Raw genomic sequence first — 275000 nt, 5'->3', positions numbered from 1 at the left:
ATTGGGTCCCAGTCTCACGGGAGTCCTGGTCCCCCAACGCAACCCATTCCCCAATGCAATATTCAATCATGGTGTGGGAGAGGGGGGGGTGTGGGAGGGTGGGGAGGGGGTGGTGTGGGGGAAGGGGTGTGGGGGGGTGGGGGGTGGGGGGGGGTGGGGAGTTGGGGTGGTGTGGAGGGTGGTGGTGTGGGGGGGGGGGGGGGTGGGGGAGGGGGTGGGACGGAGAGTGGGGGGAAGGGGGGAGGTGTAAAGGGGATGTGTGAGGGAGAGGGGGGGAGGGGGGGGAATGGGGGATGAGGGTGTGTGGAGGGGGGGAGGACTCCACTCAACGGCCATCGGCCACGGCACCACACAGCACTTCCCGGCTCCACTCAGCGGCTTCCCCGACTCCACACTGCAACTTCCCCGACTCCACTTTTGCGGGTTCACTCAGCACGGCTTGTGGACTCAGCCCCTCCTCCGGGGGTTATACTCTCCTCGCAGCTGTGATTGACAGCGGGTGCCGGAAGTGGCATTACCTTCATGGTGACTGACAGGCAAGAAGACCAATCTCACGATTTTTTAAACCTTTATAATATTTGTAATATTCCACCGATCCGAACAAAACTTGGTGTGCTTGGAGCGGAGGAGAACGGCGAGTAAGGTGGTGAAAAAATCCTAGCGATATAGGGTACTGTTTTTGCGTTAAAAGTTTTTAAAAAGCAAACCGGAAGAGGACAAGATGAGAGTTTTAATAATAGTTCAGATGTACGGAAAGGGAACAAAGGGTCGGAAGAAACTGCAGTTGCTGGTTTATAGCAAAGATAGACACAAAATGCTGGAGTAACTCAGCGGATCAGGCAACATCTTTGGAGAAAAGGAATGGGTGACGGTTCGTGTCGGAACCTTCCTTCAGAAAGGGGACAATCAAATTCTTGCTTGCACCAGCGCAACAGGTTCGGAAACACAGTACTTGATAGATGGTGTAATAAGCAAAGATAAAATAAGAAGTTCACATTTTTTTTAAACATAGGCTGAAGTCCCTAGTGCAATCATGGTAGTTCAGAGCACAGTTGGAGTTTGTAGCTTTCAATAGACTAAGAAACTGTTCCTGAACCTGGACAGGAACGGTTACAGTTTTCAGACTTCTATACTTTCTTCCCGATGGCGGGAGTGAAATGAGAGCATGGCCAGGGTGGGGTGGCTCCTTTTTGAGGTAATGCCTCCTGTAGATGTTTACGATGGTGGCCAGGTCAGTACCCATGATGGACATGTCCAAATGTATTTTAAACATTGTAATTGTACCAAGCTATACAACTTCCTCTGGCAGAGAACTGTTCATGAGCTGACATTTAATAACAGATACATGGATAAAAAAGGTTTGGATGGATGCGTGCCAAACATGGGTGATTGGGACTGGCGTGGATAGACCTCTTGATCACAAAACAAACCTCTGGAGGAACTCAGCGGATCAGGCTGCAATCAGGGATGGAAATACACTGACAACGTTTTGGGTCGGGGACCTTCTTCAGACAATCTGTATAATTAAGTCGGCCTACACGTCGGTCTATATTGGCCTCTAGACCCACAAATCACTAGGGCTCGGGAAGCACATTTTCAAATTACCAAGATGCAGGACAGGACGCCACAGGAGATCCTTCTTCCTGTGGCTTTCAAACTTTAATAATAATAATAATAATAATAATAATAAATTGTATTTATGGGTGCCTTTCAACAGTCTCAAGGACACCTTACAAAAATTTAGCAGGTAGAGGAAAAACATGTAAGGGGAATGAAATAAATAGTAGAGACATGACTAGTCCACAAAGTAAAGACAGAATTCAATTCAAAACACAATATGAGGCAATTAATGCACAGATGAAAAAGGAGGGGAAGTGGGGCTAAGGATAGGCAGAGGTGAAGAGATGGGTCTTGAGGCGGGACTGGAAGATGGTGAGGGACACGGAATTGCGGATCAGTTGGGGGAGGGAGGTTCCAGAGCCTGGGAGCTGCCCTGGAGAAGGCTCTGTCCCCTAAACTGCGGAGGTTGGACTTGTGGATGAAGAGGAGACCGGCAGATGGGGATCTGAGGGACCGTGAGGGTTGGTAGGGGGAGAGGAGGTCAGTGAGATATGGGGGGGCCAGATGGTGGAGGGCTTTGTAGGTGAGGACCAGGATTTTGTAGGTGATCCGGTGGGAGATAGGAAGCCAGTGAAGTTGTTTGAGGACTGGAGTGATGTGATGCCATAATTTGGTGTGGGTGATGAGTCGGGCAGCTGCGTTCTGGACCAGTTGGAGTCGGTTGATGTAGGTGGAGCTGATGCCAAGGAGAATTGAGTTGCAATAGTCCAGTCGGGAGGAGATGAAGGCATGGATGAGTCTTTCAGCAGCGGGAGGTGTGAGAGAGGGTCTGAGTTTGGCGATGTTGCGGAGGTGAAAGAAGGAGGTTTTAATGACATGGCGGATGTGAGGCTCAAGGGAGAGGGTGGAATCAAAGATCACGCCAAGGTTGCGGGCCTGGGGAGATGGGGAGACAGTGGTGCCGTCGATGGTGAGAGTGGGGTTATTGATTTTGCTGAGTGTGGCTTTGGAGCCTATGAGGAGGAATTCTGTCTTATCACTGTTGAGTTTGAGGAAGTTTAGAACTCCTCCCCCTTCTGTCGTGGGGTAGACTGACTCCTCTCCCCATCCCCAAACTGCACATCCCCCAAGCCTTTCCACTCATCACTTTAATTTCATGTATTTTGTGTTTTTATGATTGTTGGCTGATCAATCACCCTCCTGGGATAAATAAAGTTCTATTGTATCATATTATTCGGTCCTTAACCCGCCATCTTCACAACCTTCTCAAGACTTACTCCCCCTTCATAACACATCTGTTTTATTCCTTTCAGAGGAGGTAATTTGCCAGTTCTTTCAAAGTAGACATAAATAAGACCCTAAGTCTTTGGAGCAGAATGAGGCCATTCGGCCCATCGAGTCTACTCCACCGTTCGATCATGGCTGATCTATTTCCCCCTCTCACCCCCATTCTCCAGCCCTCTCCCTGTAACCTTTGACTCACTAACTAATCAACAACCTATCAATCCCTGTGTTAAAAACACCAAAATGTAAAGTTTTAGAATTTTACCAGAATACTGCCTGGATTAGAGGGTTTTAGCTGTAAGGAAATATTGGACAAAGTTAGATTGTTCTCTCTGGAACTTCAGAGGTTGAAGGGAAACCTGATAAAAGTATACAAATTGATGTGAGGTAGACAGACAGAATCTATTTCCCATGGTAGAAATGTCAAAGACTAGAGGGCATAGCTTTAAGGTGAGATGGGCAAAATTTAAAGGAGATATGAGGGGCAGGTATTTTACACCGAGATTTGTGGAGGGTTAAAATGTGTTGCGTGGGGTGGTGGTGGAGGCAGATACGATAGTGGCATCTAAGAGGCTTTTTGATGGGCACATGGAAATGCTGAGAATGGAGGGATATGGATCTAATGCAGACAGCGGAGATTTGTTTAATTTAGCGTCATGTCCAGCACAAATATTGTGGGTCAAAGGTCTGACCCTGTGATGTAACTGTTCTATATTAATTGAAAGTGGTGGAGAAAGTTGAGAAACTGATTAAAAATAACACATCATTCTCAGCTTTATTGGGTACTAGACCAGCGCAATATTCCACCACTCACCCATAGCTCCCAACTGCACAGGCGCAGCTGACGGGTGCCCATTGTAACGCCACGGCAACTATCCCCCAACTGCATAGGTGCGGCCAGCAAGTGGGAGCGTGACTGCCAGGTTTATTAAAGTTTAAAAAGTCAAAACTTTTAAAATATAACATCAATCTGAACGAAACTTGCGACTGCACACCGCGGGGCAATGGTGAGTAAGGTGGGCTTAAAATTGTTGCACTGTCATGTACCGTTTTGTCTGTATTTTGGGAACAAACAAACAAGCAAGGTGAGAGTTTTAGTAACATAGAGATTGTGTTCAGCTCTGGGGTCCTGCTTTAGGAAAGATGTAAAGGGTAGGGAGAGACGAGGGAAAAAATTACCAAAGATATGGGAGTATTTGCACTCTTTAACATGGAGGTGGGCGGTGGAGATTATCCTCCAATCCAAATCTTTTGCACTTTTTCCTCTCTTCAAGGTTTATTCTTCACTACTCTTCTTCTTGGAGCAGAGGGAGTAGTGAAGAGATCTGGTAGAAGTATGTTACACCATGAAGGGTGTAGACAGAAGGAACTATTTTTCATTAGCAGTGGGTTCAAGAATCAGGAGACGTCGAATGAAGAAATATGGAACTATACTTACTGGTTTACAAAAAAAGACACAAAGTGTTGGACTAACTCAGCAGGTCAGACAGCATCTCTGGAGAACACGGAAAGGTGACGTTTCAGGTCTAGACCCTTCTTCAGACTGATCAAGGAAGATCCTTCTTCGGACTAATCACCTATCCATATTCTCCAGAGATGCTGTCTGACCCGCTGAGTTACCACATCATTTTGTGTATATTTCTAGACATAGAATGAAGGTGAGTGGTTAGAGAAGAGGAAATGACGAGAGAGAAAAGAGCAATTGATATCTGGAATGCACCCCAAAGTTTGCAGGGAATTGGGTGGGAGGTGGAGGAGGTGAGTTAGCTGGAATGCTTTTGCAAGAAAAATGCTTTTGCAAGAAAAACATTAAACAAGCAGAATTTCCCCAGCCCATGCAATAAGTATTCTGCAAGTTTACGTTTTTGTGATATCTCAGCAAATGTCAGTGTACACAGAGGACGCCACTGGTCCTTTTCAAATAAACCACCCTGACATTGATGGCTTCCTTTGGAAGAAGATTACACATTGCTCCTGCATCATTTTAGTGTAATTGGTTGCTCTTGCACCAACAACTTGGCTGAGATCCATTTGATAAGTGTTTTACAAAATGGACCATATTTGGCAACAGGCACTTTGATGTTCAAGTAGCCCTTTGAAGCTGACTCTGACTGTCTCAGACGCAGCAATGTCCTTCTCATCCTCTTCATGAATCTTTGATGCATTCTTCGTGAAAATTCTTTGTGATGCATTCTTCCTTCAGTGCGGTGACTGCAAATGCAACACTCACTACTCCAAGTGTGGCCCAACCAGTGTTTCTGAAGGTTGCAACATAATGTCCCAACGTTGGTATTCTGTGACTAATGAAGGCAAGCATGCCTATTGTCTCCTTTCAGACAAACTATGGACTTGAAGCCTAACTTGAACTCCCATTTTAGAAACAAGGAACTGCAGTTGCTGGTTAACAAAAAAAAACAACACAATGTGCTGGAGTAACTCAGCGGGTCAGGCGCCATCTTTGGAGAACATGGATAGATGGTGTTTAGGTTAAGACCCTTCTTCAGACTCAACTCCTTTTGGCTGGTTTAGAAGCCTGGCTTTAAATGATTTCATAGCCACGTCAGCCAGAAGAAGGGCCCCAACTCAAAACGTAGTCTGCCCATTCCCTCCAAAGATGCAGACTGACCCGCTGAATTCCTCCAGCACTTTGTACTTTACTTAAGTTTCCAGTGCATGCGGGTCCTTGCATCTCCACAACCTTTTTGCTCTTTTGTAGAATTAACTGCGCTTCACATCTCTGCACCTCCCTCAGGCTGGGCTCTTGGATTCCACGGATAATTCGATCTGTCGGGCAACCCATGCTGCCTTACAGCGCCAGAGACCCGGGTTCAATCCTGACCAAGGGTGCTGTCTGTACGGAGTTTGTACGTTCTCCCCGTGACCGGGTACGGGTTATGTGACATGGGTTATGGGGAGGAGGCAGAGGAAAGGAATTAGGAGGAAGAGGTAGATCAGGTCTGAAGAAGGGTTTTGACCCAAATGGTCACCCATTCCTCCTTCTATCCAGAGACGCTGCCTGTCCCGCTGAGTTACCCCAGTATTTTGTATATTCGGTGGAAACCAGTTCCTTCCTACACGATAGATCAGCTATAATTGAATGGTGGAGTAGACTTGAAGGGCCGAATGGCCTAATGCTGCTCCTGTCACTTATGACCTTTGAACTGTCCCATTGAATGGTGCTGCCCCATTTTCTCTGGGTGCTCCAGTTTCCTCCCACACTCCAAAGACGTACAGGTTTGTACGTTAATTGGCTTCAGTAAAAATTGTAAATTGTCCCTAGTGTGTAGGATTTTGCTAGTGTACGTGGAATATAATGAACACCTTTGTTTAATTTTGTCAGCACCCTATACGTGGTGACTCGTTGAATGTTTGTGTACTGTATGCAAAACAAAGAATCTCACTGTGCCAAGTACCCTGTACATGTCAAGTCAAGTCACTTTTATTTATATAGCATATTTAAGAAACAACTCCTGTTGGCCAAAGTGCTTTAAATTGGTGGAGGTACTAACAGTGGTTCATAGATGTGACTATAAAGTTCCAATCAACCAATCAATCCATCGCTGGTCAGCACAGACTCGGTGGGCTGAAGGGACTGTTTCCATGCTGTATCTCTAAACTAAACTAAACTAAATTAAAGATTGACACAAAATGCTGGAGTTCCGCTGTGTGGGGATGTTTATGTTCAGCTCTATCGTGTATTATGTTATTTTTATTCGTATGGCTGTATGGGACTCAAATCACACTGTACCAATTGGTGCATGTGACAATAAATGTGACTTGAACTTGAACTTGGACAGGCAGCATCTCTGGAGGGAAGGAATGGGTGACGCTTCGGGTCGAGACCCTTCTTCAGGGTCTTGACCTGATACGTCACCCATTCCTTCTTCAGTCTGAAGAAGGGTCTCGATCCGAAATGTCACCCATTCCAACTCTTCAGAGATGCTGCCGTCCCGCTGAGTTACTCCAGCATTTTGTGTCTATTTTTGATTTAAAGCAGCATCTGCAGTTCCTTCCTACACTAAACCAGACATGGTCCACCACTTCCCCTCTGGGGGAGGGGTTTGCAATCTGTTATTAAGGCATCTAAATCATTCTCCAGGGTGGCATTTGAGGGTTTTATGGTACAATACAATTCTCTTCCCTCATGATCAATGAAAAACAATGAAATCTTTACTTTAGTCTGCTCTAGTTAATCTGCCATAGCCATCTCAATACCCAGCAGGGACTTTGTCTCAACTCTCTCCATTCTTTAGACGGGTTATTTACCATGAAACCCAGTAGCCTGGGCAGCTTTATTTGTTCCATTGTACACTCTCTCAATTGAATCACACAGCCCCGCTGTCTCTCAGTGCATGTCTGTGTCTTATTTCAATTGGGAGGCATCACGTGGTCTCTTAGGTTTTTCACTTCAGGCATGAAACCAGGCAAGACTTCTGACGTTGTATCGCAGTGCCTCCCCCTCCCTTAACCCTGATCCCAGAAGATAATTCAATCTAACAGCAGGACTACGTTGTTCAATCAAAGACGTGTTTATTTGGTCGAGACAGCACTCTTCTTCTCAGACAGACAGACAGACTCTGCAAAATAATGCTGGAAGAACATGAGGAGTAGCTCATCACATGATACAACTCCGAAAATAGTAACATCAATATTTCGCTTGGGCAGCTTACAACCCAGAGGGGTGAATGTTGGTCTCTCTAATTTCAAGTACCTTCTGCAAGGGAGGTTCTACTGCAGTTGTACAGGGTCTTGGTGAGACCACACCTGGAGTATTGTGTACAGTTTTGGTCTCCTAATCTGAGGAAAGACATTCTTGCCATAGAGGGAGTACAGAGAAGGTTCACCAGACTGATTCCTGGGATGTCAGGACTTTCAGATGAAGAAAGACTGGATAGACTCGGCTTGTACTCGCTAGAATTTAGAAGATTGAGGGGGGATCTTATAGAAACTTACAAAATTCTTAAGGGGTTGGACAGGCTAGATGCAGGAAGATTGTTCCTGATGTTGGGGAAGTCCAGAACAAAGGGTCACAGTTTAAGGATAAGAGGGAAATCTTTTACGACCGAGATGAGAAAAAAAAAAATTACACAGAGAGTGGTGAATCTCTGGAATTCTCTGCCACAGAAGGTAGTTGAGGCCAGTTCATTGGCTATATTTAAGAGGGAGTTAGATGTGGCCCTTGTGGCTAAAGGGATCAGGGGGTATGGAGATAAGGCAGGTACAGGATACTGAGGTGGATGATCAGCCATGATCATATTGAATGGCGGTGCCGGCTCGCAGGGCCGAATGGCCTACTCCTGCACCTAATTTTCTATGTTTCTATGTTTCCCCAGCCAACAATGGGCCACGTGTAGGCAGGAGTGCAGATGCTAGTTTGCACACAAAATGCTGGTGTAACTCAGTGGGTCAGGCAGCGTCTCTGAGCAATAGGTGACGTTTCGGGTCAAGATCCTTCTTCGGACCTCCTCGCATTTTGTGCCTATTAACAATGGGCCATTATGAATTCCACCCTTCTTGAGGTCACCTGCTGCCGGCCCTCTTTTTTTGTCTGACCTTCTCTATCTTTCAGCGTGAAGACGGGTTCCCGACCCAAAACGTCACCTATTCTTGTTTCACAGAGATACTGCCTGACTCGCTGAGTTTCTCCAACATAGATGTGTCTACTGTCAATATTATATATGCCACCAGGTTCTCTGCTTCTAACATCAGTATACATGGGGAGTGATAGTAAGTAAGTAAGTAAGTAAGTAAGTAAATGTTATTTATATAGCACGTTTAAATCAACTCACGTTGAAACCGAGGACAGCACCTCATATTCCGTTTGGGGAGTCTGCACCCCGGGGGCATGAACATCGAATTCTCCCAATTTTGTTAGTCCTTGCTGTCTCCTCCCCTTCCTCAGCCCCCCTGCTGTCTCCTCCCATCCCCCAGCCTTCTGGCTACTCCTCCTTTTCCCTTTCTTGTCCCCACCCACCCCCGCCCCCGATCAGTCTGAAGAAGGGTTTCGGCCCGAAACGTTGCCTATTTCCTTCGCTCCATAGATGCTGCTGCACCCGCTGAGTTTCTCCAGCTTTTTTGTGTAACCCACGTTGAAACCAAAGTGCTTTACATCGAAGAAATAATTAAGTTTCCGTACATCGATAGAAAAATTAAAAACAAGACATTATAGAATTCAACATGAACATCCATCCACAGCAGAATCAAAATGTTCCACTGTGGGGAAAGGCATCAGAATGTTCAGTCCACTTCCTCTGTGATCACCCGAGGTCGGGGCCTATTTGAGGCCTACGCAGCCAGTCCGATGTTTTCAGGCCCTCTTGCCAGGAAGATGGAACTCCGTCGTCGGGTGAACACTCCTCAGCGGCTTGGAATGTCTGGAGCGGCCGCTTCCTCCCCGGGGACCGCGGCACCCGAAGTCCTCAGGCCGCGCTGGTTGGAGCTCTGACTCTGGCGATCACGGATCCCAGGCTCCGCGGTGTTTTAAATCCAGCGCCGCCCGCGGCCACAACTCCTCGGATGTTGGAGTCGGCGGTCACAGCACTCCGGGGCTTTACCGCACGGCGACCCGCGCTTCATCAGTATACATGGGGAGTGATGGTCTTCTCCTCAAGAAGCCTTCCTGACACTAGGTTTTGGTTTAGAATTAGGTTTACTATTATCACGTGTACTGAGGTACAGCGAAAAGCTTTGTTTCCAATGGTATCCGATCAGATTAGGTAATACTACACATAAATACAACCAGTTCAAACTGAGGTACAATAGATAGAGGAAAGGGAAGATACAGAGTGCAGAGTATAGTTCTCGGCAGTTTTGTGCAGAGTCCAATTTCCACAATGGGGCAGAGATGAATTGGACAGTACCTTAGCTTATGGAAAGTCTGAAGAAGGGTCCTGACCCAAAACATCACCTATCCTTTTTCTCCAGAGATGCTGGATGCTCCCAATGCGCTGAGTTACTCCAGCACTTTGTGTCTACCTTTGGTATAAACCAGCATCTGCAGTTCTTTATCTCTGCATTCAGAAGCCTCATAACAGATGGAAAGAAGCTGTTCCTGAGTCTGTTGGTGCTCGCTTTCGAGCTTCTGTTCCTTTTGCCTGTCAGGAGCGTGGAGAAGAAGGGATGACTGGGGTGGAACAAGTCTTTGAGTATATTGGCTGCTTTTTCAAGGCAGCATCAAGTGTAAATGGAGTCAGTGGTGTGGTGTCTGGTTGATGTGATGGATGGAGTGGGCTACATCCACAACACAATTTTTTGCATTCTTGGGCAGAGCTATTCCCAAAGCAAGCTGTGATGCAACTCAACAGTATGCTTTCTATGGTGCTGCTGTAGAAAATGTGCACGTGTTATTGGAGACATGCCGAATTTCTTCAGTCTTCCAAGGAAGTTTAGATGTTGTTGTGGTTGGTCATAGAGAGGCATAGAGTCATACAATGTGGAAACAGGCCCTTCAGCCCAACTTGCCCATACTAGCCAGCATGTGCCATCTACGCTAGTCCCACCTCCCTGCATTTGGCCCATATCCCTTTAAACCTGTCCTATCCATGTACCTGTCTAAATGTTTCTTAAACATCGCGATAGTACCTGCCTCAACTACCTCCTCTAGCAGCTTGTTCTATACACCTACCACCCTTTGTGTGCAAATGTTACCCCTCAGGTTCCTATAAAATCTTCCCCCTCCCCCCCTCACTTTAAACCTATGTCGTCTGGTTCCCCAACTCTGGGCGAGAGACTCTGTGTGTCTACCGGATCTATTCCTCTCATGATTTTGTACACCTCTATAAGATCACCACTCATGCTTCCCCCATCAACGAACTGTACACGGCAAGGGCCAGGAAGCGTGCGGGTAAGATCATCTCTGACCCTTCTCACCCTGGCCACAAACTCTTTGAATCACTTCCGTCTGGAAGCTGACTCCGCACTGTCAAAGCTGCCACAGCCAGACATAAAAACAGCTTTTGTCCACAAGCAGTAGCTCTACTCAACAGCCAAAGATCTGTAGCCTCCCTTTGCTCTGGTATTTTATTTAATTCTTCACATGTATAAATTATAATGTTTTATTTTTAATTGTCCACTGTAAATCTTGTGTTACTTGTGAGCAAAGCACCAAGGAAATTCCTTGTATGTATACATACTTGGCTAATATAATTGATTCAATTCAATTCAATTCAATCCTCCTGCACTCCAAAGAATAGAGTCCCAGCCTGCTCAATCTCTCTCTATAGCTCAGGCCCTCAAGTGCTGGCAACATCCTCGTCTGTGACAGTTTGTTGGTAATATTAACGCCACAAAACTTGGAGCTCTGAACTCTGCTGTCAAAGGAAACAGGTCACTGAGGAAGTGTCAGAGCTCAACTGGTGGCCAGAAAATGGATGGCATTGTACCTCATTCCTCATTCAGCATGAACAAGTCAAAATGATATCCAACCTGGATAGCAGCCAAAAGCTGTAGTATTAGAAGATCGTCAATGACTTGAGTAGGTGTTAAAAGATTAAAGCCATTTCTTTTCCTGACATTTTCCTAACATTTACTTACTTACTTGCACTTGCATGGAAAAATGCCTTAAGTTGGTGATCTTCCCAACTTCTGTTGATAGACACAAAAAGCTGGAGTAACTCAGCGGGACTGGCAGCATCTCTGCAGAGAAAGAATGGATGACTTTTCGGGTTGAGACCTTTCCCACACATTTCTCAACCTGCCCCCGCTTCTAGTGTTTGACATTTCCAACCTGAGAAATAGATTCTGACTCTCTACCATATTCATCTCATAATTTTGTAAACTTCTTTCACGTCTTCTACCAACCTCCAACATTATAGAAGATCTCCAACATTATAGAAGATCTGTCCAAACTCTCATTATAATCAATACCTCTCAATATAATCAATCCAGCCAACTTTTTTGGTAAATCTCCTGTGTATTCTCACCAAAGCCTTTATATCATTCCCGTGTTGGAAAGAAACATAGACAATAGGTGCAGCAGAAGGCCATTCCGCCATTCGAGCCAGCACCGCTATTCATTGTAATCATGGCTGATCATCCACAATCTGTAACCCATGCCTGCCTTCTCCCCATATCCCTTAATTCAGTTAGCCCTCAGAGCTCTATCTAACTCTCTTTTGAATGCATCCAGTGAATCGGTCTCCACTGCCTTCTGTGGCAGAGAATTCCACAAATTCACAACTCTGTGTAAAAAAGTTTTTCCTCATCTCAGTTCTAAATGACCTACCCCTTATTCTTAAACTGTGGCCCCTGGTTCTGGACTCCCCCAACATCGGGAACATGTTTCCTGTATCTAGCTTGTCCAATCCCTTAAGAGTTTTACATGGTTCTATAAGACCCCCTCTCATTCTTCTAAATTCCAGTGAATACAAGCCTTCTGTTGATCCTTAAAAGTTTCCCAATCCTCTGTCTTCCAGCTCATCTTTGCTGTTATATTTCTTCTCTTTTATTTTTATACTGTCCTTGACTTCCATTGTCAGCCATGGTCGCTTCTTATTCCCCTTAGAATCTTTCTTCCTCTTTGGAATGAAATGATCCTGCATCGTCTGGATGATTCCCAGAAATACCTGCCATTGCTGTTCCACCGTCATCCCTGCTAGGATCCTTTTCTGGTCAACTTTGGCCAGCTCCTCCCTCATGCCTCCATAGTCCCCTTTGTAATACTGCAATATTGACAGTTCCGGTTTTAACTTCTCCCTCTCAAATTGCAGATTATTGTCAACTTGTCATATTATGGTCACTACCTCCTAATGGCTCCTTTACCTCAAGTTCCCTTTTCAAATCCGGTTCATTACACAACACTAAATCCAGAATTTCTTTCTCCCTGTTAGGCTCCAGTACAAGTTGCTCTAAGAATCCATCTCGGAGGTATTCCACAAACTCCCTTTCTTGGGGTCCAGTAACAACCTGATTCTCACAGTCTACCTGCATGTTGAAATCTCCCATAACCACCGTAGCATTACGTTTGTTATATGCTAATTTTAACTCATAGAAACATAGAAAATAGGTGCAGGAGGAGGCCATTTGGCCCTTCAAGCCAGCACCGCCATTCATTGTGATCATGGCTGATCATCCCCAATCAATAACCCGTGCCTGCCTTCACCCCATATCCCTTGATTCCACTAGCCCGTAGAGCTCTATCTAACTCTCTCTTAAACCCATCCAGTGATTTGGCCTCCACTACCCTCTGTGGCAGGGAATTCCACAAATTTACAACTCTCTGGGTGAAAATGTTTTTTTTCTCACCTCAGTCTTAAATGACCCCTTTATTCTAAGACTGTGGCTCCTGGTTCTGGACTCGCCCAACATTGGGAACATTTTTCCTGTATCAAGCTTGTCCAGTCCTTTTATAATTTTATATGTTTCTATAAGATCCCCCTCATCCTTCTAAACTCCAGTGAATACAAGCCCAGTCTTTTCAACCCTTTCTCATATGACAGTCCCGCCATCCCAGGGATCAATCTCGTGAACCTACGCTGCACTGCCTCAATCACAAGGATGTCCTTCCTCAAATTAGGAGACCAAAACTGTACACAATACTGCAGATGTGGTCTCACCGGAGCCCTATACAACTGCAGAAGAACCTCTTTACTCCTATACTGAAATCCTCTTGTTATGAAGGCCAACATTCCATTAGCTTTCTTCACTGCCTGCTGTACCTGCACGCCAACTTTCAGCGACCAGTGTACAAGGATGCCCAGGTCTCGCTGTACCTCCCCCTTACCTAACCTAACCCCATTGAGATTATAATCTGCCCCCTTGTTTCTGCCACCAAAGTGGATAACCTCACATTTATCTATATTATACTGCATCTGCCACACATCTGCCCACTCACTCAACCTGTCCAGGTCACCCTGCAATCTCCTAACATCCTCTTCACAGTTCACACTGCCACCCAGCTTTGTGTCATCCGCAAACTTGCTAGTGTTTCTCCTAAGTCCCTCTTCCAAATCATTAATATATATGGTAAACAGTTGCGGCCCCAACACCGAGCCTTGCGGCACTACACTCACCATTGCCTGCCATTCTGAAAAACACCCATTCACTCCTACTCTTTGCTTCTTGTCTGCCAACCAATTTTCTATCCATGTCAACACCCTACCCCCAATACCATGTGCTCTAATTTTAGTCACCAGTCTCCCGTGCGGGACCTTATCAAAAGCTTTCTGAAAGTCTAGATACACTACATCCACTGGCTCCCCTTCATCCATTTTACTTGTCACATCCTCAAAAAATTCCAGAAGTTTAGGCAAGCATGATTTGCCTTTTATAAATCCATGTTGACTTGGACTAATCTTTTTACTGCTATCCAAATGCCCCATTATTACCTCTTTAATAATTGACTCCAGCATCTTTCCCACCACCGAAATCAAGCTAACTGGTCTGTAATTCCCCGTTTTCTCTCTCGCTCCTTTCTTGAAAAGTGGGATAACATTAGCTATCCTCCAATCCACAGGAACTGATCCTGAATCTATTGAACATTGGAAAATGATCACCAATGTGTCCACTATTTATAGAGCCACCTCCCTGAGGACCCTGGGATGCAGACCGTCAGGCCAGGGGATTTATTATCCTTCAGTCCCATTAGCTTACCCAATACCTTTTCTCACCTAATGAAAATTTCTTTCAGTTCCTCTACCCCCTTAGATCCTCTGTCCTCCAGTATATCTGGGAGATTGTTTGTGCCTTCCTTAGTGAAGACAGGTCCGAAGTACCTGTTCAACTCTTCTGCCATTTCCTTGTTCCCCATAATAATTTCACCTGTGTCTGCCTTCAAGGGACCCACATTTGACTTTGCTACTCTTTTTCCCTTAACATATCTAAAGAAGCTTTTACTGTCCTTCTTTACATTCCTGGCCAGCTTCCCCTCGTACTTCATCTTTTCAGCCCGTATTGCCTGTTTTGTTCTGTTGTTCTATGAAAGTTTCCCAATCCTCTGGCTTCCGGCTACTCTTTGCTGTGTTATACATCTTTTCTTTTAGTTTTATTCTATCCTTAACTTCTCTTGTCAGCCACGGTTGCCTCCTACTCCCCTTAGAATCTTTCTTCTTTTTTTGAATGAAACAATCCTGCGTCTTCCGGATTATGCCCAGAAATTCCTGCCATTGCTGTTCCACCGTCATTCCTGCTAGGATCCCTTTCCAGTCGACCTTGGCCAGCTCCCCTCTCATGCTTCATAGTCCCCTTTGTTCAACTGCATCACTGACACTTCCGATTAAACCTTCTCCTTTTCAAATTGCATATTAAAACTAATCATATTATGATCACCACCTCCAAGCGGTTCCTTTACCTCGAGTTCTCTTATCTTATCTGGTTCATTGGACAACACTAAATCCAGAAACGCCTTTTCTCTGGTCGGCTCCATTACAAGCTGCTCTAAGAATCCATCTCGGAGGCATTCTACAAAATCTCTTTCTTGGGGCCCTGAACCAACCTGATTTTCACATTGAAATCCCCCATCACCACAGTGGCATTACCTTTGTTACATGCCAGTTTTAACTCCTGCTGCAACTTACACCCTACATCCGGGCTACTATTTGGGGGTCTGTAGATAACACCAATTAGTGTCTTCTTGCCTTTACAATTCCTCAACTCAATCCACCGTGACTACCTCGTCAGTCCCTATGTCTTCCCTCGCAGGGGACTGAATTCCATTCCTCACGAGAAGAGCTACCCCCCCTCCTCTGCCCACCTGCCTGTCCTTTCTATAGGATTTATAAACCCGAATATTAAGTTCCCAGGCCCGATCCTCCTGCAGCCATGTCTCAGTAATCCCCACAATGTTATATCTACCAACCTCCAACTGAGCCTCAATCTCATCTACTTTAATTCTTATACTTCGCGCATTCATATAGAATACTTTTAATTCCTTACGCATCTCACTTTTCACATAGATCACTATTACACTTGGCCATACTCTCCTATCCCTTTGTGAGCTTTCTTTCCCGTTAGTTCTGGGGTCATTAACCATCCCTTTACTCTCTTTCCCTTTAACTCCATCCTTGACTATCCCATTTGCCCCCCTTAGTTTAAAACCACCCGTGTAGCAATGGCAAACCTGCCTGCCAGAATGCTGGTCCCCCACCTGTTAAGGTGCAATCCGTCCCTTTTGTACAGTTCTCCCTTACTTCAAAACAGATCCCAATGATCTAAGAATCTAAATCCCTGCCCCGTGCACCAGTTCCTCAGCCACACATTCAGGTCCTGTATCTCCCTGTTCCTGCTCTCGCCAGCACGAGGAACTGGAAGCAAACCAGAGATAACAACCCTGGAGATCCTGCTTTTCAGAACTTTTCCGAAGTCACGCTTCAGAATATTCATCCCCTTCTTTCCGACATCGTTTGTGCCGACATGCACTACCACTTACGGCTGTTCACCTTTGCCCTTGAGGATTTTCTGCAATCTGTCCGTGACATCCTGGGTCCTGGCACCAGGAAGGCAGCACACCATCCTCGCATCCCGTCTGTTGCCGCAGAAACCCCTGTCCGTACCTCTCACAATGGAGTCTCCAACTATAGTGGTGTTGCCTGACGTTGGCCTCTTTGAATTTGGCTCAACAGCCCTTTATGCTTCGCAAGCCAGTCCGCCGCTCAGTGTAACAAAGTCTTCTGTCCCGACAGCTTCTAAGTGGGTGAACCTGTTCACAAGAGGTACAACACCCGGGGACGTTTGCATTCCATGTTCACTTTCTCACCATCACCCACCTTCTCTCTTCCAGTACCTTAGGTGTAACAATCTTACTGTAGGACTTGTCGAGGAACGATTCAGTTTCTCGGACGAACCTGAGGTTATCCACTTGTTTCTCCAGTTCCCCAACACGGCCCTTCAGGAGCTCTACCTGGATGCACTTCTCACATTTGTAGCAGCCAGAGGCACCAGCGGCACCAACTCCTGATGCAACTTGCACCCTATATCCAGGCTACTGTTTGGGGGCCTGCAGATAATCCCCATTGGGGTATTTTTGCCCTTATAATTCCCCAGTTCTATCCACAATGACTCTACATCTTCAGATTGTATGTCACCCCTCGCAAGGGACTGAATTTTATTCCTTACCAACAGAGCTACCCCACCCCCTCTGCCCACCTGTCTGTCTTTTCGATAGGACATATATCCATGAATATTCAGCTCCCAGCTCCGATCCTCTTGCAGCCATGTCTCTGTAATTCCCACAACATCATACTTGCCAATTTCTAACTGAGCCTCAAGCTCATCCACTTTATTTCTTATATTCGCGCATTCATATACAACATTCTTAAACCGGTATTCACTTCCCCTCTCTCACCGGTTCCTATTTCACCAGACATTATTCTCTTATCCCCTCTTGAACTTTCCGTCCCATTAATTCGGGTGTCTTTTGAAACTTTTCCTGTACTCTCTTTCCTTTTATCTCCATCCTTATACTCCCAATATGTCAAGCCCTTCCCCCCGCTATTTATTTTAAACCCACTCGTGTAGCACTAGCAGACCTGCCTGCCAGAATGCAAGATAAAGTCCAGTAAAGTCCGATTAAAGATAGTTTGAAGGTCTCCAATGAGGTAGATGGGAGGTACGGACCGCTCATTAATGTTCAATGTAGTTTATTTTCACGTGTAGCGAGGTACAATGAAACATGTTTGGGCGGATCTGCCCTTCATAGGGAATTATGAATCTTTGGAGTTGTCTACCTGAAGGGTTGGGGGAATAGGTCACTGAAGGTATTTAAAGAGGAGGTTTGTATATTTTTGAACAGTCAGGGAATTTATGGCTATGGGGGAAACAGGGAACTGCAGATGCTGGTTTACACAAAAGCACACAAAGTGCTGGAGTAACTCCGTGGTCATCTCTGGAGAACATGGATAGGTGATGTTTCAGGTCAGGGCACTTTTGAAGGGTCTCAACCCGAAACATCACCGCTCCATGTTCTCCAGAGGTAGACACAAAATGCTGGAGTAACTCAGCGGGACACATTTCGGGTCGAGACCCTTCTATGCTGCCATTCTGAGTTTCTCCAGCACTCTTTGTGTCCTTTTAAGGCTATGGGAAACTGACACAGAAGAGGAGGTGAGGCCTGGGACAGATCAGCCACGATCAGATTGAATGGGGGGAGGGGGCATGAGGCTTGAAGTGCCCAGGCCACTACTGCTCCTATTATGTTCGTTCATTCATTTCACGGCGGAACATCAGCCAGGCTTCCTCATAGGAAAGGGGAAGACATCTTCATTCAATAATTTTAATTGGTTAGAGCAAGTCCAATTAGTACAGTCAATTAGTTATCGTTGAACTGCACATGATGAATGGGATGAGGCAGCTAATTTGCCCGTAACAAACAGTCACTATATACGATATAATTCGTACATTAGATGTTGCACGAGGGATAGATACTGCCAAGTTGCACATACCACAACTGGAGAGCAGCCCTGAACTACTATCTACCTTACTTTATTAGCCCAGTATGTTTTGCAACATACGAGGAATTTGATTTGCCATACAGTCATACCAATAAAAAGCAACAGGACACACAAAACACATTTTAACATGAACATCCACCACAGCGACTCCTCCACACTGTGATGGAAGGTGAAAGAATGTTCAACCTCTCCCTTCTTTGTCCTCCAGGGGCCTCTAACCTTCCGTTAATGAGACGATCTTACTCCCGTAGCCAGCGCGGGCCTTTCTCGTTGGGGCGATCTAGCTCCTGCATCGGGAGGGGGGGGGATTCTCAGCTCCCCCGCACCAGGCGATCTACCCCAGGTCGAACTGTGGATGGCTCGATGGTAATCATGTATAGTCTGCTTAGCATCCAATAAAGATTGTCACTGTACCTCGGTACACATGACACTAAACTGAGCTAAACTGAACTAACTAAACTAAAGTTATTGCGAGGGAACTCTCTTGCTGTTCATGGGGTCCGACCTGAAACGTCACTTATTCACTTTCTCCTGAGATGCTGCCTGACCCGCTGAGTAACTCCAGCATTTTGTGTCTCTGGGGTCTCCCGCCTCTCATGCGAAACAAACCTCCACTGACTTTGTGACACACTCGGTAACACTGCGATCGCTGCGTTGAAGCAACAGCCTGGGTTTCAGTCTGAAGAAGGGTTTCGGCCCGAAACGTTGCCTATTTCCTTCGCTCCATAGATGCTGCTGCACCCGCTGAGTTTCTCCAGCTTTTTTGTGTAGCCTGGGTTTCAAGCTATGCTGTCTTTGGTGGGCTTGACCCCAACATGTTCTGAGGCGAGAGACAATGGTGCCTTCACTGTGTCAGTTAAGGCAAAAGCGGGCAATCTCTGATGCATCATATTCTTCCTTGCATCTGTCCTTAGGCATAAGAGGCAACACTGTCACACAGTCTCCCTTGAAAGTAAAAAGCTTTAGTAGTCCAGATTCCAGTGTAGTTTCTGCCTGTGTTTTAATGCAGGCTCGCATTCACTATTCAGTTTTTTGTTGACACCAACAAAAAGCTAATGGCAACATTATTTTCCATCCGTGCTACATTATCGTTTGCTTTCTATACCAATGTGTGACTTTTCTGCTGCGGATGAATGCCTCAAGTGTATCGTTTACTTATCAAAGAGAGCTATTCATTCTGTGCAGCCACATATTACTAAAGCAATTAGTCATGCTTTCTGACCAGGCTCTAAATACTTATTAAGGGTCATTCAAATGCAAGTAAATTCTGGAGACAAAGGTCCCAACCTTGAAATAACTGCATTTAATTTATTCCCTGCGACACCATGGGAACAATTTCATTCCCTCAGACCTATGGCCGGCTTTTTAATCCCCAACAGTTTTTAGTCGCCAAGTAGCTGTGGGAGTTAGAAACTTGCCAACTGTTCCAATGAAGAGATCAGTTGGCTGAGAAACCACACAGCAAATGAGGGTCTACAAATGTGACTCTCTGAAAAGAACTTGGGTGGCACGGTGACGCAGCGGTGGGGTTGCAGCCTTACAGCGCCAGAGACCCGGGTTCTATAGAGCTCTTACAGACAGCGGGGTCAGGGGATATGGTGGAAAGGCAGGAACTGGGTACTGAATGTGGATAATCAGCCATGATCGCAGTGAATGGCGGTGCTGGCTCGAAGGGCCGAGTTGCCTACTCCTGCACCTATTATCTATTGTCTATTGTCAATCCTGACTACGGCTGCTTGTCTGTACAGAGTTTGTACGTTCTCCCCGTGACCTGCATTGGTTTTCCCCGGGAGTTCTGGTTTCCTCCCACACTCCAAAGACGAACAAGTTTATTGGTTAATTGGCTTGGGTAAAATTGTAAAATTGTCTCTAATAATAATCTTATTTATATAGCACATTTTTAGTCACCTTGCATTGACCCCAAAGTGCTTCACATAATTACATTACATTTACACACAGGCAAAGGTGGGTGAAGTGTCTTGCCCCAAGGACACAACAACAGTATGCACTCCAAGCGGGATTCGAACCGACTACCTTCCGGTCGCCAGCCGAACACTTAGCCCATTGTGCCACCTGTCGTCCCAATGTGTGTAGGATAGCGGTAGTGTGTGGGGTGTCGGTGCGAACTTGGTGGGCCGGTGCCTGATTCCACGCTGTATCTCTAAACTAAATTAAATTAAACACCAAGCCTGAAGAAGAGTCTCGACCTGAAACATCACCCATTCACTTTCTCCAGAGATGTTGCTTGACCCGCTGAGTTACTCCAGCATTCCGTATCCCTTTTTGAAATTGTGGAGACTGTGTGACATTTCTTCACGAGACAGCAATAAAAATTACAATGCTTTTCAAATGAATTTAAGGGGTGCGAGCTTTGCAGGCTGAGCCAGCATTTAATTGGTCTTCCCTAGTTGCCCTATAAGGGCATTGGGTTTAGCCTCAATGAGTTTTGTCATTTTGACCCAGAGACGGTGAAGGAACGGGAATATATTTCCAAGTTGGGATGGTATGTGTTTGGAGGGTAGGTGGTGGTGCTCCCCTGCTTTTGCTGCCCTTCACCATCACGCAAACCAACTTCCCATCCTTGATTTATTTATTCAAATCGTTTGCTATGTCGCTCTTCAAGGGAGATGCTAAATGCATTTTGTTGTCTCTGTACTGTACACTGACAATGACAATTAAATTGAATCTGAATCTGAATCTGAATCTGAATCTGATAGACACAAAAAGCTGGAGTAACTCAGCGGGACAGGCAGCATCTCTGGAGAGAAGGAATGGGTGGCGTTTCGGGTCGAGACCCTTCTTCAGACCCTTCTTCCCTTCCATTGATCCATCTACACTACACGCTGCCTCGACAAAGCCACCAGCATAGTCAAGGACGAGTCTCACCCCACTCACTCCTTCTTCTCCTGTCTCCCGTCAGGCTAGAGGCACAGATGTTTCAAGTACCTTTAGATTCTGGGACAGTTACTTCCCAGCTGTTTTCAGGCAACTGAACCATCCTATCACCAACTAGAGAGCGGTCCTGAGCTATCATCTACCTCATTGGAGACCCTCAGACTATCTTTAATTGGACTTTACTGGATTTTATCTTGCACTAAACATTATTCCCTTTATCCTGTATCTGTACACTGTGGATGGCTTGATCATAATCATGTGTGGTCTTTTTGCTAACTGGATAGCATGCAGCAAAAAGCTTTTCATTGTACCGTGACAATAAATTAAACTAACTGGAGAAAAGGGATGCGTGACCTTCAGACAGTGTGAAGAAGGGTCCCAACACGAAATGTCACCCATCCTTTTTCTCCAGAGATGCCTACTGACCAGCTGAGGTACTCCAGCACTTTGTGTATATCTTCGGTGTAAACCAGCATCTTCAGTACTTTGTTTCTCCAAACTAACTAACGAACTAACCATATATAACCATATAATCATATAACAATTACAGCACAGAAACAGGCCATCTCGAACCTTCAACTCCGTGGCGAACCCTTATTTTCCCTAGTCCCATCTACCCGCACTCAGACCATAACCCTCCATTCATTTCCCATCCATATAACTATCCAATTTATTTTTAAATGATAAAATCGAACCTGCCTCCACCACATCCACTGGAAGCTCATTCCACACAGCTACCACTCTCTGAGTAAAGAAGTTCCCCCTCATGTTACCCCTGAACCTCTGTCCCTTAATTCTGAAGTCATGTCCTCTTGTTTGAATCTTCCCTACTCTCAATGGGAAAAGCTTATCCACATCAACTCTGTCTATCCCTCTCATCATTTTAAAAACCTCTGTCAAGTCCCCCCTTAACCTTCTGCGCTCCAAAGAATAAAGTCCTAACTTGTTCAACCTTTCTCTGTAGCTTAGTTGCTGAAACCCAGGCAACATTCTAGTAAATCTTCTCTGAACTCTCTCTATTTTGTTGACATCCTTCCTATATTTAAGTGACCAAAATTGTACACCATACTCCTGAATTGGCCTCACCAATGCCTTGTACAATTTTAACATTACATCCCAACTTCTATACTCAATGCTCTGATTTATAAAGGCCAGCACACCAAAAGCTTTCTTTACCACCCTATCTACATGAGATTCCACTTTCAGGGAACTTTGTACAGTCATTCCTAGATCCCTCTGTTCAACTGCATTCCTCAATTTGCTACCATTTACCATGTGCGTCCTAGTTTGATTTGTCCTGCCAAGATGTAGCACCTCACACTTATCAGCATTGTCCCTGTCCTAACCTTGTCCTTCAAGCTGGTGGAGGTTGTGGTATTGGAAGGTGATGGTGAGTTGCTGCAGTGTCCTGCCATAGGAAGGATCTCATTAAGCTGGAAATAGTGCTGAGAGGTTTACGGGGATGTTGCCAAGACGTGGCCCTAAGCTACAGGAAGAGGTTGGGCAGGTTAGGACTCAGGAGGATGATGGGTGATCTCACAGAGATGTATGAAATCATGACGGGGAATAGGATATAATAGACCATAGACAATAGGTGTAGGAGTAGGCCATTTGGCCCTTCGAGCCAGCACCGCAATTCAATGTGATCATGGCTGATCATCCCCAATCAGTACCCCGTTCCTGCCTTCTCCCCATATCCCCTGACTCCGTTATCTTTAAGAGCCCTATCTAGCTCTCTCGTGAAAGCATTGAGAGAACCTGCCTCCATCGCCCTCTGAGGCAGAGAATTAAACAGACTCACCACTCTATGTGAGAAAAAGTGTTTCCTTGTCTCCATTCTAAATGACTTACTCCTTATTCTTAAACTGTGGCTCCTGGTTCTGGACTCCCCCAACATTGGGAACATGTTTCCTGCCTCTAGCGTGTCCAAACCCTTAACAATCTTATATGTTTCAATGAGATCACCTCTCATCCTTCTAAACGCCAGAGTGTACAAGCCCAGCTGCTCCATTCTCTCAGTATATGACAGTCCCGCCATCCCGGGAATTAACTTTGTAAACCTATGCTGCACTCCCTCAATAGCAAGAATGTCCTTCCTCAAATTAGGGGACCAAAACTGCACACAATACTCCAGCACATAATACTCCACAATAATGAATGTACAGGGGTAACTTTTTCACAGGTGGTAGGTATATGGAATGAGCTGCTAGAGGAGGTATTTGTCAGGTTTAGAGATACAGTGTGGAAACAAGCCATTTGGCCCACCAAGGCAACATCAATCAGTGATCGCATCACACGCTAGTTCTACCCCACACACTGGGAACAATTTACAGAAACCCTTTATCCGATAAACCTGCATGTCTTTGCTGTGAGGGAGGATACCGGAGCACCCGGAGAAAACCCGGAGTACGTACAAACTCCGTGCAGACGGGATCGAACCTGGGTCTCTGGCGTTGTCAAGATTCAAGATTCAAGATACAAGATTCAATTTATTTGTCATTTGGACCCCTTGAGGTCCAAACGAAACGCCGTTTCTGCAGCCATACATTACAAACAAATAGACCCAAGACACAACATAATTTACATAAACATCCATCACATCGCTGTGATGGAAGGCCAAAAAAACTTATGTCTCCACTCTGCACTCTCTCCCCCCCCCCCCCCCCCCCCCCCCGATGTCAGTCAAAGTCAAAGCCCCCGGCTGGCGATGGCGATTGTCCCGCGGCCATTAAAGCCACGCCAGGTGGTGCGAGGTCGCACACCGGGTCTTGGTTTTAGAGCCCCGGCGTGCGCTCGCAGAGTCCCGCGGCCATTCCAAGCCGCGCGGGGCGGTGATGTCAGGCCCCGCTCCAGGAGCTCTTCAACCCCGCAACTCGGGCGTGAGAAGTCGCCGTTGCAGGAGCCCTGACCCGCGGGCTCCCGGTGCCGCCGTCCGCCAGACCCGCAGTTGCAGCCTCCGAATCTCCGGAGGTCGGGCCGCAGCAGCAGCAGCGCTCCACCACCGCTCCACCCGCTCCGGACTCGGCCAGCTCCGCGACGGTGAGGTGAGTCGTCGGCACCAGAGTCTCCGGTCTTCTCCTGTTGGAGGCCGCTCCTCGTTGCAGCCCCAACGACAACGGAGACCCGACAAGAAAAGGTCGGGTCTCCCGTGCAGGGAGAGATTTAAAAGTTACCCCCTCCATCCCACCCCACCCCCACCCCCCCACACACACACCCCAACAAAAAATAACAAAAACTACATAGAAACATAGACAAAAAATAATAAAAACGCGGACGGGCTGCAGAGGCCACTGCTGACAAGAGTCGCGCCGCCTACTTAGTCAGGGAGCGACTCTACCCTTGTGCCACTGCCCCTCCATACAGTGCTTTTGGAAGTTGTGAAAGTAAACGAAAGAGTGGTGCAAAGAGTTAAATAATTGTTTAATGCACTTGGCAAATCCGTTTGTTCTAATCGCGATTAATTAAAAATATATAGTTATTGGCCAAAGCCTTTGTCTAGTGTGATTCATCATTGTATTTAATTGGCGACAAAGAATATTGCCAAAGAGAAACTTCCTCTTCAAGATGTGTTCACCGACCATGAATCTGCCATATTATTAATAACAAACCTCATTCGTGCATTTGTCCTTCAAGGAGGACATTTTAATTTTGCAGAAAGAATCTAATCGCACACCAACGTAGTTGATTTTCTGATATCAACTAGTTTGTGGTCACTTGGTTGTATCAAATCGTTCAAGGTAACCAGAGATAAGCAGAAATAGGCACACATGATAATTATATCATTATTATGGCATAAATCGATTCAATTCACTATCATATAGGGAGATTTAGTTTAATGCTCGATGTTCCTAATCAGTTTGGTTTAGTATAGAGGTACAGCATAGAAGCTGGCCCTTCAGCCCACTGAGTCCATGCCGTTCATTGGTCGCCTATTCATACTAGTTCTCCAAAGTCGTACAGGTTTGTAGGTTAATTGGCTTGGTATAAATGTAAATTGACCCTAGTGTGTGTATAATTGTGTTAGTGTGCGGGGATCGCTGGTCGGTATGGACTCGGTGGGCCGCAGGGCTTGTTTCCGCACAGTATCTCTAAACTAAACTATAAGTTCTAGGTTATCCCACTTTCTCTTCATATCCCTTACACACTAGCGGTAATTTTTTGAGGTAAGTTAACCTACAAACCCGCATGTTTTTGGGATGTGGGAGGAAACCGGAGCACCAGAGGACACCTACGTGGTCACAGGGAGAACGTGCAAACTCCACACACACACCGTACCCGATGTCGAGATCAAATCTGGGGGTCTGGGGGTCTGGGGCTGTGAGGCAGAGGCTCTATCGGATACGCCAATGTGTCTCGGTGTTCCCATTTATTACAGGGCCACAGGAGATCGTGGGTGCTGGAATCTTCAGCAAAAATTCACTGCTGGAGAAACCCAGCTGGTCAGGCAGCATCTGTGAAGGGATAAAGGCAGATGATACTTCAGGTCAGAACACTTCCTCAGAGTGAAGGAGAGTCCTGGCCTGAAACATCATCAGTCTATTTTCCTCCACAGATACTGCCTATCCCGCTGAGTTTGCAGTTTGTTTTTTGCTCCAATTGATTACATATATTTTAGAAAGATGAGGAGGGATCTGATTGAAACTTACTGAATAGTGAAAGGCCTGGATAGAGTGGATGTGGAGATGATGTTTCCACTTGTGGGAGAGTCTAGGACCCGAGGGCACACCATCAGAATAAAAGGACGTACTTTAAGAAAGGATTTCAAGATTCAAGATTCAAGATTCAAGATACAATTTATTTATTGTTTGGACCCCTTGAGGTCCAAACAAAATGACGTTTCTGCAGCCATACATTACAAACAAATAGACCAAGACACAACACAATTTACATAAACATCCATCACATCGCTGTGATGGAAGGCCAAAAAAACTTATCTCTCCACTGCACTCCCCCCCCCATGATGTCAGAGTCAAAGTCAAAGCCCCCGGCTGGCGATGGCGATTGTCCCGTGGCCATTAAAGCCACGCCGGGTGATGCAAGGTCGCACACTGGGTCTTGATGTTGGAGCCCCCGGCGTGTGCGCTCGCAGAGTCCCGCGGCCATTCCATGCCGTGCGGGGCGGTGCTGTAAGGCCCCGCTCCAGGAGCTCTTCGACCCTGCAACTCGGGCGGGAGAAGTCGCCATTGCGAGAGCCCTGAAAAGCGGTCTCCCTCCAGTGACCCGCGGGCTCCCGGTGCCGCCGTCCACCAGACCCGCAGTTGCAGCCTCCGAATCTCCGGAGGTCGGGCTGCAGTAGCAGCAGCGCTCCACCACCGCTCCACCCGCTCTGGACTCGGCCAGCTCCGCGACGGTGAGGTGAGTCGTCGGCACCAGAGCCCCCGGTCTTCTCCTGTTGGAGGCTGCTCCTCGTTGCAGCCCCAACGACAACGGAGACCCGACAAAGAAAAGGTCGGGTCTCCCGTGCAGGGAGAGATTAAAAGTTACCCCCTCCCTCCCACAGACACACCCGAACAAAAAATAACAAAAACTACATAAAAACATAGACAAAAAAAAAAAAATGCAGACGGGCTGCAGAGGCCGCTGCTGACGAGAGTCGCGCCGCCTACCGATTTGAGGAGGAATTTATTTAGTGAATCTGTGGAATTCATTGCCAAAGACGGCTGTGAAAGCCAAGTCATTGGGTAATTTTAAAGCAGAGATTGACAGGTTCTTGATTAGTTATGGGGAGAAGGCAAGAGAATAACATTGAGGGGGAGAGATAGATCAGTCATGATTGAATGGCGGAGTAAGCTCGATGGGCAGAGTGGCCTAATTCTTCACCTACAACTTATTGCCAAAGAAACACAAAAGTGATGTTGTAATGTCATGAGTTTAAAGTGCATAATCAATAATACTCCAAATGTCCTGCCAGAGTGTATTTATTTGTATGCACATGGGCGGTTGAACCAATATGGATAGGATTCAAATTGTTCTGATGATCCTGCAGGTTAACAGGGCATTGGCATCCATAGCCATAACTTTCATGAAGGCACCAAGATGATATCTTTATGATCAGAAGAGAATGCTTCCTTGTAAAGTTGACCAGAAACATTGCTTTTCATACAGAGAGCTGGTTATAAATGTGGTGACCTTTTGCACTTGGCCAGGCCGACCCTGCAACGTTGCCAGGACAACGGGCCTTCACGGTCAGGCCAAGCGCCCTGCACCTACAACAACTGGGACTTGAAAATGGTGCCAATCTGACAACTCTGTGGACTGTCTCAGTATACTACCGCTACACACTTGTACTGTATCTGAGATGCTTATCTAACATGTATCTAGATACTTGTACTGAACTGTATACAAAAATGAATTTCACTGTACCTCGGTATATGTGACAAATAAAGTGCCATACCATACCAAGTTTTGTAATTAGTTAAATAAATACAGGAATTATTCCACAAATGATTGGGTTAACATATGATGAGCGTTTGACGGCACTGGGCCTGTACTCACTGGTGTTTAGAAGGATGAGGGGGAACTTCATTGAAACTTACTGAATAGTGAAAGGCTTGGATAGAGTGAATGTGGAGAGGATGTTTAGGATGAGAGGGCACACCATCAGAATAAAAGGGCATTCTTTAAGAAAGGATTTGAGGAGGAATTTCTTCCATCAGAGGATTGTGAATCTGTGGAATTCATTGACACACATTGGGTATTTTTAAAGCAGAGATTGGCAGGTTCTTGATTAGTATGGAGACAGAAGTTATGGGAATAGGAAGGAGAATGGGGTTGAGAGGGAAAGATAGATCAGACATGATTGAATGACAGAGTAGACTCAATGGGCAGAATGGCCTAACTCTGCAGCTATGACATGAACATATTGTCAAAGAAACACAAAAGTGGTGTTGTAATTTCATGAGTTTAAAGTGCAAAATCAATAATACTCCAAATGTCCTGCCAGAGTGTATTTGTTTGTATGCACAAGGGTGGTTGAACCAATATGGATAGGATTCAAATTGTTCTGATGATGCTGCAGGTAAACAGGGCATTGGCATCCCCAGCTATAACGTTCATGAAGGCACCAAAATGATTTTTATATGAAAAGAAGAGAATTTGATCAGAAAGAAAGTTGATCAGGAACATTGCTTTTCATACAGAGAGCTGGTTATACATGGGGTGACCTTTCTTCAGTAGATAAGTTATTGAATAACTATTTAACTAGAGTAAACAGCTGGAAAGCGGCCCTGGGGCCCCAGTGGTTTGATTGCTGCCTCACAGCGCCAGAGACCTGGTTCACTCCTGACTACGGGTGCTGTCTGTACCGAGTTTGTACGTATGCAAAGAGTAGGAGTAAACGGGTCCTTTTCAGAACACTAGGGGCGCTGCACTGGCAGCAGCCTCTGCCTACAGCCTGTCTGTTATTTCTATCTTTTTTTTTATTTTTAGTTGGTCTAAAGTCTTGTGTTGGGGGAAACTTTTACTTTTCTATGTGGGGGAGGGGGGGCAGGGTAAGGGGGGAAACCGTTTCCCAGTCTCTTCCTGGCGGGGGCGCGACTATTTCTCCGAGTCGCGTCCTCGCCCCCCACCTCGCGGCCCAGCTGGATCGGAGCGGCCTTTCCTGCCGGGGACCGGGAACCGGACCAGGGCTGCTACAGCGGCGGCGCAGCGCTGGAGTCACCGCGGAGCGGGCGATGCCTACCTGGGTCGCCGTTTGGAGCTCCGGAGCGTTGGGCCGCTGCTCCAACATCGTGGAGCTCTGGTGCGGAGAGCTTCCAACGCGGGCGGCGCTGACCGCCATCGTGGAGTTCTGGGGCGCCTTGCAGAGGGTCTCCAGCAGCAGTCTCCACCCGGCGCGGCCTGCGGACTGTGGAAGCCGCCGACTCCGGTAGGAGGGGGCCGACTCTGGTGTCCACACCGCTGAGGACGTCCCGCAGCCCCGACGTCGGACTTACAACACCCCGGCGAGCGGTCCTGAACATCGGGCCGCCCGTAGCGGCAACTGCGGAGGGCTTGGGGAGGCCCTGACCACGAGGAACAGTGGAGGAAGAGACTGACTTTGGTGCCTTCCCACACAGTGGGAAACTTTGATTCTGCTGTGTGGGGATGTTTTATGTCAAACCCTATAGTGTGTTGTGTCCCTTTTTTTATTGTATGGCTGTATGGGAATTTCATTTCACTGTGCCATCTGGCACATGTGACGAATAAATCTATCTTGTATCTTGTATCTTGTATCTTGTATCTTCAGAATGGCAGGCAGTGACTAGTGGGGTACCGCAAGGCTCAGTGCTGGGACCCCAGCTATTTACAATATATATTAATGATTTGGATGAGGGAATTGAATGCAACATCTCCAAGTTTGCAGATGACACTAAGCTGGGGGGCAGTGTTAGCTGTGAGGGGGATGCTAGGAGTCTGCAAGGTGACTTGGATAGGCTGGGTAAGTGGGCATATGCATGGCAGATGCAGTATAATGTGGATAAATGTGAGGTTATCCACTTTGGTGCCAAATACAGGAAAGTAGACTATTATCTGAATGGTGGCCGACTAGGAAAAGGGGAGATGCAACGAGACCTGGGTGTCATGGTACACCAGTCATTGAAAGTAGGAATGCAGGTGCAGCAGGCAGTGAAGAAAGCAAATGGTATGTTAGCATTCATAGCAAAGGATTTGAGCATAAGAGCAGAGAGGTTCTACTGCAGTTGTACCGGGTCTTGGTGAGACCGCACCTGCAGTATAGCGTACAGTTTTGTTCTCCTAATCGGAGGAAAGACATTCTTGCCATAGAGGGAGTACAGAGAAAGTTCACCAGACTGATTCCTGGGATGGCAGGACTTTCATATGAAGAAAGACTGGATAGACTCGGCTTGTACTCGCTAGAATTTAGAAGATTGAGGGGGATCTTATAGAAACGTACAAAATTCTTACGGGGTTGGACAGGCTAGATGCAGGAAGATCATTCCCGATGTTGGGGAAGTCCAGAACAAGGGGTCACAGTTTAAGGATAAGAGGGAAGTCTTTTAGGACCGAGATGAGAAAATCGTTTTTTACACAGAGATGGTGAATCTGTGGAATTCTCTGCCACAGGATGTAGTTGAGGCCAGTTCATTGGCTATATTTAAGAAAGAGTTAGATGTGGCCCTTGTGGCTAAAGGGATCAGGGGGTATGGAGAGAAGGCAGGTACAGGATACTGAGTTGGATGATCAGCCATGATCATATCGAATGGTGGTGCAGGCTCGAAGGGCCGAATGGCCTACTCCTGCACCTATTTTCTATGTTTCTATGTTCTCTATGTGACCACGTTGGGTTTCTCCAGGTGTTCCGGTTTCCTCCCACATTCCAAAGGCATACAGGTTTGTAGGTTAACAAAGATTTTGCTTTGGTGAAAATTGTAAAGAAGCTTGTCCCTAGTGTGAAACTAGGATAATGTTTGTGTGAAAACAATTAAAAGGAATTGTTACGTATTTTTCAGTATATTACTAATTGGGAAAGTGGTAAAGGCCATAGCAACATCCTGAGAAGATGGGCACGGGGGGGGGGGGGGGGGCTGGAGAAACTCAGCGGGTGCAGCAGCATCTATGGAACGAAGGAAATAGGCAACGTTTCGGGCCGAAACCCTTCTTCAGACTGATCGGGGACGGGGGTGGGCAGGGACAAGAAAGGGAAAAGGAGGAGGAGCCCGAAGGCTGGGGGATGGGAGGAGACAGCAGGGGGGCTGAGGAGGTGGAGGAGACAGCAAGGACTAACAAAATTGGGAGAATTCGATGTTCATGCCCCCGGGATGCAGACTCCCCAAATGGAATATGAGGTGCTGTTCCTCCAATTTCCGGTGCTGCTCGCTGGGGCCATGGAGGAGACCCAGGACAGAGAGGTCGGAGACGGAGTGGGAGGGGGAGTTGAAGTGCTGAGCCACCGGGAGGTCAGCTTGGTTATTGCGGACCGAGCGGAGGTGTTTGGCGAAACGAAGATGCAACACTTTTTCCCTTTACCTCCCCCCTCGACTCCGTTCCTCCACCATAAATGAGGCTCGCACCAGGGTCTCTTCCATACCCCGCAACACTGCTCTCTCTCCCCATCCCCCCACTCGCAACAAGGCGGGCCCGCTGATCCACGGCGCGGGGTCAGCTGGTTATTGCGGAACGAGCGGAGGTGTTTCCGCACTTTATCACTAAACTAAACCAAACTGGTTGAACTATTAAGCATACGGTTTGATTGATTGAAAATATAAGAATGGACTCTCTGCTTTTCTTTGCAACAAAGATATAGCACAAACTGGCTATCATGGTTTGTATCTCGAAACTATGACTGAATCAAAGAAGCTTTTTACTCATGTGGCAAGGCCTCTTATATCCAGGTGCGACAGAGGTTTACTGCACAATGAAACCTAAAGTAGAACAGATGAGGATCTAATCGTGAGAGAGGTTGGGCGATAAAAACCTGAAGTGAAAACAATTAAAAGGAAACTTGTTACGTATTTTTCAGTACAGCGAGCATTACTAATTGGGGGGAAAGTGGTAAAGGCCATTAGTCCTTGCTGTCTCCTCCACCTCCTGAGAAGATTCGGGCAGTTTTTTTCTTGTCCCCCGCCCGCCCATGACCAAAAGTTTCGTCAAGCATTTAATTGTTACTTGACAGGTTTTCAGGACATTGAGTCATGAAAATAATTAAAAATAAATAAGCTATATTATAATGTAGAATAGGAAAAACCCTTTTCATGTCAAACATCGCAACACACTTGTAAACTAGCATTGAGTTGAGTTTAGTTTATTGTCAACTCAAGTCAATGTTCATTTACAATGTTGCAAATATCTGTCTCTAAAGCTTTCATGTTACTTAAATAACTTGATAAACGAATATTCCAGTACTTGGTGGGTATACGGAATGAGCTGCCAGTGGAGGTAGTTGAGGCAGGCACGATAACACCACTGAAAAGACATTTGGACAGATGCATGGGTAGGACTGAAGAAGGGTTTCGACCTGAAACGTCCCATATTCCTTCTCTCCATAGATGCTGCCTCCTCACCCGCTGAGTTTCTCCAGCATTTTTTGTCTGCATGGGCAGGAAACGTTTGGTGGGCTCTGGGCCAAAAGGGACTGATTTTGTGTGGTAAAATTGTTATCCCCTATTGTGTAGGATAGCACTAGTGTACGGGGGTGATTGCTGGTCGGCGCGGACTCGTTGGGCTGAAGGGCCTGTTTTCGTGCTGTATCTCTAAAGTCTGAAGAACATGAAAGCCAGAGACACATGGAATAGTAGACATGGACAGCGTTGATGCGTTTACGAAGAAGCTTGTTGTATACATGAGAGAGACGCGGATAAAGGTAAATAATGCAGGATAAGGAGTGGTAATCAGGGTGAGGGAGGGGAGCCTTATAATCACCAACAATATCTGAAGACACAAGGATCTGCAGATACTGGGTTCTTGTGTACTGGAGTAACTCAGCCGGGCGGGCAGCATCTCTTGCTGGAAGGCGTCAGGAATAAGTCTGAAGAAAGGTCCCGACGCAAAACATCACCAATCCATGTCCTCCAGAGATGCTGCCTGACCCGTTGAGTTACTCCAGCATTTTTCGTTAAACACAATCTGAATGACTTGTACGTATACTCCATGTATTACGTAGAGTTGCAGGCTGTTCTGAATAGATGTTATAGGAAAGATATTGTCGAGCTTGAAAGGGTGCAGAGGAGATTTACGAGGATGTTGGCAACACTAGAGGATCTGAGCTATAGGGAGAGGTTGAGTAGGCTGGGTCTCTATTCCTTGGAGCGCAGGGGGATGAGGGGTGATCTTATAGAAAGGTGTATAAAATCATGAGAGGAATAGATCGGGTAGATGCACAGTCTCTGGCCCAGAGTAGGGGAATCAAGGACCAGAGGGCATAGTCAAGTCAAGTCAAGTCACTTTTATTTTTATAGCACATTTAAAAACAACTCTCGTTGACCAAAGTGCTTTACATTGGTGGAGGTACTGACGTTATACAACAGTGGTTCATAGAACATTGAACATAGACTTAGGTTCAAGGTGAAGGGGAAAAGATTTAATATGAATCGGAGAGGTAACTTTTTCACACAAAGAGTGGTGAGTCTATGGACCAAGCTGCCAGAGGAGGTAGTTGAGGCTGGGACTATCCCAACTTTTAAGAAACAGTCAGACAGGTACATGGATAGGACAAGTTTGGAGGGATATGGACCAAACGCAGGCAGATGGGACTAGTGTAGCCGGGACATGTTGGCCGGTATGGACAAGTTGGGCTGAAGGGCTTGTTTCCACACTGTATGACTATGACTATGAGTCTAAGATTGAGTTAGCCTGAATAAGTGGGTCTTAATGACTGCACAGCACAATTTAATAAAAAGAGCAGAGCCTATACTGTAATTAAATGCCTTCAAGGTATCTTGTTCTCAGGGTTAAGGATGCCATGTTTCCATTCATGTTACGTGCGAACTGATGGTTAGTTTAGTTTAGAAATACAGAGTGGAAACAGGCCCTTTGACTTGACCACCTAGTCGCTTCCACCAGTGATCCCCATACACAATATGAACATTTACTATTGTTACCAAAGCCAATTAACTTACAAACCTGCAGGTCTTTGGAGTGTGGGAGGAAACCGTGCACTCATAGAAAACCCATGCGGTCACGGGGAGAACGTACAAACTCCACACAGGGACTGCACCCGTAGTCAGGATCGAACCCAGGTCTCTGGCGCTGTAAGGCAGAAACTCTACCGCTGCAGCCCCAAAGCTGATGAGGTTAATGCGAGATCCAGTTACACTTTAGTTCATCGGCACGAGTACAGTGAAAGGCTTTTGTTGTCACACTCTGTCACAGGTGAGAGAGGAGGTAGATGACGGGGGCAGATGCTGCTTGGCTCTCCTATTTCCATGGGGCTTCCATTTGCTCCTGATGAAGAGACTTAAAGCACTCAGTGGCACCCAAAATGCTCTTTTGGTCAGTCACAGGCCAGGAATTGCCATGAGTAAGTAGGACAGGCCCTCTTGTGTTCGGTATGCAAACAGTGGAGCCCACCCATTGCAGTTAGCTGAATGTAACCAAACCCTTGATGTTCATAAGTTGATAAGACAGCAGGAGCAGAATTAGTGGCCCATCAAATCTACACTGACATCATGGCTGATTTATATCTGTAATACAAAAACTCTTCATCTTGTTAGTGGCAGTGTGTGTGTGCCTGTGTTGTGTGTGTGTGTGTGTGTGTGTGTGTGTGTGTGTGTGTGTGTGTGTGTGTGTGTGTGTGTGTGTGTGTGTGTGTGTGTGTGTGTGTGTGTGTGTGTGTGTATGTGTGTGTGTGTGTGTGTGTGTGTGTGTGTGTGTGTGTGCGTGTGTGTGTGTGTGTGTGTGTGTGCGTGCATGTGTGCCTGTGTGTGTGTGCGTGTGTGTGTGCATGCATGCGTGTGCATTTAAATGTGTGTGTGTGTGTGTGTGTGTGCATGCGTGCGTGTCGTGTGTGTGCGTGCGTGTGTGTGTGTGTGTGTGTGTGCGTGCACGTGTGCGTGTGTGTGTGCGTGTCAATATCTAGTTCATTCCTATTTTATTCCAAACGCTAGGCCACAACCTTCCCATTTTCACACATTCTACTCCCATTTATCCCGTCGAGGCGATAAACATCTTCCCGTCGCATTCCCACCTATATTTCTGAAGTTTTTAATCGTTTCAAGTTTTAAAAACAGCTTGAAAACTCACCCTTTTCGGAAAACAAAACCCAAGTGACGTCACAATGCACTCGCAAGGTAGGACGGGACAGTCCAGGAGAGTGGGGCACTCCAGCGCCCGCATTGGGGGAGCAGACCCAACGGGTCCGGGGTTAGGGACGTCTGGACGGCAGCCCAGGTGGCGGCCAAGCTGACGGCTGGAGTCTATAGCTAGGGCCCAGCCCAGTACAGGAACCAGGCCGAGTTCCAGGCCCTGGTGCTGCTCTGCACTTGGTCTAGTTTCCCTCTAAAGCCCATTCTCCTGCCTTCTCCCCATAACCACTGACACCAGTACTAATCAAGAATCTATCTTTCTCCACCTTAAAAATGTCCATTGACTTGGTCATCACAGCCATCTGTGGCAATGAATTCCACAGATTCACCACCCTCTGACTAAATAAATTCAGCCTCATCTCCTTCCTAAAGGTACGCCCTAAAGATGGTGTGGGAGAAGGCTCCGCTCACGGTTCACTTCTCCTGCGAATGGATTGGGAGAATGTGATGGAGTTTGTTTTGGTGGTACCTGTCCAGTGCTTTGAGATGTTTGCGGTAGGTGGAACATATGTCTGATGTACAAGGAAGCTGGGGACTACTGCTGCTGGTAACCATGAGATCTTCAGTGAATAGATAAAAAACAAAAATCAATAGGAGTCATTCAAAGGGAATTTCATCATTATACTATCAAGATTTATAGTTACTGAGAGAAACAAACACACAAGGCCACGGATGACTTAATCCTTGAAGAAACTCGACAACAATCTATAGGGAAAGGCAGGCCAGGACTTTGTTCCTTGGAGCTCCGTAGGCTGAGGGGTGATTTACCGTGGTGTTTAAAATCATGAGGGGAATTGATAGGGTGAATACACAGTCTTTTACCCAAAGTTGGAGAATCAAGAACCAGAGGACACAGGTTTAAAGTGAGGGAGGAAAGGTTTAATAGTAACCGGAAGAGCATCTTTTTTACACAAAGGGTGGTAGGGATATGGAACGGCTGCCAGAGGAGTCTTTTTCCCAGGGAATCAAGAACCCGGAGGGCAGTCACTGTGGTGCAGTGGTAGAGTTGCTGCCTTACAGCGAATGCAGCGCCGGAGACCTGGGTTCGATCCCGACTACGGGTGCTGTCTGTATGGAGTTTGTACGTTCTCCCCTTGACCTGCGTGGGTTTTCTCCGAGATCTTCGGTTTCCTCCCACACTCCAAAGACGTACAGGTTTGTAGGTTAATGGGCTTGATAAATGTAAAAAAATTGTCCCTAGTGCGTGTAGGATAGTGTTAATGTGCGGGGATCGATGGTTGGTGCGTACCCGGTGGGCTGAAGTGCCTGTTTCAGCGCTGTATCTCTAAACTAAGCTAAACTAAACTAAACCAGTTGGCATAGGTTTAAGATGCAAGGGGAAATATTTAATAGTAATCTGAAGGACAACTTTTCCACACAGAGATGGCAAGTATATGGAACAAGCTGATTGAGGTGGGTAGAAAAACAATATTTGGACAGATACGTGGACAGGAAAGATTTAGAGAGATATGGGCCAAAAAGGGCCACTTTTCAACATAATTGTATAAGGGGTAATGGCTAGTTTTCACGGGGCGACTTGACGCAAGATGTAGCCAGAGTGGAGTGGTCGTGGTCTAGCACGATATCACACGATATAACGGGGGTAGAGTAAAGAGTTCCCACGGTACTCGGCAATTCTGTCATTTTTGCGAGTGACTTGTCCGTCTCCCGATCTTTCCCGTTAATCGTGAATGAACATCGTGGACTGTAGTGTAGTTAATCACGTGGCACAAATGATGTTACTTTGTTGTCACACATTATATTGTTTTTTTTCACCCGAGCTCTTTAATGAGCTGAAGAATAATCTGTGTTTTTTTAGACAAATGTTGTTTGGTGTGATGCACCTTCTCTCAATATGTGCAAGAAGTCGTCTTTTTATTTTGTCAAATATGAATAAACACTGTATCTCACATTGACCGTGATGATTGTGTTATTTTATGATCTACTGAGAGGTGAAACTTTCAGTCTGAAGAAGGCTCTCGACCCGAAACGCCACCCGTTCCTTCTCTCCAGAGATGCTGCCTGTCCCGCTGAGTTGCTCCAAGCAACTGGTGTCTATCTTCAAAGGACTGACCAGGACTGCCTCTCTCTCTCTCTCTCTCTCTCTCTCTCTCTCTCTCCCCCTCCCTCTCTCTCACACAGGCATGATTGGATGAACTCCGCGGGCCAGGCAGCATTTACGGAGGGAAATGGACAGGCGACCCATTCTTCAGGCTGCCTTATGTCTCTCTCCCCCCCCCTCACCCCAACTCCCACCCCACCACACGACGAATGCTGGAGAAACTCAGCGGGTGCAGCGGGGCCGAAACGTTGTCTATTTCCTTCGTTCCATAGATGCTGCTGCACCCGCGGAGTTTCTCCAGCATTCCCGTGTGTGGGTGGGGGGGGGGGGGAGAGAGAGAGAGAGAGACATAAGGCAGCCTGAAGAATGGGTCGCCTGTCCATTTCCCTCCGTAAATGCTGCCTGGCCCGCGGAGTTCATCCATTCATGCCATAAACCGGCATCTGCTGTTCCTTCCGACACATACACAAGAAATAAGCAACTTTTCGGGCCGGAACGTTGCCTATTTCCTTTGTTCCATAGATGCTGCTGCACCCGCTGAGTTTCTCCAGCATTTGTGTGTGTGGGTGGAGTTGGGGGGGTAGAGAGATAAGGCAGCCTGAGGAAAGGCTCGCCTGTCAATTTCCCTCCGTAGATGCTGCCTGGCCCGAGGAGGTCCTCCAGTTAGAAACTGCTTTCAGACAAAAAGAGACACACTGACATTAATGAAATGCTTGTTAGCTAGTTTTATTAGATTTGTATGTAAATAGCAAACTGGCTGGATTCACTCTATCCAACTTCCGGGTTCACCGTTCGAAGGAGTTCCCACGGTGACCGCAAGAGTTACTACGGATATCGCACTGGCCACTACGTTCATAAAATGTTGCAATGCTCAACCACAAGTGTACAAGTCACTCTTGGACAAATTCAAACATGTTTGAATTTTCTCCCGAGTACCCAAGTTACACGATTACCTGCCGTTAGCGCCACGGTGGTCCACGAATGCCGTACTGTTACCGCACGAGGTTCCCACGATGTTAAACTCTGGTTACCTCTTGCGTCAAGTCGCCCCGTGAAAAGGGGGTTTAAGAGTGTTGTAAAAACAAGCCTGAAGGCTTTGTGTCTCAATGCAAGGAGCATTTGGAATAAGGTGGATGAGTTGAATGTGCAGATAGCTATTAATGACTATGATATAGTTGGGATCACGGAGACATGGCTCCAGGGTGACCAAGGCTGGGAGCTGAACATCCAGGGATATTCAATATTCAGGAGGGATAGACAGAAAGGAAAAGGAGGTGGGGTAGTGTTACTGATTAGAGAGGGGATTAATGCAATGGAAAGGAAGGACATTAGTTTGGAGAATGTGGAATCGGTATGGGTAGAGCTGCGAAACACTAAGGGGCAGAAAACGCTGGTGGGTGTTGTGTACAGGCCACCTAACAGTAGTAGTGAAGTTGGAGATGGTATCAAACAGGAAATTAGAAATGCGTGCGACAAAGGCAAAACAGTTATAATGGGTGACTTCAATCTATATATAGATTGGGTGAATCAAATTGGCAGGGGTGATGAGGAAGAGGATTTCTTGGAATGTATGCGGGATAGTTATCTAAATCAACATGTAGAGGAACCAACGAGAGAGCAGGCTATTTTAGACTGGGTATTGAGTAATGAGGAAGGGTTAGTTAGCAATCTTGTTGTACGTGCCCCCTTGGATAAGAGTGACCATAATATGGTTGAGTTCTTCATTAGGATGGGGAGTGACATTGTTAATTCAGAAACAATGGTTCTGAACTTAAAGAAAGGTAACTTTGAGGGTATGAGACGTGAATTGGCCAAGATTGACTGGCAATTAATTCTAAAAGGGGTGACGGTGGATATGCAATGGAAGACATTTAAAGGCTGCATGGATGAACTACAAAAATTGTTCATACCAGTTTGGCAAAAGAATAAATCAGGGAAGGTAGTACATCCATGGATAACAAGGGAAATCAGGGATAGTATCAAAGCGAAGGATGATGCGTACAAATTAGCCAGAAAAAGCAGCATACCAGAGGACTGGGAGAAATTCAAAGACCAGCAGAGGAGGACAAAGGGCTTAATTAGGAAAGGGAAAGTAGATTATGAAAGAAAACTGGCAGGGAACATAAAAACTGACTGCAAAAGTTTGTATACATATGTGAAAAGAAAGAGATTAGTTAAAACAAATGTAGGTCCCTTGCAGTCAGAAACAGGTGAGTTGATCATGGGGAACAAGGATATGGCGGACCAATTGAATAACTACTTTGGTTCCATCTTCACTAAGGAAGACATAAATAATTTGCCGGAAATAGCAGGGGACCGCGGGTCAAAGGAGTTGGAGGAATTGAGTGAAATCCAGGTCAGCCGGGAAGTGGTGTTGGGTAAACTGAATGGATTAAAGGCCGATAAATCCCCAGGGCCAGATAGGCTGCATCCCAGAGTACTTAAGGAAGTAGCTCCAGAAATAGTGGATGCATTAGTAATAATCTTTCAAAACTCTTTAGATTCTGGAGTAGTTCCTGAAGATTGGCGGGTAGCAAACGTAACCCCACTTTTTAAGAAGGGAGGGAGAGAGAAAATGGGGAATTACAGACCAGTTAGTCTAACATCGGTAGTGGGGAAACTGCTAGAGTCAGTTATTAAAGATGGGATAGCAGCACATTTGGAAAGTGGTGAAATCATTGGACAAAGTCAGCATGGATTTACAAAAGGTAAATCTTGTCTGACGAATCTTATAGAATTTTTCGAGGATGTAACTAGTAGCGTGGATAGGGGAGAACCAGTGGATGTGGTGTATCTGGACTTCCAGAAGGCTTTCGACAAGGTCCCACATAAGAGATTAGTATACAAACTTAAAGCACAAGGCATTGGGGGTTCAGTATTGATGTGGATAAAGAACTGGCTGGCAAACAGGAAGCAAAGAGTAGGAGTAAACGGGTCCTTTTCACAATGGCAGGCAGTGACTAGTGGGGTACCGCAAGGCTCAGTGCTGGTACCCCAGCTATTTACAATATATATTAATGATCTGGATGAGGGAATTGAAGGCAATATCTCCAAGTTTGCGGATGACACTAAGCTGGGGGGCAGTGTTAGCTGTGAGGAGGATGCTAGGAGACTGCAAGGTGACTTGGATAGGCTGGGTGAGTGGGCAAATGTTTGGCAGATGCAGTATAATGTGGATAAATGCGAGGTTATCCATTTTGGTGGCAAAAACGGGAAAGCAGACTATTATCTAAATGGTGGCCGATTGGGAAAAGGGGAGATGCAGCGAAACCTAGGTGTCATGGTACACCAGTCATTGAAGGTAGGCATGCAGGTGCAGCAGGCAGTAAAGAAAGCGAATGGTATGTTAGCTTTCATTGCAAAAGGATTTGAGTATAAGAGCAGGGAGGTTCTACTGCAGTTGTACAGGGTCTTGGTGAGACCACACCTGGAGTATTGCGTACAGTTTTGGTCTCCAAATCTGAGGAAGAACATTATTGCCATAGAGGGAGTGCAGAGACGGTTCACCAGACTGATTCCTGGGATGTCAGGACTGTCTTATGAAGAAAGACTGGATAGACTTGGTTTATACTCTCTAGAATTTAGAAGATTGAGAGAGGTTCTTATAGAAAACTTACAAAATTCTTAAGGGGTTGGACAGGCTAGATGCAGGAAGATTGTTCCCGATGTTAGGGAAGTCCAGGACAAGGGGTCACAGCTTAAGGATAAGGGGGAAATCCTTTAAAACCGAGATGAGAAGAACTTTTTTCACACAGAGAGTGGTGAATCTCTGGAACTCTCTGCCACAGAGGGTAGTTGAGGCCAGTTCATTGGCTATATTTAAGAGGGAGTTAGATGTGGCCCTTGTGGCTAAGGGGATCAGGGGGTATGGAGAGAAGGCAGGTATGGGATACTGAGTTGGATGATCAGCCATGATCATATTGAATGGCGGTGCAGGCTCGAAGGGCCGAATGGCTTACTCCTGCACCTAATTTCTATGTTTCTATGTTTCCAAATTCTGGTTAATGGGATTAGTTTGGATGGGATAACTTGCTATAGGACGAGTTTGACTGAAGGACCTGTTTTCCTACTGTACGTTCAAGGTTCAAATGTATTTGTCACGTGCACCGTAGGTTCTCTCCGATTCTAAGAAGAACACAACTAGTGATAGACTTTCTGGATAATGAGAAGTATACTGAGAAAAACAGATGACAAAATATTCCCAGAATGGGCACTTTGATAAATGATCGTGCTGAGCAAATCAACTACAGAACATTGCTTCCTATTATGTGTGGAAAGAGAAGGTCAGCAGAAGACCATGAAAACAAGATGAAGGAAATGGCAGGCTTAGTTTAGCTTAGAGATGCAGCACAGAAAAAGGCCCAAGTCAGCACTGACCAACCACCCCCACACATTAACACTATCCAACACCAGGGACAATTTAAATATTTACACCAAGCCAATGAACCCACAAACCTGTACTTCTTTGGAGTCTGGGGGGGAAACTGAAGATCTCGGAGAAAACCCACACAGGTCATGGGGAGAATCTACAAACTCCATACAGACAAGCATCCATAGCCAGGATTGAACCCGGGTCTCCGGTGCTGTAAGCGCTGTAAGGCAGCAACTCTACCGCTGCGACCCCCGTACCGCCGGCACTGTGCTTCACGCTGCTTGTTGAATCATTATTTTGCATCAGGAATTAGCAAGGAGGAAGATGCCCTCGGGAAACCAAGAACAAGCGCCATGGGTGAGGTAAATGTCACCTCACAGAAATTCTTCTTTATTCTGTAGTCCGAATGTAGTCCGTTACTGCACCTAGACAACATTGCACCAATAAAACGGGCCCCCACCTGGACTCGCACCTGTTTCTCCCCTCCCCTTTCCCTCTTCCTCTTGTTCAAGAACCATATATGTTTAAGCTGATGCGGGGGAAACATTTACACAAACGGTGGTAGGTACAGTATACGGAACGAGTTGCTGGAGAAGGTAATTGAGGGAAGTATTATCACATTTAAAAAACATCTGGACAGGTACATGGATAGAACAGATTTAGAGGGATATGGGGCAAACACAGGCAGATGTAGATGGGGCATGTTAGTCGGCGTGGGCATCGGGCAAGTTGGCCAGAAAGGCCCAGACAGTTTTCCACGCTGTATTACTCCATGACTCTAGCTTCACAATTCGCAACGCTTCGACCCTTTAGCTTCACATCGACCGTGTTTTAATCTCTGGCGTTTGGACAACCATCTGACCCTTTACATTGATGAGAACAAATGTGGACTAGGCGATCGTTTCGCTGAACACATGTGCTGGGTGTGGCCAAGGCCTATGTGATCTCCCGGTTGCTAACCATTTTAACTCCTCTTCCCATTCCCATATTAACCTTGCTGTCCTGGGCCAATGGTGGACATTGTCAGAATGGGGCCACATGCAAACTGGAGGAAGAGCACCTCATATTGCACTTGGGTACCTCACAACCCAATGGTGTGAACATTGAATTCTCCAATTTTAGATGACTACAAAACTCTCCCCCTCTCCCTCTTCTGCCCCCCACATTCCTCCCTACCCCCCCCCCCCCCCCCACTTTTCCATGTACCCTACCTGGACACACCTACTTCTCCCCATCCCCTCCCACTTTCATTCCTTCCTCTAGCTTCACAATTTGCAACTCTTCAACCCTTTTGTCTCATATCTTCTGTCTTTTCATCTCTGGCCCTATGTCCAACCATCTGCCTATCAAAATCCCCATTCACCTCAACTTAATACTTGCCAGGCTTTGTCCCGCCCCTCTTCACTACCAGCTTTCTTACCACCCCCACCCCCACAATCAGTCTGACGAAGGCACCCAACCCAAAAGTCATCCCACCATGTTTCCCAGAGGAGCTGGACACAAACTGCTGGAGAAACCCAGCGGGACAGGCAGCATCTCTGGAAAGAAGAAATGGGTGATGTTTTGGGTCGAGACCCTTCTTCAGACTGTCCCGCTGAGTTACTCCAGCATTTTGTGTCTATCTTCAGTTTAAACCAGCATCTGCAGTTCCTTCCTACACATTTCCAGAGATGCTAAGTTACTCCAGCATTTTGTGTCGTTTATTAACCAATAAAGCACTGCAGGTTGTTTGTTGTCAAATGTTTTTGTCATTTTCCTCTTTGAAGAGCTTCACAGCCTACAATGGATAGGGAAGGTTTAGAAGGGGATGGGCCGATGGCAGGCAAATGGGACTATTCAGACATCTTGGTCAGTATTGCTGAGTTGGGCCGAAGGGCCTGTTTCCATGTTGTATATCTCAATGCATTGATTAATGAACGGTCCTTTGGACAAATTCTTAACTTCAGGTCACAGTGAGAATTAAATAAATGAATTAAATTATTGGACTTTATCGCGGACACATCATGTACGTTTCATCCTGTATCTGGGCATTGTGCATGGCTTGATCTATATTCTTCTCGTTGACTGGATGACAAGCAACAAAAAAAAACTTCACACTGTTCCTCGGCACACGTGACAATAATCAACTAAATTAAACTATCTGTCTGTGGTCCCCTTCACTGTTGCAATAAAGCCCAACATAACCTCAGAACAAAGTGTGAGTTCACTGTATCATAATCATACTTTATTAGCCAAGTATGTTTTGCAACAGATGAGGAATTTGATCTACCAATCAGTCATGCTTAGCAATTATAGACCTGTTAGTTTGACGTCAGTGGTGGGCAAATTAATGGATAGGATACTTAGAGATAATATATATAAGCATCTGGATAAACAGGGTCTGATTAGGAACAGTCAACATGGATTTGTGCCTGGAAGGTCATGTTTGACTAATCTTCTTGAATTTTTTGAAGAGGTTACTCGGGAAATTGATGAGGGTAAAGCAGTGGATGTTGTGTATATGGACTTCAGTAAGGCCTTTGACAAGGTTCCTCATAGTAGGTTGGTTAAGAAGGTTCAATTGTTGGGTATTAATGGTGGAGTAGCAAGATGGATTCAACAGTGGCTGAATGGGAGATGCCAGAGAGTAATGGTGGATGGATGTTTGTCAGGTTGGAGGCCAGTGACTAGTGGGGTGCCTCAGGGATCTGTGTTGGGTCCACTGTTGTTTGTCATGTACATCAATGATCTGGATGAAGGTGTGGTAAATTAGATTAGTAAGTATGCAGATGATACGAAGATAGGTGGTGTTGTGGATAATGAAGTAGATTTTCAAAGTCTACAGGGAGATTTATGCCAGTTGGAAGAGTGGGCTGAAAGATGGCAGATGGAGTTTAATGCTGATAAGTGTGAGGTGCTACATCTTGGCAGGACAAATCAAAATAGGACGTACATGGTAAATGGCAGTGAATTGAGGAATGCAGTTGAACAGAGGGATCTGGACCTAACTGTGCACAGTTCCCTGAAGGTGTAATCTCATGTAGATAGGGTGGTAAAGAAAGCTTTTGGTGTGCTGGCCTTTATAAATCAGAGCATTGAGTTGAGAAGTTGGGATGTAATGTTAAAATTGTACAAGGCATTGGTGAGGCCAATTCTGGAGTATGGTGTACAATTTTGGTCACTTAATTATAGGAAGGATGTCAACAAAATAGAGAGAGTACAGAGGAGATTTACTAGAATGTTGCCTGGGTTTCAGCAACTAAGTTACAGAGAAAGGTTGAATAAGTTAGGGCTTTATTCTTTGGAGAGCAGAAGGTTAAGGGGGGACTTGATAGAGGTCTTTAAAATGATGAGAGGGATAGACAGAGTTGACGTGGATAAGCTTTTCCCACTGATAGTAGGGAAGATTCAAACAAGAGGACATGACTTGAGAATTAAGGGACAGAAGTTTAGGGGTAACATGAGGGGGAACTTCTTTACTCAGAGAGTGGTAGCTGTGTGGAATGAGCTTCCAGTGAAGGTGGTGGAGGCAGGTTCGATTTTATCATTTAAAAATAAATTGGATAGTTATATGGACGGGAAAGGAATGGAGGGTTATGGTCTGAGCGCAGGTAGATGGGACTAGGGGAGAATACGTGTTCGACACGGACTTGAAGCACCGAGATGGCCTGTTTCTGTGCTGTAATTGTTATATGGTTATATTGTGGCGGCTCCTAAGGGTCGTGCCATTATACTGCCGAACCCCTCGGCAACAGGAGTGGTGCAGTCCGGAGGCGGTCCTTAGCCAGAGGGTATAAAAGGCAGGGTTTGGGTGCCATCTTTCCCTGGTTTCGTCTTCCCCTGAACCGGGAGGAAATAAAGTAAAGTGCTTCTCAAACTTCGGACTACTTGCCTCATTTTGAGACCCACGCACTACATTGGTGACCCCGACGCTCCATTGGCATCATGATGGAGACAGAACAAAGCCCTACCTCCTCACACGCCAGCCCGACCCTGTCTCTGGACAAGGTCTCCGTAAAACTGCCCAGCTTCTGGACCACACGGCCGCTCATCTGGTTCCAGCAGGCGGAGGCCCAGTTCAACCTGCGGGGCATCACGGTCGATGCCACCCGCTTCTATTACCTGGTGGCAGCCCTCGACCAGGATGCGGTGGAAGAAGTATCGGACTTCCTCGCAGACCCAATACAATATGGTTATACCAATATAAAGCAAAATAAATTTTAACATAAACATCCACCACAGCGACTCCTCCACATTCCTCACTTTGATGGAAGGCGAAAAAAACGTTCAATCTCCCCCTTCTTTGCCCTCAGCGGTCGGGGGCCTCTAACCTTCCGTTGACGGGACGATCTTACTCCCACAGCCGGCGACGGACCTCCTTGTTGGGCCGATCAAGCTCCTGCATCGGAGTGGCTAATATAGTCCTTCTGTTTGAGAAAGGCTGTAGAGACTAAATATAGGAGGGTATCAAAAACTGAACACATTACTCCAAATGTGGCCCCGCCAATGTCTTGTACAACTGTAACATTATGTTCTCACTTCTCTACTCAATACCCTGACAGATGAAGAATAATGTACCAAAAGCCCTTTCTACCACCCTACTTGAGGTTGGCTTGAATATATTTGTGTATAGCATTATCTGATTTGTTTGGATAGCATGCAAAACAAAGCTTATCACTGTTCCTTTGTTGCATGTAACAATATTAAATCTCAAACTAAACCTAAGGTATGTCAGGTTGCAGTTAAAGTGAATATATTGAAGATGATTATTCATGTTCATAAGAATTAGGAGTAGAAATGGCTCATTTGGCCAATCAACTCGACTCCGCCATTCAATCATGGCTGATCTATCTCTCCCTCCTAACCCCACTCTCCTGCCTTCTTCCCATTACCCCTGACACCAGTACTAATCAAGAATGTATTTATCTCTGCCTCAAAAATACCCATTGACGACCACTACAGCCTTCCATGCCATTTAATTCCAAAGATTAACCACCCTCTGACTAAAGAAATTTCTCCTCATCTCCTTCCTAAAGCAACGTCCTTTATTTCTGAAGCTATGTCCTCTCGTGCTAGACTCTCCCACTGAAACATCCTCTCCGCTCTATCCAGATTATATTTGGCTCTTAGCACCAGCAAAACAGAATGGATGTTTGCCCCAGCATATCTTGAAGTGTTGACAAAAGAGAATTACTAATATTAATATTAGCTTCACAGACTGTAGAGTTTGGTACACAGTATTTATCTATCAGCACCATTAAAAATGCAATTAGATTGTTTTGACATTGTTGCAGGTGAAAGTCAAAGCTGTAATTTTTCTCTGTTGGGATTTATATCAATGGGAGAATTACCAGTACCCAATGGTCCAGAGACAAATAACATTAAACAAGAGCAAGATTAATAAAAATATATAGAGCTATATTAATGTCATAAAACCCGTGGAAACATAATTTTCAGAGTTTCTTGAGCAGATATGTCAATATGGATAGCTGCAATTAAATTCTTGTTTGGAATTTTATTGTAACCTTTGTCATCATTAGGTATTGCACATAACCTGATGGTCACATCATTCACTTGAAACGGAAAGGCACAAAATGCTGGAGTAATTCAGCGGGTCAGGCAGCATTTCTGGAGAACATGGACTGGTGACGTTCCCATTCTTCAGACCTGATCCGACCTGAAACGTCACCTATCGATGTTCTACAGGGATGTCGCCTGATCCGCTGAATCATTCCTGCATTGTGTGTCTTTCCTTGATAAACTAGCAACTGGTGGCGTGCCAACAATCTGTCTGTCCTTTCTACTTTGTGTTATTTTTAGTGTGTGTTAAAAGTATGTTTTAGCGTTCCTTGGTTTGTTTTATGTGGGGGCTGGGTGGTTTGGGGAGAAACATTTTTTCAATCTCTTACTTTGACGGCGAGGCGATTTTTTCCTGTATTGTATCTCCGTCTCCAATGCGGCCTAACATCGTGGAGTTGGTGGCCATTCCAGGATACAGACCCGGCGCTCCAAGCCGCGGGAGTATGTGGGACTTTATCAGGAAAAACAACCTGGAGGAGAAGCTGCTGGTGCCCTTCTACCGCTGCTCCATCGAGAGCGTGCTGACGTACTGTATAACCACATCGTATGCCAGCTGCTCTGCCGCGGACAGGAGAGCCCTTCAAAGGGTCATCAACACCACACAAAAAATCACTGGCTGCCCACTGCCCTCCCTGAAGGACATCTTCAGCTCTCGCTGCCTTGGCAGGGCAGCCAACATCCTGAAGGACCCTTCCCACCCTGGACACCACCTGTTCCACCTGCTGCCCTCTGGCAGATGGTACAGGTCTTTCAAAATTCGCACAAACAGACTCAGAGACAGCTTTTACCCCATAGCCATATGTGAACTTAATAATGCAAAATAAGAAATAAGACTCACATTCAACTGAATGGCTCTACCTCAGCTGCTATTGTTATTTAGCTGTAATTTTTTTATTTTTTTTTATATGTATGTATTTTTACCTTATCTTATATATTTAAAATTGCTCTTGTGAATCGCACCGTGGGATTGACTTTTAAATTCGTTGTACCATGTGCAATGACAATGAAGAGATTCAATCATGCATTCATTCATTCATTCATTCATTCATTCATTCATCGCGGAGCTTGCGATCCCTTTGCCGGGGATCGAAGCTCCAACCGCGGGGCCTGTGGACTGTAACATCGTTGAACCCCCGCGGTCTCTGATAAGTATAGGCCGATTCGGGAGCTCCATGCCGCGGAGAGAGTTTCAACCGCCCCGAAGGAGGAGTTTCTATCACCCCGACTTCGATCGTTGGCTGTGGGAGCTTTGATCCCCCCGACTGCGGAAGGTTTGTTTGCCCCGACCGCGGGAGAACAAAGAGGAAGAAGATTGAACTTTATTGCCTTCCATCACAGTGAGGAATGTGGAATCCACTGGGGTGGATGTTTATGTTCTTGTTCTAGGTTCTTGGTTCCAAAATATTCCAACTGGAATTTAAACTGGAGGTGGTGAACGGAGGGATTAAGCCAGAAAGGGTATAAAGAACACGCACTATAGAATTTAACACAAAACATCCCCACACAGCAGAATCAAAGTTTCCCACTGTGTGCGAAGGCACCAAAGTCAGTCTCTTCCTCCACTGTTCCTCGTGGTCAGGGCCTCCCCAAGCCCTCCGCAGTTGCAGCTACGGGCGGTCCGATGTCCAGGACCGCTCGCCGGGGTGATACAAGTCCGACGTCGGGGCTGCGGGACGTCCTCAGCGGCGTGGACACCAGAGTCGGCCCCCTCCTACCGGAGTCAGCGGCTTCCAAAGTCCGCAGGCCGCGCCGGGTGGAGACCTGCTGCTGTACACCCTCTGCAAGGCGCCCCAGGTCTCCACGATGTTGTTCAGCGCCGCCCGCGTTGGAAGCTCTCCGCACCAGAGCTCCACGATGTTGGAGCAACGGCCCAACGCTCCGGAGCTCCAAACGGCGACCCAGGTAGGTATTGCCCGCTCCGCGGTGACTCCAGCGCTGCGCCGCCGCTGTAGCTGCCATGGTACAGTTCCCGGTCCCCGGCAGGAAAGGCCGCTCCGATCCAGCTGGTAGGCCCCGAGGTGGGGGGTGAGGACGCGACTCGGAGAAATAGTCGCGTCCCCGCCAGGAAGAGACTGGGAAACAGTTTCCCCCTTACCCTGCCCCCCTCCCCCACATAGAAAAGTAAAAGTTTCCCCCAACACAATACTTTAGACTAACTAAAAATTAAAAAAAAGATAGAAATAACAGACGGGCTGTAGGTAGAGGCTGCTGCCCGTGCAGCGCCCCCTCCGTCCGTTAGCTTTTATGTGGTCGTGTGTCTTGTTGCTTTTCACTTAGTGTGGCTGTATGGTAATTCAAATGTCACTGTACCTTACTTGCTACATGTGACAATAAACTGGCCTTGAAACCTTGAACTGCAGTTCCCTGTTCCCTCATTAGAGAAAAATGTTAACATTTGCTAAGTTAATAAGAATATGAAATGATTTAAATGACAGATATACAATATTTGGTAGCCCAACAATCAGGGACGCTGTTTGTCATGTGATTATATGAATTAAATCAAAAAGAAAGATATTGTGAGAAGCTGGAGCATGTTTACGAGCAAAGCCACAACACAGACAAGAGCAAAAAACAAACGGAGACACAAGGTGCTGCAGTAACTCAGTAAGTCAGGCAGCATCTCTGGAGAATATGGATCGGTGACGTTTCGGGTCGGGACGCTTCAGATGTGTGGGCACTGGAGTCGGAGCAGATACAAGCAGAGTGCAGATGCTGGGAACTTGTGCAAAATACAAAGGGCGGCACAGTGGCGTAGAGGTTGAGATGCTGCCTTACAGCGGCAGAGACTCAGATTCGATCCTGACTACGGGTGCTGTCTGTACCGCGTTTGTACGTTCTCCCCGTGACCTGCGTGGGTTTTCTCCGAGATCTTCGGTTTCCTCCCACACTCCAAAGACGTACAGGTTTGTAGGTTAATTGGTTTGGTGGAAATGTAAAAATGTCCCTAGTGCGTGCGGACTCAGTGGGCCAGGCAGCATCCGTGGAGGGGATAACAAGGAACAGCAGATGCTGGAATGTTGTGGAAAAACACAAAGTGCCGGATGAACTCAGTGGGTGTGGCAGCATCCATGGAGTGAATGGGGGGGGACAACATTTTGGGTCGGGGCCCCTCTTCAAACTCTTCTTGGGTACAAATTCCTCCACACACTTCCTGACGAAGTCTGTGGCAGCAACATATTCAACGAGGTTATCCATAGAGTCCGTGATTATGGATCCGTCCACAAACTCAAATCAGTTGGGAAGGATCCCATCAGTTTCCTCAGACCGTACAACGTTCTGCACCACATCCTCCCATTGATGGCCGAGGCATCTGCGATAGTCTTGTTTAAGAGGTGTTTAGATAGGTACATGGATATGCAGAGAATGGAGGGATATGGATCATGTGCAGGCAGATAAGATTAGTTTATCTTGGATTTAGAGTTGACATGGAGAGGATGTTTCCAGCAATGGGAGAGTCTAGAACCAGAGGGCGCAGCATCAGAATAAAAGGATGTACCTTCAAAATGGAGATGAGGTGGAATTGATTTAACCAGGGGGTGGTGAATCTGTGGAATTCATTGCCACAGAATTGCCACAGAATGCTGTGCAGGCCAAGTCACTGGGTATTTTTTAGGTGGAGATTAAAAGGTTTTTGATTAGGAAGGGCATCAAAGATTAAGGGGAGAAGGCAAGAGAATGGGGTTTAGAGGGAGAAATAGATCAGCAATGATTGAAAGGTGGAGTAGACTTGAAGGGCCGAATGGCCTAATTCTGCTCCTATGGTCTGAAACATAGACAATAGGTACAGGAGTAGGCCATTCGGCCCTTCAAGCCTGCACCGCCATTCAATATGATCATGGCTGATCATCCAACTCAGTATCCTGTTCCTGCCTTCTCTCCATACCCCCTGATCCCTTTAGCCACAAGGGCCACATCTAACTCCCTCTTAAATATAGCCAATGAACTGGTCTCAACTACCTTCTGCGGCAGAGAATTCCTGAGATTCAACACTCTCTGTGTGAAAAAAGTTTTCCTCATCTCGGTCTTAAAAGATTTCCCCCTTATCCTTAAACTATGACCCCTTGTTCTGGACTTCCCCAACATCGGGAACAATCTTCCTGCATCTAGCCTGTCCAACCCCTTAAGAATTTTGTAAGTTTCTATAAGATCCCCCCTCAATCTTCTAAATTCTAGCGAGTACTGAAGAAGGGTTCCGACCCGGAACGTCATCTAATAATAATAATAATAATAATAATCATAAGAATAGTCCTGACAATAATAATAATAATAATAATAATAATAATAATTTTATTTATAGAGCACTTTAAAAACAAACATAGCTGCAACAAAGTGCTGTACATCACTAATCATTGACAAAAAAGTTAATACACACCAAAAATAACAATCAAAAGAAATAGTAGGAAAAGACATGTAAAATAAAGAAACATCAAAAACACCACAAACAGAAGCAAAGTCTCAGGCATGGTCAAAAGCCAGGGAGTACAAATGTGTTTTAACACTGGATTTGAAGATGGACAGAGAGGGGGCCTGTCTGATGTGCAATGGCAGGGTGTTCCAGAGTGCCGGAGCAGCAACAGAGAAGGCTCTATCCCCTCTGAGCCTCCGACTAGACCTCGGTACCTGCAGGAGCAGCTGACCAGCTGACCTGAGGGACCGGGCAGGAGCGTATGGTTGGAGCAGCTCAGAGAGGAAAAGCGGGGCGAGCCCATTCAGAGATCTATCCATGTTCTCCAGAGATGCTGCCTGACCTGCTGAGTTACTCCAGCATTTTGTGTCTATCTTTGGCCTCATGGTCTTCAGGGCCTCTTCCTGTGGTGTACATTTACATGTTCTATGTTTTATTTTATTTTATTTACTTGGGGATTATTGTGAAAACAAAATACATTGCGTCTTTGGACAATGAGACGTTCTAAAGATTTTGAATAATGTATTACCGGGTATATTTTCATTTGAGAAAGGGAATGACTGGATCAGTTGAGACCATAAGTCATCCCCTTTTCTATGACTCTCCCAACAGTGGAAACATCTCAATATCTTGTGTTCTTTTCCTGTACAATTGCTTTATTCCTTGATTCCATTCATATCCAGAAATCTAGTGAGATCATAAGTTCATTCTAAGAGCAGAATAAGGCCATTCGGCCCATCATGTTTATTCCGTCATTCAATCATGGCTGATCTACTATCTTTCCCTCTCAACCCCATTCTCCTGCCTCCTCCCTATAACCCCTGACTCCCGTACTAATCGAATTTGGCTTTGAACGTTGGAGGAATAGACCAAAGCATAATCTGTAGAGGTCTACTTCCAGGTCACCTCTGATCATTGAAGGCAATACATTCTTCAGGGGATATCTAAGTCACTCATGAATCAACTTGGACTAAGGAGCATCATCAGTCTGAGGAAGGATCCTAATCTGAAACATTCTTCCAACCTCATCCGTAGTTGCAGGTGTGAACTCCTACATATCGGCGAGAGCAAGCGCAGGCTTGGTGATCGTTTCGCTGAACACCTCCGCTCAGTCCGCCTAAATTTACCTGATCTCCCGGATGCGAAACACTTTAACTCCCCCTCCCATTCTCACATTGACCTTTCTATCCTGGGCCTCCTCCATTGTCAGAGTGAGACCCAGTGCAAATTAGAGGAACAACACCTCACATTTCGCTTGGGCAGCTTACACCCCAGCGATATAAATATTGACTTCTCTAACTTCAAATAACCTTTGCCTTCCCTCTCTCTCCATCCCTCTCCCTTCCCAGTTCTCCGACTAGTCTGACTGTCCTCATTTACATTTTATCTCTGTCTGAAGAAGGGTTTTGGCCCAAAACGTCGCCTATTTTCTTCGCTCCATAGATGCTGCTGCACCCGCTTAGTTTCTCCAGCAATTTTGTGTACCTTACATTTTATCTCTGTTTGCTTTGTTGTTACTTCTCCTAGATAACAATGGTATATTCTACATTTTCCTTGATCTCTATAGTCTTTGTCTCATTTTCACACCTTACATTTCCTTGTATCCGTATCTCCCTCTCCCCTGATTCGGTCTGAAGAAGGATCTCGATCCGAAACGTCACCCATTCCTTCTCTCCAGAGATGCTGCCTGTCCCGCTGAATTCTGGGCCTGTCCCACTTAGGCAATGTTTTTGGTGACTGCCAGCGACTGTCATAGTCGTAGCAGGTCACCGAAAAACCAGCGACTGGACCCCCCCACGACAATGCCTACGACAACCTACCTCCGAGTCGACGTCAAGCTACCGACAACCGCCGACCTTAGGATGTCCACCTACAACCACACAGTGACAAGCTACGGCAAGGTAAGAAAATTCAGTTGCCAGTACCTGTCGCCGGTTGACGTAGGTTGATGTAGGTGGTCGCCAATGGAATTCACCAAAGCCAGCACAGGCGACAACCTATGTTAACCTGGCGACAACCTACCATAGCACCTCTGTCAGGAGAAGAAGTCAAGATACGCTCATATGCGTCAAACCCACTTCCACCGAACATTTTTCAACATGTTGAAAATTTTGCAGCAACCAGAAAGACACTACGACTCCTTGCGCGACTGAGGAGTCGACTTACGACCATCCCAGGTGACACAATGGCGACCATGTGGTGACAGCCAAGTCGCCTGTAGTTGCCTATTGTAATTGCCTATGTGGGACGGGCCCATTATCCCAGCATTTTGTGTCCATCTTTGGTTTAAACCAGCAACTGCAGTTTCTTCCTACAACATCATGTACTGTCCAACTAACTTCACATTTTGTGAAGACTTTAGACATAAGATCAATGTCTATCGGTGATAAAATTTGTCAGTGCTGACATTTTCTCCTCCCTCGTTCGTTCATCGTCTCCCCGAGAGACTGGGGTATGTTGTTTAGTTTGCTGCTTCAGTGTGATACTTCGGGAATACTTATACTCCCCAATGAACTTCAAAAGAATGGAACGATAAAAAAAAATGACACGGCTGTGAGGACGGAGAATAATTTGGCAAGTCTTTCACAAAAACCCTGGCACAGATGCAGTGAATGGCCAACTCGGGAACCTTTGATTCTTTAAATATCTGCGTACAGAAGGCATTCAGTGTTTTTAACCGATGGCTGGCGGGCAAGAAATCAACCTAAACAAAGTGATCTCATGATTGCCTTTGAAGATTCTGTTTTTGTTTCTGAATCTCCATCTCCCACTCGCTGAGTGTTTCAGCATTCATCACTCGTTCAGTTTTTGTGTCGAATTATTAGTTTAGTTTAGTTTCGAGATACAGTGCAGAAACAGGCCCTTCGGCCCACCGAGTCCACACCGACCAGCGATCACCTTACACTAGCATTACACACACTAGGGACAATTTACATTGATATCAAGCCAGTTAACCTACAAACCTGTATGTCTTTGGAGTGCGGGAGGAAGCTGAAGATCTCGGAGAAAACCTACGCAGGTCACGGGGAGAACGTACAAACTCCATAAAGAATTACAGCCCCTGTAGTCAGGATCGAACCCGGGTCCCTGGCACTGTAAGACAGCAACTCTACCGGTTGCTCAACTCTTCTGTTTTGCTCCCAAGAGGAGGAAGAAGAAAAAGGAAATTGATTCATGAATTTAACTTGGCAACCTTGAAAGTATCAATATGCTGGAGTAACTCAACAGGTCAGACCGCATCTTCTTGAGAAAAGGGATGGGTGATGTTTCCGGTCGAGACACTTCTTTCGACTGAAACATTGTATGAGTCTGAAGAAGGGTCTCGACACCAAACATCACCCATTCATAAGTTCACAAGTGATAGGAGCAGAATTAGGCAATTCGGCCCATCAGGTCTACTCCGCCATTCAATCATGGCTGATTTATCTTTCCCTCAACTCAATTCTCCGGCCTTCGCTCCATAACCCCTTGATTGCCCGTACTAATCAAGAATCTATCTATCTCCGCCTTAAAAATATCCATTGACTTGGCCTCCTCAGCCGACTGTGGGAATTAATTCCTTTTCTCCAGAGGTGCTTCCTGACCCTCTGAATTACACCAGCAGTTTGTGTCTATCTTTGGTGTAAACCACTATCTGCAGTTCCTTCCGACACAACCTTGCTAGTCTGTTGTGGATTCAATTGGATTGTTGTTGATCTGCTCCATCCTTATTTCGTTCAGTTTAGAGGTATAGTGCGGAAACACGTTCTTCAGTCCAACAAGTCCACGTTGACCATTGATCACGCTCACAATTTATCCCACTTTCTCACCCACTCCCTACACGCAGGGTACAATTTAGAGAGGACCGTTTGCATGAAAAAATTACCCCTCAGGTTCCCATAACCTTTTCCACCCCTCACTTCAAATCCATGACCTCTGGTTTTCGATTCCCTTACTCTGGGCATATTGATCAGGCTTTTACAGGATACCAAGTCAATTGAATGGAGTTGAAAGGCAGATGAGCAATGATCTCTTTGGATATTGGGAATGCTGAGAGGGACCAAATGGCCTACAGTAGCTGTGGGCTCAGGATGAGTAAACGTTTCCACACGTCCTGAGATCAAAGGCATCTTCGGAAAATCAATACCGCAGTCTGCTTTTGTGGTTCTACGTTGGAATTTTTTCCCCCGGCTTGACATTTGACTCTGTTGGCACTGAAGATAATACGACCACTCAACTAAATTTTGTAGGAAAGAACTGCAGATGCTGGTTTAAATCAAAGATTGACACAAAATGCCGGAGTAACTCAGTGGGACGGGCAGATTTTTCCATCCAGGGAAAAAGGTTCTGACTGTCTACCCTATCTATGCTTCCCCTAATTTTATACACTCTTTCCAAAGCCTCTACATCCTACTCGCTAGAATTTAGAAGATTGAGGGGGGATCTTAGAGAAACTTCCAAAATTCTTAAGGGGTTGGAAAGGCTAGATGCAGGAAGATTGTTCCCAATGTTGGGGAAGTCCAGAACAAGGGGTCACAGTTTAAGGATAAGGGGGAAATCTTTTAGGACCGAGATGAGGAAAACATTTTTCACACAGAGAGTGGTGAATCTCTGGAATTCTCTGCCACAGAAGGTAGTTGAGGCCAGTTCATTGGCTATATTTAAGAGGGAGTTAGATGTGGCCCTTGTGGCTAAAGGGATCAGGGGGTATGGAGAGAAGGCAGGTACAGGATACTGAGTTGGATGATCAGCCATGATCTGATTGAATGGCGGTGTAGGCTCGAAGGGCCGAATGGCCTACTCCTGCACCTATTTTCTATGTTTCTATGTTTCCTGTAATGGGCAACCAGAACTGCATGCAATACCCCAAAGGCAGGCTAATCAAAGGTCTAATCCAACTTGTCCATACCAACCAAGTTTCCCCAATCTAAGCAGGTCCCATTTGCCTATGTTTGGCCCATATACCTCTCAACCTTTCCTACCCATGTAACTGTCCAAATGTCTTTTAAATTATTCAAGAGGGAACTGCAGATGCTGGAAGATCGAAGGTACACAAAATTGCTGGAGAAACTCAGTGGGTGCAGCAGCATCTATGGAGCGAAAGAAATAGGCGACGTTTCAGGCTGAAACCCTTCTTCAGACTGATGGGGGGGGAGAAGGAAGGAAAAGGGGAGGAGGAGGAGCCCGAGGGCGGGGCGGATAGGAGGGTGGGAGGAGACAGCTAGAGGATTAAGGAAGGGGAGGAGGCAGCAAGGGCTAGCAAAATTGGGAGAAGTCAATGTTAATGCCATCCGGACGCAAGGTCCCCAGGCGGAATATGAGGTGCTGTTCCTCCAATTTCCGCTGTTGCTCACTCTGGCAATGGAGGAGACCCAGGACAGAGAGGTCGGATTGGGAGTCTTTTAAATGATTATTTAGTACCAGCCTCAACTACCTCTTCTGGCAGCTCATTTCATATACCACCATCCTTTGTGTGAAAAAGTTGCTCCTCTGGTTCCTCTTACATTCCCCAGTCCCCTTAAACCAGTGATACTTGATAATCTACCCTGGATTAAAGGCTCTTTGCATTCACCCATTCTATTCCCGTCATTGTGAACAGATCTTGTAACTGTTTTTTGTATTGTATACAGCATCTTGTACATTCATAAAACATCGGGGAAGAATGAGGCCATTCGGCTCATCGATTCTACTCTGCCATTCAATAATAGCTTCTCCCTGTAAACGTTGACGCCCTTGCTAATCAGGAACCTGCCAATCTCCACTTTACAAATGCCCAATGACAGCCTCCACAGCCATATGTGACAATGAATTCCACAGATTCACCACCCTCTGACTAAACAAATTCCTCCTCTTCTCCTTTCAGTTTAGTTTATTGTCACGTGTAACAAGGTACAGTGAAAACCTTTTAGAAAAAGCTTTCTAAAGTTACGTCCTTTTATTCTGAGGCTGTGCCCTCTGATCCTACACTCCGCCACTAGTGGAAACATTCCCTCCACATCCACTCTATCCTTTCACTATTCAGTAAATTTCAATGCGATTCCCCCTCATCTATCCAAACTCCAGTGAGGAGGGGCCCTGAGCAACCAAATGGTCGTCATACCTTAACCAATTCATCCCTGGGATCATTCTCGTAAACTTTCCAATGCCCACATAGATATGGAGCCCAAAATTGCTCACAATACTCCAAATATTGTCTGACCAGCACCTTATAAATCCTCAGCATCACACCCTTGCTTTTATATTCGTCCCCTCGAAATAAATGATTGCATTCATCTTATAAAGCCTCAGCATTACATCCCTGCTTTATATATCGAACAGCATTCATGCATCTTGTCAACCTGAACTACAAGCAATACTGAATATTGTGCACGATCAGAGCAAAATGCAGTTTCATCATAACTTTGCTTGTGCCCTATAATAATAATCTCCAACACTATGATTAATAATTCAGATGTACTGTTGATATAAAGGTTACAGGAAGGAAATGAGGAGAAATTTCTTCAGTCAGAGGCTGGAGAATCTGTGGAATTCATTGCCACAGAAGGCTGTGGAGGCAAAGTCTGGATATTTTTAAGGCAGAGATGAATAGATTCTTGATTAATACGGGTGTCAGAGGTTATAGGGAGAAGGCAGAAGAATAGGGTTAAGAGGGAAAGGTAGATCCCCCACATCTACGCAGTGGCTGTGGAAAGCATCTTGTCCGGAAATATTACCATCTGGTTTGGGAATTGCTCTGCCCAGGACAAGAAGGCTCTGCAGAGAGTAGTGCGTTCGGCCGAACGCACTATGGGAACTTCACTCGCCCCCCTGCAGGAACTATACAACAGGAGGTGCAACTCCAGAGCCAATAAAATCATGGGAGACCCTTTCCACCGCTGCAACGGACTGTTCCAGCTGCTACGGTCAGGCAAACGCCTCTGTTGCCATGCTGTGAGAACGGAGAGGTTGAGAAGGAGTTTCTTCCCAGAGGCCACCCGGACTGTAAATCTCACCTGGGACTAACTTTACTGAACGTTTTTCCTTCCAATATTTAATATGTAAAAGAATATGTGTGTGTTTATGATTGTGTTTGTAGTTTGTTTGGTTGTTTGTTTGTTTGTCTTTTTGCACAAAGTGCGCGAGCATTGCCACTTTTCATTTCACTGCACATCTCGTATGTGTATGTGACGAATCAACTTGACTTGACTTGACTTGACTTGACTAGATCACCATGATTGAATGGCTGTGTAGACACGATGGGTCGAATGGCCTAATTATGAACATGAACTTACGAATCATCCAATAGATCTGACGGCGCAACATCAAAAATTCTTTATCTTTCTGCTGCTGAAATTTGAGACAATTATAAAATACTCAAATATTGGTCAAAAGCGGGCAACCTGGATCAAAATGACAGATCATCCCAGTGCAATCAATCACGGTTGAATGGGCAGCTCAGTGAGTATCGTATCAGCTTGTAATATATGTGCGAGCTTCTCAGCTCCAGCTGGTTGAGTTCAATGTCTTTGAATCACCTTCCAAGCTGGGTGTAGATTTGGCTCTAAACCACAATCAAAAAAAATGTGTGACCTTCACACTGCTTAAGCAGAAAACTTGGCAGAACGGGCTTCTGGAAACCTGTGTTAATTGCTGCTAGTGTGTTGGAGAGTGTGAGATGTAGTTGGTGAAAGGACAGAGAGTGGGAGGGAGGGAGGGAGGGTGAGAGAGAGACATGCAGAGTGAGGGAGAGAGAGAAAGGGAAATGGAAGGATAGAGACAAAGTGAAAGAAAGAGAGAGAGAGAAAGTGGGAAAGAGAGACACACACACAGACACAGAGAGAGTGATAGTATTCAGTGAAGAGGGAATTGGAATGAGCTTCCAGAGGAGGTAGTTTAGGTGGAGGCTGTAACAACATTTTGGCTTAGTTTAGTTTAGTTTATTATTGTCATGTGTGCTGAGGTACAGTGAAAAAGGTTTGTTTGCGTGCTATCCAGTCAAAGAAAAGTATAACCTGATCACAATCGATCCGTCCACAGTATACAGGTGAAGGGTACAACATTTAGTGCCAAATATTACATTGAAATCAAATGAAATCTGATTAAATATAGCTCAAAGTTCTCCAGCGAGGTGGATGGGATGTCAGGACCGCGCTCTAGCTGATGAGAGAACTGTTCAGTTGACTGATAACAGCTGGAAAGAAACTGTTCTTGAATCTGGAGGTGTGCGTTTTCAAACTTCTGCACCTTTTGCCTGATGGGTAGAGGGGAGTGTGGGGGTGACCACAGGGGGTGAGACTGGCCCTAGATTGTGCTGGTGGCCTTGTTGAGGCAGTGTGATGTAGATGGATTCACTGGAAGGGAGGTTGGTTTGTGCGATGGTCTGAGCTGCGTCCACAACTCTGCAATTTCTGGCGGTCTTTAATGGGGCTCATCCTGGGGTGATGCTTTCCCATCAGCTGCTTCCTACGCCGCATCGGTAGAAGTTGGTTAGGATTGTTGGGGACATGCTCAATCTCCAAAGCTTTCTGAGAAATTAGAGGCATTATTATGCTTTATTTGCCATCGTTTTGATGTGGCTGGTCCAGGAACAATTGCTGGTTAGATTTATTGCTAGGAACTTGAAGCTTTCAACCATATCTACTTTTTACCATCAAAGTAGACTGGGATGTGTGTATTACTTTGCATCCTCGTCAATCACAATCTCCTTTGTTCATAAGTTCTTGGAGCAGAATTAGGCCATTCGGCCCATCATGCTTACTCTGCCATTCAATCGTGGCTGATCTATCTTCCTCTCAACCACATTCTCCTGCCTTCACCCCATAACCTCTGACGCCCTTATGCCCCTGTCCCACTTAGGAAACCTGAACGGAAACCTCTGGAGACTTTGCGCCCCACCCAAGGTTTCCGTGCGGTTCCCACAGGTTGCAAGTGGTTGCCGGAGGTTGCAGGTAGTGGAAGCAGGTAGGGAGACTGACAAAAACCTCCGGGAACCGCACGGAAACCTTGGGTGGGGCGCAAAGTCTCCAGAGGTTTCCGTTCAGGTTTCCTAAGTGGGAGCAGGGGCATTACTAATCAAGAATTTATCAATATCCGCCATAAAAATATCCATGTTTTGCTGACATTGCGTGAGACGCAGTTGCCTTGGCACCAAATGACAAGGTTCTGAAAGAAAGAGAGAGAGAGAGAAAGAGAAAGAAAAGAAGAGAGAGCGAGAGACAGACAGACAGACAGACAGACAGACAGACAGACAGACAGAGCGAGAGAGAGAAAGACAGAGAGAGAGAGAGAGAGAGAGAGAGAGAGAGAGAAAGACAGAGAGACAGAGATACCAAGAGACAGAGAGCCAAGACACACTTACCTTAGGTCATTCACTCTGCTCCTCTCCCCATCTGACATGTTTGTATTCTTGTAGAGTATAATTTGATTTGGCAGCAAAGCACGCAAAGTTTGTCACTGCACCTTGATACACGTGACAATAAATCTACTCATAAGGGTGACGATCATGGTTGGCAGGGGCAGTAGGACTGGTCATGGGAATATTGTATTGGTCTTCTGCTGAAGAAGTAACACAGTTTCCATTTCATGCAAATAAAATAAAAACAGGCAGGGAATTTGAGCAACCCAGTCCATACCCAAAGTACTCCCCTTTTTCCAGCCCTGTTCACTCCATTTAATTTCTCTCTTCCTTATCTGACACCCTTTTGTCTCCTTATCATCTCTAGCCCTTGGCCACTCATCTGCCAATCCAATCCCCCTCACCTGTAACCAAAGATCCTATAGCAAGCAAGATAGATCACTCGACGTAGTACGCTCAAGGGCAGATTCATGGGTAATTTTCTGCCCCATTTCTGTAATCTGCTTCCATCTCCGCACCAAAGATTCCATAGGATACTAGTGCGAAGACGGAAGCCGGTTACGGAAATATCCTCGTAAAGATCAAAGTTATTTGGGAAAAATCTTCTCCTCATTTTCAGAATTATAATTTATTAACACAAACGCTGATTACACTGCGAGTCGGGTCGGGGTCGGGTTACGGAAATGGATGAAAAAAAGGCCCATGTTCCACTCCTTGGCGTACTACACGTCAGCCCATTGCACTTAGAAGGAGTGGTCTATCTTGCTTGCTATAGGATCTTTGCCTGTAACCATCTATCACTTGCCAGGTTTAATCCCATCCCCACCTCTCTATTTTCACCCTTCACCTGCCCACTTCTATCAGTATGAAGAAGGGACACGACCCAGAACGTCGCCTGCCCATTCCCTCCACAGATGCTGCCTGACCCACTGAGTTCCTCCAACACTTTGAGTTTTGCTCAAGATTCCAGCATCTGCAGATTCTTGTGTTCTGTTCTCCGCCGCTCTGCTGACTTTGAACATTATCCTCTTGAGAAGATTGTGCCTTTACCTGAACATGAGAGTAGGCCTACACATCCCGGACCATCTAACACATGGGGGAATTACATTATAATGCAGTCATTATATATAAATATGCACTGATTAGAAATGTATCAGTATCAAAGGGTTGCACCTGCAAATAATAAGCTATCGTACATATAAACCTTGTAAAAAAATCCTGGTTTGACAATTCCTTTGCTAATGTTATTCACCAAAACAAATTCACACCTGGTCTCACCTTCCCAATGGGGAAGATCTAAAAATAGGAGACACAAGGAACTGCAGGTGCAGGGAGTTTAAGCAAAACACAGAGTGATTTGGAAGTTATCCAGGCGTGGATAGAGTGGAGAGGATGTTTCCACTAGTGGGTGGGTTCAGGACCAGAGGGCACAGCCTCAGAAAAAAAGGACGCACCTTTAGAATGGAGTTGAGGAGGAATTTCTTGAGCCAGAGGATGCTAAATCTGTGGAAGTCAACGGGTATTTTTAAAGCGGAGATTGGCAGGTTCCCGATTAGTAAGGGCATCAAGGCTTATGAGGAGAAGGCAGAAGCCATGGTTGAATGGCAGAATGGAAACTAAATGGCTCAATACGTTACCTTTACTATTTTTTACCAAATTAGTGTCATAGAGAGATAAAGATACACTCCAAAGACGTGCAGGTTTGTTGGTTAATTTGCTTCAGTAAAATTGTAAATTGCCCCGTGTGTAGGATAGTGTTAGTTTATGGGGCGATAACTGGTCGTCGTGGATTCGATAGGTCAGAGGGCCTTATTCCATGCTGTTTCTCTACAGTCTAATGTCTAAAGTATTGGTACTTCCCCAATAGCTCAACGGTAATCATTTCCCACTGAGAAGCAGTGACAAATGCATGGTTAGAGTCACAGAGACATACAGCACGGAAACAGACCTTTGGCCCAACTCATCCATGTTGACCAAGAAGCCCCACGGACGCTCGTCCCATTTTCCTGTGTGTGACCCACCTCTGTTTAAAACTCTCCTATCCATGTACCTGTCCGAGTGTCTTTTAAATGCTGTTATAGTAAGTACCTGCCTCAAATACCTCCTCTGGCAGCTCATTCTATATACCCACCACCTTTTCAGCAAATAAGTTGCCTCTCAAGTTTCTATTAAATCTTTTCCCTCTCACCTTAAATCTATATCCTCTGGTTCTTGATTCCTCTACCCTGGGTAAGACTCTGTGCAATCACCTTGTCTATTCCCCTCATGATTTTATAAACCTCCATGAGATCACCTGTCAGCCTCCTGCATTCCAAGGAATAAAGTCCGAGCTTGCCCAACCTCTCCCTGTAGCTCAGTTGCCAAAACTTTAACCTACTTTTCAGGGAAACCACTCCCAGTGTAAACAGTCTGCATTTTTTCAGTGTTACGTCTGAAGAAGGGTTCTGACCAGAAACGTCATCTATTCTTTGTCTCCAGAAATGCTGCCTGACCCATTGAGTTACTCCAGCATTTTGTGTCTATCTTTGCTATAAACCAGCATGTTCATAAGTGCCAGAGCAGTATTAGGGCATACGGCCCATCAAGTCTACTCCACCATTCAATCATAGCTAGACACAAAATGCTGAAGTAACTCAGCGGGACAGGAAGCCTCTCCCCAGGGATGCTGCCTGTCCCGCTGAGTTACTCCTGCATTTTGATTTAAAACAGCATCTGCAGTTCTTTCCTACACATTCAATCATGGCTGATCTATCTTCCCCTCTCAACCCCATTCTGCCTTCTCCCCATAACCCGTGACACCCATATTAATCAAGAATCTATCTATCTCTGCCTTACAAATATTAATTGACTTGGCTTCTACTGATTTTTGCAGCTCCTTCCTACATATTTTTTAATACTGTGTTCAACTCAGTTGTTAAAAATCACAGAATCATGCAGGGCATTTAGCTTGTTGTGCTTCTGCTGGCTTTCTGAAATAACTATCCAATTAATTGATCACCTTTGTTGCTGCCCCAGAGCCCTGCAAAATATTATTTTTCAATTGTGTGATTTATCCAAAACATGAATTCTCTTGAGAGTCCCCGGGTTATTTTGCAATGTGATCACCACTGCTATAGGTTAGTGCAGTTCATCAACAACATCATGAATGGAGAATATCAAAGGTCTTTAGGAATGCAGAGGGTGAAGGTGAGAATTTCAGAAAGGAATTGGGAGGGGAAACGAGGTAATTAAATATCTGCGGCATTAGGGAGATTGTGGAAAATCCCAAGACATTCAAGAGCCTATATATGCCATTTATTTTGCTATGGTAAGGATAATAATAATAATAATAATAATAATAATAATAATAATAATAATAATTTTATTTATAGAGCACTTTAAAAACAAACATAGCTGCAACAAAGTGCTGTACATCACTAATCATTGACAAAAAAGTTAATACACACCAAAAAATAACAATCAAAAGAAATAGTAGGAAAAGACATGCAAAATAAAGAAACATCAAAAACACCACAAACAGAAGCAAAGCCTCAGGCATGGTCAAAAGCCAGGGAGTACAAATGATCACAGATGCACATTAAAAACAAGCGAACATACAGTATGGTTAAGGTAAGAAAAGAGGAAGGTGTTTAAAGGGAATTTATTCATAGAGGTTTCTGCCATGCGCTGCCAATGACAATGGTGGCCTCACATACATTTGCTTCGAATTAGCAGTTCAGTTTAGTTCATTGTCACATGCACCGAGGTACAGGTTGGTAGATCTCCCTCCTCTCCTGTGAATACCACAGCTGTCTGTATCGATGAATTCCACATTTCACTCTCATGATTTTTAAATAAAAAAATATATACACACCGAAGCACAAAAAGACAGAGTGTACTGTAAAAAAATTAACCTTGTGATACATGATATCACTGCACCCCCTGCTGCCCAATAACAATCAACAGTTGCATTCGGTTGCGCAAGATGTTGGCGAGGCCGCCTTTGGAGTATTGTGTTCAGTTTTGATCATACTGCTATAGGAAGTGTGTCATTCAGCTGGAAAGTGTGCAGAGAAGGTTTACAAAGATTTTGAAAAGACTGAGTGGGGAGGAAAGTCAGGCTAGGACTTTATAAGATTGCCCTTGTCCTCCTCCACTCCAGGAAATCGAGGTGGATAAGATAATGAGGGGAATAGATAGGGTAAATGCACACAGTCTGTTACCCAGAGTAGGGGAATCTAGAGCCAAGAAGATAGGAAAGATTTAATAGGATCCTGAGGAAAAAAATGAACTTTTCCACACGGAAGGATAGTGTATGTGTGTATGTGGAAGGAGATGCCAGGGGAGGTGGTTGAGGCAGGTAACCATATAATATAACCATATAACAATTACAGCACGGAAACAGGCCATCTCGACCCTTCTAGTCCGTGCCGAACACATAATCTCCCCTAGTCCCATATACCTGCGCTCAGACCATAACCCTCCATTCCCTTCCCATCCATATAACTATCCAATTTATTTTTAAATGATAAAAACAAACCTGCCTCCACCACCTTCACTGGAAGCTCATTCCACACAGCTACCACTCTCTGAGTAAAGAAGTTCCCCCTCATGTTACCCCTAAACTTCATTCCCTTAATTCTCAAGTCATGTCCCCTTGTTTGAATCTTCCCTACTCTCAGTGGGAAAAGCTTTTCCACGTCAACTCTGTCTATCCCTCTCATCATTTTAAAAACCTCTATCAAGTCCCCCCTTAACCCTCTGCGCTCCAAAGAATAAAGCCCTAACTTGTTCAACCTTTCTCTGTAACAATAAAGCCCTAACTTGTTCAACCTTTCTCTGTAAGGTATTGTAATAACATTTAAAAGACATTTGGACAGGCACATGGTTTAGTGGAATATGGGCTAAACGTGGACAGATGGGATGAGTGTAGATGGGCCACCTTGGTCGGGATGGGCAAGTTGGGCCAAACGGCCTGTGTCCACGCAGTTTGGCTCTGTGAATCTATAACTGTGACTGTGTGTGCAGCCAAGTATCAGTCCAACTCAATTTACAAGTTCGCAGACGACACCACTACAGTTGGACGGATATTAAATAAAGACGAGGCAGAGTACAGGAAGGAGTTTGAGAACTTGGTAGCTGGTGCTCAGCCAACAACCTTTCCCGCAATGCCAGCAAGACAAAGGAGATATTGATTGACTTCAGGAAGCAAAGCGGTACACACAACACCCGGTATATATTGATGGCGCCAAAGTAGAAATGGTCAAAAACTTCAAGTACCGAGGAATGAATATCACCAGCAATTTGTCCTGGACCAGCCACATGGAAGCTATGGCCAAGAAAGCACACAAATGCCTCAACTTCCTTAGAAGGCTTTGGAAGTTCAGCATGTCCCAAACAACCGTCACCAACTTTTACAAATGCACCGTAGATAGCATTTTGTCAGGATGCTATTGGATCTGTCTTCATTAAGGAAGACACAAACAATCTCCCAGATGTACTGGAGGACAGAGGATCTAAGGGGGTAGAGGAACTGAATGAAATTTTCATTAGGCGACAAATAGTATTGGGTAGGCTAATGGGACTGAAGGATGATAAATCCCCTGGGTCTGATGGTCTGCATCCCAGGGTCCTCAGGGAGATGGCTCTAGAAATAGTGGACGCATTGGTGATCATTTTCCAATGTTCTATAGATTCGGGATCAGTTCCTGTGGATTGGAGGATAGCTAATGTTATCCCACTTTTCAAGAAAGGAGCGAGAGAGAAAACGGGGAATTACAGACCAGTTTGCCTGGCTTCAGTGGTGGGAAAGATGCTGGAGTCAATTATTAAAGAGGTAATAATGGGGCATTTGGATAGCAGTAAAAGGATTAATCCAAGTCAACATGGATTTATGATAGTGAAATCATGCTTGACTAATCTTCTGGAATTTTATTGAGGATGTGACAAGTAAAATGGATGAAGGGGTGCCAGTGGATGTAGTGTATCTAGACTTTCAGAAAGCCTTTGATAAGGTCCCGCACGGGAGACTGGTGACTAAAATTAGAGCACATGGTATTGGGGGTAGGGTGTTGACATGGATAGAAAATTGGTTGGCAGACCGGAAGCAAATAGTAGGAGTGAACGGGTCCTTTTCAGAATGGCAGGCAGTGGCGAGTGGAGTGCCGCAAGGCTCGGTGTTGGGGCCACAATTGTTTACCATATATATTAATGATTTGGAAGAGGGAATTAGGAGCAACACTAGCAAGTTTGCGGATGACACAAAGCTGAGTGGCAGTGTGAACTGTGAAGAGGATGTTAGGAGGTTGCAGTGTGACCTGGACAGGTTGAGTGAGTGGGCAGATGCCTGGCAGATGCAGTATAATATAGATAAATGTGAGGTTATCCAATTTGGTGGCAAAAACAATGGGGCAGATTATTATCTCAATGGGGTTAGGTTGGGTAAGGAGGAAGGTGCAACGAGACCTGGGCGTCCTTGTATACTGATCGCTGAAAGTTGGCTTACAGGTACAGCAGGCAGTGAAGAAAGCTAATGGAATGTTGGCCTTCATAACAAGAGGATTTCTGTATAGGAGTAAAGAGGTTCTTCTGCTGTTGTATAGGGCTTTGGTGAGACCACATCTGGAGTATTGTGTACAGTTTTGGTCTGCTAATTTGAGGAAGGACATCCTTGTGATTGAGGCAGTGCAGCGTAGGTTCACGAGATTGATCCCTGGGATGGCGGGACTGTCATATGAGGACAGATTGAAAAGACTAGGCTTGTATTCACTGGAGTTTAGAAGGATGAGGGGGTATCTTATAGAAACATATAAAATTATAAAAGGACTGGACAAACTAGATGCAGGAAAAATGTTCCCAATGTTGGGCGAGTCCAGAACCAGGGGCCACAGTCTTAGAATAAAGGGGAGGTCATTTAGGACTGAGGTGAGAAAAAACGTTTTCACCCAGACAGCTGTGAATTTATGGAATTCCCTGCCACAGGGGGCAGTGGAGGCCAAGTCACTGGGTGGATTTAAGAGAGAGTTAGATAGAGCTCTAGGGGCTAGTGGAGTCAAGGGATATGGGGGAGAAGGCAGGCACGGGTTATTGATAGGGGACGATCAAGGACCGAATGGCCGAATGGCCTCCTCCTGCACCTATTTTCTATGTTTCTATGTTTCTATGATGTATCACGACTTAGTTTGGGAACAGTTCCATCCAAGACCACAAGACCAAGACCACAAGAAATTGCAGAGTTGCTCACACAAACTAGCCTCCCTTCCATTGACTCCACCTACTTCATGCCACCAACACAATCAAGGATGAGCTGCACCCTGGTCAATCCTTCTTCTCCCCTCTCTTATCAGGCAAGAAGTACATTAGTATGAAAATGCCTACCTCCAGATTCAGGGACAATTTCTTCCCCGCTGTTATCAGGCAATTGAACTCTTCTCTCACCAGCTAGAGTGTGGTCCCGACCTCTATCTATCTTACTGGAGATCCCTGAATCATATTTAATCGGACTTCATCAGACTTTATCTTGCACTGAATGTTGTACACTTCATCCTTTATCTGTACACAGTAGACGGCTTGATTATATTCATATTCATTCTTTTCTTTGACTGGATAGCGCAGAAACAAAAGCTTTTCACTGTACATGTACTTGGTACATGTGGCACTAATAATTAAAAAAAACATTTAAACTAGTTGAAAATGCCCGTCAAGTTTCCATTACTGCTGAATAATTGCCATTATTTTCACAAGGAAAGCTGTTTACTTTCTTAACGAGAAGTAAGATAGATGGTAGTATGGGGCTATAGGAAATTTGCTTTTGGGCCTCATCAGCTGACAACAATAAAAACATCTCCAACATCAAACAGGGAGAGTGTACACATTAGAGAGGAGGTTGTTTCGGCCCAAAACGTTGCCTATTTCCTTCGCTCCATAGATGCTGCTGCACCCGCTGAGTTTCTCCAGCTTTTCTGTGTAACCATCAAACAGGGAGAGGTTGAGAAGGCTAGGACTATTCCTTGGAGCACAGGAGGATGAGGGGTGATTTTATAGAGGTGTACAAAATCATGAGAGGAATAAATTGTGTAGATGCACAAAGTCTCTTGTATTCACTGGAATTTAGAAGGAAGAGAGGGGATCTTATCGAAACTGACACAATTCTTACCTGATTGGGCAGGCTAACTGCAGGAAAAATTTTCCCGATTTTGGGTGAGTCCAGAACTAGGGGTCACAGTACAAGAATAAGGGGTAGGCCATTTAGAACTGAGATGAGGAAAAACTTCTTCACCCAGAGAGTTGTGAATTTGTGGAATTCCCTGCCACACAAGGCAGTAGAGGCCAATTCACTGGATATTTTCAAGAGTGAGTTAGATTTAGCTCTTAGGGCTAAAGGAACCAAGGGATATGGGGAAAAAGCAGGAAGAGGGTACTGATTTTAGATGATCAGCGATGATCATATTGAATGGCGGTTCTGGCTCGAAGGGCCGAATGACCTACTCCTCCACCTATTTTCTATGTTTCTACGTTTAAGGTGAGGCGGAAAGATTTAATAGGAACCTGAGGGTTAACATTTTTCGCGCAAAGGGTGGTAGATGCATGGAACGAGCTGTCGGAGGAGGTAGTTGAGGCAGGTACTATTGCAATGTTTAAGGAATATTTAGACAGGCACATGGATAGGACAGGTTTAGAGGGATATGGGCCAAATGCATGCAGGACTAGTGTTTTTGCCAGTTTGGGCATGTTGGGGCAATGAGCCTGTTTCCACACTGTAAGACTCTGTGACTCTATGACACTATAAGCTTCTGTTTATGTACTACGGTTAACAACGCAAAATCTTTTGAAGACATAAAGTCATAAAGTCAGGAATCAGGCCATTCAGCCCACCATGTCCATGTTAACCAGTGGGCACACCCATTATTAATCCCATCTTGACCAATCATCTTCTATGCCTAAATGATCCCAGTGTTCATCTGGGCACACGTTAAGTGGCTGGAATTCTTCTTACACCACTCCCTCAAGCAGTTTATTCCAGCGATTCAATATTCTCCGGGTGAAAAAAGGTCACTTTGAGAATCTAAATCTCTTGCCTCCTACCCTAAATCTTTGTCCTCAACACTTTTGAGGTGAAAAGATTCAGACAGTCATTAACTATCTGTATCTTAATCATATCCCCTCTTGACCTTCTCCTCTTCAGGGAAACTGGACCCAGCCTCTCCAGTCTCTCCTCATAACTAACATGGTGCAACCCCGGTAACATCCTGGTGAGTCTCCTTTGCATCCTTTCCCCACTCTTACATTGTTGCTGCCGTGTAGTGAACAGAACTGCCACAGTCTTCCAGTTGACGTCTGATCGATGGTTTATAAAGTTGAAGCATAACTTCCCTGCTCTTATGTTTAATGCCCTGACTAACAAAAGCTAATATCTCGCATGCATTCTTACCATGTTACCTACCTATCACATCACATATTCTCCATCCTGCCATCTGGGAAGAGGTACAGGAGCATTAGCTGCAAAACCAGCAGGATGCTCCTCAGCTTCTTCCCGCAGGCTATAAGACTGATAAACGGACTTTTCCCCCTGCCAAAGTATCGCGCACCAACCACCAACCTGGACACACTGCAGCAGAGCCACTGTCGTGCCGCTGCCGATCGGAACGCCTGTTGATGTTTAGTAGAGTGTTAATTTGTTCATGATATATGTATTTTTATTTCTATTTATTTTTAATGCACACTGAATGGACACTGGTTGAGCAACGTTTTTTTGTTTCCTCTGGGTATGTGAATACTCAGGAAATGACAATAAAGATATACAATACCTCGCCAGGACCTTTCGACTTGATATTAACCACAACAAATTGTACGGGGATTGTTTGTCGGTGCGGACTCTTTGGGCCGAAGGGCCTGTGCCTGCGCTGTTTCTCTAAACTAAGATGGCCTCCTCCACTGTCGGAGTGAGCCCAGCACAAATTGGAGGAACAGCACCTCATATTTAGTTTGGGCAGCTTAAACCTCAGCAGTATGAAGATTGATTTCTCTAAGTAAGTAGCCATTGCTTTCCCTGTCTCTCCATCCTTTCCCCCTTCCCAGTTCTCCGACCAGTCTGACTGTCTCTCTGATTCCATTTTCTCTGTTTGATTTGTTGTCACCTTCTCCTCGACAACAATGATATTCTACATTTTCCCTGATCTACATCTCTTTTGATGTCTTGTTTTCACACCTTACCCTTCCTTATCTCTGTGTCTTCCTCTACCCCTGACTTTCAGTCTGAAGAAGGATCTCGACCAAAAACGTCACCCATTCCTTCTCGCCAGAGATGCCGCCCGTCCCGCTGAGTTACTGCAGCATTTAGTGTCTATCTTCGGTGTAAACCAGCATCTGCAGTTCCTTCCTACAGATACAATGACCATTCAGAGGTTAACACACAGATCAGTACTGAGCAGCAAGGACAGTTCAGGAGGGTATTACTGTCAGAAAGATGGGGCCCAAGGTAATGGGGAATATGGGAACAGGAGAAACCCATTCAGTACCTTGACCCTGTTGCTCCATTCAATTGGTAGTTTGGATTCTTAACTTTATCCATGGCTTCGGTTCTGAATTCCTTCATGTCCTTTTGTAACAATCTCAGTTTTGAACTTAAAAAAATTTTTTATTCATCTTTTTAATTCACAAAAAAAGAGAAAATGGTATCTATTTTAGTTTTCGAGTGGCGAGGTGGCGCAGGGCTGGAGTTGATGCCTCACAGCACCAGCAGACCCGGATTCGATCCTGACCACGGGTGCTGTCTGTATGGAGTTTGTACGTTTCGCCCGTGACCTGCGTGGGTTTTCTCCGAGATCTTCAAATTCCTCCCACATTCCAAAAAGTACAGGTTTGTAGGTTAATTGGCTTGGTATAAGTGTAAATTGTCCCGAGTGTGTGTAGGATAGTGTTGTTGTGCAGGGATTGCTGGTCGGTGTGGACTCAGTGGTCCGAAATCTCTAAACTAAAGTGTTGTTTCTCTAAACTAAACTAAAGATATAGCATGGAAACGGGCCCTTCAAGCCCAATGAGCCCACACCAACCATCGATCACCATTCACACCAATTCTATGGTATCCCACTTTCTCCTCCACTCAATACAGAGGGGGTAATTTACAAAGGCCAATTAACCTGCAAACCTGTGTTTAAGAGGGAACTGCAGATGCTGGAGAATCGAAGGAAGAAGGGTTTCGGCCCGAAACTTTGCCTATTTCCTTCGCTCCATAGATGCTGCTGCACCCGCTGAGTTTCTCCAGCTTTTTTGTGTAACCTGCAAACCTGCACGTCTTTGGAATGTGGGAGGAAACCGGAGCACCGGGAGGAAACCCATGTGGTCACAAGGAGAGCATGCAAACTCCACACAGACTCGGCGTGCATGTCAATAAAGTAAAATAAACTAGACACCACCCAAGGTCAGGATCAAACTGGGTCTCTGGTGCTGTGAGGCTGCAGCTCTACCAGCCATGACACTGTGCCACATTTGGATTGATTGCAATTGTTTTTAGTTGGCTTGGAAGGAAAATCACTAGTTAAAATTGTTGTCAGACTCATTAAAGCTATTGTTCTATTAATACAGCGGGAATTTACAGCAGTATTTTGTGGCTGCCTTTGGGTATTCATGCTGCCAGCTCGGATGAGCAGATTCAAAATGAAGATGGAAGTGGAAACGCTGCAAGGTTTTCATGGGCTAGTCTCATGGCCAGTGTTAACTCCCTGACCATCTGCTTTCTGTCAGGTGAATGGAGTCGATATCACTGCAAAGCACAAAGTGCTGGATCAACTCAATGGATCAGGCAGCATATGGGGAGGGAATGGACAGGTGGCGTTTCGGGTTGGGACCGAGCCTGAAGAAGGGTCCCGATCCAAAACATCACCCGTCCATTCCCTCCCCAGATGCTGCCTGACCTGCTGAGTTAATCCAGCACTTTGTGTTTTGTTTAAGGTTCCAGCAATTGTAAGATGGTGGGGAAGATGCTGGAGTCAATTATAAAAAATGAAAAAGCGGCACATTTAGATAGCAGTACAGGATCGGACCGAGTCAGCATAGATTTACGAAGGGGAAATCGTGCTTGACTAATCTTCTGGAATTTTTTGAGGATGTACTAGGAAAATAGACAGTGGATGTAGTGTACCTGGACTTTCAGAAAGCAAAATTACACACATGGTATTAGAGGTGCTGACATGGATAGAAAATTGGTTGGCATCTTTTTGCTATTAATGCCAACATACCATTCGCTTTCTTCACTGCCTGCTGCACCTGCATGCCTGCTTTCAATGACTGGTGTACCATGACACCCAGGTCTCGTTGCATCTCCCTTTTTCCTAATCGGCCTGCATTCAGGTAATAGTCTACTTTCCTGTTTTTGCCACCAAAGTGGATAACCTCACATTTATCCACATTATACTGCATCTGCCATGCATTTGCCCACTCACCCAGCCTATCCAAGTCATCTTGCAGTCTCCTAGCATCCTCCTCACAGCTAACACTGCTCCCCAGCTTCGTGTCATCCGCAAACTTGGAAATGTTGCATTCAATTCCTTCGTCCAAATCATTAATATATATTGTAAATAGCTGGGGTCCTAGCACTGAGCCTTGCGGTACCCCACTAGTCACTGTCTGCCATTCTGAAAAGGACCCGTTACCTCCTGTTCTTTGCTTTCTGTCTGCCAGCCAGTTCTCTATCCACATCAATACTGAACCCCCAATACAGTGTGCTTTAAATTGTATACTAATCTCTTATGTGGGACCTTGTCGAAAGCCTTCTGAAAGTCCAGATACAACACATCCACTGGTTCTCCCTTATTCACTCTACTAGTTACATCCTCTAAAAATTCTATAAGATTCGTCAGACATGATTTACCTTTCATAAATCCACGCTGACTTTGTCCAATGATTTCACCACTTTCCAAATGTGCTGCTATCCCATCTTTAATAACTGACTCTAGCAGTTTCCCCAGTTTCTTGGGGTCCAGTACCAACCTGATTTTCCCAGTCAACCTGCATGTTGAAATCTCCCATAACAACCGTAGCATTACCTTTACTCAGTGATGGAAATGGGTTTTAGGAACTCGGGGTACTCTAAGGTCCGTGAGGTGGAGGTTGGGAAGGAAGGGGGAGCGGGAAGAGCATGAAAGAAAGTTTGCAGGGAATATAAAAACTGACTATAAAAGTTTATTTTGGTACGTAAAAAGGAAAAGATTTGCGAAGGTACTGTAGGTCTCTTACAGTCAGAGACAGGTGAATTTATAATGGGAAACAAGGAAATGGCAGAACATTTAAGCGAGTACTTTGGTTCTGTCTTCACTAAGAAAGACTCAAATAGTCTCCCGGTAATACTAGGGGGCTGATGATCTAGTGGGAGGGAGGAGGTGAAGGGAATCAACATTCGTCAGGAAATGTAAATAGGTAAACTATTGGGATTGAAGGCAGATATATCTCCAGGGCCTGATGGGCTGGACAAAGCCAGCATGGATTTACGAAAGGTAAATCATGTCTGACGAACAGGGACATAAAGATTCTGTACTCTTAAAATGTCACCTTTAAATGTCCTCCATTTCTCCTCCACATCCTTCCCATCAAACAAAATGTCCCAATTTACTCCTTTTAAATCCTTTCACATCTCCTCAAAGTTAGCCTTTCTCCAATCAAAAATCTCAACCCTAGCTCCAGTTCTGACCCTCTCCATAATTATATTGAAACTCATTGTATCTCCAGATTCCCCGGCTGCGTTGTCATCCTCGAGTTCTCCACCACCCAGCCCTACTCACTCTACCAGAACAGAGGGGGAGGGGTTTGTCCACATGCGCTTGTGTCGGGTTAGTAGACCTCCAGACAGATACGGCGAGTATGTTTTACCGCACGTATTCTAACAACCGACTAACAACTCGTTCCTCTCCAGGGAAGGATGTAGGTTGGTTATTGCATGTGAACCAATCAGAGTAATGTACTACAGGTACCACTATCTCTAGCTTATTGAACACTTCATAGTAACACTCACTTCCTGTATTACGTAGTTGCACTAGTGGTACAGTGGAACTACCATGTATTGTACTGTGACACTGTGACTGATGATTAAAGCTGACATACACCATACAGTGTCTGTACACTTGTTTACAAAAAGTACATGTCTTTGGGATGCGGGAAGAAGCCGGAACACCCAGAGGAAACCCACATGGTCACAGGGAGAACATGCAAACTTCACGCAGACAGCACCAGTAGTCAGGAGCTGGGTGTCTGGAGCTGTGAGGCAGCAGCTTTACTACCACTGTGTAACCCTAGGATGCCCTCCCTGGGTCGCTGAGTGTTTCCTCCAGGTGCTCTGGCTCCCTCCCACAACGCAAAGTTGTGGATCAGGAGATTAATTAACCCCCCACCACAAATTGTACCAAGTGTGTGTGAATGGTAGAATTGGGAGTGGGCGAATAGATACAATGCAGGGAGAATGAGATTAATGCAGGATTAGTGCAAATAGGTGGTTGATCGTCAGTGCAAGCAAATGGATCCGCTTCCATGCTGTGCCTCTCTGGGGTTCCATGACAATAATTGTTGCTAAGCCTGAACAGAACTGGAAGTTAAACGTTCGATAACCGATTTAACTTCAGTTGGATGCCACTGTTTTCAAGCTCAAAGGACTTAGCTGATGGCAAGGACTCAGGTGGATCGGATATGTTGCTCTGTTAGGAACAGCTTTCAGGATTTGACAGCTGCCCTGGTGATGCAATGTGATTGCAATGTTTCACATTAAGCTTTGACGGATTCCAACAGCGATCAGACCCTTCCAGCTACGTTTTGACTTTAATACAAGCCAGCATGAAGGAAGTTTCTCACAATGTTTGAAAATGGGAAATGGTTTGTTATTAATGTGGCAAGTCAAGTCGAGTGTGTTGTTCTGCTACAGGAAGGATGTTGAGGCTTTGGAGAAGGTGGAGGAGAGGTTCACCAGGATGATGCCTGGATCAGACAGTATTAGCCAAAAGGCGAAGTTGGACAAACTTGGATCTGTCGGTGCATCTGTTTCCTCCCATATTTCCAACCTGCGGGTTTGTAAGTTAATTGGTTTCTGCAAATTGTCCATAGTGTGTAGAATGTGAAAGTGGGATAATATGGTCGGCATGGTGAGCCGATGCGCCTGTTTCCACACTGTATCTATAAACAAAACTAAACTTAACTAAACTAAACTGTGATGGAGGCAGTGGAATATTAATGGGTGAGGCAGCATCTATGGAGCGAAGGAATAGTCGACGTTTCGGGTCGAGACCCTTCTTCAGACTGATTTTGGAGGGGGGTGGGCAGGAAAAAGAAAGGAAGAGGCAGAGACAGTAGATTGTGGGAGAGCAGGGAAGGGGAGAGGAAGGAAGGAGAAAGCAAGGACTACCTGAAATTGGAGAAGTCAATGTTCATACCGCTGGGGTGTAAACTACCCAAGTTTCTCCAGCTTTTTTGTTGACCTGTGATGGAGACAGAGTGTTCAAGAAAGGGGAGAGACGTGTCAGAGTAATGTCGTTAATTTGACGGGAGGGGAGGGTAGGAGAGGGTAGAAATTAATGCTAAAGTTAAGCCACATTTGGAGTATTGTGTGCAGTTCGAGGAGGGATGTGGAGGCTTTGGAAGGGGTGCAGAAGAACTTCACCAGGATGTTAGACACAAAATGCTGGAGTAACTCAGTGGGGCAGACAGCATCTCTGGATAGAAGAGTCGAGACCCTTCTTCAGACTATTTTTATGAATTTAAATGCAGGATGGAAATTAGTAGTGATGCAGTTAATAGTGATGCATTACTAGTAATTTCAGGCATGCAACAGGACGAGCAGCCCATTATCTAAATGGTGGCCGAAGTGAAGGAGAAGTAGGGGAGGACCAGCTCTGCTAGGAGAGACCTGGGTAAATCGAAATGGTTTCCGGTCGATTGAAGGTTTCAGGCATGCAGGTGGGGGATGCAGGCAGTAAGTGAAGAACGAATAGTAAATATGAGGGAGTCATGGAAAAAGGAAGCCATTGCAGTATTTGAGTATAGGAGCAGGGAGGTTCTACTGCAGTTGTACAGGGTCTTGGTGAGACCACACCTGGAGTATTGCGTACAGTTTTGGTCTCCAAATCTGAGGAAGGACATTATTGCCATAGAGGGAGTGCAGAGACGGTTCACCAGACTGATTCCTGGGATGTCAGGACTGTCTTATGAAGAAAGACTGGATAGACTTGGTTTATACTCTCTAGAATTTAGGAGATTGAGAGGGGATCTTATAGAAACTTACAAAATTCTTAAGGGGTTGGACAGGCTAAATGCAGGAAGATTGTTCCCGATGTTAGGGAAGTCCAGGACAAGGGGTCACAGCTTAAGGATAAAGGGGAATTCCTTTAAAACCGAGATGAGAAAAACTTTTTTCACACAGAGAGTGGTGAATCTCTGGAACTCTCTGCCACAGAGGGTAGTTGAGGCCAGTTCATTGGCTATATTTAAGAGGGAGTTAGATGTGGCCCTTGCGGCTAAGGGGATCAGGGGGTATGGAGAGAAGGCAGGTACGGGATACTGAGTTGGATGATCAGCCATGATCATATTGAATGGCGGTGCAGGCTCGAAGGGCCGAATGGCCTACTCCTGCACCTAATTTCTATGTTTCTATGTAATTGCAATGATGCAATGGGGCTCATACGAGTGCCCATGGATTTGGAGGAAGTGGGAGAAGTCGAAGGAGAAGTAGTTAAGAGTAAGGACCAGCTCTGCTAGGAGGAGGACAGTGTTGGTAAATGGAAATTGGTTGGTTCTGCGGTCGAGGTAGACTGGAAAACGGAAGGCTTTCAGACCATCCTGGTGGGGGATGGAGGTGCAGAGTGAAGAACATCCATAGTAAATACGAGGGAGTGGGGGCCTGGAAAACGGAAGCCATTGAAGAGAAGAAGGGCATGTGAGGTGCCTTGGACATAGGTAGGGAGAGATTGGACCAGGGTGGATAGGTTAGAGTCGGGGTATGTGGAAATTAATTCTGTGGGACAGGAGCAGGCAGAAACAATGGGTCTGCTAGTGCAGTTGTGTTTATGGATGTTGGGGAGAAGATTAAACCGGGCCGTGCGGGGCTTGAGAATGATAAGGCTGGAGGCTGTGGAGGGCAGACAGAAGTGATAAAATCAGAAATGATCTGTGAGAATATGGCCTGGTGCTTATCTGTAGGGTCATGGTCCAAGCATAAGTAGGAGGTGTCTGAGAATTGGGGCCTGGCTTCGGAGCAGTAGAGGTCAGCGCACCAGACTACCACGGCACCTCCCTTGTCGACAGGTTTGATGATAATGTCGGGGGTGAGCAGAGGGCTGTATGTTCAGAGGGGGTGAGGTTAGTGTAGGTAAGGGGAGTGGAAAAGTTGAGACGGTGGAATGTCACAATGTTAGAAATAAAAAGGTGTAAAGAGGTTAGAGGGCTGTCCGGGGTGTCCACGAGCAGGGCGGCCGCTGGAGAAGGGGTCATCACTAAGTGGTGAGTCTTGAAGCAGGGTCTCGACCCGAAACGGCACCCATTTTCTATCTAGAAATGCTGCCTGTGCCAATGAGTTACAATGAGTGTCTATCTTCGGCGTAAACCAGCATTTGCAGCTCCTTCCTACACATTTCACCAGGATGTTACCTGTATTGGAGTATTTTACATACAATAGACAATAGGTGCATGAGTAGGCAATTGGGCCCTTCGAGCCAGCACCGCCATTCAATGTGATCATGGCTGATCATCCCCAATCAGTACCCCGTTCCTGCCTTCTCCCCATATCCCCTGACTCCACTATCTTTAAGAGCCCTATCTAGCTCTCTCGTGAAAGTATCCAGAGAACCGGCCTCCACCGCCCTCTGAGGGAGAGAATTCCACAGGCTCACTACTCTCTGTGTGAACAAGTGTACAAGGAGAGGAGGGATGTGGAGGCTTTGGAGGGGGTGCAGACGAACGTTGGAGGCTGAAGGAAGACCTGATTGAAGTTTATAACATTATGTCAGGCATAGATAGGGTGGGCTGTCAGAACCTTTATCAAGAAGGAAATGTGAAATAACAGAGGGCATAGCTTTAAGGTAAGAGAGGCATAGTTTCAAGGGGATGTGCTGGGAAAGCTTTTAAACAGAGAGTGGCAAGTGCCTAGAACACATTGCCAGGTGCGGTGGTAGAAGCAGATGCAATAGTGGCGCTTAAGAAGCTTTTAGATAGGCACATGGATAGGGTGGATTATGGATCACATGTAGGTGGAGAAGATTAGGTTTTATGTAGCGTCATGTTTGACAGACATTATTCCTGTTCCGGGACAGCTGTGCAGTTCTATGCTCGATGCACTGTTCAATGTTCTATTGTAACACCAGGTACAATCCAAAATTGAGACTGGATAGGCTGTGACTTTTTTCACAACAGTTTAGGGGACTAACATATAAAATCATGAGGGACAGAAAAATATTTTCTCAAAGGATTGGCAGTCTAAATCTAGGGAGCACAGATTTAATGAGGGAGGGAAAAGATTTGAAGGGGATCTGCGGGGCAACTTTATCACAGAGAGGTGGTGAGTGTGTGGAACGAGCTGCGGAGATGTGTACAATTACAATGTTTAATATATCTTTGGACACATTTGGTAGAGGGATGTTGAAGTATATGGGCCAATTGCAGGAAAAATGGGAGTACTTGGCGGGGATTATTGGTTGGCACGGACTAGTTGGAGTGGAGGGCCTGTTTTGATACTGCATGTTTTGGAGAGTGAGTGAGTGAGATATGGCACAGAAACTTTCCCTTCAGCCCACCAAGTCTTCATCAGCCATCAACCTCCCATTTCATCGTAATCTAAACATTAATCATCATCATCATCGTTGAAAACATTTGTGACACAGTGGTGCTGGTTTCCGACGGGCACGATGACGGGCACACTACACATCTCTGTCCTCGATGCAGCTGGCAAGCTCCTCTTTTGTCTCTACACATGCGTCTTCCATCAATGCCTTCAGCATCGTCTTGATTGTCCATCCTGGGTCACGTCTTCCATGGGTGGGATCCCACAGCACCTTGTTTGCTGGCATTTCTGGGTAGTGGTGGCAGTGACCAGATAGAGCAGGGCGTTGATGAACGTTAATCCTGTCATTACCTCCTAGATTATGCTCCACACCCACTAGAGCCAATTTACAAAGGCCAATTAACCTACCCATTTGCATGGCACAGTGGTAGGGTTGCTGCCTTAAAGCGCCAGAGATTCCGTTTCGAGCCTGACAATGGATGCTGTCAGCATGGAGTTTGTACTTTCTCCATGTGACCGCGTGGGTTTTCTCTCCGGGTGCTCTGGTTTCCTCCCACATTCCAATAATGTACAGGTTTGTAGATTGGCTTCTCGAAATTGTAAATTGTCTCCACTGTGCAGGATAGAACGAGTGTTCAGGGTGATCGCTGATTGTTGGACTCTGTGGGTGGAAGGGCTGTTTCCACACTGTATGTTTAAAGTCTGAAGTCCTTCGGATGCGACATATAAAATTATAAAAGGACTGGACAAGCTAGATGTAGGAAAAAATGTTCCCAATGTTGGGCGAGTCCAGAACCAGGGGCCACAGTCTTAGAATAAAGGGGAGGTCATTTAAGCCTGAGGTTAGAAAAAACTTTTTCACCCAGAGAGTTGTGAATTTGTGGATTTCCCTGCCACAGAGGGCAGTGGAGGCCAAGTCACTGGGTGGATTTAAGAGAGAGTTAGATAGAGCTCTAGGGGCTAGTGGAGTCAAGGGATATGGGGAGAAGGCAGGCACGGGTTATTGATAGGGGGCCAAATGGCCGAATGGCCTCCTCCTGCACCTATTTTCTATGTTTCTATTAAACTGGAGCAGCCAGGAGGGGTGGAAGATTGCAACCTCCTGCACCTATTTTCTATGTTTCTATTGAACTATGACCACGGGAAACCCACGTGGTCACAGGGAGAACGTGCAAACCCCAAACGGGCAGCATCTGAGGCGGGGATTGTACCTGGGTCTCTGGCGCTGTGAGGTAGCAGTTCCACCAGCTGCGTCGCTATGCTGACCTCAGTGTCTCCATCACCCTTTTGTGAAAGGGACCCCACATAATCCTCTCTGTCAATATTCTGCCATAATCAGCATGAACACAGACGCAAGTGTTCCCACATGTTCGGGTTTTTTGCGATTGTTTGACTGAATAGTAACTCAATTGAAAAACATGGACATAAGGGAGGACAGATTTATCTGGAGCTGTGTGAACTTTGACAGGAACACTGGGCACGACATAAAGAAATATTGTCCTCGTGAAATTTCTCCCACTCGTTGCTGATCTATATGTAAATGAGATGTAAGCAGAATCGTTCTCAAATCATAAAATTGATGGAAATGTATTCTGTTCCTTGTTCGGGAATCTGAATGCAGTAATTAACTTTTTTTTTTTTAATTGTGTCGATCTTCACGATGGCAGATTCTGGCTCACACCAAATGTCAGACATGACAGATGGGAGTAAATTATTATGTGCCCGAGCTTCACAAAGGGCAATTCTTGCAGTTTCTTTATATCGAGAATATTCTCTCACAAAACTGGCTTTCAATCTCAGATTCTTAAATTTTAAAGCAAGACGGCAAATAAAATGTTCTCATGGAAATTAAAAGCACATCATTGAAATGAAAGTCATTTACAGGTTGAATGCTGGGAGAAAGTGAGACTCGTTATGCTAAAGAGGGTGAAATTAGTCTATACTTTCTCTCAGAGATGAGAAAAATGATCTGAAGAGGGCAAGTTGTGTGAGAAATAGTTGGTAGGAGAGAGAGAGAGAGAGGGAGAGAGGAGAGGGGAGGGGGAGAGAGGGAGAGAGGGAGAGAGGGAGAGAGGGGGGGGAGAGGGGGAGAGGGAGAGGGGAGAGAGGGAAGGGAGAGGAGAGAGGGAGGAGGGGAGAGGGGGAGAGGGGGAGGGGGGGAGAGGGGGGGAGAGGGGGGGAGAGGGGGGAGGGGGGGAGAGGGGGGGGAGGGGGAGAGGGGGAGAGGGGGGAGGGGAGAGGGGGAGAGGAGGGAGAGGAAGGGGGGAGGAGAGAAAGAGAGGGAGAGGGGGTGGAGAAAGAGGGGGGAGAGGAGAGAGGGGAGAGGGAGAGAGAGGGAGAGGGAGGGAGAGAGGGGGAGAGGGGGAGAGAGAGAGGGGGGAGAGAGGGAGAGAGGGAGAGAGAGAGAGGGAGAGAGAGAGAGAGAGAGAGAGAGAGAGGGAGAAAGAGAGAGAGAGAGGAGAGAGAGAAGAGAGGAGAGAGGGAGAGAGAGAGAGAGAGGAGAGAGAGAGACAGAGAGAGGTGGAGGAAGAGAGAGAGAAAAAAAACAAAGGGGGTTAGAAAAAAAGAGAGGAGAGAGATAGGAGGAGATAGTGGGGAGAGAGAGAGAGAGATGGGGCATGAGAGATAGGGGATGGGAATGAGATTAGAGGGGAGAGAGAGGGAGATGGAGAAAAATCAAGGAATGGAGGGTTATAGTTATAAGGGAAGATTGAGTAGGTTGGGTTATTATCACTGGACTGTAGAAGGTTAAGTGACATAGTGGTTGATACAATTATGAGGGACATACTGTAGATTGATATATAAAATCTTTTTCATGGAGTTATAGAACAACAGCATGGACAAACCAAGGGTTGCCAACTTTCTCAATCCCAAATAAGGGACAAAAGGTCAAAATAAAGGACAGAATCCCAGCGGCAATTCATTGAGCCACTCGGCCATGGCTGGGTGAATGATGAGTTGGCCCGGGTGCTGGACTGCACACAAAGCCCAGTCGGCGGGACAGCTAAGGAATTTTGGCCTGGCATCCCAATCAACTCATGAACTGATAATCGGCCATGAGAAAGAAGTGTGGTGGTGTCGGCGGTAAGTGAAGGCCGAGCTGCCGACCGACCGATGGGGCCACGGGCGAGGCGCTGCTGCACTCCTTGGGCTGCACTATGTTGGGACGGGTGAGGTGGGGCTGGACGCAGCGCTCTGACCTGACAGTCCCCTCGACCGCAGTAGTAGCAGTCAAATATGGGGCAAGGGCGTTCCCGTATGAGACAAACTAATTTAGCCCAAACAACAGGATGTCCCGGCTAGTACGGGACAGTTCGCAACCCTAGACAGACCCTTTGGCTCAATTTGACAAAGATGCCCCATCATGTACCTGTCAAAATGCCTTTTGAAGGCTCTAATTGTACCTGTCTCAACGACATCCTCTGGCAGCTTGTTCCGTAAACACACCATCCTCTTCTGAAAAAGTTACCTCAAAGTTTCTTTCGCTTCTCACCTTAACGTATGTCTGCTGGTTATTCATTGCCCTACTCTCTAGGTAAAGAAATCTGAGCATTTGCCCTAACTATTCCCCTCATGATCTTATACACCTCCATAAAATCATCCCTCAGTCTCCTACCCTCCAAGGAATAAAGTATTTGCTGCCCAACCCATAGCTCAGGCCCTCAAGACTTTGTACATCTTTACTGCAATCTTTCCAGCTGAATGAAAACATTCCTTTAGCTGCATTCCTCCCCAACTTTTTCTGCTGCTGAAATGTTAAATCTATTTTCCTTTGCACAGTTGTGTCCTGACCTGCTTAGTGTTTCTGACATTTTCTGTTTTTAATTTCCCCCATTTCTCGTACTTCCTTGTTTTTATTTTTATTTACTAGAAAATGCACTCCTGCATACAGCCTTAATTCAGTCTTTCCCACTTCCTGCACCGTCTAGCTGCAGAGGTCATCTTTAAGAGGTGCTGTGCAAAGGAGATACAGGGAACTGCCGATGCTGGTTTACCAATACAGCACCTGTAATCGGGTTTGAACCCGAGTCTCCAGCGCTGCAAGGCAGCAACTCTACCGCTGCGCCACCGTGCCGCCGCAATGCACGGTGACTTTAAGTCCATGATCATTGGGAAAGTTGCATCTCTGAGGGGTTTCAACGCCTCCCAAGGCAATTCAATCGATAAGCACTTTATGTTTGAGCAAAATACACAGTGCAGAAGCAAGTCAGTCCATCAGGCAGCATCTGTGCAGGAAAATTGGCAGACGGCGTTTCAGGTCAGAACCTTTCATCAGCCTGAAGACGGGTCCCAACCTGAAATATCATCCAAAGACACAAAATGCTGGCGAAACTCAGCGGGTCAGGAAGCATCTCTGGAGAACAAGGGTGGGTGACGTTTCGGGGTCGGGACCCTTCTTAGAAACCTAGAAAATATGTGCAGGAGTAGGCTATTCGGCGGGGTGGGAGATTGCAACTTTGAGCCAGCACCGCCATTCAGTATGATCATGGCTGATCATCCTAAATCAAGTACCCCGTTCCTGCTTTTCCCCCATACCCCTTGATTCCTTTAGCCCTAAGAGCTAAATCTGATTCTATTGAAAACATCCAGAGAATTGGCCTCTACTACCTTCTGAGGCAAAGAATTCCACATATTCACATCTCTCTGGGTGAGACGTTTTTCCGCATCTCAGTCCTAAATGGCCTACTCCTTATTCTTAAACTGTGACCCTTGGTTCTGGACCTCCCGAACATCGGGAAATTTTTTCCTTGCATTTAGCCTGTACAATCCCTTAAGAATTTAATGTGTTTCTATGAGAGCATGTTTCATCCCCATCGGGTGGCGCCACGGCAATGGCTGCCTCGTCAGTCCTTTCGCCTTTTTAGTTATTTTTAATGCATCTAAATGTATATTTTAATGTTTCACAGGATGTCTTATGTGGGGGGTGATGGGGGGAAACTATTTCTCAGTCACTTACCTGGACGGAGATGCGTCTTTTCTCCGCGTTGCATCTTTGCCCCCCCCTCGCGGCCTACCAACTGGATTGGCGTGGCCTTTCCGACTGGAGACCGGCCCAGGGCTTCAGCAGCAGGCGCAGTGCGGAAATACCATTGCAGAGCCCGGGATCCTTGTCAAGGATCGCCAGTGTTGGAGCTCCGTCTAGCGGAACCTGCTGACTTTAACATCGTGGAGCTGTGGTTTGAGGTGCCTCTAGCCGCGGGGCTGACTTTAACATCGCGGCGCTGACTTTAACATCGCAGAGTCTGGGACCTTTTGCCGAGGATCGACAATGTTGGAGCTCCGTCCAGTGGGGCCTGTAGTCTCGGAAGCTGCGGTAAGAAGCAGCCAATTCGGGAACTCCAAGCTGCGGAGTGTGTTGCGATCCATCCCACCATCGGAGTTTCGATCAACCCGGCGAGAGGACCTGTACATCGGGCCGTCTGTAGCGGCAAATGCGGAGGATTCTAGGCCACGACTACGGGTGAACAAAGAGGAAGATGCCTGAACTTTATTGCCTTCCATCACAGTGAGAAATGTTGATTCCACTGTGGTGGATGTTGATGTTAAATTCTGTTGTGTTCTTTTTATTCGTATGGCTCTATAGTAACTCAAATTTCACTGTACCAATTGGTGCATGTGACAATAAATGTGAACTTGAACTTGAATTCCAGTGCATACAACCCCAGTCAACCCATTCTTTCATCATATGTCAGTCTCGCCATCCCTGGAATTAACCTGGTGAACCTCGGCTGCACTCCCTCAATAGCATTAATGTCCTGTCACATGCACCAATTGGTACAGTTATTATCTAAATGGTGGCCGATTAGGAAAAGGGGAGATGCAACGAGACCTGGGTGTCATGGTACACCAGTCATTAAAAGTAGGCATGCAGGTGCAGCCGGCAGTGAAGAAGACGAATGGTATGTTAGCATTCATTGCAAAAGGATTTGAGTATAGGAGCAGGGAGGTTCTACTGCAGTTGTACAGGGTCTTGGTGAGACCACACCTGGAGTATTGAGTACAGTTTTGGTCTCCTAATCTGAGGAAAGACATTCTTGCCATAGAGGGAGTACAGAGAAGGTTCACCAGACTGATTCCTGGGATGTCAGGACTTTCATATGAAGAAAGACTGGATAGACTCGGTTTGTACTCGCTAAAATTTAGAAGATTGAGGGGGGGGGATCTTACAGAAACTTACAAAATTCTTAAGGGGTTGGACAGGCTAGATGCAGGAAGATTGTTCCCGTTGTTGGGGAAGTCCAGAACAAGGGGTCACAGTTTAAGGATAAGGGGGAAATCTTTTAGGGCCGTGATGAGGAAAACATTTTTCACATAGTGGTGAATCTCTGGAATTCTCTGCCACAGAAGGTAGTTGAGGCCAGTTCGTTGGCAATATTTAAGAGGGAGTTAGATGTGGCCCTTGTGACTAAAGGGATCAGGGGGTATGGAGATAAGGCAGGTACAGGATACTGAGTTGGATGATCAGCCATGATCATATTGAATGGCGATGCAGGCTCGAAGGGCCGAATGGCTTACTCCTGCACCTATTTTCAATGCTTATTACATCTCCCCTTTTCATAATCTGACACCATTCAGATAATAATCTGCCTTCCGGTTCTTGCCACCAAAGTGGATAACCTCACATTTATCCACATTATACTGCATCTGCCATGCATCTGCCCACTCACCCAACCTGTCCAAGTCACCCTGCAGCCTCATAGCATCCTCATCGCAACTCACACTGCCACCCAGCTTTGTGTCAACCGCAAACCTGGAGATGTTACATTTAATTCCCTTGTCTAAATCAGTAATATATATTGTAAATAACTGGGGTCCCAGCACAGAACCTTTCGGCACCCCACTAGTCACTTCCTGCCATTCTGAAAAAAACCCGTTAATTTCTACTCTTTGCTTCCTGTCTTCCAACCAATTTTCTATCCATGTCAACACCCTACCCCCAATACCACGTGATCTAATTTTGCCCACTAATCTCCTGTGTGGGACCTTATCAAATGCTTTCTGAAAGTCCAGGTACACTACAACTACTGGCTCTCCATTGTCCATTATCCTGGTTATATCCTCAATAAATTCCAGAAGATAAGTCAAGCATGATTTCCCCTTCGTAAATCCATGCTGATTCGGACCGATCCTGCTACTACTATCCAAATGTGCCACTTCATCTTTTATAATTGACTCCAGCATCTTCCCCACCACCAATGTCAGGCTAACTGGTCTATAATTCCCCGTTTTCTCTCTGCCGCCCTTCTTAAACAGTGTGACAACATTAGCTACCCCCCAATCCACAGGAACTGACCCTGAATCTATAGAACATTGGAAAATGATCACCAATGCATCCACGATTTCTAGAGCCACTTCCTTAAGTACCCTGGGGTGCAGACCATCAGGCCCTGGGGATTTATCAGTCTTCAGTTCCATCAGTCTACCCAACACCATTTCCTGCGTAATGTGAATCTCCTTCAGTTTCTCCTTCGCCGTCTCAGTGGAGTTTGCATGTTCTCCCTGTAAACGTGTGGGTTTCCAGGTTCCCCTTGCCTTTGTCTTTCATACGGTGCATACAATAAATGGAGAAACCCTCAGTTGGCACTAATGGGTCAGGTGACTCAGGGGCGAGTCATGTTTCAATGAAAAAAATAACACAGTAGTCTTTGATCTTCCTTTGCGATGGCAGTCAAGCTCTGCAAGCACGTTATAGCATGGGGATGGTCCCTTCAGCCCAACACGTCCATGCCGACCAAGATGCCCCATCTAAGTTAGTCCAATTTACCCTAATTTGGCCATTATACCTCTAAACTGTTCATGTCAATGTACCTGTCCACATATCTTTTAAATGTTGTTATCGTACCTGCCTTAACTGCCTCTCAGGCAGCTTGTTCTATGTACCCATTATCCTCAGAGTAAAAAAAAAGTCACCCCCCAGGTTTCTATTAACTCTTGCCACTCTCTCCTTATACCTATGTCCTCTGGTTGAGGTTGAGAAAACATTTCAAGGACGCTTTTAAAGTATCATTGAAATTGAAATGGCAGAACTTTGAAAAAACAACGATGTGTACATTACTTTGTGTTGCTTAATTAAAATGGTTTAACTTTCAGATCACCCAGTGATAATCTTGACCTCGAGCTCTCATTCAATCATGTTGAATTATGTGGAGGACAGATGGTAGGGCACAGTGCATCAGAAGATAAGAGGAATGTATTCATGCCTGTGTGATTCCAACAGTGACAGCTCGATCATATTAAAATTGAAATTGAGGAAGGGAGAAAAACAATCTCATTGCGACAATCTATGATAACAATAAATTTGCTTTTCTAATAAATGTATATTTAGTTTAGAGATACAAAGTGGAAACAGGCCCTTCTGCCCACTGAGTCTGCGCCGATCAGCTATCACCCATACACCAGTTCTATCCTACACACTAGGGACAATTTATAATTTTCACCGAAGCCAACTAACCTCCACACCTGTACATCTTTGGAGTGTGGACTCACCTATCCATGTTTTCCAGCGATGCTGCCTGATCTGCCGAGTTACTCTAGCACTTTGTGTCTTTTTTTGGAAACCAACATCCGCAGTTCTTTGTTTCTGCATTGAACATCTTGGGTTATCGCATCATACGTGTTCCTTGTCTATATCAATAAAATTGATTATCTGGTTCTTAGTTTAGAGATGCAATGTGGAAACAACCCCTCGGCCCACCGAGTCCTTGCTGACCATCGTACATTAGTTCTATCCTACCCATTGGGGACAATTTACAGAGGCCAATTAAGCTAACAACATGCACGCCATTGGAATGTGGGAGGAAACTGATGCACCCGGAGAAAACGCACATGGTCACACGGAGAAGATGCAAACTCCGTACAGACAGCACCCGAGGTCAGGATTGAACCTGGGTCTCTGGTGCTGTAAGGCAGCAACTCTACCGCTGTGCCACCGTGCCATTCTCATGGCAGTTCTTGCAAACTTGCTGCTTTCTGATTGGCTTCCCCATACTTTAAATTGGCTGCAGGAGGTGGGGAGGGGGGTGTAGAACAAACTTTTAATTTCCAGTGCCCTTTTACTCTGATGCATTCTTTCCTGACATCACTTCAGAATATCCTGGCTGCAATATTGAAGAAGGGTTCACTCTGCCAAAGGGTTTCGACCCGAAACGTTGCCTATTTCCTTCGCTCCATAGATGCTGCCTCACCCGCTGAGTTTCTCCAGCATTTTTGTCTACCTGCAATATTGAGGGCTGGCTCTCATAATCTTGGTTTCCAGGTTTCACTCTCTGCACTATACCTGACCCTTTAATCATCTCAAACATAATAAACACCTCAGTGAGATAAACTCTTAATCTTCATTTCTTAACAGACTAAATTTAGCAACTAAAGATCGGGATTTAACCTTTTTAGCCCAATTAGCAACAACATTATCTTTGTGATTTCTTTTGGAAAGATTAATCTGGAAGAATTGGCCTCTGACAATAAGAAAGAGCAGAATGTCCACATTAACTATGGCTATTCATCAAGGGTGCCTTTTTAACCTGTTACCTTAATTGGTAAGGTCACAGGTTATTAATTGGCTATTGAGTATAGAAGTTGGGATGTAATGTTAAATGAGTATAGAAGTTGGGATGTAATGTTAAAATTGTACAAGGCATTGATGAGGCCAATTCTGGAGTATGGGGTACAATTTTGGTCGCCTAATTCTAGGAAGGATGTCAACAAAATAGAGAGAGTACAGAGGAGATTTACTAGAATGTTGCCTGGGTTTCAGCAACTAAGTTACAGAGAAAGGTTGAACAAGTTAGGGCTTTATTCTTTGGAGCGCAGAAGGTTAAGGGGGGACTTGATAGAGGTCTTTAAAATGATGAGAGGGATAGACAGAGTTGACGTGGATAAGCTTTTCCCACTGAGAGGAGGGAAGATGCAAACAAGGGGACATGACTTGAGAATTAAGGGACAGAAGTTTAGGGGTAACATGAGGGGGAACTTCTTTACTCGGAGAGTGGTGGCTGTGTGGAATGAGCTTCCAGTGAAGGTGGTGGAGGCAGGTTCGTTTTTATCATTTAAAAATAAATTGGATAGTTATATGGACGAGAAAGGAATGGAGGGTTATGGTCTGAGCGCAGGTATATGGGACTAGGGGAGAATACGTGTTCGGCACGGACTAGAAGGGTCGAGATGGCCTGTTTCCGTGCTGTAAATTGTTATATGGTTATATGGTTATAATAAATTTAACTGGGAATAACTGGACATTTACTTATATTCTGTATGCTTTTGGTTCTTGTCAAATCACTGGATGCAGCTCACATTAAAGAAAATGTTTAAAAAGATGCAAAGTTATGGGGTAACTCAGCAGATTGATAGGAACTCTTCTTAATTCTGATTCCTGCGTTTGGTGTTCGCCTGGGGGCGCTATAGGTGCATCAAAGCTGGAAAAGAGGTAGAGGCACTCTTATTCAAACATGCCTGGTAGGTGTATATAGGCAGAATTGCGACTGGAGGGTCTGTTGTTATTGACTTTATGACAAACGAGCAGCTTTTAATTTCATTGTACATGTATAGTGACAATAAATGGCATATCTATCTAAAACTGGAAAAGAGGTGGGGCAGGATAAAGCCTGGTAGGTGATAGGTGGCGACTGGAGGGAGATTTTGACAAACGCCTGAGATGAAAAGACAAAAGGTGTGAGATGAAGATAGAAGAGGTACAAATTGCGAGTTCAGTGGAAGGAATATTGGGGGAAAGATGAGAAACAGGTGTGTCTAGGTGGGGCACATCCTATAGAAGGTGTGTGAAAGGTTTGTAAGTTGCAGATGTCAATTTGGAGAATTCAACGTTAATTCCCTTAGGTTTAACTTGGTTCTGTGACGAACATACCGTTGTTGTTCTGTTTTGGACAAAGGAGTTAGAATGAACCTTATGAACTCCTTCTCTATTATTTGATCTTGCAATGCATTAACAACGAGTGAAATCATGTCTTTAACTGTAGCAGACACATATTAAGCAATCACTTATGTTCATTTTCAGCGATAGAATTGGAATTTCCTGCAGTCTGACAGTCCTCCTGGAACAGTCTGCCACTGTGACAGAAAGATTTATTTTTAGACAGCAGAAAAGCAGGGGGTGGAGCCTTGGATAACATGACTGTTTTTTCCTGCAGCATTCTGTTGGTTTATTTTTAGAATTCTGGAATTGGGGATCCAACTACTGAATGTCATGCCATTCCTTCACGTAGCACTTGGATTCTGACAGAGGCAACTTCAATTATTAGCGCCAGCTAGTGCAATATTTAATCCAAATATATCACTCATTAATTTTTAGCAACAATAGGAATTTTAATAGGAGTCCAAGGGATAACTTTTTCACACAAAGGGTGGTGAGTGTATGGAACAAGCTGTAGTTGAGGCTGGGACAATCCCATCATTTAAGAAACAGTTGGTAGACATAAATGCTGGAGAAACTCAGTGGGTGAGGCAGCATCTATGGAGCAAAGGAATAGGTGACGTTTTGGGTCGAGACACTGTAGATCAGTGCATGTTCCTTTAACATAGTGACCTCACCACTACTAACCACTCCCCATTGTCTCTCGTGTAATTGTAAGGTCCCCACCTCCAGCCTACTCTCTAGCTCCAGTGATGACCACGGACAGCTATTGCATAGTGTGTGTTAGTGATTATAATAAACAGTTAGTAAAAGACTGTGTAGGATCAAGTAATTTTACAGACACTTCCTCAGATTGATGTGGAGGTGGGGGAGCGAGAAGAAGAAAGGAAGATGCGGAGACAATGGGCTGTGGGAGATCTGGGAAGGGGAGGGAAAGGAGGGAGAAAGCAAGGACTTTTAAGAAACCGTTAGTCAGGTACATTGGTAAGTCAAGTTTGGAGGGATATGGACCAAGTGCAGGCAAGTGGGACTGGTGTAGCTGGGACATTGTTGACCAGTGTGGACAAGTTGGGCCGAAGGGCCTGTTTCGAGACTGTATCACTCTATGACTCTATGAACAACAACATCTGTACTTTGATATAGAAACAAGGAACTGCAGATGCTGGTTTACCAAGGAAAGATACAAAATGCTGCCGTAACTAGGTAGGTCAGGCAACATCCTTGCAGAACATGGATAGGTGGCATTTCAAGACTGAATGCCCCAGGATGAGCTTATAGTTTAGTTTAAATATGATTTATTTGTCTGTTGAAATGAGCTAACCCAGCACTGACCTCCATCCATTTACCTCACTGCATGAGCAGATTAATGTAATACTGACAACCAAACATTTCCTTTAATGCTGGAGTTACTTTAAAAAGAGAATTGAAAATTACCTTAGATATGTAATGGGAGTGAAAAGCCTCTATTTGAACTGTGGGTCATATAATTTTAATGGCTTTCTTTCATTTGAACTTTGAATGCAGTTATTGTTACAGCTCTGTTAACCTATTTGCTTACTCTAGAATTAACGAATTCAGGCCCATCAAGTCTACGCCATTTAGTCATAGCTGATCCATCTCACCCTCCTAAGCCCATTCTCCTGCCTTCTCAATTTCCGTCCTGGGATAAATAAAGTTCTACCGTATCGTATCATATCTCCCATAACTCCCGACACCTGTATTAATCAAGAATCTATCTATCTCTGCCTTAAAAATATCCATAGCCTTCTGTGGACTAAAAAAATTCTTCCTCTTCAAGTGTAATGGAATGTGTAAAAGAATGTGAAACGTTTAGAAAATGATTGAGGTAAAACATGGTAGGATGTTTGGATCTGAGTTAAAGGAGAGGTTGAGCAGGCTGGGACTTTGTTCCTTGGAGTGAGGAAGCTGCTGAGTGATCTTTTGGCAATGTGCAAAATCATGCAGGGAATAGACAGGGTGATTATAGACAGGTATTTTACCCAGAGAGGGGGGGGGGGGGGGGGGGGGGGGGGGGGGGGATCATCAGGAACCAATAGATCTAGGTTTAAGGTGAGAGGAGAGGGATTTGATGGGAATTTAGGGGGTAACTTTTTCCACACGGAGGATGATGGATATATAGGGCGAGTTGCCAGAGGAGGTAGTTGAGCCAGGTAGGATAATAACATTTAAAATACATTTGGGCAGCTGCATGAATTGAAAAGGTTTAGAGGGATATGGGCCAAACCCAGGCTGGTGGGAATGTAGAAACAAATAACTGCCGATGTCAGTTAATGCACAAAAGGACTCAAAGTGCTGGGGTAACTCAGCAGGTCAGGCAGCATCGCTGGAAAACATGGATAAGCGACGTTACAGCTAAGAGAGTCATAGTATGGAATTAGAGCTAAAACTGATTGTGTTTGTGATTAAATGTGTAGGAAAGAACTGCAGGTGCTGATTTAAACCGAAGGTTGACACAAAATGCTGCAGTAACTCGGAGGATTAGACAGCATCTGTAGAGAAAAAGAATGGTTGACGTTTTGTGACACTTCTTCTGACACTTATTCACAGAGATGCTGCCTTATCCACTGAGTTACTTCAGCATTTTGTGTCTATTTACATTTGAGATTAGTTAAGCGCAGAGCTGATTTCTTTTCTGTAAATAATTAATGATCAATGGAATTTTACACTGTATGTAAATAGTTAATCAATAGAAAAATATTTGTAAATAGTCGACGTTGTTCAACTTTTGAATTGTCCCTGATGAGAGATCACCACTGCTGATTTATTGTGTATTCCTAATATTTTGTTTCTAAGACACATCAGTTGCTGTTTAGTACATACTGGTAGCATAGGTGGTGAGAGTAGGTATTGAGGGGGGTGGTGCTGGCACACCACGACTAACTGTTGAGCCTTCCCAAGGTGTAATGGGCCTAACTCAATGAAACACCAGTGAAGGGAGGTGTTCACTTGATCACCCTAATGATATACTGGCATCGATACGATTAGTTTTTATGTGCTTGTTAACATGTAGACAGCTTATTATTATATACGGAGTTAGTTATTGTCCTATAGCATAAGTGTGTATAAGCAGTTCAGATACGACTTCGGCTTTTAGCTTGGTTGAGCAATTATCCTGGTGTTATAGCACAAGTACTTTGTGTTTTAATACTATTTTTAGTAATGGATCCTGTGGTTTGGTCTCAAGCAACCTCCGTGCTTATCCATTCAGGTTATTGATCACCCGCTGTGTAATCAAATAGAAACATAGACAATAGGTGCAGGAGTAGACCATTCGAGTAGTCCCTTCGAGCCTGCACCGCCATTCAATATGATCATGGCTGATCATCCAACTCAGTATCCCGTACCTGCCTTCTCTCCATACCCCCTGATCCCCTTAACCACAAGGGCCACATCTAACTCCCCCAAATGCCTCTCACTGTTAGATTGTATTAACTCCATGGAAATGAGCTTCTTGCCTTGCTGCTCAGGCATCTCCTGAAGCATTCAGAATCAAATTCCCCGACATTAACCCCTGCACATATTATGTTTACTTTCCAACCCACCACAAATAGAATAGAATAGAATAGTTTCTTTATTGTCATTGTAACATGAACCATGTACAACGAAATTTAAAATGTCGGCCAGTCAGTGCAGCATTCAAACATTTCTAAAAGCTAACGATACATACAAGGTAAAATATTAAAAGATAAACAACTAAATAAATATCACGAACAAAGCACGCATACACACCCAACCCTCCATCCTTCTGTCGATTTCACACTGTACCAGTCCCTTAGTCTGTATCGCCCCTGCGTTCCTTGCCGGCTACATTTAGTGCTTTTATAGCAGTGGGGTAAAAACTGTTTTTTAGTCTATTTGTCCTTGTCCTTGTAGATCTGTACCGTCTGCCTGACGGCAACAGTTCAAACAGGGAGTGTCCGGGGTGGGAAATGTCCTTTATAATATTCTGGGATTTTTTGGTGCAGCGGGAACTGTGTAAGTCCTCCAAGGTAAGGAGAGGGCAGCCGACAATCCTCTGGGCGTTGTCAATGGCCCTCTGGAGCGCTTTCCTCTGAGCCGCTGTGCAGCTGGTGTACCACACGCATACACAGTATGTTAGTATGCTCTCAATGGAGCACCGATAAAAGGACAGCAGCAGTCTCTGAGTGATGTTATTCTTCCTGAGCACCCTCAGGAAGTGCAGTCTCTGCTGGACCTTTTTCAGCAGCGCAGTGGTGTTCACGCTCCACGTCAGGTCCTCCTCAATATGGATTCCCAGGAAGCGGAAATCCGCCACCCTCTCTACACAGTCCCCTCTGATAGTCAATGGTACCATGTCCGTTTTATTCTTCCTGAAATCTATTATTACTTCCTTTGTCTTTAAGGTGTTGAGGAGCAGGTTATTTTCTTCACACCACACTGTCAGCTGCTCCACCTCATCCCGGTAGGCGTACTCGTCCACCCCCCCGGAGATGAGTCCCACCAGCGTAGTGTCATCCGCAAATTTGACAATGGTGTTGCTGTGGTGGGCGGGGGTGCAGTCATGTGTGTAGATGGTGTAGAGCAGGGGGCTCAGTACGCAGCCCTGTGGAGAGCCGGTACTGAGGCTGAGGGCCGTGGATGTATGATGGCCCACTCTGACTCTCTGGCTGCGACCCGACAGGAAGCTATTTATCCACGTACAGGTGGAGTGTGGAAGTCCCAAGTCCCCCAGTTTGTCCACCAGTTTGTGGGGAAGGATGGTATTAAAAGCAGAGCTGTAGTCCACAAAGAGCATCCGCACGTAGCTCTCCCGCTGCTCCAGGTGAGACAGTGCAGCATGGAGAGCTGTGGCTACAGCGTCCTCTGTAGATCTATTTGCTCTGTACGCAAACTGGTGGGGGTCAAAGCTTCGGGGCAGAAGTGATGTGATATGACCCCGGACCAGTTTTTCAAAACACTTCATCACCACTGGTGTGAGTGCGACTGGCCGGTAGTCGTTGAGGCTGGAGATGTTGGTTTTTTTGGGCAAGGGGACTATGGTGGAGGACTTCAGACAGGGTGGGACAGTGGACTGGGCCAGAGACTGATTAAAAATCCTTGTAAAGACTCCAGCCAGCTGGTCTGCGCAATCCTTCAACACGCGTCCAGAGACGCCGTCAGGTCCAGTAGCCTTCCTTGGATTGATGGCCCGCAGAGTGCGCCTCACCTCATGCTCCTCTATCTTGAGGGTTAGGCTGCTGTGGACCATGTGCTGTGATGTGGCTGTCTCGGGTGGCTCCACTTCAAAGCGAGCAAAGCCATTTTCAAGACTTGGTTAATACTGCATTTGAGGTACTGTGTTCAATTTTGGTCACCCTACTATAGGAAGGATGTCATTAAACTGGAAAGAGTGCAGAAAATATTTACGAGGATGTGGCCAGAACTGAGGGCCTGCGCTATAGGGAGAGGTTGGGCAACCTAGGACTTCATTCCTTGGCGCGCAGGACATTAAGGGGTGATCTTATAGAGGTGTATAAAATCATGAGGGGAATTGATAGAATGAATACACAGAGTCTTTTACTTGGGGTAGGGGAATAAAGAACCAGAGGACAAAGGTTTAGGGTGAGAGTCCCTTCTCCCAATTCCTCCGTCTACGCTGCATCTGTGCCCAGGATGAGGTTTCCATACTAGACCATTGGAGATGTCCTCGTTCTATAGGAAATGGGGGTTCCTCTTTTCCATTATAGATGATGATCTCACTAGAGGCTCCCGCAGCTACAATCTTGCTCATCCTCCTCCTTTTCGCAACAAAAGTCCCCCTTGTCCTCCCCTTTCCACCCCATCATCCGTCGCAGACAGCATATAATCCAACACTTTTGTCACCTCCAACAGGATCCCACTACTGGTCACATCTTCCCATCTCCACCCCTGGTCAACTCGTCCCTTTCCACCCAAACCCCCCTCCCCAGGTACTTTCCCCTGCAACCGCAGGAGATGCACCTGTCCCTTTACCTCCCCCTTTGACTCCATCTAAGGACCCCAACAGCCTTTCCAGGTGACGCAGAGGTTCACTTGCACCTCCTTCAACCTCATCTATTATCCACTGTTCCAGGTGTCAACTTCTGTCCATTGGTGAGACCAAGCGCAGTTTCGCTGAACACCTCCGCTCAGTCCACCTTAACCTACCTGATCTCCCGGTTGCTTAGCACCTCAACTCCCCCTCCCATTCCCAATCTGACCTTTCTGTCCTGGGCCTCCTCCATTGTCAGAGTGAGGCCCAGTACAAATTCTTCTTCTTCTTGCATAGGGCGTGCACAGCCTAAAGTTGTTGGACAACTTGTTCTATTTGATCTTATTTGATTGTGCACGCCAGGTTGATTGCATTCGTCAAAACAGGGCGGACCACGTGAAGGTTGCAATCTCCCACCCCCAGTATAAATTGGAGGAACAGCACCACATATTTCGCTTGGGTAGCTTACACCCCAGCAATATGAACATTGACTTCTCTAACTTCAAATAGCCCTTGCTTCCCCTCTATACCCTCCCCTTCCCAGTTCTCCCACCATTCGTAATGTCTCCGACTACATGCTATCTTTGTCCCACCCACTCCCCTAACATCAGTCTGAAGAAGGGTCTCGACCCGTAACGTCGCCTATTCCTTCTCTCCAGAGAAGCTGCCTGTCCCGCTGAGTTACTCCAGCATTTTGTTTCTATTTTCGATTTAAACCAGCATCTGCAGTTCTTTCCTACACACCCTGCCATCCATATGTCCATTCAAAAGTCTCTTAAATGACACTATCAATCACCAGCCTCAGCAGCACATTCAGGCACTCACCACCCTCTGAGTAAAAAAAAGTTGCCCTGCACATCTCCTTTAAACTATGCTGCTCTCATCTGAAAGCTATTCCCTCTAGTATTTGATTTTTCTATCCCGAGAAAAAGGTTCTGACTATCTCCCCTTTCTAGGCATCCTGGCCTTATACACTTCTGTCAGGGTAAGATAAGAATGTGATCAGATATTAGGGATAAGATATCGTAAAACCTCTCAATTTTTGCTCTCTAAATCTATATTACTAAAAGTCTGATCTTGACCACTTCCTGTTGTTCTGTATATTGATTTTAGAAAAAAACGCTGCCACTTACGGCTGTGATTTTTGACCATCTTACTCAGAGTCCCGCTCCACTGCGCTGGACAGGAGGATTTTTCCCATCGATGAAAAATAAAAGAGTTATTAGTGTTTAAAAAATGTTGAGATTCTCTCTCCTGAAGGCCCCCTTCCAGAGGGACTATAAACTCCAGAAATGTTGAGTGCTTCAGTCAGTCTCTTCAAGATGGGGGAGCGAGAAGGTCACGTCTCTCAGTCTGAGCTGTGAATAACACCGAACACATGTCTACTAAACTGTGAGTGATTTTACTGACCTGTCAGTGCCCTTAATGTGGTTTGAAAATATAGTTTGGAAATGCTAAAGCTGTGTTGCCTTTGGTTTGGAAATGCTAAAGCTGTGTTGGCTTTGGTTTGGAAATGCTAAAGCTGTGTTGCCTAATTAACGCTGCCTTGCCTAATTAAAGTTGCCTTGCCTTCTATATAATTAAAAGTCTAATCTTGACCACTTCCTGTTTGCGCTTTATATTGATTTTAGGAAAAACGCTACCACGTACGGCTGTGATTTTTGGCCATTTCCTCATAGTCCCCCTCCGCCCATAAGGTGCCGAGGATTTTTCCCCATCGATAAAAAAAATAAAAGTTATTAGTGTTTAAAACATGTTGAGATTCTCTCTCCTGTCAATCACGCCATGAAGGCTACGCCCCTTCTGGTGGGAAGGGGGGGAGGGACTATAAAACCCAGCAGTGTGGGCGTGGCTCAGTTTCTGCAAGATGGAGGAGGGAGAGGTCACAACTCGCTGTCTTTAGTGGCCTTGCGCCCTGCTTGAAATGGTATGAAACTGCACTGGAATTTGGTGGCCTTGCACCATGCTTGAAATAGTATGAAACTGCACTGGAATTTGGTGGCCTTGCACCGTGCTTGAAGTAGTATGAAACTGCACTTGAATTTGGTGGCCTTGCACCCAGCTTGAAATTGAATTTCAAGGAATAGCCGCGAGTCAACTGCCACCCCACCAGCCATGAGTGAGCTGCCAGCACAACAGGCTTGAGTGACTGAGCCACCAGCCCAAGAATCCATTCGGCCCACAATGTCCATACTAGCCCTCTGGAAACCTGTCCAGCCCACACCTATACTAACGCTCCAGAAATCCCCCCCCCCCCCCCCCCCCCCCACTGGCCACCAATATTGGAATTGGTGGAGAGGTGGAATATTGCATTGCGGGACCAGCCCTCTCGTGTGATGCTGGAACCCAACGGATCCCACTTAATCTAGTATCTAGTATACAAACATGGCTGATCATCCAACTCAGTATCCTGTACCTGTCTTCTCTCCATACCCCCTGATTCCTTTAGCCACAAGGGCCACATCTAATTCCCTCTTAAATATAGCCAATGAACTGGCCTCAACTACCTTCTGTGGCCGAGAGTTCCAGAGATTCACCACTCTCTGTGCGAAAAATGTTTTTCTCATCTCGGTCCTAAAGTGTGACTCCTTGTCCTGGACTTCCCCAACATCGGGAACAATCTTCCTGCATCTAGATTGTCCAACCCCTTAAGAATTTTGTGAGTTTCTATACGATCCCCCCCCCTCAATCTTCTAAATTCTAGCGAGTACAAGCCAAGTCTATCCAGTCTTTCTTCATGTGAAAGTCCTGACATGCCAGGAATCAATCTGGTGAACCTTCTCTGTACTCCCTCTATGGCAAGAATGTCTTTCCTCAGATTGGGAGACCAAAACTGTACGCAATACTCCAGGTGTGGTCTCACCAAGACCCTGTACAACTGCAGTAGACCCTCCCTGCTCCTATACGCAAATCCTTTTGCTACGAATGCTAACATACCATTCGCTTTCTTCACTGCCTGCTGCACCTGCATGCCTACTTTCAATGACTGGTGTACCACGACACCCAGGTCTCGTTGCATCTCCCCTTTTCCTAATAGGCCACCATTCAGATAATAGGCTACTTTCCTGTTTTTGCCACCAGTGGATAACCTCACATTTATCCACATTACACTGCATCTGCCATGCATTTGCCCACTCACCCAGCCTATCTAAGTCACCTTGCAGCCTTCTAGCATCCTCCTCACAGCTAACACTGCGCCCCAGATTTGTGTCATCCACAAACCTATATTACTAAAACTCTCATTTTGACCACTTCCTGTAATTAAATTTGCAGAAAAACAATACCCTATAGCGCTACGATTTTTCGCCATCTGACTTACCATTCTCCTCTGCTGCAAGTCAAATATGTTTTGTTCCGATCGGTGAAATAGTACAAAAGTTATGAAGGTTCCCCGCCTCCCCACAGCCCCCTCCTCTTCTCCCCCACAACCCCTCTTCCCCTCCTCCCTCCACACAACCCCCTCCCCCACCAAGAGCAGTAGTGGCATTAGGGGAACCCCAAGCAAATTTTACAATGACAACATCAGTATAGAATAATTATAACGAGCAGGTAACTTTCAATAAGTTGGAGCTTCTTACTTTGTTAGCTTCTTGCTATTGAGGGAGTGCAGCATAGGTTCACCATAGGTTAATTCCTGGGGTGGCGGGACTGACATATGCAGAGCTGCCAAGTAGTACGGATTTTCGGTATTCTGTACGGAAATACGATAAGAATACGTATGTACAATTTTGCGTTGTTAAATATGGATTTTTTAAAAATCCGTATTTAACAATGCAAAATCGACCATAGATAATCGTAACAACGAGGTGCAGCAGGCAGGTGGGAGCGGCCGGAATCGGCCCGATTTCCTGTTTCGTTGCCATGTCACTCGCCAATGGAGGGGTGGTGGCCCGGTGGGGTTGACTTGGGATCTTACTGCTTGAAAAATGCAGGGATGTGGGGGGGTCTTGCTGTACCTCTGGGGATTGTAGCAGATTAATGCATTAAGTTATGCATTCTTGTACTCTTACATGAGTATGACCGAACATAAAAAAACATTTTTTCCAGCAAAATAGCACCACGTAAAAATACTGATTTCCTCAGCAAAATACTGATTTTCAGGTACTAGAATACTGGCAGCTCTGCATATGACAAAAGGATGGGTCGACTGGGCTTGTATTCACTGGAATTTAGAACGGTGAGAGGGGATCTTATAGAAACATAAAATTCTTAAAGGATTGGACAGGCTAGTTGTGAATCTGTGGAATTCTCTGCCACAGGAGCCAGTGACAGCCAATTCACTGGATTTTTAAGAGAGTTAGATTTAACTCTTAGGGCTAAAGGAATCAAGGGATATGGAGAAAAAGCAGGGACGGGGTACTGATTTTAGATGATCAGCCATGATCATATACTGGCTCGAAGGGCCAAATGGCCTACTCCTGCACCTATTTTTCTATGTTGGAGACCAAGAGTTCTAGAGGCTATGAAAGGGCCGGGTTTGCTGAGATGTTTACTAATAAATACCACAGCAAAATAAACATGCATTTCTTTGTCAGCAATTGGATTTGTTAGCCCAAGAAATAGTTGAAGCACAATGCTTTCAGAAGAAAAACCCAAAAACAGCCAAAAGAAAATGTTGAAAGGTTCAGATTAGGTAGAATGGAAGGAAACATAACTAATATTGTGGTTCAATGGCACTTTATTATCACATACCCGAGTACAGTGATTTAAAAAATATATACAATTCAGTGACCATACATTAGGCAAAATCATACCAAGTTTTAGACTGCAAGATAATAGAACAAACTGGAGTCAGTACATAAGAGTCACCACATTTTAGGCACCATCTTGAGCCCTTCAGGTCTGAAGTTTAAAAACCAAGTCTTAACCTAGCCATAAAGGCTTGTTAGTCCTGACAGCGGCACTGGGTTAGTGTTGCGGGGATCGGCTTGATCAGGTGATGTGCCTCTTCAGCTGCTCCACAATTCCATGCTGCTGCAGGAGGCGCCCGTTCGACGTTCTTGGTCACAGAGCGGCGCCCGATCTAATGTAGTCCAGAAACTCGCCATCCTTCTCGTCTCCGATGGCCATTGCTCAGGTCCACTCCCCCAGAACCCCTCCCGCAGACAATTCAAAGCACATCTGAGGGTGCAAGAGACAAGAACCCAGTCCACTCACTGGCATTAATCTTTCTTTCCTTCTGTCCGTCCATCGCCACCTGGTAGGATTAATGGCTGGTTGGGCTGAATTATCTGCTCTAACACTGTACATCAATGGAAATCCATGAACCATTCTCTTTAAAACACCATTGTGGAAACCCACAGGTCCTGGAGAATGAATTACATTATTTTTTTTAAATAATGTCATTTTCTTACCTACAATAACTTCAGTATGAGCTAGGCCACTAAATACTAGGTGCATCTTCTTTTCCACTGTGAAAACTGAAACAAGATTATTATTAAGTTTGCCAATTCATGTGAATTTTCTTTAAACATTTTAGCAGAGCGCTTTTAAAATGAGATAACTGACAGCTAGGATAGAATTGGGGTTATACCATGTCAGATCAACTCATCTATGAGTCTGTTGGCATTTAATTCACTAAAGAGCTTTACTTCCCCCATTTGGGCTGGAGGTTTTCAGAATCAACCATTCATGTGATCTGGAAGACAGTGACAAATCGGTTGGATGTTAGAGTTACAGTTTAGTTTATTGTCACATGTACCGAGGTACAATGAAAAGCTTTGTTGCATGCTAAACAGTCAACAGTAAGACAACACATGATTGTAATCAAGCCATTTACAGTGTATAGACACATAAGGGAATTACATTTAGTGCAAGGTAAAGCCAGCAAAGTCTGATCAAGGATAGTCCGAGGGTCACCAAAGAGGTAGATAGTAGTTCAGGACTACTCTCTAGTTGTTGGTTGGATGATTCATTGACTGATAACAGCTGGGAAGAAACTGTCCCTGAATCTGAAGGTGTGCATTTTCACACTTTTAAACCTTTTGCCTGATGAGCGAGGGGAGAAAAGGACGTGACCAGGGACTCATCCTTGATTATGCTGCTGGCCTTGCCGAGGCAGCGCAAGGTATAAATGGAGTCAATAGAAGTGAGGTTGGTTTGTTTGATGGTCTGGACTGCGTTCACAATTCAATACAATTTTTTGCAGTCTTGGATGAGGCTGTTCCCGAATCAAGAGGATTTGTTGATTCATTGATATGAACTGGGATCAATGGATTAGTTCTAATAGCCTTCAGTTCTATTCTTTAACCAATTAGAACAGGGAATCCCATTGGTCATGAAAATAACTTTTCTGGCTCTCTGGATTTTTTTCCTGCCCATATGCACAAGGCACGAAACATTTGAATGAGTTTATCAGAATCACAGATTTAATGCTGCATTCCTGTTCAAACAACGAGAGTAAAGCTACCTTGTGTTTTACATGTTTTTTAAAAAAAGAGATACATTTTGGTATTTAGAATAAAGGCGTAACCTATTTACTAAGTGGAGCGAGAATCCAGAAATCGGAGGTGCAAAGGGACTTGGGAGAGCTGGTGCATGACTCCCAAAAAGTTACTTTGAAGTCGAATTGGTAGTATGGAAGGCAAATTCAATACTGGCATTTATATCAAGAGGACTGGAATACAAAACCAGAGATGTAATGCTGAGGCTCTATAAGGCGCTGGTCAGGCCACATTTAGAGCAAATCTGGGCCCCATGTCTGAGGAAAGATATGCTGGCTCTGGAGAGGTTCCAGCGGAGGTTTTCAAGAATGATTCCAGGAACGAGTGGGATATCATATAATGATCGGCTTGACAACACTGGGCCTCTACTCGCTGGAGTTTAGAAGGTTGAGAGGGGGACCACATTGAAACTTTCAGAATAATGAGTGGATTTGGAAAGAATGTTTCCGCTGGTGGGGGAGTCTAGGACCAGAGGTCAATGCCTCAGAATTAAAAGGCACTTTTAGAAAGGAGGTGAGGAAGAACTTCTTTAGCCAGTGGGTAGTCAATCTGTGGAGCTCATTGCCACAGAGGGCTGTGGAGGTCAAGTCAGTGGATATTTATGAGGCAGATAGACAAATTATTGATTAGAATGGGTGTCAAGGGTTCTGGGGAGAAGGCAGGAAAATGGGATTAGGAGGCAGAGATCAGTAATGATTGAATGGCAGAGTAGATGCGATGGGCCAAATGGCCTAATTCTCCTCATAAGGTCATAAATGATAGGAGTAGAATTAGACCATTCGGCTCATCAAGTCTACTCCACCATTCAATCATGGGTGATCTATCTTTCCCTCCAAACCCTGTTCTCCTGCCTTTTCCCCATAACCCCCGACACCTGCACTAATCAAGAATCTATCTTTCCCCGCCTTTAAAATATCCATTGACTTGGCATCCACAGCCTTCTGTGGCAAAGAATTCCACAGATTCACCACCCTCCGACTAAAGAAATTTCTCAACTCCTTCCTAAAAGAACATCCTTTAATTCTGAGGCTATGACCTCTAGTCCTGAACTCTCCTACTAGTGGAAACATCCTGTCAACATCCACTCTATCCAAGCCTTTCGCTATTCTGTATGTTTCAAAGAGGTCCCCCATCATTCTTCTAAATTGCAGCGATTATAGGCCCAGTGCTGCCAAACACTCGTCATAGGTTAACCTACTCATTCCTGAGATCATTCATGTAAATCTCCTCTGGACCCTCTCCAGAGTCAATACATCCTTCCTCAAATAGTCTACGCCTTTATTCCTACTACTAAAAGTGCATGACTTTGCTGCACTATATTCCATCTGCCACTACTCCGCCCACTCTCCCAACGTGTCCAAGTCCTTCTGCAGAGTCCCTGCTTTCTCTACACTACCTGCCCCTCCACATATTTTCGTATCATACGCAAACTTGGCTACAAAGTCTTCAATCCCGTCATCCACATCATTAATATACAACGTGAAGAGTAGCGGCCCCAGCACCGACCCTTGCGGAACTCCACTAGTCACTGGCAGCCAACCAGAAAAAGCCCCCTTTATTGTCACTCTTTGTCTTCTGCCATCCAGCCAACCTGCTATCCATGCTAGTGTCTGCTCTTTGATACCGTGGGCTCTCATCTTCCTTTGCAGCCTAACATGTGGTACCTCATCAAAGGGTTTCTGAAAATCTAAGTAAACAACATCTACTGACTTTAACATGAACTGCTATAACATGAAGTTTGGAAACAAGCCCTTCGGCCACAGGCTGACCAAATACACTAATTCCTATCCTGCACACTAGGGACAATTTAGTTACAAAGCTGCATCTTTGGGATGTGGCAGGAAAGGAGAACACCCGGAGAAAATCCAGTTACAGAGAGAACATGCAAACTCCGCAAAGACAGTACCTGTTAACACGATCGAACCCGGGCGTCTGGCGCTGTAAGGCAGCAGCTCTATCGCTGTGTCACTGTGCTACCCGCCATTTGAATTGGGATTCATTGATTCGTTCTAACAGCCTTCGGATCTTTTCTTTAACCAATTAGACAAGGAAAATCCGTTGGTCTTGAATACGCCTTCCGTGCCTCTCAGGATTTTATCTGCACACAAGCACAAGGCATGAAACATCTGAATAAGTTTATCAGAGTCACAAATTTAATCCTTCATTCCGGTTCAAACAGTGAGAGAACAGCCACCTCGTTTTACATACAAATACAAGGCGTAGCTATGGGCACACGCATGGGCCCCAGCTACGCCTGCCTCTTTGTCGGGTACGTTGAACAATCCTTGTTCAATACGTACCAGGGCCCCATCCCCGACCTCTACCTCCATTACATCAACGACTGCTTTGGGGCCACCTCCTGCACCCACACACAACTGACTGACTTCATCCTGACTGTCTCCTCAGATCCTGGTGAACTTCTACCGCTGCACCATCGAGAGCATCCTTACCAACCATCACAATATGGTATGGCAACTGCTCTGTCTCCGACCGGAAGGCATTGCAGAGGGTGGTGAAAATTGCCCAACGCATCACCGGTTCCACGCTCCCCTCCATTGAGTCTGTCCAAAGCAAGCGCTGTCTGCGGAGGGCGCTCAGCATCGCCAAGGACTGCTCTCACCCCAACCATGGACTGTTTACCCTCCTACCATCCGGGAGGCGCTACAGGTCTCTCCGTTGCCGAACCAGCAGGTCGAGGAACAGCTTCTTTCCGGCGGCTGTCACTCTACTCAACAACGTACCTCGGTGACTGCCAATCACCAACCCCCCCACCCCCGGACACTTATTACACTTATTTTTTTTTTTTATTCAAATCGTTTGCTATGTCGCTCTTCAAGGGAGATGCTAAATGCATTTCGTTGTCTCTGTACTGTACACTGACAATGACAATTAAAATTGAATCTGAATCTGAATCTGATCCACTTCACCACCAAACTTCCATCCGGCACTCAAATACACCTAGACTATTTCCGACACTTCCCTACCATTCCTTGACCTCACCTTCTCCATCGTAGGTGATAGACTTCTGGCCGACATCAACTATAAACCCACTGACTCCCATGGCTATCTAGACTACACTTCTTCCCATCCTGCTTCCTGTAAGGACTCCACCCCCTACTCCCAATTCCTCCGCCTACTCCGCATCTGCTCCCAGGATGAGGCGTTCCACACCAGGACATCTGAAATGTCCTCATTCTTCAGGTAACGGGGATTCCCCTCCTCCACCATAGATGAGGCTCGCACCAGGGTCCCTTCCATACCTCACCACACTGCTCTCTCTCCCCATCCCCGCACTCGCAACAAGGGCAGAGTCCCCCTAGTCCTCACCTTTCACCCCACCAGCCGTCACATACAACAAGTAATCTTCTGTCATTTTCGCCACCTCCAACGTGACCCCACCACTCGCCACATCTTCCCATCTCCCCCCATGTCTGCCTTCCGCAAAGACCGCTCCCTCCGTAACTCCCTTGTCTATTCTTCCCTTCCTTCCCGTACCACTCCCTCCCCGGGCACTTTCCGTTGCAACCGCAAAAAAAATGCAACACCTGTCCCTTTACCTCCCCCCTCGACTCCATTCAAGGACCCAAGCAGTCGTTCCAGGTGCGACAGAGGTTCACCTGTATCTCCTCCAACCTCATCTACTGCATCCGCTGCTCTAGATGTCAGCTGATCTACATCGGTGAGACTAAGCAGAGGTTGGGTGATTGCTTCGCCAAACACCTCCGCTTGGTCCGCAAGAACCTACCTGACCTCCCGGTGGCTCAACACTTCAACTCCCCCTCCCATTCCCAATCCGACCTCTCTGTCCTGGGTCTCCTCCATTGCCAGAGTGAGCAACACCAGAAATTGGAGGAACAGCACCTCATATTTCGCTTGGGGAGTCTGCATCCTGCGGGCATGAACATCGAATTCTCCCAATTTTGTTAGCAGTTGCTGTCTCCTCCCCTTCCTCAGCCCTCGGGCTGTCTCCTCACATCCCCCAGCCCTCGGGCTCTTCCTCCTCCTTTTTCCTTCCTTCTCCCCGCCACCCCCTATCAGTCTGAAGAAGGGTTTCGGCCCAAAACGTTACCCATTTCCGTCGCTCCATAGATGCTGCTGCACCCGCTGAGTTTCTCCAGCATTTTTGTGTACCTCGTTTTACATGTTTGATTTATGAGCTTTTGGAATAATGCACGTTTAATCAAAATCAAAATGTTTGAATTAGCGGCCAAATTTACACTTGGTCGCATAGTCACGTGCAATGCCTGGCAAGGCAACAGCGACGTTTTGCAGCGAGCTGCTGCTTAAATTAGATATTAAATAAACATTTATTTAAGATGTCTTTTCCTGTTATTTTTTCTTTAACTTTTTTATATCAATGTACAAAGTAAAAGAATAATGGCTGTCATAAATGAACTATTTTTCATGTGATGTAAACAGTTATGACTCTTCCCCTTGACTACATTCCTATGGTAAAAATATTTAAGTTACACATTTCTGAGATAGTTATGGAGTAATATAACAGGCCCCTTGGCCCAACTTGCCCACACCAACCAACATATCCCACCTGCCTGCGTTTGACCCATATAGCTCTCAACCTATCTTATCCATGTACCTATCCTAATGTTTCTTAACGTGCTGCTTGTCAAGAACATAACCCCGTGTAAAATGAGAAATGGCTGCAGAGCAATAGTATTATTCAGCACAGAAACAGCCCCTTCGGCCAATTCATCCATACCAAACAAGATGACTCTCTGAGCTAGTCCCGTTTGCCCATTTAGCCAACATATGGTGAAAATTAGAGGAGTCCGTACAGCCAAGTCAGAGCATAGTTACTCCACCTAGTGTCGTTATGCAAACATTGTTAAAATGAAACTTTTAGTTAGGTTTTCTTTTCTTCAAAAGAAAATCTTCTAAAAGTAAGCTACATTTTAACAACACAGATAAGACTATGTGCAAGAAGGAATTGCAGATGCTGGAAAATCGAAGGTAGACAAAAGTGCTGAAGAAACTCAGCGGGTGCAGTAACATCTATGGAGCAGACAAGTTGCGGGGTGACATCTGTATGGTCGTGAGTAGTCACCCAAAGTCGTAACTTTTCCTGATCTCTACTGGATTTACATAGTTGAAAATTTTCGACGACCTGCTGCGACTGTGACTGGTGCCGGCAAGTCGCCGAAAAAAATTGCGCAAGTGGGACAGGCCCTTTACTGTGCTTAGGTAGCTTTCAACATAATGTATCAACATTGAATTCTCCAATTTTAGGTACCTAACCTACAATCAAACCCTCCCATTTTTTTTTCTTATTGCCCTTCTCCCTTCCCTGGGCCCTACCTGAATTCACTGCCATTTCTCCCCTCCCTGCTCCCCCCTTTCCACCTATATTCCCTCCTCTGGCTTTACAATTCCATCCCCTTCTATCCTCATATCACAATTTTTGCCTTTTCATCTCTGGCCTTCATTCAACCATCTGCCTATCAACCACACCCTCTTTTATCCACCAATCACTCGTCAGGTTTTGTCCTATTCCCTTCTCTCTTCCAGCTTTCTCATACCGCCACCACAAATATTCTGAAGAAGGGCTCCAACCTATATGTCACCTGTCCATGTTCTCCAGAGATGTTGCCTGAACCACTGAGATACTCCAGCACTTTGTGACTTCTTTTTGTAAACCTGCACCTTCAGTTCCTTGTGTCTACTTGCTAAGTTTATTGTAATGCATCGTTCAAGAACCTTATGGTTGAGGGCAAGTAGCTGTTCTTGAACTTGGTCACCAATGCATTTGGGCAATTTACAGTGGCTATTTAACACACCTTGGAAGGTGTGATCTTGGAAGAAATCAGACCTCCCAGAGAAAACCCACGCAGACACAGGGAACACAGGCAAACTCCACACAGTCAGCACTCACGGTCAAGACTGAACTGGGTTGACATATGATGAAAGAATGGGTCAACTGGGCTTGTATTTACTTCAATTCAGAAGGATGAGAGGGTTTCTTATAGAAACATATACAATTTTTAAAGGCTAGATGCAGGAAAAATATTCCCGATGTTGCAGGAGTCCAGAACCAGGGGTCACAGTTTAAGAATAAGGGGTAGGCCATTTAGGATTGAGGTAAGGAAAACATTCTTCACCTAGAGAGTTGTGAATCTGTGGAATTTGCAGCCACAGAAGGCAGTGGAGGCCAATTCACTGGATGTTTTCAAGAGAGTTAGATTTAGCTCTTAGGGCTAAAGGAATCAAGGGATATTGGGAAAAAGCAGGAACGGAGTACTGATTTTAAGTGATCAGCTATCATCATATTGAATGGCGGTGCTGGCTCGTAGGGCCGAATGGCCTACTCCTGCACCTATTTTTCTATGTTTTCAGGGAGTGGTTAACATTTATAATTACTGTAAGAAGATAAAGTAAAAGTAAAACAAAATCACTGATGCTAGAAACTCTCAGCAGGGCAAGCAGCAACTGTGGAGAACAAAATATTTAACATTTAAGGCGCTGCCTCTTCACAAGAAAGAAAAACATTATTTGGTCCCAACAATCACATTCTTAGATAGTAATTTAAAAATGCCCGTATCCACAAACTATGTACGTGTACATCTTGATTTATTTTCTATATTACAAAATCACTGCACATTTGGTGTTTACAAGCCTGAAGTTGTGCCAAATAGCGATTGATGTCAACTAGCACGTCCGTGAAAGAGAATGGAAGGTTCAGGTTTAAGGTAATGGATAATTAATGAGTGATTTTGTTCATACACAACTCAGCTTGTATCACAGGCAGAAGAAATGAAAATACGAAGAAACAAGGAACTGCAGATGCTGGTTTACAAAGAAAGGCAAAATGCTGGAATAACTCTGGCAGAATCCCTGGAAAACATCGACAGCTGATGTTTCGGGTCGGGACCCTTCGGATATGTCAATATAGGTCTAACAAGCACTTCTGGAGATGACATAAGTTTGTGTTTGCATAACAAGAAAGGTTTACGAAAGCTAAATTTATCAGATCTAAAGTTGGGCAGGGCAGATGGAATTTAATCCCAACAATTGGGAAGTTATGTATTTTGGGAAGCAAAAGTCAGAATGTGTGTCAGGAGTTATGTGGAGAAGGCAGGAGATTGGGGTTAGGAGGGAGAGATACCTTGTAAACCTACGTTGCACTCCCTCAATAGCAAGAATGTCCTTCCTCAAATTAGGGGACCAAAATGGCAGGAACTCAGTGGGGGTCCTGTCCCAAAATAACATCAACTGTCCATTTCCCTCCATGATTCCCGCCTGATTCACCAAGTCCTCCAACATTTCTGTGTGGTTTTTTTTTTTAGTAATTTGGCACATTTATCTGATTCATGAAGGTTGTGTTCAACTTCCCAATATAATGCAGCCAGATTAGTTTATCTTAGTGTCATCTTTAGCAACACAGGTCTGCAGTTTCTTTTGTAAGCATGGTGGTGGTGGAGGCTGATGAAATAATGGTGTTTAAGAGGTGTTTACAGTAGATAGGCACATGGATAGGATACGCTAGAGGCAGGAAACGTGTTCCCGACGTTGGTGTAGTCCAGAACCAGGTACCACAGTTTAAGAAGAAGGGGTGAGCCATTTAGGACTGAGATGAGGAGATAATTTTTTTCAGCCAGAGAGTTGCAAATTTGTGGAATTCTCTGCCTCAGAAGGCAAGGGAGGCCAATTCACTGGATGCTTTCAAGAGAGAGTTAGATAGTTAAAGATAAGGGATATAGGGTGAAGGCAGGAACAGGGTACTGGTTGTGGATCTTCTGCTTCTTGCGTATGGCGTGCACAGCCTAAAGTTGTAGGACAACTTGGTCTATTTGATCTTATTTCATTGTGCACGCCGGGTCGATTGCATTTGTTGAAACACGGCGGACTACATGGATAGTGAAGGTTGCAATCTTCCACCCCTGGTTGTGGATGATCAACCATGATCACATTGAATGGCGGTGCTGGCTCGAAGGGCCGAATGGCCTCCTCCTGCACCTACTGTTTCTATGTATGTCTCGACCTGAAACGTCACCCATTCATTCCGTCTCTCCAGATACGCTGCCTGTCCAGCTGATTGATACAAATACATTGATAAATGCTCCTGAACACATCATCAGTGATGTAACCTGGGGTCATTGGGTGTTTCGGGTCTTTCAATATCAGACACCCTCACCCAGGCGACCCAGCCATGGTTGATCAGACCACGACTTGTGTTCGGGTGGCAATTGCTCCTCCCCATGGACCTCCTCTCCTGATCCAGAGCCATCTCGAGGCCTTCTCCGCTGCCTCTGTGGTGTTCTTGATGGCTCTTCTCCCCTCCACTCCGTTGATGCCCGGTGCACTCTAGGCTTTGTAGAGCGATTGCCCTGCAAAACCTCTGCAGCCAACCTCGATGGGCGTGCACCTTGCCTTCCAGCCCTGCTTACGGCAGTCTATGACCAGCTCTTCATGCTTGGCCATCTTCCTGAGTTATATCCAGGCTTTTTGTGCCCAATATTCAGTGTAAACCAGTATCTGCACTGTAGTTCCTTCCTTGCACAATAAATGTCGCCCGCCCGCTCTCTACGCCGCCCCGACCGACCGCTCGCCCGCCCAGCGCCGCCGCCAACCACAAGATCAACTTTGCAGACACACACACGCAGCGGCGGCGAGCGAGCGGGCGGGCGGGGCTGTGGGGGAAGGTACCACGGCAGCGGGGACGGAGGGGGTGGCGAGAACACGACGCACCACCACACAAACCCCACACAGGGCAGATAACGGTAACGGCAAACACAGCTCCATTTCCGGGGCTGGGAGAGGCGAGTGCACACGTAACCCGAGTTTTCGCGGAGCTGTGGTACAGAGGGGCGGCGTTGGCAGCAGCTTCCCCCCTTCTCCTCGGCTACCAGAGCCCAGTGGGATCCGTGTCCCCGCCCGCCCCGGCCCGGCCAGGCCAGGCAGCCATTCGTCAGTAGGATGGCGCCGCGGTGAAGGGAGGCTCGCTGTCTCTCTCTCGCTCACTTACTTACCCCTCCTCCCTTCAGAAGCTGCACAAAGAAAACGCCACACCCGCATTCCGTGAAGAGAAAGCAGCAGTTTATAAACAAGAACAAGATACACTTACAGATACGGAGGAAGATGGAGGGAGAGACGATGCTGTCGATGCTGCAGGAAGCCTCGGCGGGGAGGGAGCGCCGGTCGGCGGGAGCCTGGAGGAGCAGCAGCGCGAGGTTCCACTCCTTCAGCGCGAGCCTGAGGTGCGGGGGCGGGGCGGCGGCGGCGGTTGGTGTGAGGGGGCGCGCGGCCCGGTTCAAATGTTCAAAGCAAAGACGGTTCAAAGGAGGGGGCGGGTGTTACCGCGCGGGGGGACGCTGTTTAAAATGGAATGGGGGCGGGGCGCGATGGGGGGGGGGGTTGGGGGTAATGATGAGGGGGGTTGGGGGGTAATGGGGAGGGGGGGTTGGGGTAATGGGGAGGGGGGTTGGGGTAATGGGGAGGGGGTTGAGGGTAATGGGGAGGGGGGGGGTTGGGGTAATGGGGAGGGGGGTTGGGGTAATGGGGAGGGGGGTTTGGGGTAATGGGGAGGGGGGGTTGGGGGTAATGGGGAGGGGGGTTGGGGTAATGGGGGAGGGGGGTTGGGGGGGGGAATGGGGAGTTGGGGTAATGGGGAGGGGGGGTTGGGGGTAATGGGGAGGGGGGGTGAGGGTAATGGGGGAGGGGGGTTGGGGGTAATGGGGAGGGGGTTGGGGTGGGGTAATGGGGGGGGGGTTGGGGTAATGGGGGAGGGGTTGGGGTAATGGGGAGGGGGGTTGGGGGTAATGGGGAGGGGGTTGGGGTAATGGGGAGGGGGGGGTGGGGTAATGGGGAGGGGGGTGGGTGGGGGGTAATGGGGGGGGGGGGGGGGGTTGTGGGGGGGGGTGGATATGTGGGTGGGGGGGGTGGCGTGGGGTGGGGGAGCGGGGGGATGGGGGAATCTGGGGGTGGGGGGGCAGACCCAACGGGGCTGGGGGTTGGGGTAATGGGGAGGGGGGTTGAGGGAATGATGGGGGGGTTGGGGGAGGGGGGGGGGGGGGGGGAGGGGGGTTGGGGTAATGGGGAGGGGGGTGGGGGTAATGGGGAGGAGGGGGGGGGGGGTAATGGGGAGGAGGGGGGTTGGGGTAATGGGGGGGGGTTGGGGGGTAATGGGGAGGGGGGTTGGGGGTAATGGGGAGGGGGTTGAGGGTAATGGGGAGGGGGGGGTTGGGGTAATGGGGAGGGGGTTGGGGTAATGGGGAGGGGGGTTGGGGTAATGGGGAGGGGGGTTGGGGTAATGGGGAGGGGGGTGGGGGTAATGGGGAGGGGGGGTTGGGGTAATGGGGAGGGGGGTTGGGGGTAATGGGGAGGGGGGGGGGTTGGGGTAATGGGGAGGGGGGTTGGGGGTAATGGGGGGGGGGTTGGGGTAATGGGGAGGGGGGTTGGGGGTAATGGGGAGGGGGGTTGGGGTAATGGGGAGGGGGGTTGGGGTAATGGGGAGGGGGTTGGGGTAATGGGGAGGGGGGTTGGGGGTAATGGGGAGGGGGTTTGGGGTAATGGGGGGGGGGTGGGGGTAATGGGGAGGGGGGGTTGGGGTAATGGGGAGGGGGGTTGGGGTAATGGGGAGGGGGTTGGGGTAATGGGGAGGGGGGTTGGGGTAATGGGGTGGGGGGTTGGGGTAATGGGGAGGGGGGTTGGGTAATGGGGAGGGGGTTGGGGTAATGGGGAGGGGGGGTTGGGGTAATGGGGAGGGGGTTGGGGGTAATGGGGAGGGGGGTTGAGGGTAATGGGGAGGGGGTTGGGGTAATGGGGAGGGGGTTGGGGGTAATGGGGAGGGGGGAATGGGGGGAGGGGGGTGGGGGGTAATGGGGAGGGGGGGTTGGGGAATGGGGAGGGGGGTTGGGGTAATGGGGAGGGGGGTTGGGGTAATGGGGAGGGGGTTGGGGTAATGGGGGGGGGTTGGGGTAATGGGAGGGGGGTTGGGGTAATGGGGAGGGGGGTGTGGGGTAATGGGGAGGGGGTTGGGGTAATGGGGAGGGGGTTGAGGGTATGATGGGGGGTTGGGGTAATGGGGGAGGGGGTGGGGGTAATGGGGAGGGGGGTTGGGGTAATGGGGAGGGGGGGTTGGGGTAATGGGGAGGGGGGTTGAGGGGTAATGGGGAGGGGGTGGGGGTAATGGGGAGGGGGGTTGGGGTAATGGGGAGGGGGGTTGGGGTAATGGGGAGGGGGGTTGGGGTAATGGGGAGGGGGTTGGGGTAATGGGGAGGGGGTTGGGGGTAATGGGGAGGGGGGTTGGGGTAATGGGGAGGGGGCGGTTGGGGGTTGGGGTAATGGGGAGTGGGGTTGGGGTAATGGGGAGAGGGGGGTGGGGGTAATGGGGAGGGGGGTTGGGGTAATGGGGAGGGGGGTTGGGGTAATGGGGAGGGGGGTTGGGGTAATGGGGAGGGGGTTGGGGTAATGGGGAGGGGGGTTGGGGGGAATGGGGAGGGGGGTTGGGGTAATGGGGAGGGGGTTGAGGGTAATGGGGAGGGGGGTGGGGGGAATGGGGATAGGTTGTGGTAATGGGGGTGTTGAGGTAATTGAGGGGTGTGGCGGTGTGTGAGCCTGAGGTGGGTAGGGGGTGGGATCGATGGATGGGGGCAGAGGCATTGGTGGAAGGAATGATATGGTAGGGGAGGGTTTGTAGGACTGAGGGAACAAGAGATGCTCGCGAAGCCTGGAGCGGCTGGATTGGGGGGTGGGGGGGGAATGGTGCGGGGGCGGAGAGATACAGCGGTTGTTCCTCTACTGATCGCTCAGCGGCCGGAGCGGTGAGACTGCCGCCCTATTTTATTCCTCGTACCGGAGTAAAGGAGATATAAATAATTCATCATCATATTTCCATTCCTCTTCGAATTCGTCCGTTGACGGTCCACTCACCGAGCCTTTGTCCTCGCCGTCACTTTCTTCTCCATGGTCGGTGATGACAGTTCAGTTGTAGCAACCCATGTTTAAAAACATAGACAATAGGTGCAGGAGTAGGCCTTTCGGCCCTTCGAGCCAGCACCACCATTCAATATGATCATGGCTGATCATCCACAATCATTACCCCGTTCCTGCTTTCTCCCCATATCCCTTGATTCCCTTAGCCCTAAGAGCTATAACTAACTCTCTTGAAAACATCTAGTAAATTGGCCTCCACTGCCTTCTGTGGCAGAGAATTCCACAGATTCACAACTCTCTGGGCTCAATCCTAAATGACCTACCACTTACAGAGCTGCCAAGTAGTACGGATTTTCCGTATTTTGTACGGAAATGCGATAAGAATACTGATGTACGATTTTGTGTTGTTAAACACGGAGTTCAGTTCAGTCTGAAGAAGGGTCCCGACCAGAAACGTCACCCATTCCTTCTCTCCAGAGTCGCTGCCTGTCCTCCTCCAGGTTTAAACAGAGCGCTGTCAGTTTAACACGTGGGAATTTAAACGAAGAGCTGTCGGCTGCACGCTATGGGTTCTAAATATAGCGCTACTGGCTGTAGCGCTATGGGCTTTAAACATAGCGCCATGGGCCACAGCGCTATGGGTCACAGACTGCTCAGGAAAATTCTCGTATAACAATGAGTCTTTGGAATTCTCTTTGAGCCTTTGATTATTTTTCAGGCAGTGGTAAAATTCTGGATAAGCCTAGTGGTGAAAGGTTACCAGTGGGATTGCAGTTACATTGAGATTGGCCTTGATTTAATAGAATGGTGGGTGGGCTCAAGGGGGAGAGAGGGAGGGGTGGAGAAAGGGAGGGGTTGGAAGAGGATGGAGAGGGGAGGGAGAGAGGGAGGAAGGGAATAAGAGAGGGAGGGAGATAAAAAGGAAGGAGGAGAGAGAGAGAGGAAGAGAGAGGGAGGGGAGATGGAAAGGGAGGGGGAGCGAGAGAGAGGGATGGAGAGAGGGAGGGGAAGGAGGGAGAGGGAGGCTTCCAAAATGGCTTCTACAGCATTATCTGGTGCTAAATGCAGGAAGCAGCCGTTCAAACAGCAGCATACAAAGAGATGGCAATTGATGCACTGTCAAGTAAGGTGCGTTGAAGACATGTCAATTGATAGCAATGGTACCATGTCAATTGGTAGGTTTGATATGCATTCTTGTACTCTAACATGGGTATGACCGCACATAAAAAATAACACTTTTTTCAGCAAAATGGCACCGTGTAAAAATACTGATTTCCTCAGCAAAATACTGATTTTCAGGTACTAGAATACTGACATGCTCTGACAAAACGTGGCAGCTCTGCCTTTATTCTTAAACTGTGATCCCTGGTTCTGGACTCTTTCAACATCGGGACCATTTTTCCTACATCTAGCATGTCCAATCCTTTAAGAATTTTATATGTTTCTATAAGACGCCCTCTCATCCTTCTAAATTCCAGTGAATACAAGGTCAGTTGACCCATTCAATTCCACCATCCCCAGAATTAATCTGGTGAACCTAAGTTGTACTCCCTCAAAATAGACAAAAATTGCACACAATAGTCTCACCAGGGCCCTGTACAACTGCAGTAGGACCTCCTTGCTCCTAAACTCAAATCCTCTTGCAATGAAGGCCAAGATGCCATTAGCTTTCTTCACTGTCTGCTGTACCTGCATGCTTACTTTCAGTGACTGATGTACAAGCACACCCAGGTCTCGTTACACCACCCCTTTTCCTAATCTGACACCATTCAGATAATGGTGAAGATTGCCAGTCTGAAGAAGGGTTTCGACCCGAAACGTCACCCATTCCTTCTCTCCAGAGATGCTGCTTGACCCGTTGTGTTACTCCAACATTTTGAGTCTACCATTCAGATAGTAATCTGCCTTCCTGTTCTTGCCACCAAAATGGATAACCTCACATTTATCCACATTATACTGCATCTGCCATGCATCTGCCCACTCACCCAACCTATCCAAGTCACCGGCAGCCTCATAGCATCCTCATTGCAGCTCACACTGCCACCCAGCTCTGTGTCATCTGCAAACCTGGAGATGTCACATTTAATTCCTTCGTCTAAATCATTATATTGTAAATAACTGGGGTCCCAGTACCGAGCCTTGCGGCACCCCACTAGTCACTACCTGCCATTCTGAATGTCCTCCTATCTGAAGAGCCTTTTACCACTATCCTCTGCTTTCCACCATGAAGCCAATTTTGTATTCAATTAGCTAGCTCTCCTTGGATCCCATGCAGTCCTCGGCTGATGCGCAGTAGAAGGTACTTTACGGAATGCATCACAGCCTGGTTTGGGAACAGCTGCATCCAAGACCTCAATAAATTGCAGAGTTGCCCACCTCAGCAAGGCTGCTAGCATAATCAAGGACGAATCTCTCCCTGGTTTCTTCCTCTTTTCCCCCCTCCCATCAGGCAAGAAGTACACATGTTTGAAAACGGATACCTCCAGATTCAGGGGCAGTATCTTCACATCGATCCTCTCATCGGCTCGAGTGGGGTCCTGCCCTCCCTTCTACCTCATTGGAGTCCTTAGAGCTATATTTAATTGGACTTTATATCTTCCGTTATCCTTTATCTGTGCACTGTGGTCTATTAGATTGTATTCGCGTAGTCGTTTCTTAGACTTGATAGCATGCCTCGGTAGAGTGACAATAATAAACAAAACTAAAAAATCTAACCTTCCAAAGCAAGCTAACATGCAAAACCTCATCAAAGGCCTTGCTCAAGTCCATACAGCATAACAACATCTATGGCCCTGCCCACATCAACCTTTTTGGTTACTTCTTCAAACATCTCAATCCAAGCTGCGCTGACCATCCCATCACATCTCCTCGAAAAGCCGACACGGTAACGGTGAAATTTTTACATATTCTGGTAGAGATTTACCTCATATTTCAAAAATCCCTTTATCTGAAAATTTGATTAATTATTTCCCGAGTTGTTTTTACTAAAATTGTTCACCAATCGGACATCTTTTTAAAATCTAACTGCTGAAGCGAGCTGGATGACGTCACAATGCCTTTGCTCCTCGCGGCCAGCTGCGCAGAATTTTCAACGCGCTGCCTGCTGGGCACTGTTTTCCCAGAACCTCAACACCCACCCCCCCCCCTCCCCGGTTCTTCAAAAGACGCAGAAGGAACGATCAAGTGGGCTCTGTTCTGCAGATCCCGAGGGCTTCCGAGGTCATGAGCACTCAAGAGCTCCCTGGCTTGCTTTTGAAGAACTTTCACCTCGCGGCCTGCTGCGCTATATGCCACGTGCAGCGAGTGAAGTCACGCCCCCTCCCTACCGCTCCTCCCCGCTCCCTCCTGCTGCTAACCGCTCCTCCTCACTTACCCCCCCCCCCCCCCCCCACCCCCCCCCCGCTGCTATACACCTCGACTCGGGTTTCCAGAGAGATGACGGGTCAGGCCCTGAACCAAAGCTCTCTCCCTCCGGGTACTCTCCGCTTTTCGCAGCTCGCTCGCCCGATCCCCTCCTCCTCTCCTCCCCTCCTCTTCTTCACCTCCTCCTCTCCCCCTCCCCTCTCCTCCTAATTTTCTATCTGCATGGTTGCAGATTTTTTTATTCCACTGTCTAATCATTTGGGAGTCCATGCATACCATCTCAAGTGCCATTCCTTCATTGAACTTCTTTGCTTCCTTGTTGAGTTGGATATATAATCCATGCAAATCAAAACATACTAGAAAATAATTGCTTTGTTTGCACATGTTTGTGTTGCCATGGTGGAAGATGGAGCGTCTGTCTTTCATTTCCATTTCAGTATGTCATTTAATATTTAACTTTTCATAATTCACAATGGCCAAATTGAATTGAATCGTTGTATGTTATCATATAGTTAGATTATTCAGAGGATAGAATCTGTGATTCAATTTCATGTAATACTGCACACCGCTATTAGTTTGGTTTAGAGATCTAGAAGGGAAACGGGCCATTTGGCCCAACAAATCCATACTGGCCATCAATCCTCTGCCCTACCTTCATTGATAATTTTCATAACTTCCTAAAAAAATGTGATCAAGTTAGTAAGACATGTACAAAGCCTTTCTGACTGTCCTTAATTTAACCCATTCTCTTACAAATGAAAGTAAATCATATCCCAAAATCCTATCCTCTCCAACAGCTTCCATACAACAGATGTGAGACTCACTGGCCTATAATTTCCTGGATTCTCTGAACTTCCCTTAAACAAAGGAACAACATTAGCTACTTTTCCAGTCCTCTGGGACCTCGCTAGAGGCTGGAGAAGATGCAAAGATTTTTGTTAAGCTTCCGAAGATAGACACAAAAATCTGGAATAACTCAGCGAAATAGGCAGCATCTCTGGAGAGAAGGAATGGGTGACGTTTCGGGTCGAGACCCTTCTTCAGACTCGCATTCTCCTCTCTTGCCTCAATAACCTGCGTTATTTCCGGAAAAGGCTTACTTTCTTAGAAGTTCGGCATGTCTCCCATAACCCTCACCAACATCTCAATGCAGTTCAGTTTATTGTCACGTGTACTGAGGTACAGTGAAAAGCTTTTTGTTGCATGCTAACCAGTCAGCAGAAAGACAATGCATGATTACAATCAATCTATTTAAGGTGTATAGATACATAATAAGGGAATAAGCTTCCATGCAAGATAAAGCCAGCAAAGTCTGGTCAAGGATAGTCCGAGGAACACAGATGCATGCGCCATAGAGAGCATCTTCTCAGGATGCATCACAGTCTGGTTTGGGAACTGCACCATTCAAGACCACAAGATGTTGCAAAGATGTTGACGAAACCCAGACCATTACACAAACCAGCCTCCCTTCCATTGACTACATCTAGGACTGGTCTTAGAAACATAGATCTTACCCCAGCCACACCCTCTTCTCCCCTCATCGGGCAGGAGGTAGAGAAATTTTGAAAATGCATACCTCCAGATTCAGGAACAGTTTCCTCCCAGCTCTTATTAGGCCTCTCATCCGCTAGAGTGCGGTTTGAACTCCCATTGACCTAATTTGAGACCTTTGAACTATTTTTAATCGGACTTCAATGTTATATCTTGTACTAAATGTTGTATCCTTTATTGTGCATGTTGGACGGCTTGCAACATGCACAATTTATATTTGGTCTTCTTTGTCTGGATAACACACAAACAAAGTCTTTTCATTATACCTCTGTACACGTGACAATAACAAACTAAACTAAATCCCATCAGGTCCTGGGGATTTATTCGCCCTCTAAACTAATGCTCTTCAAGAGCCTCAACACCTCCTCCTCCTTAATCTCAAACTGCCCTTGCATATTAGTATTTTCCACACTGATCTCATTGTCCTGCATGATCTCTTTGGTGAAAACAGATGCAAAGTAACTGACTTTGTACCTTGCCTACATCCCTTAACTCCAAGCACAAATTACCTCCTTTATCCTAAGTCAGTCCTACCTTCTCCCTGGTTGCGTCATGTTTTTAATGGAGATATAAAAAGCCTTGGGAATTTATTTAATCCGAGTCACCAAAGCCATTTTGTGAGCCCTTTTGGCCCTTCTAATTGGCTGGTCGAGTTCTTTTCTCCGTTGTTCCTCAAAGAGCCTCATCCTCTTAAACCTTGCATGTGCTTCCTTTTTCTTTTTGACCAAATTTACAACCTCTTTGGTCATTCAAGGTTTCCTTACTTTGCCACCCTTATCCCTCTTCCTTCCTGGAACTTGCTTGTAGCAGGAAAAATAGTTGGAGCCATGATAAATGGTACTGAAAGTATGCTACTAATACCCAGACTGAATTTACTTTTTAGTTTAGAGATACAGCGCGGAAACGGGCCCTTTTTCTTTTTGACCAAATTACAACCTCTTTTTCAATGGACATTACAAAAAAAAAGTCATTCAAGGTTTTCCTTACTTTATAACCATGATTTGCCATCCTTATCCCTCTTCCTTCCTGGAACTTGCTTGTAGCAGGAAAAATAGTTGGAGCCATGATAAATGGTACTGAAAGTATGCTACTAATACCCAGACTGAATTTACTTTTTAGTTTAGTTTTAGTTTAGAGATACAGCGCGGAAACAGGCCCTTTGGCCCACCGAGTCTGCACCCGACCAGCAATCCCCGCACATTAACACTATACAATACACATGGTGCCTCAGGAAAGCCGTCAGCATCCATAAAGACTCCTCACACCCCTGTAACGGACTGTTCGAACTACTTCCCTCCAGCAGATGTTACAAGGCCTTCTACGCCCGAACCTCCAGACTCAGAAACTGCTTTATTCCCAGAGCTATAGCGGCTCTGAACTGGTCCTGCTGAGTGCCCCCCATCCCCCCTGGACTGTCTCCCTCAGATGGTCACGTCACACAGCTATTTATTTATTTTACTCTTCTTTTACATCGGTTGGAAGCTGCATACTAAATCTCGTTGCACTGACGTGCAATGACAATAAAATATATTATTATTATTAATATTAACCTATAAACCTGTACATCTTTGGAGTGTAGGAGGATCTCGGAGAAAACCCACGCAGGTCACGGGGGGAAAGTACAAACTCTGTACAAACAGCACCTGTAGTCGGGATCAAATCTGGGTCTCTGGTGCTGTAAGACAGCAACTCAACCGCTGCACTACCCTGCCACCCAAAGCCTGTAGGAAAGCCCTAAGATTGAATATAAATTTGACACAAACATTTTGATTTATTGATAATTAATCAAGTTTCTTGATTCTTGGGTGGGAAAATAAAATCGTCTAATCCGTAGAAATTACTTAAAACAATTACAACTTTCATATCTGTTGAAATCTCAACAATGTCTTTAATCTATAACTGTCAATGATGAATATTTAGTAAAAAAAACAAGCAATTTTTTGGCTTCTGCAAGAAATAGGATTTTGATTTCTTTTGATTTTTTGCAATGTAGGTCTACAATTTAATGGGCTGTTATTTCAGATATGCATTTTTATTTTAGTTGCAGCCGTCTTCGGCGAGTGCAAGCCCTCCTGAATTACAGCAACAAGCAGAAATCTGATGGAATTCTCTGCATTCTGGGTATGTTTCACCTTTTGTTTGTAAGCTTCAACTACAAATTGCTTGATTATTTATATATTATTTTTGTTGCTACAATGTTCACTTTGTTTGGTAGGTAATACAAGAAGTTCAAGTGAAAAAAAGATACAAAGTGCTGGAAAGCGATAGGTCATGTCTGCAGAACATGGATAAGTTATCTTTTGGATCGGGACCCTTCTTCCAACTGATAGTGGGAAGAGGGGTGGAGAAAGCTGGAAGAGAGGTCAGGGTGGGATGAAGCCAGGCAAGTGATAAGTAGATACAGGTGAGGGGGAGTATTTGATTGGCAGTGAGTTGGACAAGAGGTAAAGATAAAAAGACAAAAGTCAGATAAGGAGTTAAGTATAGAAAAGTCTCAAAATGTGAAGCTTGAGGAAGGAAGTCAGGGGGCTGGGGAAAGGGAGCAATGGGTGCATGTCCAGGGAAGAGAGAGGGAAGAAAAGGGGGTGGGTGATTGTAGGTTAGTTACCTAAAATTGATGAATTCAGTGTTCATACCATTAGGCTACAAGCTACCTAAGTGGAATATGAGATGATGTTCCTCTGGTTTGCATATGGCCTCTTGCTGAATGGAGGAGACCCAGGACAGATAGGTTAGTATGGGCATGGGAAGGGACGTTAAAATGGTTAGCAACCAGGAGGTTTATCCAACCCTCTGCCAATTAATAGCCCCCCCCTCACCTAATACTAGGGAGAAGGTGCTTGGGAAGCTGGAAGGGCTGAAGGTTGATACGTCACCGGGACCGGATGGACTGCGCCCTAGGGTTCTGAAAGAGGTGGCTTTAGAGATTGTGGAGGCATTGATGGTGATATTTAATGAATCACTAGAGTCAGGAGTAAGTCAAGAGTGACAATATAGGGTGCTTTTTCTGGAAGGCTGCCGGTGACTAGTGGAGTTCTGCAAGGGTTGGTGCTGGGGCCGCTACTCTTCACGTTGTAGATTAATGATTTGAACGAGGGGATTGAAGGCTTTGTGGCAAAGTTTGCGAATTATACGAAAATAGGTGGATTGGTAGGTAGTGTGCAGAAAGCAGGGACTGTAGAAGGACTTGGACAGGTTGGGAGAGGGCAGGGAAGTGGCAGATGGGATATAGTGTAGCAAAGTGTGGAGTCATGCATTGTGGTAGTAGGAATAAAGGCGTAGACTATTTTCTAAATGGGGTGAGAATCCAGAAATTGGATTTGGAAAGGGACCTGGGAGTGCTGGTGCAGAATTCCCAACATGTTAATCTGCAGGTCGAATCAGGCTTGTATACAAAAGCAGGGATGTAAAGTTGAGGCTCTATAAGGCCACATTTGGAATATTGTGAGCAATTTTGGGCACTGTATCTGAGGAAGGATGTGCTGGCCCTGGAAAGGGTCCAGAGGAAGTTTACAAGAATGATCCCAGGAAAGAGTAGGTTAACCTATGATGAGCTTTTGTCGGCACTGGGCCTGTACTCGCTGGAGTTTAGAAGAATGAGGGGGGACCTAATTTAAACATACAGAATAGTGAAAGGCTTGGATAGAGTGGATGTGGAGAAGATGTTTCCACTAGTGAGAGAGTCTAGGACTAGAGGTCATAGCCTCAGAATTAAAGGATGAGGAGGAATGTCTTTAGTCGGAGGATGGTGAATCTGTGGCATTCTTTGCCACACAAGGCTGGATGCCGTCAGTAGATATTTTTAAGTCAGAGATAGATAGATTCTTGATTAGCAGAGAAGGCAGGAGAATGGGGTTAGGAGATAGATAGCCATGATTGAATAGCGGAGTAGACTTGGTGGGCCGAATGGCCTAATTCTACTCCTATCCCTTATGACCTGTATCCAACTATCACTTACCTGGCAGTGTCCCACCCCCACCTCTCTTCCAGCAAATTCCCCCCTTCTACAATCAATCTGAAGAAAGGTTCCTGACAGGAAACATAGCATGTCCATGTCCTCCAGAGCTGCTACTTAACCTGCTGAGTTGCTCCAGGTAGACAAATGCTGGAGTAGGTCAGTGGGGACAGGCAGCATATCTGAAGAGAAGGAATGGGTGACATTTCGGGTTGAGACCCTTCTTCAGACTAGTCTGGGGAAGGGAAACGAGATACATAGAGAATGATGTAGAGAGATATAGAACAAATTAATGAAAGATATGCAAAAAAGTAATGATGATAAAGGTAACAGACCATTGTTAGCTGTTTGTAAGGTGGGAACGGGAGCCTGTTTCGACTTGGGTGTGTGAGGGATGGAGAGAGGCAGTGCAGGGGTTGTTTAAAGTTAGAGAAATCAATATTCCTACCACTTGTTACTCCCTCTCCTATCTACTCCAGATCTTTGGGTTTTTTTGTAAACCAGCATTTGCATTCCTTGTATTTTCAAGTCAAGTCGCCAGGTCGAGTTTATTTTCATAATATGCACACAGTGAAAACCTTGCTTGCAACAAGGCGGCATTGCAGGCACATAGACGCAGACAATACAAAATAAATTAAACCTAAATTATAAATAAATTCTTCAAGACAGATGAATATAAAAAGGCTGCAAGAATGCACAATTAGAAAACACAAGTTTGCAGTCGTGCAAGAGCTTGTCCTTCATTTTCAGTTGCTTAGATGCATAGACAATAGGTGCAAAGTTGGCCATTCGACTCTTCGAGCCAGCAGCACCATTCAATGTGATCATGGCTGATCATCCACAATCAGTACCCCGTTCCTGCCTTCTCCCCATACCCCTAAGAGCTCTATCTAACTCTTTGCAATGCTCTTTGCAATGCTTCTGAGGCAGAGAATTCCACAAATTCCTCATCTCAGTTCCAAATGGCCTACCCCTTATTCTTAAACTGTGGACCCTGGTTCTGGACTTCCCCAACATCGAGAAAATGTTTCCTGCATCTAGCATGTCCAATCCCTTAATAATTTTATATGTTTCTATGAGATACCCTCTCATCCTTCTAAATTCCAGTTAATAAAAGCCCAGCCGCTCCATTCCCTCATCATATGACAGTCCTGCCATCCCCGGAATTAACCTCGTGTACCTTCGCTGCACTCCGGCAATAGCAAGAATGTCCTTCCTCAAATTAGGAGACCAAAACTGCACACAATACTCCAGGTTTCATTTCACTGCACATCTCATATGTGTATGTGACAAATAAACTTGACTTGACGAGGTGTGGTCTCAGTAGGGCCCTGTACAACTGCAGACAGATCTCTTTGCTCCTATACTCAAATCCTCTCGTTGTGAAGGCCAACATGCCATTTGCTTTCTTCACTGCCTGTTGTACTTGCATGCTTACTTTCAGTGATTAATGTACAAGGACACCAGGTCTCGTTTTCCTTTTTCCTAAACTGACACCATTCAGATAATATCTGCCTTCCCGTTCATGCTGAAGTAGGATTACGGTGTCACAGGTCAGCAGGTGAGGCAGAGTCTCATGTAGATGCTTTTGATTGTGCGGTGGGTTGTGCCCATGATGGACCGGGCTGCAGCACACCATACTCTGCAAACTAGCATTTCTATGCATTAGAATTGCCACACTAGTCGATGATTTTACCAATCAGAATACTGTCTACAGTGCATCTATGTACTGGGACCAAGATAGGTCACCCAAAATGTTAGCGCACAGGAATTTGAAGCTGTTAACTCAAGTCAACGATTAATTTCTTGGTTTTGTTAACATTGCACAAGAAATTGTTGTTGTGGCATCACTCAACCAGGTGTTCTATTTATGTCCTATACATTGACTCGTCACCACTTGTGATTTGGCTTTGGGTGCAACAGAGATTAGCAACATGCTTTGAGAAATTAGGGACTTTAGTTACAGTGGTAGATTTATATGATTCTTGCAATACAAGTCATGAATTTGTATGACAAAGTAGATGGGGAGAAACCTTCCAATTGGTTGAGGGGTAAGGAGCTGAGGTACATAGTTTAGTTTATTGTCACGTGTACCAAGGTACAGTGAAAAGCTTTTGTGCATGCTAACCAGTCAACGGAAAGACAATACATGATTACAATCGAGCCATTTACAGTGTACAGATACATGATGAAGGGAATGACGTTTAGTGCAAGATAAAGCCAGTAAAGTCTGACCAAAGATAGTGTGAGGGTCTCCAATGAGGTAGATAGTAGTTCAGGATTGCTCACCAGTTGTAGTAGGATGATTCAGTTGCCTGATAACAGCTAGGAAGAAACTGTCTCTGAATCTGGAGGTGTGCGTTTTACACAAGATGGCGCCAGCTTGTGGGGACATATTGGCAGCAGCGGAACAGAATACAATGAAATACAGCTTTTCTCAGCTTACTTGGATAAAAGAAACAGCAGAAACCAGCGCTGTAACCAACAAGCTGCTAACACATTTAAAGGCGTTAGCACTATTTCAAAACAATTCTGGAGCGGAGGGAATCCCCGATCGCTGCGGAATCCCCGACTCGGCGGAGCATCGCAGGTACTATACCTGGAATCGCCGGGGAGATCTTCATAGTGTACAGAAACGTGGCCGTCGGGACGGATCTCCCGGCAGCAACAGAGCTGGAGCTGCCGACTATTGGAATCCCCGACCTGCTGCAGGCTCGCAGGAACAGTAAGTATAGTACCTGTAAACAATGGGGAGGCTTCCATTACTTACAAAAACGTTGCCAGCGGGCAGGACTAGGTCAGACTGAAGCGCAGGGGACTATGACCCCCCTCTCCCTACCATCTTACTAGCCAATGTACAATCTCTGGAAAATAAAGTGGAGGACTGAAGGTCAAGGCTGCTTTACCAGATGGGGCTGAGGGAATACTCTGTGTTCTGTTTCACAGAGACATGGCTCACCCCCAGCTCCCTAGACTCAGCTGTCCAGACTGAAGGTTTCTCCATTCATCGCATGGATCGTAGGCAGGCATCTGGGAAAGGGAGAGGAGGTGGAGTCAGCCTGTGGTCACCTTATCATGGTGCTCAGATGAGGCAGTCCTGTCTAACTCCTGCTCTCCGCACCTGGAACATCTGGCGATGAAGTGCCGCCGCTTCTACCTACCATGGGAATTCACCTCCATCATCCTGACCGCGGTCTACATCCTATTCCAGGAAGACGTCCGTCTGGTACAGGAGGAGCTGCACTCCGTGGTCAACAACCACCAGACAGCCTACCCCGAGGTGTTTACCAACATAGCCGGATACTTCAACAAAGCAAACCTGAAAAAAATCACTCCCAAACTACTATCAACATGTCTCCTGCAGCACCAGAGGATCAAACACCCTTGACCACTGGTATACGACCATCAAGAATGTCCATCGCTCGATCCCTCTGCCTCACTTCTGGAAATCCGACCATTCAGCGGTGCTGCTTCTTCCTGCCTACAGGCAGCAACTGAAGAGAGCACCCCCAGAGGTGAGGACTGCACAGAGCTGGTCTGGGGAGGCAGAGGAACAACTACAGGACTGCTTGTAGTCGGTGAACTGGGCAATGTTCAAGGAGTCGGCAACGGACCTGAATGAATACGCCACAGTCGTTACAGACTTTATAAGGAAATGTGTGGAGGACTGTTCCAACAAAACGTTGCCAACCACGACGGCCAGCCGGTAGTGGCCGGAGGGGGAACTGCATACGAACCACCTGCCCCGGGAACAGCCGTGGAAGTGGCTGGACGGACTTGTCAAAGGAGCGCTTCTGGATGGCTTTCTTTTCGACGATGCGCTCCGTGACAGTGGCAGGGTCCTGGACCGAGGGTTTGAGGGACTGTTGTGAGACAGGGAGAGGTGGTCTTGTGATGCGGGACATGAGGCGCTGGGCAGGGGAACCGAGCGCGGGGTCGTGAGAAATGTTGCGGAGGTTGAGCAGGGCAAGGTAGAAGTTGGAATGGGAAAGGCGGCATTGTTCCAGCAGCTCCTTGGCACTGCGGACGGCCCGTTCAGCAAGTCCGTTGCTTTGAGGATACTCCGGGCTGCTGGTGATGTGGTGAAAGTTCCAACGGGCAGCGAAGGCACAGAACTCAGCGCTGGAAAAGTGGCTGCCGTTGTCCGATCGGAGGGTCACCGGGGAGCCGAAGGTGGAAAAATGGCGGCGAAGTTTCCCGATGATGGCGGCAGATGTGATGGAGGGCAGCTGATCCACCTCGAACCAACTGGAATATGAGTCCACCAGGACCAGGAAGTGCTTTCCGCGCCACTCGAACAGGTCCGTGACAACGGACATCCATGGGAGCTCGGGTGCCGGCTGCTGCAGGAGAGGCTGACGCTGCTGATGAGGATGAAGGCTGTTACAGGCAGCGCAAGCGGAGACTCTGTCACGGATGTCTTGAGCCATACCTGGCCAGTAGAATTGGCTCTGGGCCTGGGACAAAGTAGCTTCCATCCCGGGGTGGCCACTGTGAGCAGATTGGAAATAGTGATCCCGCAGGGCGGCCGGCACCACGACCTTGTGACCCTTCACCACCACGCCGGCGTGCAGCACAAATTCATCCCGAATCAGGAAGTACGGCACCGCACCAGCAGGCAGGGTAGAGCGTCGGTCAGGCCAACCACGGCGGATAACGTCCGCAAGTTGTTGCAGGGCAGGATCATCAGCAGTGTGTTTCACCAGGGACTGCATCTGCTGTGAGGGAACAATGTTAACGTTCAGTACCATGAGGTCAGACGATTCGTAAGGGTGGCGGGCAACGGAAGGCAGCGGAGCACGGGACAAGGTGTCGGCTACAAACATATCTTTGCCCTTTCGGTACACAATCTGGAATGTGAAACGCTGGAGTTGCAGCATCATCCGCTGCAACCGGGAAGAAGCAACATGGATAGGCTTATTCAAAATAGTGACCAGCGGCTGGTGGTCAGTCTCGATGGTGAAAGAGTTGCCCAGGATGTAGTCCTTGAAATTGGAGCAAGCGAACACCACGGCAAGTAGTTCTTTCTCGATCTGGGCATAGCGTTGCTCGGCAGGGGTCATGGTGCGAGAAGCGTAAGAGACGGGTAGCTGCAGGCCGTCATAAAGCTGCAGACAAGCGGCACCGAGACCGAACTTAGAGGCATCGCAAGTGAGGACAATGGGTCTGTGCAGATCGAAGAATTTTAGATTCGGTGTGTGGGCGAGCTTCGACTTCAGAGCCACGAACGCCGACTGGTGATGCGTGAGCCAGACCCATGCGGAGTCCTTTTTGATCAGCTCCCTCGGGAGCACTCAGTTCGCTGAGGTCGGGTATGAACTTACCCAGGTAATTGACCATGCGCTGCAGGCCAGGGAAGTCGGTAGGGGCGGGCATCTCGGTGACCGCCGAAGTTTTCTGGGGGTCGGGCTTCAGACCCCCTGCCGTGAAGACATGGCCAACGTAAGTGACTTCCGGGACCCGGAACCGACACTTCTTCGGGTTGAGCTTGAGATTGATCTCACGAGCCCTGTCGAGGACTTTGCGGAGGTGTAGGTCGTGCTCTGCGACGTCCCTCCCGTACACCAGGATGTCGTCCACGATGATAGCGCACGGTAACCCAGCAAACAGCTGTTCCATGGTGCGCTGGAAAACCTCACTAGCCGAGTTGATCCCGAACGGCATGCGGAGGAAACGGAACCTGCCGAAGGGAGTGCTGAAGGTAGTGAGTAATGAGGAGCGTTCATCCAGAGGGATCTGCCAGAAGGAACTCTTGGCGTCTAGGACAGAGAAGACAGTGGCAGGACCGACCTGTGCAGCAACATCCTCCACCGTCCGCATTGGGTAGTGCGGGCGCTTGATGGCAAGGTTCAGGTCCTTTGGGTTAATGCAGATCCGGATCTCGCTCTTGTCCTTCTTGGCAGCAACGACCATGGTGGAGACCCACCTGGTGGGAGCGCTCACCTCCTTGACAATGCCCATGGTCACCATGTCGCGCAGAGTAGATTCCACGTGGCCCTTCGTCGCAAAGGAGACGCGGTGGGCCGGCCGAATCACCGGGTCGACGCTCGGGTCGACAACAATCTTATAGTCACAGGGCAATTTGCCCAAAATGTCATCAAAGCGGTCGGGGTATTCGTCCAGGGGGTCCATGGGTGCCTGCACTAGGTGAATTCCATGGTGGAAGGAAACCAAACCAAGGTCCTGACACGCACGGGCACCCAGCAGGGTGACGTTGTCAGAGTCCAGCAGGTGGAAAGTGAGGGGCCGAGAGGTCTCAAGAACTGTGCAGATAAGCGTTGCCTTTCCCACAGGAACCAGAACGCCTCCCCCGTAGGCATGGAGGCGGGTGTCACCAGGAAGAACTTTCTCACCAGATCTGATCTGCTTGAAAAGGCTTATTGACATAACATTGGCGAAGGCACCAGTATCGACCTTGGCTGAAAACGAATGGCCATTCACAGTAACATGCACAGAGGGATCTGTTATCGGAGCAGGTGCACCCAAAAGCGAAAACACCGTTGAATCGCCATGGGAGGAGCCCGTATCAGCGTCTGGGAGCTCCTCCGGCTCGTACTGGGAAACCAGCGCGCTATCAGGGTCTGCGAGGTTGTTTAAATTCCTCCTTGGAGCTGGGACTGGCTTCCCACGGGAACGACAAGCTGCAGAAAAGTGGTTGAGTTTGCCACAGGAAAGACAAGTCTTACCCTGCGCGGGGCAAACGTTGAATTGATGCGATGAGAAATGGCAGTTAGGGCAGCGGCGTGTGGTAGTTGTGGTTGTGACCTTAGCGGGCAGGGCAGCGGGGTTGCGTCGTTGAGGTCCAGCGGGCTGCTGGCGGCCAGCTGCACCGGTAAAGTTAATGTCCTGGGACACCGGGTGGGACACGGAGCCGACGGCAGAGGCCATACTGGCGGCATACATGGCATCCCGTAGTGTCAGATCGGGCTTCACAAGGAGCTCCTCACGCAGCTTAGCGTTCAGGAGACCATGGACCAGGACGTCCCTGATTAATTCTTCCGTGGAGATTGTTTCAAGGCGGCAGCGCCGAGCCAGGTGACGCAAAGCGGCAATATAAGCGTCGATATGCTCGCCGGGAAGCTGCCGCCTCTGGAAGAATTTAAAACGTTCGATAATGTTATTGGTAGGGATATCACAGAGGGCAGTAAACTTAGCCATGAGACATACCGGGTCGTGACGGTCGTCACCGGCGGCGAAATCAAACGAAGCATATTGATCCATGGCTGCTGGGCCAGCGAGGTTGAGCAACAGGTGAGCCTGTACAGCAGGAGTGGCATCAGGATGAGCGATTGCAATGTAGTGTTCGAAGTCGCGCTGGAACACAGTCCAGCGATGGACGATGTCCGTGTCAAAGACCAACGTGTCAGGTCGACGACAGGAGTGGGACATAATGAAAAAACGGGGGGGGAGATAACTGGGAGAAAACAAAGAATAAAAAGAAAACCGATAAACAGGAGACGCAGGTCTACCGCTGTGACACCATGTAAAATGACTTTATTCCACACAGAGTCTTTTACTATAACTGTTTATTACGTTCACTGTTATACACTATGCAATAGCTGTCCGTGGTCATCACTGGAGCTAGAGAGCGAGCTAGAGGTGGGGACACTACAATTATACTGGAGACAATGGGGAGTGGTTAGTGATGGGGAGGTCACTATGTTTAAAGGAACATGCGCTGGTCTACACCTTCTTCCTCTTTTATTCTCCCACGGTCGGTGCAGTCGAACCATCTGCAGTCGGGGTGATCGAAGCTCCTGTAGAACTCTTTTATTCTCCCGCGTCGGGGCGATTGAAGCTCCCGCGGCTTGGAGTTCTCAAAAGTCGGTCTCTAACCAGAGACCGCGTGCTCCGCGATGTTGAAATCCGCAGGCATCCACGTTTGGAGCTCTGAGGTTGATCTCTGGCAAAGGGATCGCAAGCTCCACGATGTTAAAGTCTGCAGGCCCCGTGGTGGAGCTCTCAAAGTCGATCTCCAGGAAAGGCCACCAACTCCTAGATGTTAGGCCGCAGTGCGGACGGAAGAAAAAGCATCTCCGTCGATGTAAGAGATTAGAAAACGGTTATCCCAACTTCCCCCCCCACATAAAACAAGCTAAAGAACACTAAAAACATACATTTAGCACATATGTTCACACATAAGCATGCCTCTTTCTCATATGAACATTCTCACACAGGAAGACCTGAAAGGATTTGAGTATAGGAGCAAGGAGGTTCTACTGCAGTCATACAGGGTCTTGGTGAGATCACACCTGGAGTATTGCGTACAGTTTTGGTCTTCTAATCTGAGGAAAGACATTCTTGCCATAGAGGGAGTACAGAGAAGGTTCACCAGACTGATTCCTGGGATGTCAGGACTTTCATATGAAGAAAGACTGGATAGACTCGCTAGAATTTAGAAGATTGAGGGGGGGACTTATAGAAACTTACAAAATTCTTAAGGGGTTGGACAGGCTAGATGCAGGAAGATTGTTCCCGATGTTGGGGAAGTCCAGAACAAGGGGTCACAGTTTAGGGATAAGGGGGAAAATCTTTTAGGACCGAGATGAGAAAAACATTTTTCACACAGAGAGTGGTGAATCTCTGGAATTCTCTGCCACAGAAGGTAGTTGAGGCCAGTTCATTGGCTATATTTAAGAGGGAGTTAGATGTGGCCCTTGTGGCTAAAGGGATCAGGGGGTATGGAGAGAAGGCAGGTACAGGATACTGAGTTGGATGATCAGCCATGATCATATTGAATGGCGGTGCAGGCTCGAAGGGCCGAATGGCCTACTCCTGCACCTATTTTCTATGTTTCTATGAATCAATGGACTTCCTTGAAGGATATCAAGATTCCTGTAATAGACTGGCATCGACCTACTCGTCGGAACTAATGCTTTGAAGATATTGGAACCATCGGAGCTGGGGATTGACCATTCGCCATGAGGATCTCACTGGGGTCGGTCATCTATGGTCTTGTAGAGGCGCAAACGTTGTGAATAAATGGATTGTTTATTCAGGCAATGTAAGTTTGAAATACATGGACGTTTAGCACTCTAACATAGTTGTAGTTGTTGTTGCTGAGAGGTGAGTCAGGACGAGGGGCCCGCGGGCGCAGTCGACGCTCCGGCTGTGGGCGATCCCGAGGTATGCCGAGCGGCGCCAGAAGACCAACGCAATAGCCGCACGACACACGAGGGATATACCAGCAGGGGATCGTGAGAAAGACGTCAGCAACACCAAGAAACTAATAACAATAAGCTAAGACATTACAGAGTAAAATGGAAAATATACAACAAGTCCAAAGTGGTAGGATGTCGAAAGTTCCGTGATTCAAATCAAGCAGGGTAGGACAGGAAACAAAAGTTCGAGATGTCCCGGTCTTTCTCCAGTGAAGCTGGGGGGCGGTGATGGTGATGCTGGGCTGCTACACTCGCAGCCCCTGTAGCAGCTGGTTGGGGAGTGTCGGCTGGTGGAAGCAACGGCAGACGCGGTCTCTCAGTCCCGGTGGGCAGCTCCGGGCGGGTCCTGCGGGACGGAAAGCGAGGGCCGAGGTTGCTGCGCCGGTGGCTGCCGCGGTGGGCCAGGGACGCGGGCGGGCGACCCTGGCAGCCTGCGGTCTGCTAGGCCAGGCATAGGCGGAAGGAGGCAGGGCCCAAGATGGCGGCAGGGCCCAAGGTGGTGTCTGGTTGCCGCAGAGTTGATGGCTACACACATAGCGCTAATTACCGTAGCTGGGTAGGGCTGTTGGCTGCAGACATCAGGTCACCGCCAATCTGAAATCCAAAATACGTTTTGTAACATCGGGTCACCAATGTAGGCGCAAACGTCGTGAATAAATTGATTGTTTATTCAGGCATTGTAAGTTAGAAATACATGGACATTTAGCACTCGATAACATAGTTGTAGTTGTTTTTGCTGAGAGGCTGTTGCCTCGTGGGCTCGGTTGTGCTCCTGCTGCGGTGGCAGGACAATCATGAAGTCAGAGGAAGCAGAAGAGCGAGAGAGGGAAGGTCAGGACTTATATACTAGGCCACACCCACATATATCACGTGACTCCTTCCCAGGGATGCCGACGATTCGTATAGCAGGAGAGGCTGAACCACTAGGTGCCGCTACAGTCTCTTGCGAAGAAAAAATGACAGCAGGGATGAAAATGGTTGCCCTGCTGCTGCTGTCAATCGAATATCCATTGTAAACTTAGAAGAGCTGCTGGTCAAGCAATACAATCAAGACTTCAGTGAAAAAAACCAGCAAGGAAACAGAGGAAATATCCAAAGAAGAGGTAAAGTTCTTGGTTATTATGAATTGCTCAGCAAAGATGATTGACGGACACTATTGTCTAGACTTACCTTTCAAACAAGGAAGTGTCAGTTTGCCGAATGATTATGCTGAAATGGTACTAGTGGACCAGCTGAATCGGAGTGTTGGAGAGCTCTGGTACATCCCTCACCATGGGGTGTATCACTCAAGGAAAGGAACCTTGAGAGTGGTCTTTGACTGTGGGGCAATCTTCAAAGAAGTATAACTTAACTGCCAATTGCTGCAGGGTCCAGACTTTACCAATTTATTCATTGGAGATCTTATCAGATTCAGACAAGAACTGGTTGCTTTGATTGCTGATATCATAGCAATGTTTCTTCAGGTCAAGGTATCAGAAAAGCATATTGACTATTTGCGATTCCTGTGGTGACCTGAGGGTGATGTGCAGCAAGATCTTGTTGAATACCGGATGAAGGTACATCTTTGTGGACAGTGTCATCACCAGATGCAATCTTTGCATGAAGGAAGACTGCTGAAGATAACAAAGCTCACTTTCCAGCAGGGATGAAAAACACAGTAAAGAACAACTTCTATGTAGATGATTATTTAAAATCCATACTTTCGGAACAGGAAGCAGTTTGGATGGCAAATGACCTGACTTATCTCTGCCAAATGGGAGGATCCATGCTGTCAAAGTGGATCAGTAACAGCCGTGCTGAATTGCCAACCATTCCTCGTGAAAACAGCCAAGGAGTCCAGGGAGTTGGACTTGGACAAAGACAATTTGCCTATGGAAAGAGCACTGGGATTGTACTGGTACATTGAAACAGATGTTCAAGTTCAGAATTGCAGCACAGGAACGACCATCAGAGCTGCCAAGTAGTATGGATTTTCCATATTTTGTACGAAAATGCGATAAGAATACTGATGTTCAGATTGGCTTTGTAAAATACGGATTTTTAAAAAATCATCCCAACTTCCTGTTTCATAATAATAATAATAATAATAATATCTTTTATTGTCATTGCACATCAGTGCAACGAGATTTGGTATGCAGCTTCCAACCGATGTCCAAAAAATAAATAAATAAATAAACTGCGGCGTGACCATCTGAGGGAGGCAGTCCAGGTGGGATGGGGGGCACTCAGCAGGGCCGGTTCAGAGCCGCTATAGCTCTGGGAATTGAGCTGTTTCTGAGTCTGGAGGTTCGGGCGTAGAAGGCCTTGTAACGTCTGCCGGAGGGAAGTAGTTCGAACAATCCATTACAAGAGTGTGAGGAGTCTTTATGGATGCTGACGGCCTTCCTGAGGCACCGTGTGTGGTAGATGCCCTCCAAGGCTGATAGCTGTGTCCCAATAATCCTCTGCGCTCTGTGGATGACGCGCTGAAGAGCTCTCCTCTCCGCCTCCGTGCAGCTGAGATACCACACAGAGATGCCATACGTTAATATGCTTTCTGTGGTGCAGTGGTAGAAGGTTGTCAGCAGCTGTTGGGGCAGACCAGTCTTTTTTAATGTCCTCAGGAAGAACAGTCGTTGCTGTGCCTTCTTGACCAGCCAGCGGTGTTGGTGGACCATGTGAGGTCCTCTGAAATGCGAGTGCCCGGACACTCTCTCCACACTTTCCCCATAGATGGAGATTGGAGCGTATTCTCCATTATGGGACCTCCTGAAGTCAATAATCAGCTCCTTGGTCTTGGAGGTGTTTGGTGAAAGTTGTTACGTGCGCACCATTCCACCAGGTTCTGTACCTCCGCTCTGTATTTTGTTTCATCACCGTTGGTGATCAGCCCAATCACTGTTGTGTCTGCAAACTTCACGATGGTGTTGGTGTCGAATGCAGGAACACAGTCGTGAGTGAAGAGGGAGTAGAGCATGGGGCTTAGTACACAGCCCTGTGGTGTGCCGGTGCGCAGGGTGATATGGAGATAGCGCAGGCAGTGAATCCCCAGTCTCACTGCCTGCGGTCGCTCCTTCAGAAAGTTCAGGATCCAATCGCATATCGGCGAGCTGAGGCCTAGCTGGTGGAGTTTGGTAGTGAGCTTGGTGGGGATGACCGTATTGAATGCAGAGCTATAGTCTATGAAGAGCATCCTCACGTACGTGCCCTGTCTGTCCAGGTGAGTCAGGACAGTGTGAAAAGCCAGAGAGATGGCATCCTCTGTCGATCTATTTGCCCTGTATGCAAATTGATGAGAGTCCAGTGAGGCAGGGATGCTGGATTTGATGTGGGAGAGGACCAGCCTTTCGAAGCACTTCATTGGTATTGGAGTTAGGGCAACCGGGTGGTAGTCATTCAGGTTGGTGACTTTAGCCTTCAGCCATGATCATATTGAATGGCGGTGCAGGCTCGAAGGGCCGAAAGGCCTACTCCTGCACCTATTTTCTATGTTACTATGGTTCTAGACTTTTTCAGCACCGGCACTATGGTAGCTGTTTTCAGGCACTTGGGGACCGTTGCCAGAGATAGAGACAGATTAAAGATTCTCGTGAATACCTCCACCAGCTGTACAGCACAGTCCTTTAGTACCCTTCCCTGGAATCCATCCGGGCCTGCAGCCTTGCATGGATTGATCCTACGCAGGGTGCACTGTACCTCCTGAGTGCTCAGTGTTAAGGCCTGTCCCTCCGCCATGGCCGGGGTTATTCCACTCCTGGTGGTGTTGCCAGTTTCGAAGCGGGCAAAGAAGGTGTTTTGTTCGTTGGCTATTGCGATATCACCGTGGGGGCAGGCGGGGCTGCTCTTGTAGTCAGTGATGTCCCTGACACCCTGCCACATGCTTTTGGTGTCCGCGGTATTGAAGTGGTCTTCCACCCTATGCTTGTGGATGTCTTTGGCCTTTTTTATACCTTTGTTCAGGTTCGACCTGGCAGCACTGTAGGCAGATTTAAAGGCATTGTTGCATGCCCTTAGCATCTGGCTGCTTAAAAAATGCAAGGATATAAAAAGTCTGATTATTTTTTTTTTGTAAGCTTTGATCTGCTTGTTCCACTACAGGTTTTAAGCTGAGCGCTGTCAGTTTAACGCGTGGGAGTTTAAAGGAACAGCGCTATGGGTTCTAATTATAACGCTACCAGCTGGAGCGCTATTGCCTTTACACATAGCGCTATGGGCTTTACACATAGTGCACACAGACTGTTCGGGGAGGGAGAAGGAGTGAGAGGGAGAATAAGAGAGGGAGGGAGAAAAAAAGGAAGGAGAGAGGGAGGGAGAGAGTGGGAGGAAGAGAGAGGGAGCGGGAGGGAAAGAGGAAGGAGGGAGAGAGAGCGAGGGAGGGAGAGGGAGGCTTCCAAAATGGCTTCTCCATCATTATCTGGTGCTAAAACCAGGAAGCAGCCATTCAAACTGAAGTATACAAAGAGATGGCAATTAATGCACTGTTAAGTAAGGTGCGTAGAAGACATGTCAATTGATAGTAAAGTTATGCATTCTTGTACTCTTACATGGGTATGACCGCACATAAAAAAACCAGCATTTTTTTCAGCAAAATGGCACCGCGTAAAAATACTGATTTCCTCAGCAAAATACTGATTTTCAGGTACTAGAATACTGGAATGCTCTGCCAAAACTTTGGACGACACACAACTGGAGCTTTGGACCATGCAGCACTGGACCATACACAAGACAGGGCATCTTGTCCGTGGTTGGCTCGATATACGACCCTTTAAGATTTATAGCACCATTTACTCTGCCGGTCAAGCTGATTATGCAAGAGCTCTGTAAGGAAAAACTCGGATGGGATGAGAACATATCGCAAACCTTCTCTCAGTGATGGGCAGGATGGTTAGTTAGTTATGCATCTCAACACAATGTTGGAATTTAAAGTGGACTGGTGCATGAAGCCTGCAAACTTTGGTCAAATTAGATATGCACACCTGCACCACTTTTCAGACGCAAGCGGAAGCAGCTACAGTACTGTTTCATATCTAAGACTGGAAGATGAGAACAAGGAGTTGCATGTTGCATTCATAATGGTAAAATCCAGAGTGTCACCATTGAAACAAATGTCGATTTCCAGAATGGAGCTTACAGCTGCGGTCCTAGCTGTCAGAGTTGACATAATGCTGAGAAAGGAATTACAGTTACCACTGGATCAATCCATCTTCTGGACTGATTGCTTAAGAACATTAACAACAAAACCAAATGCTTCCAAACATTTGTAGCAAATGGGATCTCTTTTGTAAGGGATGCTACTGATGTATTACAATGGAGATATGTAGGCACAAAGGAAAATCCTACAGATGAAGCCTCTAGAGGACTAATAGCCGACCGCTTCTTAAACAACAAGTTCTGGACGATGAAGGATTGCAAACTTTATTTTGTGAAGTTGAAGCAATTTTGAATGATCGACTCATTACCAAGAGTTCTGATGATCCAATGGACCTGGAAGCACTTACACCAAACCATCTTCTGTTGAAATCCAAGCAAATACTACCACCTGGACTCTTTTTGAAGGAATATTTGTACATTAAACGCAGATGGATATACGTACAATATATGGCAGACCTTTTTTGGAAATGGTGAACACAAGAATACTTGCCTCTAATCCAAGAACGACAAAGATGATCAAGGGTAAGGAGATGCTTCATACCAGGTGATATCCAGGTTGATTCCAATGCACCACAAGGCTCCTTGCTAATTGGAGATCATACCAGATGCACAAGGTTCAGACAAAGAGCAACATCTTGGTAAGACCGATAACTAAGATATGCCTGCTCCAAGATGCCAAATAAGAAGGAAAAGAAGAAGATTGAAGAATCACCAGAGAAGATTAAATGCAACACATACATACGTTGTTTTTGATAATATGTAATGCTTTTATAGCTCCTTTTAATGTTTATTGGTAATTTTTTTTGTTATATACGTAGAACAATTAGGGACCGGTGTATAGGAGCCATTTATGCTTTGGCTAGTTATTGTTGGCATATTATTTTGTCAAAATATTTCTAGCAGTATTATTTTGAATGCTTGGGGCAGGCATTTGATGCATAGATGGGCGTTACATCTATCATATTGGACAGGGAGTGACCATATCAGATCAGGCACGGGAGTTGGAGAGAACATAGTTCTTACCAGATAGTAAGAACAGAAAGCCATAATTTGTTTAAGAATAAAGAGGTTCTGGTATGTTCATCTTTTTGTCTGTACAATTACTTCAATAAAGAACCAATATAACGGCTGGAAATAACGACTGGAAGATCTGTTCTTTTCGTCTGCGTAAGATCACTCCCACTTACCCGTGTAGTAATGGCAACGGAAAGTTGGACATTTAAAAAGTAAGACATTTCACAAACACACAAAAAAGGAAGGAAGGGACAGACAGACTGTTGGCGAGGTAGCTCCTTCCTACACAAATCCTTACTTGCAGCAGATAACAGGTCTATAAACACAGTATTCAGTATTGAGTACACAGTGAACAAATGAAAAAAAGTTTAATGTATAAAAACCCCCAATATTATTTCAAAACATAGCAAAAGCCCAGAGTCCTTAGTGCAACTAAGGCAGTGTGAAGACTTGATGGATGACATACAGATACTTAAAACAAGTATAAGTGTTAGCAGGGAACAAAGGACATTTTTTTTTCCACCTAGAGGTTGGTTGCAATGAAGGGTATGTATGCTCACAACATTAAAAAATATCTAATTGAGGTATAAAAGACTGACCAAACCTAGCATAGATGGGCAAGGGACAGAGTAGCCATGTTGTACAAGATTCAAAAGGGGATCGTGGGCATAACTTTGGGAGAACTGGGGATTGGACATTGTGCCTTCCCCCACAGTGGTAACCATTGTGGGGGGATGATTTTTGTGTGTAAGTGATTATTTTAGTTTGTGTCCAAGATGGCTGTCGGAAGGGAGAGTGTACGCTGGTGCGGTTTAGCTGCCGCTGCTCTCTCTTCACATTGTGTTTTTGATTTTTTTTGTCTTTAGATCGAATTCTGTCTTTAATTTGTGTTTTGGTGATGTCTTTATTATTTATTTTACTCCGATTATATGTTTTTTACTCTGTTAAATTCTGTAAGGTGTCCTGGAGACTTTTGAAAGGCGCCCATAAATAAAATGTATTATTATTATTATTATTATTATTATAACTGCAGATAGATACAAAACATACTCAACAGAAAGGAGAACAAGAAAGAGTATTGATAAGCAAATAGAAACCCCATTCGCCAGGACAGATATTTATAAGAACTCATTCTTTGTAAGAACCTTAAGGGAATGGAATAAACTAGACAACAATATAATAAAATCACCTTCCCTAGATAGTTTTGAGGGGGCACTAACAACACGTTAGTATGCACAACACATCCAAGTTGGCAATATGCCGATTACTGCCCTGCCGACTACAAATTCAGAAGGTTCAGAAACATAGAAAATAGGTGCAGGAGTAGGCCATTCGGCCCTTCGAGCCTGCACCGCCATTCAATATGATCATGACTGATCATCCAACTCAGTATCCTGTTCCTGCCTTCTCTCCATACCCCATGATACCTTTAGCCACAAGGGCCACATCTAACTCCCTCTTAAATATAGCCAATGAACTGGCCTCGACTACCTTCTGTGGCAGAGAATTCCAGAGATTCACCACTCTCTGTGTGAAAAATGTTTTTCTCATCTCGGTCCTAAAAGATTTCCCCCTTATCCGTAAACTGTGACCCCTTGTTCTGGACTCCCCCAACATCGGGAACAATCTTCCTGCATCTAGCCTGTCCAACCCCTTAAGAATTTTGTAAGTTTCTATAAGATCCCATATGAAAGTCCTGACATCCCAGGAATCAGTTTGGTGAACCGTCTCTGTACTCCCTCTATGGCAAGAATGTATTTCCTCAGATTCTTGATGGTCAGTATGGATAAGCTAGTCCAAAAGGCCTATTTTTGTGCTATATGACTCCATGAACTTCATTGTGTACAATGCTGGTTATCATATAGGAAGAATACAATTGCATTGGGGAGGGTGCAGAGGAAGTTCACAGTGGAGTTACTGGGATGAAGACCGACTGGACAGACTGATTTGTTTTCCTTAGAGCAGAGGAGTTCAATACAAGGTTTTGTTTGATGATAAGCTGGGCAGGCTGCCTGTCAGGTACACGGACTTGTGACGCCTCACAAACGGACTAGGTGCAGCATGTCTTCAGAATGTTGGTAACGGAAATAAGCCTGTTGCCTGTGCCTCGCACGCTATGACTGACACAGAACAACGATATGCCCAAATTGAGAAAGAGCTGTTGGCGGTTGTTTTCGCCTGCAAGAAATTCAACGATTTTAACTTTGCACACACGGTCACGATTGAAACTGACCACCAACCTCTGATCAGCATTTTTAACAAACCGATCCACGCCTCTCCAGCGTGCCTACAGCAGATGTTGTTGCAACTTCAAAAATATGACATTATTCTGATCCACAAACGCGGTAAGGATGTGCACCTGGCCAACACTCTCTCGCATGCACCCCGGAAGACCTGCGAGGATCCGCCCTCGCCAGACGATTACTTTATTGGAATTTTATGTCTTTTATCCCTTCATCCTATATGGAGGATTTAGTTGCCCACACTGCTGCTGACAGTACTCTACAGTTGCTTACCTCCGTCATTAAGCGTGGCTGGCCAGGCAAGCACTACAACGTTCCGCTGCCAGTCCGGCCTTTCTTTGCCATCCGTGATGAGCTAGTGTTGCAGGATGGCATTGTTTTAAAAGGACACAAGGCTGTGGTCGCTGCTTCACTACACAACAAGTATTTTAACGCTGTCTATGCAGGGCACCCAGGCGCTGAAGCTACTGTCCTAAGGGCATGTTTTACTAGCCTGGCATGGCCGACTACATCACCGAGAATATGGCATCCTGTGCAATGTACAACAGCTTGGCACCTCACCAGCAAAAGCAACCACTTCTTTCACATCCGGTACCTGCACTAAATGTACCTGCACCGTGATCTACAGTGGCAGCTTACATATTTGAGTGGCATGGCAAGCAGTACCAGGTACTCGTCGATTCATATTCAGGATGGGTTGACATCGATTTCTCAGCAGCCCCACTTATAGCGGGGTGATTTTGAAGTTATCGCCATTTTTCAGTCCATGGATCTCCAGGCAGATTGTTAACTGACAATGGCAGTCAATTAACCATCCAGCACTTCAGAGAGTTTGCTTTACGCTGGAATTTCCGCCATATTACTAGCAGCCCTGAATATCCTCAGTCGAATTGACTGGCTGAGCGGGCTGTCAAGAGTGCCAAACAACTCATGGAACGTTCGTACAGAGCTAATTCCAACGTATTCCTGGACCTGCTCAACTTACGCAACATCTCCCGTGACCCCATTTTCGGTTTACCCGCTCAACGCTTATTGTCGAGGCAGACCCGTGCCACGGTGCCTGTGGCGGATCAGGCATTGATCCCACAGGTGATCCCAACTGAGAAGGTTCAATCCAGGTTGCAACATAAGCGTGACATTCAAAAACAATGGTTTGATAAAACAAGTAGGCCACTGCCACCATTGAACAAGGTGGTCCGTATACAGACTGACAAAGGCCATCACCGTGTTGGTGAGATTTCTGGAATTGCTTCTGAGCCACGCTCGTATATGGTCAGTGCCGATGGCGCACCTACAGGCGTAACAGATAACATATCTTGCCTGTGAACGAGCCAGTTCCTCCTCCGTATTATCCTGACCGTACAAGTATACTTCCGTCTGTGTCTCGCAGCACTCTTCCACCTATAGCAGCACAACAACCCTCGTGTTTGCAAGACAGTTGTGAAGTACCCGGATTTCTCCCATGGATAACAACTAAAATTTTGCTCATTGCTCATGGTCTATGTCCAACTAGTTATCCTAGCAAAGACAAACCAGAATGAGCAGCTTCAGTACATATTTATTTTGATTTGTTTATTTTTAATATATAACTAGTATAACTGGGTGGGGGGCCTGCGACGTCACACACACACTAACCACCCCCCGTACACACGAGGGTGAGAGGGGGAGGGTGGGGGGACAGGGGGAGGGTAGGGGGAAGAGGAGGGGGAGGGGGAGAGAGAGTAGAGGGGAGAGAGAGGGGGGTGTGGGGGAGACGGGGAAGGGGGGGGTGGTGGAGAGGAGACGGGGAAGCGGGGTGGTGGTGGGGGGGAGAGGGGGAAGGGAGGGGGAGAGAGACAAGGGGTAGAGGAAGATGGGAGGAGTGGGGGAGAGGAGGGGAAAGAAAGGGGAGAGAGGAGGGAGGGGGAGAGAGGAGAGGAGGGTGGAAGAAGGGGGGGTGGCGGGGAGGATGTGGAGGAGAGGAGGGTGGAAGAAGGGGGGGTGGCGAGGAGGAGGGGGGGAACGGGAGGGAGAGAGGGGGGTAGAGGGGAGAGAAAGTTGAGGGGAGGGGGGAGTGGAGAGGGAGCAAGGAGGGGAGGGGGAGGGTGGGGGGGAAAGGGAGGATGTGGAGGGGAGGGGGGAGGGCGGGGGGGAGAGGGGGGGGAGGGGGGGGAGAGAGAGCGGAGGAGGGGGGGAGGGAGGGAGAGAGAGAGAATAGAGAGGAGGGGGGGGTAGGGGAGGGGGGGGGAAGAGGAGGGGGGAGAGAATGAAGGAAGGGGGGGAGAGTGTGTGGGGGGGTAGAGGAGGGTAGTGGTAGACGAGGGTGGGGGAAGAGGGGGGGAAAGGGAGGGGTGGAGGAAGGGACATCTTGGAAACAGTGCCAGGCAGGCAGCGCATAGAAAACGACTGCGAGTTTTTGATCATCCCCAATTAATAACCAGTGCCTGCGTTCTTCCCATATCCGTTGATTGCACTAACCGCTAGATCTATAGAAACGTTATAAATGCGATAGATCTCAGATTGGTGAACAATTTTAGTAAGAAATTAATGAATCAGATTTTCAGATGAAGCGATTTTTTAGATCATGAAGTAAATCTCGACCGGAAGATGTAAAGATTTCACTGTTATCGCGTCGGGTTTTCGAGGAGATGTGAATGACATATGAAAAAACACACACACACACAAATAAACAAATACCACATCCAAGATCAGAGTTTTATTTATAACTGGACCAAGGAAGACCCGTGGGTTTGCGGGGGGGGGGGGGGGGGATGGACTTTTGGCGTCACACACACACACCAACAACCACCATCCACGCGCACACACACCCACCCCCCCCCCCCCCCCCCCCACCCCCACAAACCCCCCCCCCCCCCCCCCCCCCCCCCCCCCTTTGATATATTAATATTATTAATTAGGTCCTTTTACCCCATCGCCCGCCCTATCCACTCACGCATAACCCCAACTGCGCAGGCGCGGCTGGATCCTGACTAACGTTTCTATAGCTCTAGCGGCTAGTGGAGAGAGAGGGAGGGAGGGTAGTAGAGGGGGAGGGCTGGTTCTCTCATGCAATCACCACTCACCCATAGGTCCCAATCTTCACCACTCCCTAGAGAGGGGGGGGGGGTGGGCAGGGTGGGGGATGGGCCCTCTCCTCCCCCCCCCCCCCTTTCCCCCCCCTCTCCTCCCCCCCTCTCCCACTCCTCTCCTCTCCCCTCCCTCCTCCCTCTCCCCCCCCTACTTCCCCCCTCCTCTCCCCCTCTCCCCCCCTCCCCCTCTCCCCCTCCCTCTCTCTCCTCCTCTCTCCATCCCCCCTTCACCCCATTTTCGCCTTTTCGCTTGTCTGCGCCCGTGCTGCGATAACAACCACTGCCGCCATTTTGTAGAACTTCAAGGAGCCCAGCGGAGCTCGCTGCACGACTTGAGCACGTGTTCAACGGCTACAATCCAGAACCCTGGGGGAGGGAGGGAGGGAGGGATGGCAGCTGGGCCACGTAACCCGCAGCTCGTGGAAAACTGGGGCTGCGCATTGAAAATTCTGTCCAGCTTGCCGCGAGGAGCAGAGGCATTGTGACATCCAGCTCGCTTCAACACGTTAGATTTCAAAAAGATCTCAGATAAGTGAACAATTTTAGTAAAAAAAACTCAGGAAATCAAATTTTCAGATGCGATTTTTGAGATCATGAGGTAAATCTCTACTGGAATATGTAGAAATGTCATTGTTAGCGCGTCGGGTTTTCGAGGAGATGCAAATTACATACTAAAGCAATGCAAGAATTTCATTGACCTATCAGGGACACATGACAAAAAACTCTCTTGAACGCTCTTGAACTTGAACGCTTGAACATATGAAAACACACATACACACAGAAATAAATACATCCACATCCAAGATCAGAGTTTTATTTTATAATCCAAAGATAGATGTTTGCTCCTTGCAAACTTCTGTGTGGTTTTTAAATGTTTGAAGATTAGAAATTAGTAGTGGCGCAGTGGCACAGCGGTAGTGTTGCTGCCTTACAGCGCCAGAGACCCGGGTTCGATCCTGACTAGGAGTGCTGTCCGAACAGAGTTTGTACGTTCACCCCCACACTCCAAAGACATACATGTTTGTAGGTAAATTGGCTTCAGTAGAAATTGTAAATTGTCCTTAGCGTGTGGTGTACGGAGATCGCTGGTCGTCACACACTCTGGGCCAAGGAGCTTTTTTCAGCACTGTATCTCTTAACTAAACTAAAAATCTAAACAAATTGTTAGAGTGTATTTCATACTTGGCAATTGTTTACTCTGTGGTCCGTCCTTATAGGAACAATCCATGATTAATTTCACTCCTCATTCTGTTGTATTCCTCTGGGAGGTATCCTTTTGGTAAAGCATTCTGTGCCGAAAGGAACATACCTGCCAAGTTATTGGCCAGAGTCTCTAAAATTAGTTGCTGCCTGACACTCTGGGTGTCTCATGATTTTCTTTGTTTTTAAACTGCCTTATCAACGTCTTCATTCTGGCAACTATTTGAGCATACTCCAGGCTGTTTCTTTGGAGTTGTAATGCTCTCAAAATGTTCTAATTTTTTCCTTCCAAAAGTTTCACTTTTTTACTATATTGCCTCATTAATAACTTTCTCTGCCTCAGGGCGGTGGAGGCAGGTTCTCTGGATGCTTTCAAGAGAGCTAGATAGGGCTCTTAAAAATTGCGGAGTCAGGGGATATGGGGAGAAGTCAGGAACGGGGTACTGATTGGGGATGATCAGCCATGATCACATTGAATGGCGGTGTTGGCTCGAAGGGCCGAATGGCCTAGTCCTGCACCTGTTGTCTATTGTCTATTGCCTTAAATTTTGCCTGACCATTTTTAACAAATCAGTCCTTCTGAACTCTTATATTCTCCTCACAGGAGGAAGTACATTTCCAACTTTTGTCTGCTGCTAATTTTGAAATTCATTCCTACATTCCCTAAAGTATTCCAAATGCATTTATTAAAGTTTAACTGCTTTGAAGCATATTGACAAATTTTTATTGAAGTAACTTGTTATTTTCTTTTGCAGGTATCGATAGCCGATATAACGAGGGCTGTAGAGAATTGGCAAATTATCTGCTCTTTGATCTGTATAATCAGACAAACATTGATTCTGATGTTACTGATTTGCCTGAAGAGGTGTTCGATGGTAAATGTATAATCCTTATCTTAACTTGCACATTTTTTTCCAATATGATGCTTTTTTAAGCAAGAGAGTGGGTTGGTATCATTGAAGGAGAATATTCTTTTCTGATTTCACTACCATCCCATCTTCAGACATAAGTTAGCATTGCTGCTAGAGCCATTAGAGATATAATGATACAAAATACCTTGGCCATCAGAATTTAAAAACAAAATCTGAATACAATGGTGCTTCAAAACAATTATACGTTTTCTCTCAAAATATGTGTTCTCACAATGCCCAATTTCAATTAATGCTATGGTCAAATTTAAGTCCTTTCTCGTTACGGTAACTGCATGGTCCCATCTGGCATTTCCCCCATACTGAATCTTTATTTCTGGCAGATGAAATTAGCTGCTGCGATGGTGTTTGCATGTAATGAACTTTGTTATGCCATGTATTTTATATCGCAATTCTTGACTATATTTCTTGATATTTTTAACTATAAAATGTATAAAGTTTTCTATATTGGTATACAAAGAAGATCCCTCAATTCTGTATCTTTGATAATGGTAGAATTACATAATTAATAACTTTTGTCAATTAGCAAATCTTGGATTCTTTTGTGGAGTCACATGAAATACAAATTGTTGAAAATACGATAATTAATTTCCATTTCTGTTTCAGATGTAATCATACTGATAAAGTCTGAAAGTGTTCATCTTTATTGCAACCCGATAAATTATAATTATCTTCTGCCTTATGTGGCATACTGGAAAAATCTGCACTTGCACTGTTTGACAGTAAAAGAAGTAAGGAATAACAATGATACAGCTTGACTAACCTGATTTAATTTTTAGGGATGAGATGTTGCATTGGATGAAATCTTGTTGCATGTAAGCATGGTGTACTTCGTTTGCTGAGGATTTGTAAGTATAAATGAACATAATGCAATCTTCAGCAAATGTCCCCACTTCTAATCTTACAATGGAAGGAAGTTCATTGAAGAAGCAGTAAAAGATGGTTGGGCCTTCATTCCTGCTCTGAATAATTTCTACAGTAATGTCCTGAGATGATTAACCTTTAACAACTACACCCATATTTCCTTGTGCAGTAGAAACAGAACTGCAGATGTTGGCTTACCAAGGAAAGACTCAAAATGCTGGTGACGTCACTTATCCATGTTGTTCTGGGGTGCCGCCTGGCCCGCTGTGTTACTCCAGCATTTTGAGTCTTTCCCGATGCAGCATAAGACTCCAGCCATTGCATTATTTTCCCTGTGATGGTTATTGTTCTCAATTTCACCAGGACACATTGATGCTGCACGTACTCAAATGCTGCCTTGATGTCTATCGCTGTCACTCTTATATTGCCTCCAGAATCCAGCACTTCATTCCATTTTAGATCCAGGTTGGGATAAAGAGCAGTGAGACAGCAGCTTTATTAACTGCTCCACACTCTCATTTATTGCATGTTGAACATAGATGATTTACAAAATGATCACCTAATCACCTGAGTTTGGCTTCTCCGAGTATGTGCCCTTCAGAATTCATTTAACCAGGGTTGATCCCCTATTTTAAGAGTGGGGAATTAGCTGAGTCACGAGGCTATAGATTAGGTTGGTGTAGGTTTCCGCTGCTAATAAGGCCTTGTGGATCCCCAGTTTTTGGGCTGCCAGATCTATTCTGAAGCTATCCCATTGAACCTTTTTGAAGAAATGCACCATGATGGTATGAAAAAAGGATTGTGCAATGGTCAATTCCAACAATTCTTGTGAACATATGCATCTGGACAGGTATACTGCCAAAATTGAGGTCAAGTAGGTTTGTATGTCATATTGCTTCACCCACCATGTTACAAACCCAGTCTGGCAGCTCTGACTTTCATGATTTGGCCAGTTTAGTCACTGGTGGTCCTACCATGTCCCTTTGGTGTTGGATGTTGAAGTCTCCCATCTAACATGCTCTGCCCTTGCTACTTTCAGTGTTTCCTATGTATTGTTTAGCACTGGGGAACACTGATGCATCTGCTGGGCGATGACAATAGGTGGTAATCAAAGCAGATGTCCTTGCATATGTTTAATGCGATACCATGGGACTTCTTGGGGTCTAGCGGCACCGTTGAGGACCAAGGCCTACTATGTTCTGCTGCATAGCATGTGATGACATTTTCATGTTTCTGTCCGACGGGATGGAGAAAACAAACCCAGGATTGTGATGGAGTAGTCGAATACATTGTCTGTAAAGTATCACTTTTTCGCGTTTGGTAGAGAATGGGCTAATTAGTGACAGTCAGCATGGCTTTGTCCACTGCAGGTCATGTCTTATAAACTTGTTTGAGTTTTTTGAGGGGCGGCATAGTGGCACAGCAGTAGAGTTGCACCGCCAGAGACCCGGGTTCGATCCTAACCCATGGGTGTTGTCTGTACGTAGTGTGTTTTTTCCCCTCCGTGACCCCGTGGGTTTTCTCTGGGCTCTCCAGTTTCCTCCTATGTTCCAACGACATACAGGTTTGTAGGTTAATTGGCTTGTAAATAATTGTAAATTGTCCCTAGAGTGCGTAGGATAGTGTTAGTGTGCGGGGATCGCTTGTCGGCATGGACTTGGGGGTCTGAAGGGCCTGTTTCCGCGCTGTATCTCTAAAACTAAAATTTGACAATGTTAATTCATGAGGGTGGGGCAGTGAATATTGTCTATATAGATTTTAGTACGTCATTTGATAAAGCCCTTTATGGCAGGCTGATCCAGAAGATTAGGATGCATGAGATGCACAGTGATTTGATAATTGGGTTCAGAATGGCTTACTCGGAGAATACAGAGGGTGCTGATAGTAAGGTCATAAGTTCTAGGAGCAGAATTAGGCCATGCGGCCCATTAAGTCTTCTCCGCCATTCAATCATGGCTGATCATTCAGTCGTCTCCCCATTAAGCCTTCTCCCCATAACCCCTGACACCTTTTCTAATCAGTTTAGTTCAGGTAGATAGAATCTTAAATTGTGAGTGCTTTTGAGGTATAAATTTTAAAATGGATATATTTCATGAGTATCACAGAATATTTTATGTATGGTTAAAGGAGGAAATTCTAATCTGCGAAGTTCACAAAGTTGAATGTCTTCTGACATTTTCTTTCTGTTATACAACTGCATCATACAAGTCAAATCGTGTATGTTCCATGATTTAGAATTGCCATAGAAATTAGATGCAGGAGTAGGCCATTCGGCATGAGCCTGCATGTTCAAATGATCATTTCACCAACTCAGTATCCCGTACCTTTCTCAATAATGCTATTAATGGGCCACATTAACTCCCTGTATAGCCATGAACTGGCCTCAACTCATTTAGTACTTAATGATGTTATTTAACATGTCACTTTTGGGCGGCATTACATGAGGCAATATTCCTTTTATGTGAATATCTTGGCCACTCATTGTATTTCATTCATGTCACTTTTGGGCAATCAAATTCATTCATGTGATACTTGGCATAAACTTATTCATTCATTCATTCATCCATTCATTCAATGCAGTTAATTTACTGTGAGAAATATAGCACAATATTTTGGTTGGGAAAATGTCCATTGAAGACATTTTGTTGTCACATAATAGTATTCCCATGCCCACGGTAACTCCCTCTAGTTTTCAGATAAACAAATTATATTATGTCATTGCACAATGAAAATGTTACACTATAACTTACAAAGTTTAAATTTATTTTCTTAGTATGAAGATGAAGAGCTGGCAGAAGAGTTTAAAATTACCAGCTTTGTCAACATGGTGCAAGACTGTTGCCGAATTCAAGTTCCATACAGTTTCCAGGGTAAAGACAAAATTGTTTCCCAACATTATAAATTTTTATGTGAAAAGGATAAACAAATTCCAACAGGATTTTCTTCTAATTTATCGTGACTTTTTAAGGTGTATTCATTTTTCTTGTATAATGTGATATGTTTTCCACAGGCTGTGCTAAATAAAAACATTCTTCTGGATTTTAATGAACCTCTATTTAACCTCTCTGATTCTGATGAAATGTGTTTTTGTATCTTCTTCAAAATCATAGATGCACTCTGATAACTTTGTCTGCTATTATCTATGTGTAACGTTTAAATGGAAAGAGAATTTATAGTGTTTTGAAAGAAAATATTTTTGTGCAGCATGTGTTTGGAAATTGGAATGTACTGACTGCAGATATGATGGAGTCATGTGGCCTCAAAGAGGGAATTGGATAAACGTACAGTGGATAAAAATTTGCAAATGACACAGAGGGAACCGGCAGGTGTAACCTTGAATTGCTTTAAAACAGAGATAGTGTGACACAATGTGCTAAACTGCCTCTTAACCATTCAATGATTTGATACCACCATTTAAAGATGAACTACATCAAAACACTCCCCCCCCCCCCCAGCAGGTCCTCCCCAACTTACAAACACACCACTTATCTACAGCCTGTAGATACAAAAAAGGTTTAGGAGACCGCTGGTATGGATTTGCTGGCTACTAGAGGGCCGCAGGTATCTCCCGTTGTGTGGAAACTCAGTTTTTCACTTGAGAACTGTTTGAGTTATAAACAGTTCACAGGAATGGAACCCTGCCATAACCTGGGAAGGAATTGTATATAGAAATTATGGTTGTTTTCTTGGTCACTCAAATGGGTATGTCTTATTCGAGGATGATTATATCAATGTTCAACAGAGGGAAATGTAAACCTGGAATGGTTTCTCATCCACTCAAAATGTGTTCAATAATACGGAATTGCATGTAGTTGTAAATTTACCAAAGCATAAATTTATTTATCATCCTTTGGGTTGGTAAATTTATTTTTTTCTTTAACTTCCATGATGCTATTGATAAATTAACTACATCTCATTTTTAAGAGCTTATTATTTGTTTATGTATTTTTATTCTTTGATCACCTCATCGTGCTTATCAATGTGTGACCATTGCTGTTTATAGGCCATGTTCGGACGTTTGACATGTTCATTGTTGAAAAGTGGCCCATTGTACAAGCATTTGCCCTGGAAGGAATTGGAGGAGGGGAGTTTTTTACAATGAAACATGAGGTATTTAATTTAAATTTATGTGAGTCACAAACAGAATTTTGGCAATATCATGACCATAAGGTTCACAATAACAGATCATATGAGAATTTCCCCAAAAGGCTTTATGTCAAAACAATTGAATATCAGATGTAAATAATATGGACTAAAAAAAGTTAATTATTCAAAAAATCCAAGAGATTGTTTATTTATTCCATTACTGGGAACTTGGAGTAGAGATTGTTGGAGCCTATCACATTAATAGATTGTTTCTAAACATTAGAAATATCAGGAAATTCAATACTTTGATAAATTTGGAAATTCGGTAACTTGGAAAGGTCAATCACGAATTTGTTCTCCCCACTGCACACTTTGCCTATTCACTCCATCTGATTTTTTTTGTTCTCTTTGTTTTTGTCTGAACCTCCAGTTTCTTTCCTGTATCATAAAGCATTTTATGCAATCCCTGCAACGATACAAGGAAGCATTCATTTAGGTGCCCCAAATTGACAGTTACGTTTCAACTGGCTTGAAATTCATTGTCAGAGCGTTGCAGTTGAAAAAAGTGGTTAGATACTGTGATTGGTGGGATGTGACAAATAGTTGGGAATAATTCTAATTTTAATGTACATCAGGGAATAGATGCCATAATACTCATTTGGTTATAATATTTCAGTAGTTGCTGAATATCAATGATATTGCAGTATATATTAATCTCAGAACAATTTTTAAAAAAAATCTTGTTTTCTAGTAACAATTAATCCACGGAGAAGAATAAATAGTCTTTATGTTTGCTTTCTTGCATTAATTTTTATGCAGATGTATAAATATTGAACTGCAGATAATAAAACAATGTTTAATAGTAATGATCATACATATTGTACTGAAAATAGACACAAAAAGCTGGAGTAACTCAGTGGAACATGCAGCATCTCTGGAGAGAAGGAATGGGTGACGTTTCGGGTCGAGACTGAAGACGGGTCTCTACCCGAAACATCACCCATTCCTTCTGTCCAGAGATGCTGCCTGTCCCACCCACTGTTACTCCAGCTTTTGTGTCTATCTTCGGTTTAAACCAGCATCTGCAGTTTCTTCTTATACATACTGTACTCATGTGTAGTATGATTTGGCTGGATAGCAAGCAAACAAAGCTTTTCACTGGATCTCAGTACATATGATAATAATAAACCACACCATATCAAACATATACCCTCATCTAATATTAACTATCCTAGTCCATTCTGATCAACTACATTATTGCAACTACATTTCTTTATACGTATTAAAGAAAAGCATTCACTATTTCACTCTGAAGAATAACTCACAATTTAGTATCATGTTGCCATTTTCCTTTTTTCCGTTGCAGATGTTTGATGCTAGCGAGGAACTTTGGCAAGTGTATAGCAGCTTGGATCCAGTTTCCCTGGAAGTCTTGATCACTGAGGTAAGGTTGTATTTTATAACTATGTGGAAAAGGATGCATTGCAATAATACTAACTTTGTTTAGTTCCGTTTGCTCTGAATTTGATTTTGTCTTCATTTGGTTTTAGGATTTGGTGGCATTTGAGAAACAATGGGACAGCTTCTTTTCCAATTTTGACATTGAGAATTCGTCCTCTCTACTGGAACTTTCAGAAGCACAATCTGGAGAGGTGGGAAATAAATCTTAATTTTAAAGTCGTAGTCGTTGTATTTCTCTTTAGTTAGATATATTTTAGTCACTAGTGAGCAAAAAATTACATTAGCAAGAATCATGTCTGCAAGAAAAAAATCCTAAATTAATTTGTAACTTCAACTTGGTCATCTAGATTTCATTTCCTGTGGGCTGTCTGGTTATGAATTCTTGCATTGCCTGAAAGTAAGAATGCTTAATCTGGTTTGGAGCTGCAAGAACCTTGGCTTCATTAACATCTTTGTAAAATTAAATATCCAGATTTGGTATCCTACATGTCACGTTACAGGTTTGTTAACATGGTTTTACTTCTCTGTTTTCATTAAACTCTCTCTTCCCATAACTCCCCTACCTTGCCCCTTTCACAGCCCCTTGCCTCCAGATATACCACATATAGCTGGAAGAGCAGACAAATGGGCTGCAAGCTTCTTCATGGCTTTCAACACCAATGCTCTTTCATGGATCAACTATCAGGAGGCATGATGGTAAGGGGTATGGAATTCTCTTTTAAACCCTGCATTGGAATGCTGCAATGCTTTTTGCAGATAGCCCCCCCCCCCCCCCCACCCACCGTCCCCCTCCATGGCTTAGTATGAAACCAGCGGGAATTTATGACAACTGTTTTAGCTGAGCGTCACACAAGCATTATCATGGTTGGATGAAATCTGGGATTGACATATTTTTCTTGCCATTTTAAATAAATAAATTATGTAAACTGTTGATTGTTTTTTTCAAAAATATATATTCATTTTATTTGAAAATCATTTAAAAATTAATTGTTTGGTTGATGTGTGTCCTTTACGGTTATAGCAATATTTCTCTTCCTTTTTGTAACGTACTTTTGCACAATCCACCTGGTAAGAAATCAATTTTGAGTTTGCTGCTCAAAGTACTTACTGTTCATGCATGCTTATTTTCAGTATGTTACGTATTTTCAGTGGGGGCGGGGGTGGTGGGGGTGGCGCAACTGACATCTTGCTCTGCCTTTGGCTTCAAATTGGAAGAATTCAGTTTTGCTATTCTGAAGTATAGAATAGACGTTTGCATGGTCCTCTACCTTTATTCCAACCTTATAAGGGGTAGCACAATGGTAAGGTTGCTGCCTTACAGCTCCAGAGACCCAGGTCTGATCCTAAATGTGGGTGCTATCTGTATGGAGTTTGTACATTCTCCCTGTGATTGCGTGGGTTTTTTCCGGGTGCTCCTGTTTCCTTCCACATTCCAAAGATGTGCAAGTTTGTAGGTTACTTAGCTTCGGTAAATTGTCCCTAATGTAGGATAGAACAAGTGTATTGGTGATCGCTGGTCGGAGTGGACTCAATGGACCAAAGGGCCTGTTTTCACTCCGTATCTCTAAACTAAATTAAACTAAAGTGATATGAAAGGTAAGTGGAGTTCATATCAATTGCTTTTATTGTTTTAATCCAATTACAAATTTTTAAGTACATTTTCTTTTTTTTATTCTTATTTAAATCTATTTCAGTTTTTTAAATGCCTCTGATGATATTCAGGATAAAAAATATATATTTGCCTATGTTTCCTGCAGAGAACCCTTACTTGGCTTCTGAGTGGGATTTCAATATATGTTGCTATGGGCATGTCACCACTCATGGACTGTTACGCTTCATTAAACTGGTGCAGTAGTAAGAGCTACATAAAACCTGCGGGAAAATCACATTGATTGTGCAGAAGTGAGACGAGGAGGGGTCAGAAAAAGCACAACAGCCCTAAGAACATTTTAAGCATAATAGGATATGTTCTGAGATGTTTATTTTCCTTTTCAGCCTTTTAGAACGTACTTCAGCCATGGGTTGATAACGAGTCAAATTACAGAAAAAAGGTATTTGTTTCTACCAAATAATCTTTATTTTACTGATATTTCATTTTATCTGATCATTGAAATCTAATTTTAAAACCAATTATGATTCTTAGTCAAGTCAAATTCAATTATTTTCAGGGACATATGCCATGGATTGTTGAGTTGACAATCCTGGTCTTTCAACCATGTCTCTGATAGTCACAATATCATATTCTTATTTGATGATCCACACTCACACGTTCATCTGCTTTATTAGTTTGACTCCTTACATTAAAATAGATGCATTGTAGCCTTACATTCCTCCTATATGTGTGCTGCCTAATGTACTGACTTACCCCTTCCTAACAGCATCAGCACACTTCACTGCAAAAATGTTGAACTTGTTCCAGTTCAATTCCAACTTACTCAATTTGTACAGATCCCTCCTTCCTCAGAAACAGCCAGTCATCCAGAAATCGAAAATCCAAGATGATAAATAACTATTGTTGATAAAATACTAGAATGTTACTGCCCATTGTCACTGAACCAGAGTGTTGTATAATTTATTGGCATTCAAAGAACACCAGCAGGTGAAGATTTTTTATTTGTAAAGGATGATTATAAGTGTCCCATGGGATTGTGCAGATATGGGCAGATTCTGTCTTTTTAATGTAATCTGAAAGCGCTGCATACTGACTCCACACTGCCATAATAACATTTCAAAGTAATTCATCTTAAATTTATGTATCAATACAATATCGTTTTTTTGTTCAGTTAGTAAATGGATTAGAGTCTACTAATAGAGAAATTGCTTAATGGAGAAGCAGTCAAAAGATCTTTATTGAGGCATGTGTGGATATTATTTCCCATTATTAGTATATGCATGCTCATAAATTCAAATATTTTAATTGATTTATGAATGAGATGTAGTTTGAGGACATCATGCTTGTACATTAGCCAATCCTGGATATTTTAATGTGGTATATAACTCATTTCTTTCATCGTAACATTTTAGTTAGTCGATAAATTTGAAGTGTTCAAATTCTGTCAAACCTTAAACCACTGAGTATTATCTATCTATGTCAAACATATATTTTGCACACTGCTTGATGCAATTAGACTATAAATATTGAAGTTGGATTTTCATCCTGTTATGTTTTTCAGTTCTTTATTCAGCACTCATCGCCAGCCTTTTGTTCTTTTTGGTTGTCACTCGACAAAAGAAAACTTAAACTCATACAGCTTCACTTTTCCATCTGAGGGTCACCTTGTTAAAAACACAAACAACAGGGGAGGCACTGCCAGGCATATGGTATTGTACCTTATTTCTCTTTTGTCGTTTTTTCAGTGTGGCTAATTGCTTAATAGCATATTTGTTTTTTTCCTTCCATTTCTCAGAGATATGCAACATTTATTCCACATGGAAGTAAGGGAATAATATTAGCTGGGGAGTGGATGCTCAGTCATCCACTCCCCAGGTCGGTGGGAGTTCCCACCGCCACTGGTACCATTTAATCCCGTGCTACCTGCTCCATGGTCCGACAGTCGGCGACTAAACCGTCTCCTCCACCTAGTTTGCCAGGTGAGGAGGGGGCTGTGAACCCCCAGCAGGACCAAAAACAAGGCCTGTTTAAGGGCGGATGAGCTTCCAACGAGCCAACGGCCATCCACACTTCAGTAGAAGTTGCGATCACTATCGTACATAGCATTGTTAGGAATGATGATAAAGCACATATACCAAAATCCTATACTTCCAGTGGCGGAAGTCAGCAGGATCTGGAGGACTGAGATGTGTGGTGCGTTCGTCACCGTTCCCATTGGAAACCAGCACCACTGTGTCACTACACCACCCCCCACCAGGAAGGCCTTCCTCGACTGCAGAACCAGCCAACTCCCCTCTACCAACACTCTTTTCTGCCTAGCAGAGCTGGTCCTTACTTTTAACAACAACTTCGACTACCACTTTCTCCAGATCCAAGGTGTAGCTATGAGCACTCGTATGGGCCCCAACTATGCCTGCCTTTTTGTAGGGTCGTTAAGCAATCCCTGTTCAAGACGTACAATGGCCCTATCCCCGAATATCTCCACTACATTGACAACTGCATCGGGACTACCTCCTATACCCATGCAGAACTCAGACTTCATTAACTTCACTATTAACTTTTATCCTGCACTCAAATTCATTGGACCATCTCCGACATTTCCCTACCGTTTCTTGATTTCACCGTCTACGTCACAGGAGATAGACTATCGACGGGTGGAAAATTACAACCTTCACGTGCTCCGCCCTGTTTCGACTAATGCAATCAACTCGACGTGCACAAACGGAAGATCAAATAGAACCAGTTGTCCAACAACTTTAGGCTGTGCATGCCACACGAAAGAAGAAGACTATCGACTGACATCTACTATAAACCTACTGACTCCCACAGCTATCTAGACTACACTTCTTCCCACCCTGCCTCCTGCAAAGATTATCCCCATCTCCCAATTCCTCTTTCTACCCGGCATCTGCACCCAAGATGAGGTGCTCCATACCAGGACTATCTATGATGTCCTCATTCTTTAGGGAATGGAGATTCCCCTCTTCCATCATAGATAAGGCCCTCACTAGGGCCTCCTTGATATCCAGCAGCTCCGCACTTCTCCTACTCCTCACCTTTCACCCCATCAGCCGTCGCATACAGCACATATTCCTCCAACATTTTCACCACCTCCAACGGGATCCCAGCACTATCGACATCTTCCCATCTCCACCACTTTCAGCTTTATGCAGAGAACGTTCCCTCCGCAACCTCCTGGTTAACTCGTCCCTTCCCATTCAAACCACCCCTCCGCAGGTACTTTCCCCTGCTACCGCAGGAGATGCAACACCTGTCCCGATACCTCCTCCCTTGACTCCATCCAAGGACCCCAACATTTTTTCAAGGTGAGGCAGAGTTCACTTGCACCTCCTCAAACCTCATCTACTGTATCCGCTGCACTTGGTCTTGAACACCCCCGCTCAGTTCGCCTAAATCTACCTGACCTCCTGAATCCACTGTTCCAATAGATAATAGGTGCAGGAGTAGGCCATCCGGCCCTTCGAAGCAGCACCGCCATTCAATGGCTGATCATCCCCAATCATTACCCCATTCCTGCCTTCTCTCCATATCCCCCGTCTCCGCTATCTTTAAGAGCCCTATCTAGCTCTCTCTTGAAAGCCTCCACCGCCCTCTGAAGCAGAGAATTCCACAGACTCACAACTCTCTATGTGAAAAAGTTTTTCCTCATCTCCGTTCTAAATGGCTTACCCCTTATTCTTAAACTGTGGGACCTGGTTCTTGACTCCCCCAACATCGGGAACATGTTTCCTGCCTCTGTTTCAATAAGATATCCTCTCATCCTTCTAAACTCCAGAGTATACAAGCCCAGCCGCTCCATTCTCTCAGCATATGACAGTCCCGCCATCCCGGGAATTAACCTTGTAAACCTACTCCCGCAATAGTAAGAACGTCCTTCCTCAAATTAGGGGGACCAAACCTGCACACAATACTCCAGATATGGTCTCACTAGGGCCCTGTACAACTGCAGAAGGACCTCTTTGCTCCAATATTCAACTCCTCTAGTTATGAAGGCCAACATGCCATCTACTTTCTTCACTGCCTGCTGTACCTGTAGGCTTACTTTCATTGACATGAACAAAGACCCCCAGATCCTGTTGTACTTCCCCTTTTCCCAACGACACCATTTAGATAGTAATCTGCCTTCCTGTTTTTGCTACCAAATTGGATAACCTCACATTTATCCACATTAAACTGCATCAGCCATGCATCTTCCCACTCACACAACCTGTCCAAGTTACCCTGCATTCTCATAGCATCCTCCTCACAGTTCACACTGTCACCTAGCTTTGTGTCATCTGCAAATTTGCTAATGTTACGTAATCCCTTCATTTAAATCTGTGATATATATTGTAAATAGCTGCGGTCCCAGCACCGAGCCTTGCAGTACCCCACTAGTCACTGCCTGCCATTCTGAAAGGGACCCGTTAATCCCTACTCTTTGTTTCCTGTCTGCCAACCAATTTACTATCCATGTCAGCACTCTAACCCAAATATCCTGTGCCCTAATTTTGCTCACTAATCTCCTATGTGGGACCTTATCAAATGCTTTCTGAAAGTCCAGGTACACTACATCCACTGGCGCTCCCTAGTCCATTTTCCTAGTTACACCCTCAAAAAATTCCAGATTAGTCAAACCATGATTTCCCCATCGTAAATCCATGCTGACTCCGACCGATCCTGTTATTGCTATCCAAAATGTGCCGCTATTTCATCTTTTATGATTGACCAGCATTTTCCTCACCACCGATGTCAGGCTAACTGCTCTATAATTCCCTGTTTTCTCTCTCCCACCTTTCTTAAAAAGTGGGATAACATTAGGTTTGGACTGCTGTATATCGGCGAGACCAAGCGCAGGCTCGGCGATCGTTTTGCTGAACATCTCCGCTCAGTCTGCCTAAACCTACCCGATCTACTGGTTGCTCGACACTTTAACTCCCCCTCCCATTCCCACACTGACCTTTCTTTCCTGGGCCTCCTCCATTGTCCGAGTGAGGCCAAGTGCAAATTGGAGGAACAGCACCTCATATTTCGCTTGGGCAGTTTACACCCCAGCGGTATGAATATTGACTTCTCTAACTTCAAGTAACCCTTGCTTTCCCTCTCTCTCCATCCCTCCCCCTTCCCAGTTCTCCGACCAGTCTGACTGTCCCTCTAATTACATTGTATCTCTGCTTTGTTGTCACCTTCTCTAAGCTAACAATGGTCTATTCTCCATTTTCCTTGATTCTCATTTCCTTTGGTCTCGTACACTTCCTCATCTTTGTAACTCCCTCTGCCCTCATGCTCAGTCCGAAGAAGGGCCTCGACCTGAAACATCACCCATTCTTTCTATCCATGACAGATGTTGATCAGTCAGAGTATGCCAGCATAACAACCTGGCTCTCAACATCAGTAAAATCAAGGACCTGATTGTGGATTTTGGTAGGGGAAGGATCCTGTTTACATCAATGGAACGATGGTGGACGGTCAAAAACGTCAAATTCCTGGGCGTGCACATTTCCGAAGACCTTTCCTGGACCCAGCACACTGATGCAATTATAAAGAAGGCACATCAGGGCCTCTACTTCCTGAGAGAATTACGGAGATTCAGTATGTCAATGAGGATTCTCCAGAACTTCTACAGGTGCTCAGTAGAGAGCATACTGACTGGTTGCATCGAGGCCTGGTTCGGGAACTTGAACGTCCAGGAGCTAAAATGACTGCAAAAAGTTGTAAACACTGCCTAGGCCATCACCGGCTCTGACCTCCCCACCATCGAAGGGATTTACATAGCTGCCAAGTAGTACAGATTTTCCGTATTTCGTACGGAAACGCGATAAGAATACTGAAATATTATTTTGCGTTGTTAAATATGGATTTTTAAAAAATGACCATAGACAATCGTAACAACTGCTGTACTGGCTATGTTGCAGCAAAATCGCCTTGGAACTTTACATTTTTAAAAAGCTTGGGTTTAACAAGTACTGCAGAAAGATTGGAGTCGTTTATAACTTGATTCCTCTGAAATGAAAACGATTTGTTAACTCCCACTATTAGCACTTGTTAACTACCAGTAGTTAACACGTAGTTATACAATGTGTCACCATTACATCGATATGCATTGCTCAATAAATATAACTGTGTTTTAACCTTCAAGTATTACGGACGCCGCGTTCCTTTGACGGGAGAATTTCTTAAAACTCATTGTCATTAAGGGCTCCGGACAGTGAGCACGGGCTTCTTCCTGGCGTGCAGGTGCAATCCCTCATTCACCCACGTTATTTAGTAATTTTTACCCATCATTTAGGGATGTTATATGAATTAAAAAAAAATAAGTATGTTTATTTTTGTTAGTTTATCTAAAGTGAAATGTTTGATCTTTTCCAACCCCTTAAGAAATGTCTGAAGAAGGAACCCGACCCTAAACGTCGCCTAGCCATTCCCTCCATAGATAAACATAAAATGCTGGAGTAACTCAGCGGGTCAGGCAGCATCTTTGGAGTGAAGGAATAGGTGACGTTTTGGGTCGAGACCCTTCTTCGGACCTTCCATAGATCCAGCCTGACCTGCTGAGTTCTCCAGCACTTTATGTTTTGCTCTTAAAATAAATCTGTGGTCTGCTGAAGAAACAACACGATAAACCACTCTGGAAGTGCAAGTTTTGCTGTACACTTCATACTGTAGAACACATCATAATATACCCTGAGTGAATTAATGGGGTTAGATAATTTTTTTAATCTGTTGTCTAAATCAGCCATTATCACAATGAATGGCAGTGCTGTCTCAAAGGGCCAATTTTTTTTTCCAGCAAATTGGCACCGTGTAAATATACTGATATCCTCAGCAAAATACTGATTTTCAGCTACTAGAATACTGAAATGCGCTGACAAAACTTGGCAGCTCTGAATTTATCGTAGTCGCTGCCTCAAAAAGGCGGCTAACATCAAAGACCCACACCATCCTGGCCACACACTCATCTCGCCACTGCCAACGGGAAGAAGGTACAGGAGCCTGAGAACTGTAACGTCCAGGTTCAGGAACACCTTATTCCCAACAGCCATCAAGCTATTAAGCACTACAACCTCATAAGCCATGAACTACAATAGACTTATTATTATCATTGCATTGTTATTGTTGTTCTTTTTTTTCTGAGTTTTTATATTTATTATAATTATATATCCTGTTGTGCTGCAGCTAGTACGAATTTCATTGTTTTATCTGGGACAGATGACAATAAAACACTCTTGACAATGGGAACCCAATTGGCAGGAATGGCTGCGCCGCCGGAGAGCCACTAAGAATGGGGGGGGGGGGGGGTGGGGGGGGGTTGGGGGGATGGAGTGAGTGCATTGGGGGGGGGGGGGTGGTAAGGGCAAGCGGCGGAGTTGGGGACAGTGAGGGGAGGAGGGGGGATCAGGGGCATCACAACGGGAACCTGTCAGCTGCACCTGCGCAGTTGGGGGCTATGGGCGAGTGGTGGAATATTGCGTTAGGGGACCAGGCCTCCCGTGTGACAATGGGACCCAACAGGTCCCACTTAGTCTAGTATATTACTAAAACTCTCATCTTGTTTGTGATTCTGTCGGTCTTCGTGTTTGTCTGCCCATGTGCTCCCGGAACTATGCCAAAATGGTATACGATAGCACTACAATTGTTGCACCAACTTACTATTGTCCTGTGGTTTGTTTTCATCAAGTTTTGTTCAGATTGATTGTATATTTTACATGTTATTCACGTTTTAAACTTTATAAAATCCAGTTTGAGAAAAATCATTTGAATTTGCAATGGCAGTTGGCGGCTATGACGTCACAATGAGATCTAATTTACATAAACTGCCTGTCAGTAGTGTTCCAATGTTGCAGTGTTATCAAAGACAGGATTCCCAGTGCAATGAGATATTTGTTACATTGTTGTAAGGAGAGGGAGGGAGAGATGAAGGAAACGAGGAGAGCATTGTTTAATGTTATTTAAACAGATAGAGGGGAGAGGGGTTATTGAGGGAGGGAGTGAATGAGGGTAGGGGAAAGGTGAGGGAGGGAGTGTGAAGAGGGGAGGGAGGGAGTGTTAGGGGATGAGGGGAAATGAGCCGCAACTGCGCAGTTAGGGGCTATGCGTGAGTAGTGGAATATTGCGTTGGAGGAATGGGTTACGTTGGGGGAACAGGTGAGTGGTGGAAACAGGTTGCGTTGAGGGAACGGGTGAGGTGTGGAATATTGCGTTGGGGTAACGGGTCCCACTTGGTCTAGTACTGTATAAAGATACATTTCTTTATTATGATTTCTTACTTGCAGTGTTAGATGAAACATTTTTCTTATACCATGCAGGTTGTGCAATGTACATCTCCCAGAGGACCTTTGGCATGCTCAAGGACATACTTCTTTGGAAACACTCATGTACCTTACATGTGTAAGTTAATACTTAAATAAACAATTAACTTTCCATTATGAAGATGATCAGAAATGAAATTAATGTACACTATTTTTATTTCAGCCAAAGACAGCAATCAACAGAAAAATGATGATTTTTTGTAAGTTTGACTCCTTAACTTTATGCTACTTTCAAAAGTAAATACATGAATAATGATTTCACGAATGTTTGAATAAGAAAATGGAACAGGAATGGATAATTAACCCGTTTGAGCCTGCTCCATTATTATTTATGCCTAATTTTCTACCAGGCTCAATTCTAATTCACTCATAATTCTGTAGATCTTATAATATCCATTAAACTCTTGATCTGTCTTGACTCAATTAGTGAAAATCCAGAGTGCAAATGCACTGGTTCAGAGAATCCCAAGGACTAATGAACCACTTAGACACATTCTTCTTCCTTACACTGCCCCTATAAATTGCCCCTAGTGTGTGATGAGTGGATGAGAAAGTGGGCTAACATAGAACTGGTTTGAACGGGTGATCGATGGTCGACACGGACTCGGTGGGCCGAAGGGCCTGTTTCCACGCTGCATCTCTAAACTAAACTAAACACTTGAAACTGGTCACCTTTATTCTGATTCTGAGCTCACTTCATTCAATATTAGTTGTAACATTTGTTTTAATACACTTGTAGAAAATCTCAGAATAGGAAGCTTTGATCCTGGAGGTCTATGTCTTGTGTCTTGAGTAAATATCTGCAAGCTTTATTGTTTGTTTTTTGTATGGAAATAATTGAATATTCTAGTTAATCTAGATATTTACTGCAGAAATGAAATGCAGTCAAATACCAAAATGGTCCATTTCATATTTTCCCTGATATTCTATCTGCCATGTATTGCACCTTTTTGTAATTGTCTTCCACTGTTTTTGGGGTTCTTGAGGATGATGATCCTGTAAATTCCAGATACTCGTCAATTTTCCTCTGAACTCGATGGAAAAAGTTCCAGGATTCACTCCTACATATCTGTAGGATTTAAGCTTTTCCCACTGAGAGTAGGGAAGATTCAAACAAGGGGACATGACATGAGAGTTAAGGGACTGAAGTTTAGGGGTAACATGAGGGGGAACTTCTTTACTCAAAGAGTGGTAGCTGTGTGGAATGAGCTTCCAGTGAAGGTGGTGGAGGCAGGTTCGTTTTTATCACTTAAAAATAAATTGGATAGTTATATGGATGGGAAGGGAATGGAGGGTTATGGTCTGAGCGCAGGTATATGGGGACTAGGGGAGATTATGTGTTCGGCACGGACTAGAAGGGTCGAGATGGCCTGTTTCCGTGCTGTAATTGTTATATGGTTATATCAAGTGGATGTGCTTTCTTCCTCCCAAAATTCTCAATTCATTCTCAGTCTTGCCATGGATTCTTCAGTAAACTTTCACAAACTTTAATTGCATTTTCTTACATATTTTTGCGAGTGCGGGTAGGTATGACAGAGGAATGCAACTTGTTACTAACTTTGCATTATTGCACTCTCCAGTTTTCTCTTAATTACTGGTTGGTTATATTATTGCTGTATATGTAACCATAATGTAACTCAGGACAACATTTAAAAAAATCCCATAGCCCCTTTTTTGCTTCTGGTCACCAAATATTGAAATTCCACCCGGGCTCACAGTGCAAATTTGTGTTTTTTTATGTTCATTGCGAGGTGGTCTTTTAATTTTTTTAATTAATAAACACAAAATGTTACAAAGTCACAGAGGCTTTATGTCTGAAATGTGATAGAGGACATTATCTAATGACAAGAGGATGAATCAGCAATTAAGTCTCTCAATGATCTTTATTTCTTAGGGTGCTGCCACAGATTTATATTGCTGTAGTAGAAGCAGTGTTGGCTAGCATCCGATGCTACGTAGAAACTCCCAGCATAAAAATTGTAAGTCTTTTCTGTAAGATTCTATTTTAATTGTTAAATCAAAGATTTATGGTTATTTAGGTGTTGCAGTCTGTATTAACCTTAGCTGCTCATTCAAAATACCAAGAATCTCTGAATTTGGTTATATTCCTCATGGGATAAAATATATTAAATACTCAACAACTTTTCATACAAAACATTCTGTTGGACTTCACACATTTTCAGCTATTGTTCTGAAAAGTACAGAATTGCTGCCCAAAGGAGGTTGCATTCATCCCTACTCCTTTTGAATGAGAACATTCCTGCTTAAAGCTGTGTAAAATACTTCAGAAATAAATTAAATTAGTGATTGAACGCACAAAGTACCAGGATCTTCAAAGAGGATGTTGGGGCTAATTAGGTATAAATGTAAATAAACTAAAGCTATATTTTAACACTTTGTTGAATTACACTAGAAATAAAATTCAAAGTTTCAGCCTACTTTTGCCAAATTCAAGTTTATGTTTTTGAAATATTTATGGAATTGCTTAATATTCAGAAATTTTTGCCTGTTTCATGAGAATTATGGATGGATAAATATTGGAAAAACAATTTTTTCCTGTATTAAAAAGACAAATGCTATTAGCATACTTAGTTTCCATACCACTGATATCACTTCCACTGGCAACTAAATCTGAGATGAGCTTTGGGCCACATCCATGTCATAACAAATGCATCCATTTGTTTTGGTGTTCAACGCCACCTCTGCTTCAAATTTATTCTCATGTACTTTTGTTGAAATTCCCTTGTTCTAACCTCGATAAGCTAAATATGGTCAAAATTTCTGCCCTTGTCTCAAACTTTCACTAGTGTGTTTGTTGAGTGTTTTGCTAGCTCCTTGCCTTGGATTTTATAATTATCACCTGTTTTTGCAATCCTTTCATGGTCATGGTCATACCGTTCTCTACTGATCTAACCACCCAAGGTAAATGCAATGCTCTAGTTTATTGCTTGTAATGTACTGTTGCTGATTGTGGCTTCGGCTGCTGAAGCTCTTCTAAAATCTGGTATTCTCCCTTTAATTCTCCATTGCCTCTTTAAACCTGCTTCTGCTCTATAGCTCTATATGTGGTTGAATGTCAAGTTTTTGTTGAGTAATGTTCCATTGAAACTCAGGGAAATATTACCTTGGTAAACACAATATATACTGAAAGTTTTTGGTATTAAATATTGTATAGAACAACTACAACTTGCACAGCATTTCACAGAAAACAACCAAGGTTCTTTATAGGATATCATTGATAAAAATGTTGCATTATATCATGTGTGGAAACTTTAGACAAGAATGTTAGATTGTAATGTAGGCAAGATTAGGGAAGAAATTCCAAAACGTAATACCTAGGAAACTGATAAATTGGTGGAGATCCTTGAACAAGAATGTGGGGAATGTTGAATACAGGGAAAAGCGTTTTAAATTTGTGGTGTTGCAAAGCTGTGTTGGTCATTGAGTGCAAATAAAATGGATTGATGGGTGTTTGGATATGGGAATAATGTAACTGAGTTTTGGATGAACATACTGATGGCAGTGTGATTAGATAAATTTGTGAAGGGAATAGTAGCTTGAGTCCAATTGCCAAATGAAAGAGTATTCAAATAGTTAATTTTGGAGAAAACAAATATCAGGTGCTGTGGCAAGTGAGCAATATAACAAAGGAGGAAATTGGCATTTTTGATAATGGTGCAGGAACAGAGTCAGCAATTCCTGTGAGCAATCATTTAGGATGTCCCGTTTGCAAACAGTATAATGTACCCTCAAAGTGACGAGGATAGGGGAGTAGAATTGTTTTTTGGGTGTAGAATCTGTGGCTCTTACGGCGTTCATCTGCTTCTCTACCGATTGAGTTCGGTGTATGAGACCTGCCTGAGACCAGTGAGTGGAGATCTAAAGAGTAAAAGCGGAACCAATGTTTATAGAATCTTATTTTTTTGTTTCTTTTCATTCTGGAACTGTGAGTAACTTTGTGAACGTTAAATGTATGAAACTTTTTCAATTGATGAACTGGCCAATAACTGAACATTGGTCTCTGCTGTTTCATTGTGCTGAATGGAAAATAATTATAGCTGAACAGATAAATTCAGCGACACTCAGATTTTCCAGAACAATTAACATAAATGAAAGGAAAAATAAAGAAATCTATATCTAACGGGGGAATAGTTTAATATCTTGAAAGGATATGTACCACAAGTAATTATCATCATGGACTTCATCATTAGAGGACATGGAATTCAAAAACTCCCTTTTCACACAAAAAATTGTGAGAATGTGGACTTGCTATCATATGCATTGGTTTAAATATGAAACAGTAAAGGTTGGTAAGCATATGAGGGAGAAGAAAGTTGAGAGTTGTGTTTTAGATTTAGATGACGAAAGACAGGAGTAGGTTCCCGGGAATGCTCAGATTGGCTGGTTCAACTGAAAGCCGTATTCCGTGCTATTTTATAAAGTAAAAAGTCCTGTGTTCAAGATTGTACGTTGGTCTATATATAGTACTTTTTTGTGCATTTGAGTCACTAATGAATGTATTCTACTTTAGGCCAAAGAAATTGCGGAAGATGTTTTTCTTTCAACATTGGATTGCTATGGTCTTGGTCACTACAAACCTATCCTAAGGTATGAAACAATCTTGAATTTGAAGCTCTAACTTTGTTCTTTAACTTTGTAAATAGGAATGACAGTAAGATTACAGAGTGCCCCCCACAAGCAGGATTTGAGCGGAGATACAGTTAGAATTGATGTTTTTTAATTCTTCGTGGAGCTGTAGAATGTGCAGCAAATAATTGTCAGATAATTGAATATATGTTAATATAAACTTTGCAGCTGAAATTATCATCATTCATTCTGTGTATTTTCCAAAAAAGATATACATTTTTAGAAGATGAGTAATTCATGATGAATAATGTAATCAGATGAGCATAAAATAATCTGGACAGGAAACACAAAGTTTTGACAGGCACAATTTGTCAAATAGGAAGAGAGGTCGACCTTTATGAATCTGAACGTTCCTTCACGTAGAAATTTGTAAAGATTTTTCGGTTTAACTGATGATTTTAACTGATTTAACACTAATTATGACACAGGAGTCTATTTGGCTCATCAGATCCATGCTGGCTCCCACCAGAATATTATTCTTATTCCCTCTTCTTTCCCAGTTACCTTACAATGTATTCTCACTTATATTTACTCTCTTTATTCTTTTGTGGCTTAGCTAATCTTGGGGGTAAATTGCAGCCATTTAACCTACAAACATATCTTTGGGCTGTGGAAGGAAGCCAGAGCACTGGTGGTTACAGGGAGAATGTGCAAATTGGACACAGTAAGCATCGAATCTCATGATTGAATCCAGGTCATTGGATTCACAAGGCGGATACTTTTCTAACGATGAAATAAACTGATGTTTTAAACTGAATTTGTTAAACCTTCCACAACCTCAGGACCTTCTGACTGTTCTTTCAATTCCATACATTTTTCAGAGATTAAAGTTTCAATAATGATCACTTATTTATTGTCACCTACAGTGCCCTCCATAATGTTTGGGACAAAGACTCATCATTTATTTATTTCCCTGTGTATTTCTCAATTTGAGATTTGTAATAGAAAAAAAATCACATGTGGTTAAAGTGCACATTGTCAGATTTTAATAAAGGGTATTTTTATACATTTTGGTTTCACCATGTAGAAATTACAGCACAGTTTGGGGCACAGAAATGTCATGTAAATGAAAGTAGTCATGTTTAGTATTTTGTTGCATATCCTTTGCATGCAATGACTGCTTGAAGTCTGTCCACAAGACTCATCCGTCCACAAGACCTTTTTTCCAGGACTGGTTGCTCTTTTAAGTACTTCTTGGCAAATTGTAATCTGGCCATCCTATTTTTGCAACAACCCAGTGGTTTGGCATCTTGCAGTGTAGCCTCTATATTTCTGTTCATGAAGTCTTCTGCGGACAGTGGTCATTGACAAATCCACATCTGACTTCTGAAGAGTGTTTCTGATCTGTCGGACAGATATTTGGGGATTTTTCTTTATTATAGAGAGAATGTTGTGGAGGTCTTCCTTGGCCTGCCAGTCGTTCTGCGATTAGTAAGTTCACCTTACTTAATGATGTTCCAAACAGTTGATTTTGGTAAGCCTAATGTTTGGTTGATGTCTCTTTATTCTCTTTATTTGATAACAGCTTTATTCTTGTTTCTCAGTCTCATAATGGCTTCTTGAACTTTCATTGGCACAACTTTGGTCCTCATGTTGATAAACAGCAATAAAAGTTTCCAAAGGTGCTGAGAGACTGGAGGAAAGACTAGGTGCTGAAAGCTCTCTTATACCTGCAAATAAACACCCCTGAGCAATTACAAACACCTGTGAAGCCATGTGTCCCAATCATCATGGTGCCCTGAAATGGGGGGGCTATGTATAAACACAGCTGCAATTACTACATGGTGAAACCAAAATGTATAAAAAGACCCTTTAATAAAATATGACAATGTGCACTTTAACCACGTGTCATTTTTTTCTATTACAAATCTCAAATTTTGGAGTACAGAGGCAAATAAATAAATGATGGGCCTTTGTCCCAAACATTATGGAGGGCACTGTACTACAGTCCCCTAAAACCTTCTTTGACGTTGGTTGTAAATTGGAAAGTAGCCCAACAGTTAGAAAAGCATGGGAGGAGCAGATGTGAAATTTTAAGATCCTTTGTGATGTTTATTTTGCCAGCATTCTGAGCAGTTTGTATATGGATGCTACCTGACCTGAGAATTTGTAGAGCACTTGATTCTAACCTGCAATATTTATGATTTCTGCAAAGCCCCTATCAGTCTTTGCTTTGTCACTGACAACACAATTTTTTTGCCATCCTCTGATGCAAGTGATTATGTGGGCAATTTATATTACTGTCTAACAACTGTGTAAGATATTGGATTTTGCAAGAATGAGTCTTTTCAGAATTTTTTTTGAGACAGTTTTTGTGCCATCAGTGCTATTTTACTTTTACAATTGAGCCATTTTCGTAAAACATTTTTGGTAACTGTTATTTTTCCTACAGATCAAAATTGTGCTTTCTGATTGAAGCTGTGAATAGCCATGGAACGTGAGTGTTTTGGGGCCTAGCTTTGTTTTCAAAAACCCTTTGATAACTTTATTGATATTGATTTAGACAATAGATAATAGCTGCAGGAGTAGGCCATTCGGCCCTTCGAGCCAGCACCGCCATCCAATGTGATCATGGCTGATCATCCCCAATCAGTACCCCGTTCCTGCCTTCTCCCCATATCCCCTGACTCCGCTATTTTTAAGGGCCCTATATAGCTCTCTCTTGAAAGCATCCAGAGAACTTGCCTCCACTGCCCTCTGAGGCAGAGAATTCCACAGACTCACCATTCTCTGAGAAAAAGTGTTTCCTCATCTCCGTTCTAAATGGCATTCTTAAACTGTGGCCCTTGGTTCTGGACTCCCCCATCTTTATTTATTATTGTCACGTGCACATGAGGGGGAGTTAAAAAGGTGGAGTTGTTGCTTTACTAATCAGGGAAAATATCACAGCCGACTTGGAGAGGACATACTGGAGGGTATGTCTACTGAGACGTTATGGGTTGAGCTCAAAAATAAAAATGGAGCAATTATTCTTATAAGATTATATTATAGGCCGTGCAATAACCAGCAGGAGAAAGAGAATCAGACATGTTGCAGATTATGGAAGGATCCAAGAACCACAGGATTGTTGTAGTGGGTGACTTTAGCATCCCCATTATTGATTTTGACTTACTCAGTTCAAGACGATTTTGTGAGGTGACTCCAAGAAGGTTTGCTTAAACAGTACGTGGATAGTCAGACTCAATGACCATCGTGGACCTTATATTGGAAAACGAACCTGGCCAGATGACTTGTGTTACGGTGGAAGAGTATTTTTGAGATAATGATCACAGGTTTTAAGATTGTTTTGAATATGGACAGGTCTGGATATTGGGGGAAGCTACTTAATTGGCGCAAGGCAGATTACAATGTCAGGAAAGTTTCTTCTGGCAACATGTAGAGGGCCCCACACGGGAGAGGGCAATGCTTCATCTTGTCTTGGGAAACTGGGAGGGGCAAGTGGATGAAGTGTTCGTGGATGAGCCTTTTAGGCCAGCGGCCACTGTTCTGTTAGGATTAAGATAGTTATGGAAAAAGACAGGGTGAGCTCACATGTTAAAATTCTAAATTGGGGCAAGGCCAAACTATGGTGTAAGACAGGATCTCGCTCAGTTTCATTGAAGCATTTAGTTTGAAGCAAAAAGAATGTTAGGAAAGTGGGATGTTATTAAAAGTGAGCTGATAAGAGTCCAGGACATGCACAGATGAGCGTAAGAAAGCTTCAATGGCAAGGGAAATTGAAGCTCTACGAGGATGTTGCCAGGACTAAATGGTCTGAGCTATAGCGAGAGGTTGAGTAGGCTGGGACTCTATTCCTTGGAACGCAGTAGGATGAGGGGTGATCTTTTAGAGGTGTGTAAGATCATGAGAGGAAAAGATCGGGTAGACGCACAGAGTTTCTTGCCCAGAGTAAGTTAATCGAGGACCAGAGGACATAGGTTTAAAGATGAAGGGGAAACAATTTAATAGGAATCTGAGGGGTAACTTTTTCACACAAAGGGTGGTGGTGTATGGAACAAGCTGCCAGAGGAGGTAGTTGAGGCAGGGATTATCCCACCATTTAAGAAACAGTTAGACAGGTACATGGATGGGACCGGTTTGGAGGGATATGGACCAAATGCGGGCAGGTGGGGTGAGTGTAGCTGGGACATGTTGGGCCGGAGGGCCTGTTTCCACACTGTATGACTCTGACAAGTTTTCCATGTTATTTCTTTCTAGAATCATCTCATTGGAGAGCCATTCAAGCAAATTCCTCATTAAAACCGTAAGTTATCCATGAAATAGAACATTTTCCTTTCGTTTTCCTGACATTTCTCAAGAGGAGTTGTTTGTATATTTAAACATTTCCAAGATAAGGGTTAGAATGAAACCGCAACAATGACATTTTAAAGACAACCGTTCTCGCTATTAAAACAATATCAGTAAATTATGATATCAAATTTCCAGATTTTATTCCAACCTGATTCTGATACTGAATTGCATACTTAATGCTGTTGCAGGAGGTTCTATACCTACATATCTTTGATATTGTCTGGATTGGAGCTCCAGTTCCAAGACCTCAAAGATAAAATGAAATATCAAGTAAATCTAAATCATAAATCTTTAATCATAAAATCCAGATGAGACTGATTAAACTTGATCCAGCCCCCTGACATCTGACTCTGGTTGATTCCTAATGGGCCACTTAGGTGACTTTTTAGGCGACTGCAGGAGACTATGCAGTCGCCGCATGGACGCCACATGTTCGCGGGTGCTTGCCGGGAAGTCGCCTTCATGGTCATGAGGAGTTCCCGCATTCTGGGAACTAGTCGTGGCCTCTTTATGGTCGGCGTGAATTTTTCAACGTTGAAACATTAGCGGCGACTAGAATGAAGCCGCCATAGAGAGTAGCTAGAATTCTCAAGCTGTAGGTGAGTCGTCAGGAGGTCCTAATGGGTTGCCAGGAGGTCGGAGGTTCTTGTAGGTTGTAGATGCTGACCAGTGAATTTCATTGGGTCATTAGGGGAAAAAAAAAGGTAAGCAGTAGTTTTCAGAACCAAGGATAACCGATCGGTAATGTTAAATGTTCGCCGAGCTTCACAGCCATGTATCTCTGGCTTCTTAAAAGTTGTCTCCACTCATTCTCTCCCCCTCATTTAAAGAACTTACCGTACACTGTGCTTTAGCCGTCTTTTTGCAGAGTCAATCTTCCTGTTTATCGCGGTGTGTGTCTGTTTCACCTTGGCTTTGCACCATGTGAATTTTTAGACAGCGCTCCCCCGCTTGCCCTGTCCCCTGCCTGCATAATGGGCTGGTGAAGGAAGCGATGTGTTTGTGTGTATCTGAGTGTGTTCCACTCTGACAGTCGCCGTTCCAGTTGCCGGTTTTTCAGGCGACTGCCGGCAACTTGACAGTCGCCGGCAGTCCACTAAAAAATCGCCTCAGTGGGACAGGCCCATTACGTTAACAAAATTCACAGGTGGGGAAATCAGGAATGACCTGACCTTCACACTGTAGCTAGGTTTTAGTTTTCCAATAAATAGCTGCATGAATAGGATTAGTGGGAATAAACTGAGAGCCAATGTTTGTTTATATTTGCTTTACAATCATGCACTTTTAATGTCCATCTTCTTAATCTTGTCTGTGTAAGAAAGAACTGCAGATGCTGGTTTAAATCGAAGGTAGACACAAAATGCTGGAGTAACACAGCAGGACAGGCAGCATCTCTGGAGAGAAGGAATGGGTGACGTTTCGGGTCTAGACCCTTCTCCAGACTGCTGTCAGGAAAGTGGGCAGGACAAAGACAGAATGTAGTCAGAGACAGTAGGACTAGTGGGAGAACTGACAAGGGGGAGGGGATAGAGAGGGAAAGCAAGGGCTATTTGAAGTTTGAGAAATCAATGTTCATGCCGCTGGGGTGTAAGCTCCCCAAGCAAAATATGAGGTGCTGTTCCTCCAATTTGCACTGGGCCTCACTCTGACAATGGAGGACGCCCAGGACAGAAAGGTCAGATTGCTTAATAGACAATAGGTGCAGGCCCTTCGAGCCAGCACCACCATTCACTGTGATCATGGCTGATCATCCACAATCAGTACTCCGTTCCTTCCTTCTCCCCATATCCCTTGACCGCTATCTTTAAGAGCTCTATCTAACTCTCTCTTGAAATCATCCAGAGAATCGGCCTCCACTGCCTTCTGAGACAGAGAATTCCACAGATTCACAATTCTCTGGGTGAAAAAGTTTTTCCACATCTCCGTTCTAAATGGCCTACCTCTTATTCTTAAACTGTGGCCCCCTGGATCTGCATTCCCCCAACACCAGGAACATGTTTCTTGCCCCAATCCCCTAATAATCTTATATGTTTCAATAAGATTCCCTCTCATCCTTCTAAATTCCAGTGTATACAAGCCCAGTCGCTCCATTCTTTCAACATATGACAGTCCTGCCATCCTGGGAATTAACCTTGTGAATCTACGCTGCACTCCCTCAATAGTAAGAATGTCCTTCCTCAAATTTGGAGACCAAAACTGCACACAATACTCCAGGTGCGGTCTCACTAGGGCCCTGCACAACTGCAGAAGGACCTCTTTGCTCCTATACTCAACTCCTCTTGTTATGAAGGCCAACATGCCATTTGCTTTCTTCACTGCCTGCTCTACCTGCAATCTTAATCTTGACATCTGTCTGGCTCGAAGGGCCTGCACCTATTGTCTATTAAGCACTTCAAGTCCCCCTCCCATTCCCAATCTGAACTTTCTGTCCTGGGCGTCCTCCATTGTCAGAGTGAGTCCCAGCGCAAATTAGAGGAACAGCACCTCATATTTTGCTTGGGTAGCTTACACCCCAGCTGTCATTTCTTTCTTTTGGAGTTAACTGTGCGTCCTATTTTTATTGAATATCATTGATATCTTATTAGTTTTAATCTTTAACCAACTGTAAGCATTTTAGAAAAATGTATATGGGTCATTTCTGATTAAATTAGTTTAGTTTAGTTTAAAGATACAGCGTGGAAACAGGCCCTCCAGCCCACCGAGTGCATGCTGACCAGCGATTACCCTAGTTCTATCCTACACCCAGTAAACAATTTACAGAAGCCAATTAACCTGATTTATAAATAAACAATATTTCTAGATTTCACTTCATTTATCTGCCCTTTTGCACTCAAGCATCAATCGCAATGAATTAATGTATTTCACTATCTCCTTTCAAGGGCTCCCTCCCCATGCTAATATCAATGTGATTTATGTGGAACATAACGTAACAGTCTGAAGAAGGGTTTCGGCCCGAAAAATTGCCTATTTCCTTCGCTCCATAGATGCTGCTGCACCCGCTGAGTTTCCCCAGCATTTTTGTGTATAATGTAACAGTAAATAGCTGGTTTCTCTGTATATCAATATATAGCCTATAAAAGCTTCAAGCTCTGTCAATTTACTTATTGAATTGTGGTCCACTGTAATCTTGGTTTTAGATTGCTTGACTGAGTGCTTTCCATTGTGTTGCAGGCCTCAATGACTGTTTATGACATTCCAGATTTAACAGGAGGAAAAGGGACTCTAGGATCCATAGTTTTCTCTGAATCATTCATAGAATCTAAAATATTTTTGAAAGAAAAAGGTAAGCAACAACAATTTAGAAAAATTAATTTCTCATCCTACATTATGAAACATTGGCAGTGGTGTTGTAGCAAAGTTGAATCTCATCATAGCTGTGGAATTTAAATTCAATTAATAACCTGGATTTATTTTTAAAGTCGTTAATTATGATGATCACATAACAACCAGCTAGTTTTTCAACACGTTGTTTCACTAATATTCCTCAGAGGAGGAAATCTGCTGTCCTTGTGTGACTCTGGACCCAGCAGTGAATTTTCCAAAAAAAAAGGCTTTCTGAAATGACGTTGGCTACTCTGCTGAAGAGTCTTTGAGATGGGCAGTAAATTCTGACCTGTCCGGGTGCCCAGTTTCTGAGAGATGAATCTTCAAAACTCAGTACAGTATTACTTTTGGAAGGATCTGTGATGGTAGATTGTGGTTTCGTTGATATTAGTTACCATTTAACAAGGATATGAACAGGATTTCTGACTGTTTATATTGAGAAAAAAGGCACTTTCTGATTTTCCATCTGTTAGTAAAATTGAGAGCACAGGAAGTTTGAGAATCCATCACTTGGGTGCATTTGGACCAATGAAGGATCCCAGATCTGAAAAGTTAACTACTTTTCTATCCACAGCATCATTGAGTTTTTATTTCATATTTCCAGTACCTGCAATTTTTTTAACTTTCAGAGCAAAGAGAATATTGTGAGAGGTTGGACAGCAAGAGGAGATGGATGATATAGATTGGTGTTGACCAGGAGATGGTGCTGAAGGCCTGATAGCAAATGTTTCTGGTGGAGGTGAAAATAGAATCGTACAGCACGGAAACAGGCCCTTCGCCCAAATTGTCCATGCCGACCAAGATTCTCCATCTACACCAGTCCCATCTGCCTGCATTTGACCCATATCCCACTAAATCTTTTCATCTTCCTGTCCAAATGTCTTGTTATTATATGTTGCTATAATACCTGCCTCAACTACCTCCTCTTGCAGCTTGTTCCATATACCCACCACCCTTATGTGAAAACTTTGTCCCTCAGGTTCCTATTATATCTTTCCTCCCTCATCTTAAACCTATGTCCTCTGGTTCTTGATTCCCCTAGTCTATAGGATACTCTGAGCATCCTATTCCCCTGATTATAATAAACACCTTTATAAGATCACCCCTCATCCTTCTGTGTTCCAAGGAATAACTTCCTAGCCATCTCACCCTTATAGCTCAGCCCCTCAAGTTCTGGCAATATCCTCGTAAATCTTCTCAGCTCTTTCCAACTTAATGACAGGATGACCAAAACTTAACACAATACTCCAAATGTGGCCTCACCAACATGTATAAATATAACATAACATTCCAAACAGCTATATTTCAAAAGTTATTCATGATTAAAGTTTAAAAAAAAGCCAAACTTGCAAAAAAAAAAAATGCTTTTCAGTGTCAGAGTCTTGCAGCACCTTCCAGTGATGTGTCACAATGCCATCTCCCAGACGTCCAATCACAATGGATCTCATTTACAAATGACATCACAATGGGACGTTGCCAATGGTAACGAGGTTGCTGCCACTATTAATATCTGAAGGGGCTGCTCCTCAACTTCTGATTCCCCTCCATGCCGTAATCAGGTTCACTTCAGATTTCATGCTATATTTCAAAAGTTATTCATGATTAAAATTTAAATAAAAAGCCAAAACCGCCTTTTCACAGACAGCCCTGTTTCCAGGAGTTTCCAGTGATGATGTTACAATGTCACTCACACTGCACCAATCACCATGGGCTCTCAAGCTGCCGACTGCCACAATGACATCACAATGGGAGGTTGCTGCCCCACGATCCTGGTGATTGGCCACAAGGCAGGGAGTGGAGAGGGCCGATCGGGGGGGGGGGTCTCATCGCCACCCCCCCCCCCCCCCCAACCCCACCCCACCCCCGCCCCCTCCCCCCCTCGAGGTGAACGCCAATGCCACACACCCCCCCCCCCCCCCATTTGGGGGACGGGGCCCCAACGGGTCCACTTGGTCTAGTGGAACTATACATTTGCTGCAAATCTGAAATAAAGGAGAATACTGAAAAAAGCCATAAGAAATGATAAGCAAATAATTATATCATATTGCCACAGAAGGCTGTGGAGGCCAAGTCAATGGATATTTTTAAAGCAGAGATAGATAGATTCTTGATTAGTATGGGTCTCGGGGGTTATGGGGAGAAAGCAGGAGAATGGGGTTAGGAGGGAGAGAGCATGAATCCAAGACTTGCCAATATCTACAGATGCACCGTATAAAGTATCCTGTGAGATGCATCACACCTTAATTTGGCAATTACTGTACACAAGACTGCAAGAAATTACCAAGAGTTATGGATATAGCCCACACAAACCAGCTACACCCCCCCCATCAACTCCGTCTGTACTTAATGCTGTCTAAAAAGCTGCCAACATAATAAAGAACCATTTTTCACCTTGGGTATTCCCTCCTTTTCCATCAGGCCGAAGATTTAAAAAAACTTGAAAGCACATACCAACAGCTTCTTCCCCACTATTATCAGATTACTGAACGGTCCTCCCATAAGTTAGGGCTACATACCTCATTGTACATAACTGTCTCTCACTGTAACACTCTATAACGCTGTAACACTATATTCTGCATCTGGTATTTTTGTCTGTTGCACTTGTGCATGGCTTGATTTTACTCATGTATAGTATGGTTTATTTTTAATCTTCCTAATGGGCACTACATTTCGGGGTTTCATGTCACCTATAAAATTTGAAATATGTTGGGATCTTATAGAAACTATTTGAGGGGGGATCTTATAGAAACTTACAAAATTCTTAAGGGGTTGGACAGGCTAGATGCAAGAAGATTGTTCCCGATGTTGGGGAAGTCCAGAACAAGGGGTCACAGTTTAAGGATAAGTGGGAAAACTTTTAGGACCGAGATGAGGAAAACATTTTCCACACAGAGAGTGGTGAATCTCTGGAATTCTCTGCCACAGAGAAGTTGAGGCCAGTTCATTGGCTATATTTAAGAGGGAGTTATATGTGGCCCTTGTGGCTAAAGGGATCAGGGGGTATGGAGAGAAGGCAGGTACAGGATACTGAGTTGGATGATCAGCCATGATCAAATTGAATGGCGGTGCAGGCTCGAAGGGCCGAATGGCCTACTCCTGCACCTATTTTCTATGTTTCTATGTTCATGATACTCAAGTCCCAGTTATGAATTTGGTCAAAAAGAGAAATGGTTCCTACCTTTACTAACCTCTGCAATATCCACTGCTATTCTATGCTTTCTGGTTAGAAGCCATTTATGCACAGGTAGTTCTGCTAAAACATGTGCTTCCATAAGGTGAATTGAATATAACGTGATGTGTATTATGTGAGTCACATTGGTTATAATGTAATTTTGATTGGGAAATTATGAATACTTAAAGGTTACTTTGGAAATTGACAAGCAGAAAAATATTGTTTTGGAAAAAAACTGTCTGGGGAAAATAGTGTTTCCATGTAACCTCCCTGTAGTAATCAAATACCATTGTCTCTTCAGAACAAAGACTGTTAGTTTCACTGCAGGTGGTCATTGAAATTAATAAGCAGTCACTTCCATTGATCCTTGCACAATAATACTCTGTTAAACAAACAAAAAATATGACCTTCAATATTTTTAGCTCGCAATAACAAAATAAAAAGACCTTTATTTTGCAATATCCTGCAGGGGGAAAAACAAGCTTTGTCATTGCGTCTAAAACTCTCGAGATCCTCACCTCCCCTTTTTCCCCATTGACATATGTTGTTTCAACAATACGATTTTCTATAATGTGAGGTTTCTTAGGAATGCAACCATGCATTATTGCAGATATACTGTATCCAAACTCTCAATGTTCCTATAATTCTATATGCTGTGCCTTCGCTGATGAAGAAATTTGAGAAAATAATAAACTGTTGTTCCACTTTGTTCCCTGTAGATGGTACTATGTCTACAGACAGCAACTACATGATTCTCTCAGCAATTGTGCCTCGATATGTTTCTTGGATGGTAAGTGTACACCAATAATTTCCAATTTTTCTTTGATAAAATCCTCCTGTTCATACTTGTGATTGTAAAACTATCTCATTATGGCCCTATATCGGCATTTGTTTATAGTTGTAACACAATATTTTCCTTTTCTCTGTTTATTTTTTATTTGCATTATGTGTTGTACTCTTTATATAGATGGTAGACATAAAATGCTGGAGAAACTCAGCGGGACAGGCAGCATCTCTGAAGAGAAGGAATGGGTGACGTTTCAGGTCGAGACATTTCAGACTGATGCGGGGGAGTGGGCGGTACAGAGATAAAATGTAGTCGGAGACAGTGAGACTGGTAGGAGAACTGGGAAGGGGAGGGGAAAGCAAGGGCTACTTGAAGTTAGAGAAGTCAATGTTCATGCCGCTGGGGTGCAAGCTACCCAAGCAAAATATGAGGTGCTGTTATTCCAATTTGTCCTCACTCTGACAATGGAGGAGGCCCAGGACAGAAAGGTCAGTGTGGAATGGGAGGGGGAGTTAAAGTGTTGAGAAACCGGGAGATCAGGTAGGTTTAGGCAGACCGATCAGAGGTGTTTAGCAAAACTATCGCCGAGCCTGTACTTGGTCTCGGCGGTATACAGGAGTCCACACCTGGAACAGCGGATATAGTAGATGAGGTTGGAGGAGGTGCAAGTGAACCTTGCCTCACCTGAAAAGACTGTCGGGGTCATTGGACGGAGTTGAGGGGGGAGGTGTAGGGTCAGGCATCCCTGATGACCTGGTATGGAAAACCTCATCCTGGGCGCAGATGTGGCATAGACAGAGAAATTGGGAGATGGGGATGGAGTCTTTACAGGAAGCAGGGTGGGAAGAAGTGTAGTCTAGATAGCAATGGGAGTTAGTGGGTTGTAATAGATGCCAGTTGATCGTCCATCTCCTGTGATGGAGCCATTGAGATCTCGAAACAGTAGGGTAATGTCAGAGATGGTCCAAGTGAATTTGAGGGCATGATGGAAATTAGCCCTGAAATTGATGAAGTCAGTGAGTTTTGCATGGTTGCAGGAGGTAGCACCGATGCAGTCGTCTCATTGTATTGTTTGATTGGACTCGTGAATGGTTTGATTTGATGTAAAATTGTTCACATTTTACATTAATAAACCAATATCAATACCAAAACTTCTGGCAGCTAGAATATATCTCATAGACCACAGAATATCTGCTCCTGGTCTATTTAAGCTGGTTTCTGTAAGAACTCTCATTAGTCCCTTTTTAATTTGATGCTTCAGGGCAATGTAGGTGGAATGTGAAATGGAATTGACTTAGTGTTGTTGGAGACTATTAACCAAATTTACAGATATTCTCAATGTCAGCTGGAGTATTTTGATAAAATAGAATTTCTGAAAATATATGAGATTGAGGTATTTCATAACTAAAATTGTCTTTCTTTATCAGGTTGAGGATGCTGAGGTGAAACTTTCAGAGGAGGTGCAGCAAGTACTGAAGGTACATCTTTTGGACTTGTTTTCATGTGGTTAATTATAAACAAATCCCTCAAATCCCTTTTGCTGCAGTGACAGATATTGCAGATTTTAATTGTGAAATGTACCAGGACTAATGGAGATATTTATATGAGGTGCAGGCTAATGGGGTGAAATGTGGGGACCAGGGGAACTCTATTTTTGTTCCATCTGGGGGGAGGACAGTGAAGGCAGAATTTAAGGGACACAGAATATAGGGAGGGGTCCATCAATGACAGCAGGGGGGAACTACAGGAGATGTAATACTTTCCCTATACCTAGGGCGGCACAGTGGCACAGCAGAGCGGCACAGAGACGCAGTGGCAGAGACCCGGGTTCGGAAGACCGTTTAATAGTCTGAAGAGAATCGTGACAAAAGATAACATTTTATTTGATCAAGTGAGAAAGAAAATGTACTAGTTGATAATAATGATGATGATGATGATGATACTTTAATATCAGTTGTACCTAGCAGGTGCAGTGAAATTCTTTGTTTTTGCATACAAAGTGCACAAAAGAGTCGCCACAAAGGAGCCGACAAAGTTACATAAAGTACTCACCCCTTCTTTGTCCCCCCCGCACCAGGTCACCCATAGTTCTCGGCGGGCCCCCCTATGCCCAATCCCTCTTTGTTCCCGGCGTCCTCCCCACACCCGATCCCCCTTTGTTTTAGACAATGCGGCACATCCGCGATGCCCTGTCCTCGGCCCGATTCCGTTTGAGGTTCCAACCTGCCCTCTCCCTCTGCCCAACCTTGAGGCTTCAACCCGACCTGGTCCGCAGGGGCTCCAACTCATCCTCGGCCCAACTCGACCTCGGGGCTCTGGCCTGACCGCTGGGGCTTCGACCACTTCGCGCTGTGCGTTGGCTTCTCCATAGGCCTGTGGGGCGGGTCCTCCTCTGTCATCTGAGTGCGGCGGACGAGTCGGGTCCCGCTGCTCGTCGGCAGTAAGCGAGTCATTTGCAAAATGTAAACTTTCAAGCCAATTAACCAGATAAGGTTGTTACAATTTTTCATTACAAAATTAATTTAAAAAACTGCCACATAATATTTTGTTTGCATGCAACATAAATTCAAATAGGATATTAGAAAAGTTGTCACAGATTTGATACCTGGGACATTGGCATAATTTTGAAGGTATTGAACTTTTCATTATTTTCAGATGAAAGAACATTTTCTTGGCACCTTGCTTATAGGTGGAGACTCTGCATATATTTATTCTGGCAGTTCAGTTGCCAGACCAGAAGAAGGTAACATAATTGACTTGTCTAAGAATACTACAAATGCTGGAAATCTGAAAGAAAACAGAAAGTACTGGTTGCCCAGCAGGTCAGGCACATTGTTGTTTCTTTCACTATTGCCTGACCTGCTGGGTATAACTTATCTGTTCGAGAACTTTCATGTGGTAAATCATGCCATAGCAAAAAACAAAGTGAAACAAATAAATGACTGATTACTGAAAAGTGTTTAGTTTGGTTTAATAACACTAGGGTCAGGGATGGAGACATAAAGGAAGGTCAATGAGTTTTAGTTCATGGTAGATTTTGGAAGAGAATAAAAGAAGAACATTGTAAAACCTTACATTACAGTTAAAGGTTCTTAAATGGGATAGATAATCAAGTTCTTTTTCCCATGGTGGAGGTCTCAAAAATAAGAGGTATGGGTTTAAGGTGAAATACAGGAGTTTTAAAGGGGATTAGAGGGGTAAGGTGTGCAGGGAAATGAGGAGTGATAACAATCTAAATAATAGAATTGCTTCCCTCAAATTGCTCAAATGGATGTAATGGACAGAATTAACTTTTTCGGCACAAAGACTACCGAGATGAAAACTTATCTGCATAAATTACCTATCTGTCTCCATCTGACCATGCCATATGATGGCAATGATAATTAGCAGATAATCCTGTTGCCTCCAGTCTTGACTGTTTTTAATATACAACTATCCATTCTTCTTGGTGACATTAACATCAGTTTTTAAAAGATTTTGCTGTCCTCATCCTAACTCACCATTATTTCTCCTGTTGGCCTTGTGCATGATGATGTACATTGGCTTCTTCTCCAGCTGTGCCCTATTCCCACTGTTGCCTCACCCTTCTTGCGTCTTCTCCAGTCCTCCTATTTTACATCTTTGTGGATGCGCGGTTTTACTCTCCTACCATTGAAGAATGTGCATTTGGATACCAAACCCCTGTTCTACATTTCTGACCCAAAGCTTCTTTGCTCTTTCCTCTTCTTTCCCTCCAAGGCAGACATCATCGAACAGTACAGCACCAGGAATAGGCCCATTCAGCCCACATTGTCCATGCTGAACATGGTCCTTCCGCCTGCAAGTGATCCATATCTCTCCATTCCCTACATATCCATCCAAATCCACTTAAATGCCTCAATCACCAACCCTGGCAACCATACTAGGCACCTTACCACCTGTAAAAAAAAATCTGCCCTGCACATTTCCTTTAAAGTTTCTCCCTCTCTCCTTAAAGCTATGCATGCCCTCTGGTCTTCTCCGACCTGGAAAAAAGGTTCTGACTGTTCACCCTACTGATGCCTCATAATCAGGTCTCTCCTCAAACCCTTTGAACTTGTCTTTGAACACCTATTACAAATATTTCCCTTGGTGGTTTGATGTAAAATGTCTGATAACACGTGAACAGATAATGGAATGTCTAAGGTGTCAAGAAAAAATGTGAATCTAATTTCTGAAAACTAATTAGAAGAGAAAAGAAGTCATGGAACGGCAAGTACCTTTCAACAATTTATGTTTTGCTTGATTTCAGGCAAACTCTTCATCTTTTCTGAAGGCATCTTGTTTATTCATCCTCGCTCTGGAAGCATGACTATTTCAAAGAATCATATGGCTGCACTAAAGTATTATGATGGGGTAAGTGGCATCATTAGCCTTTTTTTGCCCCTGGAAAAAGTGGAGGTTTAGCACAGATGGCAGGCTATTAGCGCAGTCAGGCCCCAGTAGCTGAGTAGGTTCACATGAATGATTTGAAGGAGACTGCAGTTGTATTACTTGGAATTTGAATGCCATAGGAGTTAATTAGTTTTACTGATATTGAGGGAACTGATACAGTGGAGAGAGAGAGAGAGAGAGAGATCAATTTTCACATATAGTGATGTCAAAGACTGATGGTTGCAGTCTATAAGTTACAATCAGGCCTTTCAGGGGTGATGCTGAGAAACTGTTGCATTTCTATATTTTTCTGTGAAGTAATGATTGGTAGTTCTTTCATTTGGTTATGGATAAGAGTGGAATGCCAGGTAATGAAGATTAATGGTGACAATTTTTAACTTGAACAATCACAGTTATAACAATTTTCAATAAATTGTATGTGATATATTTAATAAAAGGATTAGAATTGTTTTAACTTGAACAATCACAGTTATAACAATTTTCAATAAATTATATGTGATATATTTAATAAAAGGATTAGAAAAATGCTACTACATGCCCAGTCGTTTGCTGTTTGATTTTTTTTTTAATTAAAAAAATATTTTAATACTTTCATTCAGAGTGACATGGATTTCATTCTTTATTACATTATTTATTTAATAAACTCTGAAACAAATCAATGTTTTGCCTTAGAGCAGTTCATTCTAACTGCTTAATTTGAACTTTTTTGTGCCTCAGAATTCTCCAGGTGTTGTTGGAGTCCTTATCATTGAATATAAGAAAACATTGCTTCCCCATCTGCCCATTCATTTGCACTCAACATCGAACTGCCTGATGTTTGCACTTATGCCAGGCTCGAGAATTTATAAATCATTTTACGCCCAGGTAAGAACATGCTATAGTTATTTTTTCAAATAAAAATGGTATAAATTTCAGTTATTACATGGTAGTGATTTTTTATTGTCACATATACCGGAGATGTAGTGAAAAACTTTGTTTTGCTGCTGTCTTGGCCAAACATACCATACACTAATACATCAGGTCATGCAAAAGAGAAAATAATAAGAGTACAAGATATAATGTTACAGCTACAGAGAATGTACAGATTTTTTTTTTAAATCCAAAGGATTTTTAAATGAATGAAAACTTTATTGTCACATGTGACAAGTCACAGTGAAATTCTTGCCAAGGAATGCAATAGTCGCCTATGAAGGATGCTTACAAAGTTACAAATCCCCCCCCCCCCCTCCAAACAGTTCCCCCTTTGTTCTTCCCCTGTCCCCCCTTTGTTATTCCTTCCTTCGCGACGGTTCCCCCATGCCGGGTTGTCCATTGTTCCTCCCCCTCCCTCACTGCGGTCCCCTCACGCCAGGTCCCCATTCTCCAATGTTCTACCGTCCCCCACCCCCTCACAGTGGGTCCACCACGCCGAGTCCTGGTTGCTCTTCCCCCTCCTTCACGGCTGTCCTGCCAAACTGGGTTCTCCTGCGTATCTTCCCTCGGTAGCGATGTCTTTACTTCACGTGTCCATCTTGTCCGTCCCTTCTTGCCCACACTGACCATCATATCTCATCTACTTTATCTCACCTGCCTGCGTTTGGCCCATATCCCTCTAAACTTCTCCTATGCATGTGCCCATCTAAATGTTTCTTAAAAATTGCGGTAATACCGGCTAAACGTTGTGATAAGTATCTGCATTCAGTAAACCTAACTGAGCTTTTCATGTGTAGTTCAGCCAGCTTTAAAGTCATGTCTGTTCTTGTTTATGTATCTGTTGTTCTGCTGCAAGTAAAAATTTCATTATTCTGTTTTTGGACATATGACAATAAAAACACTCTTGACTTTCTCGTGCAATATTTTGGAAGATAGTGGAGGGGGATTAGGGTGATCGGAGCCTGGAGAGAATGTTGGGAATGAATGGTTAGGGCCTGGGGTGAGAGTGTTGAAGTCAGATTGAGGCCATTGTTGGGGGATAGACAGGTGAGAATCACTAGTCTCGCTGGGGGGATATTTGAATTATGGGCCCAGAACTCAGCTGCCATAATTTAATGGGAACCTATTTGTTTCTCAGAGCAAGTCAAAATCTTGATCAAAAGGGTCTATTTTAAATCACAGTTGACACTTGAAAGTCAATCAATCGGGATGCTTTTGACCCAAATTATGTCCACAACCAAGTCTGATAATTGTTCATCTGAGCGGCTATTGATATCGAACTATCTAATTCTCATTGGCCTGATACATTGGACATTGGGCTGAAATCTCTACTTTTTCCAATACATTAGGCTTAAAATTGGTCTTTATACACATTTGCAGGTGATGTCGACATGGCAGAAGATGGGAAAATCTGGGATTGCACTAAAGATCTGTCAGAGAGAGCAATTATCAGAGGAACAGAAACAATTGTAAGATTTATCGTACATATCAGAAATTAGAGTAAAACTAAATGTGTAATACAAACTGTTTACGAAAGAACTGCAGATGTTGGAAATGTAATACAAACTAACATTTTTGCTTATATTTTCATTTGCATCTTTCAATATGTGATGGGGTTTTCTAGCTGATTATAAGTATTGTCCCAAACTTTTAATTTGTTTAACCAGAGGCACATGTTAAATAAATCATGACTCTGCATTGTACTGAACAAAATTCAGGAAACAACTGCAGATGCAGGTTTAAATCGAAGGTGGACACAAAATACTGGAGTAACTCAGCGGGACAGACAGTATCTCTGGAGAGAAGGAACGGGTGACGTTTTGGGTTGAGACTCTTCTTCAGACTGATGTCAGGGGAGTGGGCGGTACTGAGTTAAAATGTAGTCAGAGACAGTAAGACTGGTAGGAGATCTGGGAAGGAGGAGGGGATGGAGAGAGAGAGAGAGAGAAAGCAAGGCTAATTGAAGTTAGAGAAGTCAATGTTCATACCGCTGGGGTGTAAGCTGCCCAAGCAAAATATGAGGTGCTGTTCCACCAATTTCCGCTGGGGCTCACTCTGATAATGGAGGAGGCCCAGAACAGAAAGGTCAATGTGCGAATGGGAGGGCACATTGTTGAGCAACCGGGAGATCTGGTAGGTTTAGGCGCACTGAGCGGAGATGTTCAGCGATACGATCACCGAGCCTGCGCATGGTCTCGCCGATATACAGGAGCCCACACCTGGAACAGCAGATTCAGGAGATCAGGTAGGTTTAGACGAACTGAGCGGAGGTGTTCGAGACCAAGCGCAGGCTCGGTGATCGTTTTACTGAGCACCTTCATACTGAACAGTCCTTTGGTTTAAAGTGAACGATCGCTCAAAGCTTTGAATGTTTTTTTTTATGACAAACGGTTCACAGGTTGGACTCAGCACAATGTTTAGGGGTGGAGTGTTTGGAGCATGATCCCTCATGTTAAGGAATTGAATACACTTAATATCAGGCCCCTCAACTTTACTTCAGCCATGGTTGGCATTTGAATGGGATGCATTAGTTTGAATGGGATCAATGGGCTGGATTGAAAAGTTAATAATTTTCAATTTAGAGAGTCATAGAGTGAAACCGAATGGAAATAGGCCCTTCGGCCCAACTTTTCCACACCGGCCAACATGTCCCAGCTACACTAGTTCCATCTGTCCGCGTTTGGCCCGTATCCCTCCAAACCTGTTCCGTCAATGTACCTGTCTAACTGTTTCTTAAATGTTGGGATAGTCCCTGCCCCAACTACCTCCTCTGGCAGATTGCTCCATACCCCACCACCCTTTGTGTGAAAAAGGTTCCCAACAGATTCCTATTAAATATTTTCCCCATTACCCTATGTCCACTTGTCCTTGATTCGCCTTCTCTGGGCAAGAAATTCTGTGCATCTACCAGATCTATTCCTCATGATTTTATGCACCTATAAGATCACCCGACATCCTCCTGCGCACCAAGGAATAGAGTCCCCGTCTACTCAGCCTATCCCTTTAGCTCAGACATCCTCATAAATGTTTTCAGTAACCTTTCCATCTTGACAACATCTTTCCTATAACATGGTGCCCAGAACAGAACACAATACGTTAAATGCGGCCTCACCAACTTCTCATACAACTGCAACATGACTTCCCAACTTCTATGCTCAATTTAATTTTTATTATTTAAACATTTTTAAGACAATTTTATTTTTAATTATTTTTAGTTTAATTTAGTTTATTGTCATGTTTACTGAGGTACAGTGAATAGTTTTTGTTATGTGCTATCCATTCAGCAGAAAGACAATACATGATTACAATCGAGCCGTTCACTGTACACATATACATGATAAGGGAATAAGGTAGAGGCAGTAAAGTCTGATCCAGGATAGTCCAAGGGTCCCCGATGAGGTAGATAGTTGTTCAGCACTGCTCCCTGGTTGAGGTAGGGTGGTTCAGTTGCCATATAACAGCTGGGAAGAAATCGTCCCTGAATCTGAAGGTGCGTGTTTTCACATTTCTATACCTTTTCAGTTTAGTTTATTGCCACGTGTACCGAGGTACAGTGAAAAGCTTTTGTTGAGTGCTAACCGGTCAGCAGGAAGACAATACATGATTACAGTTGATCCATTTACATTGCACAGATACATGATAAGGGAATAACGTTTAATGCAAGGTAATGTTTCTTTCAAAGTGTTTTAAAATATTTCTGATACTGGACATTTGGAAGAGTTTATTGGCCTTTGCTGCTGCAGTGTAAAAGGCCATCTCAGCAACCTGGTTGGGCCTCAGAATCCACTGCCCGATTACAGTTGCACCCACGGCTCTCTCTGCTTTGCCGATGGCTGCGGCAGAGAGGACTGGAGTATGAATTGTCCCAAGGACAATTTCAGGAAATCTTTGTGGAGATGCCAAGGCCAGCTGTTTGGATTGCTGCATGGAACTGTTTGTGATAAAGGTAAATCTTTACTGTTTATTGAACTGGTAAGTATTGTTGCATGTGTGCTCTTGGGTTGTATGAGTTGGTCTTGATTGTATTGCCAAAGGGGGATCTGCTGAATAAACAATAACCACACTGTATTGCTATCCTGTAGAATGAACGTCTTAATCCTGAACATATGCAATCACATATTTTGCTGTTTATCAGCAGTTAATGCTTTGCCTTTGATTTTAAGACCACAGGACATAAATAACTTGATCTCTGAAAATTTCACTGTAAAATATACATTTTTGATCTGGAAACAACAAAATAGTAACCTTCAATTTCTGGCGTGCATGGCAATGAATAACATGAAAATGTGGGAAATAGGGATGGAGACCACAGGTATCAAATACATGGGAATATAAAACTTATTTATACAGTATGTAGTTGGACTCTGGATTCCTTTCCTTCAGGTGTAGTGAAGGCAAGTTTTGTGCTTCCTCAAAGAGGGAATTGGATGAATATATGATACAGAAAACTTTACAGACTACAGAGAAAGGGCTGAGTGCATCCTGTGCTGAACCACTCTGCATTGGATTATATTAATTATAAAAAATAAAATATAGTGTAAATGTATTTAAAAACATCCTTACCTAAAACTATTAAATCCAACTATTGTCAAATGTATATTTTTTTAAAGTGCTCTCCTCCATTGGCCCTCTTTATCAAGGTCCCATTCACATTTATTGGATAGCTCTATATACGCTGGCTGTCTGTGGCAAAAAATCAAGAGTCAAGAATGTCCCAGATAGGACAATGAAATTCTTGATTGATGCAGCACAACTGAATATGTAAACATAGTACATAACGGGAGAAAAAAGTTCAGTGTGTATATATACACATACACACATACTCAATAAATAAACAGATATAGTGCAATAATAATAATAGTTTGTTGTAGTTCAGAGCTTATTTGTTGTCGTATTTAATAACCTGATGGCTGAAGGGAAGAAGCTGTTCCAGAACCTGGACGTTACAGTTTTCAGGCTCCTGTACCTTCTTCCCGATGGCAGGGGTGAAATGAGTGTATGGCCAGGATGGTGTGGGTCTTTGATGATGTTGGCAGTTCTTTATGACGTTACCAGCAAAAGATTAGGCATAATGACTTTGCCTAAAATGTAATAATTTTGTTTTACGCATAGTTTAAATTTACTAATGTGATACATTGGCATTAAATGTCCTATTATTTCTGGTCTTTATACTTCAATTGTAAATTGCAACTTTGTCAGTATAGCCCTTGCATTCAATAGGGTGTTGTTCTTTCTTCACTATCAGACATTGCAACTTAGAAAAGGTTTTCGAAGTCCAATCTAGAACAAGAAATGAAGAAAGGAGCCGTTTAAAACAATTCAGTGCTGATATACTAGGACTTGATGTGTAAGTATACTATTGAGTTTTGCTAACAGTGATGTTTCTCTTTTCATCTTATCATTAACCTTTTTTTTTCTACTTGGGTCTTAAATTTAATTTCTTTGATCAAAATTCCCTGCCCATGATATTTTTCTTGCAACTAAAATAATCATTCAGATAATAATCTGCCTTCCTGGTCTTGGCACCAGAGTAGATAACCTTACATTCATCCACATCATACTGCTCCTGCCATGCATCTGCCCACTCAATCAACCTATCCAAGTCACCCTGCAGCTGCATAGCATCCTCCTCACAGCTCACACTGCCACGCAGCTTTGTATCATCCGCAAACTTGGAGATGCCACATTTAATTCCCTCGTCTAAATCGTTGATATATATTGTAAATAACTGGGGTCCCAGCACCGAGCCTTGCGGTACCCCACTTGTCACTGCCTGCCATTCTGAAAAGTCCCATAAATTCCTACTCTTTGTTTCCTGTATGCCAACCAGTTCTATATCCATGTCAATACCCTACCTCCAATACCATGTGCTCTAATTTTGAGCACTGTGCTCTAATTTTGCAAGTCTGCTTTACAATTGAATCCGATTAATATTGATGATCTAACTTAAAATTATATTCCTGCTATCTTCCCATACTCTTAAACTGCTGCACAACCAGAAATATATCTATCTCCTTTTCTAGTACAGGTGCACAACCTTTTATCCGAAAGCCTTGGGACCAGACACTTTTCGTAATTCGGAATTTTTCCGCTTTCAGAATGGAAGATTTTTAGCGTAAATTTTAACGGCTGGCTCAGTGGTAGAGTGCTCGGCTCATATCCGCAAGGTCGCGAGTTTGCGCCTCGATCCCGGCAGTTACTCGATCATGAGTTTGAGTCTTCAATGTAGTTTTTTCTTGCAGAATAGGAGAGAATAGGGAGGGTTAGGCTGGGATCATTCTCTGCGAGATGATCTTAGTGCGGGAGACAAGTGTAGGAGAGGTGTACTGACTGTGTGGGCAGAACTTTGGAAATGATTGCCCACCATTCTCAAAAGCCGCTGTGTCTCCCTGTCCCTGGGATAGCAGGGGGCGATCAAACAGCACAATACCCCCCTCCCCCTCCAACTCCAGAGGAACCCGCTCCCTGATGGGCCGCTACGGCGACGTGGCAGTTCGCCCACAGCCCGAGCTGCGCCCCCTCATCCGCAACCCGGGTTCCTCTGGAGTTGGAACGGGGCTGGGCTAGAGTTGCTGCTGGCTGTGGGTCTCTGGGATCGCCGTGCTTGCAGTGGGCCTGGGGGTCGGTGTCCTGTTGGTCCTGACGTCTCCGGTGACTGGCACTGACCTGCTGGCATCGCCGACGTGAAGACAGTGCAAAGCCCCCGCACCGGTGCAATGGGCGGGGAGCTGGAGAGGGGAGGGAAGGGGTCACACAAAATGGCCGGGAAGCAGAGGGGTGCAGGTGGGGTGAAACTGAAGGGGGCGACAATCTGCTGCTGCCTGCCCGCTGAGTTAAAACGTTCCCACGGTAGACTCACGATACATTGTATATCGTGAGTCTACCGTGGGAACCTTTTAACTCAGCTGGCAGGCAGCAGCAGATTGTCAATTATTAACCCTCCCGCGCAATATACCCTCACCTTCTCTTTTATGAATGGGGATTTAGTTCCCCTTTCTTCGAGGACCGACCGGAGGTTCCACTGTCACCTCTGCGGGCCGCCCTCGGTGAACGTCTTCAAGGACCTTTCTTCAAGGACCGAAAAAATGTCCGGTATTTGGAGCTTTTCGTTATTTGGAATTTCGGATAAAAGGTTGTGCACCTGTACAATGCAAATATAGTAATTGTACACAAACGTTTGAGTGATATTTCTAAAGTTACTTCCATTTTTGAAGCTTAACTCGCATTTAACTCGGAACGTACGGAAAGTGTATGTGAATTTATTTGTAATCTAATCCATAAAGATTTACGTTAATTTGTTTATTATTGTCACGAGGTACAGTGAAAAGCTATGTTTGGCATGTTATCCAAACAGATCAGATATAGCATACATGAATAGAATCTGATCAAACTCGTTTAAAAGATAGAGCAAAGGGGAAGATAGAGAGTGTAGAATATAGTTCTCAGCATTGTCGCACATCAGTTCCATAGACAAAATCCAATGTCCACATTGGAGTAGAGGTGAATTGGACAATACCCTAATTCATGTAATGACAGTTAAGAAGTCTAATAACTATGGGGAAGAAGCTTCTCCCTAGTCTGGTCCTGCACACTTTCAAGCAGGAAGACGAAGGAATGATTGAGTGGGACGTGTTGAGTATATTGGCTGCTTTTCAGAGGAGGCGTGAAGTGTAGACGGAGTCAATGGTAGAAAGTCTGGTCTGAGTGATGGACTGGGTTACATCTACAACTCTGCAATTTCCTGCAACCTTGGGTAGACATGTTCCCAAACCAGACTGATGTGACCCATCAGTATGCTTTCAATGGTGCATCTGTAGAAGTTTGTAAGAGTTATTGGAGACATGCTGAATTTTCTGTCTCCTCAGGAAGTAAAGGGATTGGTGTGCCTTCTTGGCTGTCGCGTTAATGCAGTTGGTACAGTCAAACAAAGCTTTTCACTGTTCCTGATAACATGACAATAATAAACTGAATTAAGACTAATTAGACTCCAAATAAATTCACGTACTCTTTCTGTAAGTTCCGAGCTAAATGTTAGTAAAGTTTCAAAAATGGAATTTACTAAAAATCATTGATGCTGATGGGCGCATGGAAGTTGATAACTATTTCCTTCCTGACATTGAGGGAGAGATTTTTTTTCCTGATACCATATTCGTCAGTTCCTTATCTCCTGCCAGTTTTCCATCCCATTATTATTCGTGATTCGGTACACCATAATTATGTTATCTGCAAACTTGTAGATTAAGTTAGAGCTGAATTTGGGTGTACAGTCATGATTGTATAAGGAATAGCTAGATAATCTTGGTTCAGTTTTACCCGACACTTTGGACCAACATTGGAAACTAGATGTGTCTTATCCCTTGTTTACAGGTTTGTACAACATTTTGCCGTGAGTAGCATGAGCCACGAGCCAGTCAGAAGTTCTGATCTACCCATATTATTACAGCAACCAAGTTCGTTCTCTTCAGAGAGTGATGATCAGAATAAGGTAATGAAGCACTTTTTTAGTCCTTCAGTACAATTAAAATGTTACTTAGCTTTTCATTATTATCAGGAAATTGTTTGTGAATTGTTAAGACATGAAACAAAGGCAATTGGACAGATGCATAGATAGGAAAGGTTTAGAGGGATACTAGACCAAGTGGGGCCTGTTGGGTCCCATGTTCATACGGGAGGGCTGGTCCCCTAAACGCAATGTTCCACCTCTCCACCAATTCCAATATGCAGTATGGATGTTGTGGGCCGAAGGGATTCTTGGGCTGGCAGCTCAGTCACTCAAGCCTGGTGTGCTGGCAGCTCACTCATTCACGGCTGGTGGGCTGGCAGTTGACTCACGGCTATTCCTTGAAATTCTATTTCAAGCAGAGTGCAGGCCACCAAATTCAAATGAAGTTTCCTACCATTTCAAGCAGGGTGCAAGGCCACCAAGGTGACCTCTCTCTACCCCATCTTGCAGTGACTGAGCCACGCCCACACTTCTGGGTTTTATAGTCCCTCCACCCCCTCCCACCAGAAGGGGCCTGGCCTTCATGGCGGTGATTGACAGGAGAAAGAATCTCGGCATTTTTTAAACACTAAATTTTTAAACGATGGGAAAAATCCTCTTGTCCTGCACAGCAGAAGGGGACTCTAAGATAGTCAAAAATCACAGCCGTAAGTGGTAACGTTTTTTCTAAAACCAATATGCAGTGCAAACAGGAAGTGGTCAAGATGAGACTTTTAATTATATAGATAGGTCAAATGCTGGCAGGTGGAACTTGTGTAGATGGGGCATCTTGGTCAGCATGGGCCGGAGGACCTGTTTCCTTGTTCTATGATTGACTATGAATGCTTATACTCACTTTGTGTTAGGACAGGAAAGGTACAGTGCTCACGTAAAGTATTGAAATAATCCATATTTTATTACATCTTTAATTATTTCTATCCATCTACATATTTATATTAATATTTCACAGTAGATTGAAAGATACAAAAGTGAAAAAAAATTGCTGTACTGAAAATTCAGAATAGAAAGTAACATGTAACGTAAAGCATTTCGCTTCTGGTTCTAATGGACCCGCTGAACATTTCCAGCATTTCATTTTTTATGTTGAAAGATGTATTGAATGTTACTGTCAAGATATTATTTGAGTGCCAGGAAAATATGAATATAATTATGCCTTGAAAATCACCAGACCAACAGATGTGCAAATAATCAGCGGATGTAGCATGGTTCTGTGGAGAAAGATCGATAACATTTCAGGCCAACGACCCTTCATCAGAACTCATCATCACAATAAAATGTTAACTCTTTCTTTTTTTCACACAATGACCTTTTAGATATATTTTGCAGCCACTACCTGTATCCTGTTCATATTATAAGAATTGTCTATTTTTTGTATTTATGGCTGGGATAAAATTAATTAATTTGTTCATGTAAGTGGTTATGCACTTCAGACTCCTCTGCCAGATATCTGTGAGAAACGTACAACTGACACATACACACAATTCTAAGGATTCAAAAATAATGTATTATTATAAATGCTCTTACTTCTCTGATGCTGTTTTCGACAGCATAGAAACTTGCTCTTTGGCCCACCAAATTCAGGTTGAGTTTTTTGCCATTTTAATCCATTTTACTAGCATTAGGATAACATTCTTCTGTGCCTTAATATTTAAGTGTCTGTCAAAATGCCTCTTAAACATGGCAATTATCTCTATTGCAAATGTAGCCTACACTTTGTAAAAAAAACTGAACCCTCCTTTAAAACTCCTAACTCTCACATTAACCTATGTCATCCTTTGTTTGATATCCTTGCCATGGAGAAAAAAAGATTTTGACTACCTATTTTATTTATGACTCTCATAATCTTATGTACTTCAATTGGTCCCTTCAGCCTTCTTTGCTCCAGGAAAAAGAAGCCCAGCCTATCCAGTCACTCTCCATATCTAAAGTCTTTGATTCTAGCAACATCCTGGTGAATAACCTTTGAATTCTCTCCAGTGCAATAGTTTGGCGATCAGAAATTCACACAACATTCCATGCAGCTAAACCAATACTTTGTACAGTTACAATAGAATGTTTCATCTTTAGTGCTATGCCCTGATCTGTGAAGGTTGGCATGCTATATATCTTCTTCACCACCTTATTGACTTAAAAGCTTTTGGCCCACTGGTCTGCATCAGTCAGGGAATTGAATATACAAATTGGGATGTTACAATATGTTAGAGAGTGATTTACATCGGGAATACAATGCCAGAGGAGGTGTTGGAGTGGAGATAATTTCTAAATTTAAGAGGCATTTTGACAGACACAAACAGCAATGCACATAAGGTTTTTAAGAAGGAACTGCAGATGCTGGAAAATCAAAGGTACACAAAAAAGCTGGAGAAACTCAGCGGGTGCAGCAGCATCTATGGAGCGAAGGAAATAGGCAACGTTTCGGGCCGAAACCCTTCTTCAGACTGATCGGGGGTGGGGGGAGGGGCGGGGCCAAGAAACGAAAAAGGAGGAGGAGCCCGAAGGCTGGGGGATGGGAGGAGACAGCAGGGGGACTGAGGAAGGGGAGGAGATAGCAAGGACTAACAAAATTGGGAGAATTCGATGTTCATGCCCCCAGGATGCAGACTCCCCAAGCGGAATATGAGGTGCTGTTCCTCCAATTTCCCAGGACAGAGAGGACGGAGTGGGAGGGGGAGGTGAAGTGCTGAGCCACCGGGAGGTCAGCTTGGTTATTGCGGACCGAGCGGAGGTGTTCGGCGAAACGATCGCCCAACCTCTGCTTGGTCTCACCGATATAGATCTGCTGACATCTAGAGCAGCGGATGCAATATATGAGGTTGGAGGAGACGCAGGTAAACCTCTGTCGCACCTGGAACGACTGCTTGGGCCCTTGAACGGAGTCAAGGGGGGAGGTAAAGGGACAAGTGTTGCATCTCTTGCGGTTACAAGGGAAAGTGCCCGGGGAGGAGGTGGTACAAGAGGGAAGGGAAGAAATGACAAGGGAGTTATGGAGAGAGTGGTCTTTGCGGAAGGCAGATATGGGGGGAGATGGGAAGATGTGGCGAGTGGTGGGGTCACATTGGAGGTGGCGAAACTGACGGAGGATTACTTTTTGTATGTGAAGGCTGGTGGGGTGAAAGGTGAGGACTAGGGGGATTCTGCCCTTGTTGCGAGTGGGGGGATGGGGAGAGAGCAGTGTTGCGGGGTATGGAAGAGACCCTGGTGCGAGCCTCATCTATGGTGGAGGAGGGGAACCCCCGTTCCCTGAATAATGAGGGCATTTCAGATGTCCTGGTGTGGAACGTCTCATCTGTGGAGCAGATGCGGCGTAGATGGAGGAATTGGGAGTAGGGGATGGAGTCCTTACAGGAAGCAGGGTGGGAAGAAGTGTAGCCCAGATAGTCATGGGAGTCAGTGGGTTTATAGTGGATGTCTGTCAGAAGTCTTTCGCACATAAGGTTGTTGTCCTATTGTGAGTAAGTAACTAATACAGAAAATGGCAAAAAAAAAATTAAGCATGAACATGGAAGGCCGAAGAGCCTGTTTCTGCACTGTAGAGAAACAATATCAATGCATCAGAGAGGCAAGAGCATTTATAATCATAAATGTTTCTTATTCCACACAATTATCTACAGGACACTGGTGAGCAGGCACTTCGATTATTTTGTTCAATTTTCATAATCATACAGTCAATAAAAAGCAACAAAACACACAAAATACTTTTTACATAAACATCCACCAGAGTGACTCATCCACATTCCTCACTGTGATGGAAGGTGAAAAAAAAAATTCAATCTCTTCCCTTCTTTGTCCTCCCGCGGTCGGGGGCCTCGAGCCTTCTGTTGACGGGCCGATTTTGGCTCCCGTAGCTGGCGGTCGAGCCCTCCGTATCGGGGAGATCAAGCTCCTGTATCGGGGAGATCTCAGCTCCCCGCGCCGGGCGAACGGACCCCGGGTCGGGGCTAGTCGAACCTCCTGCAACTTTGGAGCTTCCCGACATCAGTCTCTACCCGAGGCTGCAAGCTCATTGATGTTGAAAGGGATGTTGCATTGATGTTGCAAGGGATCGCAGGCTCCGATGGTAAGTCCACGGTCCCGCAGTGGGACTCAAAATCAGTCTCGAGCAAGGCTGCCAGCTCCATGATGTTAGGCCGCAGAGCGACCAGAGATACAATCCAGAAAACAATCGCATCTCGTGCAAGGTAAGAAATTGGAAAAAAGTTTCCCCCGACACCCCTCCCCACCCCCCACATAATACAAACCAGAGAAAATTAACACAAACTTTTAAAACATACTAAAAATAACAAAAAAAGACAGACAGACCATTGGCGAGGCTGACGGCGCCACCCGGTGGATGGCAGATTTTGGATCCAATTAGCCAACTTGGCTTGGATCCCATGTGTCTTCTTAACCTTCTGAAATAGCCAATCTATCTCATTGAATGCCTTATGACAGGCATATCGACAACATTAACCATCAATCTCTCTTGTTATCTCCGCAAAACACTTAGTGAGGAATGTTGACTATCCTGATCATTCCTAGTTATTCTAAATGAACATAAATCCTAGCTCTTGGAATTTTCTCTAAAACGTCTTACCACTGATGCCTGTAGTTACCTGGCTTATCCCTGCTTCCTTTCTTAAAGTATTGTTGGGTAAGGAGTTCCAGACCTTAGAATCAGCACTTTGAAAGCATGCAGATATATTTCCAAATTAGGATTATTCACAAATTTGGGGAGTTGCCATAGAGTTGATGATGGGGTTACAGATAAGGGAGATTTTGTTGGAGTGCTCAAGGCAGCTAACTGCAGTATGTTTTTTGGATGGTGCACCCTGCAGCCATGTTTTGAAAATTGTTTTGAACATTTTGAGGTGTTGTTGGAACTGGGTTTACCTGAGTAATTGGAAGATTTCCATCATCTGGGCCTTTCATTTGGTGGTAATTTGTGAATTTCCAAAAGGCATATTTCCGTTACCCGAAATGCTGTATCTTGTTTCATTTACTTTAAACTAATATTTTATTTTCCAATTAAACAATATTTGTTCAACCTGTTTCACATAAATGTATTTATTTCTTCTGCATTTGTTGCAGATGGTGATCACTATTGTTGCGGGTCTACCTGGCAGTTACAAAGAAGAACTGTGTACCTACATTGTTAATCTGACTCAAGAGCATGGAAGGTCAGCAAATTAAATGATTAGTTGCAATTTTTTTAAGTTTACGATTTAAACTACTTTTCATAATCTTTTTTAACAAAAATGCACATGAGAAAGTTTCATGGTCATAAGCCTTCCTCAGGCACTGCTCTGCGGCAATAATCATCGGGGTACGCACAATTTTTACCTTCATTTCACGTATTACACTAAAACTAGTGAATTAATATTTAATATCGACACAAGGAGCTGCAGATGCTGGTTTACAAAATAAAAGACACAAAATGCTGGAGTAACAGTGGATTAGGCAGCTTTATAGGACTTTGGTTAGGCCGCATTTGAAGTATTGCATGCAGTTCTGGTCGTTTCATTACAGGAAGGACGTGGAGGCTTTGGAAAGGGCGCAGAGAAGGTTTAACCATAAAGTTGACTGGAATGGAGGATATTACTTACAGGGAAAGGTTGGACAGACCTGGATTGTTTTCTCAAGAATGCTGGAGGTTGTGGAAGAACAGAGAGATATATAAAATTATGAGAAGCATAGATAGAGGCATAATCTTTTTCCCAAGGTGGAAAAAATCAAATACTAGAGTGCACTGCTTTATGGTTTGAGGGGCAAAGTTTAAAGGAGATGTACAGGACAAGTTTTTTACACAGAAGGAGGTGAATGCCTGGATCATGCTACCCAGGGTTGTGGTTGAAGGAAATACGATAGTGGCGTTTAAGAGACCTGGGTAGGCATATGGATACGCAGGGATATAGATTATGTGCAGGCAGTTAAGAGATAGTCTTGGCCTCACGTATGAAGGGCCTGTTCATAAATAATACACAAAGTTTTGGATTAAGTCATCGGGTCAGCCAGCTAATCTGCAGAATATGGATAGGTAACGTTTCGGGTCAGGGCCCTTCTTCAGGCTGAAGAAGGCCCTCGACTCGAAAGGTTGCAAACTTTACTCTGTGTCTTTTTTTAATATTTGCTAAAGTGGAGCTTCACACCAATAAGGAAGGTTACTTTATTGTGCAGAAAATGGTAGTGCTGTAAAAAATCCAAAGTAAAACAAATATATTTGGTTGCCCAACACTCCCGATTAAATTATTTATGTAATGATCATTAAGCAAAAAAAAGATAGCGGATATCCAAAATATAAATAGAAAATGCCAGGAATTCTCATCAGGTCGGCTAGTGCCTGTGGAGATAAAAATAATTGAAATTTCAATTTGGTGATGGTCTGTTCTATTTCATTTGTGTTCTCGTTGTCTTTCTGGTTATATTAGTTGAGCAATGAATCATGTTTCAAACCACATGGCATAAAAGTGAAATGTGTTGTTATGTTATCAGATAAAATTTGTTTGAAGTATTTTATAACTTAAAATGTTTGTCTATTCAGTATTTTTTTTTTAAAGCGAATTAACTTTAACTATCTGACATCTCTGAATTAGAACAATTACATTTATTTCCCTCACAGCTAATTATTGTTTTTTTTAAATTATAGATGGTCAGTTTACCGGCAGATGCTCGATAACTGTGAGCCATTCAATTATGGTCAAATCCACCATTTTCTATCAAGTGTTCTCGAAGCACAGAGAAATAGAACAGTTCGCCAATCTGTATACTCACGAAGGAAAGTGAGATTACTGATCGTCACACCAGGGTGAGTCTAAATCATGGTAACGAGAATGCAAGCATGTTCGACTGTCAGCATGTTTTAGGGTGGGGTTGTATGAGATTGCAGATGCTGTAAACTTGAGCAACGAACAAAGTGCTGGTAGAACTTAGAGAGGCAATATCTGAGAATGGAATGGACTGATGACATTTCAGGTCAAAACCCTTCAGAATGATGCAGTGAGTGGAGAAAGTTGGAAAAAGAGAGATATGGGGAGGAGCAAAGCCCAGGATGTGATAGACGGATACAGGTGAGATGTGGTCATTGGCAGATGGGTGGAGATTGTGACAAAGGCTCGAAGTGAAAAGGAGACTAAAGGATGGTGGTTAAGGAAAAAAGAGATGTGAAATGTTAATCTTCGGGGAGAGCTATGATTGGAAAGGGAGAGGGGGATGGGAAAGAGGAGCGATAAATGGGGGACTCCGAGATGGAAAGGGTGGGAGATGTGCATATGAAGCAGGGGAAAAGAGTGGGTGACAAGGATGATGGGAAACCAACTATATAAACGTTAAATTCTTCAATTTCAAGTGATATCCACCTAACCACAATGTATCTTTGTCTCCTGGTTGTTACTCGTCCCCAACCTTGATGCACACACATTTCACCCACCATCTCCTATCTTCTGAATTCTTCCAGCACTCTGTTTTTGTAATGTTTTAGGGTGGGTTGTGGTGGGGCAATGTAGGAATGTGAATGTGGATTTTTCATGCTGTTGTTTGTCATTCTTTCTCTTATAAGACCATGATATTTCATCTGTATGTGTACGGAGATTTTTTGTCTTGAGATATTGATAACCAATATCCATCATTTATGTGTAATAGTAGATCATCGGTAATTGATAAGCTAAAGAACCCCAAAGCAGAATTGTAGCTCACTCAATTACATGCTCAACTGAGCCCATATGCAGTTTAAAGTTATTATTAGACAACTATAAGTAGCATAACAGGTAATATCCTGAATAAATGGCAACTGACTTCACAAGATGGAGCATATGATGCAGCGATGTGCTGGAAAAATAGTTTTAAATTCATGTGCATACAATAAATTTTGCAGATACACAGATGTTATTGATGTTGTGCAAGCTATCCAGATGCATCCAGACCCTGAGGTTCAATCTGCATTTGTCATCGGTGCTGTCACCACCTGTATTGATCCACTGTGCTCAACTATGGAACACAGGTACCATTAGAACTGTTAAATGATTTATAACTATTTCAAAGAGAACCTCTGGTATTTGTTGCCCTTCTCAGATTGTTGTAGGCCGCTCAACTCTACATGTCCATTAGGTGATATCATCGGTAATCCTCCGGTGTTTTCCATTCTGTTGCTCTTATTGAATACTTAGTATCCATAAATCTCCAGATTTTCTGACGCTCCTCTTTTTTGGTAACATTATATGCTTTCATTTTATCTAATGCTGTCCTTAATCCCATAATTAGCGATAGAGATCTCTATACTTATGTATGTGTAGGAAAGAACTGCAGATGCTGGTTTAAATCGAAGGTAGACACCAAATGCTGGAATAACTCAGCGGGACAGGCAGCATCTCTGGAGAGAAGGATTGGGTGGCGTTTCGAGTCGAGACCCTTCTTCAGGCTGATGTCAGGAGTGGGCGGGACAGGGATAGAATGTAGTCGGAGACAGTAAGACTGGTGGGAGAACTGGGAAGGGGGAGGGAATGGAGAGAGAAGGAAAGCAAGGGCTATTTGAAAATAGAGAAGTCAATGTTCATACCGCTGGGGTGTGAGCTGCCCAAGCAAAATATGAGGTGCTGTTCCACCAATTCCCACTGGGCCTCACTCTGACAATGGAGGAGGCCCAGAAGAGAAAGGTCAGTGTGGGAGTGGGAGGGGGAGTTAAAGTGTTGAGCAACCGGGAGATCGCGTGGGTTTAAGCGGACTGAGCGGAGATGTTCATATGATCAGGGAGTTGTGGAGAACGGTCTCTGTGGAAAGCAGAAAGAGGTGGAGATGGGAAGATGTGGCCACAAGTGGGATCCCGTTGGAGGTGGTGAAAATGTTGGAGGATTATATGCTGTATGCGATGGCTGATATGGTGAAAGGTGAGGACAAGGGGGACTGTCCTTGTTACGAATGGGGGAGGGGAAGCAAGAGCGGAGCTGCGGGATTCTGAGGATATGCGGGATCTATACCTATATAGTTTTGCAATCAATCAAATGGTAATTTATTAAGAATTAGGAAATCATTATTTAAATATTTGTCATATTTATCTTCAGTAATATTTTTTATTCAATATTGGTCATATTTTCCCTCTGACCAATTTAAATATATTTTTCTTTCGGGCCCCTGGTTTCCGCTTTAAGCTGATCTTGCACTCCTATGTGAGATGTTCCTGTGTGGAACTACTATGGGATCAGTGACCATAATTCTCTTAGCTTCAAGATAGTTATGGAAAAAGATAGAGTTGGTCCACAAGTTAGTCCTAAACTGGGACGTCTAATTTTCTTGGCATTAGACAGGACCTTGGAAAGGTTAAGAAACAAAGAACTACAGATGCTGGGATACAAAAAGAAAAGTAAAGACATGAACTGCTGGAGTAACTCAGCAGGTCAGGCAACATCTCTGGCGAACATAACTGGGTGACGTTTCAGGTTGGGACCCATCTTCAGACTAATTGTGGGGGGGGGGGGGGTGAGAAATCTGGAAGAGAGAAGGGCAGGACAAAGCCTGGCGGTTGATAGGTGGTGTGGAGATGTGGGGTTTTGATAGGCAGATAGTTGGACAAAAACCAGAGATGCAAAGACAAAAGATGTGAGGTAAGAATAGATGAAGTGTATATAATGAAGCTAGAGGAAGGAATAAAGATGGAAGGGGAGAGGAGATAGACACAAAATGCTGGAGTAACTGGGTGTGACTGACAGCATTTCTGATGAAATGGAATGGGTGACGATTTCTTGTTCTACATGAAGCATGATTGTGATAGCAGTAACTAGTTTAAGCTTGATCGAAACAGCCTTCAATTCTGGGAAAGGTATAGGTATAGAAAGGTAACCATGTGTTTTAGCAAATTTCCAGGTTAAGTTTTGAGACAGTTCATTAGTAGGTCATGTACATATTTTACTAATATTAATTGTTTTTAATAATATTTTTGTATTTTCAGGTTACTTTTCCCTAAGCTTTTGGATCAATGCTCTCAAGGTATTTAGAATTGAAGTAAATAATATATTGTTGAAGATATTTTCCTTTTTGTTATCATGTTATCCTGTGGCATATTTTGCAGATGTAGCTGATAAGTTTTAGGATTGTGTCAAGATATTGTTAGTGTATGTTGATTCTAACAATCTAATTTACATTTTGAAATTGTATATTTTGATAAACTTGGTAGCTTTGTTTTTTTTAATATATATATATATATATATATATATATATATATATATATATTCAGAGCTGATGCTTGTTATGAACATTGCATGAAGTCATACCTGACTACATGGTTGAAACCAGATTTCACAGGGAACTGTTCTCAGCCATCTGAGTGACCATTCGTTAGTTAGGCTTTATAGCTGAATTTTGTTTTGTGCTTGATAGTGCCCGTCCATGTATGCTTTTTGCAACAGAAGTTGCCCAATTTTGATCCAGTATTATAGTTCCTTCTTGCCTTTACTTAAGAACTAATCAGAGAAACGTTTAAAATTACAAAACAGCCGAAGTCCACGCTGTCTTTGAGAGTTATTCCAGTTACTCCCTTTCCCATTGCTCAACCTATAACATCGTGAGTTCTAATTCTTCATGTGGCTTGTAAATGTGGTGAGGTTATCATCTTTCCAGACAATGTTCTAGGCCCAGGACTGCTTTTATGAAGATGTTGTCAACAAATAAACATGGTTACCTCTGGATGGAGCTGGTGGGATGAAGGAAAGCAAAGTTTTACTGTCCGCCCACTCTAGCCTGAAGTAGAGTCCCGAACCAAAATGTAATCTAGAATTCCCGCCACGGATGCTGCTGAGTTCCTCCTGCACTTTGTGTTTTGCTCAAAATGTTTTCATCCACAGTTTCTTGAGTCTCTGAAATTTAATTATCAGTGGTCCAAAGAAGTAGAAATTTGAGATATGGTGATTGAGACTTTTGAAACCGAAGGACAATATGGAAAGAATAAGACATTCATTTTCATTTAAAGTTTTGTACCAATTTCTTGTAATTTTGTTTTTGCAGGTGTTGTCAGTAATGTTGTTCTCACAAGCTTGACCTCTGAGCAAAGACATCCACTTCTGGTACATCTGCAGAAGTTGATTCGTGTAGCAAACCCCAGGACTGCATTCATTCTAGCAGAAAAGGGGGCAGTGACAAGGTACTGAATTCCAGATTAATTTCTCTAATTCCAACATCATTTAAAATATACTCCCAGTGAATTGTAATAAATACGAAGAGCTTCAATAAATCTACAGTTAACATCAAACAGAAAACTAGCTAACCATCTGTATTGGTGATTAATTTGGAATTATCTCTAATGTCTTTGGTTTATTTGAAGAATATTATCAGTTATTTTATATAAAAGATCTATAAAATTGAGTCTGAAGGAAGAATAAGAGAGTACATGAAATATTTTAGTTTCTTATTTAAATAACGGAAACAGGCATTGATTGCATGTGGTTAGGATGCTTTGCATCCTATGAGAACTAAAAAAAGAAGTACATGAATTTTTCATCATGCGTAACAAACCAATATTGCTACCTCCTTGCAAAATTCTTTTTTACCTTTTTTCCCTACAAAATTTAGGAATGCTGATATTGAAATGATTCTGTCAGGAAGCAGTTTCTCAGAACCGTTTATGTTGAGAACACGTTATTTGATGTTCCCTGGCTGGTAAGACTATCCAGTGCACAACATGATTTTTGTGCTGCTGTTGCAAAGACAGAGGGGTAAACAAGTGATAAAGCTGTGGGGATTTTCACAAAATAAATAAAATAACTTGGATGAGAAGACAAAATATAGTAGTAGCTTGTAATGAAATATATTTTCCTAAACTCTAATGCGTTTTGTATGCAATGTTAATATGGAGAAAGCTTTATCTCGCAAAGTTTCATGAACATTTTGGAAAGAAATGTATTCTTTAGCTTTGTGTTTCTCCTAGGTGGAATGGCAAATTCAGATCGGGACCAATTTTCCCACAAATGACTCAGATCTGCATTCGGTTCAGCTGTTCACTTGATAAAGCACGATTTGTGACAAAGTGTAAAGGTACATTTAAGCTTTTGCAGTGAGGTGTAAATTGCCTTTCTTTTGTTTTACCAAACTTGAGCTGTATACATTAAGAAGTCTATAGATGGAAATAAATTCATAAAATGAAAATAAGGAACTTAGTAGGTAGTTGAGTCAAACTATAAATGTAATTCCCATGAAGCAGTTCAAAGTTTTAACGGTATGAAGAAGAGTTTGCTTTCATGCCTGGAAGATGTGTATACTTGTATGACAATGCATTAATATGGCTAACATAACAGGACTTTGGGACTAACTGAAAAACATATTTCTGTCCTCCCTATCAACTCGCTGGAGTTTAGAAGGTTGAAGAGGGACCTCATTGAAACTTACAGAATAATGAAAGGCATAGATAGAGTGGATGTGGAAAGAATGTTTCCATTGGTGGGAGAGTCTAGGACCCTCAGAATTAAAGGGTGCTCTTTTAGAAAGGAGGTGAGGAGGAATTTCTTTAGTCAGAGGGTGTTTATTCTGTGGAACTCATTGCCACAGAGGGCTGTTGAGGCCAATCCCGTTATTGTTTAGTTTTACAACAGTAACTTTACTGAGTAAATACATGAATGGATTAAGGAATATAATTTATAGACTTCAATCAAGCATTATATGCACCATGAGCTTGATGAATAGACATAAGATTAAGAGCATTATTGTCAGTTGAAAAGAGATTAACGTATGAGCTGAAAAATCTCAGAACGTTTGATGATGTTATCCTTTATTATTGGTCTTCATAAATGTCTTACAATAGATGGCTTTTGTTGCTGATCTGAAGAAGACACAGATTCAAAAATATCTTCCTTTTGGCCTTTCCTTGATTTCCCAAACAACTGATTCTTAGGAAAGATAAGATAAGATAAGATACATTTATTGTCATTTGGACCCCTTGAGGTCCAAACGAAATGCCGTTTCTGCAGCCATACATACAAACACATAGACCCAAGACACAACATAATTTACATAAACATCCATCACATTGCTGTGATGGAAGGCCAAATAAACTTATTTCTCCACTGCACTCTCCCCCCCCCGATGTCAGAGTCAGAGTCAAAGCCCCCGGCTGGCGATGGCGATTGTCCCGCGGCCATTAAAGCCACGCCGGGTGGTGCGAGGTCGCACACCGGGTCTTGGTGTTAAGAGCCCCCGGCGTGCGCTCGTAGAGTCCCGCGGCCATTCCAAGCCGCGCGGGGCAGTGGTGTCAGGCCCCGCTCCAGGAGCTCTTCAACCCCGCAACTCGGGCAGGGGAAGTCGCCGTTGCGAGAGCCCTGAAAAGCGGTCTCCCTCCAGGGAGCCGCGGGCTCCCGGTGCCGCCGTCCACAGACCTGTCGTTGGAGCCTCCGACTCTCCGGTCGGGCCGCAGCAGCAGCAGCAGCAGCGCTCCTCCACCGCTCCACCCGCTCCGGACTCGGCCAGCCCCGCGACGGCGACGGTGAGTTGTAGCACCAGAGTCCCCGGCTTCTTCCTGTTGTAGGCCGCTCCTCGTTGCGGCCCCAACGACAACGGAAACCCGACGAGAAAGGTCGGGTCTCCAGTGCAGGGAGAGATTTAAAAAGTTTCCCCCCCCCCTCCCACACCCCCCACACACACACCCCAACAAAAAATAACAAAAACTACATTAAAACACAGACAGAAAAATAATAAAACGCGGACAGACTGCAGAGGCCGCTGCTGGCCAGAGCCGCGCCGCCCACCGGAAATAATTCCCTGCACCTGATTCATTTGCCATTGTAAGGCAAGAATCATTCTACATGAGCTACAGCCACCTTGATTCAGGAAGGAGTCACATCAACTGATTTTTATCTGTAAAAGATCCCACGCTCTGGAGCTATCTCCTTAAATATTCTCTCCTGGTTCCCCAAGTGTTAGTCTTTTATGAATAGTTGGCTAACTCCAAAGCAAAGATAGAAAATATGGAAAAAACTCACCAGTGTCGCACACCCAAAGGGTTGATTGTTTCTTTCACCATGGATGATGCCGACTTGCTGCGTATTTTTTTGTTTTAGATTTCCAGTTTTGTTTGAAGTCCATGTTTTTCTTGTTCGTGAGATTTCTGAATCCAAGATAAACCTGCTACTGAGATTCCTTAATGATTCCTCCCCTTCAGCTTTCTGTAGGTTAGACAGTTGTAAGATCTTGTGGATTTCTGATGCATTGGTTTGAGAGTCAATTTATCAGCTTTAGCTTTTGCTATTTTCATCAGCAGCAAAACATCTGCCATCAAACGTTTTCTGCGGTTAGCTGATTAAGGATGGAGCAACCAATCGTTGAGAGTTTTCATATGATCAAAAAGAGACAGCATAACTTGTAAAGGGCCGCTTCTTATTTAAATCTTGAAACTGCAACTGATTCTCCCCAGTTACAAACTCCTAGCTTACGGACAGCCCATACATACGCATAAGCTCAAAGGATACCAGCAGGATAGGTGGGGATGCTGACTGCTATGTGTCTGTTGGCATCTTCTGCCAATTCTAAATGGGACATTAAGTGAGGGAATGAGCCCGCTTGGAGCCTGCTCACTCTCCCATCACAACTGTTTCTGATCCTTTCCCATCTACTGTCCGTGTTCATTTCTGACTTACAAGCAGTTGAAGTTCTGAATAGTTCTCAGGAAAAGAGCCCAGCCAAAACCTGGCAGACTGCCGTTATGTAAAAACTTAAGACCAAAACATGATTTTGGTATTATTCCTTAGTAACCACGATCTGTCTTTTTCTGTCTCCCTAGCACTGAGAAATACATTGAAATCAAGTCCATTCTGTGGAAATACTTATCATATTCGAGCTCAACTGAAATTTTCAGGTATGCCATTTCCTGAACTTTATTTCCATTGCTCACTTGTGTAAAATGTTGATTCTTCTAGGTAAGGTGGTCTAATTGCAGGGACTACTTGAACACTTTTATTCATAGGATCATACAGCATGGAAACAGGCCATCACAGGAACGGGGTACTGACTGGATGATCAGCCATGATCACATTGAATGGCGGTGCTGGCTCAAATGGCCTACTCCTGCACCTATTGTCATTGAGCCCAACTCATGCGTGCCACAACCAGTGGACATACTGCCTTTCTCTTCATCCATGGCTCGATGATTCAAGTACTCATCTCGACTCCTAAATGGTGTCAATGGCCCAGTTTCAATCACTGCATACCAGGGAGTCACCACCCTCTGGCTGAAGAGGGTTCCTTTTCTGTCCCCTCTAAATCTCTTCATTATTAGCACAAACCTGTCCTCTAATATTATCATCCTCTGATATGATACCTTATCAGTACCGCTCGTAATTTTATATGGCTCATTCATGTTCTCTTTTAACTACCTTTGCTCCAGTGACAACAGACCTAGCTTCTCCAGTATCTCTTCATAACTACTCACTGTCAACCCATTACTAAGCATTCGTTTTCTGTAAGGCTAAAAGCATTAGGTATGGCAATTCAACAGAAATGTGCTTGCTGATACACCTTGCCAGTAGATGCATATGCAAATATGATATCTTCAAAATGAAAATAAAATAAAAAGTGATAATTAGTGAAGCCCATTGTTGTGCAACATTTATTTCTCATCTAAAGATATTCTGGTCTGCTTTTATTTTTCAATGTATTTATGAGGTTTGGAATGGTTGTTAAGGCTGTTAATTGTTACTATTCTCCGTTCACCCAGTGAAGGTGGTTAGTGCATCACGTTTGGTAGAAGCACTCTTATAATCCTGTTGGTGAGTAAGTTTCAAGATGTAGACCCAGCAACAGTGATATGTTTCTAAGTCAGGAATGCGTGTAAATTGAAGGGGCACTTCTATGTGTTCGCATTCCAATGTACCAGCTGGTATAGTGGCCTTGATTGAACAGGCAGCAGAAATCTTATGTGTAATTTTACGTATATACCCCTAAGTGATTCAGACAGTGATTCTGAAATTCCACATGTGACCTCCCTAGACTGAAGCTAAAGTAGTGTTTCAGTAGGAGAAAGTGTACATTAGTTTATTTAATACCCAAACTAGTGAACAGAGGCTTATATGTACATTTGGATTCCAACAAGGGAGAGACAATAATTATGTCTGAAAGTATCCAAAATTACGTTGAAACTTTTGGATATCATAAAAATTCATCTGATACATTAATTTACTTCTGGAAAGAAAATGTCCAATATTTACCAGCACTGATCAATTGCAATTCCTGACCAACAGCATTGTCATTGAAATTTAGCTTCTATCTAAAAAGACCTTTAGAAATGGGGGTTAGGGACGGACAGTAAATGCTTGCCTTGCCTGGTACACACATATCCTGTGGAAAAAGAGCTCCATATTTAGGAATCCACATACATCTTTGCTTAATTTACAATAACTTAATTTGGAGATGACCAAATGATGGATTTCTGCAAATGTTAAATTCACCAGAAACAAGAATTCAGATTCAGATTCAATTTTAATTGTCATTGTCATTGTCAGTGTACAGTACAGAGACAACGAAATGCATTTAGCATCTCCCTGGAAGAGCGACATAGCAAACGATTTGAATAAATAATAATAAGTGTCCGGGGTGGGGGGGTGGTGATTGGCAGTCACCGAGGTACGTTGTTGAGTAGAGTGACAGCCGCTGGAAAGAAGCTGTTCCTCGACCTGCTGGTTCGGCAACGGAGAGACCTGTAGCGTCTCCAGGATGGTAGGAGGGTAAACAGTCCATGGTTGGGGTGAGAGCAGTCCTTGGCGATGCTGAGCGCCCTCCGCAGACAGCGCTTGCTTTGGACAGACTCAATGGAGGGGAGCGAGGAACCGGTGATGCGTTGGGCAATTTTCACCACCCTCTGCAATGCCTTCCGGTCGGAGACAGAACAGTTGCCATACCATGCTGTGATGCAGTTGGTAAGGATGCTCTCGATGGTGCAGCGGTAGAAGTTCACCAGGATCTGAGGAGACAGATGGACCTTCTTCAGTCTCCTCAGGAAGAAGAGACGCTGATGAGCCTTCTTGATCAGAGTAGAGGTATTGTGGGTCCAAGAGAGGTCATCGGAGATGTTGACTCCCAGGAACCTGAAGCTAGAAACATGTTCCACCTCCGTCCCGTTAATGTGGATGGGGGTGTGCGTGCCGCCTCTGGACTTCCTGAAGTCTACAATGAGCTCCTTGGTCTTCTTGGAATTAAGGGCCAGGTTGTTGTTAGCGGACCATGCTGCTAAGTGCTGGACCTCCTCCCTGTAGGCCAGCTCATCGTTGTTGCTGATGAGGCCAACATTGATTACAGCCATTCATGTGGTCCTTGATCACACCCTTGCACCTTATTCCTGAGTTGCATTTGGAGATGCCCGTGCTGCATTGATCCAGCAAACAAAAAATATGACAAATAAGTAACCTATTACTAAAAAAACTTTTCTGTCTGATTATGTTTCCTGACATAGAAACATAGAAACATAGAAATTAGGTGCAGGAGTAGGCCATTCGGCCCTTCGGGCCTGCACCGCCATTTAATATGATCATGGCTGATCATCCAACTCAGTATCCCGTACCTGCCTTCTCTCCATACCCTCTCATCCCCTTGGCCACAAGGGCCACATCTAACTCCCTCTTAAATATAGCCAATGAACTGGCCTCAACTACCCTCTGTGGCAGAGAGTTCCAGAGATTCACCACTCTCTGTGTGAAAAAAGTTCTCCTCATCTCGGTTTTAAAGGATTTCCCCCTTATCCTTAAGCTGCGACCCCTTGTCCTGGACTTCCCCAACATCGGGAACAATCTTCCTGCATCTAGCCTGTCCAACCCCTTAAGAATTTTGTAAGTTTCTATAAGATCCCCTCTCAATCTCCTAAATTCTAGAGAGTATAAACCAAGTCTATCCAGTCTTTCTTCATAAGACAGTCCTGACATCCCAGGAATCAGTCTGGTGCCTCAACAAATCAGTCTGACCGCCTCAACAATATCATGTTCTCAATGGAGCATAATTTTATTGTATCTTGCAAATCTATGTCTTGTTCTTCACTTGCGTTTTTTTAGATTCCGAGAAAAGATTTGAAATTTGCCACAACATCCAGACCAATATATTCACTGCGCATCCCTTGGAAGATGGCCCTTCTCCACCTCCTCTGCAAGGTGATGGGAGGCTGAACAGGAAACCTCTGGGCAGTTTTGTTGTGTTCATTGGCTGCATGCTGAAGGAGGAAACAATGAAGGACTGGCTGCGACAGTGTGCAAGACAGGTAGAGATTGTAAATACAGACACATGTAACTGATCTCTTGCTAATTGTAAATTTATCATTAGTTTAGTTTAGAGATAGCATGGAAACAGGCCCTTCGGCCCACTGAGTCCACACTGACCAGCGATCCCTGCACATTAATACTTTCCTACACACACTAGGGACAATTTACATTTATACCAAGCCAATTTACCTATATACCTGCATGTCTTTGGAGTGTGGGAGGAAACCGAAGGTCTAGAACCAGGGGCCACAGTCTTAGAATAAAGGGGAGGTCATTTAAGACTGAGGTGAGAAAAAAAAATTTCACCCAGAGAGTTGTGAATTTATGGAATTCCCTGCCACAGACGGCAGTGGAGGCCAAGTCACTGGATGGATTTAAGAGAGTTAGATAGAGCTCTAGGGGCTAGTAGAGTCAAGGGATATGGGGAGAAGGGAGCCATGGGCTATTGATAGGGGATGATCACAATGAATGGCGGTGCTGGCTTAAAGGGCCAAATGGCCTCCTCCTGCACCTATTTTCTATGTTTCTATCTCGGAGAAAATCTACGTGGTCACGGGGAGAACAGTCAGCACCTGTAGTCGGGATTGAACCTGGGTCTCCGGCGCTGTAAGGCAGTAACTCTACCGCTGTGCCACCGTGACATCTATATAATAATAAAACTCAATTGTATATAGACATACCACAAAGCTTTAAGATGTGAAATGATGCTTACACCTGTAATGCTATTCATATTATTTTTCTAATGAAAGTATGAATATTTTAATCATGTTTTTCCCACTGTAGAAACTTATGAAGAAGTCCCTCAAGACATTTGAAACCCTCACCAAGCAAGAAATTAAGAATATCCATGTAAGTACTGACTTTTTTCTATTTTATAGTGATGGAATCAGACATAAACAAGGTTGAACATGTAGGTCTCATGCGCACTGAGTCGACATTTTGATATATAGTTCAATACATTCACTCTTAGTTGAGCTAAGAGAGAGAGAGGCAAAATTGGTGAGCACATCGCTATCAAAGCTATTGTGTGCTGACTGGTTGTATTGCACTACAGTGATCAAGGAAGCATTCCCTCTCTTGAATTCTAATAGAACAGCAGAGAGGGATGTTGTTTGTGCCTGTGTTGGGACTTTGTAAATGCTGTTTAATTTAGTACCAGAATCCAGCCCTTCTCCCATTAGTCATTGTCCAGTTATTTTCTGGATGTCATGAAGCAATTTATTCCACTGCACTTTTATTCGTTATGTTTCAGCGTATGAATAAGTTTGATCTCATGTGAACCCTTTAATTCTGATAATTATGTTAAAGCTAGCACGTCCGGATACTGGCCCATTTAACACTCTCATTCTTCTAAATTCCAGAGATTGTAAGATTAAACCTATTCAATCTCTCGTCACCTGATAAATTTGCCACCCCAGGAATCAATCCAATGAACCTTCTCTATACTCTTAGAGCAAAAATATTCCCTTGGTTTCACGGGGTTCTCTTCAATTAGAGCAAGATGTCTCTTCTCGTGCACTTGATTCCTTTCTTAATATTGGGGCTGTCCCACTGTACGAGCTAATCCAAGAGTTCTCCCGAGTTTCCCCTGATTCGAACTCGGAGAATTACAGTAATAGCCGCTCGTAGGTACTCGGGGCTCTCGTGGACATTTTTCAACATTTAAAAAAATCTTCCTGAGCTTACCGCATTTCCCGAGTACCTGCCGTTAGCGTTACGAGCCGCTAAGAGACGTTCCGAGCTCCGACATACCCGCTAAGTACATTCTACGTGCTTACCATGAGTTTGATTTTTTTTTTTAACTTGGGAGAGCTCTTGAATTAGCTCGTACAGTGGGACAGCCTCTTAAAGCCCATGTATCAGTTGGTGTCTCAATTGTTAAATCTGCATGCTAACCTTCAGTAATTATTGTACAACAACACCCTGGTCCCTATGAATACCTTGCAATCTTTCACCATTCAAAAAATACTTTTCTATTTATTCTACCAAAGTGGATGGCCCTACATTTTAGCTTTGGTCATTAAATACTTTCACAAATGGACTGCAGTAGTTCAAGAAGGCTTTTACTTCCACGTTCTCGAGCGCAATCATGGATGGGCTTGAGAAATTAAGAATGCCTACCTTGTCAATGACAGCCACATACTGTAAATGAAGAAGACAAAATGTAAATGATTGAACCATTGCTCTTAAATGCTGTACCACTCAAATGCTTCCAACCAACACATATCCGCATTAAATTTTATCTGCTATTCAAATGCTGTTCATACTTGCAATGTTGGCAATGATCGTACTTAATAATTTCTTGATCACCAAATGTATTAATGATAACTGATGATAAATTAGAAGTTTTTAGAAAAAGCATTTGACAAAGTCACACAAGCTGGTTAGCAGAATTTAAGTCAACAGAATAAAGCTGACAGTGGCAGCATGGATGAGAAATTGGTTCCGGGACAGAAGGCCAACAGTTCAGTTCAGTTTTATTTGTCATATGTAGGTTAACACAGGGTCAACGGTACAATAAAATGTGTTTGACAAGACAATGGGTCACCTCAGCAATGATATTACAAGGATAAAAATAATATAAAATAAGATAAGATAAAAGTGACATAGGTAGGTAAAAGACAATCATAAATAAAATAATCAACATATATGATGTGTTCATCAGTTCAGAAGCCTGATGGTTAAAAACTGTTCTTAAGTCTGGTGGTACGTGCAGCCATGCTCCTGTATCGTCTGCCTGACGGTAACAAGGAGAACAGTCTGCGTGCTGGGTGGCTGTGGTCCTTGATGATGCTGCGTGCCTTCCGCAGGAATGGCCGGAAGACAGTTGCCAGTGATGTGCTGTGCCGCCTTCAACACTCTCTGTAGTGACAGACTGATGCAGCCCATCAGCAGACTCTTGATGGTGCATCTGTAGAAGTTTATGAGGATGCTGACATTCATGCCAAACTTCTCAGGAAACAGAGCCGCTGGCGGGCTTTCTTTGTTATTGTGTCCGTGTGCAGCGTCCAAGAGAGGTCCTCAGTGACGTGCACACCGAGGAACTTGAAGCTGCAGACCATTTCAACCTCAGCATCACCGATGTGGATGGGGAGGTGTCCACTCCCCTGCTGTCTCCTGTAGTCCACGATCATCTCTTTAGTTTTGCTGACATTGAGAGAGAGGTTATTTTCCTGGCACCAGCTGTTTAGTTCCTTTACCTCCTCTCTATAGACTGTCTCTCTGTGATGAGGCCCAGGGTGGTCATGTCGTCAGCAAACTTTAGGATGATGTTAGAGCTGTGCTTAGCAGTACAATCGTGCATGAACAGGGAGTACAGGAGAGGACTGAGCACACAGCCCTGTGGTGTGCCTGTGTTGTGGTGTATTGTTGCTTTACAGACTAGACGATGGGCAACTGCGTTTCCTGGTGGATAATGCTGGGACTATTGCTTTTTTGATATTGTCTTGATCTTAAGAATATAGGAAGCACCTTCTTAAAATATTTGATCTTTAACTTTTCAGATAAAACGTCATTTAGAGCTACCTCCACCTGGTTGGTTTTATAATGGGAACCAGTTTGTGAACTTCTTTGGCGAGAAGAGTGACTATCATCCATGTATCCTTTTGATGGGAATCCTTTAATTTTAATGATCTGGGCTTGTGGTCTATAAATGGAATTTTAAAGTTTTTATTTATTAAATTAGATATGAAATCTATGTGGGAGTATCCTGACTCAGGAGCCTCTGGTGCAAGGTAAGGATTGTTCAAAGTAATGTTTTCTGTTGATGGCTTGTGCTTTTCAGGGTGAAGAAAGGATGACCCGACGTGGGGGAGGGGGAGGGAGTGGGGCGGAACAGAGGAAGACCTGGCGGGGGATACTTTGCAACTTTGTCAGCGTCATTGGTGTGGCAACTATTTGCATGCCTTCCGTATGCAAAACAAAGAATTTCACTGACTCGTCACAATGTGACAATAAAGTATTAATTCATTCAGCAATTTTCCCATTGCCCTACGCGATAGAAATAAAATTCACCATTTGGTCTTAATTTGCCAATGAAAAGCTTTAGAAACAACTCTACCGTTTGCCTTTTTAATTTTGTAGTTGGCTCCTTTTCTGTTGAAAATATTTCCTTTTTACATTGAACAAAAATTTCTAACAACAATTAACCACCTCCTGAAATAATGTAATTACTAGTATTAGTGTATAGATTTGTGGTTGGATAGTTCTTTTCTGTACAATTTTGTTTTGAACAATTACGATAATGCTGTCCATCACCAGTGTGACAGATCCTACCAGGTATTTCAAGTGTTACCGTGCAAGATCCTGAGAAAACCTGCCCTGCATGTATCTCATTGTAGAATGGATAAAATATGCTTTTTATATTAAATTGCACCTAAAACTATGCTGATAAATTTGAGCAAATACATCACTGGATAGTTAAGATTAATTGTTTTGCATTTTGTCTGTAAGATTACAAAGAGAATGGTTAATTTCCTTTATATATCTAAATAATCAGTGATGGACACATTCATAGAAGAATATCTGTTGGAGGTCAACAAAGACATCGAGAAACACAATGCAGAGGTTGAAAAACAAGAAAGTCAAGATCTCTTTGAGCCATAAATATTGATAAAGTCTGATGTGATTTGAATGCAACAGGACAACAAATTACAGATTATCAACGTTGTCTAAAGCTGAATTAGAGCTGGTAAAATACCAAATCTTTTTCCTGTGCATTGATGCATCTCAAAATGTAACTTAAAAGTTTCAAGCAAGAAACCTGCAGGAATTTACAACTGTTTATACCTGAAAATCAAATGTACGGATGGAATTTTCCACTGCTGATTTAACTGAGGATAAGCTGCAAAGGGAAGTATAATTGATGCAATTCCCAGTTCACACGTTGGGTCACATTTAACCCAACAAAATATAAAACTCGACACTTTATTCATTTTCAAGCTGCTTAAAGTGAACACAGCTTGCCCCAGAAGAAATTTAAGTTACATTGTTTGCTGTTCTTGAAAAAGTGCAGTACACATAACTTCATGCTGGAATATTGAACACGTATCCCTGCTCAAATTCACTCAGAAGGAAAACTAATTGAACAAAACGAATTGATAAAATTAACACAAATCTTTTAACCATGATTTTGGAAAAATAGTGGTAATTCCACCTGACCAATTGCTCGCAAGTTGTACTTAATATAATTCCTCTGAATAGTTCCATTGCTCTGGAGCTCATGTTTTTTTTCTCCCAAGTTCTTTTTTCTGCAGTTAGAATTGTCACTGATCTACTTGGACTTGTAATATGTGAAAGCTGAGTTTAGCAAAGTTACTCCACATAATTTGGTATAGAAGTCCTTTATCAGGGATTTAGTGCATACGAGGATTTACAGAGTTAAAAAATAGGAATGTAGCTATGGTAGCTCATGTTCTTGACTAAAAATAAGCCATATTTCACATACGGTCATTAGTGATAAAAGCAGAATAAGTCTACTCCATCATTCAATCATGGCTGATCTATTTCTCCCTCCTAACCCCATTCTGCCTTCTTCCCATAACTCCTGACACCTGTGCATCTGCTAATGTCTACAATCTTAACACTATATGTACCTTTATGTTATGCAGAGAAACATTGAACTGGGTTGTTAAACCTAAAGGTCTAGATTATTTTTTTTTTTAAGTACCATCTTGCACACAATGCTGCTTCAGTAATTTTACTAATATCTCACTCTGTCCCAGCCCTCAAAAGTTTGGGCCTAATGCTGTTATTGGAAAAGTAAACCAGTGAGTTGGGAGAAAGTGCATTACCAGATTTTTTTTTAAATTGTTAGATAATAACTAGTTATTCCAATTGATAAAATTTAGGATAACTAAGAGGTATTTTTTGCACAGCTCAAAACTTTCCATAAATATTGAGATGCCTGCAAGTGTAGTAATTTGTAAAATTATTTGAAAGATAATTTCCCATATATAACATATTAGCTATGAAGCATTCAATGGTGGAGCAGAGAAAAGGCGAAACTTTATGAACCTTCACATAAAGAGAAAAGCAAGTTTAGAAACCATGTACAGCTAAGCAGTTGGATTGGTGGAATAATTTGCAGTCAATTGAAAATTGTGTTCCTGCCCTATTCTCCACAAACAATTTGAATAACATTGTGGATAGTGGCCTTATCGACTTCAAATGCGAAGTGATGTGTTCAGGTTTAATTGTTCATGTTTGTTCCACATTTACACAATTCCTTTTGAAAAATGTGAAGAAAAAAATGTGTGGCTGCACTTTGTATTTTGTAGCTTGCGCAAGTCAGCTACACTGCTCTAGTTAGAATTTGGGTTCCAACAGTTTAAAGTTTACAAAATTCTATGACTTGTTTCGGAAAGTAAGCCCTAATCTGTTCGAGATGAAGCTTGTAAAACTGCTATGCATCGTGTCAGATATTGCACTTAAGTACTGATGGTACTCACCAGATGAATAATGTAACCACATTATGTAGCATACTTTTCTATCTGCATCAGTGGTTTCATTGATTTACCTGTCTCAGCTGTACTCATTTAAATTTTGATAAGCATGATACAAAAACAAAGGCAATGCTCTGTCTATTTGTATCTCAAATCAAACGGTTGTCATTTAGTACTGAAAAAAATTGATATATGCGTGAAATTTTTAAAGCTTTGCCAATTTGGTAAAGTAGTTATGGGTAGATCGTGAAATAATACAGAAAATAATTGATGCATCATTTAGCCAACACAGGAGTTCAAAAAAGAATAAGATGTAAACCGATCCATTTGAACTGCAAGATCCCCTTATTCTAAAATACTTACCAAGCTGAGAATAAATATCTTGCATATTATCTATCCATTTAAGTGCTTAAATGGAAAAATAGTCTTCCTGAATTCAATGTACACCTGTCTCTGTGTGTTATTGAGTTCTTGATTATGCATGTAAATCACCTTTATGCATGAAAGATGGTTGATTACGCAAACCTTAATTAAAAAGTAAATGCAGTCAAGGGGACTGGCTATTAGCGTAGGATAATGCTGCCATTTACTTTAAATGTGCTCAATAAATATATCTCAAATGCATAAGAACTTTATTCCAACCTTCATTAATTTTCCTCAAGTTTGACCTTATTCAAGTAAAACAAATTGATGCTACAACTTAATAATTTTGTTCATTTAAGAGAAATGTCGTGCCAGTAAACCTTGCATGAAATTCTCTGTGATGATTTAGATTGTTAGGATGTGCAATTTTAAATTAGAGACCTGTTCTCCTAATTACTCTTGAAATTTCAAAAGTTAAATCACTTTGATAGAAAACATTCTTGCACCTGTTAAATTGGAATGCTAAGTACTTTGTGGAAAAGGCTATGTTACTGTGATGTAAAGCCTTCCACATTTCAACAACAAAAAATCAATTTTGCTCCATTTATCAGAGGTTCACAACAAATTGTATCTATGATGGTTGCATGCTGATCACCAATATGATCAATAAGTACAGTCAATACTTCAGGCGCTCTTTATGTTTTGCTGCATTGGTATGATAAAGAATGTTTTCTACGGGTTCTACACATATATATATATATATACATACATATATATATCTTGGGACAATGAAGCGTGAATAAAATAAATGGAGAAATAAGCTGAGGGCATTTTTGATATGAGCAAATGGCAGTTTATCGGATCTAGTTAGATTTAAAAGTAGGCAACTGTAGGAAGTCTTCCCCGAAAAGTAGACTTTACAGCTATGCTGTGTTGATATCCTGATGGGTTTGAGTGTTTGTTTACCACTATAACCGCAATCATTATTAATATTGCTGGGACAGCAAAAAAAAAAGATTTTTTTTGGAGTCTCAATGTAGTTGTGATGGACGACGTCAAGAGTTTTTAACTGAGATAATACGATCTGTAAAGAAACAGTACACAAAAATATATTCAAGCTTCAGAATGTTATCACGGTGAAGCTGTACAACGGCTCAGCATTAAGCTACGCTGACATTGGAAGGTTCACCGTGATTGGGATGGGGCGTATGTCTGTATTAATTGGAGAGGTAAATTATCATGCAGGATAATCAGTCTATTGAAAGGAAATCATCACCCTTTGGTAATAAATCAGTTATACTGAATTTTGGATTCATCAAAATAGTCAACGTGTGACCTGTCTGTGACAACGGTTGCAAGGAAGCTGCATGATTTTACAGAGTTATGGAAGGGTCGTCCATCATTGACGTATGAATAGTTAAGATGCTTACACTAAGATGGGGTTGTGTATCAGGCTACATTAAAATGTTAGTTTAACATCAATGACTTTTGTGCTTATGAAGGCATGAAGATGATCAGTGTACGATGTAGTCAGTAGTTGTATTTCATGGCACATTAAAAAAATAGATTTACTGTGAAATTATTCGCCACACTTAATTCTCAACTTATGGGAACAGTCAGATTTTGGCTGCTACTGACTTAGTTCATTTTCTGCAGTGTAATTCTGCATTAAATAAAAATTTAAGGAGCAGATTATTATGCAAGGCGTCAAACCTTACACTAACAGAAATGTAAAATACTATTGTAAGCTATACATTTTATGGCTTATGAATTGATTAATGGCAACAGAACCTTGGGTGTTAATCACTTATTGGTTTAAAAGAAAACCAGTACATGTATGATGTCAAATCATACATGTATTACAGGATACAGTAACCTATTCACAATTCAGCCTAGAATACAAGAAGCCCACATCACAAAAGAATTGGCAGGTCAAAACATCCGTAGATATATAGAAATCTCACGACATCTGAAGGAATTTATTTCTTGGATATTTTCAGATTAAAATATAAAATGTATTGGCAGAAATGTTGGTGCAAGTTCAGTGGATGATTTTACTAAGCACAGTTAGAATTTCTAAGTGTGCATATGTTTTGGGCTACCGTAGTTTCTATTAGGTTGTTTGGTGTTTCTGGCGTTTGACAGGACTGGTTCTACAAGTAATTTGAATTCAAGGACAGCTCTATTAAAGTAATTACTCACAGAAGCAGTTTCTTGAATTGAGATGCTTTGGGTTCCTGGGCCTCCTGTTAATTTGACGTTTAAAGCTTACTATTAAAAGCTGGTGTTGGAGAAAGTGATTTAATATCAAAGGAACTGAGTATTTTTTTTAAAGTATCTAAATGCCAAGCAGGTGTTTTGATGTTAAACTATTCGCAGGCCTTAACAGTATGCTTGCATTTCTATTGTTGGGAGTGTCTTCTACTGGTCACTGAAGTTATGGGACATGTATTTGTTGATGGGACACTGCAACTTAAATTAGCCTATATTCTCTGGTTTACGTGACCTGAGGGTTAATTTAAGTTATTATTTAATTGTTCCTATTTGGAATTCTAACAGTATTTGCACATAATTAATTCAATTACAGAATTGGTATTTAGATAAAAGGGAATACTTTTTACTGTAATTTGCTACAACGTGATGTAATTTTAAATACATCGTTAGCAAAATAACTTACCTCATAACATGAATTGAAAGATACAATGAATTTTTAGACAATTGTTGAATTTTTCAAGCAAATTTCTTCATATAAATGAAGAGTCAATTCAGGAATTTATTCGTTTGACTTGAAAGTGTGCCAAATTTATCATTTTCATACGAACTTCAACCACTTTAGTTTCTTTTTGGATGGGGGAGTAATATCTTTAAATTAAAAAGATTGAATTGTATTTGCACAAACCTACTGTAACTTCAGTTAAACTGGTTTTGCGTGTGACTGAAGCTTTTTTGCATATCTCGTATTTATTACACTGCAAAATTATAATTAATCCAATAAAATGTATAGAATAATTATTAGTTTTTCCATTTATTTTTGTATTTGTTGATGCATTTTTACCGGTAGTTGTGTGACGTTTTGCAATTTTACACGTAATTTCCAGCAATTGTGTTCCAATTTAATGTTCAATAAAATGTATATGTTTCATCAGATAAAATTGACTTATTTAAATTATTTCTGTATTTTGAAGTACTATATATTTGCTTTAGGGAAAATTTGAATCCTACTGGATGAGTTATTTCTACGTGTAAATATGATGAGATCCCTATTTTTTAAGACACCTTTGCCCCTGGAGTTCAGTTGTAGTTTAGTTTAAAAATACAGCATGGAACGGGACCTTTGACCCACCAAGTCCATGACGACTACTGATCACCTGCACATGCTAGTTCAATGTTATTTCACTTTCTCATCCACTCCCTACAGACAAGGGGAAATTAACCTACAAACTCGCACATCTTTGGGACATGGAAGAAATCAGAGCACCTGGAGGGAACCCATGTAGTCACAGGGAGAACGTGCAAATTCCACACAGACCACCCAAGGTCAGGATCAAACCCGGGTCCGTGGCCCTGTGAGGCAACAACCCTACTGCTGTGCCACTGACATAGTGTATGCTCTGCATTCCATAAAATCACCTTAACGCTATGACATAACCTAATTTCTTTGAAATGTAGATTATGGAGGTGCATTTGGACGTTGGGAGGCTTTTGAATGCAACAAGGTGAAATTAGCGGCCTTGTGCGTTCGCAACACTGAATGGTAAGAATAAGTTTGAAATAAAATTGGGTATAGAAGTGCAATTTGTATTTGAAGGTGAGAACAAGGACAGTTGCATTAGAAAATGTTGCATATAAGTTGGAGAATTTAGGGAGCGGGCAGTGAAATTCAAATTGTCATTGAAAACATGCATCTATTAAATGCTGCAACTGGTCAAGAAACATAGAAAATAGGTCAAGAGTGTTTTATTGTCATATGTCCCTGATAGGACAATGAAATTCTTGCTTGCTGCAGCACAACAGAATATGAAAACCTAGTACATAACGGGAGAAAAAAGTTCAGTGTGTATATATGCACAGGCACACATACTCAATAAATAAACAAATATAGTGCAATAAGAATAACAGTCTGTTATTAAACGTTCAGAGCTTATTTGGTGTCATTTTTAATAGCCTGATGGCTATGGGGAAGAAGCTGTTCCTGAACGTTACAGTTTTCAGGCTCCTGTACCTTCTTCCCGAAGACAATGATGAAATCAGTGGCCAGGATGGTGTGGGTCTTTGATGATGTTGGCTGCCTTTTTGAGGTGGTCAGAACCGGTGATGGACTGGGCAGGACGTTCCTGAAGGTTCCGCTCCTGGACGTTCAAGTTGCCGAACCAGGCCATGATGCATCCAGTCAGTATGCTCTCTACTATGCACCTGTAGAAGTTCAAGAGAATCCTCTTTGACATACCAAATCTCTGTAGCCTTCTCAGGAAGTAGAGGCGCTGATGTGCCTTCTTTATAATTGCTTCAGTGTGCTGGGTCCAGGAAAGATCTTCAGAAATATGCACGCCCAGGAATTTGCCGTTTTTGACCATCTCCACCATCGATGTAAACAGGATTGTGGGTCCTTATCCTTCCCCTACCAAATTCCACAATCAGGTCCTTGATTTTACTGATGTTGAGAGCCAGGTTGTTGTGCTGGCACCATTTGGTCAATCGGTCGATCTCACTTCTATACTCTGACTCATCACCATCTGTAATTCGTCCAACAACAGTTGTGTCGTCGGCAAACTTGATGATGGAGTTCGCACTATGTCCGGCTACACAGTCATGGGTAAAGCAGAGGGCTGAGCACGCAGCCTTGAGGTGCTCCCATACCGATTGTTACTGAGGATGAAGTGTTTCTGCCAATTCAAACAGACTGGTCTGTGGCTGAGGAAGTCGAGAATCCAATTGCAGAGGGGTGAGCAGAGACCCAGTTCCCTGTGCTTGGTAACCAGCTTGGAGAGGATGATGGTATTGAACGGCAAGCTGTAGTCTATAAACAACAGCCTGACGTAAGAGTTTTTATTGTCCAAGTAGTCCAAGAACCACACGGCTCTTCGAGCCAGCACCGCCATTCAATATGATCATGGCTGATCATCCAAAATCAGTACCCCTTTCTTGCTTTTTTCCCCCATATGATTCCATTAGCCCTAAAAGTTATATCTAACTCTCTTGAAAACATCCAGTGAAATGGCTTCCACTGCCTTCAGTGGCAGAGAATTCTACAGATTCAGAACTCTCTGGGTGAAAAAGTTTTTCCTTATCTGAGTCCTAAATGGCCCACCCCTTATTCTTAAATTGTGACCCCTGGTTCTGGAATCTCCCAACATCGGGAACATTTTTCCTGCATCTAGCCTGTCCAATCTCTTAAGAATTTTGTATATTTCCAGAAGATCCCCTCTCATCTAAATTCCGGTGAATATAAGCCCAGTCGATCCAGTCTTTCGTCATATGTCAGTCCTGCCATACCGGGAATTAACCTGGTGAACCTATGCTGCACTCCTTCAATAGCAAGAAAGTCCTTCCTCAAATTAGGAGAGCAAAACTGCACACAATACTCCAGGTATGATCTCACCAGGGCCCTGTACAACTGCAGTAGGACCTTCTTGCTGTTATACTCAAATCCTCTCGCTATGAAGGCCAACATGCCATTAGCTTTCTTCACTGCCTGCTGTACCTGCACGCTTACTTTCAGTAAATGATGATATAGCCACAGGGTCTGAGGAGATGTATTCTTGGCTGCCACATGAGATTGCTGGAGCCTTGACAGAGATTTAATCATCTTCTCTGGCCACAGTAGAGGTGCCACATGATTGGAGGATAGCAAGTGTGGTAACTTTATTCTTGAAGGACAGTGGGGATTATGGAGAGAAAGAGGGAGAGATACGGTACGTAATCAGGCTCTTTGGTCCACCTCGTCTGCGCTGACAGTCAGCAATGGTTCTTTATTGTCACGTATGCACTGCACAGTAAAATTACTGCACCCGTCACCATATTTTGGCACCATTTACAAAGAAAACGGAATAAACCCAGTCTGATCCACATGCAGTAAGTACAGTACTTCTTCGGGTAAGCCCCAGGCTGCTGCAGGACCTGTTCTGTCGCCCGCGACTAGTTCGACCCACTAACTGACGTCCCTCTTCTCCCCCGACCGCCTCTGTCCTTGGGGTGCCTCTTGCAGGTGCTGGAGACACCCCCAGTCCCTCTCCGACCAACCCACTCTTCGCGTCCGTTGCCGCCAGCGACTCCCACACAATCCAACATTGATCTGAGTTTTTGCTTATTATACTCTGCATTCACAAAACTCCTGCCAGATTTTAACACTCACCTGCTTCTTCAGTGCATTTTACAGTGGTCATTCACCCTACCAATCCACAGGTCTTCGGGATGCGTCAGGCAACTGGAACACCGGAAAGAAAATTCCCAGTCATAAGTGAGAATTGTAGTCTCCATATGCACAATATCCAAGGTCAGGATCAAGGGTCGGATTTAGATGAAGAGAGGCCCTAAGCTCTTCCACTTGTGAGGCACCCCTCCCAATCCCCCACCCACACGACTGGTCAAGTCAAGTCATGTTTATTCGTCACATACACATACGAGATGTGCAGTGAAATGAAAAGTGGCAATGCTCACGGATTGTGCAAAAAAACTACAAAACAGAATGGAACAGAATCACATATTCACATATTACATATTTGTGGGAGGAAAAAAGAGAAATAAAACAGCAATTTTAAAAAGACACCACACAACAGTAGAGTGGTACAGTAAAGTTAGTCTGTGGTGAGATAGGAGTTTACAGTCCTAATGGCCTCTGGGAAGAAACTCCTTCTCAACCTCTCCGTTCTCACAGCATGGCAACGGAGGCGTTTGCCTGACCGTAGCAGCTGGAACAGTCCGTTGCAGGGGTGGAAGGGGTCTCCCATGATTTTATTGGCTCTGGAGTTGCATCTCCTGATGTATAGTTACTGCAGGGGGGCGAGTGAAGTTCCCATAGTGCATTCGGCCGAACGCACTACTCTCTGCAGAGCCTTCTTGTCCTGGGCAGAGCAATTCCCAAACCAAATTGTGATGTTTCCGGACAAGATGCTTTCCACAGCCGCTGAGTAGAAGCACTGGAGGATCCTCGGAGACACTCTGAATTTCCTCAATTGCCTGAGGTGGTAAAGGCGCTGCCTTGCCTTACTCACCAGTGCTGCGGCGTGTGATGACCATGTCATATCCTCAGAGATGTGGACTCCCAGATATTTAAAACAGCTCACCCTATCCACAGGATCCCCATTTATCCTCAATGGTGTGTACGTCCTCGGATGATGTGCCCTCCGAAAGTCCATGATCAGCTCCTTCGTTTTTTTGATGTTCAAGAGGAGGCTGTTATCCTGGCACCAGAGTGCTAGATCAGCCACCTCCTCCCGGTAGGCCTTCTCATCGTTGTCTGAGATCAGGCCCACCACCACAGTGTCATCAGCAAACTTGATTATAGAGTTGGAGCTGAATCTAGCCACACAGTCAAGTGTGTACAGGGAGTACAATAGGGGGCTGAGGACGCAACCCTGGGGGGATCCTGTGCTCAGGGTGAAAGCCTTTGATGTATTTTCTCCCATCTTGACTACCTGGGGCCTGGCGGTGAGAAAGTCCAGGACCCAGGCACACAGGGAGGTGTTGAGCCCCAATTCCAGTAGCTTCTCGGCCAGTCTGGTGGGGACTATTGTGTTGAAGGCTGAACTGAAGTCTATGAACAGCATCCTCACGTAGCCCCCCTTCTGGCTGTCAAGATGAGAGAGAGCGGTGTGCAAGACCTGGGAGACCGCATTGTCCATGGATCTGTTCGGTATGCGCACTGCAACGGGTCCATGTTGCAGGGGAGGAAGGCGCAGATGTGTTTCTTCACCAGCCTCTCAAAGCATTTCATGACTACCGAGGTAAGGGCCACCGGACGGTAGTCATTCAGGCAGGCTGGGGAGGCATTTTTTGGTACCGGTACAATGATGGATCTTTTGAAGCAGGCAGGGACCGCGGACTTGTCCAGGGAGAGGTTGAATATTATAGTGAGCACCGGAGCTAGCTGCGTAGCACAGGACTTGAGTACTCGCCCCGAGATGCCATCAGGGCCTACAGCTTTCCTCGTGTTCACCCGTGTCAGGGCCCTCCTCACGTCGTGCTCGGACAACAAGAATGTGTGCACATCCCCAGCGATGGACCTCCATTCAGCTTTGTTAGCCAGCACGCTGGCTGTGTTTTCGTTAGTCGGCAAACCTGCGGATGTTGCCAGTCTCGAAACGAGCGAAGAAGGAGTTCAGGTCATCAGCTAGGGAGGTGCCAACACTTCCGGTTCAGGGGGTGCTGCTCCGGTAGTTGGTTACACCCCGTAGCCCCTGTCACAGGCGTCTGTTGTCCTGCTGCTCCATCTGTGACTCCATCTGAGGACTATGAATACCCGACAGTGACAGTGTGACACTTTTAGATCCTACTGTATGTTGTCATTAAACAGTTGGTTTTAAAATCCATATTGGATTCATCGTGGTGCGGGCGATGCCTTACCTGGATCGCCGTTTGAAGCTCTGGAGCGTTGGGCCTGCTGTTTCAACATCATGGAGCTGTGGTTTACGGAGCTCCCAGCCTCGGGCCACCCTGATTTCAATATCACGGAGCCCTGGGATCCCTTTGCCGAGGGCCGCCAGCGTGAATCTCCACACATCTCAGCCTGTGGACTTCGGGAGCCGCGGTCTCCAGTAGGAAGTGGCCGTTTCGGAAGTCCAAGCCGCTGAGAATGTTCCCCCCGTTCCGATGTCGGATGGTGACCCCCAAATTTTATTGTACCAGTGGCCATGAGGGGGCCCAAGAGGAGGGAGTCTGTTTGAGACGGGAAAAGGGATCATCAATGGGGGCGAGGACTCCTTCCCATGGAAGAACGATGTGAGGCGGAGGCGGCGGGAGAAAAGCTCCAAGTCGCAGCAGGCGCGGAACTCATTGAGGTGGGGACGGAGGGGGACAAAGGTGAGGCCTCTGCTGAGGACAGACCGTTCGGTATCTGAGAGGGGGAGGTCAGGGGGGATGGTGAACACATGGCAAGGATGGGGGTTGGGGCCGAAGTAAGGCAGGTGAGTGGATGAGGCCGAGGCGATGTCTGGTGGGGGGGGGGGGGGGGGGGGGTGGGGTGGGGGGGGGGGGTCAGGGAGTACGGGGGTATGAGGACTGTAGTGTGGGTGGGGAAGAGCTGAGGTCACATGGTTTGAGGGGAATGGGGAAGACCCAGTGGAACAGCCCCTGAGGTTACCAGGGTTGGGGGACTAGTACTAGGGCCCAGCGCAGTCAAACTCAGGGGAGTTGGAGTCTGCAGCGTGGAAACACCAGGCCCGGTGCTGAGTCCAGGCTGCAGGTAAGGCGACAGCTGCGGGCTGCGGGCTGCTGGAGGGCGGTGGAGTGGCCAGGGTCAGCAGGCAAAAAGTAGGAGATCCTCTCCACAACAAATATAAACCTCACCTGCATTTTAATCCCACACCACCAAAGCCTCCGGAATCGCTAGCACAGCGCCACTGACGGTAGGTTTTGTAACAACGCCACTATGTCAAAGGTTTTATACACCTTGGTGGAGCGTGCGGAGTCCCCCTAGATCTCGAGGCCCTAAGCTTACGCTTGTCTAGCTTATACGTAAATCCGGCCCTGCTCAGGATTGAATCCGGGTTGCTGGCAGAGAGGCAATGTCTCGTCTAGCTGGGCCACTGTACCACCCGGGTTCGATAGTTAATTATACGTAGGAGAATCTAGCAACAGTTTGGGGAAAACATTTCTGAGGATTAATACCAGGAGAAGTAGTCAACGTGGCTTTGTTAAGAAAGGTATGTCTCACCAATTTGAATTTTCATGTTAGAATTGGTGCAAAAGATTCTTATTATACACATTCACAATCTATATTCCCAGGTGACAGAAATTAATCCTGATTTTGGAAAGACTAAAATGTTAGGATATGCAATGAATTTATAATATTTACAATGGATAATTCATGATATTTACAATGAATAGCATTTATGTTCAATAGACAATAGGTGCAGGAGTAGGTCATTCGGCCCTTCAAGCCAGCACCGCCATTCAATGTGATCATGGCTGATCATCCCCAATCAGTACCCCGTTCCTGCCTTTTCCCCATATCCCCTGACTCTGCTATCATTAAGAGCCCTATCTAGTTCTCTCTTGACAGTACCCAGAGAACCGGCCTCCACCCTCTAAGGCAGAGAATTCCACAGACTCACAACACTCTGTGTGAAAAAGTGTTTCTTCATCTCCGTTCTAAATGGCTTACTCCTTATTGTTAAACTGTGGCCCCTGGTGCTGGACTCGCCCAACATTGGGAACATTTTACAATGAATAGCATTTATGTTCGGTGTCCTTGGAGTGTGTTTACTATATTCGGATCAAGGTGAGAATCTGACAGACCCTACAAACTTAATGAATAGTGAAAGGTCTGAATAGAGTGGATGTGGAGACGATGTTTCCATTAGTGGGAGAGTCGAGGAGGAATTTCTTTGTTGAGAGGTTGGTGAAACTGTGGAATTCATTGCCACAGAGGGTTGTGGAGGACAGCTCATTGGGTGTTTTTAAAGCGGAGATTGACTTTCTTGATTAGTAAGAGTGCCAAAGGTTATGGGAGAAGACAGGAGAATGGGGTTGAGAGGGAAACACAGATCAGCCATGATTTAATGGTGGAGTAGACTTGATGGACTGAATGGCCTAGTTCTGTGCCTATGACTTATGGACTTGTGAAGGACAAAATGACTTTGAGGTTTTTGTCCAAGTGTCTGATGATACAGGGACAAGATGGTTAAGGAATACAGAATACTAAACTTCATTAGCCAGGGCATTAAATATAAGAGCAGAGAAGTATTGGTATAACTGTATAAATCACTTCTCCCATTCTATGTCAATCTAGAAGTAGAAACAAGGAACTGCAGATGCTGGTTTAGCAAGGAAAGACACAAAATACCTGGAGAACATGGATAGGTGACGTTTCTAGTCGGGACGCCTTCTACAAACTGGCAGCGGGGGTGTGGAGAAAGGAAGATAGAAGAGTGGGAGGTAATCACAGAGGAAGGGCAGTGTCATAGAGTGATACAAGGTGGAAACAGGCCTTTCAGCCCAACTTGCCCACACCGACCTACAATGTCCCAGCTACACTAGTCCCACCTGCCCGCATTTGGTCCATATCCCTCCAAACATCTCCTATCCATGTACCTGTCTAACTGTTTCTTAAACGTCGGGATAGGTCCAGCCTCAACTACCTCTCTGGCAGCTTGTTCCATACACCCACCACCCTTTGTGTGATAAGATTTTAAACTCCAGATTCCTATTAAATCTTTTCCCTTTCACCTTAAACATATGTCCTCTGGTCCTCGATTCACCTAGTTTGGGCAAGACACTCTGTGCATCTACCTGATATATTCCTCTCATGATTTTATACAGGAGAGGATACACTTTTATACAGTTGGCTAAAGAGCTGGTGATCTATGACTTTTAAAGCGGCCTACTTCAAAGACACATCATCCATCTTAAGCATTCATTCTCTCCATTACCTCCCTCAGGTAGTAACTCCTACTCTCAGAAAGAACATGGGCACGTAGTGCATGGAACACTGCTAACTCAAATGAAAATCAAAATTAAATCTATCTATCTATATCTATCTATACTATTACTAAAACACTTTGTCTTGCTTGTGGCTTTGTGTGTGTGTCAATTTCTATTTTCCTATTTTCTTCCAAACGCTAGGCCACAGCCTTCCCATTTTCACACATTCTACTCACATTTATCCCGTCGAGGCGATAAACATCTTCCCGTCGCATTCCCTCCTATATTTCCGGACTTTTTCTTCGTTTTAAAGTTTTAAAAGATGCCAGAAAACTCACCCAGTTCGGGGAAAAAAACCTCCAAGTGACGTCACAATCGACCCGCAATGCAGGACGGGACACTACGGGAAGGGGGAGGGGGCACTACAGCGCTCACGTGGCAGCGGCTGCCGGTGCCCAGCGCCCGATGCACGGTGGGGAGGATGGCGCTGGAGCTGGAGCTGGAGTTTGGGTGAGAGCCGAGCCCGGGGCCTAATAAGAAGCCACCGCTGGAACCAAGGACAAGCCTGGGTCCGGGGACTGGGACGAGCTCACTGGAGCCCAGTTGGCGGCCGAGCTGACGGCTGGAGTCTACAGGCAAGGCCGGGTCGGGTACGAGAACCAGGCCGAGGTCCAGGCCCTGGCGCTGCTCTATGACCTGGGTAGGTCGTGGAGCAGGGAATGGGAGTGAGGGGAGGAGGATGAGGGAAATGAGGAGGAGGGAGATTGGGGGGGGTGGAGATATGCCCCTCTCTCCAACCCTTTCTACCCTTCCTCCCTCTCTACCCTTCCTCCCTCCCCTTTACACTACTCCCTCTTTACACCAAAGATCTTATAGCGAAGCAAGATGGGTTACTCTCACGCAAACGTGTAGTACGCTCATGGGCGGATTCATGGGCGATTTTATGACTCATTTTAGCAACCTGCCTCCGCCATCTTGTTCCGCCATCTTGCTTCCGGCCAAAGATTGGATCCGCAGCGGGGAGAGGGAGTGTGCGGCCCGGGGCAGCGGGAGAGGGAGTGTGGGGCCCGGGGCAGCGGGAGAGGGGATAAGGCCTAGTGTGTGTGAAGTTGCGGGGAGGTTTACAATGTTTCTTATTTACAATGTTTCTTATTTAATGTCCCGTGTCTAGTCTGAAATAAAGTTCATTATTGGATCAGAATATAATTGTGTGTGTTATATGATTATATACATTTATATAATTTTCATGTATGTGTGTTTATAAACATTTTATTCTTTAACAAGAATTAACAGAATTATGAACTAACAGAATTATGAATCTAACCCTATATCACACACAAAATGTTCGCCCGCAATGTCAATTACCCTGCGAGTCGGGTCGGTTCCGGTTACTACAAAATCAACTCAAACACTGCTTGTGAGCCATTCAAAAATAAATGATTTAAAAAACCATTAAAAAAGACAATTACCAGAGTCAAATTTTATTCTTGACAAGAAGTATGAACTGACAGATTTATGAATCTAACCCACACAAACTGTTGCCCCGCAACATTGATTACAGTGCGAGTCGGGTCGGGTCAGGTAGGCTCAGGTTACTAAAATGGGTGTGGAAAAATGCCCAGGATCCCCTCCATAGCGTACTACACGTCAGCCCATTGCATTTCGCAGGAGTAGCCCATCTTGCTCTGCTATAAGATCTTTGCTTTACACTACTCCCTCTCTACACTACTCACTCTCCCTATCTACCCTCACTCCCACCCTCTCTACCCCCATCTCTCTCATCTTCCCTCTCTGCCCCCTCCCTCTCCACCGCCCCTTCTCTACCCTCCCTCTCTACCCCCTCCCTCACTATCCCCCTCCCTCTCTACCCTCCCTCACTCCCTACTCCCCTACCCCACTACTCCCCTCTCTCTCCCCTCCCCATCTACCCCCTCCCTCTCTACTCCTCTCCCTCTCCAGGGATTGGAGGGTGAAAAGGAGGAGGAGGGAGTGCTGGGGGATGAGGAAAAATGAGCCGCGCCTGCGCAGTTGGGGGCTATGTGTGAGTGGTGGAATCTTGCGTTGGGGGAGCGTGTGAGTGGTGGAATCTTGCGTTGGGGGAGCGTGTGACTAGTGGAATCTTGCGTTGGGGGAGCGTGTGAGTGGTGGAATCTTGCGTTGGGGGCTATGCGTGAGTGGTGGAATCTTGCGTTGGGGGAGCGTGTGAGTGGTGGAATCTTGCGTTGGGGGAGCAGATGAGTCTGCACTAGGTCTAATATGAAATAAATACAGAAAGTGCTGGAAACATTGGATCAATTAATGTTTGCAGCATTATCTACATCTTCCTTCTCTTCCCTCAGTTCCCTCCCAAGACTAGAAAGGCGGCACAGTGGTGCAGCGGCAGAGTTGCTGCCTTACAGCTATTTCAGCGCCAGATGCCCGCGTTCGATCCAAACTACGGGCGCTGTCTGTACGGAGTTTGTACGTTCTCCCCGTGACCGCATGGGTTTTCTCCGAGATCTTTGGTTTCCTCCCACGCTCCAAAAACGTCCAGGCTTGTTGGTTAATTGGCTTTCTATGAATATAAATTGTCCCTAGTGTGTATAGCATAGTGTTAATGGGCGGGGATTGTTGGTCAGTGCAGACTGGGTGGGCCGAAGGGCCTATTTCCACGCTGCATCTCTAAGCTAAACTAAACTGAACTAAACTTGGTAGCATATTACCATTCCTTCATTGTTGCCTCGTCTAATACTGGCATTACACACTTGACACTTTTGGAGATACACTGATATCTCCAGTGTCCCCCTCCATGAGTCTTAGTCTGATGAAGGCTCTTGACTCAAAACGTCACCTATTTCTTTTCTCCAGAGATGCTGCCTGACCCACTGAGTTATTCCAGCATTTTGTGTCCATCTCCGTTTTAAACCAGCATCTGCAGTTCCTTCTTACACACCTTTGGAGAGGATGGGTTTAGAGGGACGTGGGTCAAACGCAGGCAGGTGGGACCACGGTAGATGAGACAAGTTGGTCAGCATGGACAAGTTGGGCTGTTGGGCCTGTTTCCACTCTGTATATGACTTTATGACACCTTCATCAGAAAATTTGCAGTGTTTCTAAGAGGTTTCTTGACAATATTCTCTCAAGGTCAATTAGAATCATAGTCATAGTCATATAGCATGGAAACAGGCATGGAACAGGCCAAACCTGCCCACACCGGCCAACATGTCCCAGCTACACTGGTCCCACCTGCCTGCGTTTGGTCCATATCACTCCGAACCTGTCTAACTGTTTCTTAAACGTTGCGGAAGTGCCAGCCTCAACTACCTCCTCTGGCAGCTCGTTCCACACACCCAGCACCCTTTGTGTGAAATTGAGAGCGGCCAATAAAAATGTTGGCTTTGCCAGCAATGTCCGTCCCCGAAAATAGAACTTAAAGAAAAAGTGAATTGGGGGTTGCCTTGAACAGCGTTAAGTCTTTGAACTGATGCCTTAAACATAAGCCAAAAGATCTAAGCTGGCTTTACACCAAGTAGATCGCACTGTTCCAAACATTGATGTGTTAGCTTACAGCCAGATTTAATAAAACATCATCTGTAACATTGGCTACTGTGCAAATCCTTCATTTGATTGGAATACATAACTACATTCTTAATCTGAAAAACACAATAGTAACTCAGTGTGGTTTTAAGTTTAAGATTACATCGAGGCTGAAAGATTATCAAAGTAAGCTGTCAGAAGAGTTGGAAGATGGTTAGGGTTGTCTGCAAGGGTGAGCCTATATTCTCCAGCCATCAACTTCAAACAGTTGAACAGTGTGGTTTAGCACAGCGCAGTGAATCACCATGTTGGATGTCAGGGTTTCCAGATGGTCTTTGAAGTTCAAGATCAGAACCTTTTCACAAGTAATTTCCCCATCTCAAATATAAATACTAAGCAAATCCGTCATAGCCTCTTGCAGCAGCTTGTGGTAATGACTCTGGTGCCGTTGTTTGCAGTTCAGCTTGATACATAACCATATAACCATATAACAATTACAGCACAGAAACAGGCCATCTCGGCCCTACAAGTCCGTGCCAAACAAATTTCTTATTCACCAGCAACTTGTCCTGGATCACCCATATTAAAGTAATGACCAAGAAAGCACACCAATGCCTCTACTTCATTATGCCCCTGTCCCACTGAGGAAACCTGAACGGAAACCTCTGGAGACTTTGCGCCCCGCCCAAGTTTCCGTGCGGTTACCAGAGGCTCCCGGAGGTTTTTGTCAGTCTCCCTACCTGCTTCCACTACCCGCAACCTCCGGCAACCACCTGCAACCTCCGGGAACCGCACGGAAACCTTGGGTGGGGCGCAAAGTCTCCAGAGGTTTCCGTTCGGGTTTCCTAAGTGGGACAGGGGCATTAGAAGGCTTAGGAAGTCTGGCAACTTGTCCCCAACAACTCTCACCAACTTCTACTGATGCGCCGTAGAAAGTATTTTATCAGGATGCATCACAGCTTGGTTTGGGAACAGCTCCATCCAAGATCACAATTCGCTGCAATTTCTTGTGGGATTGAACACGCCAAACATCCTAGGCCTTCTCAGGGAGTAGAGGCGTTGGTGTGCTTTCATGGTCGTGGCTTCAATATGTGTGGTCCAGGAGAAGATGTTGGTGACATTGACTCCTAGGGATTTGACGTTTTCAACCACCTCTATTTGCCCCGTCAATGCAAACTGGGGCGTGTGAACCGCTTCACTTCCTGATGCCGATCACTATCTCCTTTGTCTTGCTGACATTGAGAGAAAGGTTGTTGTTCGTAAGATCATTGGCTTCTGCAAAATTGCCCCTAATGTGTCGGGAGTGGATGAGAAAGTGGGATAACATGGAACGAGTGTGAACGGGAGGTTGGTAATCGACATGGATTTGGAGGGCTGTTTCCATGCTGTATATTTCAACCACGCATAGAAACAGGTCCCTCAGCTCTCTCTGGGCCTGCTTCCATACTGTAAGCCTATAAGACGCCTTGTGTAATTACATAATTTATCCAAAGATAGACTCAAAATGCTGGAGTAGCACAGCGGAACGGGGGGAACATCTCTGGAGAGAAGGAATTCTTCTGTAGGTCTCGACCCGAAGGAATTCTTCTGTAAGTTACCCATTCCTTCAATCCAGAGATGATGCCAGACCCGCCGAGTTACTCCAGCATTTTGTGTCTACAGTGTAAACCAACATCTGTAGTTCCTTCATACAACATAATTTCTCCAGTCTGGTGATCAGAACAGCGCACAGTAATGCAGACATAGTCACACCTCACTGCTTTTCATTCTATGTCCTGGTTAATGATGGTAAGTATCCCACTATCTGACGAAGAAACGTACAAAATTCTTAAGGGGTTGGACAGGCTAGATGCAGGAAGATTGTTCCCGATGTTGGGGAAGTCCAGAACAAGGGGTCACAGTTTAAGGATAAGGGGGAAATCTTTTAGGACCGAGATGAGAAAAACATTTTTCACACAGAGAATGGTGACTCTCTGGAATTCTCTGCCACAGAAAGTAGTTGAGGCCATTACATTGGCTAAATGTAAGAGAGAGTTAGATGTGGCCCTTGTGGCTAAAGGTATCAGGGGGTATGGAGAGAAGGCAGGTACAGGATACTGAGTTGAATGATCAGCCATGATCATATTGAATGGCAGTGCAGGCTCGAAGGGCCGAATGGCCTACTCCTGCACCTATTTTCTATGTTTCTATGTTTCTATGAAAGATCTCGACCTCAAACGTCACCTATCCTTTTTCTCCAGAGATGCTGCCTGACCCGCTGAGATATTCCAGCATATGATATCTATCTTTGGTTTAGTTTAATTTAGTTTAGAGATACAGCCCCCTTAGCCCAACGAATCCGCACCGACCAGCGATCCCTGCACACTAACACTATCTCACACACTAGGGACAACTTACACTTATACCAAACTAATTTATCTTCAAACTTGTACGTCTTTGGAGTGTGGGAGGAAACTCCGTGCAGACAGCACCTGTAGTCAGGATCGAACTGGGGTCTCTGGTGCTGAAAGCGCTGTAAGGCAGCAACTCTACCGCTGTGCCACCGTGCCGCCCATTATAAAAGAGCACTTTGTTTCTACATAAGTATCCACAATGCTTTTTTAAAAACACCCTATCCCAATGTGCTGCCACATTCAGGTACTCTTAGACCAGCAGAGCAAGGTCTTTGAGAGGAAGCAGGTAAACAAGCCCTACGGCCCACCAAGTCCATGCTAACATCCCCTACCTGTGACGTTAGGTTGAAAAGGCACATCATTACCTCTCTTATCCCTGTTGGCCTTTTTGAATAAAGATATTTGCTTTCCACCGGTCATCTGGTACTTCCATTTCACTGGCCAAATTGCTGCCGGAAGAATTTACCAGTAGGTTTGTGAAAAGTGTACATAGAACTGAGAACAGTACATCACTAAAACAGGCCCTTTGTCCTACAGTGTCTGTGCCGAACATGATGCCAAGTTAAATTAATCTCCTCTGCCTGCATGTGATCCATACCACTCCATTTTCTGCAGAATTATTTCAAGATGGCTAGAATACAAAAACAGAGATGTAATGCTGAGGCTCTATAAGGTGCTGGTCAGTCTGTATATGGAATATTGTGAGCAATTCTGGGCACCATATTCATGGAAGGATGTGCAGGCCTTGGAGACGGTCTTGAGGAGGTTTATAAGAATGATCCCCGGAATGAGTGGGTTAGCATATGATGAGCGTATGTCGGCACTGGGACTACACGCGCTGCAGTTTAGAAGAATCAGGGGGGGGGGCCTCATTGAGACGAACCGAATAGTGAAAGGCTTGGACAGAGTGGATGTGGAGAATCTCCCAGAAGTGGGAGAGTCTAGGACTAGAGGTCTTAGACTCAGAATTAAAGGACGTTTAATTCTTTAGGAAGGAGATGAGAATTCAGTCTGATGATGGTGAATCTGTAGAATATTTTGCCACAGAAGGCTGTGGAGACCAAGTCAATGGATATTTTTAAAGTAGAGATAGATAGATTCTTGATTAGTATAGATGTCAGGGGTTATGGGGAGAAGGCAGGAGAATGGGGTTAGGAGGCAGAGATAAATCAGCCATGATTGAACGGCAGAGTAGGCTTGATGGGCTGAATGGCCTAATTCTGCTCCTATTCCTTATAACCTTATAGAAACATGGAAACATAGAAGGTACACAAAATTGCTGGAGAAACTTAGCGGGTGCAGCAGCATCTATGGAGCAATTTTGTGTACCTTCGATCTTCCAGCATCTGCAGTTCCTTCTTGAACATAGAAACATAGAAATTAGGTGCAGGAGTAGGCCATTCGACCCTTCGAGCCTGCACCGCCATTCAATATGATCAGATCATCCAACTCAGTATCCCGTACCTGCCTTCTCTCCATACCCTCTGATCCCCTTAGCCACAAGGGCCACATCTAATTCCCTCTTAAATATAGCCAACGAACTGGCCTCGACTACCCTCTGCGGCAGAGAGTTCCAGAGATTCACCACTCTCTGTGTGAAAAAAGTTCTTCTCATCTCGGTTTTAAAGGATTTCCCCCTTATCCTTAAGCTGTGACCCCTTGTCCTGGACTTCCGCAACATCGGGAGCAATCTTCCTGCATCTAGCCTGTCCAACCCCTTAAGCATTTTGTAAGTTTCTATAAGATCCCCTCTCAATCTCCTAAATTCTAGAGAGTATAAACCAAGTCTATCCAGTCTTTCTTCATAAGACAGTCCTGACATCCCAGGAATCAGTCTGGTGAACCTTCTCTGCACTCCCTCTATGGCAATAATGTCCTTCCTCAGATTTGGAGACCAAAACTGAACGCAATACTCCAGGTGTGGTCTCACCAAGACCCTGTACAACTGCAGTAGAGCCTCCCTGCTCCTATACTCAAATCTCAAATCCTTAAATCCTTTTGCTATGAATTCTTGAAGTTAGCTCGAGATAGTAGAGATAAACACCACCTGCCAGTGTGACCCTTGCACCCACTGTGTTAAAAGTTGCCCTCTGTACGTCAGCTTTGCATTCTGCCCCTCTCACCTTAATGCTGTGCCCTTTCGTGCTTTACATTGGTTGGAGAAAAAGTGGAAATATTGACAGGTTACACTACAAGGAAGCAACGACCTTGATGGAGTTGTAGATTAAGTTAGTTTAGCATTCCTTCGTGAAGTTAGCTCGAGGGGCTAAACATTGCACTCCGATTTTATGAATAACAACCCACGTGCATGTCAGGAGGCGATCGTTCCGATAAGATACTTTGCAGGGGTCTTTGACTCATTTTGTGCTTCCAAGGTAAAAGGCGCTTGGATTCAATGAACCACACTCCCCACATGTGACTCCGGGCCAACATGGAGTCATAGAGTCATACAGCATAGAGATAGGACCATCGGCCCAACTTGCCCACATTCTCCAATATGTCCCATCTTGTTCCTCGCTGGTTGATCTGTGGTCGGCGGTCGATGAGAGGGACTGCCGTGAGGGGGGCAGGGGAAGAACAATGGGGGACCCGGCATGGGGGAGGGGGGGGAAGAACAATGGGGGACCCGGCATGGGGGAGGGGGGGAAGAACAAAGGAGGACGTACTTTGTGACTTTGTCAACGCAGCAGGTGGCGGCTATTTGCATTCCTTGGGCATGCAAGCAAAGAATTCCACTGTGGCTTGTCGCGTGACAAAAGTGTATTCCATTCCATTGCATCTACACTGGTCCCACCTACTTGTCTTTGGCCCATATCCCTCTAAATATGTCCTGTCCATGTACCTGTCTAAATGTTTCTTAAACATTGAGATATTACCTGCATGAACTACCTCCACCGGCAGCTCGTTCCTTACACCCTACACCTTTTGTGATAAAAAGTTACTCCCCATGTTCCCATTAAATCTTACCCCCCCTCACCTTCAACCTGGTCCTCGATTCCCCTACTCTGGGCAAGTGACTGTGCATCGACCCAATCTATTCCTCTCATGATATTGTACACCTCTACAAGATCACCCCTCATCCTCCTGTGTGAGGGGTGAGATATGTGAAAAGAAAGAGAATAGTTAAAACAAATGTAGGTCCCTTGCAGTCAGAAACAGGGGAGTTGATCATGGGGAACAAGGATATGGCGGACCAATTGAATAACTACTTTGGTTCCGTCTTCACTAAGGAAGACATAAATAATTTGCCGGAAATAGCAGGGGACCGCGGGTCAAAGGAGTTGGAGGAATTGAGTGAAATCCAGGTTAGCCGGGAAGTGGTGTTGGGTAAATTGAATGGATTAAAGGCCGATAAATCCCCAGGGCCAGATAGGCTGCATCCCAGAGTACTTAAGGAAGAAGCTCCAGAAATAGTGGATGCATTAGTAATAATCTTTCAAAACTCTTTAGATTCTGGAGTAGTTCCTGAAGATTGGCGGGTAGCAAACGTAACCCCACTTTTTAAGAAGGGAGGGAGAGAGAAAATGGGGAATTACAGACCAGTTAGTCTAACATCGGTAGTGGGGAAACTGCTAGAGTCAGTTATTAAAGATGGGATAGCAGCACATTTGGAAAGTGGTGAAATCATTGGACAAAGTCAGCATGGATTTACGAAAGGTAAATCATGTCTGGCGAATCTTATAGAATTTTTCGAGGATGTAACTAGTAGCGTGGATAGGGGAGAACCAGTGGATGTGGTGTATCTGGACTTCCAGAAGGCTTTCGACAAGGTCCCACATAAGAAATTAGTATACAAACTTAAAGCACAAGGCATTGGGGGTTCAGTATTGATGTGGATAGAGAACTGGCTGGCAAACAGGAAGCAAAGAGTAGGAGTATACGGGTCCTTTTCACAATGGCAGGCAGTGACTAGTGGGGTACCCCAAGGCTCAGTACTGGGACCCCAGCTATTTACAATATATATTAATGATCTGGATGAGGGAATTGAAGGCAATATCTCCAAGTTTGCGGATGACACTAAGCTGGGGGGCAGTGTTAGCTGTGAGGAGGATGCTACGAGACTGCAGGGTGACTTGGATAGGCTGGGTGAGTGGGCAAATGTTTGGCAGATGCAGTATAATGTGGATAAATGTGAGGTTATCCATTTTGGTGGCAAAAACAGGAAAGCAGACTATTATCTAAATGGTGGCCGATTGGGAAAGGGGAGATGCAGCGAGACCTGGGTGTCATGGTACACCAGTCATTGAAGGTAGGCATGCAGGTGCAGCAGGCAGTAAAGAAAGCGAATGGTATGTTAGCTTTCATTGCAAAGGATTTGAGTATGGGAGCAGAGAGGTTCTACTGCAGTTGTACAGGGTCTTGGTGAGACCACACCTGGAGTATTGCGTACAGTTTTGGTCTCCAAATCTGAGGAAGGACATTATTGCCATAGAGGGAGTGCAGAGACGGTTCACCAGACTGATTCCTGGGATGTCAGGACTGTCTTATGAAGAAAGACTGGATAGACTTGGTTTATACTCTCTAGAATTTAGAAGATTGAGAGGGGATCTTATAGAAACTTACAAAATTCTTAAGGGGTTGGACAGGCTAGATGCAGGAAGATTGTTCCCGATGTTAGGGAAGTCCAGGACAAGGGGTCACAGCTTAAGGATAAAGGGGAAATCCTTTAAAACCGAGATGAGAAGAACTTTTTTCACGCAGAGAGTGGTGAATCTCTGGAACTCTCTGCCACAGAGGGTAGTTGAGGCCACTTCATTGGCTATATTTAAGAGGGAGTTAGATGTGGCCCTTGTGGCTAAGGGGATCAGGGGGTATGGAGAGAAGGCAGGTACGGGATACTGAGTTGGATGATCAGCCATGATCATATTGAATGGCGGTGCAGGCTCGAAGGGCCAAATGGCCTACTCCTGCACCTAATTTCTATGTTTCTTTGTTTCTATGTTCCAAAGAAAAGAGTCCCAGCCTACTCAACCTCTCCCTGTAGCTCAGGCCCTCAAGTCCTGGCAACACCACCAGGGGGCGGCACACGATTGGTAGCCCCACCACCAGTTTTTTCGCCTTTTGTTTATTTTTAGTGTGCGTTAAAAATTTGTGTAAATGTTCTCCGGTTTGTTTTATGTGGGGGGAGGGGAGGGGGGGAGAGGGGGGTTGGGGAAAACTTTATCTTCAGTTTCTTGGCTTGCCGGAGATGCGATTGTTTTCCGGGTCGTATCTCCGGTCACTCTGCGGCCTACCATCGATGGAGCTGGATGCCTCCTCAGACTGACTTGAGCCGTATCGCGGGGCGTGGACTTAACATCGGAGCCGATTCCTCGCCTGCGATCATTCCAACCGCGGCCTGCAGACTTGCCACCAAGAGCTTGCAGTCTCGGGAGAGGCTGAATCTAGAAGCTCCAGCGACCAGCCTCGACCCGGGGTCCAATCGCCCGCCGGGGGGGGGGGGGGGGGGGGGGGGGGGGGGGGGGGGGCTGACATCCCCCCCGATGCAGGAACTGATCGCCCTGATGCGGAGGGCCCAAACGCCGCCGGCTACGGGAGTCAAGATCGTCCCATCAACACCTAAACTCGTGGCACCCGACCGCAGGAGAGTAAAGAAGGGAAGGGATTTGAACATTTTTTTCGCCTTCCATCACAGTGAGGAATGTGGAGGAGTCTCTGTGGTGGATATTTATGTTAAAATGTATTTTGTGTGTTCCGTTGCTTTTTATTTGTAAGACTGACTTGGCAAATGAAATTCCTCGTATGTTGTAAAACATACTTGGCTAATAAAGTATTATTGGGATTGTGAATTTTTTACTGCACCCCTTTCCAGCTTGACAACATCTTTCATATAAAACACGATGCCCAGAACTGAACACAATACTCTAAATGCGGCCTCACCCACGTTTTATATAACTGCAGCATGACCTCACAATTTCTATACTCAATACTCTGACTGATGAAGGCCAAAGTGCCAAAAAATGTACCATGATGTGAATGGCTCAGCCCTTTCATTACACATGGTTTGGGAATATCCATGACGGTTTTCCCACTCCTCCAGTCACCATTCCACTTTTACACGATCCACATCACCCTATTCTCTGCATGAACTATGTGCCTATCTAATAGCTTTCTAAACACTACGACAGTATCTGCCTTCACTACTGCCCCTTGTAGCATGTTCCAGGACCCACGGTTTAAAAAACTTGCTTTGCACTTCTCCGTTAAACATTCCCTCTCTCACCTTAGATCTATGCCCTCTTGGCTTGGACATATGCACCCTGGGGGAAAAGGTTCTGACTGTCTACCCTATCTGATTCTCAACTATCCCCTCAACCTCCGACATTCCAAAGAAAACAATCCAAGTCTGTGCATCCTCTCCTTGTAGCTCAAGTCTTGCGTCATCGTGGTTTCTGAAGAGAGTAGAGGCTCCTGTACACTGCATCGTAAGTGGCTGCTGCAGCAGTTTAGTTTACTTTAGTCTAGTTTATTTTTGTTTAGTTGAGTTTAGTTTATTGTCACGTGTACTGAGGTACAGTGAAAAGCTTTCTTGTTGCGTGCTAACCAGTCAGCAGAAAGACAATACATGATTACAATCTAACCGTCCACAATGTACAGATACATGATAAAGGGAATAACGTTTAGTGCAAGATAAAGTCCAGTAACGTCTGATCAAAGATAGTCCGAGGGTCTCCAATGAGGTAGATGGTAGCTCAGTGCAGTGGTGGGCTGGGCCAGAATGTTAGCAGTGGTCAGATCAAGCACGATCTATGTGTTTCTGCTAGAGAATCTCAGAGTTATTATCACCTAAACAAAGACCACAACATTGTTCTTATTAGTACAATAAATAATACTTTGAATGACTACAGGAGCCCTCTGGTATTTGGCTGTTTCGTATTTGTTTCTAAAACAGACATTGGAGCGGCACGGTGGCGCAGCGGTAGAGTTGCTGCCTTACAGCGCCAGAGACCTGGGTTCGATTCTGACTACGGATGCTGTATGTACTAGGTTTGTATGTTCTCTCCACAACCTGCACAGGTTTTCTTTGGGATCTCCGGTTTCCTCCCTCACTCCAAAGATGTTCAGGTTTGTAGGTTTATTGGCTTTGGTTAAAATTGTAAATTATCCCTAGTGTGTAAGATGGTGCTAGTGTATGGGGCGATCGCTGGTCGGCGCGGACTCGGTGGGCCGAAGGGCCTGTTTCTGCACTGCATCTCTAAACTAAAAGACATGGAATCGAAGTCTTCTCCTCAGCAGCGGTCAGCACATTGGGGCGACTAGTAGAGCCGCTGCATCACAGCGCCAGAGACCCTGGTTTGATCCTGACCTCCAGTGCTGTCTATGTGGAGTTACTCCATACAGACAGCACCCGTAGTCAGGATTGAACAAGGGTCTCTGGCGCTGTGAGGCAGCAATTCTACTGCCATGCCCCACCCTGCCACCACCTTCAATGATGGAAATCTGCTATCCTTAACCTGTTTGGACAAAGTGTGACTTGAGAACCACAAGGTTGTGTTTCAACTCTAATGGCCCCCTGAAATGGCACCGCAAACCCACTGAGCTATAGTGAGAGTGGAGAGAGGGCCAGAGCTACAGGGAGAGGTTGGGCAGGCTGGGACTGAAAGGACCTCAGATTTGAAGGACGTTCCTTCAGGAAGGAGGTGAGGAATTTCTTTAGTCAGAGGGTGGTGAACCTGCAGAATTCTTTGCCACAGAAGGCCATCAATTGATATATTTTTAAGGCAGAGATAGATAGATGCTTGATTAGTGCAGGTGTCAGGAGTTATAAGGACAAGGTAGGAGAATGGGGTTAAGAGGGAGAGATAGATCAGCCATGATTGAATGGCGGAGTAGACTTGATGGGACAAATGTTGTAATTCTGATCCTATCACTTATGATCTCATGACTTTATTCCTGGAAGACCAGGAGGCTGCGGGGTGATCTTATAGAGGTTTATAAGATCATGAGAGGAATAGATAGGGTAAAGGGGTGGGAGATTACAACCTTCACCTGGTCCGCCCGGTTTCAACGAATGCAATCAACCAAATAAGTGCACAATCAAATAAGATCAAATAGAACAAGTTGTCCTACAACTTTAGGCTGTGCATGCCATACGCAAGAAGAAGACAGGGTAAATGCACATAGTCTTTTACCCAGTAGGGGAATCGAGAACCCGAGGTCATACTGTAGATTTAAGCTGAGAGGGGAAAGATTTAATAGGAACCTGAGGGCCAACGTTTTTACACAAAGGGCGGTGGGTGTATGGAACGAGCTGACAGAGGAGGTAGCTGAGGCCCGTACTATCACTACATTTCTAAAACATTTAGGCAAGTACATGGATAGGACAGGTTTAGAGGGATAGAAACATAGAAACAAAGAAAATAGGTGAAGGAATAGGCCATTCGGCCCTTCGAGCCTGCACCGCCATTCAATATGATGATGGCTGATCATCCAACTCAGTATCCCATCCCTGCCTTCTCTCCATACCCCCTGATCCCTTTAGCCACAAGGGCCACATCTAACTCCCTCTTAAATATAGCCAATGAACTGGCCTCAACTACCATCTGTGGCAGAGAATTCCAGAGATGCACCACGGATATGGGTTGAATGCAGGCAGGTGGGACTAGTATAGATGGGAGATGTTGGTCGGTGTGGGCAAGTTGGGCTGAAGGGCCAGTTTCCACACAGTAAGGCTCTATGACTCGAGGACGCTAATCTTGACAGGGTCTATAATTACTGTTCTCATCAGTGAAAAGTACATCACCTACCATGAAAAACTCACTGAATTTTGAGAGTGCTCTCTGCAAAGACAAAATTTGAAAAGTGAACTGGTGCAAGTCAGTACAGTCAAGAACAAAATAAAAAAAAAACATGGAAACATTCAACAGGTTGGGCAGCATCTGCGGAAAGAAAAATGCTTCAGTTTCATAATCCATCACCAGAACTAAAGTCACTGAGTAACAGCAGTGTACAGCACGGAACCTGCTGAAGGTTCTGAAGAAGTCTGAAGTCTGAAGAAGGGTCTCGACCCGAAACATCACCCATTCATTCTCTCCAGTGATGTTCCCTGTCCCACTGAGTTACTCCGGCATTTTGTGTCTAACGTGTAATGCAGCATCTGCAGTTCCTTCCTACACCTTGTAAAGCTGCAAGCTCACAGTGCCAGACTCTCAAGTTCTAACCTGACCTCAGGCCCTTTGGCCCACCTTGTCCATGCCGACTAAGTTGGCATGTTGTGCTAGTCCTGTTTGCCTGTATTTGTCCCACAAGACACTAATTCCTCTAGAGAAACAAGGAACTGCGGATGCTTGTTTACCGAATAAGAGACAAAGTGCTGAAGTCACTCAGCGGGTCAGACAGCATCTCCCAAGAACATGGATGGGTGACATTTCGAGTCTTCGGGCTGAGGACACAAAGTGCTGGAGTAAGTCAGTGGGTCAGGCAGTATCTCTGGAGAACATGGATTGGTAACGTTTCAGGTCTGAACCCCTCTTCAGTCTGAAGAAGGGCATCAACCCGAAATGTGACTTATCCATGGTCTCCTGAGAACATCGCTTAGTGCCTTCCTTACTAACCACACATCTTCCCAAAATAGATAGAAGAATACAGCATGGAAACAGGTCCTTTGGCCCACCGTCCCGCTGACCATCAACCATCCATTTCCACTAATCCTACACTAATCTATCCCAACTTTATTCTCTCCATGTGAGTGAGGATCTGCAGATGCTGATTAAAACTGAAGACACAAAATGCTGGAGTAACTCAGCCGGTCAGACAGCATCTGTGAAGAAAAGGAACAGGTTTCAGATTGAGACCCTTCTTCAGACTGAGAGTCAGGGGAGAGGTGAACGAGAGATATTAAACGGTACTTAGGAAAAATGAATGGAAGATATATTCAAAAAACAACGATAATCAAGAAAATGTGGGGCCACCGTCGGGTATGGTATACGTGATAACGAGCATTCTCATATCGTTCTGTCCATGCTGTTTTCAATTCAGTTCAGTTTTGTTTATTGTCACGTGCACCGAGGTACAGTGAAAAGCTTTTGTTGCGTGCTAACCAGTCAGCGGAAAGACAATACATGATTCCAATCGAGCCGTCCACAGTGTACAGATACATGATGAAGGAATAACATTTATTGCAAGATAAACCCAGCAAAGACTGATGAATAAGTTAGTAGTTCAGGATTGCTCTCTGGTTGTGGTAGGACGGTTCAGTTGCCTGATAACAGCTGGGAAGAAACTGTCACTGAATCTGGAGGTGTGGGTTTTCACACTTCTCTACCTATTGCCTGATGGGAGAGGGGAGAAGAGGGATTGGCCAGGGTGTGACTCGTCCTCCATTATGCTGCTGGCCTTGCCGAGACAGCGTGAGGTATAAATGGAGTCAATAGAAGGGAGGTTGGTTTGTGTAATGGTCTGGGCTCCGTCCACAATTCACTACCAATTTCTTGCTGTCTTGCCATCTTGGATGGAGCTTGGATAGGGCTATTCCCCCTAGATTCTACACACGGCACAGTTTGCAGAGGCCAATTAAGCTCCAAACCTGCAGTGTGGGTGGAAACCAGAGCACCTGGGGAAAACCCACCCGGTTACAGGGAGAATGTACAAATTCCATACAGACAGCAGCAGTAGCCAGGATTGAACCCGGTCTCTGGCGCTGTGAGGCAGTGGCTCTCCCAGCTGCGCCACCGTGCCGCCCTGATGAAAGGTTTTTGAAACATTAGCTGTTCCTCTTTCCACAATGTTGTCTGCCCTGCTAAGTGGTAACACATTTCCTGGATTTGCATCAGATGTACCACATCTGTAGCGTTTTTGATTTCTATTAAAATGAGGGAATTACTGAGAGGCATAGTTAACCCAGATGTGTACAAAGCTGTTTAAACTTTGACTGTAATTATCGAGCTAGCAGGTGAAACTATAAAATTAACAAGCTTGAAACTAAACCAGTAATTTCTTTCCCTGAGCGGGCGTAATTTATATCTGGAGTCGACTTGGATAAAATTGTGTTTATGTTTCAATTAAAGTGTTTGAAATATATTTTGGTTTGATCCAAATTATTAGTTACAAGAGACAAATGCTTACAAGGGTGGGAACAAAGAACTGCAGATGCTGGTTTGCACCAAGGATAGACACAGAGAATTGCTGCCTTACAGCACCACAGTGCCAGAGACCTGGGTTCGATCCTGACTACGGGTGCTGACTGTATGGAGTTTGTACGTTCTCCCTGTGACCAAGTGGGTCTTCTCCGGGTGCTCTGGCTTCCTCCCACATTCCAAAGATGTGCAGGTTTGTAGGTTAATTGACCTGTAAATTGTCCCTGATGTGTAGGAGAGAGCTAGTGTAGGGGTGGCCCTTCAGCCCACCAAGTCAGTGCAGACTTGTTGGATTGAAGGGTCTGTTTCCATGCTGTATATCTAAACTAAATTAAACTTAACTCAATGGGTCAGGAGGTATCTCTGGAGAATGAGGATAGGCGACACTTTGGGTCGGGACTCTTCTTTAGGCTGTAGGTGACAATTCGGGTCAGGACCCCTCCTTCAGACTCTTAGAGTCATAGAGAGTATTAGTCATACAGCGTGGAAACAGTCCCTTCGGTTCAACTTGCCCACACTGACCAACATACCCCATTTACACTAGACCCACCTGCCTGCATTTGGCCCATATCCCTCTAAACCTGTCCTATCCATGTACCTGTCTAAATATTTACAGTATTAAATGTTGCGATGGTACCTGCTTCAACTATCTCTTCCGACAGCTCGTTCCGTACACCCACCACCCTCTGGGTAAAAAAGTTATCTCTCTTCCAGTTGCCTGACCTGTTGAGGGTTTTCACATTGTTGGCCTTCTGAAGAAGGGTTCTGACCCACAATGTCACTCAGTGTCTATCTGACACGAGGGTAGTTTGACACAGAGGAACTGGAGATGCTGGAATATTGATCAAAAAACAAAGTGACAATAGTCAATAGACAATAGGTGCAGGAGTAGGCCATTTGGCCCGTCGAGCCAGCACTGCCATTCAATATGATCACGGCTGATCATCCCCTGCCTTCTCCCATATCCCCTGACTCTGTTATCTTTAAGAGCCCTATCTAGCTCTCCCTTGAAATTATCCAGAGAACCGACCTCCACCACCCTCTGAGGCAGAGAACTGCACAGACTCAAAACTCTCTGTGTGAAAAAGTGTTTCCTCATCTCCGTTCTAAATGGCTTGCCCCTTTTCTTAAACAGAGACCACCTGATTCTGGACTCCCCCAACATCGGGAACATGTTTCCTGCCTCTAGCGTGTCCAAATCCTTAATAATCCAAATAATCTTATATGTTTCAATAAGATTCCCTCTCATCCTTCTAAATTCCAGCGTGTACAAGCCCAGCCGCTCCATTCTCTCAACATATGACAGTCCCGCCATCCTGGGAATGAACCTTGTAAACCTACTCTGCACTCTCTCAATAGCAAGAATGTCCTTCCTCAAATTAGGGGACCAAAACTGCACACAATACTCCAGGTGCTGGAGGAACTCAGTGGGGGGTCCTGACCTAAAACATCAACTGCCTATTTCCCTCCACAGATGCTGCCTGATTCGCCAAGTCCTCCAGCATATCTGTGTGTTTTGTTTAGTAATTTGGCAGATTTATCTGATTCATGAAGGTTGTGTTCAACTTCCCAATATAATGCAGGCAGATTAGATTATATAGATCAGCAGATCTATATCGGTGAGACCAAGCGGAGGTTGGGCGATCGTTTCGCTGAACACCTCCACTCGGTCCACAATAACCAAGCTGACCTCCCGGTGGCTCAGCACTTCAACTCCCCCTCCCACTCCGTCTCCGACGTCTCTGTCCTGGGTCTCCTCCATGGCCACAGCGAGCAGCACCGGAAATTGGAGGAACAGCACCTCATATTCCGCTTGGGGAGTCTGCATCCTGGGGGCATGAACATCGAATTCTCCCAATTTTGTTAGTCCTTGCTGTCTCCTCCCCTTCCTCAGTCCCCCTGCTGTCTCCTCCCATCCCCCAGCCTTCGGGCTCCTCCTCCTTTTTCCTTTCTTGTCCCCGCCCACCCCCGCCCCCGATCAGTCTGAAGAAGGGTTTTGGCCCGAAACGTTGCCTATTTCCTTCGCTCCATAGATGCTGCTGCACCCGCTGAGTTTCTCCAGCTTTTTTGTGTAACCTTAGATTATCTTGGTGTCATCTTTAGCAACACAGGTCTGCAGTTTCTTTTGTCAACATGGTGGTGGTGGAGGCTGATGAAATAATGGCATTTAAGAGGTGTTTACAGTAGATAGGAACATGGATAGGACACGCTAGAGGCAGGAAACAGGTTGGGGGAGTCCAGAACCAGGGGCCACAGTTTAAGAATATGGACTAAGCCATTTAGAACGGAGACGAGGAAAAACTTTTTCACACAGAGAGTGGTGAGTCTGGTGAGAATTCTCTGCCTCAGAGGGCGGTGGAGGCTGGCTCTCTGGATGCTTTCAAGAGAAGGCTAGACAGAGCTCTTAAAGATAGCAGAGTCAAGGGATATGGGGAGAAGGCAGCAATGGGGTACTGATTGTGGATGATCAGCCATGATCACATAGAATGGCGGTGCTGGCTCGAAGGGCCGAATGGCCTACTCCTGCACCTATTGTCTATTGTCTATTGTGTAATGGATATACAGGGAATAGAGAGGTGCGGATCATGTGTAGGCAGGTGAGATTAGATTACTTTGGCATCATGTTCGACATGGACATTGTGAGCCACAGTATCTGTTCATGTATTGTTCCTTTCTATGTTCTACATGCTAGGTTCTTGGTAACCATGTCTCTTTGGTTGAGATTCACACACTAGTGAAACCAACTGAAGATCACCATTGTGTAGGAAGGAACTGCAGATGCTGGGTTAAACCAAAGAAAACTACAAAATATGGAGTAACTCAGAGGGACAGGCAGCATCCCTGGAGAGAAGGAATGGGTGACGTTTCGGGGCTGAGACCCTTCTTCAGACTAGTTAGAGAAAAGGGAAATGAGAGATATAGACGATGATGTAGAGAGATAAATATCGATGGATGAACCATTGACATGCCACCGAAGGATTGCACATATTTCAACAAGAGCACCTTCATTCTTCTAAACTCCAATATGGGCCGCACACAAGCATGGAGGTAGAGTTGCTGCCTCACAGCAACCGGATTGACACGGGTTCAATCCTGACCTCGGATGCTGGCTGTGCGGAGTTTGCACGTTCTCCCTGTTGCCATGTGGCTTTACTCCAGTTTCCCCCCACTCCAGTTTCCTCCCACATCCCAAAGACATGCAGGTTTGTAGGTTAATTGGCCTCGTACAATTTTGCACCGCGTGTGTAAGGAGTGGGTGAGAAGGTGTGAATGGGTGATCAAAAGACGGCTCGGATTCAGTGGGCCGAAGGGCTAATCACCATGCAATGTCACTAAAATTCAAAAGTAAACTAATTCTAATTTGGTCAAATTTTTCAAATAGTTCTAATTCTTTTGTAAACCAGTATCAGTAATTCTTTGCGAGGAAATCTGACAGTGGTAGAGTTGCTGCCTTGCAGCGGCGGAGACTACAGATGCTGTCTGTACGGAGTTTGTACGTTCTCCCCGTGACCTGCGTGGGTTTTCTCCGAGATCTTTGGTTTTCTCCCACACTCCAAAGACAAACAGGTATGTAGATTAATTGGCTTATTTTACTTCGGAGTCACGTGAGTGACTACGTGAAGAACCCACCCAGCGCGCAGGCGCGGCATTACGTCAGCAGTGCAACAGCGGCAGCAGCTGGAGCCAGGCTCTCCAGCTGCAGCATAAAGACGAGACCTCAGGTAAGTGCCTTTTTTGTTACAGAGTCGCGCTAGAGAGAATAATGGCCTCTCGCAAGCGACCAGCCAGGAGGACTGCCTGCCCTACTCCACCCGAGGACGGGTCCATAGCGGGACGGCAGCCTCTCGCAGCGGAGGAGCTTTTTCAACGCTCCCGCTCACCCGACACCGAGCCGCCCCCAGTGCTGCAGATTTCAACGCCCCGCACAGGGAGGAAGGCGACACATAAAACCGACCGGCCGGTGTCCTCCGATGAATCGGAGGAACGGGAACACTCTCCCCCACCGAAAAGGGGAGACGCTCGGATCAGCTGCATGAGGCAGCTCCTCGAGCGTATGATAAATGAGGAGATGCGGCATCTCCCAGGAGGACGGGCTTTGGCCTCCTCCTCTCCACACCCTTCTGTACCCTCTATGTTCGAGGGCAGTAAGGGAGGCCAGGACTGGGCTGGCCTATCCCAAGGGCAGGCGGAGGATATCGTCAGCATGCCGGGCGTGCCGGAAGAAGAGCTACTGGGTGTAGTGGGCCGATATGCGGCACCACCAACAACTGGGATGGTGTTGCCACCCAGAATGGCGGCAACTATAAACAGGCTGTCCAACAACCCGCTGCAGGACAAGGCTGTCCAGCAGGCCCTTGACAACTACATCGCGCCAGAAAATTGCGAGGCGCTGAGGGTCAAGACGGTCAATGGGCAGATCTGGAACCAGCTGGGGCAGCAAATAAGGGCTCAGGAGGTCAAAATGCAGCGAGTCCTGAAGCTCCACTCAGCAGCCGTCACCGCCTTTGCTCGGTGCGTTGGGGATGAAGACCTGACCATACCCCAGCAGGATGCCCTCGCACTGATGTGCAGCACCACGTATGAGCTAAACAACCTACGGCGGGACAACATCAGGCCTGCCCTCAACCCAACATATGCCGGCCTCTGTAAAGCTCCAGCGCCCGAACGACAGGCGCTGCTATTTGGTGCGGATCTGGCCAAAAGGCTCAAGGAGTTGGAAGAGGCGGCAAAACCAGTAGGCCTCATGAGGGCAGGGCCAGGACCGAGCAGGGTGAAGACACCCAGTTGGCAGCACGCCTCGGCAGCCACCAGCAGATACCGAGCTGGTGAAAGCCTGGTGACCGCCTCCCACTACCCCCAGTGCTCTTTTTTAGAGCGGGGCCCAGGGCGGAGCCGTGGGAAGATGCGCCGCCCCACCGCAGCACCAACACGGACAACCTTGGGCCAGACCCACCGGAAACGACCCCACAAGTGAACATGGAGGTAGGTGGGTCTGGTTCCTGTCAACATACACAGACAAAGGGTGTAGTATTAACAGGGGGGACGTTTGAGGTTCTTCAAGCATGTTTGGTGCTCCCTTACTAACAATCAGTTTATACTCAACAGTATTAGTGGATACAAAATTGAGTTCAAACCAGGCGTAGAACCGCCAGTTCAGCACATGCCCCAAAGGGTGTTCCTTCCCTCGGCAGTTGAGAAGGTAGAAGGACAAGCTGAACTTGATTGGCTCGTGGCTAAAGGCATCATAGAAATGACCACACACGAGCCGCAAGAATTTGTATCAAATATTTTTCTCAAAACCAAAAAAGATGGTGGATGTCGCATTACTATTGATCTGACATCACTCAATCAGTCTGTTGAGTATCAACATTTCAAAATGGAGACATTTGTCACTGCCAGACAACTGATCTCCAAGGGATACTACATGGCAAGCATAGATATCAAAGATGCTTACTATTTGGTACCCATTCATAAAGATTACTTTAAATATCTGAAATTTATCTGGAGGGGCCAGCTATGGCAGTACCGAGCTTTGCCCAATGGTTTAACGACAGCTCCCAGACTATTTACGAAAATTCTTAAAGTGGCCATGAAGAAATTGAGAGAACTAAAACATTTAGTAGTGGCCTATCTGGACGATGTTCTCATATTAGGAAGAACACGGGAACAAGCTGTCGCAGGAGTGTTAGCCACTAAACAACTCCTTGAAACTTTGGGTTTTATCCTTCACCCAGATAAATCAATATTGGAGCCTACTACTAACATGGATTACTTAGGCTTCACTATTGACACGATTCACATGACTGTCACTCTGCCCAGAAACAAAACAGTTTCACTCATTGAAGCTTGTAGCCATTTAATTGCTACACCGCAACCTAGAATACGGCATGTAGCCAGAGTTATTGGCTCTATAGTAGCAGCATTTCCGGCTGCCCAACATGGGCCCTTGCATTATCAAAATCTACAAAGAGCAAGGACTCATGCATTACGCCTTCATAGGGGGCATTATGATCGCAAAATGGATTTACCCGCTGAAGCCAAATCAGAACTTCAGTGGTGGGTTGACAATATTTGGCACAGTCACAGTCCTATCGCCGTAACCAATCCTAACATAACCATTGCAACGGATGCCAGTGCTTTAAGCTGGGGAGCTACTAACTCCATAGACAGCACAGGTGGCAGATGGACTAACTCAGAGGCATCGCTACTACAATCACTGGGCATTAACTTTTTGGAAATGCTCGCCGCCTTTTATGGGCTAAAAGCATATGCATCTGGTATGCGGCATGTGCATGTTAGAATTATGATCGACAACACTACGGCAGTATCTTATATCCAGCACATGGGTGGCATTAAATCAGTATCATGCGACAAATTAACTGCTATAATCTGGCAATGGTGTGTCGAGAGACATATTTGGCTATCAGCTGCCTATTTACCAGGCAAGCTAAATTTAGTGGCGGACACCAGGTCACGAAAATTCAACGACAACATCGAATGGATGTTGGACCCAAAATTATTTGCTAAAATTGTCAAGCAATATGGTACGCCAGATATAGATTTGTTTGCGTCTAGGTTAAATCACCAACTACCCATGTATGTGGCTTGGGAACCAGACCCAGAGGCAGCAGCGGTAGATGCCTTCACGCTGGATTGGGGAAATTTCTTTTTCTATGCTTTCCCTCCCTTCTGCCTCATCAGTCGGGTATTCCAGAAAATTCAGGCAGACTCAGCCTCTGGCATTCTGGTCGTGCCCGACTGGCCTACCCAACCATGGTTCCCAATGTTCCACGACATGGTGGTAGAGACACCAATGGTCCTTCAACACCACCCCCAATTATTGACTCACCCGGTAACTGGCATTAGCCATCCATGCCACCAAAAATTGAAACTCCTGGTTTCCAGATTTTGAACAGGCCTTACCGGGGATTGGGGTTATCAGACAGAACAATCACCACCATGTCGGCATCCCTGCGAGTTTCCACCAAGAAACAGTACCTGACCTTCATCAGGAAATGGGAACAGTACTGTCTGGACGCAGGGACATCCTACAAGACGGCTTCGATCTCGGATGTGCTGGAGTTCCTGGCCCACCTGCACCATGATCTCAAGGTGAGCTACAGTGCCATCAATACGGCTCGGAGCGCACTGTCCGCATACCTCATGCCGATAGAACAGCATAGTGTGGGATCCCACCCTCTGGTCATCAGACTCTTTAAGGGGATCTTTAATACCAAACCCCCTACACCTAGATACACTCACATGTGGGATGTGAGTGTAGTTCTGACACACCTTCGAGGTTGGCCTCCGGTGGGATCCCTGAGCCTGGAACAGGCCACTTATAAAACCCTCATGCTCATGGCGCTTGTCTCAGCTCAAAGGGTTCAGTCGCTCCATCAGCTAAATCTGAACTACATGGTGACCACCCCAGATACCATTACTTTCACCATGCCGGGGTTGGTAAAACAAAGTAGACCAGGTACATCAAACTCCCCGTTGATCTCCGGGCTTATCCTCCAGAACCTAGGCTGTGTGTGGTGACCCACCTTCATCATTATCTAGACACAACCCAAACGCTTAGAGGGAGAGAGAAAGCCTTATGGGTTAGCCACAGAAAGCCTTTTGGACGGGTAACCAGCCAAACATTATCCAGATGGTTGAAACAGGTCCTCAGCATGGCAGGGATTAACACAAATGTATTTAAATCCCATTCAACCAGGGCAGCGTCCACCTCAGCGGCGGATAGGATGCAGGTTCCCCTAGACCACATCCTCAGAGCAGCGGGATGGTCAAGGGAATCGACATTCCAACGATTTTACAAGAAACCGCTGATGGAACAGGACGTCTTTGCGGATACCATTTTAAAAACCGCAAAGTTATGATTTAAAGCCCATGGGAGCTATTTTTTGTTATAGTTAATAAACATTTCTTTTATAACTAAACAAACTTGTTGGTCTCTAGCTACCACTTCCTCCCTCAATGATCTTTCGGCAGTGAGTGAATAACTGTTACACGGTTTGAAATCACAGACCTTTGAAGTCTTCACGTAGTCACTCACGTGACTCCGAAGTAAAATAGTAAGATTAAACGAGTACTTACCAGTACGAAGTTTGATCTGTATTTTATGAGGAGTTACGATGAGGGATTACGTGCCCTCCGCTCCCACCCTCATTATATAGATCAAATTCGGACTAATGTCTCGTTGGTCTTTACTATCTTTACTTCAACTAGTGTCTATCTGTGATTCCACACCGCTGCTTGGAAGTATGCCGCGCCTGCGCGCTGGGTGGGTTCTTCACGTAATCCCTCATCGTAACTCCTCATAAAATACAGATCAAACTTCGTACTGGTAAGTACTCGTTTAATCTTACTATTAAATGTAAAAATTGTCCCTAGTGTGTGTTGGATTGTGTTAGTGTGCGGGGATCGCTGGTCGGCACGGACCCGGTGGGCTGAAGGGCCTGTTTCCGCGCTGTATCTCTAAACTAAACTGAACTATACAAAATAATGAGGGGCATTGATAAGGTGGACAATCAGAATCATTTTTCCAGGATAAAAAAATCAAATACTAGGGGGCAAAGCTTTAAGCAGGGCCAGATTTACGTATACGCTAGACCAGCTTAAGCTTAGAGCCTCGAGATCTAGCGGGGGCCTCGGCCCGCTCCACCAAGATGTAAAAAACTTTTGACATATTCGAATTTTCTGAGCTTTGTCCTTTCAACAGTCAAGAGTGTTCGAGTCCGTGTGCGGCAGCAAGTTTAACAATGTCAGAACCAGCTCTGACTGTGCCCGACCTGCCTGCTTCAAGGGGAGAAGAGATAAGGCTCCGTGTGGGGTAAAGGGTGGGTGGGAACGAGCAGCCACCCGCTATGATAGGCGGAATGGTCCTTTCTATAGTTAACCCTGCTCACAGTCTCTGATGGGGCTAGTTTCCCGCCCACCGGGACCTCCCACGCTTTGCCCGCTGACCTTCGCCACTCCACCGCCCTCCAGCAGCCGTCACCTTACCTGCAGCCTGGACTCAGCACCGGGCCTGAAGTTTCCACGCTGCAGACTCCAACTCCCCTGCGTTTGACTGCGCTGGGTCCTAGTGCCAGTCCCCCGAACCCTGGTAACCTGAGTGGCTGTTCCACTGGGTCTTCCCCATTCCCCTCAAACCATGTGGCCCCAGCTCTTCCCCATCCACACTACAGTCCTCATACCCCCGTACCCCCTGACCACCCACCAGCCCCCCACCAGCCATCGCCTCGGCCTCAGTCCACTCACCTGCCTTCCTCCGGCCCCAACCCCCATCCCTGCCGTGTGTTCACCATCCCCCCTGACCTCCCCCCTCCCTGATACCGAACGGTCTGCCCGCAGCAGAGGCCTCACCTTTGTCCCCCTCTGTCCCCACCTCAATGAGTTGGAGTTCTTCTTCCGAGGGAAGTCTTGTGACAATGCTGCCAACATGGCTGGTAGGTACAAGGGTATTCAGCAAAAAATCCTTGAAAAAAACAAATTTGCAAGATTTATTCCATGTGCTGCTCACTCATTAAATGTGGTGGGCCGTTCGGCTGCTGATTGCTGCCTTGATGAAGTGAATTGTTTTGGAATTATCAATGAAATTTATACCTTCTTTTCATCCTCCACAAAGAGATGGGCAGTTCTAAAATCATTTTTGCAACCTCAGTCGAAAGTGCCTAAATATTTGTCAGACACTAGGTGGGAGGCACATGCAAAAGCCACAGAAGCTATTTTGGAAAGTTACAGTGCTATCACTGATGCCCTCAGTCATTTGTACTCTGATGTTAATGTGAAGGGTGATACCAGGCTTCAAGCTAACAATCTTTTGCAGAAAATGGAAGAACTGGAATTTGTGTTTATGCTGCATTTTTGGACCCGTCTGCTCGGTCATTTCCACAAGGTCGACAAAGCCATTCAGAAATGAAAACTGTTATTGAGTACTTGTGCAAGTTTGTACAGTTCACTTCAGGATTTTGTAAGCAAAATTAGAGAGGATTTTGATGAGCTTGAGCCACAAGCAAAGGCCACCTTGCCAGATGTTAACTACCGAACTGTCACAGGGAGACAAAGAGTAAGGAAATGATGGAAGTGCACCTGGTCCTGATGCTTTAGATAAACTCCCTTCAGTTTAGGATAAAATCCTTTATTCCTATACTAGATGCACTTGAAACCAATTTAAAAAGAAGAGGTACTGTGCACAGTGAAGTTACACAACAGTTTTCCTTTCTTGCTAATCTGACCGGATCTAAGCAAGAAATTCAGCAAGGTGTTGAACTGTTGATGGAAGCATACCCAGAAGATGTTGACCTGAAACTTACTGATTAATTTTTGCACTTTCACTCGTACGTGAGGCAAAGCCATAGACATACAGAAGAGCACTCTCTGTCTCATACAGACCGTTATCAAATAATAAACAAGGAAACTATTCAGATGGCCTTCCCTAATGTGGAAGCAATCTTGCGGCTATTTCTTAGCTTAATGGTCACCAACTGCTCGGGAGAGAGGTCTTTTTCAAGACTCAAAAGAATTTAAAATGAATTAAGGTCCACAATGTCTCAAGAGAGGTTGTCTACACTGAGCATTTTGTGCATTGAGAGTAACAAACTTGGACAAACAGATCTTGGTGAACTTCTGGATGATTTTGCTATGAAGAAGGCGAGAAAAAAACATTTTTGCTCCTAGTGTATTTGTTGTTTCTTTATTTCTTAATATTCCACATTCAATTCAAGAGACACTTATTGTCACACTTATTGCACCTATTGGTACAATGAAATTTGTGGTCACCATCCGACGTCGGTACGGGAGAACATTCTCAGCGGCTTGGACTTACGAATCGGCCACTTCCTACCGGAGACCATGGCTCCCGAAGTCCACGCGGAGATTCACGCTGGCGGCCCTCGGCAAAGGGATCCCAAGGCTCCGCGATGTTGAAATCAGGGTGGCCCGAGGCTGGGAGCTCCGCAAACCACAGCTCTGATGTTGAAACAGCAGGCCCAACACTCCAGAGCTTCAAACGATGATCCAGGTAAGGCATCGCCTGCTCCGCTGTGAATCCAATATGTATTTTAAAACCAACTGTTTAATGACAACATACAGTAGGATCTAAAAGTGTCACACTGTCACTGTCGGGTAGTCACGGTCCTCTAGTCATGGGGGTGGGGGATTGGGAGGGGGGGCTCACAAATGAAATAGCTTAGGGCCTCGCTTCATCTAAATCCGACCCTGGCTTTAAGGTTTCAAGGGTTTCAATTTTCAAGGTCAGCTTATTGTCACGTGTACCAATTAAGGTACAGTGAAACTCGAATTACCGTGCAGCCATACTCAAAAAAAAGCAACAAGACACATAACTACATAAAAGTTAACATAAACGTCCACCACAGCGGATTACCCACGTTCTTCAGAGTGATGGAAGGCAATAAAGTTCAAACTTCATCCTCTTTTATTCTCCCGTGGCCGGGGTTGTTGAACCATCCGGTGTCGTGGCAATCGAACCTCCCGCTGCCGGCGGTTGAAGCCCCGGAACTACTGCGGCTTGGAGGTTCCGAAACAAGCTAAAGAACACTAAAAACATGCATTTAACACATACAAACAAACAACAAAGGAACAGGCAGACTGTTGGCGAGGCGGCCATTGATGGCGCCGCTCGGTGAGATGAGCAACGTTTAAAGAAAATGCGCTGGGTACATTTTTTTAACGCAGAGGATGGTGAATGCCTGGAACGCGCTGCTCGGGTTGGTGGTTGAAACAGATACATTATTAGCATTAGAGTCTTTTGGAGGTTTATGAATATGCGGGGAATGCAGTTGTACAGGGTCTTGGTGAGACCACACCTGGAGTATTGCGTACAGTTTTGGTCTCCAAATCTGAGGAAAGGACATTCTTGCCATAGAGGGAGTGCAGAGAAGGTTCACCAGACTGATTCCTGGGATGTCAGGACTGTCTTATGAAGAAAGACTGGATAGACTTGGTTTATACTCTCTAGAATTTAGGAGATTGAGAGGGGATCTTATAGAAACTTACAAAATTCTTAAGGGGTTGGACAGGCTAGATGCAGGAAGATTGTTCCCGATGTTAGGGAAGTCCAGGACAAGGGGTCACAGCTTAAGGATAAGGGGGAAATCCTTTAAAACCGAGATGAGAAGAACTTTTTTTCACACAGAGAGTGGTGAATCTCTGGAACTCTCTGCCACAGAGGGTAGTTGAGGCCTGTTCATTGGCTATATTTAAGAAGGAGTTAGATGTGGCCCATGTGGCTAAGGGGATCAGGGGGTATGGAGAGAAGGCAGGTACGGGATACTGAGTTGGATGATCAGCCATGATCATATTGAATGGCAGTGCAGGCTCGAAGGGCCGAATGGCCTACTCCTGCACCTAATTTCTATGTTTCTATGTTTCCACATTTACAGATATTAGAATGCGCAAAGGATGCACCGAGGCAGATTGGGTGATCGGGACAACATCGGTAGTTTATGGGAATTGTGGTAACAGCAGGGAAGAATCTGTTCTTGATTTAATGTTATCTGTAGCCACATATTTCTGCAATCCTCTCTGCCAATTTAAGGCTGGCACGGTGGCGTAGCGGAAGAGTTGCTGCCCAACAGCGCCAGAGACCCAGGTTCGATCCTGACTACGGGTGCTGTCTAGACAAAGTCTGTACGTTTTCCCCGTGACCTGCATGGGTTTTCTCTGAGATCTTCGGTTTCCTTCCACACTCCAAAGACGTACAGGTTTGTAGGTCAAGTGACTTGCTACACAGTGTAAAATTGTCCCTAGTGTGTGTAGGATAGTGTTAATTTGCGGGGATCGCTGGTCGGCGCGGACTTGGAGGGCCGAAGGACCTATTACCGCGATGTATCTCTAAACTAAACTAAACTAAAGCAAGGAATTAGCCCAGCGAGTACAGTGGACGATCAGGGAAATTGGAAATCAACAGTCAAATAGTCAACAGCCCTTGAAGAGTTACAATCTGTCAGATCCACATGGAATTGATCCAAGAATACTTTAGGAAATGAGGGCTCGAAGTACTCACTCTGCTTGAGGAATTTTGCAGTTCATTAAACATAAGAGGGGAGTGTGATTACTGGAAAATAACTGAAGACCAAGGCCAGTAGCAGGGCCCCGGAAACAGCAGATCAATTACGTTGACCTCAAAGGTGAGAAAGTTATTACGACCACTATGAAACAAGTCACTTGTGCTGTTTAATGAGGCTGCAGGCAACATCTCTGTGCCAACACCACTTTTGGTTTTATTGCTCCGCAGTATCTAACAACTTTGTAGAGGTAGCAACAAGGAACTGCAGGTGCTGGTTGACCAAGGAGAGACACAAAGTGCTGGAGTAACTCAGCAGGTCAGGCAGCATCTCCAGAGAACATGGATGGGGGACGTTATGGGGTTTGGGACTCTTCTCCAATGTTCATGTAGACACATGGAGCTTCAGATGCTGGTTCACAAAAAGGCACAAAGTGCTGGAGTAATTCAGCAGGTCAGGCAGCATCTCTAGAAACATAGAAACATAGAAACATAGAAAATAGGTGCAGGAGTAGGCCATTCGGCCCTTCGAGCCTGCACCGCCATTCAATATGATCATGGCTGATCATCCAACTCGGTATCCTGTACCTGCCTTCTCTCCATACCCGCTGATCCCTTTAGCCACAAGGGCCATATCTAACTCCCTCTTAAATATAGCCAATGAACTGGCCTCAACTACCTTCTGCGGCAGAGAATTCCACAGATTCACCACTCTCTGTGTGAAAAATGTTTTCCTCATCTCGGTCCTAAAAGATTTCCCCTTTATCCTTAAACTGTGACCCCTTGTTCTGGAGAACATGGATAGGTGACGTTTCCGGTCGGGATCCTTCTCCAATGTTCATGTAGACAGAAGGAACTGCAAATGCCGGCTTATATTTTTAAAAAGACACAAAGTGCTGGAGTAACTCAGTGGGCCGGGCAGCATCTCCAGAGAACATCGATAGGTGATGTTTCAGGTTGGAACCCAGAAGCGTTAAGGGCATGTCCCACTTACGTGTACTTGGCACGCAAATTACGCAACCTCGTGGTCGCGTTGAGCCGTGATGGTCCCGCGAAGGTCGGGCGTGATTACACGCGTACGCACAGCCGTCTGGAGCGCGTGATGTCATTTGAAGATGGACACAAAGCTGGAGTAACTCAGCGGGGCCGGCAGCATCTCTGGAGAGAAGCAATGGGTGACGTTTTGTGTCTGGAAAGAAGGGTGTTGACCCGAAACCACACCCATTGCTTCTCTCCAGAGATGTTGCCGGTCCCGCTGAGTTACTCCTGTATTTGTGTCTATCTTCAATTTTCTTGGCCCCGCTCTGGGAGTAGAAGTGGGGGCGGATCCGGACCGCAACGGCCGTGAGCCCCAGGCCGAGCTGGGCAATCGTTTGCCGGCTTCTGCTGCTGTTGGAGGTGAGACGTTGCGTCGCGCCAGGGTCTTGGGCCTGTCCCACTTTGGCCGTCAGTTCCGCGACAGGCCGTTGGCGCGTGAAGATTTCATTCACTACAAAAATTTCGGAGCCCCGCGCGGTCACGCTTAACTACATAACCCTTAACGCTTCTAAGTGGGACCGGCCCCACGTGGCCATACGATGCCCATGCGCCTCAACGCGACCACGAGGTCGCGTAATTTGCATGCCAAGGACACGTAAGTGGGACAGGCCCTTTAGTTTGAAGCTATATGAATTGCCCTTCAGCCCATTGTCCAAGTTTATCATGACCACACATTTATACAAGCCCCACTAAACACATCCATTTATACTAATCATGCCTTTCTTTTCTTTGTTTACGCACAACTTGACGAAACTTACAACAGAGAAGGCCACTCAGCCCCCTCTGTCTCTGCTGGCCATAAAAAAAGCCGCATAGCCTAAATTCCCCAATGTTAGTTCAATTTAGATTATTGTCACGTGTACCGAGGTACAGTGAAAAGCTTTTGTTGAGTGCTATCCAGTCAGCGGAAAAACAAAACATTACTACAATCGAACCATTGTATAGATACAGGATAAGGGGATGAGGTTTAGTGCAAGGTAAAGCCAGCAAAATCTGATCGAGGATAGTCCGAGGGTCACCAAAAAGGTAGGTAGTAGTTCTGCATTGTTCTCTGGTTTAATTTAGTTTGGAGATACGGTGTGTACCAGTCAACATACACTGGGGACAATTTACACTCATACCAAGTATATAAACTCAAGCCAATTATCCTACAAACCTGTACGTCTTTGGAGTGTGGGAGAAAACCGAAGATTTCGGAGAAAACCCACGCAGGTCACGGGGAGAAGGTACAAACTCCGTACAGACAGCACCCGTGGTCAGGATCGATCTCGTGTCTCCGGCGCTGCAAGCGCTGTAAGGCAGCAACTCTACCGCTGCGCCACCATGTTTGTGGTAGGATCCAGGTCTGTTGCTCTATTTATAGTGCTGTTTGAATGCGGCGAATATCTCTGCCCGCAAGTCAAGTCAAGTTTCTTGTCAGAGGGACAGGTACGGTGAGGTACAGGTGTCATGACAATCTTACTTGCAGCAGCAAGGCACATAGACTCACACAAAATATACACGCATTTCACATCAATTCCACAAGGTGATAAGAAAAAGACTGTGCAAAAAGAAGAGAAATCAGTGCAAAAAATGCACATATAGAAAACAAGTTCATTGCTGTGCAATAGGTGGGCCATAGCCATGTGTTGTTGAGATGGGATTAGGGTGATGCAGGGTGAGTAGGTTTCAAGAACCTTATGGTTGTAGGAAAGTCACTGTTATAATGGGCTGGAATGGAACCAATGTCCTTGGGGGAGTGTTTGCTAGTGCTGTCGGGGAGGATTTAAACTAATGTGGCAGGGGGGTGGGTACAAGGGCAGAGGGGCAGGGGGGTGTAAAATGAAGGTAGAAGCAATAGGTAGCAAGGTGAAAAGTAAAAGTGGCAGGCAGACAAAACCAGGGCAAAAATCAAAAAGGGCCACTTTTCAACATAATTGTATAAGGGGTAAGAGCGTTGTAAAAACAAGCCTGAAGGCTTTGTGTCTCAATGCAAGGAGTATTCGTAATAAGGTGGATGAGTTGAACGTGCAGATAGCCATTAATGATTATGATATAGTTGGGATCACGGAGACATGGCTCCAGGGTGACCAAGGCTGGGAGCTGAACATCCAGGGATATTCAATATTCAGGAGGGATAGAGAGAAAGGAAAAGGAGGTGGGGTAGTGTTGCTGGTTAGAGAGGAGATTAACGCAATGGAAAGGAAGGACATTAGTTTGGAGGATGTGGAATCGGTATGGGTAGAGCTGCGAAACAATAAGGGGCAGAAAACGCTGGTGGGTGTTGTGTACATGCTACCTAACAGTAGTAGTGAAGTTGGAGATGGTATCAAACAGGAAATTAGAAATGCTTGCGACAAAGGCAAAGCAGTTATAATGGGTGACTTCAATCTACATATAGATTGGGTGAATCAAATTGGCAGGGGTGCTGAGGAAGGGAAATTTCTTGGAATGTATGTGGGATAGTTATCTAAATCAACATGTAGAGGAACCAACGAGAGCTGGCTAATTTAGACTGGGTATTGAGTAATGAGGAAGGGTTAGTTAGTAGTCTTGTTGTGCGTGGCCCCTTGGGCAAGAGTGACCATAATATGGTTGAGTTCTTCATTAGGATGGAGAGTGACATTGTTAATTCAGAAACAATGGTTTTGAACTTAAAGAAAGGTAACTTTGAGGGTATGAGACGTGAATTGGCCAAGATTGACTGGCAATTAATTCTAAAAGGGTTGACGGTGGATATGCAATGGAAGGCATTTAAAGACTGCATGGATGAACTACAAAAATTGTTCATCCCAGTTTGGCAAAAGAATAAATCAGGGAAGGTAGTGCATCCATGGATAACAAGGGAAATCAGGGATAGTATCAAAGCAAAGGATGATGCGTACAAACTAGCCAGAAAAAGCAGCATACCGGAGGACTGGGAGAAATTCAGAGACCAGCAGAGGAGGACGAAGGGCTTAATTAGGAAAGGAAAAATGGATTATGAAAGAAAACTGGCAGGGAACATAAAAACTGACTGCAAAAGTTTTTATAGATATGTGAAAAGAAAGAGATTAGTTAAAACAAATATAGGTCCCTTGCAGTCAGAAACAGGTGAGTTGATCATGGGGAACCAGGATATGGCGGACCAATTGAATAACTACTTTGGTTCCGTCTTCACTAAGGAAGACATAAATGATCTGCCGGAAATAGCAGGGGCCCGCGGGTCAAAGGAGGTGGAGGAATTGAGTGAAATCCAGGTTAGCCGGGAAGTGGTGTTGGGTAAATTGAATGGATCAAAGGCCGATAAATCACCAGGGCCAGATAGGCTGCATCCCAGAGTACTTAAGGAAGTAGCTCCAGAAATAGTGGATGCATTAGTAATAATCTTTCAAAACTCTTTAGATTCTGGAGTAGTTCCAGAGGATTGGCGGGTAGCAAACGTAACCCCACTTTTTAAGAAGGGAGGGAGAGAGAAAACGGGGAATTACAGACCAGTTAGTCTAACATCGGTAGTGGGGAAACTGCTAGAGTCAGTTATTAAAGATGGGATAGCAGCACATTTGGAAAGTGGTGAAATCATTGGACAAAGTCAGCATGGATTTACGAAAGGTAAATCATATCTGACGAATCTTATAGAATTTTTCGAGGATGTAACTAGTAGCGTGGATAGGGGAGAACCAGTGGATGTGGTGTATCTGGACTTCCAGAAGGCTTTCGACAAGGTCCCACATAAGAGATTAGTATACAAACTTAAAGCAAATGGCATTGGGGGTTCAGTATTGATGTGGATAGAGAACTGGCTGGCAAACAGGAAGCAAAGAGTAGGAGTAAACGGGTCCTTTTCACAATGGCAGGCAGTGACTAGTGGGGTACCGCAAGACTCAGTGCTGGGACCCCAGCTATTTACAATATATATTAATGATCTGGATGAGGGAATTGAAGGCAATATCTCCAAGTTTGCGGATGACACTAAGCTGGGGGCCAGTGTTAGGTGTGAGGAGGATGCTAGGAGACTGCAAGGTGACTTGGATAGGCTGGGTGAGTGGACAAATGTTTGGCAGATGCAGTATAATGTGGATAAATGTGAGGTTATCCATTTTGGTGGCAAAAACGGGAAAGCAGATTATTATCTAAATGGTGGCCGATTGGGAAAGGGGGAGATGCAGCGAGACCTGGTTGTCATGGTACACCAGTCATTGAAGGTAGGCATGCAGGTGCAGCAGGCAGTAAAGAAAGCAAATGGTATGTTAGCTTTCATTGCAAAAGGATTTGAGTATAGGAGCAGAGAGGTTCTACTGCAGTTGTACAGGGTCTTGGTGAGACCACACCTGGAGTATTGCGTGCAGTTTTGGTCTCCAAATCTGAGGAAGGACATTATTGCCATAGAGGGAGTGCAGAAACGGTTCACCAGACTGATTCCTGGGATGTCAGGACTGTCATGAAGAAAGACTGGATAGACTTGGTTTATACTCTCTAGAATTTAGGAGATTGAGAGGGGATCTTATAGAAACTTACAAAATTCTTAAGGGGTTGGACAGGCTAGATGCAGGAAGATTGTTCCCGATGTTGGGAAGTCCAGGACAAGGGGGTCACAGCTTAAGGATAAGGGGGAAATCCTTTAAAACCGAGATGAGGAGAACTTTTTTCACACAGAGAGTGGTGAATCTCTGGAACTCTCTGCCACAGAGGGTAGTTGAGGCCAGTTCATTGGCTATATTTAAGAGGGAGTTAGATGTGGCCCTTGTGGCCAAGGGGATCAGAGGGTATGGAGAGAAGGCAGATACGGGATACTGAGTTGGATGATCAGCCATGATCATATTGAATGGCGGTGCAGGCTCGAATGGCCGAATGGCCTACTCCTGCACCTAATTTCTATGTTTCTATGTTTCTATAACCATATAACTATATAACAATTACAGCACGGAAACAGGCCATCTCCACCCTTCTAGTCCGTGCCGAACACATAGTCTCCCCTAGTCCCATATACCTGCGCTCAGACCATAACCTTCCATACCTTTCTCGTCCATATAACTATCCAATTTATTTTTAAATGATAAAAACGAACCTGCCTCCACCACCTTCACTGGAAGCTCATTCCACACAGCTACCACTCTCTGAGTAAAGAAGTTCCCCCTCATGTTACCCCTAAACTTCTGTCCCTTAATTCTCATGTCATATCCCCTTGTTTGCATCTTCCCTCGTCTCAGTGGGAAAAGCTTATCCAGGTCAACTCTGTCTATCCCTCTCATCATTTTAAAGACCTCTATCAAGTCCCCCCTTAACCTTCTGCGCTCCAAAGAATAAAGCCCTAACTTGTTCAACCTTTCGCTGTAACTTAGTTGCTGAAACCCAGGCAACATTCTAGTAAATCTCCTCTGTACTCTCTCTTATATGTTCTTATAGCGTAGTTAATTATAGAGACACAGTATGGAGACAGGCCCTTTGTCCCACCGAAACCACACTGACCAGCGATCACATGTACACTAGTCCAAGCATAACACCAGGGACAATGTTACAGAAGCCGATAAAACTACAAACCCGTACGTCTTTTGAGTGTGATACTCCTGCAGTGGAGACACTAATGTCAATGCTCACCGTGTTTGCATTTGGCCGCACAAGGCATGGCTTCCGAAGGACAGTCAGTACATTGCTGATCCTCAGTTAGCAAGGGAGTAGCCTCAAGGTCCTTGAGGTTCGGAAGGTGATGTAGTGCTTGTCCAGGTTTGTGTTCACTACAGCTGTAGGGTGACTAGCATGGAATAAACCAGTTTCTTTTGCCTTTGGTCCAGTCTCACAGTGGTTGCCTGTTTTTGCTGGAAATGCCTAATTTTAGTAGATAAGACAATTGCAGATTTTCTGATATGCACCTTCTTGGTCGTATTGGTTAACAAACATATATAACCTGCAGTTTTACTTTTAGTTTTAGAGTTACGCCCTTGCCTCTCCCCTCCTCTCCCCTGTCACATCAGGCAAAACAGTACAGAAGTGTGAAAATGCGCACCTCCAGATTCAGGGACAGTTCCTTCTCAGCTGTTATCAGGCAACTGAATCATCTTTCCACAACCAGGGAGCAGTCTGGAACTATCTCCCTCATTGGCGACCCTCAAACTATCAGTGATCGGACTTTGCTGGCCTTACCTTGCACTAAACGTTATTCCCTTATCGTGTATCTATACACTGTAAATCGCTCAATTGTAATCTTGTAATAGGAAAGAACTGCAGGTGCTAATTCAATAGATAATAGACAATAGACAATATGTGCAGGAGTAGGCCATTCGGCCCTTCGAGCCAGCACTGCCATTCAATGTGATCACGGCAAATCGAAGGTATATGCAAATTGCTGGAGTAACTCAGCGGGACAGGCAGCATCTCTGGAGAGAAGGAATGGGTGATGTTTCGGGTCGAGACCCTTCTTCAGACTGATGTCAGGGGACAGAGATAGAATGTAGTCGGAGACAGTAAGACTGGTGGGAGAACTGGGAAGGGGGAGGGGATGGAGAGAGAGGGAAAGCAAGGGGCTACATGAGGTTAATGTTCTTGCCGCTGGGGTGCAAGCTACCCAAGCAAAATATGAGGTGCTGTTCCTCCAATTTACACTGAACCTCCCTCTGACAAAGGAGGAGGCCCAGGACATGTAGTCTTGTATCGTCCTTCTGCTGACTGGATAGCATGCAACAAAAGCTGTTTCACTGTACATGTGACAATAAACTGTACTGCAATGGGAAACAGGCCCTTCATCCCACCAGCAATCACCCTGTACATCCTCCCCATAACCTTTAACACCAAGAAACTATTTATCTCTGCCTTAAAAATATTAATTGATGGCCTCCACAGCCCTCTGTGGCAAAGAATTCCACAGATTCACCACCCTCTGATGAAATAAATTCCTCCTCATCTGTGTAAAGGAACGTCCTTTAATTCTGAGGCTCTGACCTCTTGTCCTAGACTCTCCCACTAGTGGAAACATCCTCTCCACAACCACTCTATCCAAGCCTTTCACATTGACAAATTACAGAAGATAGCAAAGTGACAGATTGTCTCGGAAGTAACTCAGCGGGACAGGTAGCATCTCGGAAGAAAAGGAATAGATGACATTTTGGGTCGTGACCCTTCTTCAGACTGAGAGGCAGGGGAAATGGAAACAAGAGATATAGAGACGGTGATGTAGAGAGATATAGAACAAATTAATAAAAGATATGCAACAATGTAATGATGATGAAGGAAATAGGCCATTGTTAGCTGTGGGCTCGGTGAAAATGAGTTGCAGACAATGAGACTCAGCAAGATGACTTTGAAGCTGGTTCGACTTGGGTGGGGGAGGGATGGAGAGAGAGGGGGATGCAAGGGTTAATTGAAGTTAGAGAAGTCAATAATCAGTATTCTTTAACTTCAAGTATCCCTTGCTTTCCCTCTCTCTCTCCCCCCCCCCCCCCCCCCCCTTTCTCAGTTCTCCGACCAGTCTTACTGTCTCTGACTACATTTTATCTCGGTTTGCTTTGTTGTTTCCTCGTCCCAACTAATAATGATCTATTCTACATTTTCATTGATCTCTGTACCCCTTGCCATGTATTCACACCTTACACTTCCTTGTCCATGTATTTCCCTCTCCCCTGACGTCAGCCTGAAGAAGGGTCTCGACCAAAAACATCACCCATTCCTTCTCTCCAGAGATGCTGCCTGACCCACTGAGTTACTCCAGCTTTTTGTGTCTTTCAATATTCATCCCACTGGGTTGTAAGCTGCCCAAGCAAAATATGGGATGTTGTTCCTCCAATTTGGCCCCACTCTGACAATAGAGGAGGCCCAGGACAGAAATGTCAGTGTGGGAATGGGAGGGGGAATTAAAGTGTTTGTCTTAGTGGATGACTTTAACTTCCCCAGTATTGGCTGGGACTGATATTCCCCAGTATTGTCTGAAGAAAACCCAAAACATCACTTATTAATTTTCCCCCCAGAGATGCTGCCTGAGCCTTTGGGTTACTCCAGTTTTTTGCGTCTATCTTCATTGACAGGGACTTCTCTAGCTTCAAAGGCTTAGGCGGGGCAGAATTTGCGAGGTGTATCCAAGAGGTGTATTCTTGAAACAGTATGTGGATATTCCAACCAAAGAGGGAACATATGGGACCTTGTGTTGGAAAATAAACAGAATCATAGAAAATAGGTGCAGGAGTAGGCCAATCGGCCCTTCGAACCAGCACACTGCCATTCAATATAATCATGGCTGATCATCCAAATTAAGTGCCCCGTTCCTGCTTTTTCCCCATATCCCTTGATTCTGTGAGCCTTAAGAGCTCTATCTAGCTCTCTCTTGAAAACATCCAGTGAATTAGTCTTCACTGCCTTCTGTGGCTTAGAATTCCACAGATTCACAACTCTCTGGGTGTAAAAAATGTTCCTCATCCCCGTCCTAAATGGCCTACACCTTATTCCTGAACTGTGACCCCTGATTCTGGACTCCCCCAATATTGGAAACTTTTTTCCTGCATCTAGCCTGTCCAATCCATTAATAATTTTATATGTTTCTATAAGATATCCTCTCATCCTAAATTCCAGTGAATATCAGCCCAGTTGATCCATTCTTTCAGAATATGTCAGTCCCGCCATCCCGGGAATTAACCTGGTGAACCTACGCTGCACTCCCTCAATAGCAAGAACGTCCTTCCTCAAATTAGGAGACCTAAACTGCACACAGAGGGAACATATTGGGTCTTGTGTTGGGAAATAAACCTGGAAGGACTACTGGGGTCCCTAGATGGAGGTGATGGAGGAGGCGTTACATCTCCTGCGGTTACATGGGAATGTACCTGAAGAGGTACATGGTAAATGGTAGCAAATTGAGGAAAGCAGTTGAACAGAGGGATCTGGGAATAACTGTACATAGTTCCCTGAAGGTGGAATCTCATGTAGATAGGGTGGTAAAGAAAGCTTTTGGTGTGCTGGTCTTTATAAATCAGAGCAATGAGCATAGAAGTTAGGATGTAATGTTAAAATTGTACAAGGCATTGGTGAGGCATTGGTGATTCTGGAGTATGGTGCATAATTTTGGTCGCCAAATTATAGGAAATATGTCAACAAAATAGAGAGAGTACAGAGGAGATTTACTAGAATATTGCCTGGGTTTCAGCAACTAAGTTACAGAGAAAGGTTGAACAAGTTAGGTCTTTATTCTTTGGAGCGCAGGTTAAGGGGGGACTTGATAGAGGTCTTTAAAATGATGAGAGGGATAGACAGAGTTGACGCGGATAAGCTTTTCCCATTGAGAGTAGGGAAAATTCAAACAAGAGGACATGACTTCAGAATTAAGGGACAGAAGTTTAGGGGTAACATGAGGGGGAACTTCTTTACTCCGATAGTGGTAGCTGTGTGGAATTAGCTTCCAGTGTAAGTGGTGGAGGCAGGTTTGATTTCATCATTTAAAAATAAATTGGATAGGTATATGGACAGGAAAGGAATGGAGGTTTATGGTCTGAGTGCAGGTAGATGGGACTAGGGGAAATAAGTGTTCGGCACGGACTAGAAGGGCTGAGATGGCCTGCTTCCGTGCTGTAATTGTTATATGGTTATACGGTTATATGATATGAGGATAGTTTGATTTTGATCATGATCATATTGGTTCGAAGGGCTGAATGGCCTACTCCTGCACCTATTTTCTATGTTTTTATGCTTGTAGGTCAGTTGACTTGGAATAAAATGTAGAATTGTCACTAGTGTGTGTAGGATAGCATTAGTGTGCGGGGATCGCTGTTCGATGCCGACCCGGTGGGCCAAAGGGCCTGTTTCCGCACTGTATCTCTAAACTAAACAAAAACCAAACACCATACCTTGTTTAATAATTGTTTCTGCTTCCACTTTCCTTAGAAGATGCAATTTTATTTCTCTGAAGGATTTTCTTTCAGACTGAGCCAATTGACACGTTGTGAAGGATCTCTCTGTTCGTAGGTGTTACTTGACAGAGAGGTGTAATAATTCCCAGGCTTGCTCAAGGTTTACTAACTTGGAACCAGTGAACTCTTTTATCCACAACACCACCAAACCCTTGCAAAAAGTGGGCATTATCGCCTTTCCGCTGTGTCTTTGCTTTGAGCTTAAATGGTTACACGTTCATTTTATGTATTTCTCAAGGCTACATTGTAAATGGAAACGACTTGTCCAGATTGGATTAATCGGTGCAGGTCAAGTCCGCTGAGAATAAAATCACGCTGCTTATTCATCTTGCTGGTGTGTAGGAAGGAACAGGGATGTGATGCGGAGGCTTTTTCAAGGCACTGGTCTGGCTGCATTTGGAGTATTGTGAGCAATTCTGGGCTCCATATCTGAGGAAGGATGTGCTGGCGCTGGAGAGGGTCCAGAGGAGGTTTACAAGAATGATCCCAGCAATGAGTGGGTTAACATGTGATGAGCGTATGACGGCACTGGGCCAGTACTCGCTGGAGTTTAGCAGGATGAGGGGACACCTCATTGAAACGTACCGGCTAGTGAAAGTCCTGGATAGAGTGGATGTGGAGTGGACATTTCCACTAGTGGGAGAGTCTAGGACCATAGCCTCAGAATTAAAGGACGTACCTTTAGGAAGGAGATGATGAGGAATTTATTTTGTCAGAGAGTGGTGAATCTGTGGAATTCATTGTCATAGAAGGCCGTAGAGGCAAAGTCAATGGATATTTTTAAGGCAGCAATAGATTCTTCATTAGTACGGGTGTTAGGGGTTATGGGGAGAAGGCAGGAGAATGGGTTAAGGAGGAAAGATAGATCAGCCATGATTGAAAGGCAGAATAGACCTGATGGGCCGAACGGCCTTACTCTGCTCCTGTAACTTATGAACTTAGATAGTTTAGATTAGCAACCAGCGATCCCCACATATTAACACTATCCTACACACACTTGGAACAATTTTTACATTTACCAAGCCAATTAACCTACAGACCTGTACGCCTTTGGAGTGTGGGAGGAAACCAAAGGTCTCGGAGAGAAAACCCACGCAGGTCACAGGGAGAACGGACAAACTCCGTACAGACAGCACCCGAAGTCGGGATCGAACCTGGGCACTGCTAGTGCTGAAGGCAGCAGTTCTACAGCTGCGCCACCGTGCCACCACGTCACACCACGTCACGTCAAGTTACACAGAGTGTTTTACCCAGAGAAGGGGAATCAAGAACCTGAGGACTTGGTTTAGAGACTTAGTTTAGAGATAGAGGCGGGAAACAGGCCCTTCAGCCCACCTAGTCCTTGCTGATCAATGATCACCCGTACAGTAATCCCACCTGCATCCTGCATCTTAGGGACAATTTACAGAAGCCAATCTATATATTGTACAAACCTGCACGATTTGGGAACAGCTCCATCCAAGACTGCAAGAAATTACCGCCTAAAAATTTTATCATTTAAAAATAAATTAGATAGGTATATGGATGGGAAAGGAATGGAGGGTTATGGTCTGAGTGCAGGTAGATGGGACTAGGGGAAAATAAGTGTTCGACACGGACTTGAAGGGCCGAGATGGCCTGTTTCCGTGCTGTAATTGTTATATGGTTATATGGTTAAATTATGGACACAGCCCAGACCATCGCACAAATCAACCTCCCATCTATTGACTCAATTTATATGCCAGCAGCATAATCAAGGATGTTGCACCCTGGCCACTCCCTCTTCTCCCCTCGCCCATCGGGCACAAGTTACAGACTTGTGAAAACGCACACCTCCACCTCCAGATTCAGGGACAGTTTCTTCCCAGCTGTTGCTATCAGGCAACTGAACCATCCTACCGCAGCTGGAGAGGAGTCCTGAACGGCAATCTTCCTCATTGGGGATCCTCGGACTATCTTTGATCGTACTTTACTGGCTTTATCTTGCACTAAACATTATTCCCTTTATTATGTATCTCTACACTGTGGACGGTTCAATTGTCATCATGTGCGGTAGCTTTTCACTGTACCGAGGTACACGTGACAATAAACTAAACTAAACTAAACTAAACTAGACAATAGACAATAGACAATAGACAATAGGTGCAGGAGTGGGGCATTCGGCCCTTCGAGCCAGCACCGCCATTCAATGTGATCATGGCTGATCAACCCCAATCAGTACCCCCCGTTCCTGCCTTCTCCCCATATCCCCTGACTCCGCTATTTTTAAGAGCCCTATCTAGATCTCCCTTGAAAGCATCCAGAGAACCTGCTTCCACCTCCCTCTGAGGCAGAGAATTCCACACTCACCACTCTCTGTGAGAAAAAGTGTTTCCTTTTATCTATATTATTAAAAGTCTGATCTTGACCGCTTTTGGCTCGCTGTGGTGTGATTTCCGAGAGAACGCCGCCAACTACGGCTGTCATTTTTGGCCACCTTGCTCAGAGCCCCCCTCCGCCTTCCTGGACCAGAGAATTTTTCCCATCGATGAAAAATCAGAGCGATATTAATGTTTTTAAATAATTTGCCAACCTAGAGGGTCACGTCTCTCTAAGCTCTGAATAACACTCAACACATGTCTACTCAACTGTGAGTGCCCTTAATGTGGTTTGAAAATGCAAATATGGTTGGTTCGAAGTAAAAAGGTACTGCCCGCAAATGGTTGTTTGGGGGGGTTTGGGTTGAAGTGAAAAGGCATTGCCTGCAAATGGTTGTTTGTCTAAACATGACAACTTCCTGTTTGCACTATATTGATTTTAGATAAAACGCTACCACATTTTTGGCCATCTTACTCCCCCTCTGCTCATCAGGTGCAGAGTATTCTTCCCATCAATGAGAAACAAAAGTGTTATTAGTGTTTAAAAAATGTTGAGAATGTCTCTCCTGTCAATCACGCCATGAAGGCCACACCTTTTCCGGAGGGAGGGGGATGGATTATAAAACCCAGAAGTGTGGGTGTGGCTCAGTCTCTGCATGATGGGGGTGGGAGAGGTCACGACTCTGTCTGAGCTGTGAATAAATTGAACACACTGAATGTCTACTGAACTGCGAGTGTGGTGTTTTGTGTGGTTTTATGGTGGTTTCACCCTGCTTTAAATGGTATGAAGCTGCATTTGAATGTGATGGCCTTGCACCCTGCATGAAATGGTATAACTACATTTGAATTTGGTGGCCTTGCACCTTCCTTGAAATGGTATGAAACTGTGCTTGAATTTGGTGGCCTTGCACCGTGCTTGAAGTGGTATGAAACTGCACTTGAATTTGGTGGCCTTGCACCCTGCTTGAAATGGAATTTCAAGGAATAGCCGTGAGTCAATTGCCAGCCCACCAGCCGTGAGTGAGCTGCCAGCACATCAGGCTTGAGGGACTGAGCTGCCACTCCGAGAATCCATTTGGCCCACAATGTCCATACTAGCCCTCTGGAAACCAGTAGTCCCTGCAACCAACAACACCCATACTAGCGCTCCAGAAAGCCCCCCCCCCCCCTCCACTGGCCACCAATATTGGAATTGGTGGAGAGGTGGAATATTGCGTTGGGGACCAGCCCTCCCGTGTGAACATGGGACCCAACGGGTCCCACTTAGTCTAGTAGACTTATAAAACTGTCAAAGAATATCCATACTGCTTCAGTAAGACTGTTTGGCATCCCTGGAGTTAAAACCCATACTCCCCGCAACTTACACACATTCAACATTCATGGTAAAACACAATTGACCTACACCGCGGATTACTAGACTCCATCACTGATTAACTTGTTTAAAATGTTAATGAGACTTTAATGGGCGTAGGGACATGTAATAGAAGCAAGATATTTCTTCTCCAGTTGAGCAGCGGCAGTTTTGGGAGATGTCGGGTCATATGTTAATGGTCATTTTCCAAAGGCCTCACCCTCTCTTTTCCTCCTGAGAACTCACTGAGCCTTGCCGCGCTCTCTATGAAAATGTGCTCTGTACTTTTCCAATGCGCCTCTTTGTCTGCTATACAATAATCATGCGTTCGGAAAGCAGGTCAAGTGGGGGAAAGGTCAGAACAAGAGTCTCGTTACAAATCTTAGTTTTAGTTTTGGAGATACAGCGAGGAAACAGGCCCTTCGGCCCATCAAGACTGTGCTGACCCAGCGATCGCCCCGTACACTAGTTTTATCCTACATACACTAGGCACTATTGTGACGGGGGTTGGGTGGGAAGAACAATGGAGTCTCCAGCATGGGGGGACCACTGTGAGGAAGGGGGGGGGGGGGGGGGGGGGGGTGGGGCTGATGACAAAGGAGGAGCCCGAGTGGATACTTTGAAACTTTGTCAGTGCTGTTTATGTGGCAATTATTTGTATACCTTGGCAATGCAAGCAAAGAGTCTCTCTATGCCTTGTCACATGTAACAATAAAGTATTGCAATTCCGATTCCAATTCACTAATGCCAATTGACCTACAAACCTGCACGCCTTTGGAGTCTGGTTAGGAAACCAGGGAACCCAGAGAAAACCCACCTGGTCACAGAGAGGTGGGATGTGCAGCTACCCTGATCCATGTTTTGACCAGTTGAATTACTCCACACTAAACACTTTGTATTTTGTTTCAAATGGTGTAATTGTACCTGCCTCAACTACTTTGTCTGGCAGCTCGTTCCATACACCCATCACCCCGATGTTGGGGGAGTCCAGAACCAGGGGCCACGGTTTAAGAATAAGGGGTAGGACATTTAGAACGGAGACGAGGAAAAACCTTTTCACCCAGAGAGTTGTGAATCTGTGGAATTCTCTGCCTCAGAGGGCGGTGGAGGCCAATTCTCTGGATGCTTTCAAGAGAGAATTAGATAGAGCTCTTAAAGATAGCGGAGTCACGGGATATGGGGAAAAGGCAAGAATGGGGTACTGATTGGGGATGATCAGCCATGATCACATTGAATGGCGGTGCTGGCTCGAAGGGTCTAATGGCCTACTCCTACACCTATTGTCTATTGTCTATTTTCTAAAATGTTGTCATTTAAGGTTCCTATTACATCTTTCGCTTCTCAACCGATAACCTCAAGTTTTTGATTCCCTTACCCTG

The 275000-nt window shown here is 44.9% G+C and overlaps 1 protein-coding gene and 1 long non-coding RNA gene across 6 annotated transcripts; one reads left to right on the top strand and one right to left on the bottom strand.

Moving 5' to 3' along the window:
• Window positions 1–100802: 100802 nt before the first annotated feature.
• On the bottom strand, window positions 100803–111798 carry LOC129701781 (uncharacterized). Its single transcript, XR_008724267.1, has 3 exons — window positions 111660–111798; window positions 104490–104681; window positions 100803–101778 (listed from the first exon to the last, which is right to left on the bottom strand). It is a non-coding gene; the product is annotated as an uncharacterized LOC129701781 (long non-coding RNA).
• On the top strand, window positions 111244–220606 carry dnaaf9 (dynein axonemal assembly factor 9). Of its 5 annotated transcripts, XM_055642818.1 has the most exons (39): window positions 111246–111792; window positions 121425–121504; window positions 145910–146029; window positions 146690–146814; window positions 149721–149817; window positions 150951–151057; window positions 152400–152477; window positions 152584–152685; window positions 153074–153190; window positions 154490–154545; window positions 155668–155815; window positions 162413–162494; window positions 162579–162615; window positions 164310–164394; window positions 166947–167023; window positions 169455–169499; window positions 171260–171305; window positions 174524–174635; window positions 178568–178638; window positions 180063–180113; window positions 180410–180526; window positions 181291–181378; window positions 182906–183009; window positions 183766–183912; window positions 185341–185429; window positions 189206–189307; window positions 192328–192445; window positions 197531–197619; window positions 199086–199244; window positions 200310–200435; window positions 202377–202414; window positions 203429–203564; window positions 203993–204079; window positions 204348–204454; window positions 207189–207263; window positions 210445–210647; window positions 211432–211497; window positions 214152–214245; window positions 215147–220606. In XM_055642818.1, the coding sequence occupies exons 1-39, from the start codon at window positions 111674–111676 to the stop codon at window positions 215251–215253; spliced, it is 3807 nt and encodes a 1268-aa protein (XP_055498793.1). In that variant the 5' UTR covers window positions 111246–111673; the 3' UTR covers window positions 215254–220606. The 5 variants fall into 5 exon arrangements, with proteins under 5 accessions (XP_055499024.1, XP_055498793.1, XP_055498872.1 ...); XM_055642897.1 differs by lacking the exon at window positions 153074–153190; XM_055642970.1 differs by lacking the exon at window positions 180410–180526 and having other exon boundaries at window positions 111247–111792.
• The last annotated feature ends 54394 nt before the right edge of the window (window positions 220607–275000 follow it).

The sequence above is a fragment of the Leucoraja erinacea genome, chromosome 1 (genome assembly GCF_028641065.1).
Source record: "Leucoraja erinacea ecotype New England chromosome 1, Leri_hhj_1, whole genome shotgun sequence".
In the NCBI taxonomy this organism is placed as follows: Eukaryota; Metazoa; Chordata; class Chondrichthyes; order Rajiformes; family Rajidae; genus Leucoraja; species Leucoraja erinaceus.
The sequence above is the reverse complement of the archived record's forward strand: the minus strand, read 5'-3'. Positions and strand labels throughout refer to the sequence as shown.

Bases quoted from the DNA above. Each gene is read 5' to 3' on its own strand.
- dnaaf9 (XM_055642818.1), top strand. From the start codon at position 111,674: ATGGAGGGAGAGACGATGCTGTCGATGCTGCAGGAAGCCTCGGCGGGG. The intron at 171,306-174,523 runs GTAAGTTATCCA...ATTGTGTTGCAG, and splicing joins GCAAATTCCTCATTAAAACC to GCCTCAATGACTGTTTATGA. The intron at 183,010-183,765 runs GTAAGTGGCATC...TTTGTGCCTCAG, and splicing joins CACTAAAGTATTATGATGGG to AATTCTCCAGGTGTTGTTGG.